General features: G+C 40.6%; 12 protein-coding genes and 2 long non-coding RNA genes across 18 annotated transcripts; 9 read left to right on the top strand and 5 right to left on the bottom strand.

The window, feature by feature from the left end:
• Positions 1 to 13,747: 13,747 nt before the first annotated feature.
• LOC124110930 (protein dachsous-like) lies at positions 13,748 to 27,681 on the top strand. The gene is made up of 10 exons (XM_046470413.2): positions 13,748 to 13,908; positions 16,367 to 16,559; positions 18,306 to 18,485; positions 20,135 to 20,278; positions 20,439 to 20,567; positions 20,753 to 20,920; positions 22,394 to 22,590; positions 24,182 to 24,580; positions 26,331 to 26,565; positions 26,845 to 27,681. The coding sequence occupies exons 1-10, from the start codon at positions 13,849 to 13,851 to the stop codon at positions 26,862 to 26,864; spliced, it is 1,725 nt and encodes a 574-aa protein (XP_046326369.2). The 5' UTR covers positions 13,748 to 13,848; the 3' UTR covers positions 26,865 to 27,681.
• Positions 27,682 to 28,571: 890 nt separating this feature from the next.
• Positions 28,572 to 35,526, bottom strand: LOC124110929. 3 transcript variants are annotated; one of them, XM_048382004.1, is made up of 3 exons: positions 35,291 to 35,526; positions 29,003 to 29,215; positions 28,572 to 28,738 (listed from the first exon to the last, which is right to left on the bottom strand). In XM_048382004.1, the coding sequence occupies exons 1-3, from the start codon at positions 35,313 to 35,315 to the stop codon at positions 28,722 to 28,724; spliced, it is 255 nt and encodes an 84-aa protein (XP_048237961.1). In that variant the 5' UTR covers positions 35,316 to 35,526; the 3' UTR covers positions 28,572 to 28,721. The 3 variants fall into 3 exon arrangements, with proteins under 3 accessions (XP_048237961.1, XP_048237964.1, XP_046326368.2); XM_048382007.1 differs by lacking the exon at positions 35,291 to 35,526 and adding an exon at positions 33,023 to 33,094; XM_046470412.2 differs by lacking the exon at positions 35,291 to 35,526 and adding an exon at positions 30,033 to 30,575.
• A 598-nt stretch (positions 35,527 to 36,124) lies between these two features.
• On the top strand, positions 36,125 to 58,758 carry LOC124110951 (solute carrier organic anion transporter family member 2A1-like). Of its 2 annotated transcripts, XR_007220529.1 has the most exons (11): positions 36,125 to 36,339; positions 41,130 to 41,895; positions 43,282 to 43,368; positions 45,331 to 45,504; positions 49,002 to 49,166; positions 49,607 to 49,799; positions 52,801 to 52,978; positions 54,146 to 54,306; positions 55,785 to 55,849; positions 57,463 to 57,821; positions 57,907 to 58,758. XR_007220529.1 is itself a non-coding variant. In XM_046470449.2 (10 exons), the coding sequence occupies exons 2-10, from the start codon at positions 41,160 to 41,162 to the stop codon at positions 57,732 to 57,734; spliced, it is 2,031 nt and encodes a 676-aa protein (XP_046326405.2). In that variant the 5' UTR covers positions 36,125 to 36,339; positions 41,130 to 41,159; the 3' UTR covers positions 57,735 to 58,758. The 2 variants fall into 2 exon arrangements, 1 of the variants encoding a protein (XP_046326405.2); XM_046470449.2 differs by having other exon boundaries at positions 57,463 to 58,758.
• A 6,397-nt stretch (positions 58,759 to 65,155) lies between these two features.
• On the top strand, positions 65,156 to 68,889 carry LOC125378833. Its single transcript, XM_048394797.1, has 4 exons — positions 65,156 to 65,300; positions 65,712 to 65,820; positions 68,039 to 68,137; positions 68,452 to 68,889. The coding sequence occupies exons 2-4, from the start codon at positions 65,772 to 65,774 to the stop codon at positions 68,628 to 68,630; spliced, it is 327 nt and encodes a 108-aa protein (XP_048250754.1). The 5' UTR covers positions 65,156 to 65,300; positions 65,712 to 65,771; the 3' UTR covers positions 68,631 to 68,889.
• A 21,883-nt stretch (positions 68,890 to 90,772) lies between these two features.
• Positions 90,773 to 94,050, top strand: LOC124110928. The gene is made up of 3 exons (XM_046470411.2): positions 90,773 to 90,959; positions 93,116 to 93,217; positions 93,528 to 94,050. The coding sequence occupies exons 1-3, from the start codon at positions 90,893 to 90,895 to the stop codon at positions 93,704 to 93,706; spliced, it is 348 nt and encodes a 115-aa protein (XP_046326367.2). The 5' UTR covers positions 90,773 to 90,892; the 3' UTR covers positions 93,707 to 94,050.
• Positions 94,051 to 108,325: 14,275 nt separating this feature from the next.
• On the bottom strand, positions 108,326 to 118,888 carry LOC124110977 (glutathione S-transferase 1-like). 2 transcript variants are annotated; one of them, XM_048381992.1, is made up of 4 exons: positions 118,656 to 118,888; positions 112,373 to 112,431; positions 110,111 to 110,255; positions 108,326 to 109,624 (listed from the first exon to the last, which is right to left on the bottom strand). In XM_048381992.1, the coding sequence occupies exons 1-4, from the start codon at positions 118,797 to 118,799 to the stop codon at positions 109,316 to 109,318; spliced, it is 657 nt and encodes a 218-aa protein (XP_048237949.1). In that variant the 5' UTR covers positions 118,800 to 118,888; the 3' UTR covers positions 108,326 to 109,315. The 2 variants fall into 2 exon arrangements, with proteins under 2 accessions (XP_048237949.1, XP_048237950.1); XM_048381993.1 differs by lacking the exon at positions 118,656 to 118,888 and adding an exon at positions 117,990 to 118,205.
• Positions 118,889 to 122,579: 3,691 nt separating this feature from the next.
• LOC124110950 lies at positions 122,580 to 128,350 on the top strand. Its single transcript, XM_046470447.2, has 3 exons — positions 122,580 to 122,726; positions 126,489 to 126,590; positions 128,159 to 128,350. The coding sequence occupies exons 1-3, from the start codon at positions 122,678 to 122,680 to the stop codon at positions 128,320 to 128,322; spliced, it is 315 nt and encodes a 104-aa protein (XP_046326403.2). The 5' UTR covers positions 122,580 to 122,677; the 3' UTR covers positions 128,323 to 128,350.
• Positions 128,351 to 133,045: 4,695 nt separating this feature from the next.
• LOC124110949 lies at positions 133,046 to 140,691 on the bottom strand. Its single transcript, XM_046470444.2, has 12 exons — positions 140,657 to 140,691; positions 140,264 to 140,392; positions 139,989 to 140,067; positions 139,423 to 139,550; positions 138,606 to 138,752; positions 137,258 to 137,375; positions 136,995 to 137,101; positions 136,033 to 136,230; positions 135,719 to 135,818; positions 134,795 to 134,904; positions 134,307 to 134,531; positions 133,046 to 133,815 (listed from the first exon to the last, which is right to left on the bottom strand). Exons 5-12 carry the CDS (start codon positions 138,667 to 138,669, stop codon positions 133,712 to 133,714), a joined length of 1,026 nt encoding a protein of 341 aa, XP_046326400.2. The 5' UTR covers positions 138,670 to 138,752; positions 139,423 to 139,550; positions 139,989 to 140,067; positions 140,264 to 140,392; positions 140,657 to 140,691; the 3' UTR covers positions 133,046 to 133,711.
• A 1-nt stretch (position 140,692) lies between these two features.
• On the bottom strand, positions 140,693 to 142,794 carry LOC125378820. The gene is made up of 3 exons (XR_007220526.1): positions 142,617 to 142,794; positions 142,082 to 142,172; positions 140,693 to 140,770 (listed from the first exon to the last, which is right to left on the bottom strand). It is a non-coding gene; the product is annotated as an uncharacterized LOC125378820 (long non-coding RNA).
• Positions 142,795 to 143,687: 893 nt separating this feature from the next.
• Positions 143,688 to 150,300, top strand: LOC124110948. Its single transcript, XM_046470443.2, has 4 exons — positions 143,688 to 143,801; positions 146,150 to 146,245; positions 149,464 to 149,565; positions 149,858 to 150,300. Exons 2-4 carry the CDS (start codon positions 146,197 to 146,199, stop codon positions 150,034 to 150,036), a joined length of 330 nt encoding a protein of 109 aa, XP_046326399.1. The 5' UTR covers positions 143,688 to 143,801; positions 146,150 to 146,196; the 3' UTR covers positions 150,037 to 150,300.
• Positions 150,301 to 157,952: 7,652 nt separating this feature from the next.
• On the top strand, positions 157,953 to 161,370 carry LOC124110947 (cholinesterase 2-like). Its single transcript, XM_046470442.2, has 2 exons — positions 157,953 to 159,620; positions 161,101 to 161,370. Exons 1-2 carry the CDS (start codon positions 158,077 to 158,079, stop codon positions 161,318 to 161,320), a joined length of 1,764 nt encoding a protein of 587 aa, XP_046326398.1. The 5' UTR covers positions 157,953 to 158,076; the 3' UTR covers positions 161,321 to 161,370.
• A 2,723-nt stretch (positions 161,371 to 164,093) lies between these two features.
• Positions 164,094 to 185,520, top strand: LOC124110945. The gene is made up of 10 exons (XM_046470439.2): positions 164,094 to 164,259; positions 168,317 to 169,253; positions 171,116 to 171,422; positions 174,467 to 174,577; positions 178,463 to 178,657; positions 178,789 to 179,064; positions 179,931 to 180,163; positions 181,674 to 181,798; positions 184,355 to 184,415; positions 185,288 to 185,520. The coding sequence occupies exons 2-10, from the start codon at positions 168,351 to 168,353 to the stop codon at positions 185,387 to 185,389; spliced, it is 2,313 nt and encodes a 770-aa protein (XP_046326395.2). The 5' UTR covers positions 164,094 to 164,259; positions 168,317 to 168,350; the 3' UTR covers positions 185,390 to 185,520.
• A 12,468-nt stretch (positions 185,521 to 197,988) lies between these two features.
• Positions 197,989 to 225,700, top strand: LOC124110946. The gene is made up of 10 exons (XM_046470441.2): positions 197,989 to 198,108; positions 200,880 to 201,810; positions 202,696 to 203,002; positions 212,981 to 213,091; positions 213,817 to 214,011; positions 214,621 to 214,896; positions 215,493 to 215,716; positions 216,556 to 216,680; positions 224,332 to 224,392; positions 224,894 to 225,700. Exons 2-10 carry the CDS (start codon positions 200,914 to 200,916, stop codon positions 224,993 to 224,995), a joined length of 2,298 nt encoding a protein of 765 aa, XP_046326397.2. The 5' UTR covers positions 197,989 to 198,108; positions 200,880 to 200,913; the 3' UTR covers positions 224,996 to 225,700.
• A 53-nt stretch (positions 225,701 to 225,753) lies between these two features.
• Positions 225,754 to 228,319, bottom strand: LOC125378803. Its single transcript, XR_007220513.1, has 3 exons — positions 228,141 to 228,319; positions 226,348 to 226,911; positions 225,754 to 226,029 (listed from the first exon to the last, which is right to left on the bottom strand). It is a non-coding gene; the product is annotated as an uncharacterized LOC125378803 (long non-coding RNA).
• Between the last annotated feature and the right edge of the window lie 6,393 nt (positions 228,320 to 234,712).

The following is a 234,712-nucleotide window of genomic DNA, read 5'->3' as shown; positions in this document are numbered from 1 at the left end:
GTTCATGGACGGTTTATTTTTTTCAGGTTGATCCGGTTTAATTTAATACACGTCATTCAAGGACGCATTTGCCAGATAAACATGTGAGTGAGTGAGGTTTGTATTATCTCGGCAAGAGGGTGAACAATAACACAATAATATCACAGCGGGGGGACACCAATAATTTGTTCACACATCTGTGACCGGTCTTCGACTGGTAAGGCTTGCTCCTTGTGGGCATTAGGTATACGGGGCAGTGTCTCTTCGAGTCGTAGAAGCCGACCAAGGTGACCCATGAGTTAGTAAGTGAGTATGGTTTTACGCCGCTTTTAGCAAAATTCCAGCAATATCACGGCGGGGGACACCTGAAATGGGCTTCACACATTGTACCCATGTCGGGAATCGAACCCGGGTCTTCGGCGTGGCGAGCGAACGCTTTAACCACTAGGCTACCAGACCGCCCCTGGTGACCCATGGGTAACCCGGCTGATTGCGTGTCATTGTACCCCAACGTCATTAGTCGATGCTCATACTATCGACCACTGGTTTCACTAGTGCACGCGCGATTATGTACCTTGATAGAGATACATTAGTTACACCTTTCACTCACTACTAATAAGATTATTGCGCTTTTGAAGAACCTGCGCGCGCGTGCGCGCGCGCGCGTGCGTGCGTGCGTGCGTGCGTGTGTGCGTGTGTGTGTGTGTGTGTGTGTGTGTGTATGTGTGTGTGTGTGTGTGTGTGTGTGTGTGTGTTTCTTGATGCCTTCAAAAGTTGATGCCGAACGCCAGGCAGGGTAACATCAAGTACCACATTTTTGGTATCATACGGCCGGGGGTCGAACCACCGACCTTTCTCTGTCCGGACTAACGCTCTATCCACTAGGCCAAGAAGGCGGTGTATCACTCAAGGGATACGAATGGGTTGACTCATCCGCCTCGCGAAAGTTGTCTTCATTACAACGACTATCTTAAAATAGGTCTCCTTTCAACGCATCTGGTAATTAAGACCTGGTCGATCTAATCAGTAACTTCATAACAAGACGAGAGATTCTGTTCTCTTAAGAATTTGATGTATCTATCAACTGGGTGGCTTTATGTCTATACAATGCAGAACATTGTGACTTATTCTTGTTGTTATGTTGTCATTTAGGTCAGGCCCAGGTGAGGCGAGGTGAAATGGTGTTTAACGTCACGTCCATGATTATTGCACTTATAAAGCGACGTGCATGCACGTATGTGTGGCTGCTTGTACTAGTGCCGATTAATAGTGCCAGCTCACTGAAATACCATGCCGCAGTTTAACATGAATACCCCACTCAGATACAGTATACTGACTCCGAGCCGACCAGTCCTTGTTTTAGCCCCTTAATGCCGAGCGCCAGACAGGGTAACAACAAGTACCATCTTTTAACGTCTTTTTGGAATTACGCGGCCGGGGATCGAACCCCGGACCTTCCGCTCTCCGGGCGGACGCTCTACCACTAGACCACGGAGGCTGTCACCAATGGATAGACAACGTGAAGGCATTAGAGCGAATGTATGTATTTATGAAAACCTATATGGCAGTTTGTTCCCGAGGGATCATTATGGGTCTATATGTCACCTGTAAACTGAATGTGATATATTATCACATCTCTTCTATGATGTGGGTTGCTGTTCCCTACTTTGATCAATGATTTCAATGTCTAATGTCAAACTGTAAAGTGTCATTGGTCTGCTTGTCCCATCGTTTCCTTAGTCCAAATATAATATAAATATAAATACTGGTCATATGTTTATAATTATAAACAAACATTTCATGTTTCTTAGCCAATGTTATAACTTCAAAGACAGTGACACCGCTCATTCCGGGTCATAACAGGTTTCTAGGAGTGAGTGGAAGTTGTGTAACACCGCTTTCAGCAATAGCCAAGTTATATCATGGCCTGTACAAAACAGAGTCTGGACCTGACAAATCAGTGGCTGATATTATGAGCAAAGACCACGCTGTCGGGGAACGATTGCACGGAGTCAACAAAGTCATAGAGCTTGATCACTCGATACAGATAAGTCGCTTCTTTCAGAAAGGTAGTGGAGTGTTGTGGACTAGCCTGGTCGTCACGGTCCCTTGTCCCTTGTACACCATGGTCCCTAGCACCTCACGGTCCCTTGTCCCTTGTACACCATGCTCCCTAGCACCTCGCGGTCCCTTGTCCCTTGTACACCATGCTCCCTAGCACCTCACGGTCCCTTGTCCCTTGTCCACCATGGTCCCTAGCACCTCGCGGTCCCTTGTCCCTTGTACACCATGGTCCCTAGCACCTCACGGTCCCTTGTCCCTTGTCCACCATGGTCCCTAGCACCTCGCGGTCCCTTGTCCCTTGTACACCATGGTCCCTAGCACCTCACGGTCCCTTGTCCCTTGTACACCATGGTCCCTAGCACCTCGCGGTCCCTTGTCCCTTGTACACCATGGTCCCTAGCACCTAACGGTCCCTTGTACACCATGGTCCCTAGCACCTAACGGTCCCTTGTACACCATGGTCCCTTGTCCCTTGTACACCATGGTCCCTAGCACCTCACTGTCCCTTGTATCTCACTGTCCCTTGGTCCTTGTACACCATGGTCCCTAGCACTTCCCGATCCCTTGTATCCCACTGTCCCTTGTTCCTTGTACACCATGGTCCTTAGCACCTCGCGGTCCCTTGTATCTCACTGTCCCTTGGTCCTTGTACACCATGGTCCCTAGCACTTCACGATCCCTTGTATCCCACTGTCCCTTGTTCCTTGTACATCATGGTCCCTAGCATCTCACTGTCCCTTGTCCCTTGTACACCATGGTCCCTAGCACCTCACTGTCCCTTGTATCTCACTGTCGCTTGGTCCTTGTACACCATGGTCCCTAGCACCTCACGATCCCTTGTCCCTTGTCCACCATGGTCCCTAGCACTTCCCGATCCCTTGTATCCCACTGCCCCTTGTCCCTTTTACACCATTGTCCCTAGCACCTCACGGTCCCTTGTCCCTTGTACACCATGGTCCCTAGCACCACGCGATCCCTTGTCCCTTGTACACCATGGTCCCTAGCACCTCCCGGTCCCTTGTCCCTTGTACACCATGGTCCCTAGCACCACGCGGTCCCTAGCACCTCACTGTCCCTTGTTCCTTGTACACCATGGTCCCTAGCACCTCGCGGTCCCTTGTTTCTCACTGTCCCTTGTTCCTTGTACACCATGGTCCCTAGGACCTCACGATCCCTTGTCCCTTGTCCACCATGGTCCCTAGTACCTCACGGTCCCTTGTATCCCATTGTCCCTAGCACCTCGCGGTCCCTTGTCCCTTGTCCACCATGGTCCCTAGTACCTCACGTGGTACGTTCCCCACTGTCCCCTGTTCCTTGTACACCATGGTCCCTAGCACCTCACGGTCCCTTGTCCCTTGTACACCATGGTCCCTAGCACCTCCCGGTCCCTTGTTCCTTGTACACCATGGTCCCTAGCACCACGCGGTCCCTAGCACCTCACGGTCCCTTGTACCTTGTACACCATGGTCCCTAGCACCTCGCGGTCCCTTGTCCTGCCACACAGTCAAGACACTGACTTTTCTACGAGGAATCACGGTATGTAGTCATAATTATCAGTTTATTACTTGCCCGTGAAGAGATCACCCGTTTAATAAACATACAGCTGTATTACACATTGTGTAATACCAAAACGCGTGCTGATGTACTCTCCGAACACGTTTCTAGAACAAATATTGAAAGCTCTCAACATCCCTTGGCTTATTCAACGACATTGCGTGTGGAGATGATAGATCACTGAGAGGAGCTTATGCACACTCGATGACCCCAGCAACCTTGTTGCTAGGCTGACGTCATATGGCATTGTTTCGCCGAAGGATCTTGCAACAAAATTCCACAAATTACGTCATCGGTATTGTGACGTCATTGTAAACTTTGAGCTGCAAGGCCCCGTTCCACAAGGCGATCGTACTGTAGCACGACAGTCGTTAGTCTAAGTTAAAGTATGTGAGCTGCGATAACCTTAACGCTACTATAATTTTGTGGAACGGACGCCTGAATTCTAAAGGTGGGCCGTTGTATGGTATTGAATTCATACGTTTCAACTTTTGACGTGCTTGAAGTATTATTGTGTTAAACTCAATTGGATTATGCCGTGGATCGTGTAGGTGTCAGCCTATTCACACTCAACAGTATAATTCTGAAAACGTTATAAATGGCTAGTAATAAATAAAATACTAAACTCGCTCCCGTGTAAAACCAATTTTATGGAACTCGTGAATAGTTGTGGTATCTGACTCGCTTTCGCTCGTCACATACCACAACTATTCACTCGTTTCATAAAATTGGTATTACACGGGAGCTCGTTTAGTATTCTATATTTATTACATTGTTAAAGATGCATTTTGATTCAAACTCAATTAAATGAGCAAAACTATACGTTTGTGGACATTTGCGATCTGCCTAGATATGCACATTTCGTTTTATTATTCTGCAATCCATTTTTAGTATAACCCGCTGGCCCGGCCATGTCCGGCCCGACTTTTCTTGGCCCGACTTTTAGGCTATCCCCTTGTAAACACCTGCAGTCCCAGAAGGCCTGCAGATTTGTCAAGGCCTTGCGTGTCAGCAACTTTCTTGACGTCAACGTATTCCTTTCATGTCCTGGTCCCACCCTTCATGTAAATTGAGGATGGTAGCTGTGAAGGTAATGACAAGCCAATAATAAGGACATACGTATCGTATCTGACACAATCACAACTGCAGTAAAGCCAGAATCAGTACAGTGCTTCGCAGGAAGGAGGAGTCTGGTGTCTGCCTCTTCTTGTCTACATCTGAAGGCTTAAACATGGTTGACTGGATCCACCGTTAGTCTTATGCAAGTCTGCTTCTCCGTTCATCTTCACTCCAGCCAGTAACAAGTACTTAAATCAGGTGTGCCTTGTTCTCTAGGTTCAGGAGGACATTCACTGTATGACCCAATTTTCGGGTGCAAGGGTCCTGAATGGTATGCCATGCTGGGATCCTCTGTTGGCTCTCTCTGCATTTTTGATTGATTCTTCTTGATAAACATCAAACACCATGTCAGTATACTCACAGGATATTCCTTCTCGCAAGGCTTTGGGAACTTCAGTATGCCACATATTTAGATCCGCCAATTACTCTGTACTTTGCAGTAAGGTAATGTCTGCTGATGGCTCCAGGCTTCAGACTGAAACCTTTGGTGCCTCGTTGTGCCTTCTAGGTACAAGATATCGACAATATCAAAGTGTGACATCCAAAATGGGTGATGAAGATCATTCTGATCCTGGTAGAAATACTCTGCCAAAGATATAAACTCTGGAGTGCTAAGTGCTTCATAGAAGGTCTCCTGGCATATGTCTTGTGAAAACGCATTGATCATCTCTTTTATCTTTTTGGAGGCCTTCCATCAGTTAAACCCATTCCAAACAAGCCGTTGCAGTGCCTCATATAGCAATTTGTGGAATCTAACAGCACGGTTGTATCTTCAACCATCAAGTACACCTTCAACAGAATCTTCAGCGATCACTCCAGTTTCTATGCAGAGGTCTTTTAACCCAGTTTTTTCTACCACACTTTAACAGTGTGTACATTGTGTGAAATACGCCCAACCTAGGAACGATTAAGAGAATAGCTTCTTCTGTTTCAAAATGTTTTCAGTGGCCTTTGCATACAATGCTTGGTCGCAAACCAAAACAATGCTCCACAGGGCTAGTGACGTTCTGATCATCTGGGACTGACAAAAAACCTCATGGACAGTGAGTGGAAAGCCAATAACAACTTTAAAATGGACATGAATATTGAACCCTTTCAAGCTGCTCGCAGTCTGGTTTGCTGAACAATGCCACCGAGTTATCATCCATAGTAGGGTTTTCTTGTTCACCTCCTGTTTCAGTTCCATGTCGTCTACTTCAATGTTATCACGAGGTGGCGGACCAGCTCATACACAAGCATTGTAGATAGGAAGCTGCGACTTAACAACCTTGATAGTTCCATGCTTCTGTGTTGGTTCATTCAGGACATCCTTCAAATGCTGTGGACCACTCACCTTTTGCTGCACGTTGATTCCATTCACTTAGTGTGATGTCCCTCCTCAACTTAGTGTCTCTTCAAGTCAGTCGATGTTATCAAACGCCAATGTTACTTGGACATTTGGTTGTATGCATCCTGGTAGTGTAACACTTTCTTCGCTCAGTGACAATTTATGAAGACAGAGTGCTGTGTCAATCTCTCCAATTCGGTTCAGAAAGCGAATTAGTTCCACACACCCAGTGACTAATTTCGCAACATATGGCAGCAGGATTTGTTTTTGGAGTTTCACCTTGACACACATTTTGCCATCACAATGTCCTACCCTATAGAGTCTGTGAATATGGTCTGATACAAGAATTGATGTGTTAGTGTCTCAAGTTAAAAAGTATTTTCAAGAAGAGGTTTAATGATGCAGGAATTTAGATACTGTTGGCCAAGACATTGTAAAATCTTATCCCTTGACTTCATTTCTAAGCATAAAAAATACATTCATCATCATTTTATCAAAATGAGAAGTGCTTTGCTTGGCAGCTAGGAGCTGTTCCTTCAACTTCTGGTTTTCTTTGACTAGCTCAGTCAATGTTTGTCAGGATAATCCGAAGGTTTGCTTTTCTCATCAGGTATCATATGGATACTCTTCAATTTGAGTATTTGTCTGGTCAAGGTCGCACGAAACAGAGTCTGTGGAAGCTGCAGCATCACTAGATTTGGCTTGTGTCGTCTTTCCAGGCTTAGTGTATTGCCAGAGCGATAGAAATGTCCTTCAGCAGCGACTTCAAAAACATTAACTGCTCCCTTTTGAAAAACGATAGATGAGAGTTATCTCTCTTGAAAACAACACTGTTTGGATTCCTTTTTAAGAATGTTTAGTACCGGTAATGTGACTTGGAAATTGTGTATTTGATCATTTAAACTTTCCTATATGTTAAGTAGAGTTAAATATGAGCAACTGTTTTCCAATAGAAAAAAAGATTCTATGCTCACATAATGCTTCTGGCTCACATCCCTGTTCTTGTTCTTATGAGGAGGCCATTGAAAGCGAGCAGTCATTGTCTCAAAATTCAACTTTAGTACAAAACATTAAGTTTGTCTTTTCTTTTGCAGAATAAAGGTCCCTTCTTATTCTAACTCAAAGGGTTATATTTTGTAATATATTCAGGTTGAAACCGAGTTCATATATGGTACTAGATGGCATTCTTCTTGGATTAGTGGTAACCAAATTACATCAAAATGTAACTTAACCATCATCTGAATACATATAGGGCATGACTATGAGCAATCGGAGTAGTTTTTTTTTAGCAAAACATAATGACATATTTCAGGAAGTCGAACTTCATACAAATCGTGTATGCTTTTAGCGCAAAACGACATTTGTCTTAAAATGCATCAAAAACCGTTCTTTACCACACCGCAAAAGATAATAAATTTCACTTTTTTCAGACTTTTAACGGACTTGGGTACTTCTGGGCTTCAACCATAGCCCATTTGGGTTAAGAAAGTCCCATTGTAGTGGTATGTGCAGTTTATTTTCTGACAGGTGGTAGTAATTTAAGCAGAGGTCAAATGTTGTGACCTTTTGACCTCTGGTGACCTACATTTTTACTGTATTAGTCCTATATTTGTAAAGTTATTCCACTTTCTGGTTTCCACTACCCTGAAATCTGGTCCCGTGGATTCGACTCTGGGGTCCCCCTTTATATGGTGATTACTACCACTAAGCTGAGAGTCCCGGATTGCTTTCAAAGTTTTTTTTCATCTATGGATATATGACTTTCAAAAAATCATACTGAGATTTTACCGCTTTATAAAATTTTTGGTCTGGCTCATGGACTTTGAGTGCGGCGTTTAACAAAAAAATGTAAATAATTGAGGGTGTTGCTTAGTCATGTCTCTCCTCGTGTTAATGTTTAGAACGCGTAGTTTGGCGTAAAATACGATGCTAGTTCGTTCATAAGCAGTCCTCAATACGCCTATCTCGTTCTTATCTCGTTCTTAGCCAGTCTGCAGTCCGTTTGTATCCAGTTCAGATCGTGTACAAATGCTCGTTCACCTCATTCCGACAACGTTTCGAAGCAGTTCGAACACGTCCGTAGCCGTTCTGAACCCGTTCTCAACCAGTTCAACCTCGTTCTACCTCGTTCACAATACGTCCAAGCCAGTTCTAACTAATTCTTAACCCGACCAACTCGTTCGCATTTATTTACGTCCTCATCTCTTCCACAGTGCGTGTGTATTTGCGTCCTGGCCCGTGTTGGCCCGACTCCTATGGATACCGAGCGCGTTGTAGCCAGTCTTCATTCAGGTTCAGGGCTCCGAGCTGTACACATCATGCCTCCAAAGAGAAGTCGACCCGGTCGGTGTGCACACGTACTGAAATTTATGTCGGACTGCACCACGTCGTAATACGTCCTTGTAGGTTCGAAGTACGGCAATTCCGTTCGTAATACGTCTTTCTCGTTGTAAGTACGTTGTCAGTCCGACTAATTGCAGAACGGGTTGGACGGGATAAAATTTTGAGCAGACTCAAAGCCTTAGAGCACCCTCCCCGTCCGAGCCCGTCCATTAAGTTCGTAAAAAGACTGTCTATAGTTGCTACTACGTCCACTACGTTCATACACAGGTGGAGCCCGTTCGACATTTTAGCGAACGTATTGAGAACTAGTTTGATGTGATGGGGGTATTACATAACACTGTACAAATCCTAAGGCGGGTTAAACCATATTTAGGAGGGTTGTTCTACTGTGGGGGTACAGTACATGCCCCCCGTATATTATATATTGTGTTATTGTTTTATTCACAAAAAGTGTTAGGCCGTAGGCCTATTACACAGAACTATTTACAGAGAGAGGGAGAAAAAAGAATTGTCACTATTTTACATATATATCCATATCCATATACATTCATACACATACACATGCATATATACAAATAAATATTTGGACTGGATACAATGAACGAAGTCGAAAAGCTTTGTAAACGTAGACTGCTAGATTTCGTATGATTTTAAAGTTAGTGGATGACATAAGAGCATTAAATTTATTTTTAGAAGGGGTTGTAAAATATTTAGGAGGAATGTATTCAGCTCTTAAATCACTATAAGCATTGCATATAAGCATAAAATGATATTCGTCCTCAATAAAATGCCCCCCATAAAGTAGCTTTGTTGAAACAGTGTTTACTGTTCAGTGCAGCAAGTATGTATCACATGTGTTCAGTGTAAATGAAATTCGAACCTTTGTGAGTAAACATTCCACCCTGGGACACTATGTTTTGTGTGCACAGGGCAATGGTTGGGAATCATTTCACGACATATTATATATCTGTCGTCAGTATGGAGCGGAGAAGCACAGGCTAAAAGTCAAATCGTCAAATATACGGCGTAATATACCATAGAAACTTGTGAATTAGGTCCCATTTTATGATACAATGTGTAAAGCCCTTTTCCGGTGTCCCCCGCCATGATATTGCTGAATATTGCTAAAGGTAAAACCATACTCACTCACTCAGCCCATTTAAAGACGGGTTGCGTACGATTCCCGACGTGGGTACAATGTGTAAAGCCCATTTCTGGTGTCCCCCGCCGTGATATTGCTGGAATATTGCTTTTAAAGGTAAAACCACACTCACTCACACACTCACTCACAGGTCGCATGAGACACAGAGAATGAGAGTACAAAACCAAGAAACCTCACACTGCCCCGGACTCGATTATTTACAGATCTCCGAGGGGCGGCCGGGTAGCCTAGTGGTTAAAGCGTTCGCTCGTCACTCTGAGGACCCGGGTAAAGACGGTTAAGACGCTGTAACACGCAATTGAGTCCATGCGCTGTCAATGCGCTGTCGTGTTTTCTCTCCATACGTTTATAGGGGCGGTCGGGTAGCCTAGAGGTTAAAGCGTTCACTCGTCACGCTGAAGACCCAGGTTCGCTTCCCGACATGGGTACAATGTGTGAACCCCATTTCTGGTCTCCCCCGCCGTGATATTAATGGAATATTGCTAAAAGTGGAGTAAAAACATACTCACTCACGACAGACCTCCGTCTCAAAGATGACATATTTCTGAGTGTGGTTAAACAACAAACAAACTAATAACCAGACAAGCGGACATCCTTGAGTGACGCGCGTGCAATGTAAAACCGTGTAGACTCCATGTATCGTATTTATTTACGTGGTGTCATAAAATATACAGACGATGTCAAAGACCGACCCGTTAGAATCCCCGGGCGGAAAAAGTACAAATCTTTTTTCATAGTGTAGACATTAATATAAAGTTTCTAAAGTATCAAACAATATCTTTATCAGATTGAAGTGTTGTCACCTAGTCACGTTTGTTGACCATTGCTAGGAGTCTATCGGCAGGCTTATAGCCAGGTCAAAGTTGACATTACCAAAATTGTGAAGCGAAGCTCATGGTAGGTTTTCTCCGTTGTGATGTTGCATCATTTGGTAAGACGCTGTAAAACGCACCTGAGTCCCCCATGCGCTGTCGTGTTTTCTCTCCATACGTTTATTGGGGCGGTCGGGTAGCCTAGTGGTTAAAGCGTTCACTCGTCACGCTGAAGACCCAGGTTCGCTTCCCGACGTGAGTACAATGTGTGAAGCCCATTTCTGGCGTCCCCCGCCGTGATATTGCTGGAATATTGCTAAAAGCGGCGTAAAACCATACTCACTCACTCACCATACGTTTATAACGCCGCCCTGAAATGCATGCCAGTTATATCACGATTTGTCAAAATTGATGCAGAGAAAAGGCGTAGACGATGCACACAAACCAAGGATCTTAATCAAGTCGAACCAGATTCGATCCCATGATCAACAGATCCTGGAACGACACAACCCTGCTTATGAGTCACGGATTTCATTCTCAGCTCCTTGGGGAGTACACGTATTTATCCCAAGCTGCCCACCAGGAGCATGAAGGTTAACGGCCACATTATAATCTCATCCTGTATTTACTCCTGTATGAACAGGATCATATTTCGAACAAAGTCCCGGGCTTCAAGGCGATGTATGCTTCAGTGTGGGGCAACTCTTTCTGATCAAGTTTTTAAGGGAAGGCTGTTAAATAGTCTTTATGAATTTATGAATTCCTACGTATAAGAACATTTGCAATAGACGTCTGTAAAATAAATGTTTTATCTGTTGTGACCTTGTTCTTTATGATCATGGATTTGACAGATACAGCCCACCAGATCCCCGATTGTCAGCAACCAAACGTTCTGTATTGTCCATATTCACCGAGGCAATACATGTCTTAATCGCTTAATACGAAATAACTGCCAAGCTCCAGTCGTCGATTTGATAGCGGTGACGGGGTCGCCGGGACTGGGGTTGAAACTATGCATTCAGGTACTTCTCTCTGTACAACCGGCACCGCAACAAGGGCACACAACTAGTCGGATTTCCATGAACCCCCGCTGACTTATAGAATGACTAAGCTAAGGACACGTGCCAAACTTAGCAAATCTGATTCAAATATTCAAAACCTACTTATGTCTGTTAGCTCATATTTTATGATATATATCAATCAGGCCGTCGAGGCTGGCTACTGGCAACGCGTGGAGTGACACTTGAAGTAAGATAACTCTGTCTGTTGATAAAACACATCTGTGACGTCATTCTATTGTTTGAACGCTCCATAATTTTTCAGGAATGGAGAGTTGCTTGTCAACTGTACATTATCTTGTAGCAGCATTTGAATTTTTCAAATGTTTTCAACTACAGAATATTTTGTCAAAGTGTAAAAGTAGGGATGAGTTTTAAGAAGGGGAATATCCGAGTAACTCTCCATTCCTTAAAAATAATGGGCCTCGGCCCCTGCGGGGCCTCTGCTCCATTATTTTTAAGGAATGGAGAGTTACTCGGACATTCCCCTCTACATAAAGGCCAACTATAAGAGCAACGAAATCTACCCATAAAGACAAATGAGCGAGTGAGTGAGTTGGGTTTAGCGCCGCTTTTAACAGTATTCCCGTTATACCACGGCGTGTCAGATTAATGTGGGAGGAAACCCCGAAGTGATGCAGGTCTCAGACGTTAACCACTTCGGTGAAACCCACGAGCACGGGTATGGTGCTGACAAACCTAGAAACATAACCGGGGCGAACCGGGATTCGACCAAGGGACGCAACTCTTCACAGCGAACTTGACGTCTTAGATGACTGGGCCACCCGTGCCCCCACGTGCAGATGGAGGAAGTGACAACCGAAGATATCGTTGCGAGGCAGTAACATCAGCTGACATATACGTCTTCTAGTCCATATTCCAGTCCACGAGTCGCTATTCTAAATACTGTTGAAACAGGACACGCTATCCCGACAAAATGGCCTCCTTTCTTTAGAGACCGCCTGTGTGGTTTAATGGAGCGTCTGCCCGGAGGGCGGAAAGTCGGTGGTTCGATCCCCGACCGCGTCATACTTTTTTGTTACCCTGCCTGGCACCCTGCATCAAGGGGATACAACAAGGACTGCTCTGCTCGGAGAAACGTCCAGATGTAAAGTGTATATATCTGAGTGGGGCATCCATGTTAAACTGCATGGGCGGCATAAGTCTGAACGAGTACACAAGCACCAAGGCACACACGTCCATGAAGGTCGCTATATAACTGCGATAATCTTCCACCCGACATTAAACCCGTTTGACATCACCTCCATCCCGAAGACACTGCTAGAGACACTACAACCAGTCTGATCACCGTTGACTTCATTCTGTCAGAACCTGGCGGGTAATCGGGGATGTAGACTTTCTAGACTTACAGATATGGCGCCATGATATGTTTGAGAATAGCAAGTGCGGCCTTTTGTGTGGACTTAGTCACGTGATCAGGGAATGGAGTTGAAATCCAGTATTGTTTAATGACAATATAAAAATAGTGATTGCGATTTCTTACAGTACAACTGGCTGTTAAAGGCATTCAATGCGAATATATACAAGTTCGTAAAAAGTTGTTATTAAACGGTCACTTTAATGTTTATAATCATTTTTTTAATAATCACAATAACGTAGAATGATTATATGTCGATGATACTCCTATGCATTATACTTATATGTTGATCAATATCTTAAAAAATCCCATAAGTTTTTATGTGTAAAATTATTCCATTTAATTTTTTAATTTCTTTTATCCATTTGAGCCACAAGAAAGGTAAGGTTATGACAGAGTAACGTCATAATAGCCATTCTTCAAGTCAAGGCATAAATTCTCACACATTAAAAGTCATTTCAAAACAGTAAACACTATTAAACAGAAACTGTTAACCCTGCTCTCATACCATTGCATACCCACATCATTGCGGCGTTATTCAGAAAGCCTTAGCGCACTCGCATCAAAGGATATCCTTGATCGACTTCACCCCTAACCTGTATTCCCCAATACAATGACGTCAAATACCCAATACCCAATAAGAAGGTACATTTCAGTGCCAGGTTTAACATTGTGCCACTTTCTACTTACACTAACACGATTCACTTTAATGTGATTTATGGTTGAAATGTACATAATCGGTGTCAATTTCTCTGTTGTGTTTGTCAACTCCGAGTGACAAAACATCAACAATGAATGGTCGTTTCTCCTTTGCAAATACTGTAACAGAACGGTTGTATAGATATGCTTGTCATCTTAATTCATCGATAGCAGAATGACGCTGGCAGAGTCACGGTCATAATTGACGGCTATTGACACCGTGTGCCATGACTATCAATACACGTGTGTACATTTCAAGATTTGCTACTCCCGCGATGCGCATTACACTGAGCAGAGTAGTCACCGAATGATGTGAGCTTTAAACGGGAAAGTGTTCTTGACCTGGAATTATCATGGAACTTCAAAGTTTGGCTGTCGTTTCGCTTTTTTGTTTGCTTGTACCTTCGTTACAGGTACGTATAGTACATTCTAGTGTACACACATGATTAATGCATACGCATTGCTGACTGTGACATAGCTTCATTTTCGAGCTTTAAATGGCTTTTACAATTTGTAAATGTTTTGATTGATCTATCGCTGGTATATTTTAACCAATATTAAGGTCATATTAATGTTAACTCACTTCAACTTTTTTTAAATCATGTGGATGATTAAATTGCAGAAATCTTGTGGACATATGGTATATTGCTTTTACACGTTTGTGACTTTACCTTGCAGTAGTCATATGTTAGAGCTATAGGAGGGAATGAATTAGGTTTAGGGATGTCGTTTCAGTATGACATTTGTACAGTTCGATACAAAACCCAAAGCGATGCAGTTTTATTCTCTGACCACTTCCAGGTGAGGTGAAATGGGGTTAAATGTTACGTGAATGATTATTGCACTTATGTAGCGACATTCATGCACGCGCGCGCGCGCGCGCGCGTGTGTGTGTGTGGCTGTACTACTCCGGACTGATGCCGATTGAAATGCTAGCCCGCTCAGATACCATGCCCCACTCAGACACAGTATACTGACTAAGAGCCGACCTGTCCTTGTTTTAGCCCCTTACTGCCGAGCGCCAGACAGGGTAACAACAAGTACCATCTTTTAACGTCTATTGGTATGACGTGGCCGGGGATTGAACCCCGGACCTTCCGCTCTCAGGGCGGACGCTCTACCACTAGACCACGGAGGCGGTCTTACCACTTTCAGACGCAGCATGGTGTATTTCCGAACAACGGATAATTATACAGTCAAACTAGGAATCGGACCGACGATTAGCATATCCTGGCACGACACTAAGGAGAAACATACACCTCTAACCACCCCATGAACGACGTACCTAGGTTCTGAAATAACCCTACCAACAAAGAATTCGCTTACATCCCATAACATCCGCATTTACCCCCGTTAGAATTGGTCTCCCCTTAAGCTGGTCGTAAGAGGCGATTTTTGTGGAACGGGTGACTTGGTTGATGGCGTGTCGTCGTACGCCGACGTGGTGGATTGTCGATCGTCGGGTTCTCTGGCACACACACACACACACACACACACACACACACACACACACACACACACACACACACACACACACACACACACACACACACACACACACACACACACACTGGCATATTTAGGGGATGTCCTTTATGTCATTGTGCATATCAATAACTCGCAGACATGTTGGCAGCACCTGTTAGGAATAACAAGGGAGGAGGGAGAATAAGAGGCCTCATTGGAATTTGGCCATCAGAAATGTCAGTTTTTATAGCTGCGGGAAACTTCTCAGATATGTACAAATGGCTGACAACTAGCCTTTTCCTTTCTGACGTGTACACTGACATGATATTTTCCATTTTTTTGTGTAGAGAGAATAAAGAGGTTGGAATGCATTCTGTGTCTGTATCCTGAGATCATGCTGGTCATACTATAAACAATGGAATGATAATGCCAGCACATTCATCATACTTTTACTTCTATCAGCAAACAAGCTAAAAGTCTCATCCTTAAATGAATGAGGATTAGATATTTTGCTTTTCAACATTTGCCTGTCTCGGACTTACAACACCAAAATTAGACATAAAACTGAAATGTGTGTATCAGGCTATTATATTTTCAGGAAGCGTTGTTTCCTAATATTTGGACATGAGCAAGTCTTTGGACCGAGCTGATTTGCTTAGGAGTCGTACACTGGTTTACTTTATCATGTCAAAAGTCTAAAACTTGCTCAAAATGCTTGAAATGTTCGAAATGATCGAACTGATCGAAATGGTACACAGGCTAGTTGTCTGTCACCTGTAACTTTCCAGTAACTTTCAAAACAATACTTCAGACTGTCCAGCAACTTTACTTTTTGCCATTTCCAACGGTCCAAAGGGCTCTTATCACCACGTAATTATAGACAAATATAAGTTAAGAATAAATTATCTGAACTACTTTGGAGCAAAGCAATAACACACTGCACTGTCGTAAATAAGGCTAATGCAATTTCTGAAATTCCTATAACCAATGAACCAACTCCGTGAGGTACAATGTAGGTGACAGAGAAGGTCGGTGGTTCGGCGGCTCGGCGGCTCGGCGGTTTTATCTCGTCCGCGTCATACTAAAAGCCGTTAAAAGATGGTACTTGTTGTTACCCTGCCTGGGGCCCGACAGGGATAAAGACTGGTCGGCTCGGAGTTGGTATACGCGACATAAAACCACGTGTTACCTATAACCAATGTTGCCCTTTAAAAACTGATATCCCAATACAGCGTGTATACTTTTGTCATCACCTTGCAGTAAAGATGGTAAATCCATCTCTGACCAAATAGGAAACATATTTCAAAGCCTAGATTTAAGATTTCAAACGCAAAATACAAACTGTTTGAATTTTGGCAAATGTTTTTTGTCGCTTTTAAAAAAGTCTCTGTACTTCCGTTCCAGGTCCCTCCCAGCATCGCTCCTCTCACCACCAAGAACCTAGCCGAGAGCGCGCCGGACAATTTCATCGTGACGTGTGTCCCATGTCTGCACAGCTCCACCATCAGCGTCAGCATCCTCAGCGTCACCGTGGCCCAGGGTGTCGGCAACCAGTGCACCTCGTGTTTCACCGCCAGACAGGTCAGCCCGACCAGTGGTGAGTGGATGGATGTCAGGGTCATGGAACCTGCTGTAATACAATGGTCACATTTGGAAACGACCTATAGAATTCACGTGTTAGCTGAGCGAGAGCACAAACCTATTTATAGAATCCACTTGGACGTTGTCGCCTGGTCGCGCTTGTTTTTGTAAGGGAGAAAAGGCGACATTTAATCTTCCTTTCAGGATTCCAAACTAAACAGAGCAAAGCATCGAAAAGTTAAAACTATGAACATTAAATTAAAATTTAAGAATATGGTGGAGCAATGAATGATGGGCTAAGCAAGTGACCATCAAAAGCTCTGGAGTGTGTGTGTGTGTGTGTGTGTGTGTGTGTGTGTGTGTGGCGCCCGTGTGCGTGTGCGTGTGTAGTGTGTGTGGAGTGTGTGTGTGTGGTGTGTGTGTGTGGCGTGTGCGTGCGTGTGTGTGTGTGGAGAGTGCGTGCGTGTGTGGCGTGTGTGTGTGTGTGGCATGTGTATGTGTGGCGTGTTCGTGTGTGTCTGTCTTTATGTGTGTGTGGTGTGTCCCTGTGTGTGTGTGCGTGTGTGTATGCATGTACGTGTGTCTATGTGTCCCTGTGTGTGCCTGTCTGTGTGAGTAGTGTCTCTGTGTCTTGTGGTGTTATGTTTTGTCGTTTTTCGTTATGATGTGGTTGTGGCCGGTGTGTGTCCGCGCGTGCATGCGTGATAGATTATTTGATTGTCAGCACCATAACAGTGCTTGTGGGTTGCACTAAGGGGAAAACGTCCATCACCTACGTCTCATTTTGCTTTCCTATGGTAAAAGTTGACACACCATGAGATAACCCCCCCCCCCCCCCCCCCCCATCTTTTAAAGGTATGCTATATGTTTAAGAAACAAACGACATGAGATATCAACATAATATACAGCCTCTTTAAGGATGTTGATAAAATGTACAAGATTTGAAAAAAGTTACCTTAATTTTAATAATGATGACTCGACAATGTCGGACAAGTCTATTTTATGAACAGGTGAGTTAAGTTTGGTATTTCCCGCATATTCTCACAATCCTCACGTCGATTATCTGTAACTTTTCTCCTAATACCGATTGTCAAATATCTTCCAATTTTGGATGTGACTGTTGCGACCATTGCGTTTATCTGCGTTGCCCAGCTACATCTACGGCTAACAACTCACCAGACACTTCCCTCACAGAAATAACGTCGTCCAATATACGACGTCATCAAGTTGCGAGCGCGTGTTCGTTATGAAATGACGTTATGATAGAACAATGTTTTATCGTGAAATAAACCACGCTTCGTTCTTCATTGTTCTTTGCAATTCATCGAGTATATATCTTATAATAGTATTATTGTGTTTGAGAAACACACCATGCACTATGGTACATTGTATTTATTAAGATACGACCTTATTGAGATAACTATAAGTATGCAGAGTTGCGTCCCTTGGGCACTCCAGAAACCCACGATTGTGGGTTTGAATCCCTGTTCGCCCCGATTATGTTTCTAGGTTTGTCAGCACCATACCCGTGCTCGTGGGTTTCACCGAAGTGGTAAACGTCTGAGACCTGCATCACTTCGCGCTTTCCTCCCACATTAAGCTGACACGCCGTGATATAACTGGAATAATGTTAAATGCGGCGTTAAACCCAACTCACTCACTCATTAGTATTCGAAGCCACATTCTGTTGAAAAAAACCTGAGGTGTTGCTGACTGCAAACACGCAGCTACAAGAATATCTTTAATGTTCTCTCTTCCACAGACTATTGCATTATCTACCACCGGAACTTCCTGAGTACTCCGCCGGAAGCACTGATTTACGCACAGGCGCAGCGATACATCGTTAAGCTCGTGTGCACTGATGGCACAGAATCCGCTCAAGGAGACGTGGATCTGAGGATCATAGCCAACTCAGCCCCGCAGTTTACCCAGCCCGTACCAGGTGCGTCTTCCTGACAGCGTCGTCCTATATATGCTTACGCTTACTTTACACTACTTTAATACCTACCTGGGTGGGTCCCAGGATTCGAAAAAGGCGGGGTACAGATACGAAGTGAGCAGACACGTGATGTGACAGTTTATTTGTTTGTTTATTGTTTAACGCCGCACTCAGCAATATTCCAGCTATATGACGGTGGTCTATAAAGAATCGAGTCTGGAACAAACAAACCGGTGATTGATATCATGAGCATCGATCCTAGCAATTGGGATACGATAACATGCATCAACCAAGTCTGCAAACCTGACCATCCGATCACGTTAGTCGCCTCTTATAACAAGCATAGTCGCCTTTTACGGCAAGCATGGGTTGCTGAAGACCAATTCTGACTCGGATCTTCATGTTTGAAAACGCGCTAGCATGTTCTTATTTTAAGTGAAACATTCAGAACAGTTCCGGAACATAATAAAGACACTTTTATATTGATGAGGATAGTGTATACATCCTGACAACTAAACCTTAAAGTACCACTGGCGGATTATTTGTCTTCTGTGTGGGTTTTCCTGTGCTAAATCGCAAGCCGAAACATTCTAGAAAGACCACGTAACCCTTCATATAAATAGGACGGTCAATGTTGGTTCAGGATTCACCCGAGGCGACCATGGCGGATGTGTCAGATTTTAACGCAGGTCGGATTTTAATGAGACTACTACCGAATACAAAGGCCATTCATTTACAAGAACGTCAGCTTGTGCGAAATACGCATAATGTCGGAAAGCGCACGTTAAATCGCCAATGGTAAGTGAGAAAGTCTGGTTGCAGACTGTTTGCAACACGATGGAAATATTATACGTACCATAACATGGCATTTGTAGAAATATCAACAATCCTGATCTGTGTGACTAATTTATAAAGGGATGTTTGGTTTGTTCAACCTTAGTTTTGGGAGTTTGGGTGGCGCATTTTCTAATGTGTTCGCCATCACGCCGAAAACTCCTGATCATAGCTCCCGACAGGTGTCCGATTGCCTGACATAATACTAAAACTAATACTAATACTCAACTCACTCATTCTTGCTCATGTTGTCAATCACTGGATTGTCTCGCCCAGATTCGATTATTTACAGATCGCCGTCATATAGCTGGAATAATACTGAGTGCGGCGTTAAACAACAAACAAACACAACATTCTTGTTTAGGAGTGAGTGAGTGACTTTGGTTTGACATCATTGTGCACACAGACACATCATATGTCAGCTTAATGTAGGACGAAATCCCGAAGTGATGCAGGTCTTGGCGTTTGCCACTTTTATAAAAACATAAAACGTCAACGTCAGAGAATAACCAGTCTCGATTATCCGACGAAACAGACTCCATTGGGCGGTGAATATGGGGGAAACTTATATCAATGGATCACTGAGGATCAGTAGAGCCCACGAACTCAGCCATGACGCAGATAAAGCAAGAATCATTAGCAGGACGAATCAGGGTTTCCAATCCACGTTAAGGGATTCTGGAACGTCTGAAGGATAAGCCGAAATCCGGCGTTCTTATTAGGATAATTATTCTGTGATTCTGTTTTATTGTATCATCTTTATGTGATTGTTAAACCAAAGAATAACCATTTTCTTCTTTCCGTCTTACTTTTTTAAGATGCCTGTTTGACGATAAACGCCATTACCACCCCGGCCAACGCCGTTGTGTATAATTCCCTCAACGCCGCCGACGTCGATGGTGACACCCTTTCCTACAGCATGGTGTCAGATCCCGTCAACGACATCTTTGACATACAGACAAGTGCGTGATTTAGTCTCTCTCAGAGTGTGGTTAATCGTCATGCAGTGTTTTCCTATAGACAGCACAGTCGAGTAAAGGACTGAGTTATTTTTCTAAACATCACTAGAGCCGTTTGACAACGTTCGAGCTTACCATGATGTATAAATGGTCCTATTTGTAGGTACCGGAGTAATCTACGCAAAGAAGCCCGCCGACAGCTACTGTTACAACACTGTTGACTTTTACGTCAGCGTCACCGACGGCACAACGGCGCCCGTTGGTCCTGTGAAAATTACATGTCCAATTACAAGTACGTCGGCATTCGCATCATTATAGTGTAACTTTGTATAGTATATTTAGTTACTTCCTTAGATATATCGACAATGTTCGAGTTATCCGTAATTCCAGACAAACGTAACGTTAGTAACGTTGGGAGTGCGTTACACGAAAACATGGTTACATTCGAAGTATAATGTACAAACATTCCTGTTTCAGATCACCATACATCACCAACTATCACCGGCCTGAACCAGGACGTCTACATCGACGAGGATGTTGCAGTTGGAACAGCGATTTATTCCCTCCCCGTCCTAATACCGGCGCCAGTGTTGAGCATTTCCAATGTCCTACCTCCAACCTCCAGCCCCCTGTTTACAGTGGCCGGTACAGTATATAATCAATATGGATATCTCGAAATAGTGTTTACGTCGAAGTCAGTCGTACGAGAAGCATCAATATGTAGTATTTTCATGCGACTTGATAATTCGAAATTCTTCCCACCTCGAAGTCAATCATACATGTAAATTAAGCCCGCATATGTAGTATATTCACTTGAATCTCGATATCTCGAAGTATTGCTTGATGTCTCGATGTCAATCCTACAGTAAGCACGCAGTTGTGGTATATTCACTCGACTCTCGATATCAATTTAGAAATATCACACCGTTTCAGTATATATAGTTGACTCCAATACAACAGGGACGGTTGGGAAGCCCAGAGGTTAAAGCGTTTGCTCGTCACGCCTAAGACCCGGGTTCAATTCCCACATTGATACAATGTGTGAAGCCCATTTCTGGTGTCCCCCGCCGTGATATGGTTGGAAGCGGCGTGAATCCATACCCACTCACTGTTCTAGGACATGTATATTACTAACATTAAACCCCATATGTTTTTAAATAATTTGATATATGTATATTTAACAATATTAAATTAAACAATACGTAATGGAGAACGTACTCCAATCTGTTGGTTCTACTTCCGGAAGCAACAGATTCGAGTGATTTGTTCGACTTGAACCATGTTATGGTTGATATATTATTAAATATTATACTTTTGCATACTTGTTTAAAATGCACGTCCAGTATAACCTGTTCATTCCTGACTCAGAATCAAATACAACATAAATAGTTTGACGTCATCATAAATGTTTCAATACTGCTACATTAATCCAATATAAACCTTTCATTTCAAATTAGTGTACACACGTCCTGTACCTGTCGTTCACATTCCCTAGTGGGAATTTCATTTGTGTTTCTGACGATCTCGGTATGAACTTTTAACGCAACCTAATCATATCAGAAATGACTGCAATCCCTGTCCGGTTCCCAGTGAAATCGCTACGGATCAACGGACAAACGGATTGTTAGGAAGTAATCATGTCTGAACGCTGCTTTTCCGGAAACATCCTTTTTGTCAAAATACGTCTGTGTAAATGACTAATATCCTTTGACATTAGGTATGGCATCTCCCGCCCCCAATCATATATTCCGTGCCGGATAGCAGGGTTTCCGGATTAAAGGGGTCCTCTGTAAAGGGTTCCATCGTTCACCAACCAGAATACTTTACCTATCAGCTAGGACATAGCTTTATAGTGTGGTCATCTCAAATAGCCCCGGGCCAGTCGACGACATTCGCTGTGCACAGTTGCTTCCCGTAGGCATACAGGAAACCTATGACCATGGGTTCGAATCCTGGGCTTCTGCTACTAGGTTTGACTGCACCGTACCTTTACTCGTGGGTTTCACCAAAGTGGTAAATGTTTGAGACATGCATCATTTGGGGCTTTCCTCCCACATCAAGATCACTGACTCACTCACTCATGGATCAAGCTTGTCAATGTATGTTCTATCTGTGTAGCGGGACGGATACTACAAGTTGCTGCTCCCTTGGACTTCGAGGACGCCACGAACCGGGACCCGAACATCACACTTGTTGTGTCCAACACCTACTGCGCATCTACAGAGTACTACCTGCACGTGCACCTGCGGGACAAGAACGACCCCCCGAAAGTGACCCCCACGAGTGTGGTACACACACAGACTGAAGGATCATTCGTACGTTTACCATTTAATGTTGATTACCAATGCTGGAATCAGTTGTAACAAATAATCGGCTCAGGAAGTCGGTAGGGATCTCACGTTAGTGCTGAACAAGAAAACAGCGTTTATCACTATGGGGCACCTTGGGGCACATTTGCATTCTGTTTGTTCATATAGTAGTGAATATAAACTATAAAAAAGAGTCTTATGAAGCCTTAAGAAGAGATAGGCACTTGGACCGCTTTATGTCATCAGAAAAAAATAAATAAATGTGAAATTAATACACACAAAAGGCACCTTCTCTGAAAAGAAGTATCACTTAGATAAGCTACGTTCAGTAGTTTCTGAGAAAACTTGTCCCCATTTCACACAGTTTGTACTAAGTTGAAAAACACGGAGCAAGGGCCATATCTCTTTAAAAATAAATGACGGGACCAATTTCCGAACTCAGTCTTGACAAGTCTAGATAAGCATGCAAACTTTGATTCATGTAACTTCAGTAGTTTCTGAGAAAGCTTGTCCCCATTTCACGCAGTATGCACTAAGTTGAAAAACACAGGGCAAGGGCAATAACTCTGTAAAAAAGGAATTTACGACACCAATTTTTATTTGAGATCGGGACGAGTAACATCAGCGTGTATAATTTCATTTCTCTGACAATAGTTTTTGAGAAGGTATGTCCCCTTAAGAACCGGACGGACGAACTCCATTCCTATATACCCCGCCCCACTTCGTGGCGGGGGATAGTAGAGAGACACAACGCTCTAAAATTTGGTGTCCATTGCCAATCTAGGCAGTGTAAGTACTGCCGTGTGAAAGTCTTTAGAATTAGGTATTCGTATGAAAGTATCTCAGTAAGTGAATGAGTATGGTTTTACGCCGTATTAAGCAACATTCCATCAGAATCACGTCGGGGAAAACCAGAAATTGGTTTCACATATCTAGGGAATCAAACCCGGGTTTTCGACGTGACGAGCGAACGCTTTACCACTTGGCTACCCCACCGTCCCGTTACAGTATAGACTTGTATATTCATCATGAAATTTGAATTGGCATTGAAGCGAAAAGGATACCTTAAAAGTAATCAATCATGAACTTGAATTCATTATTTATGGACGCCATTATTATATCCCATGTGTTCCTATTTTCAAGAGGGGTGGTCTGGTAGCCTAGTGGTTAAAGCGTTCGCTCGTCGCGCCGAAGACCCGGGTTCGAGTCATGACATGGGTACTATGTGTGAAGCCTATTTCTGGTGTCCCCCGCCGTGATATTGCTGGACTATTGCTAAAAGCGGTGTAAAACCATACTCACTCACTCATTCACTTACTCGCTCACTAACTATTTTCGACCCGCGAAGATCCGGGGTAGAATAGGTCTTCAGCTACCCATGCTTGCCGTAAAAGGCGACTATGCTTGTCGTGAGAGGCGACTAACGGGATCGGGTGGTCAGGTTGATGCATGTCATCGTATCCCAATAGCTGTAATTTCGCTGAGTGCGGCGTTTAAACAACAAACAAACAAAATTACTTGTATTATATCAAATGCATTTTCTAAGGATATATGACTTGGAGTAAATGTATGACTATTTTGTTTCAATTCACTTCAGATCTATCTCAGTCCGGGGCTGTCAATAGTGGATCAAGATGACTTCACCTTTGGCAGGGTGATAACTGCCGCTGCTGATGTGAACATGTGGTCATTCACTCCTGGTGGGGACTTAATTTCTGTCGTCACGTATGACGTTGAAACGCTTGGGCCTGTGGCAAGTTTGACGCTAAAAGTCTCTGATACAAAAGGTGGTCTTTCTGAGGAGATATTTGTTACTATTACCGTCACGGATATCAACGACAACCGTCCGATATTCGACCAAACGGTCTACAGTTATACTGTATCTGAATGTGACCCCCCGGGGAAGGTTCTGGGGTCCCTAACAGCCACAGACAAGGACATAAGTAGTCCAAATAACGTCATCATCTACGACGTCGTCAGCATGGGCAGCATAACAGTGAGTACCCTCATGTCAGTGTCGACTGTTTACTTTTTGAAATGAAAATATTTGCATTATCCTTTTGTGTATATATATATAAGTATGTTTGTTGTTTAACGCCGGGCTCAGATAGCAACTCCCACGTGTCCACAGTGACTCAACTACGCACAACTAAGTCGGTGACCTGGATAAACAATCAACACACGTGATCGCGGTCGTTGCACTATGTCGCAACATGCATTAAACAATGTCTTCCATCTGACACTCACCGAAAAAACACAATGCAGCTGATCTTGTACACACTCATGTTCTTCTTGAGTTTTGTTTGTTTGTTTGTTGTTTAACGCAATATTAGAGCCATATGAAGACGGTCTGTAAATAATCGAGTCTCGATCAGACAATCCAGTGACTGACATCATAGCATCGCTCCACGCAATTGGGATCGATGACATGCACCAACCAAGTCAGCGAGCCTGACAACCCGATCCCGTTAGTCGACTACTACGACATGCATGGGTTGCTGAAGACCTATTCTACCCAAGATCTTCACGGGTCTATCCTCCAGTGGACTGAATTGGGCAGCGTAGATTGTTTTAGCCACCAAAAAGAGGCCACTAAGTGTTTAAGAGGCGACCATGAGTTCATGACATTATCCTTCCAAACAAGACGGCATGAAGATACCCATGGTCAATAATCCATGCTTGTCACACCAACACAAATCAGGTGAAAGAGACGCCTCCGTGAAGATCTGGGTTCAGGTGTTCAGGCTCGTTGATGCATGTCATCGTATCCCAGTTGCGTAGATCGATCCTCATAATGTCAATCTTTGGATTGTCTTGTCCAGACTCAATAATTTACAGACCGCCGTCATATAGCTGGAGTATTGGTGTGTGCGGCGTTGAACAACAAACAAAACGAAACAAATAAAAAAACATAATTAGAGGCTGGTTAAAGTGTCCCCTCGTCACGCCGAAGACTCGGGTTCGATTCTCCACATGGGTACAATATTTGAAGCCCATTTCTGGTGTCCCCGCCGTGATATTGCTGGAATATTGCTTAAAGCGGCGTAAAACAAAACTCACCCACCTGAAAACGCGCCGGTATAGTCCGCTGCTCACACCATCAGCCTAGGTTTTATCCTCAAATTGCAAATTACAGCAAGGCGTTTTTATTATTGACTTCTTTGCGGATATGTCAAAATCATCAAAACGGTATTCGACAAAATAGAATTAACTGTGAAACCCTTTTTTCTTATATTGTTAAAGTGTGGTCGGTGAAATAATGAGTGAGTAAGGTTTTACGCCGCTTTTAGCAATATTCCAGCAATATCACGGCGGGGGACACCAGAAATGGGCTTCGAACATTGTACCCATGTCGGGAATCGAACCCGGGTCTTCGGCGTGACGAGCGAACGCTTTAACCACTAGGCTACCCGACCGCCCCTCGGGTGAAATAGCAAACAGTTCTGACGTGCAATCTAATGTTTTGTTTGTTGTTGTACGTCGCACTCATCAAAAGCCGATCCTTATCACGGAGGCCTGTCAATAAAAGGAGTCCCACAAACCAGTGGTGGATATTATGAGCATCGTCCTTCGCCGACTGAGTATGAAGACACGCGATCACGTGACCTCTTTCACGACGTAATAAAATGGACTGCTGACAACCGTGTCCCACTACCCATTCCCCACTCACCAGCCCATCATCTCACCCACCCACTCACTCACCCACCCACCCACCCACTCACCCACCCACCCACTTACTGCTTCAGGTCGACGCAGCTGGTACAGTGACAATCCTATCCAATGTGTCTATGGGGGTGACAACACCTGTTGAGGTGGGTTGCCGTGACAACGGATCTCCTCAACTCATCTCGCCCTGGAAAGCAACTGTGCAGCTGGTCGTCACAGAGTGCGCCGCCACAACGCAGACAAACGCTCAGAGTAGCGGCGAACCTATCACTTCCTACATGTGGACACAGATAGCCACACTTCTGGCCATGTTAGGTGTGGGAAACTGAAAAATATATACTCTTTATACGGTAATTCTGAATTATAAGCGTTTTGGCATATTTTGAATTATCAAACAAATTGTATCTGCGATTTTATCGCTACAGTGTTTCAGGTTTGGGTAAAGTTCGCTTTAAGAAGACTGTTCAGTCGTCTTCTGTGTGTCAGTGTTATCTATCTATCTATCTATCTATCTATGTATCTATGTATCTATGTATCTATGTATCTATCTATCTATCTAGCAGCATGTGCTAACTGTGCATTTACGTCGGACAGGTGCAGTGCAATGGGGCTGAGAATCCGCAACCAGCGCGTCCCGGCAAACTACGGGAGACAACTCCTCAGTTTTAGCAACGCATTTGTTTTCTGGATAGATATGTAAATTTGGTCTTGTAAACGAATGTAAAATGTAAATAGCGCCTCTGTCACCCTCTACTCTTAAAAGACATTTCCATAAAACATTGTCGTTAGACTGAACTGGTAATATGTTCAGCAAGTTGGGAGATGGGTTGAAGTATTGAGCTATTGACATATAGATTTGATTGCAATAAAGAAAATGAAACATACATTATCAGATTGTTGTTTCAGCTGTAAAGACATCGAGCCTCCAGAAAACAAAAAGTAGCGCAGATGTTCATACGTTTTAACTGAATGGTTTTGTTTGAAACCTCTGATTAACTATTTAAACGTGACCAAGTATTTCCAAAGGTCTTAGTGGAATTTTTATATACCGTTATGGTAACGAGATCTTTGAGCAGGCATGAGGACGAACCTGTTCAAAATATTCACTTTCATAAATAAACAAAGTCATACTTTTAAACCATAGTTTGTTGCCAGAGCTTGTTGACGTCACCACCTAACAGGGGGTGATTTGGAGGGTAGAAACCTTCATGTCGTTCAAGACGGGACGGGAATTGGGAGCCATGGACATGTTTGGTGTATATGAACAGGGAATATATTAATTAAGACTTTAGATTATTAATACGATATCTTTCTGAATATTTATCCGTGTATTGTCTGTTAACGTTACTGCTGTTTTGTTCATTGAATAATGTTAACTGTTTTCACGTGTCAAACCTAATATTGCTGAATAAAATTGGTTGTCAGATATCAGTTTCTGCATGGTTTTTATCTCAACTTTCAAGCTGTTTGTATTTTAAACGAAACTTGTTGCTTGTACTCAAGACCAGGACACTGGGCCTCATTCCACAAATTGCACTCTGACTGACTTTGCTTCATGGCTTCAGGGGATTTCTCCAGTTTTCCAATTCCAACCTTCCCTTTATATTCCTGCAACTCAAGCCTTTGGTGTCCCCATTTTGAGGTACAGTCGAGCATCCTTTTTCTACGAATATTGCAAAGAGCGTCATACGACCCTTGTTCAAAAGTTGTTTGATAAGGATACAACATTCAAGACCTCAGGCCGCTTTAAAATACTTTGATGGGGGAACATTAAAAAAAATGAGTTCCCAGTGACAAAAATGATGTCTGATGACATTCCTATTTAGACTGCTACCATTTGTTTCCGTGTCTCTTCAAGTGATCAGTTGGCTTGACTTTGCAGAGTGTCAACCATTTGCTAGTAATTCAGAAACACAGTGTCGTGCTTATGATATAAACTGCCGGGCAAACCAATGGATACACGTGGACTTAAAAATTACAAACGTGATCAAAACTAGACTGAAAACAGTCACCGAAATACTGTAAACGTAAGGTCTACACAATTGTGATACCCGTATCAAATACAAACCTCATCGAATAAACAACCATGTATTGTATCTTGTAGCCACCATCAAAAACAGGTGTTTGCTTTCTTGGCCCCGGACATTTAGTCGGAACATACAAAAGACTCTGCTTTCAGTAGGTATTTATTATGATTAAGGAAATATTTTATATATTTTTTTTATATTAAGATATAAACCCACAGATCATAAAGTAATAGATGAAATCATTCCGCGGTGGGTGATCAATGATTAAATTAAAAAGAAATACGAAATAGGACCAAAGGATACTTTCTTTAATAACTGAAAAAAATATTCTTATAAGTTTAAATTTGTTTCCCCACATTTGTAAATCAAACGAACTCAAAGCCTAAATACATTCTAGATCCAGATCGAAGATTCTACGTTTTCGTTGCCTGTTGAACGGAGTTGTCATGCTTGCTTGTTTTCTGAAACGCCAAGATGTTTGAGTTGTAAACATTTGGCTACAAACGTTATTGATATCATCTAAACATAATACATAAAGATATGAATTAAGTGAGTTATTACTTGTGACAATGAAACAACTGCAATGAGATATTAGACATGCCATAATTGAACCATATATTGGGTTCAATAATATAAAAAATAATAAAACTAAACAAATAACGGTTTATCCATAAAAAAAGATGTCATAGAAAGCCAGTGATCAACTCCGCACACGTGTACGTTACCTTGGCACTGGAGAGTGACGGGAGTTCGGGTGCCGTTGTCACAGCACCTGGCCTCAACGTTGCCACCGACAGCAGTGGAGTTGTGGCGACAGCGGTATTTGAAAATGTAGCAGGCGTTGTTCTCCTTGTCACGGGCGACGTTGTACACTTCGGGGGCTGTGAATCCCCGCTCCATCTTCGTCTGGGGTATAGGTATCGGACGACACATAGTGGCTGAAGTTTAACAGAATATCGGAGTTGTCATGAACTCATTAATGATCAGCCAGAAGGCTATTTTCTGCATGAATTATAGCTGAAATATGAAGAACCGGTGTTTAGAGTTAAATGGTAGGGGTTATCATGAACCTATCAGAGAAGAAGGTAATTTCAAAAGGTTCTTTGGACGCCGTTATGTTCTGATTTCTGATTTTGACAATTGTTATGTGACAGTAGATGGATTAAGTATATTTCTGTTTGAGGCAGCAGATTGAAGCCTTCGTAAAATGTCAAGGGTCGTTGTTCCTAGACTCCATTTATTATCCGCCTTTTGTATCGACACTAGGATAGGCTACACTATTCGAGCGGTTTTGCGAGGTAACAGTTTCTAGAAGGCTGGCTGTACGTATATAACAGGAGACGAGACTCGAGGCCTTCAACGATCTGACATGCGACTTGGTCAGTGGGGACGGGGTATTTATCTGAAAACACTGACTTTTCGGCCTGCTTTCATTGTTCCTTAATTCTGGTCATTCGTGACTTCACTTATTTATAGGGTCTCATATTTGCTGTCACATATTTGACCCATTGTATTGTCCTTTTCGATTGTAAACCTAATCCATTGTTTTGCAATATAATTATCAGATCTAACTTTTTATTATCTTGTGTGATTATTTACTTATTTCGCAATTTATTTCTGTATGTACCGAATTCTGGGTTAACCTCCAAATGTATGTGTTTCAACTTAGCAATCAACCCGTAACAGAAATGTATTGTACATTTAATACAATCAAATTAATACATCTGACGAACATCAGGTAGCGTTTGTACTTACGAAGGTTCAAGAAATAATAACGCCTTTTCCCTGTAAGTTCCTCAGCAAAGTCAATTACGTCAGCATCGTCTTTAAATGTGAGGAGATGACATTCCCCGTGCAATCCCCGGGAGTAGAAGTGGGTGCAGTTTGTCGGGAAACACCCGTCAGAGTTGATCTCACTGAAGACAGCCCCATGGCATGAAGTGTTGTCTACGCATGCGTACTTGCAACGATGCAGAGAGACGTTTTTCTCAAGCTTTTCGAAACGTTCAGCTTTCATATCAACGACATCTTCAAAAGAGGTGACGCCGAATTGGAAAAGATCTTCAAATTGTACTTTTCCCTGAGAAACGTGGAAACAGAGACACAACCCAAATATGATCAAGATATTCTTCAAATCCATTATGAGCGAAGAACCAGGATCGTTGTGTAAGTGGGAGTCCTCTGTCAGTCCGTACACTCAGAAAAAAGTAGTAACGTTATAACTCACACCATTCCCAACGCCCTTTACTAAGGAACTGTGTGAAACCTCCAAACCACTCCGCGATACAGTCTTCAAGATTCCGTGATTTGCTACAACTATTTTCGACAGACATATCAATTATCTCTAGCTAGTGCTTATGTGTTTATTGTTACTTACAAAGGCCTCCTGTGTAGATCTAATCATATAGTACAGTTGGTCTATCTGTCGTGAGGAGGGATCCCTTCAACAAAAGCACCCCCTTATCTGCTCCCCCAACATTAAAGGTCGCATACTACTTAAAGCACTGGTTGTGAATAAAACATCATTTTCAAATAAGTCAACGAAAATTATCCCATTACGCCTCTCTGTAGTACTGGTGTCTCGACGAAAATGGGAAAGTAAATGCTAAGGTATTGCCCTCATAGGGAGAAAGTAAATACGAATGTAATCCCATATGGGGAAAGACAAGCTGCTACATGTCCCAATACAGCGAAAGTGTATAAGTAATGTATTCCCATACAAATGGAAAGTAATGTTGAATTAAATGTATTCCCATACAAAGGGAAAGTGATGTTAAATTAAATGTATTCCCATACAAAGGGAAAGTAATGTTGAATTAAATGTATTCCCATACAAAGGGAAAGTGATGTTAAATTAAATATATTCCCATACAAAGGGAAAGTAATGTTAAATTAAATGTATTCCCATACAAAGGGGAAGTAATGTTAAATTACATGTATTCCCATACAAAGGGAAAGTAATGTTAAATTAAATGTATTCCCATATAAAGGGAAAAACAAGCTACTATATATCCCTAAACAGGGAAAGGAATGCTAATGTATTCCAATATCAAGAGAAAGACAAGTCAAAATAATATTATGTCAATAAACAGCGAAAGCTCGGCTAAAATAAAAGTAGTTCAATATAAAGGGAAAGACAGGATAACATATTTCAATTAAAAGCGAAAGTAGAGCTAGTGTATTCTATATAAAGAGGAAGACAAGCCAATATATGGGAAAGTTAATACCTCTCTCTCACAACCACAGGCTGTGAGTAAATATAAGCGAAACCACCCAATCATAATCAAAATATATCTCTACTAATTCCGACTATATCATAAGCATTATGATTATAAATCACTATCAACAAGAGCAAAAATGTGAGCTTATTCTGCCCCACCGGTGGCACACGTCACAAACACATGCAAAAGCAAGTCAAGTGTTCACCTGAACATGCACGCAGACATATGGAAATGCATTGGACATAATTTGGTCACGTATGCGTCCTCCACATGCTTACCATAAAACTATTTTTTTTAAATTACTAAGAGCTTTAATGTTGTTTTTCTATTCAAAGGAGCAAGAGTAGTATAAAGCTCTTTGAAATCTTGTATAATGAACATTGTACCTGAAACAGCTGGAGCTATCCTTCTTATCATACGATACTGTGGATAATAACTGTGTCCACGGGCATACCAACTTCTTGCCTAAATGCAAGTTAATGGGTCAGTGTACACTCGATTTTCATTCTCAGATGTTCTATGTTAGATATATATGTGTTCACCGCGAAGTGTCCTTACGTTTGTGGGATAGTAATGTACAGCATGGACAAATCAAATTCTTGATTTTTTGCTGAGATTGGAAAAAAATGAAGTTAATCCTTTGAGTTTTTGGGAATCCACGTGGTAACAATTCCATTTTTCTCAGTAATCTACCAGTAACAACATAAAGCTAATGTATTCCCATAATAGCCAGTACAAACGCTATGTACTAGTAGGTCACTAAACAGGGAAAGTGATCATTCTGACTAACATGTGATATACAGAGATTAGAAAAGATAATGAGTAAAAACTGACTTTCAATAAGGGAAATAAATAATTATTAATATTTTTTTAGGAGAGAAAATATGTCAGTCTCATATTCATATTGCTGTGTAGAAGAGAGACTAATACATAAATCGGATGGGATAATCTACTGCTTGATCAGCACTCACTTTCCACAGTTTTGTGACGTTCTACATATTTGTTATCTACAAATAACAATAAAGGCATAACGAATTTGTAACTATTAATATTTTATTAACAAAACAAGTTCTGTAGGCACAGCCTAATACCTAAGGCCAAGTGAAGCATATGCCAAACTCGGAGACCGTTGTCGAGCACTAGGCCTTTAATGCAATAACGGTAGTTTACCGTGCATGCACATGCGTGAGGCGAGAAGTCAAAGTGATCGCTGAAGCTTGAAGATAAACACTATATTAAAGAGGAACATGGGGTGGGGACTAGCACCTGTACACGCACATAGATCAACAGCGAGGATATCAATTACCATGGCAACATTTATCCGTTACCTACATTTATATAAATTTTAGTCTAGATTTACATGCCTATACATACATTAAAGTCTACATTTAAATACATTTTCGTACATTTATGTGTAAATTTACATACCTTTGGGTAAATGTAAATCTAAATTTACACAATTTTACATACATTTATTTCATAGTTTACATACCTTTACATAACTGTAAGACTACATTTACTCACATTTACGTTGATTTATATATAACATGTTTCTATGAGGCAATACATCATACTGCTATTACATTTAGTCTGGTTCACGTTCACGTCTCGGATCTGCATGACGATGAGGTAACAGTATAGTCGGTAATATGCTTTACTTAGAAACGATTAGGGCATTTCTGTTGGTGTCTTTGCCAGAGAGGGAAAGAGAAACCCACTGTCAAAACCACATTGTTAATATAAACATTATGAATAATTTCCTTAAGGAAATAATAAGAGAGAATTGTTTAAGCGGGCGTTATATTGCTTCCAGTCTTTTAAAGACATTTAAAAGTGATACACACGAGGAAGAGTGAGTGAGTATGGTTTTACGCCGCTTTTAGCAATATTCCAGCAATATCACGGCGGGGGACACCAGAAATGGGCTTCACACATCGTACCCATGTCGGGAATCGAACCCGGGTCGTCGGCGTGACGAGCGAACGCGTTAACCACTAGGCTACCCGACCGCCCCCATCAGGAAGAGAATTTTTGGATGTCAACTTCTTTATTATGAGGAACACAACGTTTCGGATTGTATACTTACTCCTAAGTATATACTCCAAAACGTTGTGTTCCTCATAATAAAGAAGTTGACATTCATAAATTCTCTTCCTCGTTATATTGTCCTGCGTTCTGCCAAACTGAGAAATGACACAAAGAGACATAATATTCGTTATTCGTCATATCTATCTGTTGTCATTCCTCATATCTCAATACATTGTTTGCAAACATGTAATCAGTCATGCAATAATATTAATAACAAATGAAAACGGAATTGAGTTCTGCATGCTTTCTGTTTCCTCGTGTGGTTGAATTGTAAGGCCACAACACATTAGAAATATGTATCCATGCTTAAGAATGTGCCGAAAGACATATTTATTATGTATTTAACAATTATTCGAGTTAAACGAGATAGAGGTAACGGAATTTGACTGTATGCCTGAAGTCAATGAAACTGCGTTAAAGTTCTTAACTGTGGGTGAAGTGTGACTACAAGGGGTGGCTGACATGGCCTGAGTCTAACTGTAATGGACTGCGTTGAAGGAGTTGGTTATTTTTCAACATAATCCGCTCCGAGGTCCACATACTTGGATCCCACTAGTGTACAGGGCTTGCTCCTGGTGGTGTAAAACGTCTCCACAGCAGAAATGACGTCATCATCATGTTTATCACGACGGTTAGCCTTGATAGTCTCACGCAATTGCCTAAGCAGATTAGCATCATATTGGTCGTATTGGTCTGACCTTTCGGGAGGTATTCACCTTGCCTACTGTTAATGCTAGTAAATATTCCATATTTACAACAAGTTTTCATGCTTGTAAATATGCCGTATTTACAACAGTTGTTTATGCTTGTAAAGACGATATTTAAAAAACACTGTAACTTCTACTATTCGTCTGTAGGCAGGCATAATGGCCACAACACATTGTAACTACTACTATTCGCTTGTAGGCATGCATAATGGCCACAACATATTTGCAACTTCTACTATTCGTTTGTAGGCAGGCATAATGGCCACACCATATTTGTAACTTCTACTATTCGTTTGTAGGCATGCATAATGGCCACACCATATATGTAACTCCGACTATTCGTTTGTAGGCCGGCATAATGGCCACAACACATTGTAACTTCTACTATTCGCTTGTAGGCCGGCATGGCAGCCTTCTTAACAATGAGCAAGAGAAAGCATACACTCATGTTTGATGGTGGATAAAAATGAAACAAACGGGAAATAGTTATTTGATGTTGATGTTCTGGACCCTAGGTTAGCAGTGTTTCGGCCACTGTTTTCATCCTAGTAACGTATTAACACGTTTGCAATTGTTTAGTCAAATCCAATTTTGAAGTGTATACTTTCGTTTGCCCGGCAATTTGCCCAAAATTGTAATCCAGTTTGTTCTTAACCTACATGGCGTTTACAACATTTTATGTTTTTTAAGAGTCTCTGTATTGCTATTCTGTGGTCGCAATAATATCATTAAAAGCCCTGTGTGGGAGGATTAGACCTGCAATGTTCCTGAGCCTGTAACTGATCCTTAAGCGTATGTAAATAAGACAAGTCAATGAAAGGTGATACGTCTGCAGGTAATTGATACTATCTAAACAAAAACACGACACAGATTCCATTCACAACGCAGTACTTATTGACATAACAGTGTTTACTGTTTAAGAAGTCTTATAGTCGTAATTCCTACCATGTGTTATCGAAAACCATGCCCAGATTGCGAGACGATAAGTGTGAATTACCGTGAGTAACTGTGATCTGTGACATTCACAGACCAGCGCGTTCGTGCGTCATTCAACACTGTGATCCTTTTCGGAGTTGGAAGGCACTGTTCGCTTTACGTGAATAATGCGATCACTGGTGGGTCAATAGTGTTTACAGTTGTCGAATGTTGTCTATGGTACTCATTATACGGTGGCTGAGCTTCAACAAAACACTGACTACAAGTGGTAGGTTAACGGGCTTACTTCTCATGCGATGACACAGCTCAACAGATAGGTAACAACTGGTTACATGAAACCGGTTTGGGTGAATCTACGCCGGGCGTAAAAATTATCGTATTGTAGGATCTCAAACCGGTTTGAAAACTGTACCACCAAAACGGGATTTCAAGGTGATAGGTGAAGGATGACGGGCTGTGAGACGCCTCAGGTGTGTTTGAGCGCACGTTCGAAACAAACAGAAACACTTTCGGATCAATGGTTACAGGTATATCGCGTTTGAAATTTAGTGTTATACATATGTATGGTTCATATTAATTTAGGTCATGGTATTTTGGTAATATAAACAATATCTGGATAATCAACACTTTTTAAATTAACCAATGAAACTTGTTTTGGCTTATGACACAAAACAATCGAAAATTTTTTGACATAGCTTTGAATAATCCATTTGAGAAAAACAAACATGTTCAGCGGATATTGTAATATTTTTATCGTTGTTAAAATTGCAACGTAAAATGTAGAAGGCTCTTTAAGAAAAATACCTGCGTTTCATCCAACCAAGACTGTTACATAGCCATGGGCTTAAACCCGGTTACATGAGGTTACGTGAAATGTTTGTGTGCCGCGGAAGGAGAGAGCGCCAAAACGCAACAAGGACACCCACCCATACACGATCCCTGTTGTGGGTTAACGTGAACAGGAAATACTAGCCCCGTATGACCACAAATGGATGTCAAATATCACCACACTCGATCTCAAGGGAACCTCATACATAATTAAGTAAACGTACTAATCATTCTCATGACTAGGACCGTTCCTGCGAGAGAGCTGCTTTTCTGACGTTACGGGTAAGTGGTTGCGATGTTGATATTTTGACAGGTGTGGCTCTGTGATCGGACACTCTGTGTGTCTATTGCAGTCGCTGATGTTCGCTGACATACATTTCATGACTGCGAGAGTAATCGACATAATTATATATCCAGCCTGGCATTATAGTGTGTGTCAGTGCACAACTGACTGTGACACACATACCGTACCGATCACATTAACCATAAACACAACGATAGACAGGTGCGATGCGATTTCATAACACCGAGATGGCTTGTTGCATACAGTTGAACCTCGCTGCTACGGACGATTGTTTGACATTACGGGGTATACTGCTTACATGGAATTCGGAAACTACAGTCGGTCGGAATATAAGGCTCACGGGTTTACACGAACAGCTGGGTGGGTCAGTTGGTGTGAACTAACTTCTGTATGGAGTATTGTATGTTATCAGATTTCACTTACTGTCATTCCGTATTAACAATTGTGTACATTTCCGGGCTTGAATATTATGCGCATACTGACATCCGCGATTTGCTTATTGCCCGTGTGTATGTCAATACTAGCTTGTATATTTCACATGACTGTTTCATGGCTAAGATTTACAGCTTGCTTTATGGTGTGTTATATATAAGAGGTATGCATGTCAGTGCTTGATGATAATTATATTGGCTATGCCAATTCATCGCTACGATTTACAATGTGCATATGTCCGTTCATTGCCAAAATTTACAACGCGCTAAACAAACATACTCGCGTTGTATCGAAGACGTGTTTCGTTCGTTTGTTTAACGTCGCACTCAGCAATATTCCAGCTATATGACGGCGGTCTGTAAATAATCGAGTCTGGACTAGACAATCCAGTGATTGACATTATGAGCACCGATCCACGCAATTGGGATACGATGACATGCATCAACCAAGGCAGCGAGCCTGACCACTCGATCCCGTTAAGCGCCTCTTACGACAAGCATGGGTTGCTACTCAGGATTTTCACGGGACCCGAAGTGAAGCAGATTATTTACCACCTTTGTGAAACCCAAGAGCATGTAAACGGGGGATTTGAACCCACGTTTGTAGGTTTCTGACACGCCTTGAGGATACAGCGAATTAGGCGACAGGGCCTCCCGTGCTCCCTATTACTTACATCAGTGACAACAACGGATGGTGAGCAGTGCACGCGGAGGGCGTGCAGACTGGCTGTTGCATAGCTTCGTCGCTCAACCACCTGGCAGAAGTCGGCACGTACGGGTGGCCCAGTCGTCAAAGGCGCCGCGATTCGCTGTGCAGAGTTGCGTCCCTTGGGCCCACCAGAAACCTGTGATTGTGGGTTCGAATCTTTGTTCGCCCGTATTATGTTTCTAGGTTTGTCAGCACCATACACGTGCTCGTGGGTTTCACCCAAGTGGTAAACGTCTGAGACCTGCATCACTTCGGACTTTCCTCCCACATTAAGCTGACACGCCGCGATATAACGTGAATACTGTTAAAAGCGGCGTTAAACCCAACTCACTCACACACGTTTGAGATCTGCATCACTTCGGGCTTTCTTCAAACATAGCATTTACTCCCCGTGATGTAACTGGAATACTGTTAAAGCAGCGTTAAGCCCAACTCACTTACACTCACCTGACTAAATGTTAGCGTGAGAATAACAGGTTGTATATTAGTATGTGAAGTGGCTGTTATCAATGTCGTTGAACACGTACAATGCACTGAAATAGGAAACAGATAACAGTCAATGTAAGGCCAGATAACAAAGGATTGTCGTTTCTCGTGTCTGTTTTCCAAACTGACAGTGGATATATTTCTTAAATTTTATAAATTTAGTAGGTTACGAATCTATTACAATAAACATGATCTTGATGTTCCTCGTGACATATTTTGGCTACACCTCTTGTGACTCAAAATATGACGGCTCCATTGCGAAACGGACACGCTATAAATGGCGTGATATGTTAAGAAAGTCTGAGTCGGTGCAAAAACGAAATTGGATGTTAGGGGCGGGCCGGGCAAGAGAACCATAAACTTATTTTAACAAGCAGAAGTCGCCTTTTCGATTTGATGTACTTGAGGAAAGTTGCACAAAGTCTAATACTGTTATTGTTCTGTCACGTTTCAGCTGAATTGTTCCGGGGGTGCGTGTAAAACTGAGGAAGTTTCCTCAATTCGTTCCGATTACGATCTGCATCCTATCTGTGTTGTGGCATTCACCAAAATGGTAAACGCCTACGACCTGCGTCAATTTGGGCGTTTCTCTCATTCAAGACTCATACGCTGTTTGGGATACGGGTGTTTCTAGACTTATAAGTTTGATAAAAACAAATTACTCAATTGAAATTGAAAAGGTTTATTGGTTTATTTTTTGTTTAACGCCGCACTCAGCATTTTTCAAGCTATATGTCGGCGGTCTGTACATAATCAAGTCCGGACCAAACAATCCAGTGATTGATATCATGAGCATCGATCCACGCAATTGGGATACGATGACATGCATCATCGAAGTCAGCGAGCCTGACCATCCGATCCCGTTAGTCGCCTCTTACGACAAGCATAGTTGCCTTTTACAGCAAGCATGGGTTGCTGAAGACCTATTCTACCCTGGATCTCCACGAATCTGAACTTGAAAAGGAGCCCCATTGAGAGGGGAGATTTAGAAGAGAAAAATCTGAACTTGCTTCATTTAGGACACTGCATTACAGAAAGGGCTGGGCGGAGGGAAAATAATATGGTTCAGGGACTGTGAGATAGACTAGGGTGGTCTCTCGTCTCAGGCCCCGCTTTTATCTGAGCAGAGTCGCGTCCCTTGGGCATACCAGAAACCTATAATCCCGGTTCGCCCCGATAATGTTTCAAGGTTTGTCAGAACCATACCCGTGCCGTTGGGTTTCACTTTCCCCTGCATCGCCCCCCCCCCCCCCCCCCCCAGTAAGTTGACACGACGTTGAATACAAAACAATCACTCACTCACTACACGCTGTGATATTACTTTAATGGTCTACAAATCGGCTTTAAAATCAACAAATTCAGACATTAAGCGATTTATTGCATTATCAACTGTCAAGTGACGTCACACAAATGCATACATGTGAATGTAACCTTAAAATACCGAGTGAATGAGTAAGTTTTGTACCCCCGCTTTCAGTAGCATTTAATCAATATCACGGGACCCACGAAGATCCGAATTGGAATTGGCCATCAGGAACCCATGCTTGTTGTAAGAGCCGACAGATCTGATCGGATGGTCAGGCTCGCTGACTTGGTTGATGCATGATATCGTATCCCCATTGCGCCGATCGATGCTCATGATATCAATCACTGGATTGTCTGTTCGAGACTCGATTATTTACAGACATCCGTAGTATGGCTGGAATGTAGCTCGCGGCATTAAACAAACAAATACGATCACCGGCCCGATCCAACAATAGACTTCACACATTGTCCTCCTGTCATATTGAAGACCGAACCCGTGTCTTGGGCGTGGCGATCCATCGCTTTACAATCTAGGCTACCTCCACGCCCAAGCTCTGAAAGAAATACCCCTGTGGGGAGTCCTGGGCCAACTTGCACAAAACGATCTTAGCGCTAAGATGATCGTAACTCCCATACTTTAACAAAGCTTTACGATAGTTTTAACGCTAAGATGGCTTTGTGTAAGTGGGCCCTGGTTACAATCGGTCTCCGGGAAGTTATGCTTGTCGTAAGAGGCGGCTTATTGGTTATCAGGCTCGCTGACTTTGTTATTTACTAGTCATCCTATCTTTGGGACGATGGAGTAGCCCAGTGGTATAACACCGAATGCTCGGGTTCGATTCCCCACATGGGTACAATGTCCCCCGCCGTGATATTGCTGGAATATTGTTACAAGCGGCGTATACTCCCTCACTCATCGTATCCTGACGGCCTGGCACGTTGCTCAGTCAATTACATCTTTATCTGCATGCACAAAGCGATCTCAGCGCTACGACTACCTTAAGTCTATGATATAGTGTGGGCGATACGAATGTAAAACCTAGCCCAGACTCGATTATGACAGGCCGAGATCACATATTACTGAGTGCGGCTCTTAAATTAAATAAGGAAACAAATGAAAGACATGTATGATGTTAAATTCAATTTCTTTATTCAACGTACTGAGGAGGCCACAGGCCGAAAGTACAATCATGATTACAGGAGCAATTGGTACAATCATATAATTTCCAAACTTGATTTTCTTTGTATAAAAGCATGATATATGCACATCGAAAGATTTCTTATGGTTTCAATGTTGCTAGTGGTTAGTAATAGTTTAAACTTAAATGTACAATGATTTATATGAAAATATATTTGTAAATATACTTTTCTTAGTTCATCATAATGCGGACATACTAGTAAAAAGTGATACTCGTCCTCAATTAATCCTAGGTCACATAGTGGACAGAGTCTATTTTCTCTCGGAATATTTTGATATCTACCCTTTTCAATTAAAAGATCGTGTGATGAACATCGGAATCTTGCAAGTGCTACCCTAAATATGTTAAGACTAACACTGAAAAGGTATTGCTCTGCAATGATATATGACTTGAAACTGCTATAACAGGGACTTTGGTGAACGCGTTAGAGTTCCATTCCATGACTGAAAATATCAATCTTTTAATCTTTGTGTTATAGCATTTATGAACAACTTCGGATAAGCAATATGTTCTAATTTAAAAATGTAACCAAAACCTCAATTATTCAGCAGGTTCCTTAAGTCGGTTACCCAATTTGTTTTGCCATTGCTATCATGATGTTAAATGCACAAGCATAATACTGTATTTGTGTTTTCCAGGTGCAATATTGATACGTGTTTACTACCAACATGGAACTAGAGGAAACAGACGCCAAAGGTTCCATGCTCATGCTCCCTGATAGTTCTCTGAAACGAGGCTGGCGGAAGCAGAAGGACGGAAGGGAGACAACCGCAGATGACACAAAATGTGGGATTGGAGTTTGCACACCAAATTGTATTCAATGTTGCGGCTCAATGGCTGCTTTTACGGCAGTTTACAGTTTTTCAGGACTGCTCACGACTGCCTTGCAAGTCTATATATCCTCCCAAATCACAGCCCTTGAGCGTCATTTTGGCTTCAGCAGCTCCGTCAGTGGTTTTCTTATAAGTTGCAATGAGATAGGATTCGTGTTGGTCACTGTCGTTATGAGTTATTTCATTCGGAGACTGCACATCCCCCGATTGTTGTCCCTGACAACTTTGTTCTACGGCATTGCGGGTTTGATATGCGTTATACCATTTATATTAACACGCGATTTAATAAATCCTGCAAGTGACTCAAACATCACGTCTGTCTTTCAAACTGGACCACTGTGTCATCTGGAGGTCACCGTTGCCCCGACGTCTCCGGCAAATTCAACGGGGAAAGCCGAGTGCAGCGATACCAAGTTTTCGTATGTACAGGACGAGACGATGAAGAAGATCTCCATTGCTCTCTTCGCCCTGGGGATGCTTATCCAAGGTGTCGGTAAAGCCCCTAGGGCTCCAGGGCTCACGACGTACGTTGATGATAATGTTCCGAAAACCAAAACAGCCATGTACATGGGTAAGATGATTTGACCCTAGATATTGTATTTATGAAATTGTGTTTCTCCATGTATATATATCCTGAATGTTTAACGACCATTAATGTCATCAGGTGGTTGCACTCGAGTAGTCTTTTGACTGCATCCCTGAAGACTTCACCCTGTTGAACTAAAGAACATTGTCCTGAAGTATTGCACCCTGAATGGGTGCACTCTGAGCAACTTTCCTGAAGGACTGCATCTTGAAAGACTGCATCTTAAAGGACTACATCCTGAAGTTCTGCATCTTGAAGGACTGCACCCTGAAGGCCGGATCCGGAAGGGCTGCATCTTGAAGGACTGCATCCTGAAGGGCTGCATCTTGAAGGACTGCATCTTGAAGGACTGCATCCTGAAGTACTGGGTCCTGAAGGACTGCATCTTGATGGACTGTATCTTGAAGGACTGCATCCTGAAGAACTTGATCCTGAAGGACTGCATCCTGAAGGACTGCATCTTGAAGGACTGCACCCTGAATGACTGCATCTTGAAGGACTGCACCCCGAAGGACTGGATCCTGAAGGACTGCATCGTGAAGGACTGTATCTTGAAGGACTGCACCATGAAGGACTGCATCTTGAAGGACTGCACCCTGAAGGAATGGATCCTGAAGGACTGCATCTTGAAGGACTGTATATTGAAGGACTGGATCCTGAAGGTCTGCGTCTTGAAGGACTGCATCTTGAAGGACTGCACCCTGAAGGAATGGATCCTAAAGGGCTGCACCCCGAAGGACTGCATCCTGAAGTACTGTATCTTGAAGGACTGCATCCCGAAGGCCTGCATCTTGAAGGACTGCACCGTGAAGGACTGCATCTTGAAGGACTGCATCCTAAAGGACTGCATCCTTAAGGACTGCACCTTGGAGGACTGCACCCAGAAGGACTCAATCTTGAAGGACTGCATCCTGAAGGACCGCATCTTGAAGGAGTGCATCCTGAACTACTGCATCTTGAAGGACTGCACCCTCAAGGACTGCACATTAATACTGCATCTTGAAGGACTGCACCTTGGCGGACTGTGGCCTGAATGACTGCACCCTGAAGGACAGCACCCGAAAGACTGCACATTAAGACTGCACCTTGGCGGACTGTGGCCTGAAGGACTGCACCCTGAAGTACTGCATCCTGAACTATTGCACCTTGAAGGACTGCACCCTGAATGACTGCGTCCCGGAGAACTGCATCCTGAAGAACTGCACCCTGCACCGTATCAAGAACGTTTATTGTCACGACATGATGTTACCATAAGGGTTATGCTTTAGTGATTGCTTGACACCTGAAGATATTCGAACATCAATTAATTTTCTATGTCAGATATTGTATGAGACTGACACAGGCAATATATGTTCTGACATTGTGTGACAGGTTTCATCATGGGGACTTCAATCTGTGCCATGGCCATAGCCTTCGGTGTCGGAGGAGTGTTCAGCAAGATGTTCATCACATTACAAGGTGAGTTGCATGTCCATCAATAAAGAGGCTAGTCACATAATCCTCTCTTTAACGGGGAGTCGTGTGTCCATCCGTAAAGAGGCTAGTCACATAATCCTCTCTTTAACGAGGAGTCGTGTGCCCATCCATTTAGAGGCTAGTCACATAATCCTCTCTTTAACGGGGAGTCGTGTGTCCATCCGTAAAGAGGCTAGTCACATAATCCTCTCTTTAACGAGGAGTCGTGTGCCCATCCATTTAGACGCTAGTCACATAATCCTCTCTTTAACGGGGAGTCGTGTGCCCATCCATTTAGAGGCTAGTCACATAATCCTCTCTTTAACGGGGAGTCGTGTGTCCATCCGTAAAGAGGCTCGTCACATAATCCTCTCTTTAACGAGGAGTCGTGTGCCCATCCATTAGAGGCTAGTCACATAATCCTCTCTTTAACGAGGAGTCGTGTGCCCATCCATTTAGACGCTAGTCACATAATCCTCTCTTTAACGGGGAGCCGTGTGCCCATCCGTTTAGAGGCTAGTCACATAATTCTCTCTTTAACGGGGAGTCGTGTGTCCATCCATTTAGAGGCTAGTCACATAATCCTCTCTTTAACGGGGAGCTGTGTGCCCATCCGTTTAGAGGCTAATCACATAATCCTCTCTTTAACGGGGAGTCGTGTGCCCATCTATTAGAGGCTAGTCACATAATCCTCTCTTTAACGGTGAGCCGTGTGCCCATCCGTTTAGAGGCTAGTTACATAATCCTCTCTTTAACGGGGAGTCGTGTGCCCATCTATTAGAGGCTAGTCACATAATCCTCTCTTTAACGAGGAGTCGTGTGCCCATCCATTTAGACGCTAGTCACATAATCCTCTCTTTAACGGGGAGCCGTGTGCCCATCCGTTTAGAGGCTAGTCACATAATCCTCTCTTTAACGGGGAGTCGTGTGCCCATCCATTAGAGACTAGTCACATAATCCTCTCTTTAACGATTATGAGGTCTAAGCTCAGTTTTTGTTGGCGTCTTAAATATTGTTGTTGGTGAAAAGTCGAAATTTGTGTTATCATATATTTCACAAACAAACTGGACACGGTAGTCCCTGTCGTCGCAATTTTTGCGTGCAAGCAACCGTGTGATCGTATGTTGGAATCCCAAATTCGCCCTGATTATGTTTCAAGGTTTATCAGCACACGTCTGCGTCACTTCTAGTTTTCCTCCTTCATCAAGCCCACACTCTGATATGACTGAAATACTGTTCAAACGGCTCACTTGCTCACATACAATCTAACATTGCTGAACATGCACGGAACTAAAAGTTAAGGATCATGACATATTTTTATATGCCGTACTCTTTAAAAAAAAAACCTCAGTCTTCACGACAAAAATATATCCCGAAAATTATCTTTTTTTTTGGTTCAGTATAGTTGAACAGGAATTCCTTTGCTATCTGTTATGACTCGAATCAATGAAGTCAATGTCGGATCTTGGCCAAAAGTATATTTCTGTAGTCATACTGTCATACATTTCTGTCATACTATCATTGGGGGCACGGGTGGCCCAGTCGTCTAAGACGCCTGAATTCGCTGTGCAGAGTTGCGTCCCTTGGGCTCGTGATCATGGGTTTCACCAAAGTGCTAAACGAGGCCTGCATCACTTCGGGCTTTCTTCCCACATTAAGCTGACACGCTGTGATATAACGGGAATACTGTTAAAAGCGGCGTAAAATCCACCTCACTCACTCTCACTCACTCACTCACTCACTCACGACTCATTATTACATACCGAACTCACATTAATTCTTATAATCCTTGTTCCTGAACTTTGAAAATGACACACGTTTTAACAAATATGCTGAGGCTATTGGCAGAACCAATCATACGGAGCCTGATGTTCATTAAGCCAGAATTAACCATGCTTAATCTCTGTGGAAACGAGGAAGTCGCTAATTTTTTCAAGTGTATCGATAGAAATATTTCTCTCCCAGCAACGAACATAACTCCGACGCATCCTCGGTGGCTCGGGGCATGGTGGCTGGGATTCCTGGTGTTCGGGATGCTGTCAATCATCTTCTCCTTCCCCATCATGTGTTTCCCCCGACGGATGAGGTCAGCTGAAGACAGGGCGGGAACTCAAGGCAAGACACCCATTAAAGTCACAGGTAGCGTTTGTTTGCTGTTTTCGCTTGTAAATTATGAAATGCAATAATTTTATTTCATTGTCATTATACAAGGTGTTTATAAATAATTCCCGCTGACATGGCCCCGACATGGATAAAACTAACAGATAAGTGAAGACTCACTGTTGCTTTCCTTTCAATGTTAACCCTGCCTTCATGGTGCGCTACCGGTGGTAAATTTTATTACGAATACAATTACCAGGGAGTGGACGATGTATTAGTAATATATTAGTTTCATGTATGTATTAGTCTTTAGTTACCCCTCATAAATTATAATCTCCCAACCAAGTAAGAGATAAGTCTTTGAAAGGCATTTAGAAGTGATACACATAAGGAAGAGAATTTATGGATGTCATAATAAAAAAGTTAGCATCCATAAATTCTCTTCCTCAAGTAAGAGATAATTTAAAAACGTATTCATTCTCTCGAGGCTTATATATGATTTAATGGATTATACTGATACATACCAAATACCTGGTCTATTATTACTCATAGACTTTGAAAAAGCTTTCGATTCAGTGGATAGAAAATTTATTTTAGATGTTTTAGATTTTTTTAAATTTGGACCAAATATACAACAGTGGGTAAAAACATTTTTTAATGGTATGGAATCAAGTGTTCTAGTAGATGGTTTTGCAAGTTCTTTCATTAAACTAACTAGAGGTTGTCATCAGGGCGATCCATTATCACCATATTTATTTATTATGTGTGCTGAAATACTGGCAATTATGATTAGGAGCAACAAAAAGATTAAGGGAATTCAAATGGGAAATGTAGAACATATCTTAGCTCAATTTGCTGATGACACTACTCTAAGTTTAGATGGTACAGAAAATGGCCTCTATGCAGTAATGAATACATTACAGTTTTTTGCTAGATTTTCAGGATTAAAGGTAAATACAGATAAGACCAAAATAATATGGATTGGATCCAAAAAGAGATCACGGTATAAACTATGTAAAGAATGGAAGTTAGATTGGACAAGTACAAAATTTAAATTGTTAGGAATAAATTTTGATGTGGACCTTGAAAAATTAGTGGAGATTAATTATGAGGAAAAACTTGAAAAACTTAAAAAGGAAATGAATCAATGGTCAGCAAGAAGTTTGACACCAATAGGCAGAAATGTAGTCTTAAAATCCCTTTTATTGTCAAAACTAAACCATTTATTCACTGCAATACCAAATCCTTCAGTCGAAACTATTGAAAATTTTCAAAAAAAATGTTTTAGATTTGTATGGAAGGGTAAACCAGACAAAATCAAGAGAAGCAATATTTCATTACCTAAAAAATATGGAGGAATTAAAGTACCCATTATAAAAGATGTTATAGCAGCACAAAAAATATTATGGGTGAAGAGATTACTGTATAGTCAGTCCAAGTGGTCAACTCTAGTTTCTTATTGTATACCGAATAGAAACAGATTACTATGGATGGCAGATGCTATGTACATTAATACTTACATCATCCCAAATGTTGTAAATTTATTTTGGAAAGAGGTTTTGGAGGCATGGTCGCGATACCTGGGAATGAATAAAATAAAGACTAAAATTGAATTTATAAGCCAATCTCTATGGTATAATAACAATATTATGATTGGGGGAAAACCGGTATTTTATGGAAATTGGTTCTGTAGAGGTTTAATGTTTATTTGTGATTTATTGAAGGATAGCGGGGAAATATATACCTATGAAGAATTTGTGGAAGCATACAAAATTGAAACTGATTTTCTTACATATCAAGGTTTATTAAGTGCTGTCCACCAATATTGTAAAACCAACAATTTAGATAATTATACGGGAATATATTTACGACCAATATTACCCTTCAATGTATCACTTATAATTAATTGTAAAGGCGGAAGTAAAGACTTTTATAACACTCTTCTACAACCAAATTTCGTAAAAACCCATGGTATGCTTAAGTGGGAAAATGTTTTACAAAAAGATTTTAGTAATGAAGAGTGGGAAATATATAATTTGATGGTTTACAGATGTACACAAAGTGTAAGCCTAATTTGGTTTCACCTTAAGATACTACACTATATTCTTGCAACAAATAGTTATTTATTTAAGATTGGTTATGAAGATACCCCCACATGTACTCTTTGTAAAACTTGCCCAGAAACCATTATTCATATGTTTTGTGAATGTCAATATACAATTCATATTTGGGAGGATTTGAAAGATTGGTTTGGGACAACAGTGGAAGGAAGTATTGATTGTAGTGACCAAAATCTTTTATTTGGATTTAAAGGAAAAACACTAACCCATTAAATATTATATTTTTAATTGCAAAATTTGTAATTTATAAACAAATGAGAAAGAAATCAATTCCACATTTTAAACAAGTAAAGTGGGAAATAATTAAATATTATGAAGCTACACGATCTATTGCTTTCTCAAATTGTAAACAAGCTAAATTTTTCTCTTTTTGGTCTTCATTCCACACATTATTCAAGAATACCAAGATATGATTTAATACTACAATTTGTCTGTTATTCTGTATAGAAACCTTATATATAGATCTACCAGATGTACCAGAGAAACAAACTACTGAATCTACAACAAGGCGATTTGAATATATACCATGCTGATCTTAATGTAATATGTTCCATGTATACTTTGTATTTGAAATGATGAGAATAAAAAAAGAAAAAAAAGAAAAAAAAGTATTCATTCTCTCTCTCTCTAACATTATCTTTTAACCTGTTAATCCCGAACAACAGTGGAAAGTTACAATGATATAAAATACGTGATATTCACTGGAGAGAACGTATGTTACTTGGTGTTGCCCAGATCACATTTACTCCAATGCTAAAAACTACAAGCAACAGCCATAAAATTAGCATTTGGTCGGATAACTAATATGACTGAATGAGAGACAGGCATCAGTTGTCTATTTGGTGGTTGATATAGACATGTTTTATGGTTTCATTTTGTATCTTCTCGTGTACATTTTTATAAAACAGCAAATTTTTACAATATGATTAAACGCAAAACAATAAAAAACGTGCATCATGTCGTACCTTCAAATTATGCCTGATTAGGGTGGTGATGGATTGGACAGGTATGAGATGATTAAAAACATTAAAGACTGTATCGAAATACAGAGGGTCCGGTTTAGTTGCAAACTAGACCGGTCAGAGTTGAAGCCCAACGATTACCCGTTGTAATTCTGGAATAGAGAGATGCTGGTGAAGACCGGTTATGTCAGTTTAGATATAAGAAGTTCTTCTCTTGATCTCTTCATGATCATACAATCAGACTTTTCCAAGGCCACTGTATCTTTGAACAGTGACTAGTGAGCTAGTAGTTACCATCTTTTATATTGGATACAACGTACAAAGAACCAGCTATTTGATGTTTCGTCATTTGAACTTGCGCTCACACCATAGAACTCTCTGTTTCGAGACGTTTTATGACGATTTTCTAAAGTTGTATACTGTCTCTCTCATGCACTCACTCGCAACATTGTAGGCTTCCTGAGCGCTCTGGTTCGACTCGTTAGCAACCCTATCTACTTCCCCATCGTCATGGGCAACTGTGTCACCCTCTTCAGCATCGGCGGGATGATGGCCTTCATCCCCAAATACATGGAGACACAGTTCACGTTGCCAGCCTGGAAGTCAAACATGATCATTGGTAAATTGTTTGATATTTTACAAACGATATCGTAGCGTTGTCACGAGCATATGAAATCTGAAAAGAAACATGTTTGATTAATAAAGTTGCGCCTATTGCGATCTCTGGGTGCTGTTGTAAAAATCAGTCGACAGTCGTAAGTCTATGTTAAGGTATGGGAGCTACTACCACCTCAGCGCTAAGGCCGCTTCGAACAACGGCATCCTCATCTTCCCGAGGCAAGAGAGTTAACTGACTTTAACAGTGGAAACTGGACTTGTATATTCAGTTAACACTCTTGCCTCAGGAAGATGCGGCATCCTGGTCTGCCATCATCATGTCCTAGCTGGTGGCGTTCACCAAAGTGTTAAACGTCACAACCTGCTGTTTGCTTTCTACGTTTTGCTATTGAGCAACGGCACTGTTCTAGTTTTATACATGTTCATCTTTTTTATTTACAGGTGGTTTAAGCATAGTTACGAACTGTGCGGGAACAATCATTGGCGGGATTGTGACATCAAAGATGAAGTTATCTCCCTTGACTTGTCTGAAGGTGACAGTGGGAATTATCTTCTTCTCCCTTGTTATACAAACATCGCTGAACTTCCTAGGTTGCGAGAATCCCGTCATTAGCAAAGGAGAGATGACCCCTCGGTAAGTTGATTCTTGTATCATATGTACAGATTCCACTACCGGTACGCGACGCTAGGTTGGTTGGTTTGCTGTTTAACACCGCACTCAGCAACATTCCAGCTATATGACGGCGGTCTGTAAATAATCGTGTCTGGACCAGACAATCCAGTGATTAATATCATGAGCATCGATCCACACAATTGGGATCGATGACATGCATCAACCAAGTCAGCGGGCCTGACCACCCGATCCCGTTAGTCGCCTTTTACGACAAGCATAGTAACCTTTTACGGCAAGTATGGGTTGCTGAAGACCTATTTTTCCCCGGAATCTTCACGGGCCGCGACGCTAGGTAAAATGTCCAAATCTCACATCTTATTACTATCGGCTTCTAAATCACCAAGGACGCTTTGAATCAAAACATTTTTCATCAAAAGGCCGGTCTTTCTTTTATAAAATAGGTTACACAAATAATTTTATGTCAGTCGCCATTTTGTGTCTCAATAAGGCAACGAATGGAACGTCCAAAATAATTGGTAACCGCGTTTTTAAATATATGAGTGACTGAGTGAGTTTGGTTTAACGCCGCTACAGTATTTCCTTTGATGTGGGAGGAAAACCCTAAAAGATTGAGTTCTTAGCAGTTTAACACCTTGGTGGGTCCCAGGGGTATGGGTATGGTGCTGACAAACCAAGAAATATAATCAGGTTGAATCTGAGATTCGAACGCACTATAATGTGTTTCTGACACGACGCCGAAAGGGTGCACACCGAATTGCGGCGCCTAAGATGACTTGGCCACCCGCCTCCTTATTAATATATGATATTGAAATGGACTAAATCAGCATACTGGTATACATGTATACAGCATATGGGAAGAAAGGTAGCAAGTCTTTCCAAATATGAATGTGATATCAGTTTCCTTGATCAATTTCATGTATTTCATTTTATGATGACAAAATAAGACTAAATCTGAGGAATCACCAGCACGAGGGTATGTTTCAAAGTGGGCTCCCACACCCCCAACACCCCACTTCACATCCCACTCCACACCCCCAACAACCAAATCCACACCCCCAACACCCTACTCCACACCCCCAACACCCCATTCCACACCCCCAACACCCCACTCCACACCCCTCTGGATCCGCCTATGAACATCGACCTTAGCCTTGAAGTCACTCGGACCCACTCGGCTAATTCCGCTTCGCTAATTACGATTCAGATTCCACTCCTCAAAGCAAACACTTTGATCAAACGAATAAACCTCGAACGGAGGTTCCAATAGAATAAACAGATGCGCGCTCCCGCTCGCTGCTCTTCATTCAATCGGATCTCAACATCTTCCCAAGGCAAGGGATTTAACTGACTTTATAAGTCCAGTTTCCACCCTTGCCGAACTAGGCTGGAATTCCTGGACTCGATCGTAGCGCCACCAGTGGCTGCTACGAGTTAAGTCCCTTCTATGCCTCTCCTATGGACCAATCAGATTCAACCCCTCGTATCACTTGCATTTGCTTCAAACATGTCAAGACGATCTGATTAATAATCAAGATCTATATTGTGAGAAAACGGGTCTTACATCGCGAAGTGCATCAAATCACGTGAGCACCTTGATTAAAAACTTGAAAAGATTTGGAAAATATCTGTTGACAACGAGTTGAGTGTGCTCATGCTATGCAAATCCTGCAATCGACCGAAATCTGCATGACAGTTTACGAACCGGATTACGATTTCGGTGCGCAATTTTGATTGGACTATGCATAGACTCGTTAGTCCAGCCAAAATCTATAGCTAACTCCATAATGCCAGCCTAGTTCGGCAAGGATGGAAACTGGACTTTTATAGTCAGATAACTCTCTTGCCTCGGGAAGATGGATCTCAAATGTTCCAAATGTTTCTATTTTCCTATTGTGATCAAAGTGTGTAGCTTATATAAGTTAGGCATACAATAATATGTTTTCAGAAGTTTTAAGGCAAAACGTTACAAGGCAAAAGAAAGTATTTACTTGAAAATTGGATGTGACCAAGGAATTACAAACGTTATCAAAACGGAACTAGGCAAAAAAAGTAAGTCTTGAAAATTGGATGTGACCAAAAAATTACAAACGTTATCAAAACGTTACTAGGCAAAAGAAAGTAATCACTTAAAAGTTGCATGTATTAAAAAAATACAAACGTTTTCAAGACGTTACAAAGCTGAAAACAGTCGCCGAAACACTGCAGAGTTAAGGCCCCTAACACGACTCTGATACCCGTATCAAATACATCACCAGCGAATAACCCTGAGTTTCTTGTCTGATTCATTTCAGCCACCATCAAATACTTTCTTTTGCCCGGCAGTTTACATACTGCTTAGAGATCTAAATATTATTGAAACCTCGTCAACTCAAAGTCAGAAAAGACCCGTGAAGATTCCGGGTTAGAATATTAACATACTTGCCGTAAAAGGCGACTATGCTTGTCGTAAAAGGCGATTAACGGGATTGGGTGGTCAGGCTCGCTGACTTGGCAGATACATGTCATCGATCCCTGGATCGATGCTCATAATGTCAATCACTGGATTGTCTGGCCCAGACTCGATTATATTACAGACCGCCGTCATATAGCTGGAATATTGCTGCGTGCGGGGTAAAGCAACAAACCAACCAACCCAACCAACCCAACCAAAGTCCGCAAACATTTATAATATCCGGTTATTCAAATTTCGGCGTGGAAATGATGGTAGGTGCTGCTGAGGTTCTGCCAGGACCATCGATTAAAAGGGTATATCTTCTTAAGCTATATAATGAGATAACGGAGTTCAAGTTCACCAGGTTTTATTGTATGTCTGACTATAGCTAAATGTGAAAATCTCAACAAATCATAAATTATTCCCCTACCCTAACCTCCATGTAGCACCTTTGCCACTGAAATCCCACACGACAAAACCTTTAAAGTCATTATATTTATTATTTTACCTTGAAAATTAAATTATATTTTCAGCAAAACAAGTAATAAAATAACCTTTTCTTATTTTCAGGAACACTACAATGTACATTGGTACACACAATTCAACCTCGTTTACGATGACCCCCTCTAGTGGATGTAACAGTGACTGTGGCTGCACAAACACCATCTACTTCCCTATGTGTGGCGCCGACGGTGTCAACTACTTCTCCCCCTGCCACGCCGGCTGCAGCGACTTCAGCATCAATCATGTAAAACATCTTCAGGTTCATCATGTTCATGGAGTCTATTGATGAAATATACCTGGTATCAGGGTTTGAAAAACACGAGCTTGTAGCATTGTTGCGCTGTTTCAAATTGACGCTCTCGCAAATGTATTGATGACCTCAAACGCAACCTATCTTCGCCACAAGCGGTATTACGATCCAAGTCGCCTTCACATGGGGAATCCTATGTAAGATCAATCCGTGAAGATCCGGCTCAGAATAGGTCTTCAGCAACCTATGCTTGTCGTTAGAGGCAACTAACGGGATCGGGTGGTCAGGCTTGCTGACTTGGTTGATGCATGTCATCGTATATCAATTGCGTGGATCGATGCTCATGATGTCAATCACTGGATTGTTTGATCCAGACATGATTATTTATTTACAGGCTGCCTGATTAGCTGGAATATGGCTGAGTACGGCGTTAAACAAACAAACAAACACTGAGGGACTAAACTATGGATGTTGGCAATCAAAACATGTTTGATTGAAATAATTGCAAACAAGTATCAATACCCAATACAGTAGTCAAGGCCAGAAATGAGACCCGGACAGTAGACTATGCTATATTGGGTGTGGTTGAATGATGTTTAACGTCGCGTTCAAGATTATTGCTCTAATATAACGACGTGAATGCACGTGTGTGTGTGTGTGTGTGTGTGTGTGTGTGTGTGTGTGTGTGTGCACGTTTGATGCTGGTTATAGTAGTCTGGCTTCATAGTGCTAGACCACTGAGATACCATCATTGGCGAGCACTAGGCGGGGTAACAACAAGTCAATTTCTTAACGTCTTTTGATATGACGTTGGGTTTCACCAAACGTCTCAGACACGTGTCACTTCGGGTTGTCCTACCACACTAAACCTACACCCCATGATATACACTGCCGGGCAAAAGTAAGTATACACCTATGTTCGATGGTGGGTAAAAATGAAACAAACAGGAAATGTTTTGATAACGTTTGTAATTATGGTTACATCCAAGTAACGTTTTGATAACGTTTGTAATTTTTAGCCCAAATCCAATTTTCAAGTGTATACTTTCTTTTGATAGGGAGTTTACATGTACGTGAGAAACCGTTAAACCCAACTCCTTCACTACAATGCAATAGTATTTAATAACCGTATAGCGTCACTCTTCTATTTTCCCCGTGTAGACCTACTCCAACTGCTCATGCGTGGGCGGAAGTATGAAAACAGCGACACCTGGACTGTGTACTCCGGAATGCCCTATGTTCTACGCCTTCGCTGCAGTGACAGTGGTTGGGGGATTTATCATGACAATGGCGGCGATGCCAGTTCTTATTGCTGTCATAAGGTACGTACACACGCGTGGGATGCATATTTGAAGACACAAAGTATTGTATGAAATATATTTTTAAATAGTTTACAAAACTTCATAATTTAATCAAAAAAGTTTTGTAAATCATGACCCTTGCTTCTTAATAACATATACCAACGATTTAAAAAGTCTCAATGAATGAATGAAATTGCAGAATATTTTTGAATATAACAAAGCGGAAAGCCCTTTTAGCGTTGTCAACTTTACTGAACAAAAAATTTGGGATCATGGATTTTTATTAATTTTTTAAATTTTTTATTGGGGGGGGGGGGGGGGGGGGTATAGTTTATGAAATTGTGTTCTCAGTCTTCATTATACTAAAATATCCCAAAATTCTTCATGATCCCTAACCTTTTTTGTTCAGTAAATTTTCTTAACTGGGGTAAACGCAAACATGTAAATTTGAATACCGAGTGTAGGTTCCACGAAGTGACTGAAACCCCCGTAAAAGTTCGACATACCCGGTTTTGGATTGACGTATTCGTCTCTTACATCGATCCATTTCAGTTAGCTGTTTTCATTGTTCCTAGACTTCGTAGCAGGGGCGCTGGTTTCGTGTGTATACATACGGTTCCGCCTTTCTTACAATCGGGATTTTCACTATTTTGTGTAACATGAGTAAATACATAAATTTTCGTTTTGTGTTTGTTTGTTTGCCGTTGGACGCCGTACTCAGCAATATTCCTGCCATATGACAGCGGTCTGTAATCAGGTCTGGACCAGATAATCCATTGATTGACATGATGATCATCGATCTACGCAATTGTGATACGAAGACATGCATCAATCCAGTCAGCGAGCCTGACCACCCGATCCCGTTAGTCGCATCTTACGACAAGCATGGGATGCTGAAGATCCATTCTAACCCGCCTTGTATTCACGGGTTATATATTTTCGTAGTTACCAATGCAGTGATTTTAGTAACATTGAAATTAACTGAATTCCATTTGGGCTGACCATTTGATATTTGTTATGGAAGGGCTGGGATTTTTTGTTGACCTGGGATTGATCTGTGACCGAACATTCTGGAGAAACATAAAAAAGACGTGCATTGTCCTCAGGATTTGCAACAAAATATATTCTTGTGACAAACTGGGTGTACTGATACAAAATGTGTTGTGAATCCCAAACAACTGATTGGCTGTTCCTTTCAGAGAAAGAAATGTATGTCTCGCGGCACCGACTGAAAAAGAATTCTGTCTCAAATAAAAATCACACCGATGCCCGCATGGGCGGATACAGAGTGGGGTGCGGGGGTGCGCACTCCCCCTTTTTATTTCGAAAAAAATCTTTATTTCTGTATAAATTACCCCCAAAGACAATAAATAGATCTTAATTGTGCACCCTCCCTTTTCAAAAAAGCTGTATCCGCCCATGTACCCCATCGCCAGAATATTGAAGGGTCGGTCCCTAATACAACGCATTAATTCCTGTATATGTGTTGCTGATTGTAGAAGTGTCAGCGAGGAAGACAAGCCGGTTGCTGTAGGTTTGGGTGGATTTTTATACACGCTTTTAGGTGAGTACATTGCAATCATCGTAACATTTGTTTGTTTGTTTGTTGTTTAACGCCGCACTCAGCACTATTCCAGCAATATGCCGGCGGTCTGTAAAATAATCGAGTCTGGACCAGACAATCCAGTGATTGACATCATGAGCATCGATCCACGCAATTGGGATCGATGACATGTATCGACCAAGTCAGCGAGTCTGACCACCCGATCCCGTTTGTCGCCTTTTACGACAAGCATAGTCGCCTTTTACGGCAAGTATGGGTGGCTGAAGACCTATTCTACCCCGGAATCAATCATCGTAACAATCAACTCTTCTATACGTCTTGTGAACGAAAAGTGTCTTTGTAATAGTCGTTTCTAGAAGCCTTGATTATCACAACTGTGGTATCCAGCGGCCAACGTGGTTTAAAGTTGGTACTTATGAATGTGTTGGCATGTAGATGACCGTCTTCCAGTCGTGACCTAGTTGTAGTGTGCTATCACCAGGGCCCCGTTCCACAAAGCGATCGTAACTACAATCAATCTTAGAGACTTACGTCGATTTTAAAATTGTCTTAGCTAAAGTTTACAACCGTTCCTCAAAGCGATCTTAGGGCGATTGTAACCTTACAAGTTCTTAAGTAGATGATCTTAACAAAGATCGGAATCTTCAGCTATGAAGATACGAAAATTTCCCTAAGAGTGGCCTCCCCTGGTCATGTTTAGCAGACGACGCATTTCCTTGCCCCCTATAATAAAAGTCGTCATCTTTGTTGTTATGGTACAATAATTAAGATCGATTTTAGCAATTTTAAGTTGGTCCGGAGCAACTTAGCATTTTGATCTTAACTTACAACTCTCTTAGTTAAGATTGCATTGTGGAACGGGCGGCTGATCGTAACAAAAATTTAAGATCGCATACTTAGTGAGTTACAATCAACTTAGCCCTAAGATCGCTTTCTGGAACGGGGCCCAGATCAATGCACTTCACTTTTTGTCGAATGTAAATTTTGTTCAGTGGAACCCAGCTTCAAACGTCACACTTCTTTTGAGGTGTCGAAATGTAACCGTGTGTAACTGAGATCACTATAAATAGAATGAATATATGAAGAACAACAACGTGCGCCTAAAATATGAAAATTGTAACCTATTTTGGGTGCACCGAAGGCGCCGCAAATCAATAGCTAAATTTGACTGAGTTTTGCTAAATTTCGATGCAAGTCGGCTCAAGTCTCATATTTGTACTGCTTTGTATTGTGCTTGTCATCATTCGCCCCCGCGGGTTTCATCAAAGTGTTAAACGTCCAGGATTTGTACCATTTCGGAATTTCTTTCCACGTCAAAACTCGCTGTGCAGAGTTGCGAACCCTATGATTGTGGGTTCGAAACCCCGTTGGCATCGATTATGTTTCCAGGTTTGTCGGCACCATACCCGTGCTCGTGTGTTTCACCAAAGTGGTAAAAGTCTGACAGAGATCTGCCGTGATATAAGTGGAATACTGTTCAAAGCGGCGTTAAACACAAATCACTCACTCACTCCAACATCAAGCTCACACGCAATGATATAGCGGCAATAATGTTAAGAACGGTGTTAATCCAACTCAGTCACTTACACACTTTTATCACTTCTTCTCTTTAGGCTTCCTACCAGGGCCGATATTGTTCGGTTGGTTGATTGACAAAGCCTGCCTTCACTGGAATTCCGGATGTGGAGGGAAAGGCGCATGCGCACTATACGACATAGAGTTGTTCCGGTACCTGGTGATGGGCATACCGTCCGTGGCTCGGGTCTTGACTCTTCTCTTGTACACGTTTGCTCTGTGCATGGCGCTAAGGCCGGACTCGAGATACCGAAAATATGAGGCGGAGCAAGGCACAAAGGAAGAAAAAATGAAAATGAAACCAATATAGAAATTTAATACCATTCTTAACCTGTTTCATGTCTTCATTCCAGAAAGAAGCATTGCATCTTGCTAAACTCACTTGGATATGCCACCGTTATTGTTTGTTTAAAAATATGTGACTTGTCAGATGGAAGACATCATCAAATATCTCGGGATGTGTCATGAAAATCTCACATTGATAAGAATCCTCGAATATTTTAACTGTTTACTTACGGAAAGGGAGTGATACAGTGTTACGTTTCCAAAGACAACTTAGTGGAAAATTAGTTTAATTAATTACAAATCCCCATACGGTCTCTACATGTTATGGACTTGGACAAATATATTGGGTTTTGGGGTTGCCTTGTGGTAAAGTCGTTTTCTCCCCAAACAGAAGTTCCTGGTTCCATTTCCCGCACGGACGGATACTGTGCGTGAAGTTAATCCTTGGTGAAATTTATCATTGGTGTTCGCACGGTGATAGCTGACAATATCAGCGTACACCATTCTCACGTACACACAAATAGTGCAGTTCTACCTCAGTGTCCGGGAGAGAACACTTTGAGTGAGTGAGTATGGTTTTACGCCGCTTTTAGCAATATTCCAGCAATATCACGGCGGGGGACACCAGAAATGGGCTTCACACATTGTACCCATGTCGGGAATCGAACCCGGGTCTTCGGCTTGACGAGCGAACGCTTTAACTACTAGGCTACCCGACTGCCCCGAGAACACCTTGAAGGGCAAGTCGAAAGAGCCAAGCAATCGTTTGCGGACAAACAGTGAAAACTATCATTTTGGTAAATTCTGAGGCAAAAATATTTTATTCCAGGATTTCGGAAACATATTTTTGAAACTCCAAGCTCCCCTACTTCATCCTGCGTAACCAGTTTCACCCTCCTGTTGCTCACCAACACAAAGCCACAAACACAATCTCATTAAAATCAGATTTTATTGTCGCTACTGCTAAACAAAGATCTGAGGACGTCCCTTTAGGGGTCACGTCAGAACAAACTTTCATCCGACCAGTCAGTGCGTCGCTTACCAGATCATGAAAGTGAAGTGATTTCTAATCATGCAACCTCGAAAACTTTAACACGGGGTATTCCGAACGATAGTTACGGTCTTAACGACTGAATCCATACAATCTAGACCACATATTAGCCATTTCAGATTGTTCTTTTGTTCAGGTTCCAAATTTTAAGTAGAGAATGTGTCAAAATATGTTTCGAATCGTAGTCGCCAATTGCCGTAAAACACGAGAAAGCTGCCTTCTGATTGGCTAATGTCGACTTCTTGTTAATCATTCAATTGGTCGGTCAAAGTTCGCGCAAGGTTTGCTGACGTGACCCGTAATGGTATGTTCTCAGACCTTTGTTTAGCGGTAAGATCTGAGCAACAAAGATCTGATTTTAATGAGATTACTACAAACATATATAAGGCCTCATCTTTAAAATACTTATTTGCTATTACACCTACATATGCATTACAGTATTTCAACATTCCAATATTCAAATGTATATTACTGCAGACATGCGACCAAATGACTGTATTATAAGTTAACGTTTTTTGAAGATCATAAGGAATCCATGACGGTGTGAACACCTCGGAACTCAGGGAGTTCATTGTGACTTCTTCGTATTGTTTCACCATGTAAGATCTTATGAGTTTTCAAACGTGTCTTGCTCAATTATGTTATTTATTGTCAATAATAAACAGTTCAATTATAATTCTATATTTTTGGCGAATAATTTTTTTCATAAGCGCATTTTAAAATCTTAATTCATCAGTTAACCTATTGGATAGGACTACCTGTGAAATACTGTCCATTTTAATAAGTAATAAACCAATTTATGTGCCTTCATGGGAGACATATTTTATGAATGACAACTTGTGAAATAGGATGCTTTGTATGTATTTTTTATATGTTGCTGTTCACATAACGCTTTTTCATATTTTTAGCCCGGTGGGCCAAATAAACTGATACAAAATAACATGTTTTAATTTTGCCTCACACACGTGGAACCACACACAAGTGCATTTATCTAAACACATTGTCCACAGATTGTTATGTGTGTAAATAGTATGAACATGATTTTGCTTGTTTGTTTGTTGCTAAAGGCAATTCTCAGCAATATTCCAGCTGTACGACGACGGTCTGTAGATAATCGATTCTGGACCAGACAATCAAGTGATTGATATAACGAGCATCGATCCACGCAATGGGACACTGAAGCATTTCCATTCTGGATGTCATGCTTAAAACGCACAGAGAAAAAGGAAAAGTTCAATCAAAGGATTGGCGGGAAAGCAGGCAGACTATGTTGCAGAGAGAGTCGCGAAGCTCGAGAATAAGTGTATTTCATTGATGAACTGCTGCTTAAGAGAAGGGAAAGATGAACTTTAGGCACAAGAACTTGGCGTGATTCTGAACGGAGTAATCTATATTCAATGTAGGGCGGAAGAATGTCATCAACATATGATGGAGCTATTTGAAAGTAGCACTGATGGGCAAAACCGAGAAGCTTAAAGTTGAGGAGCTGTTGTTCAGGAATCCAATGAAGCTCTTTAAGAATCAGAGTGACGTGTTCTGATTTTAGGGCGAATGAAACGCCGGGAAGCTTTGCTCTGGATGGATTGTTGTCTGCTGAGAAGATGTTCAGGAGAACCAGCATGTAGACTATTGCAATAATCGATCCTCGGTGTGATTAGGGAAAGAGCTGATATTTTGTTGTCGTCTTTTGTCAGGCAGGGTTTGATTTTGATGATATTACGCGGTTACGGGTGACTTGCCTGTTTGTGTAGGTTTAGATCAGAATCTATGATGATACCAAGGCCCTTTTCACCAGAGGACATCATCTTCCCGAGGCAAGAGAGTTAACTGACTATAAAAGTCCAGTTTCCACCCTTGCCGAACTAGGCTGGTATTATGGAGTTACATTTTGGCTGGACTAACGAGTCTGTGCATAGTCCAATCAAAATCGCGCACCGAAATCGAAATCCGGTGCGTAAACTTTCGTGCAGATTTCGGTCGATTGCAGGATTTGCAAAGCATGTGCACCGCCAACTCGTTGTCAGCAGATATTTTCCACATCTTTTCATGTTTTTAATCAAGGTGCTCACGTGATTTGATGCATTTCGCGATGTAAGACCCGTTTAATCACAATAGAGATCTTGATTATCGATCAGATCGTCCTGACTCGGCGCCACCATTTTGTGTGAAGCCAACGCAAGTGATGCGAGAGGTGGAATTTAATTGGTCCATATGAGAGGCTTAGAAGGGACATAACTGGTAATAGCCACTGGTGGCGCTACGATCGAGCCCAGTAATTCCAGCCTAGTTCGGCAAGGGTGGAAACTGGACTTTCAAAGTCAGTTAACTCTCTTGCCTCGGGAAGATGGAGGACATGGGAGTTAATACTTCTCCAATACTGTTTGTATCAACTTCACACGTGTTGCCGCTGTCAACAGGACCAATATAAACTCCGTATTCTCGTCATTAAGCATTATCTTTTTTGGCGAGACATTCATGCAGTGGTTTGCATTTGCGTTACTGATTCAACAGCTGTAGAAGGATCAGGCCTTGAAACCTGTGGAGTTGTGTGTCGTCAGCATGTAGGTTATTCAAAAGACTTGGTTTCAAGGTGATGTCACTACAAGGTATTGTGTAAAGGTGACGAGGATCGGCTACAGGATTGGTTTTTGTGGGTCTCAACAATCGGAGCGGGTGTAACTCTGTTTATTGTTACTCTTTATGTCTGGTCTGTCAGATAGGACTTCGCCCAATTCAGTGCAGATCACCAGAGGCCAACTTCAGATCTTCAGCATATTTCAAGTCTCTCATGATTAAGGGTGTCAAAAAGGCTCACTGAGGTCAAACAGAACCAACAGTCCAACATTGCCATTATTAGCACCACGTCGTAGAATGGTAACGACCTTGAACAGTGTGGCTTCTGTGCTATTATAGACCATGTGGGCCGATTGCAGAGGCTCGTGATGTTTGCGATATTTCTAGATGTTCTGAGAATAAAAAAACAACCAACTTTTTATACAAGCGTAGACAAGCGGAATGGCTGGTCCAGTTGCCTGAGGCGCAGTTGATCCTTAAAGGTCAGTATCATACCCGGAGTTTATAGGAAAGTGGCAAACACATGCGACGTCCACACATCCGGCTTTGCTCCAACATCAAGCTGGTGTTCCTGAAATACCGTCCAAAGAGGCGTTAACACAAAGCTGAAGTAAATCATAATATCCAATTATCCAATCCTGTCCAATGAAATATCTGCCGCAGCGTAACAATGTTAACCTTTACAAAATAGTATGTAAAGGAACGAATGGTTGTGTTGGGTTTAACGTTGCTTTTAACTATCTTCTAGTTATATTATGTCAGATTGATATGGGAGGAAAGCCCGAATTGACGCAGGTCTTGGATGTTTACCATACGGTGAAGCCCATAAGCACGGGTATTGTGCTGACAAACCTAGAAACATAATTTCGTGATTCGAACCCAAAATCATAGGTCTCTGGCGTGCCCAAGGGACGCAACTCTGCATGGCGGATTTCGGCGTCTCCGACGACAGGGCCTTCCGTGCTACCAGTATGTGAAAGACGTTTGTGGACATATATATTAAGCAATATTGCTGTCAAATAAAGGCGTGATCATACATGCATTTAGTCTATCAGGAGAAGAGATGCATGGACATACATAACAAATATCCTGCCGACACATCAATCCGTGGTACTCACCAATCCGTGGTATTTTTTATGACGTCATTTCTCGCGCACCTCGCACGGATTTGCGCCCCCTAGCGATTGTTTACATTGACAACCCGATCGTGACAGCTCCGAGCGAAAAATGTTCAGAATTGCATCTATTTGCGTAAGTACAGCTTTATATTACGATAAACTAACTAAAACTAACCTTCTGCACGTAATGCACTTTTTGTACCATTATAAAAAATGAGATCGTAAAAAATATTCAACTCGTAAGTTCAGCAAGAGAAGTTCGTCTGCTAGCTGATGTAAACAGTAATGTGTATCACGTGACTACCCGCTCAATTTTTAAAACTATGGAAGCTGAGTAGGGCCATATCTTATATCGTTTATCGTGGTTTGTAGGATAATCCTGCGAGACGCAAACGACAGTACCGGCCTTATAGTCCAACACAACTGAAAGAAGCCTATCTGGAAGTAGTTGAACGAGGTTCTTCTGTCTACAAAGCAGCCAGGAAGTACTCTGTGCCTGACCAGACTTTGAGGGACAGAACTAAAGGCATTACTTCCCCAGAGTGTTTGTCCTCTGGACCAGGCCCATTATTTTCCCAAGAAAAAGCACGCCTTGTCGACCACATACCGCTTATGGCCTCAGTAGGGTATGGATATACCAGGGCGCAGGTTATCGGTCTTGGAACTGACTATGCCATAAATCTCAAGAAACGTAGTAATGATTCCAAATCACTATCACTGCAGTGGTTTTATGGGTTGATGGGAAGATGGCCTGAACTGAAGTTGCGACGACCAAGGGGATTGTCTCCATTACGAGCCACTGCCACATCTGAGGAGTATTTTTCTCAACTTGAAGCAGTTCTTGACAAGTATGACCTAAAGTCAAGCCCAGAGCTGATCTACAACGTCGATGAGAAGGGAATTAATCTCACACATTCTTCACCGCAAATCGTTGGATCTGCAGACGAAGTTCCAATTCAAATCTGCCCAGAGAAATCCTCTACAGTTACTGTTTTGGGATGCGGCAATGCATTGGGTCAGAAGATTCCACCTTTTTTTCATTTTCCCTGGTTCACGCATGCGCTATTATCTCTTAGATGGTTCAACAGTTGGAACTTGTGGAACTGTTAGCGAGACGGGATGGTCCAATACAGACATATTTCAACGATGGTTGACAGGCCATTTTGTGAAGTATGCCAAAGTCGGAGGTGACAAGAAAACTCTGCTGCTATATGACGGCCACAGGTCTCACATCACCCCTCATCTGATAGATTACGCTGTTGACCAGGGATAATCCTGTTTGTTCTACCACCTCACACAAGCCATGTACTCCAGCCGATGGATGTTGGGTGCTTTGGGCCTTTCACCAAGATTTTCAGTTCAGAATGTAGGAAATGGCAGCGGTCAAATTCTGGGACATTTAACAGATATAACGTCTGTTCTTTGGCCTGTACGAAATTTCTCTGTCTGCCAGTAACTTGCACAGTGCTTTCAGGAAATGTGGTATTTATCCATTTGACCCAACGGCAATTGACAAGTCATTCCTGAAGCCATCTACATTTGCCAATCAACAGGCGGAAAAAGCATCAGAAATTTCAGTTACATGTCCTGACATCGTTGAACAGCCATCAGATTTAAGATTTTTTAAAGATCATCTACCTGTTGTTACCATTAAGAAATCGAAGCCAAGGCGTTCTATCCATAAGATCGTTGGTGGACAAGCAATTACCGAACCAGATATTTCCTGTCAAGTCACGGCTTACATCAACCAGTCCAAACAGTCAACAAACGTAGGAAGCAAAGCATCAAAATCAACTGCGAAGCCAAAGACAGTTAAGACGACTACCATGTCTACTAGCAAGGATAAGCAGGACAGTATAAGGAAATCAGCTACACGTCCCACTGTTGTGTCATCCTAACAACCTGGACCATCTGGGATTGATAAGCTCCTTATCTCAAGCGACGACCAATCAGATTCTGAATCTAACAACGATGATGACGACAAGTGTTGTGTATGCGGAAAGTTTCAGCCAGTTGAACTGAGGCGATGTCCACATGTTGAGTTCACTAAGTGGGGACAGTGCATGCATGGGAATTGTGAACACTGGGTGCATTTAAAATACTGTTGTGACATCTCCTTTCTTCGTCGAAATGATGTGTTTTTCTGTCCGTGTCACGGTCTACCTTGCAGACACCAAGAAGAATAACGTGGTAAATAATGAGTAAAGCTTTATTTAGGTTTAACTCGGTAAGCATAACGCAGCCGATCCTCTGCTCAGGTCACGATCCGCACGTGCTTCTGCTACCGCGAGGGCACCGCGCCTCACCCATGACACTCAGTCTTCTCCCTGCAGGCGAGAAAGTAAGACTCCCACCCTCCCAGGGCTCATTAGTTTTTAATTATTGTTTCATGTTGTACATTTTAGTTCGGGAGGTATTTTTACATTGTTTTAACACATAAACAATTTATTGTCAATTAAATATTGACCTATTCCCCAAAGCGGTTGCTTGTCTTTTTTCTTGATAAGAGTTAAATTCGTGATGATAATAAACTGTAAATAATCTAAAAATGTGTGTTCAAGTGACAGTTATTTCATATTTCATAATTAAGTACAGTGTTAGCTGTATTTTGTTACGTTTGGAAGTGCCTTGGGAACATTACTTTCGATTCCAAAGAACTTTGACATTGTGGCATGTGCTAACCACCCGTAGCTTGACCCGATGAACTTTACCACGGAAACATATGACGTCACTACATGTTGTGTAAAAATGGCCGCTATTGTACAGCAGCCGATACCAGAGACCATATAATAGATACGGAGGCATTTGTGGACAAAATGATGTTTCCTTGTAATTAAATGGTGTAAAGGTGAGTGTTCTAACGATTTATTTCACATTTATTGCTTGTCGAAGCAGAGACCATATAAGTCAGAGGGTTGGTTTATCCAGAGACCATATACTGTCGGTATATGGTCTCTGGTTTATCGTAATGCTTTTCTTAATACCACGGAAACACGTGTCGCGAGGGTATTGTTATCGGACGAAGAAGTGCATGGAGGTGGATACACATTGCGCAATGTCGCAATATACATGAAACAATCTGTATAATCTGTAATATCACAATGCAGCTGACGTTGTACACACTCATGTTGTTCTTGAGTATCTGATACAACGATATGAATAATTGCGCAATTTTGGATACGCCTTATATCACATTTCATTTATCAAAGAGCCAAGTACTAAGTCCATTATGTTACGCATAACCTGTATATAACTGTAGCTGCCACGGATCACGCCAGCATTCATCAAGAACTGGATACAGGTTGCTGGGCGGTCCAACATGAAGACACTTCTGATTCTCTCCTGTGTGGCTTTACTGAGTCAAACAGGTACACTCATTTTCCTGCTTGTAATTTGAATCAGTGGCGTGGCAATGATCTCAACAAATTGTGTTGGTGATCTGAGCCTTTTAATTACCATGAGCTGTTGTTTTAATTGCCTGACTGATTGGTTGGTTGTGTGCCTCAGTTTGAGTAATAGAAGGCATTGGATTTGATTTTTTGGCTTGGGTCTCCCCCCCCCCCCCCCCCTTGCGATTTGCAATGGCCGTGTGTCTGTGACCAGGCAGATTAGTGTTCAGAAATTGTTTGCCCAGTATAGTGATTCGAAAAAAAATCCTTTTCTAATGGTAATGTGCAAGTGTAACATTCTTCATCCGAAACGCGTGAGGAAGGTAGAAGAAGGAGGATCAGTTACTTTACTTAGGGGCGGAGTTATTGACCATCTCGTGGACGGTCAGGCCTACATGTACTTAGGTATGCGGGTTAGGGACCAACTCCAGAATGCCCATATCAAGGAAAAACTTCGGGCAGAGCTGTAATCTGAAGTTGAATGCTCACAAGAAAGTTAAAGCCACAAATACTTAAGCTGTACCCGTCCTTTCATATTCTTTTGGTGTTTTTGATTTGACGAAACGAGAAATTCAGGGTACTGACACCCTCACATGAAGAATCATGTCAGGCAATAGATCCAACCACCCTCGCTCTTCCCTCAATCGCTTGTATCTCCCACTCATAATGGGAGGCCGTGGTTTGATAGAATTGTATTGCGCTCTTTGTATTTGTCTGTTAATCCTCTTGTGAAGCATGTCAAGACTCAGGACCCCCGTGGGGACCTTGGGTAGATAAGAATGTGTCCTCAGCACCCCATTCTGGTCGTTAAAGGCGAGTGAATTGGGCAAATTGTTTGCTGTGGGTTTGCGTCCCTGTGTCACCACTTCGACACTTGCTTCTCTCGACATGGGGCGTTCGGATAGCCTAGTCGTTAAAGCGTTCGCTCGTCACGCCGAAGACCCAGGTTCGATTCCGACATGGGTACAATGTGTGAAGCCCATTTCTGGTGTCACTCACCCACTCACTCACTCACTCGACGGGTGCAGGATCGTCCTGGTCCAATTAATTGGCTTATCATGCCCAGCCCTATGCATATATGGTATTTGCACAAATTATTTTTATATTATTTTACTTGTCTTTCACTTTAGGTCTTGACCCAGTTTGTTTATATCTTTCAAAAGATAACATTCTTTTATAAAACATATTCAACAAGTGCCACGCTGGTTCTTACGATTAAAAAAACAAAATTTGTAGGTACTGTTACAAGAAACTAATGTATCATATTCATATTACAATTATATTTCAGAATTGTTTTGTTTGGAAACAACACTTAATGCACAAGATTAATGTCCATATGAGTTCTGTATGTACATCTTAAGGATAGTATCTATATATTTCTTATTCGTGGAATACCGTACACCACGAGATCTGACTTGGTTGTGGTTCAGGGGAATTTGACAGGAAATTGCTTCATGAATCAAATTCTTCAACCTCACTTTCTTCCAATCATTGACCGCCAGAGGGAGCTGTTTCAACAGGACAACGTTCCACGTCAACGTCAGAACACGCCGCAAACACTCCCACAACTGGCCAACGCGTTACATGCATAATGGTGCAGAATTCCGCAGGACAGAATTCGTACACTTATCCAGACAGTGCCAGGAGGTGTAGAGCCGTGATTGCTGCCCGGGGCGGTCACACGAGATACTGAGTTCAGCAGAACCTTGTGGTCTTACCTGACATGACAATGAACAATTTTCAATGCCTATCGAACTCCAAAATATCATATATGTATCTATGATATTAAATTAAGTATATCAACTTTATTAGGTACAATAAATTTACTACAAATCTACCCGTGCGATATTTAAAGAGTGTTATAGATGCTAGTTTAATGGCATTTAATTAAAAATGTTTCAAAATATAGATTTTATTGGTATTTATCTTTAGTCTTTATCTGAGGGATACAGGTGGTGCTCACATTGATGATCAGATGTGAGAGAATGTGTACGTACACACGGTCGTATCTGAGGATGTTCCCCACAGTCACACTGGGGAAGGTGTATGCACACTACATCCATCCATCCATCCATCCATCCGTCCGTCCATCCATCCATCCATCCATCCATCCATCCATCCATCCATCCATCCATCTATCTATCTATCTATCTATCTGTCTGTCTAATATTAGCAATCACCATCTTTCTTTTATCAGATTTATCGGATGCTGGATGCGTTGCCTGCAAGGAAGGTACTTCCATTTGTAACACATATACGCCACCAGGGCCAGTCCCGGAAGCCTGCAACACTGTTCGTAAGTTGTTCATGTCTTAATGATGGAAGACAAGGACAAGCGCACACGAAAATGAAACTACTTTTCTTGTTTATTGTTACGACGTATAGGAAACTGTACTAACGCTCTGGCCGCATGTAGTAAAATAACGTGGCGTTTGAAGCAACCACGTGTTTTAGCCGTTTCCTCCATGATCTTAGAGCTCATGCTGTATGTGTTAAACAGGCACAGTGAAAGTTTTATTAAGCACAATGGTCCTCACCTTTTAGTCTCTTCCGTTCGAGGGTAATATATTGGATCTGACGAATTTAAACAGTTTGAATTTTTCGTTTCAGATTTGGATCTGTGCAGGAAATACGGTGATTACAAACTCAGCTGTGGCTATGGAACCGTTCTTAGTAGCACTTACTTCGACTGCACCGTGTCATGCATCAGCTCCACAATATCTACCCCTTCCATGACAACACTGTTCCTGACATCTGCTGTCCTTACTCTGTTTATGAAGTCGGTGTAGTAACTGGCTGCCATTGGTTGGCTCCGAAGTGGAAACTACCAATACACAGACTGCCATTACTGATTTAGAGAGAATTAAACCGAAATACTTTGTCAGAAAGTCACAAAGTTGACAAGCAACAAATTTAATGGACAAATGTAAACTATAGTAACGGTATTTGATGATCTGCTGCTAAAGTAAAGTTGTTCATGGACTCAAAAGCGATGCAGATACGTAATTACTCTGATTTACATTGATAGATAAAAATTAACATTTAAAAAAGAACCTGTTCTCTTATTTGTGAGAAAAGGACTATTATTTATCCTTTTGCAGCATTTAAAATGAACCAAACTAGTAATTACTTATTCAGGAAGTGGAGTTGAACTGCACCAGACGTGTTTACCTTGCGTGCTCGCAATGCACGTGACATCATGAGATAAGTCACTAGATTAAGTCACGAGTAGATCACGTGACATATCATGTGATATTATTGTTAACAGATATCTAAACATAACTCTCTGAAGTCTCTACAATTATATCATATTGTTATATAGAGGTATGGGCTTTCTTACGTATTTAGACAATTGATAACCATTCATCGACACTTGGACACAGGATATTTGTTTCACTTCGAGCATTAATCCATGCCTACCACCATTTCTTTTATACTAGCGCATCGAAATGGTAAAAATCTCCGATTAATGCTTGCTTTCCTTTCGAAGAGGAAAATGAAACTTGGAGTGAATAGTTTGTTCCAGGACACCAAGAATGTCCCTTTAGTGAAGTGTTTATATCATAAATGTCCCCCCCACAACTCTACGAGGGGGAAGGTCTGTATCAGAAGACATATTCAACAGTTTCCATTGAAGATGAAGAAAAAAATGATAGTCATCTGTTATATGGCCTTGGAATTTATTGTCTTACAATTTTTAACCTTTTGAGCTAACACAAAGATTATAACGTCATACTACGGCATCATCAGTTATCGCAATATACAGACAAACAACAAAGGAATTGGAAGTTCAGTTTTCACGTCATACAGCAGTCACAAAATATAGATGTCATTGAATACAGTTTGGGGCTGGATGTGAAGCTGGATTGTTCATCTTCTATTTTATGAAGCATTGAATCATTGACACATGTAACATGTTGTATTTTACATCAAAGAAAATGGATGAATAATTGATGTCATTCTCAACGATGGAACATATACAAACCAGTGTATATAAATCCAATGTTTGCATGACATTGTATTGTCAGTAGTTGATTAAGGTCAACAATATGCCATAACCACCTGGCAGTGATGCACCTTGCTGCTGCTGCTTTCTTCTTGTCTCTTATTGTGGCGTGTCCTCTGTCGTTCTCTTTCTCTTTTCTTACAAGGTCATGTCATTCTGGATTCAATCAATCGTTTTAGCAAAGTAGCCTCTGGGATCTGAATCAAGTCTTCTGGTTTTCTTATGCTGACCCCTCCCACCCTACCCCTACATCCATCACTATGACTAGACCGCCTCCGTGGTCTAGTGGTAGAGCGTCCGCCTGGAGAGCTAAAGGTCCGGGGTTCGATCCCAGGCCGCGTCATACCAAAAGACGTTAAAAGATGGTACTTGTTGTTACCCTGTCTGGCGCTCGGCATTAAGGGGCTAAAACAAGGACTGGTCGGCTTGGAGTCTGTATACTGTGTTTGAGTGGGGTATTCATGTTAAACTGTGGCATGGTATCTCAGTGAGCTAGCACTATAAATCGGTATCAGTCCGGACTAGTACAAGCAGCCACATACACACGCACGTGCGTGTACGTGTACGTACTATATAAGTGCAATAATCTTGGACGCGACATTATATGACTAATTCAGACCCCCATACTTACATACATACACACCCCTCCCACCATCCCCCTACATCCATCTTGCTATCTATCTGACCCGTGAAGATTCCGGGGTAGAATAGGTCTTCAGCAACCCATGCTTGCCGTAAAAGGCGACTATGCTTGTCGTAAAAGGCGACTAACGGGATCGGGTGGTCAGGTTCGCTGACTTGGTTGATGCATGTCATCGTATCCCAATTGTGTGGATCGATGCTCATGTTGTCAATCACTGGATGTCCAGACTCGATTATTTACAGACCGCCGTCATATAGCTGGAATATTGCTAAGTGCGGCGTTAAACAACAAACCAACCAACCAACAATCATGTCATGTGACTGAAGTTCTGTAAACATCCGATACCAAACGTACCGTATTTCCTCTATAAGACGACCGCGGCTAATTAATAATTTCTCTAGAGCTGTTGACCAGGCGTGTATTAGAGACCTGGCTTGTACGGGAACGTTTTTGTAGTGTCCGATGCTGATTTTGCACCGGCCATTTTCAACCAAACCATTTTTTTAAATACACCAGGTCTTGCGATTGAAAGTATTTTTGTCTCGAAAGGTAAGTAAACAAAAAGAGGTCTCGTTTTGACGCTGTCTACTGTCTCATGGTACTTGTTGTTACTCTTCCTGGACGTCGGCATTAAGGTCTAAAGCAGGGACAGGTCGGCTCGTGCATGCATGTCGCCATCTATCTTGCAATAGCATGCAATAATCTTGAACGCGACGTTACAACCCATTTCACCTCATAGTGAGTGAGTGAGTATAGTTTTACACCACTTTTAGCAATATTCCAGCAATATCACGGCGGGGGACACCATAAATGGGCTTCACACATTGTACCCATGTCGGGAATCGAACCCGGGTCTTTGGCGTGACGAGCGAACGCTTTAACCTCTAGGCTACCCGACCGCCCCTTCACCTCATAGCATTACATAACATCTCTATCCGCCTCTTACAAATAACAAAATCCTGAGGACGTATTCTAACCTGGGTCTCCATAGGAGTATAATGCTAACACACCAAGAATAACAATCTTGTATTCGAACAAACGACCATCGGATACTGGAACGACAAAGGAACGCAACTCTACACAGAGACGTAACCAAAGCGACACTTTAGCGTTTAGACGTATTGCATCCACCGAACCATGAATCATGTTGTACCTGGGTTGGTACCAGACTCAAAAACTGTTGACAGGTATGAATTATTGAATGCAGGCCAATCAATACAAGCTGCCATACAATTCTTACAATATTTTGTCATCTTAAAACATCCAGTAAACCTTTGTAACACATCACTGTAAGTCGTATATGTAATATTGTGTGCAATATACCAAAGGAGGAAACTGCTAATACTGTGTTGTGAAATTCTCCTTCATGTCTTAAGTCTCAGTTGATATAAAGTTATTTTTTATGTTTGGTATATGGGCGGTCTTGGTAGCCTGGTGGTTAAAGCGTTCGCTCGGCACGCCGAAGACCTGGGTTCGATTCACGACATGGGTACAATGTGTGAAGCCCATTTCTGGTTCCCCCGCCGTGATATTGCTGGAGTATTGCTAAAAACGGCATAAAACCATACTCACTCACTCACTCACTATGTTTGATATGATCACAATTTACTTCTATATTTTTGTAAACCTGGTGTCGATGGATTAGACGAGCATACCCCATCAGTTCGGCAAAAATGAAACCTCTAATACAGCTTTAAATACTCGACAGAGAAAGAATCTTATGTCATTCCATTCGATACACGTCTACGGCCTGATTAATTGAATAAATGTTTGCTTCCAGCACCTTCCAGCGTAATTATGGCCATGTCTTAGTGACACTATGGATGCAACCCTTGCTTGTGCATTGAGATATCACTATAACTACAAGGGAATAAATACTGTCTTCCTTATTATGCAAATTGTGTTAAAAGGCGGGTGCTGCCGATGGGACTGTGTATTTGGACGTTCCTGAAGCACAAATTTGGCGATCTTTCATGAATTGGCGTTAATTAGATTAAATCTGTTCTGAGGCGCAGTTGAATACTTTCGGGAATTGTGTCCCTTCAGCCTACCAGGATCCTATGGAAAATCAAGACATATTTAAAATAAAATCAATGAGCTTAAATATTTTAATACGGTTTGCGGCGGAAGTTATATAGAACAGATAGCAACTCCCACGTGTCCACAGTGACTCAACTACGCGTAGCCAACATGGATCTAGTGTGAACGATTATTTTATAAGTTCACCAGATTTTTTTCAGTTTATCAATATGTTCACTGTCGGTGACCGATCTGATTCTGATCACTTTCCATTAGAATTGATGTGTAGATTTCCAAATATGGGTAAGAGGTGCAACAATGATTCATGTATGGATCCACAAGCATCAGAGAACATTGTATGGAATGATCATTACTCCAGTTTGTTTCTTGATAACCTGAGATATAATTTTACTGAAAAAAAAGAAATGGTCCTTAAAGAAATTGATAATGCTATTGAAAACGCAATTAGCCACTTTGTCGACATTGTATTAGACTCTGCTAGCTGCATGAAAAAGACAATACGACATAATCCACAATTTGCCAATCACAAACCACTAAGTCTAGAATGTAGACAAGCGAAACGAGAAACACGTAGGGCACTTAGGAGATTTAGAACACAAAGAACAGTCGCTAACAGAATTGTGTACTGTAGACAAAGAAACCATTATAAATTTTGTTGCAGAAAATTTAAATCCATTTCACGTAAGAAATCAGTTGAAAGATTGCATAGAAGCATAAATAGTCAATCTAGCTTTTGGAAACAGATAAGATCATTACAAAACAAACCCAGACAGAAGAATCATATAACGAAAGCAGAATGGCTGTGCCATTTTAGAGAGGTTTTTGCAAATCACAATGTTTTTTCTCCTCACTTAGATGATGAAAATGAACTCAGTTCTAATCAGTTTACAGATATTGATGCATTCTTACTAAATTCTACGATAACTGAACATGAAATTACATCATCAATAAATAAGTTAAACAAAGGAAAATCCGCCGGGCCCGATCAAGTGCTGATAGAAATGCTTAAATGTTCCCAATTGGATATTATGCCATTTCTTCATAAATGTTTCAACAAACTCTTTGATAATCAAATATTTCCAAACAGTTGGTCTTGTTCAGAAATAGTCCCTCTACATAAAAAAGGCGATCCGAGAAACCCTGACAACTACAGGGGGATCTCATTAATGAGTGTTCTGGGGAAAATTTTTACCTCTGTTTTGAATAACAGGCTTACTAACTGGGCGAATATGAGAGATAAGGTACCGGAAGTTCAAGCTGGTTTTAGAAAAAAATATTCAACCATAGATCATATTTTTACATTATATGCTGCAATTCAAAAATGTCTAACACGTCGTAAACACAAGGTTTACGTTAACACGTCCGATTTTAATTCTGGAAACCCAAAAGTCCAGAAACTCTACGCTCTTTGCCCAGTCTCGGTTAAAGGTATTTACAACATTAAACATGCCGTTTTCATGGGAACATACCAAGGAAGAAAAAAATGAAAAAAAATTGTTTAAAAACTCAATATTTAGACTATGTCGCCCATGGGCCCTCATTTTAACTTAATTCAACGATTTTTAACGTTATTGAAATATTTCGCCCATGGGCGAGAAAAAGGTTTGGCCTATGGGCGAGAATATGTTCCTGTACTTAAAACTCATGATTTTGTTTCGCAAATAAATTAAATGTATTGAAAGAAGTATCATGACACAAAATTTAACTCATTTTAACTTAATTCAACGATTTTATAGCGATATTGAAATATTTCGCCCATGGGCGAGAAAAAGGTTTGGCCCATGGGCGAGATTATGTTCCTTTACTCAAAACTCATGTTTTTGTTTCGCGAATACATTAAATGTATTTATTTAAGTATCATGACACCAAATTTAACTCATTTTAACTTAATTCAACGATTTTATAGCGATATTGAAATATTTCGCCCATGGACGAGAAAAGGGTTTGGCCCATGGGCGAGAATATTTTCCTTTACTTAAAACTTATGTTTTTGTTTCGCAAGTACATGCGGGTGTTCTTACTATTTTCATGGCACATAATGTAACTCAATTTTACTCAATTCAGCTATTTTACAGATTTATTGAAATATTTCGCCCATGGGCGAGAAAAGGTTTTGCCTTCAAAATCCTTGATTATTATATCATGCCAGAGTTCTGAAATTCAGTGACAATGTTGCTGAACAGTAGAATCTGATGGACGTATTGTGCAGAACCTGTTTGACACTATGGGTTCCAGGACCACTAACACTCTGAGCTGAAAAAGTTTGGTCCTAACCGCACCCAACATCTTTAATGAACCCGGCCTTATCTCTCAAAACGTTTTGGCAGTTTATCATACGAATTCATGTGCGTGTACAACATTAAATTTTAGTTAGTTTCTATTTCATTTCCCATTTTATGACCCGTTGATACATCACACTGGGCAATTACGTGACAGGTACGCGTGTGCGTATTTTAATGGAAAGAAACTATTCGTCTTTTATTGCATAACGTTTGGCTGAATATCTTACATTCTAACGAAATCTCGAAATAATTATTTAATTACAAGCAGTGTCGAACTGACCAGTAGGAATTATGTTTCAATGCGATTGAGGAAAACGTGAGTGAATATTGTGACACTAAAGCAACTTTTAACTGCATTGTCACTTTTGATATGAAAATGGTAATAGTTAAGAAAAACGTAACAGCCTTCTTATGATAATTCTCATATTCTCATTAGTACGTTGTGTCTAATTACAGTGTCGGCCTTATTTACAGGTGATTCTACAATACTTGTTGTCGGTCAATTACAAACCACGTGTGAATAAACAGTTATACAGGTGTTGCTGTGGGCAAATACCTAGCCTGTACATGTATATTTTTGTGGATACATGTATTACATATTTTCGTTGATATGTGGATATATTAAGCACCAAGACACAAAAAGTTTATGAAAGATGAATTTGTGCCTTGATATATATATTCAACGCGAACGAAGCTTGTATTTTCTCCGCGATCCTGATGTGTATCATCGTTTAATTGGTCATTCATTAAAAGTATGTTGTGAGGCGATATCAAAGGAGCCGCTCAATATACACAGTGTCGTCCGTTTCGCGTGAACTACCACCCTACCCTAAGAGTTATGTAATCGGTACACAAATATATTTGGTGCGATGTCAGTGTGGAAGGAGTTTGAATTACGTCCGCCAGTGGCCACAGAAAGTATAGTACCAATCAACAAGGCCAATGCCGTACTAATAACCTAGTGACTCGCGTCAATATGTCTGCTACATCTACCATACCATCATCCCTCTCACAACTGGCGTATTAACGGTTTATTCAAAAAATTATTGTAGAAATATCGTTACCACACTAACGTACGTCGTATTCAGTCCTCAACTGGATGTCACATTCCTTATATCAGTTGACAGCCCTGTTTGTGAAAATATTTACTAGACATAAGATTTAAAGACTAATAAAATCAATTGTAAGACCGCATAGACCATAAAACCGAATAAAATATGTCTTGGTATCATCTCTTGTGTATTAGATGATGGCAATGACCGGAAATGTTATAACGTTAGATTAAGAAGGAGAAACATTAAAGTGTTTTACAATACTTGGAAACATGAGCAATAAGATGTAGCAACATAAACATGCATGGAATAGGGAAAAAGGATGAAAACAAATTGAAAAGGATTTTAATACAAAATTATCGAACTAAATAACTTGCCTGAACAGAAGGGGTACCCAAACTTGTTTGACAGTTATTCGTGTGTTGTAGACTGTCGAATGGGACTCATGTGTGTACGTAGGGTACGCATATCTATTGCAAGTTTTAGTACTCATACACTTTCTCTTTTTGTGTTTTGTTTGTTTGTTAGTTGTATAACGCCACACTTAGCAATATTTCAGCTGTATGACGGCGGTCTGTAAATAATCGAGTCTGGACCAGACAATCCAGTGATTGACATCATGTGCATCGATCCACGCAATTGGGATACGATGACATGCATCAACCAAGTCAGCGAGCCTGACCACCCGATCCCGGTAGTCGCTTTTTACGACAAGCGCTGTCACCCTTTTACGCCAAGAATGGTTTGTTGAAGATCTTCACGGGTCTATTGAATGCAGGGATTTGTGTAAAGTCACCAGACAGCATACAATGCCAACTAAAAAAATTATACTCAGTGTCTCCGCAAAGTAATATAGTACGGTACTTAGAGTACATGTGAGATTATACTCAGATTAGGGAGATGTTTAATCCATATAACGTGTTATTATTCTACCTAACAATGTATTTAATGAAATGAATGCAAAACAAACTCAACGGCTAAAAGGTTTCATTGAAAAAACTACCCCTAGTCTTGACTAATAAAACAACTGCAACCCGACACAGATTAAACGCAACTTACAAACACAATCATAATCTGGTTAGTCTGTATCACTCAACGAGGCCGCTTACTCTGCCCACAGTATGACAGTATTGGGCAGTTCAGTAATTAGGAGCCAAAACCAGGCAGGTACGCTGGTCACACTTGACTGGTCTGACTGATGATTAGGTCGTCTGACAATTGGGAGTGAAACATAGCAAGAAGTATCTGCGAAACTATTTGCTCCTTTTATGGGACCGATTAGTTTTATGACCCTGGGCCTCGGCACAAGCGTGGTGTTGGAAGACAAGTTATACATGTACATCCGATATGGTGACTGTTTTTCGCTATTCATATTCTAAATACATTCATAATGCCACAACATTTTAGTACTCCTTGAAACTTTACAATCACTTCAATATGTACAATAGATTGAACGAGAACACTTGATATATTGCAGATTATTAAATCATTGTCTCTATTATCAGCCGCTACGTTTGTATCGTTTGCATTGTACAAAGAAATATTTTATCTGTCCTTTTGCAGATTTAGCCTCAGAATGTGCTCATTCGAATTAGGAACGAAAATAATTGCTTATCATGAGTATATATGATACAGTTAAAAGTTACTTGTACACTGTAGACGTATTCACTTTAAGTCGCATACGACCTTCGCGAGCGAGTTGAATGATCCAGGTTAATTGGAACGAAGTCTAGAAAGGGTTATAAAGTTTTGTATTTGGTAATGTGTAGGTTTGTTAAATATATTTTTTTAAATTCCTTTTATTTCAATATGTAAAAACATAACTATGCGCTTAAAAACAGAGCTGACTTGATGGGAGATAGCCACCTCAGATTGTCTGTTGGACACGGTTTAACCTTACTGTGTCCTCACCCTGGTTGTTGTTACCGTTGTTATAAGGGATTAAGAGCTACGGCTCATTGCATTTTTGGTTACAGTCTGTATCACTAAAGTGGACATGTGCAGGTGAACTCTGTTCAATTAGTATATGAAATGCCCCAAAATGAGAACTCCAGACAATAATAACCTGAAGGTAAATCCATGTGCGTCTGCCTTTCCCCTCGTTCACCTTCGAAATCCTTGATTATTATATCATGCCAGAGTTCTGAAATTCAGTGACAATGTTGCTGAACAGTAGAATCTGATGGACGTTTTGTGCAGAACCTGTTTGACACTATGGGTTCCAGGACCACTAACAACCGAGCTGAAAAAGTTTGGTCCTAACCGCACCCAACATCTACAAGTTTGTAAGCTTGTAGACATCATTAAGAAGTAATTAACAGTCCCATGCTGAGACCTTTCTCAAAATTCAGACCGGTGGCAGGCTGCCAACAAAGAGAAGAAAATATCGCAACCCCGACACGAGTGTGCTCAGTCAAACAATGAACTTACGACCGGCAGAAAACAACTCCAGTTGAGTATGCCGATGCTGTATCTCAGCCGTGTTGGCCTGAAAATTTAAACATGCTAATTAAATCCAAAATCGTATAATTATTTTTAATAGAAACCGTATCTTAATTTGTTCTTGCACTGCATCATATCGTGAATTTCATCTGTATATGTGTAATGTGTATATGTATCAAGGACTACACTTATACCGCATATTTTGCAACAGACTATAATCAATCACCTTATTATTGTCTCTCCATTTACCATGGCTGACTGCACTAATACCCTTTTAACAGTGGACACCGATATCAGTATACATGTAGGCTTTTTGTTCAAAAAGGAATATGCAGGAAATTATATGTAACAATTAACTGTGTACTAATTACATGTTTGAATGTTATCAGTTTTACGTTCTGAGATACAGTGATGTAAGCATCTTCTAAAATCTTCTAAAAATATAATAAAATACAAAACTCTCTGCCGTAATTTTTTGTGGAAATCATTCGATCAAGTAAAAATGACTGCGTGACAAGACGAATCAACTATTTATACCCGATAAAAGAAACTGACGTATTTTAGGAACAGTGCTATAACAAGACATTTGAAATTTCTAAGAAGCAGACACATTAGAGACAGTGACTAGACTACAGGTACGTAATCCGTATCAATCAAAGGTGTAAAAAATCTGAAAATCATATCTGTCGGAGACCTACCAAATTACCAAGTTTTATCATTACTATATTTATTACAATGCAAATACTTTAGTGATACATTTTTTAGAGGAGAGGGCATACACACAAGTATATTGCTTCCGTGTGTGAATGCAGGTTGTACTTGGTATCTCAGTTCTCAGTTTCATACCGGTTGTATAACTGAATTTGTATATGGAACCATGCGTACAGCATGACAATTACTTGCTATTCGTCAGTTTACAACACACATAACACGGTCAAACAGTTTTAGGCACCGCTTTTGCGAGTTATTTAGAACAATAATGTTTTATTAAAATCTATTTCAATTTGTTTTCACCATTTTCCCTATTGACAGTCGTTGTTACGTGCGTCACTAGGTAATTAGTACGGATTGACCTTGTTTATTGTTTCTATACTTTGAGGATTTCTGTGGCAAGTGGCGGACGTAATTCAAACTCCTTCCGCACTGACACCGCATCAAATATATTTGTGTACCGATTACATAACTCTAATGGACAGGCTGGGGTGGTAGTTCACCGGACGACACTGTGTATATTGGGCGGCTCCTTTGATATCTCCTCCAAACATACGTTTATTGAATGACCCCATTAAACGATGATACACATCTCGATGAATATATCAAGGCACTAATTCATCTTTCATAAAAACTTTTTTTGTCTTTGTGCTTAATATATCCACATATCAACGAACATTTGTAATACATGTATCCTAAAAAAAAATTAAACATTTTCAGGCTAGGTATTTGCCCACAGCAACACCTGCATAACTGTTTATTCACGCGTGGTGTGGTAGATTGTAATTGACCGAATGCAGGTATTGCAGAATCACCTGTAAATAAGGCCGACACTGTAATTAGATACAACGTACTAATGAGAATTATCATAAGAAGGCTGTTGTTTTTTCTGAACTGTTACCATTTTCATACCAAAAGTGACAATGCAGTTAAAAGTTGCTTTAGTGTCACAATATTCACTCACGTTTTCCAACATAATTCCCACTGGTCAGTTCGAAACCGCATGTAATTAAATAATTATTTCGAGATTTCGTTAGAATGTAAGATATTCAGCCAAACGTTATGCAATAAAAGACGAATAGTTTTTTTTATTAAAATACGCGCACGCGTACCTGTATATTGCATACCTAGTGTCACGTAATTGCCCAGTGTGATGTATCAACGGGACATAAAATGGGAAATGAAATAGAAACTAACTAAAATTTAATGTTGTGGAAAATAACTCCAATCAATTGGAGTACACGCACATGAATTCGTATGATAAACTGTCAAAACGTTTTGAGAGGTAAGGCCGGGTTCATTAAAGATCGATACAATATGTAAAACAGGTGAAATTTGTAGAACTAAAGGAAACATCCAACCAAATGCCCTTTTTAAATAGTAATGTAATGATATAATATAAAGTATATTTCACATGATACAATATACTTTGCAAACAGTTAGTTGATGCTTGAAAGGGACTGACGAAAACATGGGCGAAATATTTTAATAACGCCGTAAAATAGTTGAATTAAGTAAAAATTAGTTAAATTTTGTGTCATGATACTTCAATAAATACATTTAATGTATTTGCGAAACAAAAACATGAGTTTTGAGTAAAGGAACATGTTCTCGCCCATGGGCCACACCTTTTTCTCGCCCATGGGCGAAATATTTCAATATCGCTATAAAATCGTTGGATTAAGTTAAAATGAGTTAAATTTTGTGTCATGGTACTTGAATGAATACATTTAATTTATTTGCGAAACAAAATCATGAGTTTTAAGTAAAGGAACATGTTCTCGCCCATGGGCCAAACCTTTTTCTCGCCCATGGGAGAAATATTTCAATAACGCTATAAAATAGTTGAATTAAGTTAAAATGAGTTAAATGTTGTGTCATGATACTTGAATGAATACTTTAAATGTATTTGCGAAACAAAAACATGAGTTTTAAGTAAAGGAACATATTCTCGCCCATGGGCCTACCCATGGGCCAGACTTCGCCCATGGGCAGGCCCATGGGCGACATAGTCTAAATATTGAGTTTTTAAACAATTTATTTTTCATTTTTTCTTCCTTGGTATGTTCCCATGAAAACGGCATGTTTAATGTTGTAAATACCTTTAACCGAGACTGGGCAAAGAGCGTAGAGTTTCTGGACTTTTGGGTTTCCAGAATTAAAATCGGACGTGTCCGTTGCTTTTATTGATTTTAAAAAGGCATTTGATACAGTTGATCGTTATAAATTATGGTGTTGTTTAAGAAAAGCTGGACTACAAGGGAAGATGTTTAATATACTACAATCAATGTATTCAAATATCAAGTCATGTGTACGTAGTGATTATGGTGTTACTGATTTTATCGATTGCCCATCTGGTTTACGTCAGGGATGTATACTGAGTCCTCTGTTATTTTCGTTTTTCATAAGCGAATTATATTATGAAATCTCAAGTAACGGCAAGTATGGTATACAGATGTATCCTGACATCCTTGAACTTCTTATGCTCCTTTTTGCCGATGATGTTATTTTACTATCTGACACTGTTATTGGTCTACAGAATCAGTTGAATGTATTAGATAAATATACTAAGGAATGGAATTTATCTGTAAATTTAGATAAGACAGAAATTATAGTATTCAGAAAAGGGGGTCCTTTAAATTTTAGGGAAAGATGGTACTTAAATGGACAACAAATTAATGTAGTTAATGGTTATAAGTATCTCGGCATAATGTTTAATTCAACACTAAATATGAACAAATGTGTATCTGACTTATCACTGCGAGGGAAACGAGCTTTACTTAATATAATGTCTGTTTCACATAAACTTGGAGTTATTACTCCAAAAGTATTTTTCAAATTATTTTATACTCAAATACAGCCAATTTTATTGTATGGATCTGAAGTGTGGGGTTACCGAAGATATGAATGTTTAGAAAGAATTCACCTACTGGCATGTAAAAAGTTTCTTCGCGTTGGAATAGCAACACCAAATAATATGATATATGGAGAATGTGGAAGATACCCACTTTACATTAATTCACAAATAAAGTGTTTAAAATATTGGTTTAATATCATCCGTATGCCAGAACATCGGCTTCCGAAAAAAGCTTATAACATGCTCTTTCATTTAGATAGTATCGGTAAGGTTACATGGGTATCGCATATTAGGACACTATTATTCTCACATGGATATGGGTATATATGGCTTAACCAATCTGTTGGTGATCAACATTTATTTCTAAATGATTTTCGTAAAATAGCAATAAATATGTTCTATCAAGGGTGGCAATGCAACTTGGAAAACAGTTCACGTTATGATTTGTACAGAACATTTAAGACTCTATTAGAGCCAGAAAAATATCTATCAGTTTTAACAAATAGTCACCTAAGAAATGGATATATTAAATACAGACTTGGCTTGTCAAAACTTATGATTAACTATGGACGGAATATATCACTTGAAAGAATACAAAGAATTTGTCCATTCTGTAACTCTGCAATAGAAGACGAAATACATTTTACCTTTGAATGTCCTTATTATGCAGAATTACGTACTAAATATATACCAGAATGTTTCTTATCTAAGACGAGTAGAATAGCTTTTGTTTCTATTTTGTCATCGAATGATGCCGATGTATGTTTAAACTGTCTTTATTTGTAAAACATGGGATGGAACTACGAAATAACATGTTGAGTGGAAATTCATAATTTTAATTACCTCACCCTAGAAAGTCCTCATGATTATCACCGATTGTTAAATGAATGTTATATTTATATAATTTTTGTTGTATCTCCCAATCTGTAAATTCTCACCCACTGTATTTATCTGAACTTTTATATGGGCCGATGGCCTTTGATACAATAAACATCTTTGACTTGACTTTGACTCAACTACGCACAACTAAGTCGGTGGGTGACCTGGATAAACAATCAACACACGTGATCGCGGTCGTTGCACTAAGTCGCAACATACATTAAACAATGTCTTCCATCTGACGCTCACTGAAATAGCACAATGCAGCTGATCTTGTACACACTCATGTTGTTCTTGAGTTTTGTTTGTTTGTTTGTTGTTTAACGCAATATTAGAGCCATATGAAGACGGTCTGTAAATAATCGAGTCTGGACCAGACAATCCAGTGACTGACATCATGAGCATCGATCCACGCAATTGGTATACGATGACTTGCATCATCAACCAAGTCAGCGAACCTGACCACCCGCTCCCGTTAGTCGCCTCTAACGACAAGCATAGTCGCCTTCTACCGCAAGCATGGGTTGCTGAAGACCTATTCTAACCCGAAATCTTCACGGGTCTTGTTCTTGAGTATGTCTATCTAATCCCACGATATATATAATTGCGCATTTTTTTTGCTACTGGGTTGCGATCATCAACTCCTAACTTTATGGTTTACGGTGAACTTGGACGTTTTCCTGTGAACATTACAATTGCTAAAAGAATGATCTCATTTTGGTATAATTTAGAAACCATATCTTCTCCTTTCAAGTTGTCATCACGCATCCTTAAACTGTTCAAATTAGATCACACCCTCAATATTAGTAATAGTAACGTATGGATATCTCACATAAAAAGTATTTTAAACAGTTGTGGCTTGACCTATGTATTTGACAATCCTGGTTGCGTTTGTAAACAGTGGGTTGTCACTATGGTAGAAACAGTACTTAAAGATCATTTTATACAACAATGGAGGGATGATATAGATAAAAGTTCAAAAGGTAATTACTATAAATTCTTCAAAGATCTACCGTCGTTTGAAAAATACCTCCTGCTACCTGATTATTTCTCTCGACCTATTATGTCATTTCGGACATCGAATCATTATTTACCTGTAGAGACAGGCCTCTGGAAAAATATACCCAGAATCAATAGAAATTGTAACATATGTAGCTCACCGGCGATAGCTGACGAGTTTCATTATTTATTTAAATGCTCCTTTTTTGATACCATGAGATCACATTATATTCCAATTTATCTTTGTAAATGGCCGAATCTCGCAAAGTTCAAAGTTTTGTTTACCTCAAATAACTGCTTAATCGTGAAAAATATCCTCAGATTTATAAAAAATATTAATAATGCTGTCAGAAGATGAGTACAACACTATAATCTACAACTTACCAAGTGATCACTACAATTTATTGTTTATGTTATAACTTTATTTGTATTGTTCCTGTACCACCTATGGTGGTTTGTTGGAATAAAACATTGATTGATTGATTGATATTCACACCGACGGGGTTTGACAGACAGCCAGTCAACCACATCACCAAGCTTAACCATCTGATCCATTAAAATAAGTGTCAGAGAGTAAAGAGGTGTGAGACCTTATCATACCTCCATATCAGAATATGAAATCTGGTTAGTATGCGAGACCTTGATGAAATACTATGTATCCGGCCGGACGAGAAATAAATTTCTGAGAGGGAGAATGAACCCCGTATACCCTGCCACGCAGAAAACAGGTTGCACGTGGATTTCTGAGCGAAAGAATAAATCCCTTTTTTCAATTTGTGTTAATCTTTCTACAATGGCAGATTGAAACATGTCGGTAAGATCAATTCGTTGCAGCAGTATCACTCGGGGTACATGTAGTTTCATGCGTCCCGCGTTAGGTTTTATACCTCGGCAATTCTGGAATTACCTTTAATGTACAAACCTTGATTAAAAAACCTAGCCGTAAAAAAATGCGTCTTACCATGACAGGATATTAAAAAAATATTACATTCAAGGTCCACAAGCGATTAGCACTAGTTTTCTCTGAGAGAATTTAATTTGGCTTTGCATGTTTATTGTCAGAATTATTGTTAGTAGTTTTGACGTCATGACGTAGTACAAAGCAACAGCGATGTCATGACGTGTAGTATGCAGCACAAGCGGCGTCACGACGTGTAGTGTACAGCACTAGCGATGTCGGGACGTAGTATACAGCACTAGCGATGTCACGGCCTGTTGTATACAGCACTAGCGATGTCACGACGTGTAGTATACAGCACTAGCGATGTCACGGCCTGTTGTATACAGCACTAGCAATGTCACGGCCTGTTGTATACAGCACTAGCGATGTCGGGACGTAGTATACAGCACTAGCGATGTCACGACGTAGTATACAGCACTAGCGATGTCACGGCATGTTGTATACAGCACTAGCGATGTCACGACGTGTAGTATACAGCACTAGCGATGTCACGACGTGTAGTATACAGCACTAGCGATGTCACAACGTGTAGTGTACAGCACTAGCGATGTCACGACGTGTAGTATACAGCACTAGCGATGTCATGACGGGTAGTATACAGCACTAGCGATGTCACGACGTGTAGTATACAGCACTAGCGATGTCACAACGTGTAGTGTACAGCACTAGCGATGTCACGACGTAGTATACAGCACTAGCGATGTCAAGACGTAGTATACAGCACTAGCGATGTCACGACGTGTTGTATACAGCACTAGCGATGTCACGACGTGTAGTATACAGCACTAGCGATGTCACGACGTGTAGTGTACAGCACTAGCGATGTCACGACGTGTAGTATACAGCACTAGCGATGTCACGGCCTGTTGTATACAGCACTAGCGACGTCACGACGTGTAGTACACAGCACTAGCGATGTCACGACGTAGTATACAGCACTAGCGATGTCACAACGTAGTTTACAGCAGTAGCGATGTCACGACGTGTAGTATTGGCACTAGCGATGTCACGACGTGTAGTATACAGCACTAGCGATGACACGACGTGTAGTGTACAGCATCAGCGAAATCATGACCAGTACATAACAATAGCGATGTCATGACGTGTACTATGCAGCACTAGCGATGTCACGTCGTGTAGTATACAGCACTAGCGATGACACGACGTATAGTGTACAGCATTTGCGAAATCATGACCAGTACATAACAATAGCGATGTCATGACGTGTAGTATGCAGCACTAGCGATGTCACGGCATGTTGTTTACAGCACTAGCGATGTCACGACGTAGTATACAGCACTAGCGATGTCACGACGTAGTGTACAGCACTAGCGATGTCACGACGTAGTATACAGCACTAGCGATGTCACGGCCTGTTGTATACAGCACTAGCGATGTCACGGCCTGTTGTATACAGCACTAGCGATGTCACGACGTAGTATACAGCACTAGCGATGTCACGGCCTGTTGTATACAGCACTAGCGATGTCACGGCCTGTTGTATACAGCACTAGCGATGTCACGACGTAGTATACAGCACTAGCGATGTCATGACGTGTAGTATACAGCACTAGCGATGTCACGACGTGTAGTATTGGCACTAGCGATGTCACGACGTAGTATACAGCACTAGCGATGTCACGACGTAGTATACAGCACTAGCGATGTCACGACGTGTAGTATACAGCAGTGGCGATGTCACGGCCTGTTGTATACAGCACTAGCGATGTCACGACGTGTAGTATACAGCACTAGCGATGTCACGACGTAGTATACAGAACTAGCGATGTCACGACGTAGTATACAGCAGTAGCGATGTCACGACGTGTAGTATTGGCACTAGCGATGTCACGACGTGTAGTATACAGCACTAGCGATGACACGGCGTATAGTGTACAGCATCAGCGAAATCATGACCAGTACATAACAATAGCGATGTCATGACGTGTAGTATACAGCACTAGCGATGTTACGGCATGTTGTTTACAGCACTAGCGATGTCACGACGTAGTATACAGCACTAGCGATGTCACGACGTAGTATACAGCACTAGCGATGTCACGACGTGTAGTGTACAGCACTAGCGATGTCACGACGTGTTGTATACAGCACTAGCGATGTCACGGCGTGTTGTATACAGCACTAGCGATGTCACGACGTAGTATACAGCACTAGCGATGTCATGACGTGTAGTATACAGCACTAGCGATGTCACGACGTGTAGTATTGGCACTAGCGATGTCACGACGTGTAGTATACAGCAGTAGCGATGTCACGACGTAGTATACAGCACTAGCGATGTCACGACGTAGTATACAGCACTAGCGATGTCACGACGTGTAGTATACAGCACTAGCGATGTCACGGCCTGTTGTATACAGCACTAGCGATAACACGACGTGTAGTATACAGCACTAGCGATGTCACGACGTAGTATACAGCACTAGCGATGTCACGACGTGTTGTATACAGCACTAGCGATGTCACGACGTGTAGTGTACAGCACTAGCGATGTCACGACGTGTTGTATACAGCAATAGCGATGTCACGGCGTGTTGTATACAGCACTAGCGATGTCAAGACGTAGTATACAACACTAGCGATGTCACGACGTAGTATACAGCACTAGCGATGTCACGACCTGTTGTATACAGCACTAGCGATGTCACGGCCTGTTGTATACAGCACTAGCGATGTCACGACGTAGTATACAGCACTAGCGATGTCACGGCCTGTTGTATACAGCACTAGCGATGTCACGGCCTGTTGTATACATCACTAGCGATGTCACGACGTAGTATACAGCACTAGCGATGTCACGACGTGTTGTATACAGCACTAGCGATGTCACGACGTGTAGTGTACAGCACTAGCGATGTCACGACGTGTTGTATACAGCAATAGCGATGTCACGGCGTGTTGTATACAGCACTAGCGATGTCACGACGTAGTATACAGTACTAGCGATGTCACGACGTAGTATACAGCACTAGCGATGTCACGACCTGTTGTATACAGCACTAGCGATGTCACGGCCTGTTGTATACAGCACTAGCGATGTCACGACGTAGTATACAGCACTAGCGATGTCACGGCCTGTTGTATACAGCACTAGCGATGTCACGGCCTGTTGTATACATCACTAGCGATGTCACGACGTAGTATACAGCACTAGCGATGTCATGACGTGTAGTATACAGCAGTAGCGATGTCACGACGTGCAGTATTGGCACTAGCGATGTCACGACGTAGTATACAGCAGTAGCGATGTCACGACGTAGTATACAGCAGTAGCGATGTCACGACGTAGTATACAGCACTAGCGATGTCACGACGTAGTATACAGCAGTGGCGATGTCACGACGTGTAGTATACAGCAGTAGCGATGTCACGACGTAGTATACAGCACTAGCGATGTCACGACGTAGTATACAGCATTAGCGATGTCACGACGTGTAGTATACAGCACTAGCGATGTCACGACGTGTAGTAAACAGCATTAGCGATGTCACGACGTAGTATACAGCAGTAGCGATGTCACGACGTGTAGTATTGGCACTAGCGATGTCACGACGTGTAGTATTGGCACTAGCGATGTCACGACGTGTTGTATACAGCACTAGCGATGTTATTACTTGCCATTTCTAACGTTTTTAGAATTATGCTGTTGAGTGTGAATAGGCTGACACCTACACGATCCACGGCATAATCCAATTGAATTTAACAGAATAATACTTCAAACACGTCAAAAGTTGAAACGTATGAAGTTAATACCATACAACGGTCCACCTTCCGAATTCAGGCGTCCGTTCCACAAAATTATCGTAGCGCTAAGGTTATCGCAACTCACATACTAGCTCTTTAACATAACTTCTTTCAGTGGCATTTAGAAGTTGGTGTGATGAAGAAAGACAATTTCTATGGATGAACAACTTCTTTATTACAATTAGTGCGACGTTTCGATGTAGATCCTAACACCTTTATCAAGCAAGTGATGGATAGTGCTTACTTACTTACTTACTTTGGAGATTTAACGTGCTGAACAACAAAGGTATATATACTTATTAACATCAATGTTTATACAGTAAATTGATTGATGGACACAGAGAGATGATTAAGATGATTGGAAGCCAGTGAATGACTCATAGGACAGGGTAAACAACCTCGGAGGCTGATTGGGACGATAGGAAGCCAGTGAATTGTCTAATGGACACAGAGTCAGCAAGCAGACTGATAGAGATGATTTGAAGTCAGTGGATTAATTGGATGGACATAAGGATTTAGCAATTAGGTGATGGTAAGCAGGCGGGATGTAGTAGCCTTGATCTCTGTTCATTGCTGGTTGGATCCTTTTGATGTAGACGGCTTCTAGGAGCTTTCTGATTTTGTAGTCTTGGGTTTCTCAGTGCCTACCACAGGCCCGCTTTACTGGTCATCGATGGCAAGTTGACAGGTGTACGGTATCGTGGCGAAGTTATCCGGCTCCATATCCTAAATTGTTATTGTACATAATTTAGTTCAAACATGATAAACGAATTGATTTCCCTTCGCCATACCCCAGCCCATATTTACATCGCGATAGGTATACATGTACAACGTGGTGTATACTTACCCCTAGGAACATACTTAATGGGCCGACAGTCATTAATTGTTTTCCTTTTTTCTCGAAAGGCAGCGGATTAAACAGTTAATTCAAACACACTATTGAGAAACTATGACGACATGGTGTAGGCAAAGAAATGAAATTTTTATGTTGCTTGTGAATCTTTACCTTCACAGAGCTAAATTTAGAATCAGATTTTTCCCTGGACATGCGTTGAAATGCGTTGATGCGTGGCATGTTTTATATGAGCCGCACACTGGTGTTATTGTCTAAATATATGCTAACCTCTTTAATGCGTGTAGTATCGTTTGTTTAAATGAGTGAATGAGTATGGTTTTACGCCGCTTTTAGCAATATTCCAGCAATATCACGGCGGGAGACACCAGAAATGGGCTTCACAAATTGTACCCGTGTCAGGAATCGAACCCGGATCTTCTGCGTGACGAGCGAACGCTTTAATCACTAGGCTACCAGACCGCCCCTCGTTTGTTTAAGACATTAAAGGAAGTCATCGGACGGACCTAAAAGCCAGAGCACTTAACACTTAAATAAGTATCAATTCTCTTTCTGCATACGACAGCAGTGTTGTAATTTTGTTTTCTTGTAATCGCTGTGACAAGGTGACAGACGTCATTTTGTGTGAAACAAACTTAAAATTCAAAAGTTAATTAAAGTGTACAATATAATTTTTTCTTTACAATATTTTTGGAAAATTATTAAATGAAAGCGTCACAACCCTTGTCATAGCTGAAAGAAATTTCTGCCAAAAGCAGAATCGTTTGTACGATTCCGACTGTATTAAGACTGACTGACTGAGTATGGTTTTACGCCGCTTTTAGCAATATTCCAGCAATATCACGGCGGGGGACACCAGAAATGGGCTTCACACATTGTACCCATGTCGGGAATCGAACCCGGGTCTTCGGCGTGACGAGCGAACGCTTTAACCACTAGGCTACCCGACCGCCCCGACTGTATTATGAGCATGTATCACTATCAAATAGTGATAATACCAAGTGTTTGCGAAAAGGCAAGTCAAGTTGCATTGGACATAATGTTTGTCACTGATGCGTCAAATGTGGAATATCCTCAATATGTCGTCCATAAAACATATTGAAAGCTTTTCTTGGGCCTTGAATGTTGTAGCCTTGAGTAAACAACTTTTAGGTTGGAACCTGAGGTTTTGGATTTTTACGTGAAACATATTTCTGCAAGCCAAATAGACCAGACGCTCTCTTCCAGGTGTACGTTACAAGTCAGGATATTATCATCAGTTTAAACTGTGCATGTACATACTTAGAGGTTGTTATATGTCAGTTTTCATATCATTTACCATATCAACACCAGAGTCGCCCACATCAACACCAAAGGTCAGATGGCTGATATGAAGATATGCCTCATGTCTAATGACGGGTATATTACAAAATCACATCTCACTTAAGTGCAAAGTACAGAGTACATTCCCTGTGGACACCTTATATATGCGTTACCCGATACCTCTTTCCCCTTAAAAATCACCCTGTATAAAACTGTAGCTGCCACGGATCACAACAGCATTCATCAGGGCTGGACATAGATGACTGGACGGCCCAACATGAAGACACTTCTGATTCTCTCCTTAGTCGCTGTACAGAGTCTCACAGGTACAGTTGTGTATGATAATACAGATTTCTTCCTTATGGTGGCCGAGAGGGGACACGCTTTGTCACTTTCAATTACGACAGAGAGAAAGGGTAACGCTTGTCGAGAAAGCAATAGCACGAGACGAGAAAGCTTACCTCAATGTCAGCCCACATGTATCCTTCGTACACCAAATTTTGCAGTTGTCCTTGCAAGAAACTCGGGAGCAGATTTTTTGCACTTGGGTGGCTGGCTACGTGATGTTTTTTTATGTCCATAGAGCATACAGTTTCTGCATTGTGTTGACCTATTCCTGTATGACATAGTTTCTATATCCTTACCACCAAGATTAAGGTGACCCAGGACTGACTGGCCGAATATTACTACTCGTGTTTTGGTTGTGCCCATTGATTTGATCATGAACGCCGATAGGATTGTTGCTTGTGTGATTTTCTTTTGGGCTTGACAGACAAGTTGATGAAGCTGGTCGTCGGTGATGTTTTGGCCAGCTGTACAACGCACATGATGTTTGAAGTATCTCATTTAAGTTTGATTTAGTTAATGCTTTTGGGCATGTCAATTGATTGTGTAAGGTTGTTGTTCTCCACAACAACGTAGCCTCTTCCACACTTATCAATTCTAAAAATATTTTTGTGTTTCAGTTCTTTGGCAATATCTTGAGCTGTTAGGATCTTATAAAGAAGTCCCATTTTTTGTGATCTATTATTCTGTTGTGTCTTTGCCTCTGATGAGAACATTCTTGGTCTTTTCTGTTCAAATTTAGCCATGGTTGAGCTGAATTCAGTCTGTTTTCGTTTAAGCAAGCCTTGAGCCCAGAGGCCACAAACATCGATTATTTATTTGTTTTTATTTCCTGAGAACGTGAATCTGCCTTAAAAACCCTCAGGGATATTTAGTGCGGCTTGACTATAAGTCTTGTATGTTTTTGTTTTTTTACAGTTTTGTTCTGGTGACCCTACAGTTGGGTTGGGCTGACCCTTTCGTGAATTTTAGATCGGAACCGTTTTGACACTTATGTGATTGACAAGAATCAGGAAATACATGATTTCGAATTGTCACGCTTGCATCCCAAGTACCAAGTTGTCCGAGACTACCCGGGTTTGCTACCAGAAAAACAGCCCTTCTGACAATCTTGGTAATGCAGAAGGCTGCAGTGTTGGGGAATCTCCGAAAAGTTCTGGGTTGGTTTGACAAGGAAGCGCTTCCTGGGAGAAGTCCAAATTTGCTATCTGGGCTGCGTGTAGAGTGGGCAATGGCCCTGAGCTGATGAGTCTAACTAGCCTTAGCCAGGATCACCCAAACCGTCTTTGCTGCATTCTTTTCATTTTGATGTGTACATTTTCTTTATATTTCATCATTTCTGCCGACCAGATTTTTCTGTAAACAAAACATAGGGCATGTAACACAATCGTCTGGCCTACACATCGAAAACAATCAACAAAGCTTCATATATGGACTAGGGGCGGTTGGGTATCCTAGTGGTTAAAGCGTTCGCTCTTTGCGCCGAATGCCCTGGTTCGATTCGCCATAGTGGTACCATATGTGAAGCTGGTGTCTCACGCCGTGATATTGCTTGAATATTGCTAAAACAATACTCACTCACTCACTCACATATGGACCCGTAAAATAATTCCCAGATTGCATTCTGTGTCAAGTGTCAAACGATGTCTTTTCTTCTGCAATGCCTTAAACAGAAAACCCATGCCTGCTCTGCCCCTACTAAATACATAAAGTAAACGTGATTCCTTGTGAACGACAAGTACGATTACTTGGTGTCAGTGTATACATAAATCAATGAATTCAATATAATATAATAGATGATAGTTCAATGACATTCAACTAAAACTGTTTAAATAAATAGATTTATGGGTATATGCCAGACTGAGTCTTTATCTGAGGGATACAAGTGATGCTTACATTGATGATCAGATGTGAGAGAATGTGTAAGTACACACGGTTATATCTGAGGATGTGCCCCACAGTCATTTGACGCACAAAACAACAACAACAACAACAATCCATCCATCCATCCATCCATCCATCCATCCATCCATCCATCCATCCATCCATCCATCTATCTATCTATCTATCTATCTATTTATCTAATAGTATCTATCTATCTGTCTAATATTAGCAATCACCATCTTTCTTTTATCAGTTTTATCGGATGGTGGATGCGTTGCCTGCAAGGAAGGGGCTCCAGTTTGTAACACTACATATACGCCACCAGGGCCAGTCCCGGAAGCCTGCAACACTGTTCGTAAGTTGTTCATGTCTTAATGATGGAAGACAAGGACAAGCGCACACGAAAGTGAAACTACTTTTCTGGTTTACTCTCATGACGTATGGTATACAATACTAACGGTCTCGCCGCATGTGGTATATAACGTGGCGTTACAAGCAACCACGTGTTTTAGCCGTTTCCTGCATGATCTCAGAGGTCATGCTGTGTATGTTAAACAGGCACAGTGAAAGTTGTATTGAGAAGAATGGTCCTCATCTTATATTCTCTACGGTTTGAGTAAAATATTGGATCTGACGATTTAAACAGTTTGAATTTTTCGTTTCAGATTTGGATCTGTGCAGGAAATACGGTGATTACAAACTTTCCTGTTACTATGGAGACGAGTTTCATAGCAGTTCGTTCGACTGCACCGTGTCATGCATCAGCTCCACAATATCAATCCCTTCCTTGACAACACTGTTCCTGACATCTGCAGTTCTTACTCTGTTTATGAAATCGGTGTAGTAACTGGCTGCCATTGTTTGGCTCTGAAGTGGAATGTACCAATACACAGACTGCCATCACCGCCTTAGAGAGAAATGTAATCAAATTACTTTGTCGGAAACTCACAAAGTATGACAACAAGTAACAAATATAATTGACAAATATAAACTATAGTCATGGCATTTGATGATCTGCCGTTACAGTAATGCTGTTTATGGACTCAAAGCAATGCAGATACATAAATACTCTGATACAAATTAATAAATAAAAATGAACGTATAAAAAAGAACTTGTTTCTTCACCTCATGTCTGAGAGAAGGAGTATTATTGTATCGTTTTGCAGAAATTAAAATGAGAGAAACTAGTACTTGCTTATTCAGGAGTTGAACTGCACCAGACATACATGTATGTTTTCCTAAAATGGAGCGGGTGTCATTAACCCTGTGTTATATCCCCAAAGGTATTTAACCTACTCCTACATTTAAACATCTCAATGTATAGTACCCCTGACTCCAGCCCACACGTCCTTGTTCTCCGGTGGTTAACTAGCAAAAGAGGTGTGAGGTGAGGTGAAATAGGGTTTAACGTCGCGTCCAAAATAAGTGCACTTATATAGCGACGTGCATGCACGTGTATGTGTGTGTGTGTGGCTGCTTGTACTAGTCCGGACTGATGCCGATTTATAGTGCTAGCACACTGAGATACCATGCCACTGTTTTACATGAATACCCCACTCAAACACAGTATACAGACTCCAAGCCGACCAGTCCTTGTTTTAGCCCCTTAATGCCGAGCGCCAGACAGGGTAACAACAAGTACCATCTTTTAACGTATTTTGGTATGACGCGGCCTGGGATCGAACCCCGGACCTTCCGCTCCCCGAGCGGACGCTCTACCATTAGACCACAGAGGCGGTCCAACTAGCAAAAGAGGCGGTAATAGCGCGCTCGCGATGCACGTGAAATCATGACATACGTCACCAGATTATGTCACGAGTAGATCACATGACATATCATTTGATACTATTGTTAAGAGATCTCTAAACATAACAATCTGAAGTCTCTACAATTATATCATATTGTTATATAGAGGTCTGGGCTTTTTAACGTATTTAGACAATTGATAACCATTCAACGAAATGCCTTTCAGTTGTTTTCAACATATTCGACATATCCTCTGAAATCACTGAGTTCATTAATCTGTAATGTCACGAATATGACCACAGCAATGGCCTCTGTGACACTTGGACACAGGATATTTGTTTGACTTTCGAGCATTAATGCATGCCTACCACCATTTCTTTTATACTAGCGCATCGAAATGGTAAAAATCTCCGATTAATGCTTGCTTCCCTTTCGAATAGGATAATGAAACTTGAAGTGAATAGTTTGTCCCAGAACCCAAAGAATGTACCTTTAGAGAAGTATTTACATCAGAAATCTCCTCTCCACAACTCTGCGAGGCGGGGAGGTCTGTATCAGAAGATAAATTCAACAGTTCCATTTAAGATGAAGAAAAAAAATGATAGTCATCTGTTATATGGCTGTGGAATTTATTGTCTTACAATTTTAAACCTTTTGAGCTAACACAAAGATTATCACGTCATACTACGGCATCATCAGTTATCGCAATATACAGACAAACAACAAAGGAATTGGAAGGTCAGTTTTCACGTCAGACAGCAGTCACAAAAAATAGATGTCACTGAATACAGTTTGGAGCTGGATTGTGCATCGTCTACTTTAGGAAAAATTGTATCACTGACATAGTTTAACCTCATGTACGTGGCATCATCAGCAGTCCCAGTATATACAGATACACACCATAGGAATTGGTATGTCAGTTTCATGTCATACACATGGCATCATCAGCAGTCCCAGTATATACAGATACACACCATAGGAATTGGTGTGTCAGTTTCATGTCATACACATGGCATCATCAACAGTCCCAGTATATACAGACACACACCATAGGAATTGGTGTGTCAGTTTCATGTCATACACGTGGCATCATCAGCAGTCCCAGTATATACAGATACACACCATAGGAATTGGTATGTCAGTTTCATGTTATACACATGGCATCATCAACAGTCCCAGTATATACAGATACACACCATAGGAATTGGTGTGTCAGTTTCATGTTATACACATGGCATCATCAACAGTCCCAGTATATACAGATACACACCATAGGAATTGGTGTGTCAGTTTCATGTCATACACATGGCATCATCAGCAGTCCCAGTATATACAGATACACACCATAGGAATTGGTGTGTCAGTTTCATGTCATACACATGGCATCATCAGCAGTCCCAGTATATACAGATACACACCATAGGAATTGGTATGTCAGTTTCATGTTATACACATGGCATCATCAACAGTCCCAGTATATACAGATACACACCATAGGAATTGGTGTGTCAGTTTCATGTCATACACATGGCATCATCAGCAGTCCCAGTATATACAGATACACACCATAGGAATTGGTGTGTCAGTTTCATGTCATACACATGGCATCATCAGCAGTCCCAGTATATACAGATACACACCATAGGAATTGGTGTGTCAGTTTCATGTCATACACGTGGCATCATCAGCAGTCCCAGTATATACAGATACACACCATAGGAATTGGTATGTCAGTTTCATGTTATACACATGGCATCATCAACAGTCCCAGTATATACAGATACACACCATAGGAATTGGTGTGTCAGTTTCATGTCATACACATGGCATCATCAGCAGTCCCAGTATATACAGATACACACCATAGGAATTGGTGTGTCAGTTTCATGTCATACACGTGGCATCATCAGCAGTCCCAGTATATACAGATACACACCATAGGAATTGGTGTGTCAGTTTCATGTCATACACATGGCATCATCAACAGTCCCAGTATATACAGATACACCCCATAGGAATTGGTATGTCAGTTTCATGTTATACACATGGCATCATCAACAGTCCCAGTATATACAGATACACACCATAGGAATTGGTGTGTCAGTTTCATGTCATACACGTGGCATCATCAGCAGTCCCAGTATATACAGATACACACCATAGGAATTGGTATGTCAGTTTCATGTTATACACATGGCATCATCAACAGTCCCAGTATATACAGATACACACCATAGGAGCTGGTATGTCAGTTTCATGTCATACACATGGCATCATCAGCAATCCCAGTATATACAGATACACACCATAGGAATTGGTGTGTCAGTTTCATGTCATACACATGGCATCATCAGCAGTCCCGGTATATACAGATACACACCATAGGAATTGGTGTGTCAGTTTCATGTCATACACATGGTATCATCAGCAATCCCAGTATATACAGATACACACTAAGGAATTGGTATGTCAGTTTCATGTTATACACATGGCATCATCAGCAGTCCCAGTATATACAGATACACACCATAGGAATTGGTGTGTCAGTTTCATGTCTTACACATGGCATCATCAGCAGTCCCAGTATATACAGATACACACCATAGGAATTGGTGTGTCAGTTCCATGTCATACACATGGTATCATCAACAGTCCCAGTATATACAGATACACACCATAGGAATTGGTGTGTCAGTTTAAAGTTATACACGTGGCATCATCAACAGTCCCAGTATATACAGATACACACCATAGGAATTGGTATGTCAGTTTCATGTCATACACGTGGCATCATCAGCAGTCCCAGTATATACAGATACACACCATAGGAATTGGTATGTCAGTTTCATGTCATACACATGGCATCATCAGCAATCCCAGTATATACAGATACACACCATAGGAATTGGTGTGTCAGTTTCATGTCATACACGTGGCATCATCAGCAGTCCCAGTATATACAGATACACACCATAGGAATTGGTATGTCAGTTTCATGTCATACACATGGCATCATCAGCAATCCCAGTATATACAGATACACACCATAGGAATTGGTATGTCAGTTTCATGTCATACACGTGGCATCATCAGCAGTCCCAGTATATACAGATACACACCATAGGAATTGGTATGTCAGTTTCATGTCATACACATGGCATCATGATCAACAGTCCCAGTATATACAGATACACACCATAGGAATTGGTGTGTCAGTTTCATGTCATACACATGGCATCATCAGCAATCCCAGTATATACAGATACACACCATAGGAATTGGTGTGTCAGTTTCATGTCATACACATGGCATCATCAGCAATCCCAGTATATACAGATACACACCATAGGAATTGGTGTGTCAGTTTCATGTCATACACATGGCATCATCAGCAATCCCAGTAGATACAGATACACACCATAGGAATTGGTATGTCAGTTTCATGTCATACACATGGTATCATCAGCAATCCCAGTATATACAGATACACACTAAGGAATTGGTATGTCAGTTTCATGTTATACACATGGCATCATCAACAGTCCCAGTATATACAGATACACACCATAGGAATTGGTGTGTCAGTTTCATGTCATACACATGGTATCATCAGCAATCCCAGTATATACAGATACACACTAAGGAATTGGTGTGTCAGTTTCATGTTATACACATGGCATCATCAACAGTCCCAGTATATACAGATACACACCATAGGAATTGGTGTGTCAGTTTCATGTCATACACATGGTGTCATCAGCAAGCCCAGTATATACAGATACACACCATAGGAATTGGTATGTCAGTTTCATGTCATACACATGGTGTCATCAGCAAGCCCAGTATATAGAGATACACACCATAGGAATTGGTATGTCAGTTTCATGTCATACACATGACATCATCAGCAATCCCTGTATATACCGATACACACCATAGGAATTGGTGTGTCAGTTTCATGTCATACACATGGCATCATCAACAGTCCCAGTATATACAGATACACACCATAGGAATTTTGTGTCAGTTTCATGTCATACACGTGGCATCATCAACAGTCCCAGTATATACAGATACACACCATAGGAATTGGTTTGTGAGTTTCATGTTATACACGTGACATCATCAACAGTCCCAGTATATACAGATACACACCATAGGAATTGGTGTGTCAGTTTCATGTCATACACATGGTATCATCAGCAATCCCAGTATATACAGATACACACCATAGGAATTGGTGTGTCAGTTTCATGTCATACACATGGCATCATCAACAGTCCCAGTATATACAAAATACAGATACACATAAAAGGAATTTAAATGTCAGTTTCATGTCATACACATGGCATCATTAGCAATCCCAGTACACTAAACTACGGTTATAACGAACACGCTTATAACGAACTGACGGATATAACGAACTTACTTTTTGGTCCCGACTACTTGCTATAGTCATGCTGTATAATGTACTTATAACGAACTTCGGTTATAACGAACTAAAATTAGTAGTCCCTTGGAGTTCGTTATAACCGTAGTTTACTGTATATACTATCTACACATACACAAAAAAAGGAATTTAAGTGTCAGTTTCGCGTCATACACGTGGCATCAACAGCAATCCCAGTAAATACAAAAATATTGCATATATGGCATTTTGAGATAACACAAAGATTATCTTGTCATACTTCGGCATCATCAGCTTTCGCAATATACAGACAAACAGCAAAGGAATTGGAATGTCAGTTTCGCGTCATACACGTGGCATCATCAACAGTCCCAGTATATACAGATACACAACACAGGAATTGGTGTGTCAGTTTCATGTTATACACGTGGCATCATCAACAGTCCCAGTATATACAGATACACACCATAGGAATTGGTGTGTCAGTTTCATGTCATACACATGGTATCATCAGCAATCCCAGTATATACAGATACACACCATAGGAATTGGTATGTCAGTTTCATGTTATACACGTGGCATCATCAACAGTCCCAGTATATACAGATACACACCATAGGAATTGGTGTGTCAGTTTAAAGTTATACACGTGGCATCATCAACAGTCCCAGTATATACAGATACACACCATAGGAATTGGTGTGTCAGTTTCATGTCATACACATGGCATCATCAACAATCCCAGTATATACAGATACACACCATAGGAATTGGTGTGTCAGTTTAAAGTTATACACATGGCATCATCAGCAGTCCCAGTATATACACATACACACCATAGGAATTGGTGTGTCAGTTTAAAGTTATACACGTGGCATCATCAACAGTCCCAGTATATACAGATACACACCATAGGAATTGGTGTGTCAGTTTAAAGTTATACACGTGGCATCATCAACAGTCCCAGTATATACAGATACACACCATAGGAATTGGTATGTCAGTTTCATGTTATACACGTGGCATCATCAACAATGCCAGTAGATACAGATACACACCATAGGAATTGGTATGTCAGTTTCATGTTATACACATGGCATCATCAACAATGCCAGTAGATACAGATACACACCATAGGAATTGGTATGTCAGTTTCATGTCATACACATGGCATCATCAACAATCCCAGTATATACAGATACACACCATAGGAATTGGTGTGTCAGTTTAAAGTTATACACATGGCATCATCAGCAGTCCCAGTATATACACATACACACCATAGGAATTGGTGTGTCAGTTTAAAGTTATACACGTGGCATCATCAACAGTCCCAGTATATACAGATACACACCATAGGAATTGGTGTGTCAGTTTAAAGTTATACACGTGGCATCATCAACAGTCCCAGTATATACAGATACACACCATAGGAATTGGTGTGTCAGTTTCATGTCATACACGTGGCATCATCAGCAGTCCCAGTATATACAGATACACACCATAGGAATTGGTATGTCAGTTTCATGTCATACACATGGCATCATCAGCAATCCCAGTATATACAGATACACACCATAGGAATTGGTATGTCAGTTTCATGTCATACACGTGGCATCATCAGCAGTCCCAGTATATACAGATACACACCATAGGAATTGGTATGTCAGTTTCATGTCATACACATGGCATCATGATCAACAGTCCCAGTATATACAGATACACACCATAGGAATTGGTGTGTCAGTTTCATGTCATACACATGGCATCATCAGCAGTCCCAGTATATACAGATACACACCATAGGAATTGGTGTGTCAGTTTCATGTCATACACATGGCATCATCAGCAATCCCAGTATATACAGATACACACCATAGGAATTGGTGTGTCAGTTTCATGTCATACACATGGCATCATCAGCAATCCCAGTAGATACAGATACACACCATAGGAATTGGTATGTCAGTTCCATGTCATACACATGGTATCATCAGCAATCCCAGTATATACAGATACACACTAAGGAATTGGTATGTCAGTTTCATGTTATACACATGGCATCATCAACAGTCCCAGTATATACAGATACACACCATAGGAATTGGTGTGTCAGTTTCATGTCATACACATGGTATCATCAGCAATCCCAGTATATACAGATACACACTAAGGAATTGGTGTGTCAGTTTCATGTTATACACATGGCATCATCAACAGTCCCAGTATATACAGATACACACCATAGGAATTGGTGTGTCAGTTTCATGTCATACACATGGTGTCATCAGCAAGCCCAGTATATACAGATACACACCATAGGAATTGGTATGTCAGTTTCATGTCATACACATGGTGTCATCAGCAAGCCCAGTATATAGAGATACACACCATAGGAATTGGTGTGTCAGTTTCATGTCATACACATGACATCATCAGCAATCCCTGTATATACCGATACACACCATAGGAATTGGTGTGTCAGTTTCATGTCATACACATGGCATCATCAACAGTCCCAGTATATACAGATACACACCATAGGAACTTTGTGTCAGTTTCATGTCATACACGTGGCATCATCAACAGTCCCAGTATATACAGATACACACCATAGGAATTGGTTTGTGAGTTTCATGTTATACACGTGACATCATCAACAGTCCCAGTATATACAGATACACACCATAGGAATTGGTATGTCAGTTTCATGTCATACACATGGTATCATCAGCAATCCCAGTATATACAGATACACACCATAGGAATTGGTGTGTCAGTTTCATGTCATACACATGGCATCATCAACAGTCCCAGTATATACAAAATACAGATACACATAAAAGGAATTTAAATGTCAGTTTCATGTCATACACATGGCATCATTAGCAATCCCAGTACACTAAACTACGGTTATAACGAACACGCTTATAACGAACTGACGGATATAACGAACTTACTTTTTGGTCCCGACTACTAGCTATAGTCATGCTGTATAATGTACTTATAACGAACTTCGGTTATAACGAACTAAAATTAGTAGTCCCTTGGAGTTCGTTATAACCGTAGTTTACTGTATATACTATCTACACATACACAAAAAAAGGAATTTAAGTGTCAGTTTCGCGTCATACACGTGGCATCAACAGCAATCCCAGTAAATACAAAAATATTGCATATATGGCATTTTGAGATAACACAAAGATTATCTTGTCATACTTCGGCATCATCAGCTTTCGCAATATACAGACAAACAGCAAAGGAATTGGAATGTCAGTTTCGCGTCATACACGTGGCATCATCAACAGTCCCAGTATATACAGATACACACCACAGGAATTGGTGTGTCAGTTTCATGTTATACACGTGGCATCATCAACAGTCCCAGTATATACAGATACACACCATAGGAATTGGTGTGTCAGTTTCATGTCATACACATGGTATCATCAGCAATCCCAGTATATACAGATACACACCATAGGAATTGGTATGTCAGTTTCATGTTATACACGTGGCATCATCAACAGTCCCAGTATATACAGATACACACCATAGGAATTGGTGTGTCAGTTTAAAGTTATACACGTGGCATCATCAACAGTCCCAGTATATACAGATACACACCATAGGAATTGGTGTGTCAGTTTCATGTCATACACATGGCATCATCAACAATCCCAGTATATACAGATACACACCATAGGAATTGGTGTGTCAGTTTAAAGTTATACACATGGCATCATCAGCAGTCCCAGTATATACACATACACACCATAGGAATTGGTGTGTCAGTTTAAAGTTATACACGTGGCATCATCAACAGTCCCAGTATATACAGATACACACCATAGGAATTGGTGTGTCAGTTTAAAGTTATACACGTGGCATCATCAACAGTCCCAGTATATACAGATACACACCATAGGAATTGGTGTGTCAGTTTCATGTTATACACGTGGCATCATCAACAGTCCCAGTATATACAGATACACACCATAGGAATTGGTGTGTCAGTTTCATGTTATACACGTGGCATCATCAACAATGCCAGTAGATACAGATACACACCATAGGAATTGGTATGTCAGTTTCATGTCATACACATGGTATCATCAGCAATCCCAGTATATACAGATACACACCATAGGAATTGGTATGTCAGTTTCATGTCATACACATGGTATCATCAGCAATCCCAGTATATACAGATACACACCATAGGAATTGGTATGTCAGTTTCATGTTATACACGTGGCATCATCAACAGTCCCAGTATATACAGATACACACCATAGGAATTGGTGTGTCAGTTTAAAGTTATACACGTGGCATCATCAACAGTCCCAGTATATACAGATACACACCATAGGAATTGGTGTGTCAGTTTCATGTTATACACATGGCATCATCAACAATGCCAGTAGATACAGATACACACCATAGGAATTGGTATGTCAGTTTCATGTCATACACATGGCATCATCAACAATCCCAGTATATACAGATACACACCATAGGAATTGGTGTGTCAGTTTAAAGTTATACACATGGCATCATCAGCAGTCCCAGTATATACACATACACACCATAGGAATTGGTGTGTCAGTTTAAAGTTATACACGTGGCATCATCAACAGTCCCAGTATATACAGATACACACCATAGGAATTGGTGTGTCAGTTTAAAGTTATACACGTGGCATCATCAACAGTCCCAGTATATACAGATACACACCATAGGAATTGGTGTGTCAGTTTAAAGTTATACACGTGGCATCATCAACAGTCCCAGTATATACAGATACACACCATAGGAATTGGTGTGTCAGTTTCATGTTATACACATGGCATCATCAACAATGCCAGTAGATACAGATACACACCATAGGAATTGGTATGTCAGTTTCATGTCATACACATGGTGTCATCAGCAATCTCAGTATATACAGATACACACCATAGGAATTGGCGTGTTAGTTTCATGTCATACACATGGCATCATCAGCAATCCCAGTATATACAGATACACACCATAGGAATTGGTATGTCAGTTTCATGTCATACACATGGCATCATCAGCAATCCCAGTATATACAGATACACACCAAAGGAATTGGTATGTCAGTTTCATGTCATACACATGGCATCATCAGCAATCCCAGCACATACAGATACACACCATAGGAATTGGTGTGTCAGTTTCATGTCATACAAATGGCATCATCAACAGTCCCAGTATATGCAAAATACAGATACACATAAAAGGAATTTAAATGTCAGTTTCATGTCATACACTAGGCATCATTAGCAATCCCAGTACACTAAACTACGGTTATAACGAACACGCTTATAACGAACTGACGGATATAACGAACTTACTTTCTGGTCCCGACTACTTTCTATAGTCATGCTGTATAATGTACTTATAACGAACTTCGGTTATAACGAACTATAATTAGTAGTCCCTTGGAGTTCGTTATAACCGTAGTTTACTGTATATACTATATACAGATACACAAAAAAAGGAATTTAAATGTCAGTTTCGTGTCATACACGTGGCATCATCAGCAATCTCAGTATATACTATAAACAGATACCCATAAAAAAATTGGTATGTCAGTTTCGCGTCATACACGTGGCATCAACAGCAATCCCAGTAAATACAAAAATATTGCATATATGGCATTTTGAGATAACACAAAGATTATCACGTCATACTTCGGCATCATCAGCCATCGCAATATACAGACAAACAACAAAGGAATTGGAATGTCAGTTTCGCGTCATACACGTGGCGTCATCAGCAATCCCAGTATATACAGATACACACCAAAGGATTTGTCAATGCCATAACATACAGATACACACCATAGGAATTGGGGTGTCAGTTTCATGTTATACACGTGGCATCATCAGCAATCCCAGTATATACAGATACACACCATAGGAATTGGTGTGTCAGTTTCATGTTATACACGTGGCATCATCAACAGTCCCAGTATATACAGATACACACCATAGGAATTGGTGTGTCAGTTTCATGTTATCCACGTGACATCATCAAAAGTCCCAGCATATACAGATACACACCATAGGAATTGGTGTGTCAGTTTCATGTCATACACATGGCATCATCAACAGTCCCAGTATATACAGACACACACCATAGGAATTGGTATGTCAGTTTCATGTCATACACATGGTGTCATCAGCAATCTCAGTATATACAGATACACACCATAGGAATTGGCGTGTCAGTTTCATGTCATACACATGGCATCATCAGCAATCCCAGTATATACCGATACACACCATAGGAATTGGTGTGTCTCTTTCATGTCATACACATGGCATCATCAACAGTCCCAGTATATACAGATACACACCATAGGAATTGGTGTGTCAGTTTCGCGTTATACACGTGGCGTCAGCAGCAATCCCAGTATATACAGATACACACAAAATCAATTGGTATGTTAGTTTCACGTCATACACGTGGCGTCATCAGCAATCCCAGTATATACAGATACACACCAAATCAATTGGTATGTTAGTTTCACGTCATACGCGTGGCCTTATCAGCAATCCCAGTATCTACAGATACACACCAAAGGAATTGGTATGTCAGTTTCACGTCATACACGTGGCGTCATCAGCAATCCCAGTATCTACAGATACAGATACAGTCATTTTCGCGTTATACACTTGAAAGTATCACACAGTAAAGAAATGTAATATTGCCTGAAACGGGTCAGTTCTAGTTCTTGATACTCCAAAATTCTCAAGAGCCAGATGGTTATTGAGTAGATGGTTCTCCCTTTCAAGTTGTTCAACATGGACCTGCATCTTCTTTATTTCAAATTGTGCCTCACACCCCTCATTCGGTGTGGAAAAATCATTCCATTCAACCTCATGTCCATCACACCTCCTCCTGGAACCAGGTTCTCCTCACACTACAAACAAAATAATACTGATTTAATATAAAATTAATGTTTCATAAAAAAAGTTAAAAAACAATTTTATAATGCAAACTTGATTTACGAATTTATTAATACACATATTATTATAGTGGATAGTTGTTAATTCTTACACTATGACGTTCTAGCCTATAGGATCAAGGGGGCCTTCCTTGGTGTTTGGATTTGGTGTCCCTGATTTCAGTATTCTTTACACGGGGGTGTACTTGTTTACAACACACAAATCTAGGTCTGAAATATAAAACATTCAATTCATTTAAGTCCCCCAATTAATTTGCAATTTGTGTATGAATATAAATCGTAAAAATGAATCCAATAAAGCATACATTACAACAACTGTTTTATGCATTATCTATTTATGTCTGTATATGCATCCATATTAGCTTTATATGTGTAGTCCATTTCCAATAGAAATACGTATATTCTGACCAGAATAAATGTAATTGTTTGAAAGTCGATATGTCATCATCATGTGACCTAATTTAGTATAAATATTTGTTCCCGGGTGCCGTTGTACAAAACAACCTTAGGCCTAAGACTGCCGTAGGTCTGTCTATATGTTAAGGTGTGGGACACCGACACGCTAATATCGCTTTGTACAACGACACCCTGGATATATATATGAATTATATATGACAGTATGTAGTATTAATGTGACGAGAATAGAAATCAATATTGTATTCAGAAAAAGCATGAGTATTTCGCACTGAAACGTCATGTTAGCTGCAATAAAATCAATAGTTGATAAGCGATATTCGCTCCGATGCCATTTTGACAGCTTGCGGGGATAGCCTCGTTTTGGAGTTTGACCTCAGCGTCACGCATAAATATTAAGAGACGGCTATTGTTCATAGTATCAAATTTTAATCAACCACATCAAGAGCAGCAATTTAAACTTTAAGTAAACGACAAGTAGCTTTTATGAATTTCGCCCTTGAAGCAGATAGACCGTCAGTAAGGTTCACAATAAATCTACAACGGTCATTTTAGACTGACCATTAAAATTTGCTCACATTGTAACCATTTATATCCCCATGTGACAGATAAAATAAAGATAACGTTCCAGTGGCAGTATGTACATATATGTATTTGAGTCATCGTTAAATGTGCAGGTAGACTGAGTGGTGTAATTATTGTAATTCGTTACGGTTGGTCCTAAAATCCATTTCATTCAGTGGATAAATTGTCACAATCTACTTGTCAGTGGCGATGTACATATGCGTGACCTTACCTCTCCCACAGTGTGCTTCATGACATACTGATTCTTTATTGTTCAAAGCTAGATCGTAATTTCATTACTCATTGTACACTTACATCAAAATAAATGTGCTTCCCACTACTTGACAGAGGACCGTTTGCATGTTGGGCTGCTATTATCTCAAGTTACAGAATATATAATTTATAATCATTATGGATGGTGTCGTTGAGTATGCCAAAAATAGGTCACTACGAACCTGTTGAATGTCTTTCAGAGCGAGTTACCTCAGTCATCATGATGGCGCGGCTGTGGGTACAATAGAACCAAATGATGTTGTTTGTTTAACGCCGAACTAGCAATATTCCAGCTATATGACGACGGTCTGTAGATAATCGAGTCTGGACCAGACAATCCAGTGATTGACATCATGAGCATCGATCCACGCAATTGGGATCGATGAGATGCATCAACCAAGTCAGCGAGCCTGACCACCCGATCCCGCTAGTCGCCTATTACGAAAAGCATAGTCGCCTTTTACGGCAAGCATGGGTTGCTGAAGACCTATTCTACCCCGGATCTTCACGGGTCACCCAATGATTAGAGTTACAATACCATACATAATAAAATGTGTATAGTACTGAACCAATCTAATCGACTTATGACCATGCATTCCATGATTTACAAACACAGCTCGTGTTTGTCGTTAAATGCCGCCATGAGCAATATTCCAGCTTCATGACCATCTGTAAATAACCGATTCTGGACCAGATAATCCTGCGGGACATGAAGCATGGGGTGCCTTAAATAAACAATTACAGTTAGGTAGCAGCCTTGTCTCACAATATATTCTGATAGTATTAGATTAATTTACACTCGTCTTTGTGGCTGTAGTGAGAAAAGTAATGTTGTTTACCGCCGCAGTAACATTCAGCTGTACCAAGGCCTTGGCCCGCGAAACCAGAGACTGAAAACATGAGCAACTATTCAGCCCATATCTTTCCCATGTTTTACAATTTAATCAGTACCATCAACGACCAGCAACCCATTGGACACGTGCGGAACATCATTGAACCGGTGTAACTCAAGCGTGGGTCCCTCTAAACATAAGCCACAAAGAAGACAAACAATCATAAAGCTTTTAATCTATGTCGTTGTCATCATTTATTGTTTCATAAATTGAAGAAATGATTGTATATACATATTGACATCATTATGATAAATATCCGTGATACACATAAACCTTACTGTTAGTCACAAAAACATGCAAAGACATGTAAAATGGTCGCCTGAAAAAACACTTGAACGCGAATATTATATGACAGAAAGATAAGGGTGAGGTGAAGTGAAATGGGGTTTAACGTCGTGTGTGATTGTGTGTGTGTGCGTGTGCGTGTGCGTGCGTGCGTGCGTGCGTGCGTGCGTGCGTGCGTGTGTGTGTGTGTGTGTGTGTGTGTGTGTGTGTGCCGATTTAAAGTGCCAGCCTACTGTGTTACCATAACATAAATGCCCCACTCAGACACAGAATACTGATTCTGAGCCGACCAGTCGTTGTTTTAGCCCCTTAATGGCGAGCGCCAGTCAGGGTTACAACAAGTACCATCTTTTATAATCTAATGTCTTTTGGTATCGAACCCCGGACATTTCGTTCTCCGGGCGGACGCTCTACCACTAGACCATGGAGGCGGTTCGGAACGATAAAAGACTATTGCCATGCACCAGTGTACTATACATTAGATAATTCATTTTGGTTTCTGTATTTCAATATGATCATTGGGTTATTTTTAATAAAAGTAATATGTTTTTTAAATGCCTTTTTTATGTTTAATAGTAAGCTGTAATTAACCTTTTACAGGTGTATGTATGATATAAAGGCGTATTTTTATGGGCGTCTTGAAAATATTTTTCCAGAAAGTTTGTGAAATATATACTGATTAGATAAAGGGAATATATACTAAGAGACGCGTTTGCTTGACATCCAATATGTACCCCGAATATTACTGTTGATTTGCAAAATATAAAACGTCAACGCCAGAGAATAACAAGTCTCCAAAAACAGATAAAAATTGGGCGTCAAACGCAAGACATGGGCGATAATTATGACGCCAGGTGTTTCTTCAATGTTTTACGACTTTTCATCTTGTCCAATCTTAAATTGTTCCACTAAGTCAAAAAATGACTGATTCACTTCTTTGAAGTACGGTAATTCCTGCATTCGTTTGTACCAAGTCATGGCATTAGGGTACTTTGTCTTATCCCCTCGATAGACAAATTCGATTGCAAACCCAACTACCATCGCAAAGTCAGCAATGGTGATGTCATTTCCGGTGAGGTACTTCTTATCCTTAACCAGAGTATCAATCCGCGCTAAAGCCTTGACGATCTGCTCCTCTTGTTCTTTTGTCTTCTCAGTTCTGTCTCTTGCTGGCCGCCACTGAAATAGAAAGAGTACGCATATGCTGTTGTCACGAGTCAATGAGGATTTTCTAGAATTGCACTCGGTGTATGTTTATTCCACTTCTCCACCATTCCACTATGTCCACTTCTCCAATAAATAAAAAGCCACAAAACAATTTCCATATTCATAAGAAATACCTGTGAAAAGTAGAAATCACTGCCAAAATTGTCGGTCATTTATAGATGCAAAGCTACGGATTATTTCCAAAGCTAGATCGCAAATTGATTACTCATTGTACACTTACATCCAAATATATGTGTTTCCCACTACTTGACAGAGGACTGTTTGCATGTTGGGCTGCTATTACCTAAAGTTACAGAATTCAATTGCATGAGGTACTCAGAAGCTTTTCTTATCTGGAACCCTGGCTGGATCGACCAGGCAATACAAATCTTGTTGATGACAGATTAAAGAACTACAGTTGATTTAACAACAAAAATGCAACACTTCATGCGTACTTACAACATTCTCCAACAAGGTTCTGTAGAAGACCCCCAGATCATAGTCCAGGAGTCGGTCCACCTCTGCCCTCTTCTGGAGGCCCCGGGGGTACAGGCTGTTGTCCTCACCCCCATACTTCCCCACCAGGTAGCGCATGATGGCGCGACTGTGGATACAATAGAGCCAAATGGTGAGAGTTACAATACCATACATTGTACAATGCGTATAGTACTGAATGAAAATCTACTGGTAAACTAAAGACACATGAATTGATGCTATACATTTCTGAGTAAAAAAACAGTTTCCCTAATATTTCATATTTCATATTTCATGAACAACCCACAGTTCCTTTACGAACACAATTTCCTCCAAGTTGTTTAATTATAGGAACGTGTTGCAGAATGTGGACTCACAGACGTGCCTCGTGATATAAATTCAAGAACATTTGGCTGACAAGTCTCGCCATACTGCTTCAAACTGGTCATATGATCACATGTGATTTCTCTATTGTTGGCAATAACAATATGGACCAACATCGAGTGAACAGCCTGCTACTAACTGGGATCACAAATTTAAAATCATTATGGATGCTGTCGATGAGTGTGCCAAAAATAGGTCAACACACAATATGAACCTGTTGAATGTCTTTCACGGCGAGTTAAGAAAGTCGTCAATTGTAGAATGCATTAACTGAGAAAGAGGACACCCAATTGGAATATAACCATTCTGGGGCATTTGTCACCAAACGTAGTGATCAAAGATATAGGTGTAAATCAAAGGTTCAAAGGTCTTCAAAGGTTCAGGACAATATGTTGAAATTTAAAGTAAATGTCGTCAGGAAAAAAAACTGTGAGAAATGTTGGTAAACATCTATGTAACATTTTGGATAGAGAACGTTTGAGCAAGAAGTAGGCATTCAGGTGAAGAATTGATTTGTCTTTGCATGTGTTTGTCACGGGTGCCACTGGTAGAGCAGGGGACGCTCACGTTTTCGCGAAAACTTAATTATGCTTGTGATACATTTGGAATCGTACAATCGAATCGAGAATTTAACAGAGATTTCTTATGATTATGGAAAGGGTTTTGTTGCTTTTATTTAAAATGAATAGTAGATCTATTTGTGAGACAGGGCCGGGGACAGAATGTGTAACAGTGTTCCTGGTATATATGTGCAAGGACAACATGGAGTAGAGAAAAAAGGGTTCCGTGGATGTCCAGTAAGTTAATGGAGTCCATGACATGACTGGCATATACAGGTACTCCGAGTTACTACTTAGATTATTGCTTTCCAAGTACCTAGCTAATCGATAAAGACCCATACATTCCAGGCTTGTACAAGCACACCTGGTAAGTGATATGAAACATATCACTGAGATCCAGTTGGGGGGTTGTGGAGGTGGAGAAGTACATGGAGCATATAGACTTGGGTGCCGTGGAGGTCCAGTTAACAGGCATTATATATGATTGGCATATCTATAAAGATACTCTATTGTGCCCTGCTGCACACAGAGGTTGTGTGGATTATACCATTCCATGTACCAATCTAGTCCACTTATGACCATGCATTCCATGATTTTAAAAACTCAGCTCGTGTTTGTCGTTAAATGCCGCCATGAGTAATATTCCAGCTTCATGACCATCTGTAAATAACCGATTCTGGACCAGATAATCCTGTGACGGACATCATGAGCATCGATCTTCGCACAAGGGATACAATGACATGCATCAACCACGTGGCTTGTAACTGACATTTGACAGTAATCACATGATCATGATCACGGACAGGATTTGGTAAAGGGATAACGATGACATTATGTCATCAACAACGTTAGAAATAGTTTCCAAATATGATTCAGGTAAGTGATGATGATAATAAATAACAGCGACAAAACTCTTTCCATATTCATAAGATATCTCTGTGAAAAACCGAATGTTAATTGTTAATTCATAAATTGAAAATATTTTCAGAAAATCAAGATCATAATTGGATTAGGAAGGTTAATTGACTCCAACGGTATTTAATCATGATGGATTACATGGTTACCATTTACATTTCTATGTAACAGATCAATTGAAGAATAAGTTCCAGTGGTAGGATGTAAATATGTGTTTTAGTGGTCGTTAAATCTGTATAAGGTGAGACTGAGTGCTCCAGTCATTCAAATTCATTGCGTTTGTTCCTAAAATCCATTTTAATCAGTGTATAATTGTTACAGGAGATGGATGAACGACAAATCTACTTTGCCTGGACGGTGTCAATGTACTACAGCTGTGTGACCTTACCTCTCCCACAGTATGAAGTCTCCATCTATAATAGTTGGGACGGTATGATCCGGGTTTATCTGAAATGTCACAATAGACGTTCATAAACAACTTGAGTGAGTGAATGAATTGGGCTTAACGCCGTTTTAAACATTAAACCATTACGGTGACGTCACACTATTACTCTTGCATTTGATTCTGAGCCAGAAATACACCGGCCATAGTGGGCGACTATTTCAAATAGGAAAACAAAAGCAACTTTAGCTCATTATGCAAAATTATAGAGAATACATACATCAACCATAAGATGGTTTAATCAGAGAAGTCACTCGAATCTGTTACAATCCAAATGTAGAATCAACTGGCCATCAAACCAAAAATGATGCAAAATTATAGAGAATACATACATCAACCAAAAGATGGTTTAATCAGAGAAGTCACTCGAATCTGTTACAATCCAAAAGTAGAATCAACTGGCAATCAAACCAAAAATGAAACCCCCGACACACACACACACACACACACACACGCACACGCACACACACACACACACGCGCGCACGCACACACACACACACACACAAACGCACGCACACGCGCACGCACACGCACGCGCACACACGCACACGCACACACACACACACAAACGCACACGCACGCACACACACACACACAAACGCACGCACACGCGCACGCACACGCGCACGCACACACGCACACACACACACGCACACGCACACGCACACACACACAAACACACACACACACACCGGACACACACACACCGGACACACAATCTGAAACGCTTTGATTTAACTGAAATGACGTTAAAGCAGCGTTTCACTCACCCATATTATGCCATTAACAATGTAAAGGAATGTGGAAATGAACTGCTGGACATATGGTATAAGAGAGTTGGACACATGGTATCGGAGGAATGAATATCGACCCAGTAAGGAATCCAGTCAGAAGAGGTCCCAAGCTAGCCATACATGTTGTAAGAGCAAACTAAACTGACGACTAGATGGTGACAATAAATGAAACTCGCCTACTATGTGTGTCATCATGCTCGATTCAAACTAAACTGACGACTAGATGGTAACAATAAATGAAACTCGCCTACTATGTGTGTCATCATGCTCGATTCAAACTAAACTGACGACTAGATGGTGACAATAAATGACCTGGCCTACTATGTGTGTCATCATGCTCGATTCGAACTTAACTGACGACTAGATGGTGACAATAAATGAACTGGCCTACTATGTGTGTCATCATGCTCGATTCAAACTAAACTGACGACTAGATGGTGACAATAAATGAAACTGGCCTACTATGTGTGTCATCATGCTCGATTCAAACTAAACTGACGACTAGATGGTGACAATAAATGAACTGGCCTACTATGTGTGTCATCATGCTCGATTCAAACTAAACTGTCGACTAGATGGTGACAATAAATAAACTGGCCTACTTTGTGTGTCATCACGCTCGATTCAAACTAAACTGACGACTAGATGGTGACAATAAATGAAACTCGCCTACTATGTGTGTCATCATGCTCGATTCGAACTAAACTGACGACTAGATGGTGACAATAAATAAACTGGCCTACTTTGTGTGTCATCACGCTCGATTCAAACTAAACTGACGACTAGATGGTGACAATAAATGAACTGGCCTACTATGTGTGTCATCACGCTCGATTCAAACTAAACTGACGACTAGATGGTGACAATAAATGGACTGGCCTACTATGTGTGTCATCATGCTCGATTCAAACTAAACTGACGACTAGATGGTGACAATAAATGAACTGGCCTACTATGTGTGTCATCATGATCGATTCAAACTATACCGACGACTAGATGGTGACAATAAATGAACTGGCCTACTATGTGTGTCATCATGCTCGATTCGAACTAAACTGACGACTAGATGGTGACAATAAATGAACTGGCCTACTATGTGTGTCATCATGCTCGATTCAAACTAAACTGACGACTAGATGGTGACAATAAATGAAACTCGCCTACTATGTGTGTCATCATGCTCGATTCAAACTAAACTGACGACTAGATGGTGACAATAAATGAAACTCGCCTACTATGTGTGTCATCATGCTCGATTCGAACTAAACTGACGACTAGATGGTGACAATAAATAAACTGGCCTACTATGTGTATCATCATGCTCGATTCAAACTAAACTGACGACTAGATGGTGACAATAAATGAAACTCGCCTACTATGTGTGTCATCATGCTCGATTCAAACTAAACTGGCGACTAGATGGTGACAATAAATGAACTGGCCTACTATGTGTGTCATCATGCTCGATTCGAACTAAACTGACGACTAGATGGTGACAATAAATGACCTGGCCTACTATGTGTGTCATCATGCTCGATTCAAACTAAACTGACGATTAGATGGTGACAATAAATGAAACTGGCCTACTATGTGTGTCATCATGCTCGATTCAAACTAAACTGACGACTAGATGGTGACAATAAATGACCTGGAGTTTTGTAGATTGTGTTTGTTCGTCTGTTGTTTAATGCCACACTCAGCAATATTTCCAACTGTAAATAATCGAGTCTGGACCAAGCAATCCAGTGATTGACATCATGGGCAAGTATAGTCGCCTTTTACGGCAAGCAAGGGTTGCTGAATACTTATTCTAGCCCTTGTGGCTTGTGTGTCGTCATTACGCCTACGGCGTGCTCATGCTGTCATCCTCTGGTTTGCCTGGAGAGGAGAGCAGTATTTACAAGTTGCCGTATCTATTGCGGCATAAACATCACCTGCTCGCTCGAAGTCCGCTTATTGTTGAATAGAATCTCGTTGCCATGTCACAATATCCTGTGAAAACCCACTACTGAAGTAGAGTTCATGACCCGCCGATCTCAGTCCCAGCATATTTTCGTTGTGGCAACACTCTCCCAGATAAAATTTAACCCATGCATAATGTGAAAGTTACTGTGCGGTGTGACATGAATGGTTATTACTGCCGTTGATAACAGGGGCTCTCATTTTTCCTGTTACTAATGCTGAGTTAGATGCATCTACTCGCATGCATTTATTGAGTGTAAAATAAATTATACATGATAGATCACAAACGTGGTCAAAAACTATGTAAAATAGCAATATAGGCTGTACCAGTATTACGAGGGAGAGTGAGTATGGTTTTACGCCACTTTTAGCAATATTCCAGCAAAAATACACCGGGGAAACCAGAAATGGGTTTCACACATTGTACCTATGTCGGGAATCGAATCTTGGTTTACGGCGCGACGAGCGAACGCTTTAACCACAAGGCTACCCGACCGCCCCGGGGTATAATTATGTGGTTTTACTTGTTATACTTGTTAAACGGATGTATCTTACCATGTTTCAATCTGACATTGTAAAATAATTATAACAAATTGAAAATTGATAGAAAACAGCTGTTCGATTGAGCGGATGTTATTTTGGGCTGTTTCACGTCACTTTCATTGACTCTTAAACAACGTGAGGCTTCTTGCTTCGTAACGGGATATAATATTAAGGGGTTTATTCTCTCCCAGGCGAGATAGACGGTATTTTCTCATGATCACGTGTACCAATAGGATCCCAACATTCTGACATGGAGGGAAGTGAAGGACATGTGTCGCAAGTCCACCTATTGCTGATAAAGGGGCTGTAGAACGTCAGTATGGTGATATATATTGAACCCGTTATCTATTTTTACTATTAAATGTGGTGTGTACACATATATAATATTGTTTCTATGAGTCTTTTAGTGTCTCGTAGGCCATTTTGGCCGGCCGCTGAATTTTTACATTCTTGCCTTGTCATTTTATATGTACAGCGGGTGACACTATAATAAAATATTATTCTTCTTCTCTATTTTTACATCGGCTTATGCGAGCTGGTTCCATGTACAAAACGAATGTCACCCCGACCCAACTGGACGGCCTCGGTTCTTTATACTGAAACTCGCTTATCTCAGGCTATTTACCAAGGTTGTAGGCCTGTTACTCAGCAGTACTCGACTTTGCTATCGCAACGCGCTCTATATATGTGACATCGTATTACCCTGAAATACATCCTGTAATAAAATTATGTTCAAAGATCTATAAAATGCCGATCAAATTTATAATTACAGTCGACACACAGAGTCGCATGTATTTCCAACTTCTTGCAAATAATTATATTGTTGGTAGGATGATTTCGAATTACAGTGGAACGTAGAGTGTCAATTCGAAGAACGGGCGTGGGTCGTGGGTCAAACGTGTTATCAATAGTTAGAGGCTGTACATGTCAGTGTGCCGTCAGTAGGGTGTTAAGCCAATAGGTGTACCGGGGTCATTATGAACATTGTCTACATCCGTATCTATAGTAATGGAGTTCAAGCTACCCAGGTTTCATTGGTTTTTACATAGTTGCTTTGATACGTATATCATAAGCCGTATTCACATGAAGACTTTTACTCATGTGAGTAATTATACACACGGGGAAGTTTACTGAGAGGTCATGTCAAAGTATATTTGCTCATAAGAAAATTACTTGCTATGAAAGTTATGTTGGTTGGTTGGTTGGTTTGTTGTTTAACGCCGCACTCAGCAATATTCCAGCTATATGACGGCGGTGTGTAAATAATCGAGTCTGGACCAGACAATCCAGTGATTAATATCATGAGCATCGATCCACGCAATTGGGATCAATGACATGCATCAACCAAGTCAGCGAGCCTGACCACCCGGTCCCGTTAGTCGCATTTTACGACAAGCATAGTCGCCTTTTACGGCAAGCATGGGTTGCTGGAGACCTATTTTTCTCCGGAATCTTCACGGGTCGCAAGTTATGTAGTGTGAACAGGAATGTTTGCTTGTGTGGTGGATGTCACAAATATCACATTATTGCATCATCTCTATAGATACCCACACATCGAGTCACAGCAACGTTTGACGAAGCTCTTTACATAGAAAATTGAAAGTTTTGAAGTTACCAATACAATGATTTATCACCAAACACGGGATCTATCACTCATTCATATTCTAGTTTCCTGGGTTAGTCCAAGACCCCTACACAAGTACACTGTAATATTGAAAATATTTGAAGAAAGCCAGCTGTCCATGATAACTGCTGTTGAAAGACTGATCAAATTACAGACATGACCTTATTCCCATGGCAACAGAAAACAATTATACATTTTCTCAATTGAGTATTTCTAATGTACATGCGTGAATGATCACATGAGGTTGCATGTGAATGACACTAATTTACATTTATGATACGAATATAATTCGAAACACTGCATTTGTCACAACATATTTGAAGTTGTGAGCAAAATGTATTTAATTTGAGGAAGGCGCGGTAGTGATGGGTCGTTGGGCGTGTTTGTAGTTGGCATCGATTCTATTGATGCATATTTAACAGAAGCTTCTTAAATAAGCAATTACAGTTACGTAATTTAGCAGCGTTGTCTCACACTATATTCTGATAGTATTAGATTCATCTACACTCGTCTTTCTGGTACATTTAAGCTGTACCACGGCCGTGACCCGAGAAACCAGCGACTGAAAACATGAGCAACTATTCACGACATGGGGGCATGACATCTGGCTACTTGGTCCTCATTAGTCTGCTCCTTACACAAGTTTGGAATACTGGAACACATTCTTCCCCGACTCCCAACGGAGTGACAGTGCACGGAAAGGGGCATGTCTTCAGGAACTGTATGACATGAATGAGTTCCCAAACTGTTAGCAGCAAGGATTGATAATTTGACTGAGGACGTGAGCGCCCCGTGTGAGTTAGTTTCATCATACGACCAACACTGGGGAGCAGGGGCATTCGTGACCAACTCGTGTTATTCCGGGACAAGCCGAATAGCGACTCGTGACCATCTCGTAGCCATTTTTTTGACCGGGTTCCGTCTTAGCGCAAACGGGCATAGCTAAAACAATTGTCAATTCATTGCGTAGTGGTTCACATATATTTCCCCATATATTATATATATTTCAGATGCAATTTAAAGCACATCGCGAGGTGCGGAATTATACAGTATGATTGAACACATTTAACTGTGTCTTGGGTATAATTTTAGATGCAAGACATATGAAAAATCAAAAATTATTTCCGAGGGATTCTTTGACGAAGTACTTGAAATCATACGCGCATTCTGATTGGTTTGTCGTATTTTCGCACATAACATTCATCGATAGGGGGACGAGTCTTCTTGCAGGTTACGGAAAGGGGCGAGTGGTGACGAATGGAGCAGGGGGCCTGTTCTAACCCTGGTGACTGTGGGGATCTCACCTGTGTAAACTCTGGGCTGAGCTGTTCTTTGGTCATGAAGTCGAGTTGTTTTAACTCGAGAGGTACACCAAGAGCCTTGGCGGTCAACATGACAGCATGACATGGCGGGCTTCCTTGGAAGATATATAGCTGAATGTTCGCCATGTTAGTTGGGGCGACGTTACAAACAAAACACGCTCTCTGTACCAGAGCAGGCTTGGATTGTGAAAGGTGTGTGTCAGGTATCGGACGTGTCATTCGTGACCAACTCGTGTTATTCCGGGACAAGCCGATGTGCACGCGTGCCCCTCTCGTGGCTATTTTTTTGCGACCGGGTTCAGTCTTAGCGCAAACAGGCATACCAAAAACAATTGTCAACTCGTTGCGTAATGGTTCACACATTTTCCCCATATATTATATATGTTTCAGATGCAATTTAAAGCACTTCGGGACGTGCGGAATTATACAGTATGATTGAACACATTTAACTGTGTCTTGGATATATTTTTAGATGCAAGACAAATGTAAAATCAAAAATTATTTCTGAGAGATTCTTTGACGAAGAACTTGAAATCATACGCGCATTCTGATTGGTTTGTCGTATTTTCGCATATAACATTCATCGATAGGGGGACGAGTCTTCTTACAGGTTACGGAAAGGGGCGAGTGGTGACGAATGCGGACGTGTAAGAAGGTAGAGCTATTCGTCATCACTCGCATGTTTCCGTAACCTACAACGAGGCTCGTCCCCCTCTCGAAGGCGCAAACCAATCAGAATGCGCGTCAGGATATGGCTTCTTCGATCAATAAAATCCCGAATATTTAAATTATTTTTGACAATATGCGTTTGTTTACAAAATGCGGAAAAATGTAGATTGTCAGTTCCATACCTCAGTGTATACAGATAGCAGAAATGTGATATATAAATTGATGTTGTTACTTACAGGGCTATGTTGGATGATAAATTCAAATGTACACTTGATTTGTTTACATTAAGGAAATGGCTCGCGCGACATCCGTTCATTTGAGCTATAACGAGACCTGTCTTTCAAAAACGACATTCCATGTCCCTGTGTATAATATACCAGTAGTTGAGGGCCCCGTTATGGAACCGCTCCTGGCTTCTGATTGGTCGGTTTGGTCACGTGACCTCTGATGACGTCACTTCCAGTTTCGGTTTGCGCAGGGCATTGTGGGTCTGGAGGAGGAGGAGGAGGGAGGGAGGGAGGAGGGAGGGAGGGAGGAGGGGAAGGGGAGTCGGGTTCTTTGTTTGGGTTTGAGGGTCGTCAAAGCATGAGGATGAAAAGCGTTCTTTCGAGTGAGATGGGTGGCCCTGAAAAGGGGCGTTTTGGGGAAGAAGTCGATCACTTGTTGTGTGAACACTGTCCATGGAGAGAAGAAGGTCATGGTCCCAGCCGTGAGATCGTGTTTCGAGTCCCCACCACGCGACATGATGTGTGTGTGTGGTTGACAACGCTGGCCGAAAAACCCAAGAAGAAGAACCAAGAGGAAGAGGACAGCACACGCAAGGGGGCAACAGCACGCAAGGGGACAACAGCATGCCTTGGGAAAAGAAAACGTGGTGCAACCCCTTAAAAAGGCACTCTTCAAAACGTCAACGACATTCATCACCACAGGAGGAGGAGGCGGAGGCGGAGGTGGAAGGGGTGGATGGCATGGAAGTGGACGCGCCCAACCCGTTGGAGGAGGAAAAGGGGAAGGAGTAGACAAAGAAGACAAAGAACAAGAACACCCCACCACTACAGTCCAGAAGGAGGACCGCATTTTTGTGATGGCACATAATGCACGATCCTATGATATGCACTTGATCCTGCTAGACCACTGAGATACCATATGCATGCCGAAGTTAAAGATGAATACCCAACTCAGACACAGGATTCTGACACCAAGCCAGCCATTCCATGCTTTCTCCCCTTAATGCCAGGCAGGGTAACAACAAGTACCATCTTTTAACGTCTTTTGATATGACGCGGGCAGGAGATCGACCCATCGACCTTCCTCTCTCCGGGGAGATGATCTATCCACTAGACCACCAAGGCGGTCCTCTAATCAGAGAAGGTTTGACTTTTACGAAACCAATTGGCTGTTTAATGAGGTCTGTTTGGTGCGCACGGCATCAATATAACCATCTTTAGCATTAGAAAACTATGTCACAGTGTTAAACATACAAGAAAAAATATCGTATAATTGGTACAGCAGTTTCAGTGACGTAAAATATTTATTTTTACAAGAACGTCAACGATAGTTAAACTGAGAGCTGAGATGACGTCAAAAAGAAGATTGCGATCTACACGAAGATAAAACACGACAGTTCATTTTTCAATTTTAATAAAAACGGTTGAATTCACAATTTGAAACCCGTAATTAAATGAAACACATGATTTGTCTTTTTTTTCATTTCTGAAATGGCGTAATTAAGACAACGTGAACTTGAACACGGGACATATCCTGAAGGAGTGATTGAATTGTCATGTCACATCACCATCTGGAGGATTGTTCTTGCCTATCTGTGAATGTCAGAGTCCTTACACTTCTACGTCGGAGGCGCCGCGATTCGCTGTGCAGAGTTGCGTCCCTTGGGCACGCCAAAAACCTATGATTGTGGGTTCGAGTCCCGGTTCGCCCCAATTATGTTTTTAGGTTTGTCAGCACCATACCCGTGCTCGTGGGTTTCACCGAAGTGGTAAACGTCTAAGACCTGCATCACTTCGGGCTTTCCTCCCACATTAAGCTGACACGCCGCGATATAACTGGAATAATGTTAAAAGCGACGTTAAACCCAACTCACTCACTCACTCTACGCTTATGGTAATCTGGTAACATGAACCTGGGACGTTTTGACTACCCCGTGATGTTTGTTTGTTTGTTGTATAACGCCGCACTCAGCAATATTCCAGCTATATGACGACGATCTGTAAATATTCGAATCTGGACCAGACAATCCAGTGATTGACAACATGAGCATCGATCTATGCAATTGAGATCGATGACATGCATCAACCATGCAAGCGAGCCTGACCACCCGATCCTGTTACTCGCCTCTTACGACAAGCATAGTCGCCTTTTACGGCAAGCATAGGTTGCTGAAGACCTATTCTACCCCGGTTCTTCACGGGTGGACTACCCCTTGTAGCAAATACTCAGGTTTATCACGTTTCTCCACGTGATCATGTAGTTTCATTTTCGCGTGTTTACATATAAACTGTTACGACAAGCACAGTCGCTTCTTAAGACAAGCATGTGTTGCTGACGGCCAACTCTAGCCCGGATCTTCAAGGGTACTGCATTAATAAAATAACATTAATAAGAGATTGAAGGTCGGAACGTGATGTTTTCTTCTTTACATGAAACATATTATTGGCAGCGGGCGGCGGTTAAAGCGGTAGTTAAACCGTTCGCTCGTCACGCCGATAACCTAGGTTCGATTTCCTACACGGGTACAATATGCAAAGCCCATTTCTGGTGTCCCCCGCCGTGATATTGCTGGATTATTCCTGAAAGCGGAGTAAAACTCACTCACTGACTCACTATTCTTGTTAGCCCAATAGGCTATATACTCTCTTCTAGGTGTACGTTACAAATCTCGATATGGTCATGAATATATACTGTCCATATATATGCAAGCACTTGACACATACACTATCTCCAGTGAAGAAATATACATCTGTTTCAGATATGATTCCAAAATGTATGATGATGTACACAAGATGACGCTACCAATCAGTATTAGAACTATGTAAACAACACACCCATACAGCTTTCCTTAACCATTGTCTAATATACGTTTCACTGTTTCAAAGTACAATGGCTATCTCTGTTGCTTGTCAAGGTTAATTTATTCATGTTACCATGATATTGGATAGCATGCCACGTGCTCGGTATCATGGCGAACACCACACTTATCAAGCTATTGCGAAACATTTGCCGTTATCTGTCTGTTCATAAATAAACGTTCAACGTTCAACGATCAAACGATCCACGCATCAACGAAGAACTGAACACAGGTTGCTTGGCGGCCCAACATGAAGACCCTTCTGATTCTGTTCTGTGTTGCTGGACTGTGTAAGACAGGTATGATAAGATATGTTAGCCACATCATTATAGAATTTATCAAATGGTGACGGTGTTTGTCGTATGACATGTTGTCCACAGTCTCAAGGGTGCGGTCGGGTAGCCTAGTGGTTAAAGCGTTTGCTCGTCACACCGAAGACCCGGGTTCGATTCCCGACATTGGTACAATGTGTGAAGCCCATTTCTGGTGTCCCCCGTCGTGATATTGCTGGAATATTGCTAAAAGTAGCGTAAAGAAATACTCACTCACTCACTCACTCACTCACTCACTCACTCACTCACTCACTCACTCACTCACTCACTCACTCACTCACTCACTCACTCACTCACTCACTCACTCACTCACTCACTCACTCACTCACTCACTCACTCACTCACTCACTCACTCACTCACTCACTCACTCACTCACTCACTCACTCACTCACTCACTCACTCACTCACTCACTCACTCACTCACTCACTCACTCACTCACTCACTCACTCACTCACTCACTCACTCACTCACTCACTCACTCACTCACTCACTCACTCACTCACTCACTCACTCACTCACTCACTCACTCACTCACTCACTCACTCACTCACTCACTCACTCACTCACTCACTCACTCACAGTTTCAAGTGTGTATGTACACCCAAGTCATTATCTGCGGAGTTATATGTACACTTCTCCTCCTCAGTCATTCTGTCTCCTCATTCATACCTCTAACCCCCTCCGCGGTCTAGTGGACAGAGTGTCTGCTCAGAGCGCGGAGCCCAAGTTACCCCTAGTTTGTCAAACGACAGCGGAATGAAGATGATTCGATTCCCCTGGCCGCGTCATACGATATATATCGTGTTTTGAAGAAAGCATTAGCCTTGGGCGGTCATTATTTACTACAGGTGTTAATGAGTGAGTTTGGTTTTACGCCGCTTTTAGCAATATTCCAGCAATATCACGGCGGGGGACACCAGAAATGGGCTTCACACATTGTACCCATGTCGGGAATCGAACCCGGGCCCTCGGCGTTACGAGCGAACGCTTTAACCACTAGGCTACCTGACCGCCCCTTAGGTAATAATGTGATCCTTGAGAACGCGAATGACACTTCCTACATACATTAATTGTCTGAAGCCTATTGGTAGAAATTGCAGGTGTGCATATCTTGCGCTCTCAAACACATACACGTGCCTTCCTTAAAGGCTGACTCAACCTGGTAATATGATCTCCAACACGGTAATGATAGTGAAATATAAACGTTATGATCGGTCGTCAAAAAAAAGGTTAGCTTTGAAAAAATGACTGCGAGAAATAGTTTCGGGACCAAAAACCTAACGCCCAGACACACCAAAAACATTGCAGTCTTATCAGATTGGGTCCTCAACCGCGCGATGAACGCCTGATGGCCATTTGCATATTTCAAACTGATAACTGGATTGTGGTAGCCAATATGTCGAATGTGTCTTAGTCTGTGACTTCTTTGACTACGAACAGTATTCTGCAGACACAAAATGTTAATTAATCGGCCCCGCGCAGGGCGCCCTATGTCAAAAACATAATTCCAGGATAGATAATAAGAAATCAGGCTTTAAGAAATCAACCACAAATGGCCAATCAAATCGCTGTTCATTTACACCAGGCCACGGGTGTTCAAGTTACTGCAGGGGGCACGGGTGGCCCAGTCGTCTGAGGCGCCGCGATTCGCTGTGCAGAGTTGCGTCCCTTGGGCACGCCAGAAACCTATGATTGTGGGTTCGAATCCCGGTTCGCCCCGATTATGTTTCTAGGTTTGTCATCACCATACCCATGCTCGTGGGTTTCACCGAAGTGGTAAACGTCTGAGACCTGCATCACTTCGGGCTTTTCTCCCATATTAAGCTGAAACGCCGTGATATAACTGGAATACTGTTAAAAGCGGCGTTAAACCCAACTCACTCACTCAAGTTACTGCAATATCTGCATTCAGCTAATCTGCATGTTCGGTGACCACGTGTTGTACCCAACGTTAACCAATCGACATATTCTAGCCTGACTGGTGTTTAGAGTGTTAAAACTAGGGGATTCGCTGATGGCCTCGTGTAATGTTTTCATTATATATAGGCGTGGTCGGGTCTGGAGGCGTCATAACGACGCCATGATAACGACAACGTAAGGCCGCATGACATATTTGGGATGGCTATGTTAATGACATGGGCCAGTGTAGCAGACTCAAATCAATCCCTTTAAATTCACTCTCATGAGATTTGAGCCCAGGCTGAGATTTTAACTGTGATCATACATACTGTTTAACTTCTACTGTGCTGTTTCGGTATCACTACATTTCAAATTTGGTAACAATGCGGTATTAACGAAAACACTGTCAATGTCCATGGCGCATGATATGAATCTACGAAGCTCCAAATATCTTACTTTATAATAATCGCAAATACAGTAAAGTACGGGTATAACGAACTCAAAGGGACTACTAATTTTAGTTCGTTATAACCGTAGTTCGTTATAAGCATATATACAGCATAACTACAGAAAATAGTCGGGACCAAAAAAGTAAGTTCGTTATATCCGTCAGTTCGTTATAAGCGTGTTCGTTATAACCGTAGTTTACTGTACACACATTACAATATAACATGTACTATAGACCCTTGGCCTCTCAGTGTCGTGAATAGACACGAATACACTTGGCAAAATCTTCTCATAACGGATGTGAACTCTTCCTAATGAGACAAGTTTGAAAAATTCCAACAAATATAGAAACACGTAAATGTATTTCAGTATCAAAATACTTTTAAAGAAGGTTGTTCATGTTGTGAATGAAAAATAACTCATTGTCATTGTGCAATAATGTACGTTGTTTAAACAGTGATGCAACGATATTACTACAGATGAGACTAAGAATTACCTCCATGTATTGGACCCCTTTTTGCATGGAACCTTGGTCTCCTGCATGAACCACAGTCCTCACCAAGCAGGCTACCATATTGCCCGTTAGTTGTTACACAAGGCAAGGCAAATACTAAAGCTATATTGTTAGATAACTTTTATCAAAAATGGAATGAATCTGCGACTTTATCCTCCAAGGGTAAATACTACACAATGTTCAAAGATAAGCCTCGCCTTGAGGAATATTTATTATCATTACCATACAACTTAGCGAAGTGGATAGTCAAATTTAGAACAGCTAATCACAGATTACCAATTGAAAAGGGAAGATGGTTCAATGTTAATAAAGATCACAGATTCTGTACATTATGCAACAGTTATATTGGAGACGAATTCCACTTTCTTCTTCAATGTCCATCACTTCATGAATTAAGAAATAAATATCTCCCGAGTTATTATTGTAAGTATCCCACTATTGAAAAAATTAACCAGCTTATGGTTTGCTCCTACAAACCTCTTGTTATAAAGCTGGCGAAATACTTAAAGGATGGTTTACAACTTTTTAAGTAATAATTCAATTACTGTATATACTATGTTTGTAATTACTTTATGTTTATGCACACTGATACACGTCTGTAAATATAAATATGTATATTGTATGCTCTATATCACAATACGTGATTCATGAGTAATAAACTTCTGTTCTGTACACAAAATAGGTCACTATTAACTTGTGATTTTAACAGAAACTGTTAGCTTTTATCTATTGAATACCCACCCAGGTGAGCCACAGGTTCATAGTGTTATATCTAAATGAGTTGTAGAATATATTTTGACAATGTTGAGGAGCATATTATAGCAGTTTACAATTTACATACACTAATATCAATGATTCACGTTTCAGTGCACAGTTCCTGTATAGCATGCAAGGCGGGCACTCCCGAGTCTTCGTGCACCGACGAATATATTCCTTCGGGACCTGAAAGTAAAGCCTGTGACTCCATTAGTGAGTAGATGCTTCGTTAGCTCTGTAATGCTTTACCTTTATAATGCTTCTGTTGGGTCATTTGGTGACATGGATTAGACCGACACGGTGTGTTTGTTTGTTTGTTTGTTTGATTGTTTGTTGTTTAACGCCGCACTCAGCAATATTCCAGCTATATGACGGCGGTCTCTAATTAATCGGGTCTGGGTCAGACAATCCAGTGATTGACACCCTGAGCATCGATCCACGCAATTGGGACCGATGACATGCTTCAACCAAGTCAGCGAGCCTGACCACCCGATCCCGTTAGTCGCCTCTTACGGCAATCATGGTCGCGGTGTGATTCCAATGTATTTTCCTGTGTTCCCTGTTGACTTGTCAGCGCAAAACTGAATTTGGACGCACAGTTGGTATAGCTCAGAAATAAAAACACATAATGTTTACCTCAATTCTGCCATTACAAAATTAACTCAAAGTTGGATGATTAAATCGCGAATTGATAGGCCTGAACAAAAGCAATTGAGCAATATGTGTCTTACATTTGCTCCCTGTATGCAAACACAAGTGGTCTACATTTTAGAAAATTGTTATTAGTAAGTCAAATCCGCGATTAATAAGTGTGGTCCGCCCTGGTGTAAATACAATGACGGAAAAAAGTGGGTCCACATTTATAATTTTGATTATCAACACTAAGCCAGCCCAACGATCACTGAAGCCTGGCGATATACAAGTCATTCGTCACCACTCGCCCCTTTCCGTAACCTGCAAGAAGACTCGTCCCCCTATCGATGAATGTTATGTGCGAAAATACGACAAACCAATCAGAATGCGCGTATGATTTCAAGTACTTCGTCAAAGAATCCCTCGGAAATAATTTTTGATTTTTCATATGTCTTGCATCTAAAATTATACCCAAGACACAGTTAAATGTGTTCAATCATACTGTATAATTCCGCACGTCCCGATGTGCTTTAAATTGCATCTGAAATATATATAATATATGGGGAAATATATGTGAACCATTACGCAATGAATTGACAATTGTTTTAGCTATGCCCGTTTGCGCTAAGACGGAACCCGGTCGCAAAAATGGCTACGAGATGGGCACGAGTCGCTATTCGGCTTGTCCCGGAATAACACGAGTTGGTCACGAATGATATACAAGTGTGGGCACACTTGTTTCGATCATAGCAAAGACGGGAAAAAAGTGGTCCACATTTTAGAAACATGTTATCGGCACTAAGTCATCCTGATGGAGGCTATTTACAAGTGTGGGTCCAATGTTTCGATTAAAATATATAATGCGACAAAAGTTAACCCACAATTTCGGAAATTATTATCCGCACAAAACCAACATATGGATGAACATACCCGAACTCAAAATACTACAACTACTGACGAAATCGTGGGCCCACCTACAGCTATCCCTATTAAGAAAACAGAAAATAATTTCAGGTAAATTTCAGGTAGACAGGTATATTGACAATGTATTTTAGTGGAATATGAAACAATCCCAATTATGAGAGAAACTTCAATTTTGATCTTGAGTATTTCTTTGGTAAAGTAATTGTTCACCACGTTGTTTTCAGGCAAGGAACTGTGCACGACGTACGGCAACTACGAAATCTACTGTTCGACATCGACAACCAATATCCACTGCCAGAAAGTAGGGTACTGCAGTGGTGCCAGGTTAGCGCCTGGCCCGGTCCTCATTTCTGTCGTCCTCGCTTTTGTGATCAAGATCGTGCACTGATAAACTGCTTTTGTCGCATGAAATGAAACTTCAAGATGTTTTTTAAAATTTATACTTGATATTATTGTATTATTTACATATTGTACCGTGATTATGTTATCAAACAGTTACTAAACATTTATACAGCTGTATATTGCTGAGTGTGGCGTGAGGTAGGTAGGTTTAATTGTTAATTTCGATTTTCAACCGTTCCAATCTACACACCAATGAGGTCCTGTGGTATTTTAACAGTTCACTGCCTCGGCACACAACTATAGTGTGAACACTCGGCTTTTTTGTGATTACGGGTTCGTAGTTTTTCAATCGATTGATTGATTGATTGTTTGTTGTATAACGCCGCACTCAGCAATATTCAAGCTATATGACGGCGGTCTGTAAATAATCGAGTCTGGACCAGACAATCCAGTGATTGACATCATGAGCATCGATCCACGCAATTGGGATACGATGACATGCATCAACCAAGTCAGCGAGCCTGTCCAGCTGATCCCGTTAGTCGCCTCTTACCACAAGCATGGTCGCCTTTTATTTAGTAAATGTAACTAGTTTCATAAACTCTTCACACCATATAGGATATATTATTGAAGACAAGCAATGCAATACATTAAGGGTACACTTTGGCCACGTGGGTTGCTATGTATTATATAACGAGGAGTGAGTGAGTGAGTGAGTTGGGTTTAACGCCGCTTTTAACATTATTCCAGTTATATCACGGCGTGTCAGCTTAATGTGTGAGGAAAGCCCGAAGTGATGCAGGTCTCAGACGTTTACCACTTCGGTGAAACCCACGAGCACGGGTATGGTGCTGACAAACCTAGAAACATAATTGGGGGAACCCACAATCATAGGTTTCTGGCGTGTCCAAGAGACGCAACTCTGCACAGCGAATCGCGGCGCTTTAGATGACTGGGCCATCCGTGCCCCCTATGTAACGAGGAACCACATGTCAATCAAGATGTTGTGAAATATTGTGAAACTGATTATCACGTTCGGTAGTCGTTAAGTTGAAGGGAACACGTGACATACAATTATGCGTGAGTTGGATACATGCGTGAGTACCTTGAAGGATTGGACTGCCTACTGCATCTCGGCCATGTTATAGTGTACTCAAAGGTTTGATTTGGGAATTCGGACATTATCCTTCCTACTGTTGTAGGGGGTTGTCGACTTTAGCAGCCCTTTAAACAACGATATATCTCAGGAGTTGTGTTCTATTCTGCAGACACTGTGTCAAGAATATCACAAACCCAGTTACTAGAGGGACACCATGGACACATGGCAGCTGTTGGGCCTATAGCTTCTGAGATATATAATGTAGTATGCTGTTTTTATAAATTAATGCAGTCTTCAATCCAATATTGCCGCCAAACAACTTGACTTTTGACAAGCAACTAAGAACACGAAATGTCCAGCGTCTACTGATGATGCGTCCTGACAATTAGCAATGGTTTGGGCAGATACCTCTTTTGCATCGTAGTCAAATCTGAAACTATTAGAAATTCAAAATGGTCGCTAAGCAACGCACATACTGACATGCATCTACGAACTAAAAATGTCCATCGTATGATGTTTCTGCATACTGCCAATTTGCAATCTTTTGCGTGCAAACCCAACAAAGCCATCGGCTGGCTCTGAAGTGGAATGTACCAATTCACAGACTGCCATCACTGCTTTACAGAGAATTAAACCACAACAATTTGTCGGAAAGTCACAAAGGTGATAACAAATAACACATATAATATGCAAATGCAAGCTATAGTAATGCTATCTGATGATCTGCCGTAACAGTAATGCTTCTTCGTGGACTCAAAAACCACCTCCGTGGTCTGGTGGTAGAGCTTCGAATTCCGCCCGGAGAGCGGAAGATTTGGGGTTTGATTGCCGATGGCGTCATACCAAACAACGTTAAATAAGGGTACTTGTTGTTACACTGCCTGACGTTCGGCATCAAAGGGCTAAAACAAGGACTGATCGGCTCGGAGTCAGTATGCTGTGTCTGAGTATGGGGTATTCATGTTAAACTGCGGCGTTGTATCTCATTGGGCTAGCACTATAAAATCGGCATTAGTCCGGACTAGTACACGCAGCCGCACACCCACCCACCCACGCACGCACACACACACACACACACACACACACACACGCACGCACGCACGCACACACACACACACACACACACACACACACACACACACACACACGTGCATGCATGTCGCTATGTATGTGCAAAAATCTTGGACGCGACATTAAACCCCATTACACCTCACCTCACCATGGACTTAAAGCAGTGCAGATAATAATAATAATAAACTTGTTCGTCTCCTCATTTCTGAGAAAAGGGATTATATCATAGTATCGTTTTTCAGCATTTTAACTGGATGAAACTAATGCTTTCTTATTCATGAGGTAAGGAAGACCAGTCACGGGTGCACGGAAAAGCGCCTTATACCCCGTTCACATGCACAACATTTACTAACGTAAGTAATTTTACACATATGTAACTATACATACGTGCGTATATGTAAATATAATATGCGTTCACATGAAAAGCATCTTAGGTGTGTAAATAAAGTATGTAAATTGTGTCAGTCTGTTCACGACTTTCAAAACAAAGTTGATTGAGAAGAGAGTTACTTCACCGAAACATTTCGCGTGAAGCAACATGTGTTTGATTTAATTTGTACACAAAGTTTTGACTCCTTGAAACCAAAGGAAAACGCTCTCCGCTCAACTTTGTATATAACGCATAAAAGTTGGCAACTGTTGACAATTTGTTTGGTGTTGGCAAAAGAAGAGATATTGATTTATACAGTTTCAGCAAGATTGTCAAACATTGTTTTATGATTTTATGTATTTTTGGAGTACACAAACAGAATATAGTTCATATACACTCTTAAATACATACAAGTTACAAAGTACATCTATGGATGATAACAGACAAAACTATTCCAGTGTCATAATGGCAAGACATCTTTGGTGGAATTTGTGTAAGTTCGTGGGTTTACTCGAATAGATAGTGACAGAGAGACCAAAAGCTTACGAACTGTGTATTTACATTTACATTTACATTATGAATATGATATATTTCTGTCGATGTAATAAGAGTTGGTTATAGTTATGTTTTGATGTGTTGGAAATATGGTAGGGATTCGGAAATGGTTGTTGGTCAAATGTCAAACAGTCGTGGTCAGACCAAAGGGTGTCAACTCCGGAACATTAACACTTGTATTTTGATTTCATAGCCATCAAAGCACATTCTCTCTAATGTTTGGTAGCTTAAGTGTGGTTTGACGTGACAGTCGAGGTCAAGGTTATTGTTGCAACGTGCACGCACGAGTGTGTATGGCTGCTTGTGGTAGTCCGTTTTATAGTCTTAGCCCACTTAGATATAATTCCCCAGTGTAACATAGTTACCAAACTCTGGCACATTATGCTGTCTCCGAGTCGATCCGTTTCATATTTTTACACTTAATGCCGAACAAGATATCATCAAGTAACGTCTTTTGGAATGACGCGGCCAGGAGATCGAACCGGCGGCCTTGCCCTCTCCTGGCGGGCGCTCTATTCACCAGACCACTCTATTTATTGTTTAAAGACACATTATTGCTCACGAAGGGACAAAGTTGGTTGTCATTTGTCCATTATTCCTCCATTATCTTAAAGCCACATTTCAATGCATTTACATTTGGAATTAACTGATCTTTATTTTGACTATTTTGATTGGGAAACGTGTCTGACTAATGTAAACACATCCCTTCTTGGGCAACCTCAACATACATCCTCCTTTTAGACTGACGAAACACTCTTTCATGGAACATATTTGAAGAATAAACTAAAACGCTTAGTAATCTGCAGTTACATGATCCCTCTGCTGCTGGTGCACGTTGCCATCGCGAGTTGATCTTTACAGTACACGTACAAGGTTTTTTTACCATTTTTTGGCGCCCTGAACGAAAATATTTATCAATAACTTGTATGTTTTGAGGACTGCGCCAAGAAATTAGTTCCTTTTCAACTTAATACCAAGAAAGGGCAGTCATATTTTACTGGAATCATAACACTTTACGTCAGTGTACTTCTTTAATAGTTTCGTGACAACTCAAATATAATATACAGTAAAGTACGGTTATAACGAACTCAAAGGGACTACTAATATTAGTTCGTTATAACCATAGTTCGTTATAAGCATATATACAGCATAACTACAGCAAATAGTCGGGACCCAAAAAGTAAGTTCGTTATATCCGTCAGTTCGTTATAAGCGTGTTCGTTATAACCGTAGTTTACTGTATACGTTTTAGCACAATTTGTATACACAAGTGCATGCGTGAATGTTGTTTACCCCACAACCACAGACAACATATTTACTGCTGTATCACGGCGGCATATGAGTCCTTGAATTTGATCAAGCGAAACAAGTGGCTGATAGCATGATCAACACAATACGTCATTTGGTACAATGGTAAAAATGTAAAATCATTTCGTACACTTTAAAATAACTGATACCCATTTACTTGACTCTTGGTTACTCGATATTCCCGTGCATGGTGTCATCTATATAATTTCAAGTCAGGAACTATTTTCTTTTGCTTTGAAAGCGTTTATTACATTATATTCCTTATCATTTATGAAAATCATTGTATAGCAAATTAATGAATAAATACGTTTAAAGGGTAGACATTGTTCGGCCCTCTACTGAATGTTGTGGAAGAGAGAATACTTCACAGATTTCATGATTTAATAATACAATGTCTTGTGATACATTCGCAAAATAAACACAATTGTCGCAACAGTTATTTTTAAGTTCAAGCGCACACACAAACACATATTTAAAGTCCCGATCTGTTTCATCTTCGGTCAACTTATAGCGGATATTCTTGGGGAGGAATAGGGATCACGGAGACTTTGGTTAAAAATATAAACTGTTTACGAAAATCATGGAAATAATTGATCAGGTTTTAATCAGAGTCGTTTATTGGTCATGCTGAATGTTCTGGAAAATTATGTGTTTTGAGTAAAATCAATGTTTGGTTCCTTCTTTCAAAGACAAATATGGAAATATTGAAAAAAACAAACCCCAAACCAGAATATTACATTGTCAGTCATTTAGATCTCAGGATGCACTTTTCCCCCGCGAAGATAGTTATCATAGGTTGCCGATTTGTCTTCGACGTAACCCTTGGGAAACCCGACACCAAGTTTCTGATAGAGATACAAGTATTGATTACGGTGCTTTAGCTGCTTCTTTGACAATCTCCGGTGACTTCACTTCTTCGTAAACAGCATTGGCAAAAGATGGTGGCGTTACCGTAAAATACAGAACTACCCGCTTCGCTGTGACAGTGATATGGTCCTGGTAAGGTGACATTTTCTTTCTGTTATACATTCTCTACGCAATTAAAGCACCTGCCACGGCCAAAACCAACAGAACAACGCCAAACACCGGACCTAGTTTGACGGCGGTTTGGTTGGAGCTGAATGTTGTCTCTGAACCTGAAACAAAGATATCGCAAAAAATTTATAAAATTCTAAATGAAGTCTAACTGCATCCTTTAATTCCATGTTTAAAAAAACAGTTACAACATATATTTCACAATTGATGCCATTCTTTGGTTAACATTTATGTTTATCTTTCGCAGTTTAGCTGTACCCAGCGTAATCGAGTGAGTTAGTGAGTGAATATGGTTTTACGCCGCTTTTAGCAATATTCCAGCAATTTCACGGCGGGGGACACCAGAAATGGACATCACACATTGTACCCATGTCGGGAATCGAACCCGGGTCTTCGGCGTGACGAGCGAACGCTTTAACCACAAGGCTACCCGACCGTCCCCAGCGTAATCGAACAAGTTCTCCTATGAAATGTATTCCAAATGAACTTTAGATTGTATGTTGGTCTTACATGCCATATTATGCCAGCCTAAAGCAACTCTAAACAGCCACATTGTTGGTGTCAAAGGGACTACTAGTGTTTTGTCGTTCACCTGGTCCGCTTGTCCTCCACGGCCCCGAGGTTGTTGAAGGTCTAGTTGCTGTTCCAGAAGGCAATTGTTGTATACTCTTGTACTTTAAAGAGAAGATTGTGTTGCTCCCTTCATAGAGGTTTGTAGCGTTGAAGAACACAGTCAGACATGACCTTGAACCGAACGTATAATTGGCCCTTCCATCACACCAAGAACCTAAGTATCTGAAGTCCCAGGAATCTGAACCTTTAAGTTTGAAAAAGCAATATACTGTCGTATAATGATTACACCAAAGACGAGCAAACCTCAAAAACAAAACAATTGAGTCACGCATTTAACTACTTAACTTCAAGTTGGTATTCGTAGTAACATGGTGTTAGAACAGTAACAGTAATATTCAAACAGATGTAGAATCATGCTTATACACATGTGCCTACACTATGCATATGTCACAAATGTCACAAAATGTGAAATGGCCAGATTAATGACTGTATGAAATCGTAACTTACAATCATATACTTGGATGACTCCATGCGAACATCTCAAACCCTGATAGGTCTCAATTTCAGCATACACATATCTATTAATGCTTGTCCCGATCCTCCATTCCCGTGTCATTCTGGTGATTAAACGTGCCATTACATTGTCGTCGTGTTAGATGCTGAGTTATTTAATCAGTCTTGGTTATCTGCCGAAGCTGATTCCATTGGGTGTAAAAGGCAATATAGTGGTGAAAATTAAGTATGGATCACCGAATATCATTGACGACACTGGGAGTTTGTAAAACAACATTGAATTCAAGGATACTTTGGACAGAAGTTCAGTAAAACCACGGCGTTGCAAACTAACGTGAAGAGAAAAGGCTAAAGTGTCGTCGATCGACCTCGTAGCATCCTTTGAGCATTAAATATTTATTCTATTGAGATAAATATCCCGGGCCCATTCGCCACCACCGGGTCATTGTGAGTCCTATCCATAAAGTACGACGAAAATAATTGTCCTCCAGTGAAAGTACTCTGATTAGCGACAGAAATTCGCAGCTACGAATACATGTAAGTTAGGAGAGATTAAGATGATGACATCACTTCTGAGACGAGGCTATTGAGGCGAATGGTTCTGAGGCATTTGTCATGATAGAATGCTTAATCGAGGATGACGTAATAGAGGTGTACTCCTTCGGAAAAACATACGAACATGATTTGAGCTTGACAAACCAATGGGACATTATCACGTCGAATAAAAGTAGATAATAGCCTTAAACCTCCAATGTGAACGTTTTTATGGTGATCACGCCACAAGTACAGGATATTTGCACTGATGTGTACTGTCGACATTACACCTACTACTTTGTAAACAAATAGTTTCCTTCATATCATTTACATTAGGTTTGAATAGCAACTATTACTAAGACATATTTATGACATTTGACATACCTTGGAAAATATGGATATACAGTGAAGAAGTCATTGTTTGTTACTGTCATGGTTTGCATCCTGCTCTCGGAAGAAAGGTAACTGCGACACAACCACCAAGCTGCATTTGTAAATATACATAAAGGTTTCATATAAAATACATGAACAACGTCATCGTGATTCTAAACTAATTTTAACGGAGATTGGTGATATTATATAACCATTTTAAAATTAGAAGGGTCTAAATATGCCTTTTTCTGAAAATAGTTTACTAAGAATTGAAACATATATAAAACATATTATGCTAAAATAGGAAGACTCAAGAACGGTCTTACACCAGAAACTCTTGATTGGATAATTGTAAGATAATCCACAAGGTCGGGTTTGGTTCCATGACTTTGAAAGTGCCCTGTATTGTATAGTGACAAAACCACTGGTTACACTACTGGCGTTGTACTTGATCGTCAAAAAGGTCCCCATTGACTGAACTGTGGGTGTTGAGTCGTCGCACAAGGATGTTCGCAGGTAAGGCCCTTATAGAAAGAATACAATGTGACGTTTATCATAAAATGTACATGGATCATATTGTCCCTAAGGGGCCGATAACTTTAAGATATCTTCGCATCTGTAGTTTAACAAAACACCGTTCTGACAGACCAGTAAAAGCGACACGAGATCACATTACTGCATTGTTGAGAACAATGTGAAATGACGTCATCCTTTGTTTATGACCTCATAAATTGAAAGCATTATGTTAACTGAGCAAAAGCTGAAATTTAGTGAAGTATCCCTATATGGTTGGCACTTTAAACGATTTTCATGTTTCTTTCACAAATTACAATGTGCAGTATAGCTAAAGAATTATCAAAATTATGAATTACGGATTATCTGTCCTTCCTGGTTGAACTCAATGGGTTGTTTTCCTGTTAAAGTTGGTACATTTTCAAATATTCTTAACTGCACCTTCAAACCAATAACAAACTGATGAGGTATTCAAATTTGAATTAATCCAAATCATTGGGACTGAGTAACGATTCCTGAAATTGATTGGAAATAAGACAAATCTTCTCTACTAATGTTTGACAAGAAGATTTGAAAATAAGTCAATGTTCCACAATTCGTTTTCATTGGATAAAAAGGAGCAATCAATACCGTCTTATCGCTGGAATGTTGCTTAACAAAAAGAAACCCACGGGTAATCGCTAGCAGTCTGTCTATTCGTTTTGGAAGACCGGAGCTTAGTCGCTTCTGTGCTTTTGTATTTGTTTTGAAATATCAATTTATATTAGCCACGAACCTTCGACAACTTGAACTGTGTCGTTAGAGCAGGGCGAAGGCAGCGACGATTGCAGAACTGTTACCAACACACGGGACACATATGTCGTGAGTTTCACGTAACACTGTCTATGACAGAAATAATAAAGGCTTGTCATAAAAAGTATATGATAAAACAGTAGTACAAACAAATCTCTGAACATATTCATGTTCCCCAACTACTTTTGTTCAGTATATGAATTATTTGTGAATATATTATGACATATAACAGTTGAAAAACTATACCTTTTGTCTTGTTCATATCCCCGTGAAACCTGGTCAGAGTTGATGTTTAAGTTCACGGTGAGTGTTCTGGGCTGCTGAGCAGCAGGAAAAGAAGATCTACAGTTGCTGATGATTCCAGCTGCACAAACATGAATACTTCATCATTATTGTTTGCAAGAAAAAAAAATTCGAAGTCGTAGCAAATCCTCGGATCAAGGGGCGGTCGGGTAGCCTGGTGGTTAAAGCGTTCGCTCGTCAGGCCGAAGACCCGGGTTCGATTTCCGACATGGGTACAATGTGTGAAGCCCATTTCTGGTTTCCCCCGCTGTGATATTGCTGGAATATTGCTAAAAGCGGCGTAAAACCATACTCACTCACTCCTCGGATCAAATATCAATATACATATATAGTTTTGCTCTCTGATTGGTCAATCTCACTTTGAGGCATAATAATTGTATATATCCCAATCATCTATACTGTATCGTGCTTGACAATGGTGTTAGAACATAAACAGAAACGTTGCTCCTGATTGTAATAAAGGTGTTCATCCATGTATCGTATCTTTAATTAGTACTCAAACTTCTAAATGTCTTTAAAAGAAATTATAGCACGTTCAGAACCAATTAACAGTCTCATATATAATCTATATTTATGCACGCACGCGTAGACTCTTAAAGTTTGTTAGTACGAGTGAGTGAGTTGGGTTTAACGCCGCTTGTAACAGTATTCCAGTTATATCGCGGCGTGTCAGCTTAATGTGGAAGGAAAGCCCGAAGTGATGCAGGTCTAAGACGTTTACCACTTCGGTGAAACCCACCAGCACGAGTATGGTGCTGAAAAACCTAGAAACATAATTGGGTCGAACAGGGAATCGAACCCACAATCATAGGTTTCTGGCGTGCCAAAGGGACGCAACTCTGCACAGCGAATCGCCCTAGATGACTGGGCCACCCGTGACCCCTTCTTGTTAGTACGCATACGAAACTGACAGGTAAACGAAAGCATACATTGGAAACGTAACTAGGCTGTAAACAGTCACCGAAACACTGCACCCAAAACACAATTATGATTCATGTATCAAATACATCACCACCATCAAACATGGGTGTTTCTTTTGTATGACAGTTTATATACCTACTGCTCTAAGTTGGATAAGAACAAGGGGCGGTCGGGTAGCCTAGTGGTTAAAGCGTTCGCTTGTCACGCCGAAACGGGTTCGATTCCTGACATGGGTACAATGTGTGAAGCCCATTTCTGGTGTCCCCCGCCGTGATATTGCTGGAATATTGCTAAAAGCGGCGGAAAGCCATACTCACTCACTCACTGGATAAGAACCCAGCAAATTGCTTGGACGTTTTATTTTGCTTACGGCTCGAATCCTGTACTTCGGTATAGTTAATGGTAAAGCCATGGCCATCAGCGATGCTTGACATGTTGAACCGGATGACCAGCTCAGAGTGATAGGATGTGTACGAAGAACTGTCATTACCACACCATGACAACGTGACCTGATCATCTAGAAAATTCATATAACATGATATAAATATTCATATTTAAATAATGATGCTGATGGGGCGGGGCATGCTTGCCGTGTTCGCGAACACCAGGCGGCAGCACCTTTTTTCGGTGATCCATTCATATAATGTCACCACTATTTTTCTGGTTACTCACAATAGAATCTGTTTCTCGAGATAATCGAATAGTTTATTCTCTGGAGTTGACAGGAAAACGAAAGAAAAGGACAGTAGCTTATCATTAGAAGGCAAAAAGAACTGTGTGCGTTGGAGTGTTCGTGCTTGTGTGTCAATTTTATTTCAAATTTCAAGCTGCAGTCAGCAATAATGCAGCTACAGTGGTCTGAATCTGATCGAACCTGGAGCAGGCAAACCATTGGTTGATATCATGAACCACTTACCATGTCATCGGTCCCCCAAGACAGAGTCACAAAGCCTGACCCATTTTAGTTGACTCTCACGATAAACATAGGTTTCTACATGTAGGGACCAACTTTCTACCCTAGAACCCCCCAGGCTGATACAATTGATCCATGACATAACGAAACATATCATCAGGTTACAACTTTAAACAAGTGTTAATGTGTAAATAGGATGGCCAAAATGTCAACTGGAGAAGAATTACTTTGCACTTAAAGTATTTGGTACACCATGAAAGAAGGAGATACTTACCAACATCAACGCTAATCTTGTTTCCAGAGCAAGGTGAAGGGAGACTGGATTCCAACAGCCGAACACGGACATTGTACCCGGGTCTGCTATTGATGGTCCATCGGCAAGTTCCTTTGAACAAGCTGGAACTGATATTGATGAACATATATGAGGTCATACCTCGTTAAGAGGACACTGTGTACTTAAAATTATATGCCTGTGTTAACATGCTGAGTGGGTATGGTTTTACGCCCCTTTTAGCAATATTCCAGAAATATCACGGCGGGGGGCACCAGCAAATTGGCTTCACTCATTGTAACCATGTGGAGACTCGAACCCGGGTCTCCGGCGTGACAAGACAACGCAATACCGAATACTATTTGTATGACATTACCTAGAAATTAGTCACAATCAATTTCCCCAGGGACACTTAGAATATCCATACCCAACATTGAGCAGTAAATATTGTGGGGTTTCTACTTTCACCCGGAATCTCCACAGTAACACTCGGGCATATGTAGCCCAGTATCCTATGGCGCCGCGTCACGAGAGAGTGGGGAGAAATATTATTGAATATTGATTCATACCCATACTGCCTGAAGATGTCAGCCGACCTGAGAATGGATGTCGCTTTCGATGCCTGGAACGTGGTATTGCACTGGTTAACTGAAGGGAGAGATGGATACAACATTAAAAGTAAACACGTCACTGAAACAGAAGAAAAATAGATTGAATATGTATATTTATGTTTTACACATAGATTGTGACATATCGATAGCCTCTTTTCTTGACAAAATTGGCAAAGTTTGAAACACTCAAATGTATATTGCAATGAAGAACATATTTAAACATTCCATCTTACGTGCACGTCTTAATATGTAGGATATACGGACGTCCTGCGACTTGGTAATGACGGCAGTGACAACTCTTCCACAACTTTCATAGACTCCGTCACCACAGAGAAATTGGCCTGTTGCATCGGTGGCTGAAGCTGCAAAAGTAAAAGTCAACATTCATCTTCACACAAAAAATTGAACCCATCTAGGTTTATACAAAAACTCTAAACTTCAAAGGAACACATATTCGAGTTCTGTTTAACTGTGACGAGCTTCAGATTTAGTGAACAAAATGAGGCGATTCTATGATATAAGCTTAATCAAGCTGGCCCTAAAAATGCGAATCAATGCCAAGCTGATCGCCATAATGCCATACAATAATGCCATACAAACACCAAAGATTGTATCCAACCAAATACCTTCATTGATTGTTATGTAAGCGTTCTTGTAGGAACAGTTGGAACTCAGTACTGATTGTCAAGACAATATGACGGTCGTCATAACCAGATGTAAAACGCAATGCAGCATCTGACCTGAAATGTGCAGAGATCAGAAAAAGAAAGTGCACAGTTTAATACGGATTGTAATGCATAAAGATGAAAAAATTACAGTTTCATCTTGGGTTAAAAAAATCTTGGTGTTTGTTTGTGTGTTGTTTAACGCTGCACTCATATAATCTGAACGTTAACTGAAATACACACATTCCCAGGAGTAATCGCCCTGAAGGCTGGTTTCCTAACATGGTTTAACTGTTGATAGTTCGTTTGTGCGTTTTGTTTGTTTGTTTGTTCGTTTGTTTATAATGGGCCCTCTGCGGTATTTCAGCAGGATGACGGCGCCCTGTAAATAATCGAGTAAAATTAGATGGTAAAATTAAGTGGTCGATATTTTGAGCAACGATTCATGCCGATCCATTTGGTAGCCTCTGACGGGGGGGGGGGGGGGGGGGGAGTTGGGTTTAACGCCCGAAAGGAAAAGGAAAGCCCGAAGTGATGCAGGTCTCAGACGTTTACCACTTCGGTGAAACCCACGAGCACGAGTATGGTGCTGACAAACCTAGAAACATAATTGGGTCGAACAGGGATTCGAACCCACAATCATAGGTTTCTGGTGTGCCCAAGGGACGCAATTCTGCATAGCGAATCGCGGCGCCTTAGACGACTGGGCCACCCATGCCCCCTAGCCTCTCACGACCATCATGTGTAAAGTCAAGGTACAATGTGTACTCAAGGTAAATGCTGATTATGTTGCTGTATTCACTGTATCAGGGAGAGTCAGTTGTGAGAGGAAAGCCCAAAGTAACACAATCAACAATTTTCAAGCTAAATGACGACGGTCTGTAAATAATTGAGTCTGGACCTGACGATCCAGTGATTGACATCACGAGCATTGATCCAATTGGGATACGATGACATCTATCAAACAAGTCAGCGAGCCTGACCACCCGATCCCGTTAGTCACCTCTTACAAGAATCATATTCGCCTTTTACGGCAAGCATGGGTTGCTGAAGATATATTCTACTCCGGGTTAATGGGAATTTGGATAAAATAGAAAGAAACACTTTAAAAGATCCTTCCCTTTCAAACTGTTAACAAATGAAATCTCTAATGATAAAGAAATACCCATTTCATCCACAACGTGGGTAGAATACAAGAGACAGTATTTCATTTCGAAAGTTTGAATTTTGAATCTTTAGAAAACCATCACACATGTACTTTAATCAAAGAACAAGAGGACATTTGTTGGATGATATTAATACAATATGACAATATGATAAGGGTTACTGTATCCTTTGGGTGTTCGTATTGGATGTCACATCAAATGCTGTGGAAAGAAATCTTACCCCCAAGTTTGGTTATCATTTGCCGACACAACAATGTGTCTCTCAATATGGTCAACGTTAAAAACCCTCTGTCCATACGTTGAACATCGTCCTGAAAAGAACACACAAGAATGCAGGATGTGCCCTGAGTATTATCATGTTCAGACAGGATCATAGCCCTTGCATTGTTTTAGGCCGTGTAAGACAGAACATTAGGTCATTCATACATGTAAACACATCACTTTGACAATGTAAGTATGAATTCCCGGTCATTTAATTAAAGTGAGTGAGTATGGTTTTACGCCGCTTTAAGCAATATTCCAGCAATATCACGGCGGGGGACACCAGAAATGGGCTTCACACATTGTACCCATGTCGGGAATCGAACCCGGGTCTTCGGCGTGACGAGCGAACGCTTTAACCACTAGGCAACCCGACCGCCCTCATTTAATTAGAACATACTCGTACATACATATATGTGTGAAAATTATACATTTTTGCACCAACAGAGCTTAAACAGCAATGATCAGGAAATTATCAAATTGAATACAGTTACCAGCATAGATGAACAACAGTAGCCAATGTGCTGTTGGTCGCATCTCTGTCGTCTTCATTGCTTCACCTCGACCGAGAATAACGCGATAGAAAGACGCAGTACCTATTCAACCACGCACAATGTTTCTCTGTGTGTATGTGAGACACTTTCAATACGGGTGCACGTCGTCATGACCGCTGCAGTGCAAGGGTTAATATATAGCGCTAACTGATTTACCACGCTGTAGAGTGTTATCTCAGTTCTATTATATCATGGAAAAGTTGACAGGCATAGCAGTTTTAGCGCAGGGTTCCCGACGCAATATCAATTTGTATTTCACAATATAAGGGTGCAACCATTTAATTGTCAAGGATAGTGGGGAAGGAAAGCATTTTTTAAATGTTAAGATTATTTATTTTTTCGAACTTTGTCAGGTGCTGACATATTTTACTTTGAATAAATATAAAAACTAACTGTATTCTTTGGACATGTTTGGGCTTGTGTATTTTTTAACATCAAATATTTCATCCTCCAAACATAATAAGTGTTGTTTCTTTCTGTTTTATACAAAGAGTAAAATTGCACTGGTACGAATTAAATCTACCAAGTATTACTATCTTCCCAGGGGTGGTCGGGTAGCCTAGTGGTTAAAGCGTTCGCTCGTCACGCCGATGACCCGGGTTCGATTCCCGACATGGGTACAATGTGTGAAGCCCATTTCTGGTGTCCCCCGCCGTGATATTGCTGGAATATTGCTAAAAGCGGCGTAAAACCATACTCACTCACTCACTATCTCCCCACAGGCCTCTCAGTAATTGTGTGTGTTAAGCAGTCAGAAAGCTAAACGCGTCTCGGTAGACAACAGCTCATTGTACACGGTATAAAGAATCATATTATGTATTGTTGCATATAATGACTGAGTGAGTACGGTAGTATATGAGCGAAATATACCGCTAATGTTAATAAGCATGTACAGAGTAACAAATTATACCCTTGTTTAATTCCTTAAACTCACTCTTGCGAAAGTTAGGAACTCCCGAGACAGGCGTAGCTTTTATTGATCTTTCTTATCGCTGTCGTGACTCACGTAAGCGTTTTGAAATGTTTACACGTCCTATATTATCTGTTCAGTCGTTGAGTTGCAAATCGTACCTAGAGAGTGTGGAAATTCTATTCCATAAATCAAGACACCATTTTCGACCCAAGGTCAGTTGCCAGTCATTTATTTTCTGTGATGTACATTTCGAAAAACTGGTATATGGTGGTCACGTATACGAAACGTGAATTTTAATAGCCTTTGTACTTCAATAATTCATTTTCCTGTATGCCCAAATGCTGCTTCTGCCTCCATGGTTTAGTGGGCAGAGCGTCTACCTGGAGAGCGGAAGATCGGGGTTCCGATCCCCGGCCGCGTATAACCAAAGGACGAAAGATGATACTTGTTGTTATCTTGCCTTGGGCTCGGCATTATGGGGATGACACAAGCACTGGTCGGAGTCAGTATTTATGTTCTTTAGCGTGAGGTTTAACCCCATTTCACTTCACCTCACCTAGTGCGGCTATGAATATACATGGTTACTCGCTAAGTCGTACTGGAAGGGGCACGGATGGGACAGTTGTCTAAGGACTTCCTATTCGTTGTTGTGCATCCCTTAGAATCCGAAGATTGTGGGTTCGAACCCAAGATTCATCCTCATTATGATTCTTTGTTTGTTGGCGTCATACCATTGCTCGTTGGCTACAGAAATGTGGCCCGGGTGGTAAGTGTATGTCCTGCAACTGGGCTGATGGTCCAAACATGAGGCAGTTGCGATGATGATGGGGATATTTATTCTATGTCAGATGATGGGAGGGAACCTGGAAACAAGTGACCTCCCTTCACAGGAGTTTATGCAATTATGAAATACTTCCTACAATTTAACTTGAGCCAAAAGGAAACCTTTACAATTTACTGCATAGAGGGAAGCACATGGTTGAAACCACATGCACAATAAATATAACAAAAATGTGTAGACTCGCAAATATTTAGAATGCTATTACACGGAAGCCACAGTCTTTATTTCTGTTGATAGATATATATTTGGATGAAGGTTCCGCCTATGTTCATTCAATACATTACTATCAATATAAATCATCAACAAATGCTATCAATTCATATCATAGTGTTTTTCAATCTCATTAAAATCAGCTCTTAGTTCTCTAAACAAAGATCTTTGTTTAGCGGTAGCGATTTTAATGAGTTTCCATGCTAGATTCCTTGTTTTTGGTTGTTACAAATGATAATTTAGATCATCCTTTTACGTTGACATAAACGTTCACATTGCAACATATACACACAGTGCAAATTTACATTTACATTTCCACATGCCCCAGACATGATGTAAATTTTCTCCTGTGTAAATATACACACACGAGTAAGCGCGTTCACATGACAAGTATACTCACGTATGTATTTCTACACACGTATCCACATACACACAGATACTCGTATGTATAGAGGCGCATGTGAACGGGGCATCAGACGACTGGGCCACCCGTGTCCCCTCTGAACATGAAATCAGTAGCCAAATAGGCGATACACTCTCTTCTAGATGTACGTTACAATTCATGATATTATCATCAGTTTATACTGCCCATATACTTCTTGGAGGTTGTCATATGGCAGTTTTTTTTATATCATACCCCATATCAACCTGAGTGAGTGAGTGAGTATGGTTTTACGCCGCTTTTAGCAATATTCCAGCAATATCACGGCGGGGGACACCAGAAATGGGCTTCACACATTGTACCCATGTCGGGAATCGAACCCGGCTCTTCGGCGTGACGAGCGAACGCTTTAACCACAAGGCTACCCGACCGCCCCCATATCAACCAAAGGCAAGAGGGCTGATACGGGGATCGTGGATTGATATGGAGTATGATATGAAAACTGACATAAACTTTTGGACCGTGAACCATGACATCAAATCGTAATATGTATCTCTTTGCAAGTGAATGCGAACCTTGTTTGGAAGAGATTGTCACGGTAGAGCTAACCGAACATACGAGCAGACGACGCACCAAGGGACGTAACTCCATTGTCAACACGGGTTGATACCGATCGCCACTTTAAATGTATTGTCAAGCCATGTCAGCTCGGAAGGGGTTGTAATACAGGTTTGGTTATTACAAACCCTGGGTAATGTTGGCTCTATGTTGGCTCTGTTTCACATTCAAAATGTCTCATATCTTTCATAGGTGCATGACAAAATACTTATCATATACATCCTCTACCTCCATAGAAGAAATACAGATCTATTTCAGGCAAAAATGTTAATGATATATATATAATGACGTTATGTAAGTGCAAAAATATTGGACGCGACGTTTAACCCCCATTTCACCTCACCTCACCATGGACCTAAAATGGGCTTGTTTTGGGGACGAGGGTTATAAAAGTACAAAAAACAATCTCTACTGTTTGGAGGTTACGTTGATTTATGGCCAACGATTGTATGGATTATCAGATAACCAATCCTAGGCTCGACGTGTTTTAACGCTGTATATAACTGTAGCTGCCACGGATCTCAGCAGCATCAGATCAAGAACTGGACGATCCAACATGAATACCCTTCTGATTCTCCTTTGTGTTGCTGTACTGAGTCACACAGGTATGTGATACTTGTTTTATGATACCGTCAATGTAAGTATCAAGTAATTGTTATCTTGCGTCAAATGTGGCTGAAAATCTAATTAGGAGATAAACATACTGTGTTTTCAATGTAGAGCTAGGTTACCTGTAGATTTAACCCCGCTAAATTGAATTTGGAACCGAACGCGCAGCGTGAGGTTTCAAATGTTAAATTTAGCGCGGTTAAATCTACAGGTAACCTAGCTCTACATTGAAAACACAGTATGTTTATCTCCATTCTACCATGACTAAATAAAACGCGAACTCTTTGGTGTTTGCAAATATAATGAGTGGAGCGGCAAGGGTTGAGTTCAGTGTTTTGAGTGGGTTATAGATGAATGACGGAATCACCGAACAAAATATGGTGCTGTATATACTCAAGCAGTTTGTTTACACCGTAATACTTCACTCGAACATATGACAGGCATCGAAAGCATATAAGCACGGCAACTTGGTAAGCTAACACGAGGTGGGCATCCCTAAAGAAAACAAAGCAAGCTTTGCAAGGCTTTCGCTCTACATCGCACGTCACCATTATGACGTCATATCGCTCATTGTGACGCAAAAGATATGACGTCACAGTCCTATATAGAAAAGCGCCAAAATTCCAAGCTCTCTGTTGTCTCCAAAACGTAAATACATTCCCTTTGTTGATTTCTGTCGTGTTTTTCTGCACGAAAAGTATTGCCACACATCCTTTGAATATTGTAGTAACCGCATCTGTGCATTTTGTAACCTGTAATTGTAGATATAATTATTTAAATATGCCTACCGACAATGACTGAAAATAGTACTATTCTATGAATATAAGCTTCCGCGGTGATGCGGACGTCAAACCAGCTGTTTCAATCAGAGGGGTTTATTGTGATTTAATAGCCTCTGATTGACCAATCAGAATCGAGTAAATTCCAAATTCATGGTAGAATTATTAATATAGCGTGGCTTGTTTTAGTACATAAGGCAGTCTTTGACCGGTTGGTCCAGATGCTTTGTCCTTCCATCTATGTTACCTAACTGTAACCTGTCATTACAAAATATACACTTGTATCACACTGTTACCACGTGAAGCTAGGTCACCATATCTCTACTTGATGAGACGCGTCCTATTGCTCGGAAGCTGATAAGACGACTATAGGTGCATAAAAAGTAAGCACTTAACATGTATGTCACTCCCACACTCGCTATATGGCTGAAATAATGCCGGTGCGACGTAGAATTTTAACTCACTCCCACACTCCCACACATCTGATTACACTTCAAATTTCGCAATTATTGTTGTCACTGTTTGAATAGCATTCGCAAGCACTTTAAAGGGACCCACGTAGAGTATATGTACATGTAGTGTTACACTGGGCCACAGCTGACCACAGAAAAATAATTATCATTATCACAATCGCTGTCTACTTTGGAATAGATAAATTATGCATAAATACGGCTCCAGTGTTTTTGAGTTGTATATACGCCTTCTCTTGTGTGTTTGGGGTGCACTATACACTATGTGCAAAACAGTGTTGTTCTTCCATGTTCAGGGTATGTCAACTCACTCCTATTTTTTGTTTATCTGCCACAGGTACAATTTGTAATTGAGCACACAAGATTGATCGTTTGTAAAGGTACTGGTCCAACGGGCCTGTTACTCATTGGCAGTCATTACAATAAAGGACCCGATGAGTAGGCTTGTTGACTTGCTTGATACCGTGGCGTCGTGCTCGACAGCGTGGATCATTCATCATGAATACCAATCATTGGATGTTAACAGGCCGCTGTCGTAAGACAGGAGTATCGCTGGGTGCGGCGTTAGGTTACATACAAATGCTTAGTTTTCATGTAGTGCATGCTCACCCTTCTCCCGAGCACCAGGTGTCATCACTGATTTTCAGTGAGCCTTTCAGTGAGCCATTATCTGATGAATAATAATAAATACAAAATACAGTATTTGATAAATACAAAATCCTTTGGAATAGGCCCGTAGACAGCCTCAGACGTATCCAGGCCAACAAACATGATCTTGTCCTTTTTTATTAATCCAATGAAATCATATATATTATTGAATTTTCTGTCCCTTTTGACACTAATGTGATGGACAAGATTCAGGAAAAACATGGCAAATATGCAGACCTCGCTTTCGAATTGTCATGCTTGCATCCCAAGTATCCAGGTTGTCAGACTGTCCATTGTTCTCGGTGCATTAGGTTTGGCACCTCCCAATCTGTTAACTGACAATGGGAGAGTACCCGGGTTTGCTACCAGGAATGCAACCCTTCTGACAAACTGGGTAATGCAGAAGGCTGCAGTGTTGGGGAGTCGTTACATTCTCCGAAAGGTCCTGGGTGGGTTCGACAAGGCAGCGTGTAGAGGGGGAAAGGGCCCTGAGGTGATGATGAGCCTAGCAGGCCTGGCTCTGCTAGGATCACCCAAACCCTCTTTGCTGCATTTTTTAATTTTAATCTGTACATCAATAATAATAATAATAATAATAGTAATAATAATAATAATAATAATTTAGGTACCAAAACACAAAACCATCACTGCACAAGTGGCAATATATCCTGATTGAAATGAAATGAAATAATCTGAAATTTCCCATATATGTCATCAAATCGGCCGACCAGACTTTTTTATACCATGTAACACACACGTCTACACACCGAAAACAATCAACAAAGCTTCATTTATGGACCTGTAAATTAATTCCCTATTTGCATTCTGTGTCAAGTGTCAAACAACGTCTTTTCTTCTCCAATGCCTTGAACATAAAACCCATGCCTGCTCGACCCCTACTAAATACATAACGTGAACACTATTCGTTTATTGGCATTCAATTAAAAATGTTTCAAAAAATAGATTTATGGTTATTTCCCAGAATGAGTTTTTATCTGAAAGATGCAGGTGATGCTTACATTGATGATCAGATGTGAGAGAATGCGTAAGTACACACAGTCGTATCTGAGGAGTATTTACAGAACAGTCACACTGGAGAAGTATTTGCACACCACATCCACATCCACACACACACAACAATAATACCCACACCCTCCCCTCCATCCCCAAGACCCACCCCCTCATCCCGAACCCTATTAATGATAGGCTATCTATCTATCTGTCCATCCATCCATCCATCCATCCATCCATCCATCTCTCTATCTATCTATCTATCTATCTATCTAATATTAGCAATCACCATCTTTCCTTTATCAGATTTATCGGATGCTGGATGCGTTGCCTGCAAGAAAGGGGCTCCAGTTTGTAACACTACATATACGCCACCAGGGCCAGTCCCGGAAGCCTGCAACACTGTTCGTAAGTTGTTCATGGCAATGATGGAAGACAAGGACAAGCGCATACGAAAATGAAACTACTTTTCTTGTTTATTCTCACGACGTATATAGGAAACTATACTAACGGTCTCGCCGCATGTAGTATATAACGTGGCGTTAGAAGCAACCACGTGTTTTAGCCGTCATGCTGTACGTGTTAAACAGGCACAGTGAAAGTTTTATTAAGAACAATGGTCCTCACCTTTTAGTCTCTTCCGTTCGAGGGTAATATATTGGATCTGACGAATGTAAACAGTTTGAATTTTTCGTTTCAGATTTGGATCTGTGCAGGAAATACGGTGATTACAAACTCAGCTGTGGCTATGGAACCGTTCTTAGTAGCACTTACTTCGAGTGCACCGTGTCATGCATCAGCTCCACAATATCTACCCCTTCCATGACAACACTGTTCCTGACATCTGCAGTCCTTACTCTGTTTATGAAGTCGGTGTAGTAACTGGCTGCCATTGGTTGGCTCCGAAGTGGAAACTACCAATACACAGACTGCCATTACTGATTTAGAGAGAATTAAACCGAAATACTTTGTCAGAAAGTCACAAAGTTGACAAGCAACAAATGTAATGGACAAATGTAAACTTTAGTAACGGTATTTGATGATCTGCCGCTGAAGTAAAGTTGTTCATGGACTCAAAAGCGATGCAGATACGTACTTATTCTGATTTATATTAATAAATAAAAAATAACATTTAAACAAGAACCTGTTCTCTTATTTGTGAGAAAAGGACTATTATTTATCGTTTTGCAGCATTTAAAATGAAACAAACTAGTAATTACTTATTCAGGAGGGCGGTCGGGTAGCCTAGTGGTTAAAGTGTTCGCTCGTCACGCCGAAGACCCGGGTTCGATTCCCGACATGGGTACAATGTGTGAAGCCCATTTCTGGTGTCCCCCGCCGTGATATTGCTGGAATATTGCTAAAAGCGGCGTAAAACCATACTCACTCACTCACTCGATCTAGCCCAATAATTCCAGCTTAGTTCCGCAAGGGAGGAAACTGGACTTTTAAAGTCAGTTAACTCTCATGCCTCGGGAAGATGGCTCTGAAGTGGAATGAACCAATCCACAGACAAAACACAGAGAATTCAACCAAAATACTTTGTCGGAAAGTCACAAAGTTGACAAGTTGGCCATAGGCAATGCCGATACATAATTACTCTCATGTAAACAAATAAATAACATGTGAAAAAGAACTTGTTCGTCTCCTCATTTCGGAGAGAAGTATTACTGTACCGTTTTGCAGTATTTAATTGGAATAAACAAATGCTTTCTTATTCAGGAAGTTTATCCCAGGACCCCAAGAATGTCCCTTCACTGAAGAGTTTACAAGAGACCCCCACCCCTTCCCCCCGTCTGGGCCTATTTTGGTGTTGCTGATATAATTATCGATGAAGATAATTAGCATTGACTTTATTGCTACAAGCACTTACACGCCATTTTATACTGCCATTGTAATTGTACTGAATGTTGTACTTCCTATCTGTTGTGTACTGCCATTGTAATTTTGCAGTAAATATAATTTATACTGATTTGTAACCTAGTAACAGTAAACAACGGTTATAACGAACTCAAAGGTACCATTATGTTTAGTTTGTCATAACCGTAGTTCGTTATAAGCATACGAGGGGTGTTCATTAAAGATTTCCCCTAAACCACTTAGGGTTATCAAATTTGGTTGAAATTTCACATGTGTAATGATACATGTATCTATGGGTTATGTCTGAATTTGCAGCACCGAAATATTAATCTTACCACTTTTACAGGTGTTATGATTGAGTAGGGTGTGACAATGGAGCCAGTAGAATACCGAGTAGTGATTAGGTTTTTATATTTGAAAGGTCGCACACCAAAAGAAACTTTCGATGAAATGAAAGCAACTTATGGGGAAGATGCCCCATCATATGACGTTGTTAAACACTGGCATCGCCAGTTCAAGTGTGGTCGGACATCTGTGGAAACAGCTGCCATTCCTGGTCGCCCCCATTCAGCCATTGATGAGGACACTATACATCAAGTGGAGACCGCCATTTTGGCAGACCGACGTATAACTGTTCGCCAGTTAGCACAAGATGTCAAGATCAGTGTAGGGTCTGTGGAAAAAATCATCCATGACAATTTGAACATGCATAAGGTGTCTGCACGATGGATTTCCAGGGTGCTCACACCTTTCCAAAAGCAGGAACGAGTCAATTGCTCAAAGGATCTTTTGGACATCTGCCAAACAATACAGGCAAACTTTTTTGACAGACTTATCATACAGGATGAAACATGGGTCCATCATTATGATCCTGAGACTGAGATTCAGTCGATGCAATGGAAGCATGTGGAGTCACCACCCCCAAAGAAGGCACGTGTCCAACCCTCTGCAGGCAAGGTCATGCTCACGGTGTTCTGGGACCAGCACGGAGAAGTGATGATGGATTTCTTGGCAAAGGGTACCACAATTACAGGAGCTTATTATGCTTCACTGCTGCGGAAATTGCGGGACGCTATCAAGCTTAAGAGGCGTGGCATGCTGACCAAGAGTGTCCGTCTCCTGCAAGACAATGCTCCGGTACACAACTCTCATGTTGCCCAGACAGAAGCGCGGTCCTGTGGCTATGAAATCCTTCCACATCCTCCTTACTCTCCTGACCTTGCACCATCTGACTTCCACCTCTTTCCAACCAAACGTCATTTTTGAAGGTGGACGTTTCACAGATGATGAAACACTGATTTCTGAAGTCAAGTCCAGGTTTGAGACGCAAAATGAGGACTTTTACAAGCGAGGTCTCCATAGTTGCATAAAAAGATGGGAGAAGTGTGTAACTCTTGGTGGTTCCTATGTGGAGAAAGACTAATACATATGCCAAGTTTCATTCCACTAGGTCCATCGGAAGTGGGTCAGGGGAAATCTTTAATGAACACCCCTCGTATATACAGCATTTACAGCTGACTTCTTCTTCCAAATAGTACTGTACGTCAACATCAGTTGTTCTATGAATCCATCCTTTCTGAAAGATAACAGTGAGAACTACAGAATTACAAATAGTACTGTACGTCGCCATCAGTTGTTCTATGAATCCATCCTTTGTGAAAGAAATCAGTGAGAAGTGCAGAATTACAAAAAGTACTGTTCGTCACCACCAGTTGTTCTATGAATCCATCCTTTGTAAAAGATAACAGTGAGAACTACAGAATTACAAATAGTACTGTACGTCACCATCAGTTGTTCTATGAATCCATCCTTTGTGAAAGATAACAGTGAGAACTGCAGAATTACAAATAGTACTGTACGTCACCATCAGTTGTTCTATGAATCCATCCTTTGTGAAAGATAACAGTGAGAACTACAGAATTGCAAATAGTACTGTACGTCAACATCAGTTGTTCTATGAATCCATCCTTTGTGAAAGATAACAGTAAGAACTACAGAATTACAAATAGGAATGTACGTCACCACCAGTTGTTCTGTGAATCCATCCTTTGTGAAAGATAACAGTGAGAACTGCAGAATAACAAATAGTACTGTACATGTACGTCACCACCAGTTGTTCTATGAATCCATCCTTTGTGAAAGAAAACAGTGAGAACTGCAGAATTACAAATAGTGCTGTACGTCACCATCAGTTGTTCTATGAATCCATCCTTTGTGAAAGGTAACAGTGAGAACTACAGAATTATAAATAGTACTGTACGTCACCATCAGTTGTTCTGTGAATCCATCCTTTGTGAAAGATAACAGTGAGAACTACAGAATTACTAATAGTACTGTACGTCACCATCAGTTGTTCTTTAAATCCATCCTTTGTGAAAGAAGACAGTGAGAACTACAGAATGACATCCAACATGGAGAGATATTCGATATGATGCTCAATCACAAGACAGATTTGTTCAGGTGCACCCTTGGGAGACATCCATGCTTGTGGTCGTGTAAACATTTCCTCATTGGGATGTTTCATGCTGACTTGCCTTACTTCTTCAAACGTCAGTTTGGCCGCATCTGATCCATGCTGACACTAGGTCATGGACACCAGGAACATCTCTCCGCATTGATTGTTTATATCAAATGTGATCATGTTTGTGGTGAGATATTCCAAAATAATTGGACAAGAAGTCATTGCCACCCATACAGAGGCCATCTGCTATATTCAAAGTGGAATATTCACTATTCTTTGCATCCAACGTTTAGATGGTGGATGTAACATTGTAGGCATCCACAGCATCAGGCTTCTGAAGCTGCACACAGACAGGGTGTTTGAATGATCTTAATTGATTCTACATGTTCTCGTTTCCATGTCAAGAGGAGCAAAATACATTATTTTATTTCATTTCAGTTTCAGCTGATTTCTGAAATGATTCCAAATTGTTTTTTATTTTTTAAATCTTATTAAACACCCACCACCACCATGTAAAGCGGCTGTCTGCAGAGACGAAAACGATTAAGAGTGAGTGATCACCTATCAGCGCCAATCATCTGTTGGCTTCCCTTGTTGGTTTTTACCCTTTGTTATTTTCCGCCTATTGTTGTCCTTACATGTACATATATATGCAAGGGGCGGTCGGGTAGCCTAGTGGTTAAAGCGTTCGCTCGTCACGCCGAAGACCCGGGTTCGATTCCCGACATGGGTACAATGTGTGAAGCCCATTTCTGGTGTCCCCCGCCGTGATATTGCTGGAATATTGCTAAAAGCGGCGTAAAACCATACTCACTCACTCACTCACATATATATGCCCTCTGCCTCATGGCATTCCTCGTTGTGTTCCTCTTAACAAAAAAGTTGACATCCATATGTTCTCTTCCTCAAGTTGAAATAAATTTTAATAAACGAATATTGTACTTGCCTGTGCACAAGCGGTTCCAACGGATAGGATATTGCACAGACAACACAAACTTGTTTGACTATTTTGAGTTGTTGTAGACTGGTGAATAGGAAGTGTTTTTCATGCTATGCGTATGCTTACATATACACATGACAAATTCAGATACACCATGGCCACCTGTGTGAGGCATTATGGAGCTGAGAACTGAGATGCCAAGTATTACCTGCCTTCACACACGGAAACAATATAATTCTTGTGTGTGTGCCCTTACCTCTGGAAAATGTAACACTAAAGTATTTTGAATTGTAGGAAATATATCTCAGAATGCAGAACTAATAACATTCAAAAATATAATAAGTACACAGAGAATGGTAAAATATCATTTCCTGTACATTCCTGCTTGAACAAAGAGCCTATATGTACTCTGTATTTGGTGCAACTGAGTGTTGGCTAACGGCACATCTCCCATCAAGTCAGCTCTATTTTTCAAGCATGTTTTAAGTTCCGAAGAAAATCGTAATATAATTATATACTAGCCACATAAAGAAACTGTGCACGGAGCAAATATATTCTGGATTGAAATACAACACAGCAAGAACAAAATGATGCAGACGGTGTAGCAGCTGAATGATCGGACCATAAGAAAATGTCAACGGGACCTGAACAACATCTGTTACGATGACGTCAGAAGATCAAAATGGAGTAGGGGGTCAAACGACAAAGTCACAAAGTCAGTAACGGGTATGACCACCCTGTGCCTGAATCACAGCAGTGCATCGGCGACGCATGGAGTCCACCAAATGGGCATGGAAGGCCTGGGGAATGGCCTGCCATATCCTCCTCAAATCCTGTGCCAAGTCACGGAGGTTATCTGGAGGATGTTGAAGACTACGCAGACGGCGCTCCATTTCATCCCACACATGCTCTATTGGGGAGAGATCTGGAGAAATTGCAGGCCATGGCAGTAACATGACATTGTTATGGGGAAGGAAATCCATTGCGACCCTAGCCGTGTGAGGACGAGCGTTGTCCTGTTGAAATGTCAATCCCGGGCCATGACGTTGCAGGAAAGGAATGACCACAGGCCTCAGAATATGATCTCTGTAGCCAACACCGGTGATATTGCCCTGAACAACCACCAAAGGGGTTGGGTGCCGTGCTGTTATCCCACCCCAACTCATCACAGAACCACCTCCAAAACGATTCCTCTCCACAATACAGTTGCGTGCATAACGTTCTCCCCAACGCCGGTAGACACGTTGGCGCCCGTCACTGTGGGAAATGTTGAACCTCGATTCATCTGTAAAGACAACATTTCTCCACCATTTTCGAGGTTGGCGACCATGATTTCGACACAACCTTAGACGGTTGACTCGATGACGGTGTGTCAGGATGGGACGTATGGCAGGGCGTCGTGGTCGAATTCCGTACTGACGTAAACGATTCCTGACAGTGTTGGGATGGATACGGCGCAGTCCAGGAATTGTCTGGGACGTCGTTACTGCCGTTTGGAACCTGTGTCGGAGATGTGTAACTCGAATCCATCTGTCCTGTCTTGGCGTCGTTACTCGGGGACGTCCTGAACGTGGGTGGTCGGCAACGTCATTTGTGTTCTGAAAACGCCTCACCAATGCCGATATCGTGTTACGATGGCATTTGAAATGTGTTGCCACCTGTTGTTGCCTCATTCCCGCTCGGATCATTTCAATGGCTTCATGACGCTGTGCAGCTGTCAATCTTGGCATGATTTGCTTGTGATATGCGTGTGTCTGCGCCTGAGAATTTTTGAATTTTTGAATGACCACAGATCATGCTTTCCAAAGTGACAGCGAATGTTGAGTTGCACATGCTGTGTACAGCTGCACAGGATGCACGTGCAGTAACACATTGCACGTCCAAAGGCCCCCATCAATGACGTCATATCGCATGGCACGTGCATGAGCGTTTGAATGTCTCCAATAATTGCTGTGTTCAAACCTATCTTTCATGTATGGACGGTGTGCCCTTATATCTATATTTTCTCAGTGCACAGTTTCTTTATGTGGCTAGTATATTTAACAAATCTAAGTGTAATTTGCCAAATTCAAAAACTTATACACCCGTTCTACATCTCGATCCAATGGGCGTGGACCATTCAACTCGCCTGCGAAAGTCGAAGGTCGTATACGTTAAAGTGTATTTATATAAACAAGTGATTTCATCAAGTGTATTAGTATTAAATATACAAAAAAAACAGAGTCCAGATATTCGTGCTTGTCAACACTCCTTTATCCACATAAGATCTTTCACCGTTCAACGGCTCTTCAGGTATAAAGAAAACTCTAACTTACATTGTAGTCCTAGGCGACGAACAACAGTAGTATTTGTGGCGTCGTAATGCCTATGCTGTAACAGTGACAATTAGGTTTTTGGAACCTAAACTTCATTCAAAAGTATAATTTTCAAAATTTCTCCATGTGTATTTGTGCACTAACACCACTATTGTCACTAGCTATGACGTCAATGAGTGAGTGAGTGAGTTGGATTTTACGCCGCTTTTAGCAATATTCCAGCAATATCACGGCGGGGGACACCAGAAATGGGCTTCACACATTGTACCCATGTCGGGAATCGAACGCTTTAATCACTAGGCTACCCTACCGCCCTATGACGTCAACTCTTAGCTGCATAATACATACATTAATGATAATCAATTAGTCTAAATCTGCAAGATGACAGACACAATCCTTCTTTGTACAATGCATTATCATTTTTTCTCATTCAATCTACTGTACTTAACATTTGAAGGTATTGTGAAGTCTCAAGGAGTACTGTAATGATGTGGTATTATGAGTGAGTGAGTGAATAAGGTTTTACGCCGCTTTTAGCAATATTCCAGCAATATCACGGCGGGGGACACCAGAAATGGGCTTCACACATTGTACCCATGTCGGGAATCGAACCCGGGTCTTCGGCGTGACGAGCGAACGTTTTAACCACTAGGCTACCCGACCGCCCCTGATGTGGTATTATGAATGAAATTAGAATATGAATAGTGTTTTGTTTTGTTTGTTTGTTTGTTGTTTAACGCCACACCCAGCAATATTCCAGCTGTATGACGGCGGTCTGTAAATAATCGTGTCTGGACCAGACAATCCAGTGATTGACATCATGAGCATCGATCCACGCAATTTGGATACTATGAATGTAGATGTATAACTTGTCATCTAACATCACGCTTGTGCCGAAGCCCGGGGGTCATAAAACGAAATGGTCCCATAAAAGGGTCAATTAGTTTCGCCGATACTCCGCAGTCGTTCCGCGGGGTGCATGCGTGGCTACGCAGAAATTTTACAAACATTCTGCGCAGTCCCCGCGTAGCTACACAAAAGTTTTACAAAAGTCCTGCGGATATTTTGCAAAAAAGGTGAAATACTTTTGCGTTGTAGTGTATGTAGGTCTGAATCTAGAAAGTTAAGATAAACAGGCAAAGCTTTAATCCCAACTCACTATCATTTGTGAACATGTGAAGTGCACAAAGTGTCTGGCACATTCTGCAGCGCAGGTAAGGTAGAGGCTAAAGGGTATCTTGTACAACAGCTATTTATACCAACACAGCGATTGCGTAACCCATGTGACTGACACATAAGGTAACCCGAACTTCCAGAACGTGGTCGTCCTTTGAAGCAAGACCATGGCAGTCACCGTGGTGTTCGGCTTACTGTTCACCTTACAACTCCTCAACGCCGAACCAATCGTCGACGCCCCGTGGGGCGTAATTGAGGGGACCACGAACGTCACAGAAGACTGGACACCTTACCATGCATTCCTAGGAATCCCCTACGCAGTCCCACCGATAGGGGCCAAGAGGTTCAAACGACCACTGCCACATCCAGGATTTAAACACATCTTTAAAGCCTACTCATATGGTCCATCGTGCCTTCAGACTCTCAAGCTGACTGGCGTTGGTGGTGTTACTGGAGACGAAGATTGCTTAACGTTAAATGTTTTCACTCCAGCGGCGTCACTTACGGAAATCAAGAACAATCCTGTAATAGTTTGGATACATGGAGGGGGGTTCGTTGCTGGGGATGCTTTCACCTATGACCCTTCATCGATCGTTGGCACTGGACAGGTAATAGTGGTGACCATCCAATATCGTCTGGGACCGCTCGGGTTCCTCAGTACAAACGACGACGTGTCAAGGGGAAACTATGGCCTCTGGGACCAACATCTTGCACTGGAATGGGTCAAGAAAAACATTGCATCTTTTGGCGGGGATATCAACAATATTACCCTGATGGGAGAATCAGCAGGGTCCGCTAGCGTGGCATTCCAGGCGTTGTACTCAGGGTCCAAGGGTTTGTTCCACAGGACAATCATGCAGAGTGGGTCTGCCTCGTCCGCATGGGCTTATACACGTAACTCTCTGAAATATGCAAGAGGGCTGGCCCATAAGGTAAAATGTTCCTCCCAGAACGGTACCGCATCAATGATCACCTGTCTGAGGACTATCCCTGCCAGGAAGTTGACTGCAGCATCGTGGCCAATGGGAAATGAACCTGTTACAGCTTCAGCCGAATTTTATTTTGTACCTACTATTGACGGGACATTTGTCAAAAACGATCCACGGGTTCTAATAGATTCTCCAAGTTACCTGAAACAGGTAGGACTTCAAAATCTTGACTGCATGGTGTCGGTTGTAACCAATGAAGGGGGAATCTTTAATGGCCTTGCAAGTGCAGCTGATAAACAGTTCCACTCGTCATTATCCTCGTCGGTTCAGAACAGGGGATTCTACATCAACACCTTCATCCCAGAGATTCTGGAGCTTTATTTCGGTGCATCCTCTCCTGACATGACACAGGCCGTATCTAAGGTGTATCTCCCGTCACACAGTCCTACCGTTGATCTCCAGGCAGTAATGAACACTCTTGGTGATGCTGGGATGGTCGTCCCCATGACGCTTTTTGCTAGGGCTCACGCAAAGCTGACCAACAACTTGAAGACGGGGAAGAAGACATACATGTATGTGTTTGACCACATCCCATCTTTTATTCCTGGTCATGGGAAGGAGGTGGACCATGGCGATGACATCTTTTACACATTCGGTCTCAGCAAAACCATGTTGGATGCCAATGCAAAAGCGTACGCAATCAGTATATCTGTGCCAGACCAATCAGAAAAGGAGCTCTCACATACAATGATGGGACTGCTAACAGATTTCGCAAGATATGGGTAGGTTTGTCCAATATTCTTTATAAGAATGGTTGTGGGAATGCGTTGAGGGAATTGAGTTCGAATGTGTCACTGGGGTGGGAAGTGAGTGAGAAATATCTTGTTGTTTAACACCACACTCAGCAACATTCCAACCTGTTCATACACTAGTCTGGACCAGAACTGACTAATTACCAGTGGTCCTCTATAAAGGAAGTCTTTGCTCGGGTTAATTGGTAATCACAGCGACTTAGACTGAAATCATGTGAGCCCAATTTTGCATTTTCTGCTGTCGTAAAACTTCTGCTGACCAATTTCGAAGTTAAATGTCAGCCTTACTCCACAAGAAACTCCATCCCCCTCGTGGTAGTACTTACAACGTCTAAACTTTAAACCGAAAGGGGCACCAGGGCCCTTATTTCACAAGGCGATCTTAGTGCTGAGATGATCATAACGCCCGCACTTTAACACAGGCCTGTGACAGTCGTGATGCTTTGTGGAGCGTGAGACATTTTGTGTGGTTATTGTCAGCAACCAGTATCTCTTATTGTGCTAGTCCTGGATGTCATCAACGGAAGGGCATCAACAATTTGATCCTTAGAATGGTTAAGATATTGGAACGTGGTCCGTTCGTTTGTAGCATTCCCTTATTTATCAATGTACATAATTTCTCATTTCACCCAATCAATAAAGTGTCACATGTAACGTGATTAAATATTTGTACATCTTTATCTATTTTTCCCACGGTAATAAATACAATCAACCATGTCACTGAGCCTCACCACCCGATCCAATAAGTCGCACGTTTGTTGGCAGTGAATCGTCCTGGACTACCTGACTAAATAAGTCTGCCTGCTTTGCAATAAATGGGTGAATTGTAAAGATGGTTGGTTTGTTGGTTTGTTGTTTAACGCCGCACTCAGCAATATTCCAGTTATATTACGGTGGTCTGTAAATAATCGAGTCTGAACCAGACAATCCAGGGATTGACATCATAAGCATCGATCCACGCAATTGGGATATGATGACATGAGACAACCAAGTCAGCGAGCCTGACCACCCGGTCCCGTTATTTGCCTCTTACGACAAACAGAGTCGCCTTTTACGGCAAGCATGGGTTGCTGAAGACCTATTCTGTAAAGATAGTAAACATCCTACATTTAAAGAATAGGCTAAACCATCCGGAACACGCAATGTATTATTATTGCTTTGTTTTTATTTCAAGCATATTTGGTCCATAGTCAAGTTATCACAAACAATAACATTAATAAGAAATATTCACATGTTCCACATCCAGGCTTTTTTATTTTTATTTCACTTTTGAATAATGCGCATCAAGGTCTTCTGCAAAACAATTAACAGAAGTGGCATTATACGAGGTTATGTAGCTCACCTACATGTTGTGAAATATTTACATAAACTCAGATCAGATCATCCACGAATCTCATTGCTTTAGGTGACCCGAGACTTGTTGAGGTCTTAAATTGTATCTGCATTTCAGTGACCCAAACAACGCCGTCCGGTTTGGCCTGAAGCAGACGTGGCCCGCGTTCACAGAGCCAGGGGAACAGTATCTACTGGTGAACACCACCATGTCCGTGAAGTCCCACCCCTTCAAGGACAGGGTCAGCTTATGGGCACTACAGCTGCCGCGTCTTCTACATGCCTTGCAGAACCAGCATCACACCACGAAGAACCCCAAACTTACCATTATCGGGTAGCTATGCAACGACTGCAAGAATCTGAGTTTTGGAATAAAAAATAATTGAGATTTGTTTTGTGTTGAAATGTGTAAGTGAGTGAGTGAGAAAGTGGATGGGAGATAGTCAGCAATATTCCAGCGGCCAGTAAAATGGGTGACACGGCTGAAAGATTTAGTCTGGTGGTGAAAGTGTTTGCTCGTCACACAGAACTCCATCATTGGGTCCCCCGCTGTGATAATGCTGGAATATTGCTTAAATCCCAACTCACTCAATCATCGTCAGCTGCAAAAGAATACATTGATGCGGTAAGCGTTGAACACAACTCCACACAGGGTCATGCATGCCTCGTTGAAAGCGTGAGTGCGGGAACAAATCTTTGTTCAGCCAACATTTAGAAACATAATGAAAAAACGCATCCTTTATTTTGAATGGGCGGTCAAAGTTCTCTCAGGGTTGACCCTCTTTGGAGATGAACTAAAACCTTGAAGCAGACAGGTATCATATCCGAGTAACAGATTTGATTTTAATGCTCTCAAAATGGCCACCTCCTACACCAAGCGACCCACCTGGTCTTCGTGAGAGTTTCCCATCCCGTTGTCTGGTTTGTCGGAAGAGCAATCGGAGGTCCAATTTGAGAGTTTTTCCGCGTCCAGGGCAGACACACATGCCCTTGTGTCGTTGCTCAGTTATTTCTAGATAAATTAACATCACGAAATGCACTATTCTATTGTATCTTTACACAAGGCCAGACACTCCTACATCACGGCTCGCCTTGTATCGCTGTTTCTAAAATGAAATAGCAAATGAGGCACAAACACGTCATATCCGCCTTGTCTTGGGTGATTATTCTATCGATTCTAACACATGACACCACCCAATTCTTTATTGCTATGAAATAATATTGTCTGAAACCGTCGATTCGCCACTTTGAAGCAAATTGTGCAAATGGCCGACAACAGAGACCCGCACAGAATGGGTGTGATAGGAAAGCAGCTCTCTGATTGGTCGATATTTCTAATCGGGGTGGGATGGGGGGTATATATATTTGATTTCCTTGGCCTAAGAATACACTCAATCAGCTTTATTCATTCAGTATTGTAGGCCACGATATAATGTCAATACAGGGAGTCGGAGACTCAGGGTGCCAGTTTGTTTTTTGGACACATTGCTTTTTATATGTACATCGATGGGTCGTAAGTGGACGACATTAATACATTAAACTTGTGTCTAGTAGCATAGGTATAACATGTTGGCGCTCTAATGCTGTAAGATCATCATATGTTTTACACACACAAACATAATGATATTCGTCTTCTATGTAGTTCTCGTAACAAATAATAAAAATTCCATTTTCTCTCTTTTCTCTGGTAAACCGTCCTGATTCAATTCTTAGGCGATGGGAACAGTATCTACAGTGTGTCATTGCGTTTCTAAGTTTTTAACATGTTAGGGCCAAGATATAGAATTCGATATTGAAGCTAAATTTAAACAGTGTGTAATCTTATGGTTTTGTGCTATCCTGATTGTGTGATAGTTACAATCTTTGAAAGAATTCTGATAAAAAACGTGACAGTTGACTGTTGAGCCCATAGATAGCCAAAACCTGAACAAGTATCAAGCATATGGTTCGCCAAGCAATCATTTGGGAAAATAACAATTTCGAAATTCACAAAAACAGCCTCCCTCCACAGAAGTCAATATTACAGGAAGGAAGACCAATCAAAAGTGTATGGAAAACGCAAATAACAACGCTGGCCCACAACCTAGTTCCCCCAAAACAGATAAGGCGGTTGAGCGATGCAGTTTAGACACATATGTCTTAAATGTTAGTGTCTGCTCCAACCATCCCCTGAACCACAGTTCTAAGCTCTTCGAATCCACATTGTCGCACAGCAGCTGTGCGAGGGACATTCATCACTGACCAAAATGATGTCCGGTACAGTTCCCTATTTTGACTTGTAACCATATGTTTCCGCACTTCTCTACATGAACAAGTCACTGATATGATGTTGATGTCGAAGTAGGGGATAGTGTTGATGTCGAAGTAGGGGATGATGTTGATGTCGAAGTAGGGGATGATGTTGATGTCGAAGTAGGGTATGATGTTGATGTCGAAGTAGGGGATGATGTTGATGTCGAAGTAGGGTATGATGTTGATGTCGAAGAAGGGTATGATGCTATTTTCCTTACGTCCATTTCAAAGTTAAACATTCTCTTTATTATTGATGTCAATTTTTTTCTCCCCTAGTTTTATTTTTGGGGGACTGATGTTTTCTTACTACTATATAGATCTATATGTTTATTCATAATTCTTCATTAACCACCTTGTCCCCGACTGCGAAATTACCAATGGCAGAAGCAGTCGGTCGTTAAACTCCTCAAATCGTCGTTGTCGTGCTGTATTTTGGATTTAATAACAATAATCCACATACCAGCCTACCAAAGAATTAGCATTCAATATAAAAATGTGTCTTCGAATTTACTCCAGGTTTTTCTACGAATTCGCCGTTAATAAACATCATTGTGTCCACGAGAAGGGTGTGGCTACGATTTGTTACGTAACAAACAGTCGTGGCTTTCATCTGACATTGATTTGGTATGAACTTATGTTGACAAGGATAAGTAAGGCACCGAATGGGAAAAAGAAAAATGTAATTAGAGTTATCTCCCTTTGGTTCGCCAAGCTCCTTCCCAGCGCGTGACACCTTCGTTACACTCTCACAGAGCTCCGCGAACTGGATATCGCTGCGGGGAGCTTGCGCTTCCGCATGGTTTCCAGTGTAAACAATAATAAACAGTGTTGATATTCACGGAGTTTCGGAGTTACAGATTCGTTTACATTAAATAAAGAAAAACACACATCCAAGTTTAAACTGGGTATGCAACAGACTGAGATGATATTTGCCTACAAGAATAATTCATGTCGAGGTCACGTATCTGGTTTCACGTTTGACTAGGTGAGCTGTCCTTCACTATCTAAATGTACTCGTGTTTAAATATCAGCAACATATATTTAGTTCCTATCGGATTGTCTAGTTAAAACTCCTATGTGAAGTTTCCGTTATTCGCGTAATATTAATCACGGTGCAGTTACAATGAGGTGTATGTGTATAGGTGAGGTGAGGTGAGGTGAAATTGGTTTAACGTCGCGTCCAAGATTATTGCACTTATATAAGAGTCTAGCGACGTGTGTGTGTGTGTGTGTGTGTGTGTGTTTGCCTCTTTGTACTAGTCCGGACTGATCCCGATTTATAGTGCTAGCCCACTGATCGAGATACCATGCCACAGTTTAACTTGAATACCCCACTCAGACACAGTACGTAGGGACTATAGGCCTACTGACTCCGAGCCGAACAGTCCTTGTTTAAGCCCCTTAATGCCGTGCGCCAGAAAGGGTAACAAGAAGTACTATCGTTTAACATCTTTTTGTATGACGTGGCTGGTGATCGAACACCAGACCTTCCCTTCTCCAGGCGGATGCTCTACCACTGGACCACAGAGGCCACTCAGAGTGCTTCAGAAACATTAGATCTGATTGTTTGCCACAAAAAAGTACATTGTTGCAAGATGTTTATAAAAGGAAAATATATTTAGGCTTATATATACCGTATTCGACGTAATAAGCGCCCCGCTCTAATAAGCGCCCACGGCGATATTTGCTAATATATTGGCTAGTGAACAATCCCAGTTAGCACCCCTTCCGATTGATCAATATACACAAGACTTATTTATTCGTGTATAATACGTGTGTTATATGCATCCTTAATTGTGAATTAGATTCTGGAAAAATACATCTGTCGTATATAAACATTTCAGGCTGTCAGCATAAACCACGATCTTTTAACACTGTTGTTTTCCACCAAAATAATATTCTATTAAGAGCCCCCTATTTCTAATTTTGAGAGCGCCCTGGGCGCTTAATATGTTGAATACGGTAGTTATATTTTGAAAAAGGCCTGGTTTCGCATCTTGGTTAAGAAATATCAAGTCTCCAGACAAAACCCCATGCAGTAGGATACCGGTAAGCTAAACTAACATTATTGTAATTGAAAAGTTTTGTAACCAAAAATGCTTGCTGACTTCAGACAATGTTTTTTAAACTGTTATAGACTTCATATAGATCTACTTATTTCTATAATGTTTCAAATTGCCCTGTGCAATCAAATGACATCAATGATTAAGACCTTGAAATGCTATATGTAACACCAATTGTATTTTCGTCATACTTTTAATTCTTACTTATTTGCCCTTTGCACGTTCACTTCTCTCATAAGAATATCAAGCATGCACATTATTTTGTCTACTTAAACAATAACTGCCTCTGTGGCCTAGTGGGTAGAGCGTCTGCCCGGAGGACAGGATGGTGGTTCACTCCCCAGCTGCATCATACCAAGAGATTTTTAAAAGATGCTACTTGTTGTTATCCTGCCTGATGCATTAAGGGGATAAAACAAGAACTGGTCGACTTGGGGTCAGTATATTGTTTCTGAGTAGGGTATCCAAGTTAGACTGGGGCATAGCTAGCACTACGGAACCAACCTTGAGCAGGGACTATTACAAGCAGCCACACAGACACACTCACACCCACGCATGTGGCGACATAAGTGGAATAATCTTGAATGCAATGTCAACCCCATTTCACCTCATCTCTCACCGTGTTTGAAATACCTGTTTGGGTGTCGCCCTATAATATATATCAGGATGACTAGTGCTCATTTTACTCTCCTGTCCAAACAATCTAGTACCGGTAATAAATGTCAAAGCTTTTCACTTTATCCTTCATGATCATAGTTTGAACCTCTTTAATTAATATTCTTATTACCGATTAAAGGAAATCTAATCTGCCACCAGGATTCTAATCAAGTTAGAATTCCTAGTAGTTGAACAATATATTGGTATTCTCGTTTAGTCATAATTGGTGTCACTGGCAAATGTTTGCATCCCTGAGACCAGTTCAGTTGCCTCTACAAAGTGCTCTCATATATCTGCAGACATGAATAAGTACTGGAAAGTAAATATTTTCACTGCACATTTTGGATGAAACCATTCTATCACTCTTGGTGGGTTAGCATGGTAAACTAATTCCATGGGTTGAAAGAATGACAAAATCTGAAATGTTGAAAACATAATATCACAGACCTTTTGATCATAAATAGTAAATGTTTTTGGTAGATGTTATACCAATTGTGAAGTTTTCTTGTTACCTTTGATTGTTTTAATGCAATTTTAACTTTTTGCCTAAGCAATCTGGCAGTCATACATTTGTAATCCTTGAGAGAAGTCCCTCTTCTTATGGAAATAATATCTTGTATCATTTTAGGATATATATTGCAATGTCCTGACACAAGGCTGCTATTAGGGCTGCGATGATACTCCAACTGTGCGATCCAATATGTTTCACGATACCTTACTCTTCCGATTTATATCATGATACTTGCATGTGCTCTTATCTGTCCGTTAGCCAACGTATTTATAGATAGTATGGGGTGGGGGTGGGTGCACGGGTGGCCCAGTCATCTAAGGTGCCGTGATTCACTGTGCAGAGTTGCGTCCCTTTGGCATGCCAGAAACCTATGATTGTGGGTTCGAATCCCGATTCGCCCCGATTATGTTTCTAGGTTTGTCAGCACCATACCCGTGCTCATGAGTTTCGCCGAAGTGGTAAACGTCTGAGACCTGCATCACTTAGAGCTTTCCTCCCACATTAAGTTGACACGCTGTGATATAACTTGAATACTGTTAAAAAAGCGGAGTTAAACCCAACTAACACACACACATAGATAGGATGGCCAATTACGTGGCACACTGACGAATTACTGCTATTTGGTGTGAAATATTTACGTTTTCACTATTAACTTTCACTACTAACTTTCAATACTAATTAGTGTTTAGTGTAACAGTTATAAAACAAACATTTTAGGTAAGAATCAATATTTTTTACTTAGTGTAATTGTGATTGGTACTTGTATCGATAAGTGAAAAATCATGATCCTCCGATGCATTGGCGTTTCATCCCATCACAAACTGATATGCACTTATTAATTGTATCAGTAAAGTTGACATTTGCAGCATTATATAAAACTACTCTCTTGTTGCACATTTGAGACAACAAAATGTTAGACCACAGTAAATAAGTTAAGCCTTTAATCCAAATAATCCAAAAATGACAGGTGGGATCCATTTAAAAAAAGTCTCATCTTCCCGAGGAAAGAGAGTTAACTGACTATAAAAGTCCAGTTTCCACCCTTGCCGAACTAGGCTGGAATTTCTGGGCGATCGTAGCGCCACCAGTGGCTATTACTAGTTATGTCCCTTCTAAGCCTCTCCTATGGACCAATCAGATTCCACCTCTTGTATCATATGCATTTGCTTCAAACAAAATAGCGGCGCCCAGTCAGGACCATCTGAACGATAATCAAGATCTCTGTTGTGATAAAACGGGTTTTACATCGCGAAATGCATCAAATCCCGTGAGCACCTTGATTAAAAATGCAAAGATTTGAAAAATATCTGTTGACAACGAGTTGGCGGTGCACATGCTTTGCAAATCCTGCAATTGACTGAAATCTGCATTTTAGGAACAGGATTTTGATTTTGTTGCACAAATTTGATTGGACTATGCATAGACTCATTAGTCCAGCCAAAATGTAACTCCATAATACCAGCCTAGTTCGGCAAGGGTGGAAACTGGACTTATATAGTCAGTTAACTCTCTTACCTCGGGAAGATGAAAAAGTAAAAAATCTGTTCAAGGCGCACATCTCTTGATATTGGCTGTGGTTGGATGTGACTCACAAGAAACATGATTGTTAGGTGGGACTATGGTGATGGTGGGCACACACAGTTTTCGCTCATCTGTGAGTACTTGAGGACAACAAAATCATGTGAGGAGGGGTGCTTTGAAATGAGGCGAGCAGTGATGGAAATCTTATGGTTAATTTAAAACCGCCATGTTATAGTAGACTGATAAATGATGCAATGTTACTATAGAAAACCCATTTTTTGTATTTGCAGATGATCAGGAAAAGCTGGCACAAAGTATTTTGGCATGGGATGTGGGACTTCAAAAACATCCATTCATCAATTCTCAAGGCAAATGTCGACCATTTCTGACAAACAAGTCCAGAGCATTAATGGAAATGAGAATTTAACTAAAGACTGTATCAATAAGGAGGTCGAACAACAAGAATCAAGAGAGAACACCAGAGAAAGGGAGACGAATCAAGTTTCAAATCCTCAGGAGAAACCTTCCATCATGGATGCTAAAACTGAGATGTCTGGAAAAGAGTCAGTAGGAGAAACCAAAACTGTAGATCAAGGTCAAAATGGTGAAGGTCAAGGTCAAAATGGTGCAGGTCAAGCTCAAAATGGTGCAGGTCAAGGTCAAAATGGTCAAAATGTTGCAGGTCAAGATGGAAATGATCAAGGTCCAAATGCTGCAGATAATGTGCCTAAGATTCCTCCAAAACTGACACCAGAAGAGTTAAGATCGCTATATGAAAAACAGATTGCAAAGACAAGAGAATTGATCTCCAACATTATGGACAAAGAAATATATACTGAAGAAAATATTCCCACAGGAAGTTTTAGAAGTAACTTACTGTCAGTTGGAAAGATATACTATGCAATGAAAGTTGCACCAAAACAAGATATCGCAAGACATAGACAAGAAGTTGCACAAATATTTCTTGACACAAATTTTTTGAATTTTTTGTGCAGGTTTATGTTGTTGACTCTGAAAGAAAAGAAATATGAAGACTCCGAAGGCAATGTTGTCCCTGCTGTCAATAATCCCTTGAAAACAGGCCTCAGTACTGTGCTTAACTTCACGGATGCTGTGCCCTCCCTCTGTGAGGAGTTTTGTAGAGTCGAAGGCTTTCTGGATGTGTTCCGCTCAAGTCTGGAAGACATGTATCCTGCTCATCGTGAAAGAGATCAAGGCATTGAAATGGTGATCTGAATATAGATTTGAATCATTTGTGTTAAATTGGTCATGTTTCTGGATTAATCTTAGTAATGTATTTTTGAAGTGCTTAATCAGATTTTTGAAAGTTCTATTTGAAATGGGGAACATTTGACATATATTACTCTGATCATTGCACAAATAGTATTTTTTGATGAACAGAAGGGCAATCTCAGCAGGGTTATGGGGAACATTTGACATATATTACTTTGATCATTGCACAAATAGTATTATTTGATGAACAGAAGGGCAATCTCAGCAGGGTTATGGGGAACATTTGACATATATTACTTTGATCATTGCACAAATAGTATTATTTGATGAACAGAAGGGCAATCTCAGCAGGGTTATGTGCTTAACATAGAAAACAAATGGAAATCTGAAATTGCACATGCACTATAAGATTTCATTTTGTTTTCTATGGCCATAAGATTTGGTGTAATCTAATAAACCCACTCTTCAAACTCTCCATACACCGCCTCATTCAGTGATGGGGCATGCGTTGCCCAGTCGTCTAAGATTGATTCTTCAAATTCCGGTTTGCAGTGATTTAATGTTTCAATGTTTGACAGCACCATACCCATGCTCATCTGCATCACTTTGGGCTTTCCTCCCACATTAAGCTGACACGCCATGATATGACCGGAATACTGTACTAAATGGCGTTAAACTTACTCACTCACTCAATGATGTGAACTACTGAGTTTGACCCGTCTTGTGAAAACCCAGAGCACTGTCTGTACAGCATGATCTCACTCATTGCAAGAGCATCACACATGTTCCCCGAGTACAACCTGTTTTGTGTGTACCCAGAGCTCTGTCTGTACAGCGTGATCTCACTCATTGCAGGAGCATCACACATGTTCCCTGAGTACGACCTGTTTTGTGTGCACCCAGATCACTGTCTGTACAGCGTGATCTCACTCAATGCAGGAGCATCACACATGTTCCCTGAGTACGACCTGTTTTGTGTGTACCCAGAGCACTGTCTGTACAGCATGATCTCACTCATTGCAAGAGCATCACACATGTTCCCTGAGTATGACCTGTTTTGTGTGTACCCAGAGCACTGTCTGTACAGCGTGATCTCACTCACTGCAAGAGCATCACACATGTTCCTTGAGTACGACCTGTTTTGTGTATACCCAGAGCACTCTCTGTACAGCGTGATCTCACTCATTGCAAGAGCATCACACATGTTCCTTGAGGACGACCTGTTTTGTGTATACCCAGAGCTCTGTCTGTACAGCGTGATCTCACTCATTGCAAGAGCATCACACATGTTCACACCCCACATGTTCACACTCTTAATTCTTACACAGACTGGTTTCTGTTAATATATGTTTTGTGTCAACTTTATGATATCCAGATATATGTAATTCCATTGTCAGGGTGGTGGGGTGGGCTGGTGGTTAAAGTGATCGCTCATCACGCCAAGCCCCGGGTTCGATTCCCCACATGGGTACCATGTGTGAGCCCATTTCTGGTGTTCCCCGCTGGAATATTGCTGGAATATTGCTAAAGGCAGCTAAAACCATACTCACTCTATTCTAGTGAATCTGTTTGTTGTAGGTGGGGTGGTAGGCTTGGAATTGTTTTGAAAATAATAACCTGTCCCTGGAAAAAAATAGTTTGTCCACATGTTTCATGAATGAGATTTTCTGTAAAATATATAAAAAGAATGGCTCTTCATTTGAGCAAAGGAAATGTTTTGTCTTAAAGCTTAAACTGGTGAATTTCTGTCTAAAACAAATGTTCCAGGCTCTCTCACCCCACCCATAAATATTAAGGGGTTGGTTCCTTGAATGTGATATTTGAAGCCACCTGCTCACAAACTTCATTGGTTTCAGACAAATGATGATCGCATACTAAAATCCATCCTTGGTATTGTACATAATATCGGGATGCACGATCCCTGCGTGCCACACCTGCAGAGTCACAACTACACCCCAGTGCTTTTATCCTACATGGACTCCAAACTAGACATGTGTAGGCTGTCGGCCATAGCTGCTCTTGCTGACATCCTGGATGAGAAGGAAAGTGACCTGCTGCAGTCTCACAAAGATGGAATCAAGTTCCTGATCAAGATTTTTGGAAAGTCTTTGAAGAATAGCCAACACAAAGAAAAAGGCTGGTCCTCTAAAGAGTTGGGAAGAAGTAAGATCATATTTGTTTAGTTACGACCTCAATTACTGAATGTCCTTTTCTTCCAATTTTTTGATAGTGTTTGAGCTAGCAGATATATTTTAAACTCACCTGAATGGAAAGTTTATGTTAGGTTATCGTCGTCGCCTGAGAACCATAATGTCCTATCTCCACTTTCACAAGTTCTGAGTAAATGATATTATATAATTTGAAGTGCTGTATAATATTAACTTGATAAACAATATGCATTTGTTTCACATAAAACAAACAAATACAAATTAATTGATATGTTTTTTGAAGCAAGAGTAATTATTCATCTCATTTACAGGTAAATGTTATTTTTATACTAATGAAGTTGGGACATTTGTTTTCAGATCCATACTGTTCTATCTCCATTAGTAAATTCAGTTGGCGTATTCATATTATTCCAAAGTTTTCACCCAAAGGAGAAATTACATACTTAAGACAGCTTATTGTAATGAAGTCATCACATTTAGTTCAGCATTCCAGCTGACAGATCACAAAATTCACTCCCAATGTTCACATTCTACTTTTGGTAAATGATAACCAAATGGTTCTATTTCCAAATGATTTGGAATAAAGTGATCCTATGTCCTTGTCACATGATCTGTGTCAAGAATTTGATTTGACGTGGACCATAGAAATGGACACACTCTCCTACCCAGAGTTCCATGCGACCAGCAGCCAGCCAGCATAGTACCTCTGCCACAGGCCAGCACCATGTGATGATTCGTCACATCTTTCATAGTTCATTCAAGATACTGAATATGCTTTTCATCCGTTTCATGTTTGACAAGTCTACACATTTTCATAAACAAATGTCAAAGAATGGTTGAGGTTCATTAAGAAAGTATCCTAATACTTGAAAATCTATTTGTTTTTGTGTAGTTATCCTTTGTTTACATTGGTTGTACGTCCCACGTGCTGTCTTTGAAGCCAAGAGGAGAGCTATAGCGATACGGTCACTTTGATGTATAAATATATATTTTCATGAAATTCACTGTCGCAGTGGTAGTAGCATATCTATATAATTATGCAAAACAATATGTTAAGCGCCCCTAAATACTTGCTTTAGTCCGTTCTATACTGATTTCTGAAAAAGCGCGTTTGTTTACAAACAAGAGAAAAGTCCGGTCACGTGATATGCAAATTAGCCTGTGGCAGTGGTGTTATGCTGAGTCACCACTGCGCCGGAGTGTAAAATGGACATAAAACATTCTGGTTTTAAGCCACTCATGTGTTTTTGGACATAGAATCACTGAAAAAACTAGTTTCCAGCAACAAGGCTTTTACATCAACGTTAGAAAAGCACACATTGGAAAGAAAATGCAAAAACATCATTTTGGGTCAAAAGTGGACCATATGGTTCTCAGACGATGTTAAGGTCACTGTTCTGCCTATGACTTATCTATCAACCATTTATTGACCATTGTAAGGATTATAGTATTTATAGAACATTAAGTAAAAGGTAGGGGTTTATGGATTCAACGATGTATGACAAATTTGCACCTGAAGATGTGACACCAGGTAGACTCATGATTTCATCTGTATCTGTATCAAAAGTAACACTACGTGTGTACGAACCACAACAACTGTGGCTAGCATCACCATTGTGCTTGATCTGATAATACAAAACTAGTAGAAAGTGCCTAAATGGAAACACAAGCTGATTCATGAATAACAACCTCTTGTTACACAGCCCACATGAAACATGGTTGGTTGGTTGGTTGGTTTGTTGTTTTACACCGCACTCTGCAATATTCCAGCTATATGACGGCGGTCTGTAAATAATCGAATCGGGACCAGACAATCCAGTGATTGATATCATGAGCATCGATGCACGCGATGCCATGCTTCAACCAAGTCAGCGAGCCTGACCACCCGATCCCGTTAATCGCCTCTTACTACAAGCATAGTCGCCTTTTACGGCAAGCATGGGTTGCTGAAGACCTATTCTACCCCGGATCTTCACAGGTCTCATGAAACATGGAGAATGCCAATGTCAGCTGTCAATATGTATCGTATCATGCATCAAGTATTTCAATTTAAGTCATCTCGTTCATCAAGTATCGTGCTATGTGTTGATCTGTTAGGTAGGCATATCAGGACCTTCCTTGTTAAAGGAGTTCTAGTAAACAAATCTATGAAATACATTTAGGTCAGATGTGAGGACAATGGCGTCAATGGGGCTTGGAGGAGGTTCAGATTGTTCGGATCCCAAGGTTTAATTAGATGTCTGGTTATGCAATTTGTTTATTTGTTTTCCACCATAGTCAACAGCAACGACCAGTGACTGATTTGCCTGATGTATGTTTTTTATCGTTCATATTTTTATTTAAGAAATAACCAATTCATGGTCGTTGTTTATCATACAATAAAACACTGCAGGGAGAATAAACCGTTAGTGGTGCAGCCTTAAGTGGTTTATTCTCCCTGCAGTGAAAACAACCATGAGCATTGATGAGTCGTTTATTTCTTATATGAGATATCAACATCATGTACAGCCTCTTTAAGGATTATGATTAAATGTACAAGCTTTGAAAATATATACCCGTATTTAAATAATGATGACTCCCTCAATAGAATCCGACCTCTGCAATGTCAGATAAGTCCATTTTATGTACAGGTGGGTATTTCCCGCATTCATTGTATTTCCACAATCCTCACGTCGATTATCTGTACCTTTTCTCCCAATACCGATTGTCATTTCTCTCCCGGTTTTAGGCTTTCAAATGCAATTGTTCGGCCATCGCATTTATCTGCGTCGCCCAGCTACATCTAAGCGGAACAACTCTCTGGACACTTCCGTCCAAAAAATAACGTAGTCCAATATATGAAATCATCAAGTTTCGAGCGCATGTTCGAATCTCCAGAAATGACGTCATGATAGAACAACGTTTCATCGTGAAATAAACCACACTTCATTCTTCATTTTTCTTTTCGATTTATCACATAACTATCCTATATTTACCCATATATCTGTCATGCTTTCATTGTAGGTATCTTACTATAGCTGCAGGTTTGGTTAATTTCAGCTGTGGGAAGACTGGCCAGAAATGATGCCAACAAAAAGATGTTGGTGGAAGAGGGAGCTCTCCCTCTCTTGTTGGAACTATTCAAATCAGACGATATGGAGGAAGAGAAAGGTGCGTATATTCGTGAACATATGGCACTCATGAATATGACATTTGATAGCACAGTTCTGATGTTGTCATTGTTGTGTTATGTTTGTTTACATATTGTGAGCACCAATGTGCACGCGCTACTACGTCATAAGTCACATGCCCCAGCATTGGGAGTGAGGTCATCACTATGTACCTGTCGTCAGTTACGAATAAATCATCGTTCAGTTCAGACGTCTTATTGCTTGATGTTCCTCCCAGTCTAGGTGCGGGTCGTACAAGTACCTGAGCATGATGTGCAGTCTTACAAATACATTACAGTCATCACTGCACATGTAGAACTGTGGCAGTGTTCTAATGAATAAAGTCAGTCTATTGCTGAGTATCATTGACTTAAAGCCCAACATATGGCAGATTATATATCAAACAAAAAGGTATTTAATGACATGTCACAATTGCCTACACAAATTGTTTCTCCTTGCCTTTCTTGGCAATACATCGGTCTGTCCACTAGAGTAACTGCCCTTTAAAAAGGAAGCTACTCTAACCCTCGTCTACAAGACGTCACAGCCGCAGTCAGACATTGTTGATAGTCGGCCTGTCCTGTTGTAACGTTACGAAGTGCAGTCAGATGTACACACAGCAACAATATGAAACAAGGTAACAATTTGGACATACATCGGCCAAATCCAACTGTTTTCATTTGTGGAAAAGGTTCCAAGCCGCAGAGGTCTACAAGCACTGATATAGCAACTGATCCTGCTTGGGTAGCCTAGTGCCCTCACAAAATTGTTTTGTCATATTTCCAAAGTGATAATGATAGCAAATATTCCAGTAGTTAATTCTGACTCCATTGCCAAATGACAAGGGCAACGACATGTTTGTTAATAAACACTGAAAGTCTTCTGTAATCAAATTGGTCATGTAGGAAAATTAGCGTATGTTCCATTTCAAGCAATATTTTACATTTTGACCTTGATTTAACCTTTGGACTTCAACCATGCTCAAAGCTGCAATTTTATTGTGACAATCACTCAGCCATTTTCCTTCAAAATGCAATGAAAAGTTGTACTTAATGCTTAACACATATATTGTGTTTTTTTTGCGATGAGTTATATTTTTACCTTTGCCCTTTGCACTTTGACCTAAATGCTCAACATGAATTTCTTCTCACAGGAAACATCTTCCCCTTAGAGACCACTGAACCATTAAACTTTAGTGTAACTTTACTTACATGTTACAACCAGTGATTACACATGTATTTGTTCAAGAGGTTGGAATCCCCCTTCCAATGGTTGTGGTGGCCATGTTGAGAAATATAGAATACTAAACGAGCTCCCGTGTCATACCAATTTTATGAAACGAGTGAATAGTTGTGGTATCTGACGAGCGAAAGCGTGTCAGATACCACAGCTATTTACGAGTTTCATAAAATTGGTTTTACACGGGAGCGAGTTTAGTATTTTATTTATTACTTGCCATTTATAACATTTTTAGAATTATACTGTTGAGTATGAATATGCTCACACCTACACGATCCACGTCATAGTCCAACTGAGTTTAACAGAATAATACTTCAAACACGTCAAAAGTTGAAACGTATGATTTTAATACCATACAACGGTCCACCTTTAGAATTCACAAAATTATCATAGGGCTAAGACTATCGCAACTCACATACTTTAACAGACTAGCGACTGTCGTTGCGCTACAATACGATCGCTGTGGAACGGGCCTTGCACCTCAAAGTTTACAATAACGTCACAATACCTGATGACGTAATTTGTGGAATTTTGTTGCAAGATGTGACCATGTGACGTCAGCCTAGCAACAAGGTTGCTGGGGTCATCGAGTGTGCATAAGCTCCTCTCAGTGATCTATCAACTCCACACGCAATGTCGTTGAATAAGCCAAGGGATGTTGAGAGCTTTCAATTTTTGTTCGTAAAACAATTCGAGAGTACAAAAGCACGCTCTTTGGTATTACACAATGTGTAATACAGCTGTATCTTTATTAAACAGGTGATCTCTTCACGGGCAAGTAATAAAGCTATTTTAGTCATCATTCAGTCAATGAAATTTAGTTTTGTGTCAAGAAAGTATACGTAGTGGGGTTGAACATGTATCACATGCAGTATACAGTATTTCTAGAGTAATATACAGTATACCACATGCAGTAATATACAGTGGACCGTGAGCAGTGTGCGCTGGGCAGTAGCACACATTTCCTCCCCCTCTCCCTCAAGCAAACCCCTCGTGGGGGAGTAACCAGGTCACAGGTCAGGCGTGCACTGGTCAGCTGTTTCACTGGGGGCTAGTGAGGGGTGCAGGAGGCCAGCCATACATACTCTTGGAGTTGTGGGACTGCAACTTGATGCCGTTGTCTTATAAGGCCAAGGGTAAGATCAGCCGAATGACCACTGCACGAGAGGCATGTTGGTTGTGGACGAGATACTACGAGGCAAAGCTGTATTACCTTATAAAGAATAGTAATGAATGTTAGGAAGAGATATATCCATCTAGACCGGCGCGAGCTGGCAGTTGAGATCTGGGAGCTGAACACGAAACAACTAGTAAAGCTCCCATGCACAATAAAACGTTGTGGACCCGCAGACGGAGTTGTGTTGTATATTGAAGAAGTATCCCCTAGAACAACATGCATTTTCTATGGCGGATATATGTTTGTTTCATCTTTTTTAAATAAATTTCCTCATAAGTTCCTTCAAAGTGCACATTGTATAGCTCTGAGGGAACTGAGTTATAGCATGTATGTTTCTCCTTATGATGTCGACCCGTGAAGATTCCGGGGTAGAATAGGTCTTCAGCAACCCATGCTTGCTGTAAAAGGTGACAAATGCTTGTCGTAAAAGGCGACTAACGGGATCGGGTGGTCAGGCTCGCTGACTTGGTTGATGCATGTCATTGATCCCAGTTGCATGGATCGATGCTCATGATATCAATCACTGGATTGTCTGGTCCAGACTCGATTATTTACAGACCGCCGTCATATAGCTGGAATATTGCTGAGTGCGGCGTTAAACAACCAACCAACCAACCTTATGATGTCAATATATTAGTTCAAATCATCAGTTCAGTCTTTATACAGGAAATATTTGAATATTAATGTTGACATCAACTTGTTTCTTTGAGAGGCATTGAGAAGTTGGAGTACAAAGTGAGGATAAGATTTATGGATGAACAACTTCTTTATTACAATTAGGAGCCACGTTTTGGTGTAGGTTCTAACACCATTATCAAGCAAGTGATGTACAGAGTATGGTTGACAAGTATATATACAGGATAGTAGGCAGTGTTTATACAGTTGAGTAGGTTTAAGATGCAGTTACACTATGGGAGTGGAGTCATAATCCTTTTGTTGTTTATATTACTGGCTCCACCCTCTTGTTTATATTACTGGCTCCACCCTCTTGTTTATATTACTGGCTCCACCCTCTTGTTTATATTACTGGCTCCACCCTCTTGTTTATATTACAGGCTTCACCCTCTTGTTTATATTACTGGCTTCACCCTTTTGTTTATATTACTGGCTCCACCCTCTTGTTTATATTACTGGCTCCACCCTTTTGCTTATATCACAGGCTTCACCAGCCAATATGTTTAACCCTTCTGTGTACATAACGGGCTTCTCCACTCCAGCAGTGTAACTGCATCTTAAACTTTGATTGGACTATGCATAGACTCATTAGTCCAGCCAAAATGTAGCTCCATAATACCAGCCTAGTTTGGCAAGGGTGGAAACTGGACTTTCATATTCAGTTAACTCCCTTGCCTCGGGAAGATGGTTATATCCCTGTGACCTATAAACAACCTAGTCTGAGCCAGACAAACCAGTGACTAGATAGCAAAACACTGTTGCAACTTATTAATGTTCCTCCGTGTATCTCATCAGAGGCGATCGAGTCCATGTGGGTCCTGGCGTTTGATGAAGACAACAAACAGAGGATGATGGAGGAGCCGGGTCTGATGGAGGCCGTGGTGGACAAATATCACAGCTCTGCCGACCAGAACATCCGCAAGCCTTGTCAGGGGCTGCTGTGGAACCTGCGTGAGATCCTCCTTCAGTCCCAGAAGTATGCAGACATAGGTGAGGGGGTCCCTGATGACTGGTTCCATGCAACAATGAACGGTTGTGTTCAAACAAATTTCATTCATTTGGTGCACATGTAGAGATTGTATGTTTGCTAGTAATGAGCATTTCATATCTGATTGAATTAGGCAAAGAATTGTCTGGATCGTCCACAAAAAGCAACAAAGGTCAAAGTGAAGATCAGAAGTCCAAAGGTCATGTGATGATCAGCTACCAGTGGGCCAATCAGGAGGTGCTGATCAAGGTGAAGGACTGTCTGAAACAGAACGGCTACGATGTGTGGATGGACATTGACAACATGGGAGGCTCCACACTACAAGCTATGGCAGAGGCCATTGAGAATGCATCTGTGGTGTTGATGGCCATGTCTCGGAGGTACAAGGACAGCCCCAACTGTCGAGCAGGTGACTACTTTAAAAAAAATACTGTTTTGCAAAGTTATTTTGAATTATCATCAAATTTCATTTTTTGAGGTAACAATCTGACTTTCAAGTTACAAAAATTTAACGGCCTAAATATGTACCATTGTTGGCACAGTGTAGACCAATTGAGGGTCAACACCTGGGGTCATGGTTCCAACACCTGGGGTCATGGTTCCAACACCTGGGGTCATGGTTCCAACACCTGGGGTCATGGTTCCAACACCTGGGGTCATGGTTCCAACACCAGGGGTCATGGTTCAAACACCTGGGGTCATGGTTCCAACACCTGGGGTCATGGTTCCAACACCAGCGGTCATGGTTCCAACACCAGGGGTCATGGTTCCCAAGGGCAATTACCAAATTCCATTGACTGATCGGGCCAAGAGAATCTTGATGATTGTGATGCCAGATGGACTAGGCCAGTATCGTGTCATGCTGTTTGGTTTGAAAACAGCACCAGCTGATTTTCTAAGACTGATAAACTTAGTCCTTGCTGATATTCCTGCTGAAAGTCAACATGGCAAAATGTGAGTTTACCCAAGCCTGAGTCATGTGGGGACCTTGGAAAGATGGCACCAGTGACGGCAAAGGTTGACAGCCCATAATCATAGATCTATGTTGATTGGTAGCAAGAACTTAGATCTGATTTTAATGAGATTGGCAAGAGAAATGGCACACTGGAAACATTTTGACTTAGATGATGCTAATATAATGCCATTGAAACCGTGTACATATGTTGAGGTCAGTTTTGAGACCAGGGTACTCATGTCCATAGGTTGCTACACTCAGAGCCCTACATTTATAGAGTTTGACTGCTAAATAACTTGTGTTTACTACCATTATTACAGAGGCAGAGTATGCGTTTTCCCAGAGGAAGCCCATCGTGCCCCTTGTCATGGAATTGGGGTACCGCCCCGATGGCTGGCTGGGGATGATCCTAGGGGCCAAGTTATTTTTTGACTTCAGCGGCAAATACAGCTTTGATTCCAAGGTGGACGGCCTCAAGAAAGAGCTGGGAAGGAGCCTGTCGGATGCGGAACCCGGTTTGTCGGAGGACGTTGTGGATGCTGGAGTTGTGAAGGTACAAGATGTCCATGATTGTGAATATCTTCTTAGCTCTATTTAGTGATTCATTACACGCTTGCAAGCTTGGATGATCTTAATCTCATTCCTTACATTTTCAAATACAAAGGTTAAGATAAGGATTTTGAAAATTTGTATTCTGGTTTAAGTAAATTATCGAATACTGGTAAAACTTTTGGGTGCTGCTCGCCTGGAGAATGGTAGATATTGTTTGAGACGTGTAGTTAGCTGGTAGACTTGGTCCCGTTCCAAAAAGTGATCGTAACTCCCTTACTTTAACATAGATTTACGATCATCATAGCGCTAAGATGGCTTTGTGGAACGGCGCCCATGTCCTTAAAACATGAAAATAGATTGGACTTGTCTAATAGTTGAATTAGTGTTCAAGTAACAAACTATTTACATAGATTATGTTGTGAAGTCATCCTAAGAGAAGCACACAATGCCCTTGTCAATATAATCTCATTAGGTTCAAACTTGAGTGTTCGCCAATGAAATGGCATGTAATGGAATGTCCTCCGATCTTTGTGGTAGCAAGCAGTAAGATCTGATTTAAATGGGATTTTTGACCATTTATACAAATGTATATAATATCATTATCTTCAAACACATTGTTGGATTAGATGATAGCAGTCACCCCATCCATTATTAAATGAGTAGTACATCATAGTTACTTGTAGTAGGTATCTATGTATAACCCAGATACCGTATTCTACGTAATAAGCTCCCTGCTCTAATAAGCGCCCACAGCGATATTTGCTAATATATTGGCTAGTGAATAATCCCAATTAGCACCCCTTCCGATTGATCAATGTACACTTATTTATTTGTGTATGTCACGCACTCGTGTGTTATATGCACCCTTAATTATGGGCAATTAAATTCTGTAAAATATATCTGTTGTGTCTAATACGCACAGACTTTTTTTTGTATCATTTCAAGCTGTCAGCATAAACCACCAAATTTAAAATGTTTCAACTCCAGGTTTTTTCTCACCAAAATTATATTCTAATAAGAGCTCCCCTATTTCTAATTTTAAGGGTGCCCTGGGTGCTTATTATGTTGAATACGGTATGTGCATTCACTCCATGGTGGAGTGGGGTTTATAACCATGAGGAGTGACACGAGCCAGCTTTGTCCAGCTGTATCACAGGACCCCATAAATGAATGGAATATGGACAAGGCAAACCAGTGACTGTAATCACTGAAATTTGTTTGACCAGCTGTTAAGGCGTTATTCTTTTTTTTGAGACCCCTGAATATTTATTTTATAAAACATTCCTCCCCATTCCACTCTCATGCCCCTCTCAGCTCTAGTAGTCTGTACCCAGCTGTAGTAAGGGACTAGAAGTTTCTATAAAACTCAAGAGTTATTTTATTTACGGGTAACCTTATACATAATTTTATTTTGGGCAATTTTGGCTTGTCTATTGTGGTGCCTGCATTCTGTATTGGTACAGCCAGTTACACTCTCACTCACTTTGTTCTGTATTGGTACTTTGGTACAGCCAGTAGCAGTTGCCAAGACGACCGCTGCCTTCCGCTCCCCAGCAGTCAAACCAGATGCAGACCCCATCAAACTGTGGACAAGTGCTGATGTGGCCAAATGGCTGACTAAGCACAATCTACATGGGTATGTGTCTCTCAATTGTATGCCATGATTCTCCATTGTATGTAGTGCTTCTCCACTGTATGCAGTATTTCTCCACTGTATGTAGTGCTTCTCCACTGTATGTAGTGTTTCTCCACTGTATGTAGTGCTTCTCCACTGTATGCAGTGTTTCTCCACTGTATGCAGTGTTTCTCCACTGTATGCAGTGTTTCTCCATTGTATGCAGTGTTTCTCCACTGTATGTAGTGTTTCTCCATTGTATGCAGTGTTTCTCCACTGTATGCAGTGTTTCTCCACTGTATGCAGTGTTTCTCCACTGTATGTAGTGTTTCTCCACTGTATGTAGTGTTTCTCCATTGTATGCAGTGTTTCTCCACTGTATGCAGTGTTTCTCCACTGTATGCAGTGTTTCTCCATTGTATGCAGTGTTTCTCCACTGTATGTAGTGTTTCTCCATTGTATGTAGTGTTTCTCCACTGTATGCATTGTTTCTCCACGGTATGTAGTGTTTCTCCACGGTATGCAGTGTTTCTCCACTGTATGCAGTGTTTCTCCACGGTATGTAGTGTTTCTCCACGGTATGTAGTGTTTCTCCACTGTATGCATTGTTTCTCCACTGTATGTAGTGTTTCTCCATTGTATGTAGTGTTTCTCCACTGTATGTAGTGTTTCTCCACTGTATGCAGTGTTTCTCCACTGTATGCATTGTTTCTCCACGGTATGTAGTGTTTCTCCATTGTATGTAGTGTTTCTCCACTGTATGCATTGTTTCTCCACTGTATGTAGTGTTTCTCCACTGTATTTAGTGTTTCTCCACTGTATGTAGTGTTTCTCCACTGTATGCAGTGTTTCTCCACTGTATGCAGTGTTTCTCCACTGTATTTAGTGTTTCTCCACTGTATTTAGTGTTTCTCCACTGTATGTAGTGTTTCTCCATTGTATGTAGTGTTTCTCCACTGTATGTAGTGTTTCTCCACTGTATGCAGTGTTTCTCCATTGTATGCAGTGTTTCTCCATGGTATGTAGTGTTTCTCCACTGTATGTAGTGTTTCTCCACTGTATGCATTGTTTCTCCATGGTATGCAGTGTTTCTCCACTGTATGCATTGTTTCTCCACTGTATGTAGTGTTTCTCCACTGTATGTAGTGCTTCTCCACTGTATGCAGTGTTTCTCCACTGTATGCATTGTTTCTCCACTGTATGCAGTGTTTCTCCACTGTATGTAGTGTTTCTCCATTGTATGTAGTGTTTCTCCACTGTATGTAGTGTTTCTCCACTGTATGTAGTGTTTCTCCATTGTATGTAGTGTTTCTCCACTGTATGTAGTGTTTCTCCATTGTATGTAGTGTTTCTCCACTGTATGCAGTGTTTCTCCACTGTATGCAGTGTTTCTCCACTGTATGTAGTGTTTCTCCACTGTATGCAGTGTTTCTCCACTGTATGCAGTGTTTCTCCACTGTATGTGTTTCTCCATTGTATGCAGTGTTTCTCCACTGTATTTAGTGTTTCTCCACTGTATGTAGTGTTTCTCCACTGTATGTAGTGTTTCTCCACTGTATGCAGTGTTTCTCCACTGTATGCAGTGTTTCTCCACTGTATTTAGTGTTTCTCCACTGTATGTAGTGTTTCTCCACAGTATGCAGTGTTTCTCCACTGTATTTAGTGTTTCTCCACTGTATGCAGTGTTTCTCCACTGTATGTAGTGTTTCTCCACGGTATGTAGTGTTTCTCCACTGTATGTAGTGTTTCTCCATTGTATGCAGTGTTTCTCCACTGTATGTAGTGTTTCTCCACTGTATGCCGTGTTTCTCCACTGTATGTAGTGTTTCTCCACTGTATGCAGTGTTTCTCCACTGTATGTAGTGTTTCTCCACTGTATGTAGTGTTTCTCCACTGTATGCAGTGTTTCTCCACTGTATTTAGTGTTTCTCCACGGTATGTAGTGTTTCTCCACTGTATGTAGTGTTTCTCCATTGTATGCAGTGTTTCTCCACTGTATGTAGTGTTTCTCCACTGTATGCCGTGTTTCTCCACTGTATGCAGTGTTTCTCCACTGTATGCAGTGTTTCTCCACTGTATGTATTGTTTCTCATATGTGAGACTAAGGCTTAAAAAAAAAATTGGTTCTCAGGCAATGTTTTTTGAAAATATAGTGCAGGCGGGCGGTGTCTTTTTTTTGGGGGGGGGGGGGGGGGGGGGGAACGGTTGTTCAAACTAGTATGTAACCAATAAACAGTTGTGTAATCAATAAACAATTGTGTACAATCAACCTGGGAAAGGGCCTCCCTACATAAATGTATTCCTTGGTGAGTAAAATACTGGAATACAGTATTTGACTACCATTGGACTTGGAATATTTAAAGAGTTTTTGTTTGTTTTTTAAAAATGGAAATAAAAACCAAACGTGCAGCAAACTTTATGTCGATGCGGACGGTGCCTGAGAACCAAGACTATTATTTTTTAGCCCAATATATGATGACTAAGTACACCAGAAATTAACTTATTGATTCTAATTGTATTGAATTCAATCTGTATTTTCCATACATATTTTTAACCCAGGTTCAAACTTGCTTTCAGTGAAAAACTGAAGAAGTTAACAGGCCGTGAAATTGCATTTCTCCAAAACTTGAGATATGAAGTGAGTACACAGGAACTTTGAATGGTTTCAAGAAGATGTAACAGATTAAGAAAGTATTTATGCAGCTTAACCATGGTACAGCGTCATCATTGCCATAGAAACGAAATCGGCAAACCTCGCCCCTTTCCGTAACTAGAAGACATAACTAACTTGTAGATGTGTGTGTTGTCATGGAAAAATGACACTGCAGAAAAGCAGGGTCTACAAAATTTATCACCACCAGGGGTGGGGATGGGGGGTGGTGGTTGTCACGAAAAATTGTTACATGTATTTAGGGGGAGGCCATGAATTTGATTTACATAAACTTGGGGAAGGGGGCTTGTCGGCAAAAGTTGATACAGTTCTAAGACCAGTCCCTAACTCTAAGTGATTTACCTGGATCTATTTTTTTTTAGGGGAGGGACTTTTAGTAATTATTAATTTTGAGGTGTCCAGAATGTGGTTGTGTAGCCTTAAGCCTAGTATTGATGGAGATTTCAATGTTAGATTGACAAAAATCAACCACTGAGTGTATGTTTCACAAGAGTAGAAATGGCTGCAGTATAACATTCTGTCTCCAATTTTGACTATATTTAATGAATCTTGTGTCCCCCAGGACTCGGATGTAAATCATTAGAATCCATTCTCACTTTGTATGTGTGTAGGAAGCAATATTATGTGTCTTGTAAAACCATGATGAAATGAGAACAAACTCCTGTGTTGTGATGTCAAAATATGAAGGACACATAGCAGTCTGCCAAAGCCCAGTAGAGTAAATGATTCCTAATTTTTATCCCCCATGTAAATTTGGTAGTAACTTTATCAAAGGGTTGATTTTTTGGATGAAATCATTTCAAGACAAAAACGTCATGGCGATTAAAATATGTTACCAGGCACCCGAGTTTTTCTACCACACGGTGGAAACCAAACTGGCTGTCACAGATCTCCTGGGTCTCGTCAACTTCACAGAAGCAATGGATGATCTCACGTCTTGACTCAAAGGAGAAATGGCTGGAGATGACATGGCTGGAGATGACTCATACCACAACTAGGGGTGAAATGAAGCACCGGTGGATTGCGAGTTATCATACCACAATACGATACATGTATCAATACAAGACTATACACCAGCTAAAATCAATTATTTTGCTTGTCGTCTTGATAGCGAGGAAGAACCTGCAGTACATGATGCATGAAGATAAGAAAACATACAACTTTATGGATAACTTCTGGTATATTGCATTTAGAAACTTTTTTCTGTAGAATCTGACACAGTTATTCTCACATCTTAACGGTGTAAGAATCTCGTATAAATGTTGCTGAAAAAATAAACCAGAAGTTGTTATCTATATCAATCTCATTAAAATCAGATCTTAGTTCTTGCTACCGCTAAACAAAGATCTGAGGACATCCCATTACGGGTCACGTCAGACCTATATAGTCGTATGTTTTCTTATTTAATCACCAACTTATAGAATGCCAATCAAACAGTTGCATGACAATGTATAAACCTGCTCTGAAATATTTATATTCAAGAAGTTGATTTGACATGAATATGCATATCGTGATACGTATTGTATCATGGCCTATGTCATGATACATGTTATGATACGTATCATATCTTGACCTTGCTGTATCGTTTCACCCTAATCACAATACCTGTGCTGTCAAAACAGGGCTCAAATTTGATGTGCCACTTAAAGTCAAATTTGTTTTGGTCAAATTGTAGTGTTTATCGACTTTATCAATAGCAGTGTCTATACACTTGGTTTGTCAGTAGAAATGTTGATAGATATGTTTGTCAACAGGAGCATTGATAAGCTTTGAAAATAGGAATGTTTATAGACTTTGGTTGTCAATTGGAGCCTTGATACCAGATCTCTAGCAAACAATCCTGATGTGAGAGTATCATTAATGCTTTCATTACCATGTGATATTTTCAAAGTGTTATCGAGAGCACATCTGTTTCGGTTAGGGCCCTGTTCCTCAAAGTGATCTTAGCACTAAGGTGATCATAAGTCCCATACTTTAACACAGGCTTACGATCATCGTAGCGCTAAGACTGCTTTGAGGAACGGGGCCCAGGTCTATAAAATTGACATTTGAGCTGTTGGTAAGTGGACAGTTATCATGGTTAAGAGTGAGTGAGTAAATGTTGCAGTCAGCCATAGTTTATCTAAATCACAGTGGCCTGTAAATAATCAAGTCTCAAAGTGACACACTAGTGACTAAAAGCTTGAGCAACGAGATCAGGACAGCGTGGATCGATGCTCATGATATTAACCACTGGATTGTCTGGTCTGGACTCTATTATTTACTATTTACAGACCGCTTTTAGATGGCTGAAATATTGCTGATTGCAGTGTTAAACAACAAACAAATTTTAAAATATGCAAAAATGTGTATAATTCTTCCCTCTGGACGTGCCATACAAAACTGTATACACATGTATTAATAATTATATATCATACTTATCAGATCACTCTGACTCAGGTCATTGCCTTCGTTAACAAATACTTAATAATACTCAAGTGTCTCCTTTACCCCTTTATCTCAGGTATTTATTATTGTGTTTGTTGCATAATCTTTGTATACTTCATCTGCTGGAGGGGGCACGAGTGGCCCAGTCATCCAAGGCACCGTGATTCGCTGTGCAGAGTTGCGCCCCTTAGACACGCCAGGAACCTATGATTGTGGGTTCGGATCCTGGTTTGCCCCAATTATGTTTCTAGGTTTGTCAGCACCATACCAATGTTCATGAGTTTCACCGAAGTGGTAGACGTCTGAGACCTGCATCACTTTGGGCTTTCCTCCCACATTAAGCTGACACGCGGCAATATAACTGGAATACTGTTAAAAGCGGCTTTAAACCCAACTCACTCACTCATCAGCTGGAATATTTTGTAATAGATTTGTGTTTGCTCAGGTATCCTTGTTTACCAGATGATTTTACGTCATGTTCACACAATGCTACTGTAGGGATACTGTGTTTCTTGGGGTTGCCAATTACTGTTTCCTACACTAGAAAACAGCCCTTACAAAAAACCCTTGATTCTTTTCGCACATATTGTGCACAAAGAGTACTTGTTTGTATTGGCAAGGGTATAGAACTGATTATCACAAAGACCTTGTAATCCATGTCAGAAAGTCTATAACTTTCAAATTTCTAACATTATTTTTGTTGTTGTGTACTTGATGTGTTGTTTTCATGTGTAGAATACCTACATCTGTGATACCTTTTATATCTTTCTTACACCAATTACATGTGTACAAGTTGTGTTATATGCTGTAAATCTTGAAATTAACGTGAGCGTGAAGTAAATGTGAAAAATGCGAGTGGTCCGTGCTCTCATTAATTAACTTCGCAGTTATGTCTCAAAAATGACTAGCAACAATAAGACGGCCTCACTGCACACTTTGGATAGCGGAAATACCAACTTGATTAATAACACAATTACGGTTTATTGAGCAGCAGTTGTAACTGTAATTCGCATTGATATTGAGTCGCATTTTTGGCTGGGGTCAGCAGTCATATTAATTTGGAGACGCATTAATTTCTAGATTTACAGTACTTTATTATCCCCCCCAGCATATAATGCCGGGGGATATAGCGATCAGCCAGTCTGTCTGTCCGTCCTTCTGTCCATCCGTAATCATTTCCTTTTCCAGGGCAGAACTCGAAAACAATTCAGTGTATTTGATTGAAACTTGGCAAATCTATCAGTCACATACTGAAGTTGTGCCTTTTGCTATTTAGGAATTTTATAAGTTTTTATATTTTACGTTTCCATGGTAACAAGTTGGACTTAGGTTCTATAAGGGTGGTGTTCGTTCCCGGAACAAAACTCAAAAACCATTAAAAACTTTCTTACAAAACTTTGCATGTCTACCAGGCACATACTGAACTGGTGCCTTTTGCTATTTAGGAATTTTAAATTTTATATTTTTTACGTTTCCATGGCAACAAGTTGGACTTAGGCTCTATAGGGTAGAGTTCGTTTCCGGAGCATAACTCAAACCTATTCAAAACTTTCTAACAAAACTTTGCATGTCTATCAGACTCATGCTGAACTGGTGCCTTTTGCTATTTAGGAAGTTTTTATTTTTTACGTTTACATGGCAACAAATTGGACTTCAATCTCATTAAAATCAGATCTTAGTTCTCGCTACCGCTAAACAAAGATCTGAGGACATCCCATTACAGGTCACGTCAGAACGACCTTTCATACAACCAATCAGAGTGTCGCTTACCAGATCCTAAAAGTGACAGTCGGAATGTGTTTTCTAATCATGCAACCTCGAAATATTTAACACAGGGTATTTCGAACGACAGTTACGGGTTTTATGATTATATCAATACATTCTAGGACATCTATGAGCCATTCCAGAATGTTGTTTTGGTCAGTTTTAAATTTTTTAATCGAGAATACGTCAAAGTATGTTTCGAAGCGTAGTCGCCAGTTTGAAACTACTGCCGTAAAGCTCGAGATAGCTGCCTTCTGATTGGCTAATGTCGATTTCATGCCAGTCATTTCATTGGTCGGTCAATGTTCGCAAAAGGTCGTTCTGACGTGACCCGTAATGGGATGTCCTCAGATCTTTGGCTAGCGGTAGGGAAAACTAAGATCTGATTTTAATGAGATTGGTTGGACATAGGTTCTATAAGGGCGGTGTTCGTTTCCGGAGCGTAACTCAAAAACAGTTAAATACTTTCTTACAAAATTTTGCATGTCTACCAGGCACATACTGAACTGGTGCCTTTTGCTATTTAGGATTTTTATAAATTTTTATTTTTTACGTATCCATGGCAACAAGTTGGATTTAAGTTTTAATATTGGGTGGGTTCACTTATGGAGTATAACAAATAAACTGTTTAATATTTCCTTGCCAAACATTGCATGTCTATATATAAAGCACATACTGAACTGGTGCCATTTGATATTAAGGAGTTTTAGAAATGTTTATTTTAGAATTTCCATTGCAGCTATTTTGACATGGGCTAAGAGAAATGTTTGGGACCATGACGTGTTAAAATGGGCGGGGGATATAGATGACTTCGTTGACTATACGCTTGTTTAGTTATTGTTTCTTGTAATTTGTCAATTGTTTGCATAAAAAAACCCACAGAAACACACTTGTTTTACTTTCCATTTCATATGGATGCGACCATGCATGGTGGATCTTTTGTGGGTAAACAATGTATGCTTCTTCAAGAACATTCAACTCTTGACTCTTTAGATACAGAATTGCACATTTACTAGTGGTTACTCAACAGACAGCTGTCAGGGGGATATGTCATCTTTCTGATGACCCTTGTATATAAATATTCTGGATATCTCTGTAGTACTGAGATGTATGAGGTAGTCCACCAGTAGGATTCCTTTGGAATCCCAGAAATTCGAGGACTTCACCTTGCCAGCTGATACAAAAGAGTTTGCCTTCTTCACTGTGTTGATAGTTGTTTAGTCTCTGTCTGACAGGGGTAAACTCAATTCTCATCCTTGGTTACAAATCGCTCAACAAAGTCAGCTGGGTCTGCTTCAAAATCAGAAGCCCTGCAACCTTGCTGAAACCTTTGTCATACCCAGTTTTGCTCTTCATAATGTTCAACTCATTCAAGATGCCTAGTGTACTGGCTATGTGACGTTGGGTGAGACCTCATCTCATGTGTTTTTTAACATTGTCCCCAGTTTAAGGACGAGGTGAGGTCTTCCTGATCTTGGATTGTCTTCGAGGATCTCTCTACCCCTCTTGAACTCTTCACAGTGGCAATGGAAGGAGCATAATACCGTGACCTTGACATTAGTGGTGTGACGAATACATCGGTGGATCAAAAATCAATCACAGTTGCACACCAAGTACAAAATATCAATTCATACCTTAAATGTTTACTTTAATGGCTGTTACACCAAACACTAATTAGTTGTGAAAAAATAAATATTTTCATCCTTTGGGACATACTTGACACTGCCAGCTGTAAAGCATAAGTGTGACAGGTATTTGACTATCCTGTCTATGAAAAAAGATGGCTTACACACCACAGATAAGAGCACTGACAAGTATCGTGATACAATATCGGATCGCGAACAAGGTATAGTGATACATATCAGATCGCCCAGTTGGTGTATCTTCCCAGCCCTAGTTGACATGTTGACTGCATGGGTGTCTGTTGGAGTTGGTCCTTCCGGTTGGAGATACGTGGTGATACTTGGCTACCCTTGGTACAGCCCACTGTTATTTCCCATGCAATTGTCTGCTGTGCATTAGAGGTTTGTGGCATGACTTTGCAGTTGAACAGTTACAAATAAACAACATTTATTAACCTATTTATGATGGTCGCGTGCAGAACATGCACATGCCTCGATCCACTTTAATATAGATTTACTTTTCTGTATTGTATTGTTAAGTTATGGTTATGCACTTGGTCGTTGCTGTGATGTTTTGTTGATTTGTAATAATAACATTATTGACCTGGCACCAAATGGCATCATAATCATGCTTCACATTTCGTTGATGTGCAAGTGTGTTTCATACATGTCTATCACATATATCTACACAATGTATATATATATTGTTTCCTTTCTTTGTTTTGACGAGTTTACATTGTGCACAATAGACAAATAGCTTTCATCTCTGGACAACTTGATTTTAACAGTGTACTTACCCAAGAACAAATGATTTGTTTGTTTGTTGTTTAACGCCACACTCAGCAATATTACAACTATGACAGCGGTCTGTAAATAATCGAGTCAAGACCAGACAATCCAGTGATAGACATCATGAGCATCAATCAACGCAGTTGGGATACGATGACATGCGTCAACCAAGTCAGCCAGCCTAACCACCCGATCCCTTTAGTCGCCTCTTACGACAAGCACAGTCGCTTTTTACTGCATGGGCTGCTAAAGACCTATTCTAGCCCGAATCTTCACGGGTCCAAGAACAAATGATAATTGTTTTATTCCTCACACCCGCTATGTAAAAGAATGGAACTTCAGTCAAACCAGTAATAACACGATTCACGCCATTGGGATATGATGATACCCAATAAGACGAGTCACAGAGTTGCATCCATTCCTAATCTCAGTTAGCTCTTACAACCTGCAACGTTTGTGTTTGTTCCAATCTAGAATCCCTTTTCATGTTTTGGAGAAGGAACACTGCCATCACATATGTGCTCCAAAGGTTTCAAATGTACAATCCTCCCGCATTACGCTGACACGCTGTGATATAACTGGAATACTGTTAAAAGCGGTGTTAAACCCAACTCACACACTCAAATGTACAAGTACATGTACTGTAGGTCTGAGATGACCAAGCACGCTGAGAAGCATTTTCTCGAGGAAAGCGAGTCTACCAACCTATATCATAGTCTACTTTCAAAACGAGACTGTGTAGGGTTGGGGACACGCTTGCCTCGGGAAGATGGCTAAAAGGTGTCTTTTGACTTCTACCACGAGTCTCCAAATCTCACATAAACGAAGTATTTCGTGTTTGCTATTTGTGATATCACTGAGCACTTATCATACTTTGAAACAACAGCTTGTTGAATATTTAATAAAACTTAAAATACTTATTTAAAAGTATGTTTGGAAGTGTGTGTTTGATTAATATGACACTGATTATATGACTGAAATATGCGTCTTGGTTTAATTTGTCGGGTGACATTCTATGTTGTGTTGACGAGGCAATCCAATGACTGAAAGCATGGGCCATCGTGTCGATGACATGCCTTTAGCCAAATCACACAGCCTGACAACCTGATCCTCATTTTGGTTGACACTTAAAACAAGCATTGGCTACTGAATTTGGGAACGGGAAGTGAATCCATTTTGGGTTGAGTTGACTCTACAAGAGAACGTTTACCAACATGATAGTGTAAGAATCTACATCGAAACGTCGCTGATGCAATAAATCAGAAGTTGTTATCCAAAAGTTGTACGTTTTCTTATTTACTCACCAACTTCTAGAATGTCTGACAAACAGTAAACTCGGGGCGACCCAACATTCCTTCTATGTCTTAGCATCCATGCAGTAAGTGCGGAACTGTAGTCTACTACTTGACGCAAGTCCATCTTCCCAAGACAAGGGTGTTAACTGACTATTAAAGTCCAGTTCCTCTCTTGCTGAACTATGCGGGAATATTTTGGCTCGTGACCAATCAGATTCCACGTCTCACATTACTTGTATTTGCATCAGACAAAATGGCGGCGCCCAGTCAAGACTATTTGATCGATAATCAAGATTTAACTTGAAATAAAACAGGCTTTACTTCGCAAAGTAGATCAAATCATTTGAGCACCTTCATCGAACACATGAAAAGATTAGGAAAATATCTGTCGAAGCCCAGTTGACGGTTCACATGCTTTGCAAATCCTGCAGTCGATCGAAATCTGAACGTTGAAATCCATGTTGTTTACCTCCCGGATGTTCGTTGCGCGATTTTGGTGGCACAATGCATAGACTCGTAGTCCAGCCAAGATGTAACTCCGGAATTCCAGCCTAGTTCAACATTAGAGGAAACTGGACTTTTACAGTCAGTTAACTCCCTTGCCTCGGGATAACGCCTCCGTGGTCTAATGGTAGAGCGTCCGCCCGGAGAGCGGAAGGTCCGGGGCTCGATCCTCGGCCGCGTCATACCAAAAGACGTTAAAAGATGGTACTTATTGTTACCCTGTCTGGCGCTCGGCATTAAGGGGCTAAAACAAGGACTGGTCGGCTCGGAGCCAGTATACTGTGTCTGAGTGGGGTATTCATGTTAAACTGCGGCATGGTATCTCAGTGAGCTAGCACTATAAATCGGCATCAGTCCGGACTAGTACAAGCAGCCACACAACCACACACGTACATGCATGTCGCTATATAAGTGCAATAATCTTGGACGCGACGTTAAACCCCGTTTCACCTCACCTCACCTTGCCTCGGGAAGATGCGTAGGTCAAGAAAAAATAGCATTCATGATTACGATTCTTCCATCTCAAATGCTGCTAGTCTGATTATTGGTTGTTATACCATACCAGAGTGAAAGGATTTCTTCCAACATGTCTCGATATGATAGAATGGAATGTTTTTTCAAAGCGGCAGGAAACCCAACTCATTCTCTCACTCACTTGTCGAGGACTGATAGACAAACGGATGCCCTGAACATAATTGACAACACTTGACATACTGGGGAAAACCCAGTTTACTAGGCTTCTGTGAAAACATATGCTTCATGTCTTTCAAAACATAAAATCGATATCTCTCGGATATCATGCCGAACTACTTTCCGTCTGCCTCAGTGACATCGGGAAGGTCGTGGAAGAAAATAATTATGGGTAGAAAATAGAACATTTGTGTCTTTTCATGTCAGGTAACATGTTAAGCGTGTCTCATGAGCCAGTACAGTTGAGTTGTTCACTCGTGGACGCTCATGAAAATATGAACGTTTTGGGGTCGCCCGATGAGATAAGTTACATGTTACTGGACAAGAAAGTGCAATATCATATACCGGTACCGAACAACATTGACAACATCCACTCACAGCAGATTAAATTGTTGGCAATGTATGGTGTGCTTTTTTTTATATATATCTCTACCTACCCTATAATCATGTACATTTCAACCGTAATATTTAAGTTATGTGAAATCATTAATATCATTATCATTGCAGCTACGTGACCTATAAATCATCGAATCTGGACCAAACAATCTTGTGGTTGACATCAGTGACGAGCAATGATCCGCGCCGTCGGAATACGATGACACGTGACCAACCAGGGTTACCGAGCCTGACCACACCCGATCCATTATAAGTCGCCAGTTACGACCACCAAAGGTTGCTGGAGACCATTTTGAAAATTAAAGTATTCGTTACAAGTATCTAGGCCACGCTTTAACTGGAAGAAACTGTAAACAATAAAAACCTAATCCTAAGATTGATGATATTCAAAATATTTAATTCAGATCAAATAGATGAAATATGTACATATATTTTAAAATCAGAAAAAATATTTGCAGAACCTAAAGTTCAAAATATGAAGTTTAATTTGCAATTATGATCATGTATTGTGTATTATATTTTCAGTGATGATAATGCAGTTGGTTTTCACCACATTCAGCTCTTCTTAACACCACTGCTCCAGAGACTCAGAGAATTATCCTTCTACTTGTGCCACGCTCTTACTTCCAACTCCGAATTCGTAAAATGCAGAGGCAAGGAGTGTGATTTTATAACGCTTCATGAGGTTTGACCAGGATAATAGGCGCACAAACTGCCGCAAAGTTTAAATACTTTCAATCTTAAATCTCAGCATTATTATGAATTCCAGATTGTGTATATAACTTTGAGAGATAAAAAAAGAAAATAATAATAAGGTCCATTTATATGGCGCCGAATATCATGCTCAAAACACATTGTTACTTCCGGTGACGGGTCAGTGGGCACTCAACAATCATTCTCAGCTCCTCGAGGAGTCTACAGCCCAAGCTGCCTGTGGGGCGCTTGGGGGTTAACAGCCACCTAATCCTATCGGGTACCCATTCACTGCTGGGTGAACAGAAGCACACTTAAAACAGCCACTTGCCAAGGAGACACACATGCGTTATATGGGCATCAGTGTGGGGCTGGACCTAAGTCACCCATCCAAGGACTCTCCGCGACCACCTTTGTTTTATTGATTCTCCTAATTTGTGGCACTTACCTGGCTATAGACATGGCTACTATATACAGAATCTCACCCGAGTGTCTTTTGATATCAAATATATCTACACGAGTTGATAAAAGTGGAAAAATTCCGAGGCTTGCCGAGTATTTTTCCCACTTTTATCAACGAGTGTGAGATTTTATGTATCATCCAACATCATTCTTCCAACTTTTTCAATTTGTAGACAGTAATTAGCAGTGTTTTCAGTGTAAAAAGTACTGCTAACAGCTTCAGTAGCGGAGCCATTTGTGATGTCATTTGATTGTGACGTCATGGTAACGATGACGTCGCAATGGTCTGCAAAGCATTGTGATGTAATTTCATTGCAGCGATATCTACAGTGTAGATATCGCTTGATCTAATCCAAGCGATATCTCCCGTGGGAGCGAGTTTTGGATGATAAATATATGTTCCCATGCTAGTTCAAAGAAACCGTACTGGATAATATAAGCACGACACTGATCCGCCAAAATAAATCCGTCTACAAAATTAATACTATATCACTTGCAAACGAGCGAAATTGACATCTGGTCAATAACATGCAAATAAGGGGTCTCCTCACTTGACCGGCACCTGTTGTTCTCTGGTTTAGAAACCGGGCATAGGTGGGATAATCCCTAAAGAATGGGGTATTGTCCATCTCACATCAGATACTGTGATATGCTCTAATAAAACAAGGTCAAGTTGCTACATTTGTTCTCTTATATTGACTTTCACATCCATTTGTACATGACATTGTTTCATCAATAAATTTGGGGGCACGGGTGGCCCAGTCATCTAAGGCGCCACGATTCGCTGTGCAGAGTTGCGTCCCTTGGGCACACCAGAAACCTATGATTGTGGGTTCGAATCCCGGTTCGCCCCGATTATGTTTCTAGGTTTGTCAGCACCATATCCATACACGTTGGTTTCACCGAAGTGGTTAACGTCTGAGACCTGCATCACTTTCAGGCTTTCCTCCCATATTAAGCTGACACGCCGTGATTATAACTGGAATACTGTTAAAAGCGGCATTAAACCCAACTCACTCACTCAGTCATCAATAATTTTAAAGTCCATCCCACTTTAGATACAATAAAAACAATGGGCATTACAACATTGGTTTAGGTATATAACTTAGACCACAGGAGTCCGTATCTAAAAATAGACGCCCTCATGCATATTCATGACCATCTCCACACGCGAGCTCGCGTGTGTAGATGGTCATGAATATGCATGAGGGCGTCTATTTTTAGATAAGGACTCCTGTGCTTAGACTGACATTTATTTCATAATTCATTTGGTAATTTGGAAATAATCTTTGGGAGATGTTATCAGTGGATGATCATAAATATGTTGCAATGTTTAGTTGACATATATATTCATGCTATATTTGTCCATCTTCCATACTGACATTTGAGTGAGTTCAGTAACCGGTTAAATGAAACACATTGCCCGGGTACTCGAGTAGCGACCTGGAACCGTCAACAAACTGACGCGTGAACCTGTCAAGAGCATGTTCCAGCGGTCTGAGCTACTTTTTCCTTGATATCATTTTGTCATCTTCTGTACAACCCCATGTACCCGTGAAGAACCGGGCAGAATAGGTCTTCAGCAACCCATGCTTGTCGTAAAAAGCGAAGATGCTTGTTGTAAGAGGCGACTAACAGGATCGGGTGGTCAGGCTCGCTGACTTGGTTGATACATGTCATGGCATCCCAATTGCGTGGATCGATGTTCATGACGTCAATCACTGGGTTGTCTGGTCCAGACTCCAGACCGCCATCATATAACTGGAATATTGCTGAGTGCGGCGTTACACAACAAACAAACAAAACCATGTACAACATTTACTGACCACCTCGATCATTAATAATACTATAAACTGTGTTTATTTGAGCGTTTGCCATGGTGCAAAGGTTGACGACTAAAAATTGCAAGATATTTATAGTCATCTGGGTGTACTGATTACATCTCCCTAACAATGTTCCAAATCGTCCCTCCATTTAGATTAATATTTAGTATGAGTAATAATATAATAGTTATTTATAAAGCGCTTGACTCGCAACACAAATTTGTAAAGAAAATGAACTACAGCTCACCTGACAATCAGTACAATGCAGAATCAGCGAACGCTCGATCACTCTATACGGGGCCCTCTATATACAAACAAACTATAACACCATGCTGACCCAGTACAGGTCATCCCATTTTATCCATGCAAAGTGCCGGGTAGGTGAGAAGAAGAAGAAGATTTTATTATAGTGTCACCCGCTATGTAAAAACTCAGCGGCCGGTCGAAATGGCCTGCGAGACACTAAAAGATTCATAAAAAACAATATCTTATACATATACACACCACATTTAATAATAATTATAAAAATAATATTGATAATATCCTTGTACAAGCATCCTATATACACACAACCACATCCAGCCCTTCACTCACAGCAGCTTACTCAAACCACTCAAACACACCCGCTCATTCAAACCCATCCAAACCCTCATTGACAACCGCTCAATCACATCCGAACCCTCAGCCACACTGTCACACAGTACCCTCACCCACACCCTATTTCTCGAACATATCCTCACCTGTCCCCATATTCCCGCATCCATACCAACTCCCTTATCTAGATCTACATTATCAACCACACCCTCGCTCGCAATTTTTCCAACTGAGGTCAATCCGCAAATGAAGATGTTTTGAAATAAATTAAATGTCAGCTGAAGCGGATCAACTGCATAATATATGTGCAATAATTAATGTGTAAATCTAGTATGAAGGTGTATTACCATCGAAAGAAGCACATTTTACCATAGACTTAAAGTAATTATAGTTATGTAATCTGGACCATACTCTGGGACAACACCAAACAGTATTTTCAGCAGCTTAACAGAGTTGCTCCCCTTGGATTCACTTCCGTATTATGGTTTCCATTGTAAACAATGCTGTTGTCGCGTTAGAGTACACACACGAGAACCAAGAAAAACAAATATCTAAAAACTCTGAAAGTCGGCGCTGGAGACGTAGATGCTGGCCTGCTTGTGTGAGTAGATATGAAATCGGTACCACTCACATGAATTCAGTTCCAAGATCCGAGGAGTGCCTACGTGACTCATCACGAGAACAATACTGGTACTCACAAGCGGAGATCTCGAGTATCGTGTAGGAGTTGTTTTGACAGATTGACCCCAACGTGTCACAGTATTAAATTGTTTATTTAAGTGTCACACGCACTTGAACATGTAAAATATACATGTTATATACATAATTACATATAAATACAGTGCTTCGACCCATAAGTGGGCATATGAGACATTATAAGATTTCAATAACAAAAAAAATAAATAAATAGATAAAAAAAATACAAAAAATACTTGGTTGTATAAAATATAGATAAGATACAACATTTGCCTTCTCCAAAACATTATAGTTATATATCCAAGGATTATTTTCCTGTGCTACATTAAAGCGATTGAAATGCAAATCATCCAAAAAAATACATTGAGTTAAAAAACGAAATTCATTTTCAATCATATTAATATGTAAATCATTTGGCAAAATACAATATTTCCAAATTCTCTCTGAAAGTTGGACAAGAGGCTTAGTATATCTGCCGATTTCGATATACAAGGGTAAAATACCATATCTAAATTTTGATAAAACACGACCAACATCACGCGACTAACTGCGGGTCCAGGTAGTCCTGTGGGTACCTGGGTCCTACTCAGTACCCACTCAACCCGAGTACCCGAGCTACCCGTTCCAGCCCTACTTAAAACATTAAACATACTTTGAAGGGACATTTCATCGGGGCCAAGAAATGCAATATTATCAGCATGAAACTAACTATACACCATGGCTTTATCAATATTTATACCACACTTTGTATTATTTATCTCAATTACCAAATCGTGATGTACCGTGAAAAAAGTGTTGATGACAATTTGATCCCTGTCTTACGCCTTGCAGATACTGAAAACGAGTCAGTTATACAATCATTTAGTCGGACAGTACAATTCACATTTTGATATAATGCTTGAACAGCTTTAAGCATTTTGCCACAAACTCCAATAGACATGAGTTTAAACCATAGGCAGTCTTGATCAACAGTGTCAAAAGCTTTCATAATATCAATGAAACATACACATGTAGAGAGTCTGGATGCTTTCCTGTTATTTACAACATTACAAACTGTATATATAGGTGATCAAGACAGTATCTTTCTGACCTGAAGCCCTTCTGTTCTTCGGCAAGAATATTATCTTCTTCCAACCAGGTCCATATTTTGCTGACGGCCTCCGTGGTCTACTGGTAGAGCGTCCGCCCGGAGAGCGGAAGGTCTGTGGTTCGATCCCCGACTGCGTCATACCAAACAACGTTAAAAGATGGTACTTGTTGTTACCCTGTCTGGCGCTCGGCATTAAGGGGCTAAAACAACGGACTGGTCGGCTCGGAGTCAGTATACCGTGTCTGAGTGGGGTATTCATGTTAAAACTGCGGCATGGTATCTCAGTGAGCTAGCACTATAAATCGGCATCAGTCCGGACTAGTACAAGCAGCCACACAAACACACACACGTACATACACGTCGCTATATAAGTGCAATAATCTTGGACGCGATGTTAAACCCCATTTCACCTCACCTCACCTCACCATATTTTAGTGGTCAAAATACACACATATATCTTGCAGGGTACAGAGAGAGATTATAGTTTTTGATGTTCTTCAAACAGTTATAATGTACATATTTAAGATGCACTAAATCCAGTTATTCCACACCCTAAAGCATGCTCAAAGATCTACATTATCACCCCGGTCAATGGATCAGTGTGCACTCGATTCATTCTAAGCTCCCTGGGGAGTATACATCCCAAGCTGCCTGAAGCACTAAAAGGTTAACCGTCACATCCTACTGGGTACCCATCAACTGCTAGGTGAACAGTGACATTTTTCGAACAAAGTCACTTGCCTCCTAAGGAGACACCACGTGTGCTACACATGCTTTATGTGGAGGCAGGACCTAAGCCCTATAGAAACTCTTTTACGAGTCGAGCTGCCAAACACGGTTTAACATTCCACTATTCTCCGCGACCAATGATTTATGTCCCCTGATTTATGACCAGTTGTCTGATTATGTTGCCATGGGAATTTGTCTTATCAGTCGTGCAGTTACTGATGAGTATATATGAGAGTAATACTGCCTGTTAAAGTATACTATCAGACCAATGGGGTGAGAGATGTATAAACCCATCTGGACAATACTGTTTTATTGTTTCAGAACTCTGTTGAAGGCACAAGCTGCTATGCACTTATTAATCCTTTAAAAACAACAACATTCATATGAAAATACTACATGTAAACATCTTAATCAATCTAATGTATTTGTTTATAAACATTCCAGTCGTTTTCAAAAGTCTGTTGGAAAATCAACCAATATATGCTTCAAGATGTTTGACGACGATAAATTGATTATTAGATTTTCATCCAAATATATAAGAAATGTGAGGCAGGAGGCATTTCATTTATATATATTTATTTTAAACAATCTTCTGGCATCTCTGGATATTTAACTATAATTCACATATGAATGTTTGGTAGGGCTACATATTTGGTTATTTTATCAAGTAAGAAGGGAACAGACACAACAATTTCTTTGTAAACTGGGAACAGTAAAATGATGGTGTTATAAATGGGCTGTTTATTAGTGATGCTGCAATAAAACTCTCATAATTAATTTACAACAGCTATATTATGGCAGACTGATGAATGATGCTATGTTACTATAGAAATAAACCTATTTCTTTTAATTTGCAGATGAACAAGACAACCCTACAGAAAGTATTTTGGCATGGGATGTGGAACTTCAAAAACTTCCATTCATCAGTTTAAATCAGGAAAAGAAATTTTAACTAAAGACCTTGTGAATAATCAGACCACACAACAACAAACGGACAAACCACACGTAGCACCAGAGAAGACAACAGAGACTGAGGCAAGTGAAGGTTCCCAGTCTCAGAAGAAACCTTCCAACATGGATGCTAACACTGAGGTACCCAGAGAAGAAGCTGCTGCAGAGACCAGACAGACAAGAGAAAGCGACAGTTCATCTGATGATGATCAGATTGATGATCAGTCTGTAGGTGAGGATAATGACCAAGAACAAGAAGATGGAGATGAAAATGGTACAAGTCAAGGTCAAAGTGGTGCAGGTCAAGGTCAAAGTGGTGCAGGTCGAGGACCGAAGAAGCCCCGCAAAAAACTAACACCAGAAGAAATAGCGGAAAAATATCAGAAGAAGATTGCAAGGACAAGAGAATTAACTTCCAACATTATGGACAATGACATATATACTGACGAAAACATTCCAGCAGCAAGTTTTAGAGCTAACCTACTGTCAGCTGGAAAATTATACCATTCATTGCAAGGTGCACCAAAATCAGATATCAGCAGGTTAAGGCATGAAATTGCACAAATATTTATTGAAACAAATTTTTTGAATTGTTTGTGCAAGTTTTTGGTGTCAACACTGACTGAAAAGAAATATAAAAACTCGCAAGGCATGTTGATTAGTGACTTCAATAATCCCCTGAAGAATGGCCTCAAGGCACTGATCAACTTCACCAATGCTGTGCCTGCTGTTTGTGAGAGTATTTGTGAAATGGATGGTTTTCTGGATGGTTTTCGCTCCAGTCTGGAAGACATGGTTCCAGCTGATGGAGATGCAGTGACGAAAGGCCCTATAATTGTAATCAGAATCCGATTTGGATTTCTTTTCTGTTTTCTGTTGGTAAATTTATGGTAAAACACCTGAAAAATGTTTCTAGAGGAATAATTCATTAATTCATTATTGCTCTTGTGTAAGGAAACAGGAGTGACTTGAATTGTGCGGGGTCTGATCAAATCAGATCTTTTAGTCTGAAATAATTCCTCTCTGGCTGAAGATCTGACACCTCCACAGAAAGTAATGTAAGGTGAACCCAAAGTGAATCGAAATGAAAGATGCATCTGTTCTTGACTCGGTTCCGAAAAAGAAATTTCAATCTTACAAAAGAAAACTGCCACAGAACACACAACATTTTATAGTTGGCCAAGACCCTTTAGTATGTTGATGGCACGGCTCTCAGAAAATATTTGCAACAATGTGATAGCGCTGCTTTATATTTTTGCATTCAGACTTCCCTGATTATTTTCGCTTTTTGTTTGAATGTTTTGCTCACACCTTACCAAGAATTTAAAATCCTTGATGCTGTTTAGAAAGTTCATCGTACACGACTGCCCCTTTGGAGGTGGTCATATTGGATTTAAAGATTCAATTTTAATAAGATTGAAATAATAAATCCAACGTACTTTAAGTATATTTTCAAAGCAAATAGAACTTCAAACTGAAAATATAAAAAACAATTTGTAAATCTGATTCTACCCTTCAATGCAGCTAGAGTGATAAAAAATCAAATCGGGTACAAATAAGTTGTACAGGATATCGCATGCAAGATCCAGAACAGGATCCACATGCCCCCTTTTTCCTAACTCCTTATGTGTAAGTTACAAGTTTTGTTATCTTTGTGTATTTGGTATTGTGGTAACCTCCCTTTTTCAAACTCCAGGATCTGCATTGTGTTTTTGTTTTCAGAAAAATGAAGCTCTCTTAGTAAAAACTATGCTGGGTATTGTACATAATATCGGCATGCACGATCCCTGCGTGCCACACCTGAGGAGTCACAACTACACTCCAGTGCTTTTATCCTACATGGACTCAAAACTAGGCATGTCCAGGCTGGCGGCCATTGCTGCTCTTGCTGACATCCTGGATGAGAAGGAAAGTGACCTGCTGCAGTCTCGTAGAGAGGGAATCAACTTCCTCATCAAGATTTTTGAAAACTCTTTGAAAAAGCGCCAACACATCAATAGAGGCTGGTCGTCAAAAGAGTTGGGAAGGAGTAAGAACATATATTCTTCCTTAGGCCTCCAACCATTATTATTATTTGTTGATAATAGGCCAAAGAGCATTCGTAGCTCACGTGAACTGAATGTTGTAACCCTGATATGAAGATGGTATGTGATGAAACAGTAGGCTATATTTATTTCTTGTTTGTGGATTTTTTGTGGAAAGTCCTGGGATCCGTTACACAAAGCGATGTTAGCACTATCATGGAACTGTTCTGGGTGAACAATACCTTCCAAATGACGTGCTGGTTTTCTTGGGGAATTAGTCAGCAAAGAGCCAGAGTCACAGGAGACTAATCACAATTTTATTTACAAGAACAATTAACAATTTACAATATACTTAGATAATAACTGAGGGTGCCACAGAGAGTCGGTACACACTCTGGGCTGTGGGAGAGAGGTCTGCTTGGTAAGAGAGTCAAACCCCTTCTCTGCCTAAAACCTGCCTACAGTATGTATTTAACAAAAATTTAAACAATAAAATGGAATGTGATTGGATGATACACGATTGGTTGTGTCCTAAGCTAAATGGATGGCTAGACAGAGGGGAATACTAAATCCTGTTTATCCTGTTGGACTGGCACTAATCCTGTTGACATATTTACTGGATGCTTTGAAAGAAATTAGGGTGTCACTATAGATGAGCTTGTATGGGGGCTAATCCTTAATGCACTATAGACGAGCTTGTATGGGGGCTAATCCTTAATGAGTCTTAATTGAAGTAATGTTATTCTAATATACCCCGGTAGGTGATGACAGATATACTTAAATAAATATCCTTTGTCTGGGAGATGGGATCTTGATACCTTTGGCTAGCATTTATCTAAAAGCTTCAAATCAATTAAACTATGTAGACGTAACTCTTGTCTTATTGAATAGTATGTCTAGAAGACGCGCTCCCATTACCTTAGGCTAGCAACCATCTAAAAAGCTTTAACTGAAACTACTGATATTTTATATATGCATTTTACCTAATGATAATTATTACTTGCTAAACTATAATTATATGAAAGGATGTATAAATATTACGCCATGATAACTCATAAAAGCACTTGATGTAGATCTAATTATTATAAGATAACTTAGTATAAATGTTATCCCATGATAACTTCCCCTCCGTCTGAAAAAGTTTGGACCCCAAACGTGTAAAAATAAAAATAATTAAGGCTTAGATGGACAATGTATAAAGTTAAACTGGTAGTAGTGAATAATAATTATTATAGAGTCTCTTTGATATAAGGAAACATAATATAAAAATGCTGTCATAAGGGGTTCTGGATGTGGAGCTGGCTTGTCTTGGCACTCTGTACTGGTGGTTTTATGGGTGATGTAGGAGGCCTTGAGTTCCACATCCTGGATTGGGGTTGTAAGGTAGTAGGCTGTGTCCATGGAGGTTTTACATGGAAACAAAGAAAAGAGAGTTAGCATGTTCAAATAATATGTCATATATAAATACTTCCTCAGTTTGTCTGTAATAACTAGAAAATAAAACAAATATGATAATTATGATGTAAAAGATCAGTGCATAATTATTACTAAACGGTGTCATGACCAGGAAGAATGTATTGGCGGCAAATTACAAAGGTTTATCATGAAAAAAATAGTAATATCCTTCTACTTTTGGATACAATCATTAGACACATTATATGTGCATGTGCATATAACAAGTGCATTGATTTGTTACATTAATACGGTATACAAAAGGTGTATATCATTGTTAGTTTTCGTAACTATTTGGTTTGCCTTTTCTTTGTTTTGGTTCATTTCGGTTGTTAAGTTTGCTTTATTTGAATTTGGTTTGTTTCGCTTTGATTTTCCTTCGGTTCAATGCGATAGGGTTTGGTTTATTTTGGTTCGGTATGGTTTGGGTTCGATTCCCAGTATGGTTTGGTTCGCTTCGGTACGGTTTGGGTTCGATTCCCAGTATGGTTTGGTTCGCTTCGGTACGGTTTGGGTTCGCTTCCCAGTATGGTTTGGTTCGCTTCGGTACGGTTTGGGTTCGCTTCCCAGTATGGTTTGGTTCGCTTCGGTATGGTTCGCTTCGGTACGGTTTGGGTTCGTGTCATTTCACTTCGGTACGGTTTGGGTTCGCTTCGGTACGGTTTGGGTTCGATTCCCAGTATGGTTTGGTTTGTGTCATTTCACTTCGGTACGGTTTGGGTTCGCTTCGGTACGGTTTGGGTTCGATTCCCAGTATGGTTTGGTTTGTGTCATTTCACTTCGGTACGGTTTGGGTTCGCTTAGGTACGGTTTGGGTTCGATTCCCAGTATGGTTTGGTTTGTGTCATTTCACTTCGCTTTTGAGATTGGTTGATCAGGTCAATGCTCAAAATTTGTTGTGATACAAATAACTCAGATGATAAGGCTGATGCCATTTGTTCTCAACTGGCGACCCATAGTGAAAAGACTGGACCCAAGAAAACATAACAAGATACAGCTAATAGCTGTTTCGTGATTTGCACCGTTTATTCAGGAGATTTTGTATTTTGATCAAGAATATGTGCAATTGGCAGATATCAGAATATATGGGGAGTAGATCACCGTATGGTTGAGTGGTACCACATTCTGTGTAATTCAGATATGATTCACGGTAGAAAAAGGTGTTGATATTTCCAAAGTCTTTATGTGGAAAAATACCCCTTTTGGATTTATAAATTGGTGCTTCCTCTGGATCGTATGGAGGATTATCTTCTAGACAGGACCAATTTCGGAGATCCTGCCAGCTATCATCAAGGTAGCGCTGTATGAGGTGGGGAGGAACACTTTCAAAATAGCATGTGTGGACAGTATCAGGATGTTCTTTATATGAGACCTTGACATAGCAGTCTCCTTGAATAATTTCAATGCCCAGAACTCTTTCTATTTTATGTTCTACTCTTCGTAGGTGTTTGGGAAAAAACGGATGTGGTTTGACATTTAATTCTATGCATGGTTTGGTGTTGTCTTGCTTGACATTTCCTGACATTGTATTCCCTGACAGAACATTGACTGATTTATTGTCTAGTGCTGATTCCTTTTGGTCGAAAAACTTATGATTCTTCAGTGGACGTTTTCGTCGTTTTCCTGACATACTTCTTTTGAGGTGAAATTCTCTCCGAATGGAGTCTGGAATGCTGCTGCCATACTCCCATGTGTTTCCTCTTTCTGGATCCTTCCATTTTACTCTGTAGTAGATTTTGCCATTAGCTCTCTTGGAACTAACAATTGAGTGGATGTCCTCTGGATTGAAGACCTGAGGGATGTCCTTGGTTTGATAACCTGATGTTGGACTTGGAGGTTGTACCTGGCTGTCGTCGGGTTGTTTTCTGGATTTGGGCTGGTGATGCTTACTATTCACTCCTCTTTTCCCTTTATTTACCTTTTCATTTACCTTGGTTGGAGCACTAGGACCTGGTGTGGTATGATTTTCCTTCATGGTTGCCGTGGGACTGGTAGGTTTTTCTGTTGTACTTGAAGCAGGGTTTTTCTTCTTTGTTGGGGTCTTTTGCTTCTGACTCTTGTTGCTGGAAGTACCTGCCTTTGTTTTGGAATTGACCTTCTTACCTTTCTGTTGTGGAGGTGATTGATCAGTAGCCTGGTAAGTTGAACTTGTTGATGGGGAATTGTTGCTGTCAAACTGAGTATCATTGACTGGTTCCTCGTTGTCATCCATGACTCCTGAATCTATGTCACTGGGGTTATTGAGGTATGGTTCTGGAGGATACTGTGGACGATCAGCAGGATCAAAATATGGCTTCAGACGGTTGGCATGGACCAGTGGTTTGTGTATTTTGTCGTCAGAACTTCGGCGCAGTTTGTAGGTATAATTTGGACCTGTATGGATGATATAATAGCTACCATACCACTTTTTGGTTAATTTGTTGGAAAGGCCTTTTTCAACTTTTTGACAGTAAAGCCAAACTCTTTGACCTGGGACGAATTCTGGTTCTTTAGCCTTTCTGTTATATTGTTCTGAATACACCTCCTTAGCCCGAGCAGTGTTTTCAGCTGCGATTGTTCTAGTGATATCAAGCTCCTCAAGCAAATTGGAAAGATAACTTTTGTTATTGTGGCCTAAATTTTCTTTTGGAATTAATGCTACATCTTGTGGAGCTCTCATTTCCCGGCCGAAAAGCATAACATATGGGGATTTTTGAGTTGATGAATTTGGAGCCATCCGATAGGCCATCATGATGCCAGGAATAAAACGGGGCCAATCATTTTGAGACTTGTTACAGTAGGCTCTTAGTGATTGATTGATATAAGAGTTGAGCCTTTCTACACAGCTGTTAGTTTGAGGATGGTATGGGCTGGTATGGGTAAATTTAATTGCCAAAAGTTCACAAATTGCTTTGATAAGTTTGGACATGAAGTTCTGACCTCTGTCTGAAATTAAGGTCCTTGGAGCACCATACCGACAAAATATTTCTCTGACGAGAACATCTGCTACTTCTTTGGCTTCTTGGGTCCGAAGTGGAAAGGCTTCACACCATCTAGATGATGCATCTGTGATGACCAAAATGTATTTGTACTTATCTGGTGTTGTTGGCAGGGGACCGAGAATGTCAACGTGCCATCGGGTGAAGACCTCTTCTACAGGTAGTGGACGAAGTGGTGCCTTCTTGCCATGGTAGTGCCTCTTGGTCTGTTGACATACCTCACATGTCTGGACATAAGTAGCAATATCGCTGTACATTTTGGGCCAGTAGTACTTAGGTCTCATGGTGTTGTGCATCCTTTCTTTCCCATGGTGGCAACCGCCAAACTCTGAGTCATGATAGGATTGCAGGACTTGATTTCTGAGGGTTCTTGGGACTGCCAGCTGTTTAATGAACTTGTCTGCGTGTCCTTTCTGTCTTTGTGGAACGAATCGGTATAGGATGCCTTCATCAATTTCAAAAGTATTGGCTTCAATAAGAATCTTTTGACGATCCTTTTCATTTTGTGGAAGGACTTCATCCTCTTTGTAGTCAAAGATTTGGATGAAATCTGGACAAATCCTTTGTAGGTGACGTAAATTTGGATGTTCTTTTATACTTACTTCAACCAATGTGTCTTGGGTAACATCAGCATTTGTAGCATGTAATGCTGCGACAACATTAACTGGTACTGACTGATAATCCTCTTCATATTCAAAGGTGACTGACCAATGTGTTGTCTGTGTGTCTGATCCTAAGTGATTGACAATAGGTGTGCAAATATCCTCAGTCTGAGTTGTCTGTGTGACCTGTGTGGATGAATGGGTGTTTGGCAAGATTGTATTGCTAGTTGATTTGCTTAGCTGAGTTGAAGTTACTGAGAAGACTGTTTTCTCAGCATCTTCTTCTGTCTGATCATTACAGTTAATATTTTCCTCATATTCCCTACGTGAGAGAGCATCGGCATTCCCATTGGCTTTGCCGCTGCGGTGAACAATGTCAAAAGTGTAGGTAGAAAGTTCCAAAGACCATCGTCCTAACCTACCTGTGGCATCCTTGATGGATTTCAGCCACTTCAATGCTATATGATCAGTGTAGACTGTGAATTTGGAATTTGCAAGGTATGGACGAAAGGATCTAATGGCTTCAACTAGAGCTAAGCCTTCCTTTTCTGTAATGCTCCAGTTCTTTTCGCTGCCATGAAGAGCTCTACCACCAAAAGCTATTGGATGTTCATTATTTTTCTCGTCTTTTTGACTCAAAACAAAACCTATGCTCATATCACTGGCATCAGTTGCAAGAAGAAATTCTTTGTCAAAATTTGGATACGCCAGAACAGGTGTATTACTCATAGCATGTTTTAGTGTGTTGAATGCCTGATCACACTCAAGTGACCATTGGAACTTTGGTTTCTTTCCTAGTTCTGCCTCCGAATGCTTCTTTAGCAAGGCATTCAGTGGAAGCGCTATGTGAGCGTAATTTTTCACATACTTCCTGTAGAAGTTTGTGAGACCTAAGAAGGAGCGAATCTGCTTTTGTGACTTGGGCACTGGAAAGGTTCTAATTGCTTCAATCTTTTTGTCATCAACTTGAACACCTCCACATGATAAAACATGACCCAGAAAAGAAACTTTGTCCGTTGCAAAATTGCATTTGGATGGCTTTAGTGTTAATTTTGCCTGTTTCAGATAGTAAAATACTTGCTCCAAATGTTGGAGATGCTCTTCAAAGTTTTTGCTGTAAATTATCAAATCATCAATGTAGATCAGCGCAACCTTAAAAAGCAATTTTCGTAACACTTTGCTCATGAGCTGTTGAAAACAAAGTGGAGAATTTGTCAAACCTTGGGGCAATCGTTTGAATTGATAAAGGCCTTGATGCGTGACGAAAGCAGTTTTATGCTTTGAATCTTCATGTAATGGCACTTGGAAGAAGCCATTAGCAAGGTCTAAAGTTGAGAAGATCTTAGCATGTGCATTGGCGATGTTATCAACAACATCATCAAAAACAGGAAGAGGCCAAGACATTGGTAATGTGACAGAATTCAACTTTCTGTAGTCACAAACAAATCTATATGAGCCATCGCGTTTCTTGACTAGGATAATTGGAGCTGAATACATAGAAGTAGATTCCTCGATCAAATCATACTTCAGAAAATCATCTATAAGTTCTTCAGTGACTTTTTGGAGATGAGGAGATTGACGATATGGTCTACTCTTAACGGGTGGGTGGTTGCCAGTGTCAATGATATGTTGGTGCAGGTCAGTTTTACCTAAATCTGCAAGACTTGTTGAAAACATGTTTCTATTTTGTCCCAAAAATCTAAGTAGTCTGTGTCGTTGGTCTGGAGTCAGTTGTGTATTGGTCAAATCAAATCCTAACTCCTGTGCAATTTTGACATAATCCCTGGTGTCATTGTCTCTCTTCTCATTGTCGGTGTTAACGGTACTGATGAATGGTTGGTCAGAGCCGATTTCAAAAACAGAGTCTTTGTCAATGTAACTAAATTTGCCTACAACTGTACCCTTGTCAAGAACCTTTTCTTCTTGGGAGGGATTCATAAGCCTAAATGTAGCAGTCTTGCTTTTTGATTTAGAAAGAGTTCTACCGCCTGCTACTTCAGAATGAGCAGTGAGGGAAGCAATGGGTTCAATGAGGATGAGGGAATCCTCTTTGGTCTCTGATAGTCTGACCTTGAAATGAATTTCACTCTGAGGGGGGATGTAAATCTGATCTATTGTTTTTGCTAATCCACTAATCTCATGCACTGAATTGGCTATGAAATTGATATATTGCCTATCTGAGGTGCTGTTGTTGAGTATCAAGGAATGACAGCTATAATCTAAGACTGCATCATTGTCATCAAGGAAGTTCTCACCTAGTATCACTGCCTTCGGCAGTGTAGGCAGTACATAGAATCTTTGAGAAAATTCCTGATCCTCAATGACAAAATCTAACACAACTGAACCTAACACTTTATGCAATTCGCCGCCAACACCTTTTACCTGTGGAAAGGGTGAGTTTCCAAGAGTAAGGTTTTCAAAAGCTGTGCTCAGAAAAGCAGACGAAATACAACAAATGGATGCCCCTGTGTCTACTAAACAATTTGTTGTTGTTGTGCCAAATTTTGCCTGAATTACACTTTTGGCAAGGGGCGTAACTAAAGACACTGTTGGAATTTCACTTTCAAAGTTACTTTCCATACCAGACTCCATATTTGCCATGACACCTATTAGTATGTACCGTACTAAATTAAAGGATGACAAGAAATCAACAATGTATTACTTACAATATTTGAAGACTTTTTCTTCCTTTGTTGGTGTCTTTGGAGGAGTTGGTTGTCTTTAATCCAGTGTTGAGGTCAGAGGTTGATGCAGCTTGCTTGTTATTCCATCAGATGATCACAGTTGGACATGTCCTCCAATGGGTTCTTGTAGCTGGTCGTAGTTAGTTCCTGGACTCTGTGGTTCCGAAAACGATGATTCTCCGCCAAATTATCATGGAACTGTTCTGGGTGAACAATACCTTCCAAATGACGTGCTGGTTTTCTTGGGGAATTAGTCAGCAAAGAGCCAGAGTCACAGGAGACTAATCACAATTTTATTTACAAGAACAATTAACAATTTACAATATACTTAGATAATAACTGAGGGTGCCACAGAGAGTCGGTACACACTCTGGGCTGTGGGAGAGAGGTCTGCTTGGTAAGAGAGTCAAACCCCTTCTCTGCCTAAAACCTGCCTACAGTATGTATTTAACAAAAATTTAAACAATAAAATGGAATGTGATTGGATGATACACGATTGGTTGTGTCCTAAGCTAAATGGATGGCTAGACAGAGGGGAATACTAAATCCTGTTTATCCTGTTGGACTGGCACTAATCCTGTTGACATATTTACTGGATGCTTTGAAAGAAATTAGGGTGTCACTATAGATGAGCTTGTATGGGGGCTAATCCTTAATGCACTATAGACGAGCTTGTATGGGGGCTAATCCTTAATGAGTCTTAATTGAAGTAATGTTATTCTAATATACCCCGGTAGGTGATGACAGATATACTTAAATAAATATCCTTTGTCTGGGAGATGGGATCTTGATACCTTTGGCTAGCATTTATCTAAAAGCTTCAAATCAATTAAACTATGTAGACGTAACTCTTGTCTTATTGAATAGTATGTCTAGAAGACGCGCTCCCATTACCTTAGGCTAGCAACCATCTAAAAAGCTTTAACTGAAACTACTGATATTTTATATATGCATTTTACCTAATGATAATTATTACTTGCTAAACTATAATTATATGAAAGGATGTATAAATATTACGCCATGATAACTCATAAAAGCACTTGATGTAGATCTAATTATTATAAGATAACTTAGTATAAATGTTATCCCATGATAGCACTATGACTATTGTAAGCCAGTGTTACAAGATGGGGATTACGATCAACTTAGCTCTAAGATTGCTTTATGGAACGGGGCCCTGGTCTGTATAATAAATGTTCTTATAATACCAGTACTCATGACTACAGGACAAATCTGTCTCTATAATTATGTTATTGACCCCTGACATTATTGTTGGATCAGTCAAGTTTGATTAAATTTCACTCAATCAGTGACATCTTCTGTGGACTGACAGTAATTCTTTGAATATTATGATCAAACATGGCTGATCCATTATGTTATCATTACTCTGGCACTAAATATTTGTACAAAATGTATTTTGTATTTTATGTAACATCATGAATCATCATCCGTAACAGAGATGAGATGTCAGGACAGTCATGGCTCCTGGAGCAGGTTCAGATACTCTGAACCATAACTACGACTGGTTGAATCCATGCATTGATCCATCTGATCATTAGTTAAACCTAAGATGTTTTGGTCATCTGTTGATTTACCTGTCAGAATTTGTTGAAAGAGATTCCTGGTTAAAAGTAAATCAAAGATGTTTTTTTTATGTCCCAAACAACTGAAACACAGCAATAACATACACTTCCTGTTCAAGTGCTAAATCTAAAAAAATGAAATCTGTGTTGATAGCTATCAAAGCAATACTGTCTGTAAGATTCATGTAGGGCTGGGATGAGTCCAAATTTATGACCTGAGTACTCGACCCCATATAACCCTACCCTACCCAACCCGGGTACCCACTGTAGGTCTCAAGACTTGACTACATAATGTATGTTTGGGAATTGTTTTACCAGAGCGCTGGCAAATACTATTCACATACACATATAAAACAATCAGATAATGAGTACACGGAAGTGGACTGAAGTTATATCTCTACTCAAACGTATAAAAGTCAGAAAAGTTAAAATCATTGCATGAATTATAAGTCCTAAAGAAATGCATACATAAGCGGCTTCTATTGTGATTGTATTTAAACAATATATCGTGTGACTAACCCCGGGTCCGGGTAGTCCTTCTCAGGACACACATGACCCAAGTACCCGAGTTACCCATCCCAGCCCTTCTCCGTTAGAACCCAAATCCAATAAAACACTCTATCAACCATTTTTTGACTATATATGATATAATTATAATATAGCTGAAACTTTGATGTATTTCAGCCGTGGGAAGACTGGCCAGAAACGATGCCAACAAGAAGATGTTGGTCAATGAGGGTGCTCTCCCTCTCTTGTTGAAGCTCTTCAAATCTGACAACGTCGAGGAACAAAAAGGTATGTACCATGATATACAGGAACTTGTGTAGCATCATACTGGCTTACTTGCGAATATAAGAAATTTATGCGATAAATCTCAGACATCAATGAAGAGCGAAGTGTGGTTTATTTCATGATAAAACATTGTTCTCCTCCTTAGAAATAGGAAGAAGATGCAGCTGTGTGGGGTAGTTGGATAATTGTAGCTTGTTTCAGCATGTTGAGAATAATAATCATGAAAATTGTCCTTTCATCAATTCTGAATTTGCATTGATGATATCCAGATCATTCACACACCTAAAGTATTCCAAATTATGTTTGTTTGTTGTTTAACGCAGCACTAGGCAATATTACAGCTATATGATGGCGGTCTGTAAGTAATTGAGTCCAGGTCAGACAATCCAGTGATTGACATCATGAACATCAATCTATGCATTTGGGATGCGATGACATGCATCAACCAAGCCAGCGAGCCTGACCAACCGGTCCCATTAGTCATCATTTATGACAAGTATGGTTTGCTGAAGACCAATTCTCACCCATATCTACACAGGTTCTAAATTATTGAAGTTATTTTAGTTTCTCTGAAGTGGGAATAGTCAATAGCACATCAGAATTTTACAACATGATACCATGATGTCTGTACTGGTAAGCCAACTGTCTGCTGTGATGTAGATGGCAGCTTCAGTCAGATAGCTTTATCCTTTGACAACTTATTAATAATCCTCCGTGTATCTCATCAGAGGCGATCGAGTCCATGTGGGTCCTGGCGTTTGATGAAGACAACAAACAGAGGATGATGGAGGAGCCGGGTCTGATGGAGGCTGTGGTGGACAAATATCACAGCTCTACCGACCAGAACATCCGCAAGCCTTGTCAGGGGCTGCTGTGGAACCTGCGTGAGATCCTCCTTCAGTCCCAGAAGTATGCAGACATAGGTGAGGGGGTCCCTGATGATTGGTTCCATGCAACAATGAATGGTTGTGGTCATACAAATTTCATTCATTTGGTGTGTAGAGCTGTGTGGATGTATTTCATGGTTTTTTAAAATTTCAGGCAGACTTTTTTATCACTGGGTGGACAAATTTGTTTGTGTTCATTGTTTGTTCAGGTGATCCCATTAGTGACATATTTATCCATGTTTTGTGGTCAACTGGTTGAGTGAGTCAGTCAGTTGGTTTTAACGCCGCTTTGAACAGTATCATTGCATATCAGCTTAATGTGGGAGGAAAGCCCAAAATGATGCAGTTCTCAGACATTTGCCTAAATGAAGAAATCCATGATCATGGGTATGGTGCTGACAAACCAAGAAACATAATCAGGGACTGGAACCCACGACCATCAGCTCCAGGCGTGCCCAAGGGACACAACTCTGCCTAACAAATTGTGGTGCCTTAGACTTCTGCACCACCTGTACACCCACGAACAGGTTGATTGCAACAAGTCATGCTTTTCAGATTCTTTTTTAATCTTTTTGGCATTGACAAATCAATAAACCAATTAAAAAATGTATTACATAGAAAGCATGTCATTTCTTATTGAATTAGGCAAAGAATTATCTGGATCTTCCACAAAAAGCAACAAAGGTCAAGGTGAAGGTCAGAAGGCCAAAGGTCATGTGATGATCAGCTACCAGTGGGCCAATCAGGAGGTGCTAATCAAGGTGAAGGACTGTCTGAAACAGAACGGCTACGACGTGTGGATGGACATTGACAACATGGGAGGCTCCACACTACAAGCTATGGCGGAGGCCATTGAGAATGCATCTGTGGTGTTGATGGCCATGTCTCGGAGGTACAAGGACAGCCCGAACTGTCGAGCAGGTCAGTGGGTCAGTTGTAAAGAAATTCCATCCTAGTTAGGTAAAGGTGGAAACTTGACTATTATAGTCAGTTAACTCCTTTGCCTCGGGAAGATGTGTCACTGATGGAATGGAAGTTTTACTCTGAATTAAAGTTCTTTGCTGTTTCTGGTCAAGTATTCTTAGTTTAGTTTATCGTAGATCTGTGGAGGTACAACAGGTCAATCTTAAAAGCGAGTCATATGGTTAACTTAATAGAGGTCACTTGGAAGTGACTAGAACTGTGTTCTGGCCAATAACTTCAACACATATTGATGGGATCTCAACCATAATTCATCCTGGAGACATGACATCAATCAAAACATCTCAGTTGTAACAGGCACCCAGACTGTTGAATATCTAGGTTGTCAATGTCAGCTGGCGATAAGAAGGATGACAATAATAATAAATTATCTATACTACTCATCATTACAGAGGCATAATGCCATTGAAACCGTGTACATGTGTTGAGGTCAGTTTTGAGACAAGGGTACTCGTGTCCATATGTTGCTACACTCAGAGCCCTACATTTATAGAGTTTGACTGCTATATAACTTGTGTTTACTACCATTATTACAGAGGCAGAGTATGCGTTTTCCCAGAGGAAGCCCATCGTGCCCCTTGTCATGGAATTGGGGTACCGCCCCGATGGCTGGCTGGGGATGATCCTGGGGTCGAAGTTATTCTTTGACTTCAGCGGCAAATACAGCTTTGATTCCAAGGTGGACGGCCTGAAGAAGGAGCTGAGAATGAGCCTGTCTGATGCGGAACCTGGTTTGTCGGAGGACGCTGGGGTTGTGAAGGTACAAAGATGTCATTATGTGTTTTTGTTTGTTGTTTAGCATTCAGCATTATTCGTGCTATACCATGGTGTCCTGTTAATACTTGAGTCTGTATCAGAAAAAAAGTGATTAATATTATGAGCACTGTCCCATTTTGTTGAAGTAAGATAACGTCAAAATAATGTGACCCCAGTTACTCTGTATTTTCTCGTGAAGTAACCATAACAGAACAGTGTCCTTTTAAGCAAGCATCATCTTCATAGGGAAGTTGACTGAAGAAAAGTCCATTTTCCACTGGACTTTTATAGTCGGTGAACTCCCTTGCCACAGGAGCATTCATTATTACTAGAGCAGCATAAGACAATTCTTTCTCACTCCCTCACGTCATTGCCCAGATCATGTTGTCTTGTAACCTGTCATCTTTCTGCTGTAAAATAATCAGCTTCACACCTTTAGACATGAATATATTCGACACTTTATAAATGTGCTTTTGCATTCTCAAGACTCTCTCATGATGTTACCATTTGTCCATTCACTTCCCTTTTATCCTTTAATCATTTTTATAATGAAACATACATTTGGCATCTTGTAAGATTTTCATACTTAACAGTAAAAGGACTTTCCATTTAAGTGAATCACCCCCCAAAGCAATATGAATATTATTTTTGAACCCTTGTCACTCTTGGGTGACCCAAATGTGTGAAGCCCATTTCTGGTGTTCCCCGCCGTGATATTGCTGGAATATTGCTAGAAGCAACATAAAACCATACTCACTCACACACTCACTCACTCACTTGGGTGACCCCAATAACATGTTTATTCACTCACTCACTCACTCATTTTGTCCTGTATTGATACAGCCAGTAGCAGTTGCCAAGAAGACCACTGCCTTCCGCTCTCCAGCTGTGAAGTCAGATGCAGACCCCATCAAACTGTGGACAAGTGCTGATGTGGCCAAATGGCTGGCAAAGCACAATCTAAAGGGGTAGGTGTCTCTCTACTGTATACAATGTCTCTCTACTGTATATACAATGTCTCTCTACTGTATACAATGTTTCTCTACTGTATACAATGTTTCTCTACTGAATACAATGTCTCTCTACTGTATACAATGTCTCTCTACTGTATACAATGTCTCTCTACTGTATACAATGTCTCTCTTCTGTATACAATGCATCTCTACTGTATACAATGTCTCTCTACTGTATACAATGTTTCTCTACTGAATACAATGTCTCTCTACTGTATACAATGTCTCTCTACTGTATACAATGTTTCTCCACTGTATACAATGTTTCTACACTGTATACAATGTCTCTCTACTGTAAACAATGTCTCTCTACTGTATACAATGTCTCTCTACTGTAAACAATGTCTCTCTTCTGTATACAATGTCTCTCTACTGTATACAATGTATCTCTACTGTATACATTGATGTCTCTCTACTGTAAACAATGTCTCTCTACTGTATACAATGTCTCTCCACTGTAGAAAATGTATCTCTACTGTATACATTGATGTTTCTACTGTAAACAATGTCTCTCTTCTGTATACAATGTCTCTCTACTGTATACAATTTCTCTTCACTGTATACAATGCCTCTGCACTGTAATCAATGTCTCTTCACTGTATACAATGTATCTCTACTGTATACAATGTCTCATCACTGTATACAATGTATCTCCACTGTATACAATGTCTCTTTTCTGTATACAATGTCTCTCTTCTGTATACAATGCCTCTGCACTGTAATCAATGTCTCTTCACTGTATACAATGTCTCATCACTGTATACAATGTCTCATCACTGTATACAATGTATCTCCACTGTATACAATGTCTCTCCACTGTAGAAAATGTCTCTCCACTGTATTCAATGTCTCTCTACTGTATACAATGTCTCTCTACTGTATACAATGTCTCTCTACTGTATACAATGTCTCTCTTCTGTATACAATGTCTCTCTTCTGTATACAATACCTCTCCACTGTATACAATGTCTCTCCACTGTATACAATATCTCTCTACTGTATACATTGATGTCTCTCTACTGTATACAATGTCTCTCTACTGTATACAATGTCTCTCTACTGTAGAAAATCTCTCTCTGCTGTAGAAAATGTCTCTCTACTGTATACAATGTCTCTCCACTGTGTACGATGTCTCTCCACTGTATACAATGTCTCTCCACTGTATACAATGTATCTCCACTGTATACAATGTCTCTCTACTGTATACAATGTCTCTCTTCTGTATACAATGTCTCTCTTCTGTATACAATACCTCTCCACTGTATACAATGTCTCTCCACTGTATACAATATCTCTCCACTGTAGAAAATGTCTCTCCACTGTATACAATGTCTCTCCACTGTATACGATATATGTCCACTGTATACAATGTCTCTCTACCGTAGAAAATGTCTCTCTACTGTAGAAAATATCTCTCCACTGTGTACCATGTCTCTCCACTGTATACTATGTCTCTCCAATGTATACAATGTCTCTCCACTGTATACAATGTCTCTCTACTGTATACAATGTCTCTCTACTGTATACAATGTCTCTCTACTGTATACAATGTCTCTCTACTGTATACAATGTCTCTCTTCTGTATACAATGTCTCTCTTCTGTATACAATACCTCTCCACTGTATACAATGTCTCTCCACTGTATACAATGTCTCTCCACTGTATACAATGTCTCTCTACTGTATACAATGTCTCTCCACTGTAGAAAATGTCTCTCCACTGTATACAATGTCTCTCCACTGTATACAATATCTCTCCACTGTATACAATGTCTCTCCACTGTATACAATGTCTCTCTACTGTATACAATGTCTCTCCACTGTAGAAAATGTCTCTCCACTGTATACAATGTATCTCCACTGTATACAATGTCTCTCTACTGTATACAATGTCTCTCCACTGTAGAAAATGTCTCTCCACTGTATACAATACCTCTCCACTGTATACAATGTCTCTCCACTGTATACAATGTCTCTCCACTGTGTACAATGTCTCTCTACTGTATACAATGTCTCTCCACTGTATACAATGTCTCTCCACTGTATACAATGTCTCTCCACTGTATACAATGTCTCTCCACTGTATACAATGTCTCTCCACTGTATACAATGTCTCTCCACTGTAGAAAATGTCTCTCCACTGTAGAAAATGTCTCTCCACTGTATACAATGTCTCTCTACTGTATACAATGTCTCTCCACTGTATACAATGTCTCTCTTCTGTATACAATACCTCTCCACTGTATACAAAGTCTCTCCACTGTATACAATGTCTCTCCACTGTATACAATGTCTCTCCACTGTAGAAAATGTCTCTCCACTGTATACAATGTCTCTCCACTGTATACAATGTCTCTCCACTGTATACAATGTCTCTCTACTGTATACAATGTCTCTCCACTGTAGAAAATGTCTCTCCACTGTAGAAAATGTCTCTCCACTGTAGAAAATGTCTCTCCACTGTATACAATGTCTCTCCACTGTATACAATGTCTCTCTTCTGTATACAATGTCTCTCCACTGTATACAATGTCTCTCCACTGTATACAATGTCTCTCCACTGTATATAATATCTCTCCACTGTATACAATGTCTCTCTTCTGTATACAATGTCTCTCTACTGTATATACAATGTCTCTCTACTGTATACAATGCATCTCTACTGTCTACAATATATCTCTACTGTATACAATGTCTCTCTACTGTAAACAATGTCTCTCCACTGTATACAATGTCTCTCTACTGTAAACAATGTCTCTCCACTGTATACAATGTCTCTCCACTGTATACAATATCTCTCCACTGTATACAATGTCTCTCCACTGTATACAATGTCTCTCTACTGTATACAATGTCTCTCTACTGTAAACAATGTATCTCCACTGTATACAATATCTCTCCACTGTATACATTATCTCTCCACTGTATACAATATCTGTCCACTGAATACAATACCTCTCCACTGTGTACAATGTCTCTCCACTGTGTACAATGTCTCTCCACTGTAGAAAATGTCTCTCCACTGAACACAATGTCTCCACTGTCATGTTTCACCACTGTATACAATATCTGTCCACTGAATACAATATATCTCCACTGTATACAATATCTCTCCACTGTATACAATATCAGTCCACTGTATACAATATCTGTCCACTGTATACAATATCTGTCCACTGTATACAATATCTCTCCACTGTGTACAATGTCTCTCCGCTGTATACAATGTCTCTCCACTGTATACAATGTCTCTCCACTGTATACAATGTCTCTCCACTGTATACAATGTCTCTCTACTGTATACAATGTTTCTCCACTGTATACAATGTTTCTCCACTGTATACAATGTCTCTCCACTGTATACAATGTCTCTCCACTGTAGAAAATGTCTCTCCACTGTAGAAAATGTCCCTCCACTGTATACAATGTCTCTCTACTGTATACAATGTCTCTCCACTGTATACAATGTCTCTCTTCTGTATACAATACCTCTCCACTGTATACAAAGTCTCTCCACTGTATACAATGTCTCTCCACTGTATACAATGTGTCTCCACTGTAGAAAATGTCTCTCCACTGTATACAATGTCTCTCCACTGTATACAATGTCTCTCCACTGTATACAATGTCTCTCCACTGTATACAATGTCTCTCTACTGTATACAATGTCTCTCCACTGTAGAAAATGTCTCTCCACTGTAGAAAATGTCTCTCCACTGTATACAATGTCTCTCCACTGTATACAATGTCTCTCCACTGTATACAATGTCTTTATTCTGTATACAATGTCTCTCCACTGTATACAATGTCTCTCCACTGTATACAATGTCTCTCCACTGTATACAATGTCTCTCCACTGTATATAATATCTCTCCACTGTATACAATGTCTCTCTTCTGTATACAATGTTTCTGTACTGTATATACAATGTCTCTCTACTGTATACAATGCATCTCTACTGTCTACAATATATCTCTACTGTATACAATGTCTCTCTACTGTAAACAATGTCTCTCCACTGTATACAATGTCTCTCTACTGTAAACAATGTCTCTCCACTGTATACAATATTTCTCCACTGTATACAATGTCTCTCCACTGTATACAATATCTCTCTTCTGTAGAAAATGTCTCTCCACTGTATATACACTGTCTCTCTACTGTATACAATGCATCTCTACTGTCTACAATATATCTCTACTGTAAACAATGTCTCTCTACTGTAAACAATGTCTCTCCACTGTATACAATGTCTCTCTACTGTAAACAATGTCTCTCCACTGTATACAATATCTCTCCACTGTATACAATGTCTCTCTACTGTAAACAATGTCTCTCCACTGTATACAATATCTCTCCACTGTATACAATATCTGTCCACTGTATACATTATCTCTCCACTGTATACAATATCAGTCCACTGTATACAATATCTGTCCACTGTATACAATATCTGTCCACTGTATACAATATCTCTCCACTGTATACAAAGTCTCTCCACTGTATACAATGTCTCTCCACTGTATACAATGTCTCTCCACTGTATACAATGTCTCTCCACTGTATACAATGTCTCTCTACTGTATACAATGTTTCTCCACTGTATACAATGTCTCTCCACTGTATAGAATGTCTCTCCACTGTATACAATGTCTCTCCACTGTAGAAAATGTCTCTCCACTGTAGAAAATGTCCCTCCACTGTATACAATGTCTCTCTACTGTAAACAATGTCTCTCCACTGTATACAATATTTCTCCACTGTATACAATGTCTCTCCACTGTATACAATATCTCTCTTCTGTAGAAAATGTCTCTCTACTGTATATACAATGTCTCTCTACTGTATACAATGCATCTCTACTGTCTACAATATATCTCTACTGTATACAATGTCTCTCTACTGTAAACAATGTCTCTCCACTGTATACAATGTCTCTCTACTGTAAACAATGTCTCTCCACTGTATACAATATCTCTCCACTGTATACAATATCTGTCCACTGTATACATTATCTCTCCACTGTATACAATATCTGTCCACTGTATACAATGTCTCTCCACTGTATACAATATCTCTCCACTGTATACAATGTCTCTCCACTGTATACAATGTCTCTCTACTGTATACAATGTCTCTCTACTGTATACAATGCATCTCTACTGTCTACAATATATCTCTACTGTATACAATGTCTCTCTACTGTAAACAATGTCTCTCCACTGTATACAATGTCTCTCTTCTGTATACAATGTCTCTCCACTGTATACAATGTCTCTCCACTGTATACAATGTCTCTCCACTGCATACAATGTCTCTCCACTGTATATAATATCTCTCCACTGTATACAATGTCTCTCTTCTGTATACAATGTCTCTCTACTGTATATACAATGTCTCTCTACTGTATACAATGCATCTCTACTGTGTACAATATATCTCTACTGTATACAATGTCTCTCTACTGTAAACAATGTCTCTCCACTGTATACAATATTTCTCCACTGTATACAATGTCTCTCCACTGTATACAATATCTCTCTTCTGTATGCAATGTCTCTCTACTGTATATACAATGTCTCTCTACTGTATACAATGCATCTCTACTGTCTACAATATATCTCTACTGTATACAATGTCTCTCTACTGTAAACAATGTCTCTCCACTGTATACAATGTCTCTCCACTGTATACAATGTCTCTCCACTGTATACAATGTCTCTCCACTGTATACAATGTCTCTCCACTGTATACAATGTCTCTCCACTGTAGAAAATGTCCCTCCACTGTATACAATGTCTCTCTACTGTATACAATGTCTCTCCACTGTATACAATGTCTCTCTTCTGTATACAATACCTCTCCACTGTATACAAAGTCTCTCCACTGTATACAATGTCTCTCCACTGTATACAATGTCTCTCCACTGTAGAAAATGTCTCTCCACTGTATACAATGTCTCTCCACTGTATACAATGTCTCTCTACTGTATACAATGTCTCTCCACTGTAGAAAAAGGTCTCTCCACTGTAGAAAATGTCTCTCCACTGTATACAATGTCTCTCCACTGTATACAATGTCTCTCCACTGTATACAATGTCTCTCTTCTGTATACAATGTCTCTCCACTGTATACAATGTCTCTCCACTGTATACAATGTCTCTCCACTGTATACAATGTCTCTCCACTGTATATAATATCTGTCCACTGTATACAATGTCTCTCTTCTGTATACAATGTCTCTCTACTGTATATACAATGTCTCTCTACTGTATACAATGCATCTCTACTGTCTACAATATATCTCTACTGTATACAATGTCTCTCTACTGTAAACAATGTCTCTCCACTGTATACAATATTTCTCCACTGTATACAATGTCTCTCCACTGTATACAATATCTCTCTTCTGTATGCAATGTCTCTCTACTGTATATACAATGTCTCTCTACTGTATACAATGCATCTCTACTGTCTACAATATATCTCTACTGTATACAATGTCTCTCTACTGTAAACAATGTCTCTCCACTGTATACAATGTCTCTCTACTGTAAACAATGTCTCTCCACTGTATACAATATCTCTCCACTGTATACAATATCTGTCCACTGTATACATTATCTCTCCTCTGTATACAATATCTGTCCACTGTATACAATGTCTCTCCACTGTATACAATATCTCTCCACTGTATACAATGTCTCTCCACTGTATACAATGTCTCTCTACTGTATACAATGTCTCTCTACTGTAAACAATGTATCTCCACTGTATACAATATCTCTCCACTGTATACATTATCTCTCCACTGTATACAATATCTGTCCACTGAATACAATACCTCTCCACTGTGTACAATGTCTCTCCACTGTGTACAATGTCTCTCCACTGTAGAAAATGTCTCTCCACTGAACACAATGTCTCCACTGTCATGTTTCACCACTGTATACAATATCTGTCCACTGAATACAATATATCTCCACTGTATACAATATCTCTCCACTGTATACAATATCAGTCCACTGTATACAATATCTGTCCACTGTATACAATATCTGTCCACTGTATACAATATCTCTCCACTGTATACAATGTCTCTCCACTGTGTACAATGTCTCTCCGCTGTAGAAAATGTCTCTCCACTGAACACAATGTCTCCACTGTCATGTTTCACCACTGTATACAATATCTGTCCACTGAATACAATATATCTCCACTGTATACAATATATCTCCACTGTATACAATATCAGTCCACTGTATACAATATCTGTCCACTGTATACAATATCTGTCCACTGTATACAATATCTCTCCACTGTATACAATGTCTCTCCACTGTGTACAATGTCTCTCCGCTGTAGAAAATGTCTCTCCACTGAACACAATGTCTCCACTGTCATGTTTCACCACTGTATACAGTGTTTCTCTGTTAGTGTATGGCTGTTGTGATTACATTGTTTTATCTAAGTATTATAAACATACATAAAAAAAATATGTTTGATAAAAAGGTATTTATATCTAGATATATTAAATAATTCCAATCATAGATTTTAATTACTAAATGTTTCAACCGCCACTACAATGCTTGACTCTTTTGTTTTAGAAAAAAACTGGAGAAGTTAACAGGCCGTGAAGTTGCATTTCTCAAAAACCTGAGATTTGAGGTGAATGTACAGATGTATTTAATATTTTAAGCACATATCACAAATTAATAAGGAATGTATTCCACATGTATCAGTAAAAGATGCAGCATGTCAAGTTCACTAATATCACTGTTTAAAGGGAAATAACTTTTGTCAAGATGTGCACTCCTTTAGTCATCAAAGTACATGAAGCTCCCATAAAATCTGTACTGCTAATGTTTCCTTCATTTAACATTGCAACTATATTAAGTCCCAAGGCAAATGAAAAACTGGAAGGACCAGTATTTTTCTCCCCAAATCTAGATATTTACCACAATTAGTCTAAAATTTAAAGTGGACGAGTTGAATTTGACTTTCCCTGGTAAACCTAGACATTGAATTTTTGAATGACACTATTTTTGTATATGGACAGACAATCTCCTACCGTTGTTAATGTAAAGTCAGATATGACACAAGACAAGTTAATTGTCGAAAATTAAATACGTTCCAGATTATGATATGACAATTAAAATATGTTACCAGGCACCCGAGTTTTTCTACCACACGGTGGAGACCAAACTGGCTGTCACAGATCTCCTGGGTCTCGTCAACTTCACAGAAGCAATGGATGATCTCACGTCTTGACTCAAAGGAGAAATGGCTGGAGATGACTTATATCACAATTATGTCAAAACAGGGCTCAAATGTGATATGACACTGTCTAGTGTTCCTGGGCTTAGTCAGTACCCAGCAAACAATTCTACGTTGTGACAACGTTGTGACAACGTTGACTTTTTGTTGCTACAACGTTGTGATGTAACGTTGTCACAACGTAAATCTGTAGACTCCCAGATTGGTTGCTACAACGTTATGCGTAAACCAAAATACAACCAAATCAAGACGTTGTCACAACATCCATTTTTTACGTTGCTACAACGTTTATCCAAAACGTCGCGACAACGTAGGTATCGCATACATATGGCGACACTACAGCCATTGCAGCACGTTGTTGCAATGTCCATGTAGATTAACGCCTGTCTTATTCCTCATTACCTCCCAGGCAGCCAGTTTGTACCAATCTAGTTAAGACATCAGGTACCAATCTAGTTAAGACATCAGGTACCAAGCAATGCATTCTGCAAACTGAATTCACTTTAACCCTATCTGTGAAACAGCAAGTCAATGAAATGCACTCTCTTTTGGCAGAGTTTGAAATACGGCCAAGATAAAAATCTAAATGTTTTAAATTACATGTACAATTTGGTTATATAATATTTATTTTCCCAAACAGTTTTCAAGGCTATGTGCAAATTGTTCACAAATGTTTCAACACAATTAAAAGATATTTGATTTTCCCATGAATTTGCAAATTAAAAACCATCAAACAATAAGCCCTGCACAAATTGAAACATTTATAAATTTTATTGGCCTTACCCCATACATTCAGCATTGAGAGCAACACTGTGACAAACAGAATAGCCTATGCATCTGATGTCCTAAGATCCATTTCCCAGCAACGAAATGACAATAGAATTCTGGTTGAGGTGACCTTTTTTTATTTATTAAATGACAAGTCAGAACTTGGGCTGAGTGGCTGAGGAGCCTTTTCAGTCCTCAAATGAAAAGTCACAGGGATGATCTTCAACTGTATCCATACTCTCTCCTTAAGCCTTTTGTAACTGAATAAAAAATGACACAAATGTTATAAAATGGCAAGGCAAGGGACATATTTCTGACATAACAAAATAATGGTTGCATTCCCCAAAATAATATTTTGATGTCTGATGTCAGTCTTTAAACAGTTAAAAACTGCTGAAAGTGCGAAGACAGTAATACCATGATGCTCTTGGATCATACATAGGCTGAAAAGCTTTTAGCACTGAATCATTGGTGTAACTTTATACCCCCGCCCTTTTAGATAGTGGGTATAATTAAATAAGAATCATCTAAATTTTAATTCTTGAAGATGTTTGTACATATTATTGCATCATACATACCTTTCTGTCAGTGATGTACTTTAAACAAATATGCTCCCACAATACTGTTTTCTCCACCTGAAAGAAAAACAGAAACCACAAAGTATCACATTTTTAAATAAACCAGTACTGTATAGATAAATCACATTTACTTAGAGTATGATGTAACAGGTGGTAGTATTGGCAAATAGTTTTATCAGTCAATAGATCAACTGTAGTTATTCCAAAGCAGTAAATTTACCTTTCTGCTGTACATCACAAACTAGTGATTCAAGTGAATATGTTGGCCAAGTTTCTAAAACCTTATTTGAAAAACATATACATAAATGAAAAATATATATTGCCAAATAAAATAAATAGTTCCCATATTTGAAGCATGAATGTTGAATATGAATTATGAATAGAAGTGTTAACACTTTGGGGTGTTTATCCTAATTAAAATTGTGATTATTTTTTTTAATACTAACATTAATATGCCAGGATATTTATATAGAATCTATTTTTCTAATATTTACAAAGATAGAAACATGGGAAAATTAACAAAATGCAATAGCTTATACAATACCAGACGAAGTTGAAACAGCTCTGTAAATAATTGAAATTTATTTGTTACTACGTTTATTAACATAATACAGTTCAATATCGTTAAATATAATTCTGTAGACCTAGTATGGTAGCCTACGTGGCAACATATGGAGATCGAAAACCGAACGAATAGGGTTGCTATCAATTCCATTGTAATTTTCATTGGTGCACATTGGCTACACCAGAGACCATATAATTATATGGTCTCTGGCTACACCTATCTCACCTTAATAATCAACAAACGATGACCAACTCACTGACAATATATGGTCATATTTAACTTTTGACTATCGACTAGCTTATCATCACCAATATGAAAATACCGCAAACACCCCGTTATAGCGCGCGACGAGAGACTCGTTTTACTTTTCTCGTTTTCATTAGAAGGGAGTCGGACATAGATCTAGTTATCGGAAAATGATGAATTGATTCTTTTTTGGAAATAATAAAAATACACCATGATAAGAGCCTTGCTAAAATAAAATGTATAGACAGCACCAAGAACCTGATGGTCCACATTTAGGCTACTTCAGTCAGTGCTAATTAGGCCTTTTCGGAAACAGCAAGTATGTTTCTATCTCTTCCCGAAAATACAATTTTTCATAACATCATTGAGCGCATTAAGACTAAGGCTATAACTAGTAGCCTACAGAGAGTCGATCTGAAAATACTTCCATTGTTTTGATTCCCTCTCTTCGCTGTATAAGAGAAATCTACTAAACCTTTCCCATGGCCTGAATGAGCCACATTGTTTCACAAAAATCAAAGTCCGAAGATTAGTACAAGTAAACTTTGAATGGTAATGATTTCCGAAATAGCACGGAAGAAATGGCGATAACTGTCAGTGGTCAGTAGGCGATGCATAAGTTAGGCCTATTTAGGCCTACAGACCTACACGTTTACGATCGAAACCCGAACATAATATGACGGCCACAAAACGCCGCCAGACTGAATTCTGGTCAAACATATACTACTTGCCCTTGGTAATTACCCTTGGTATCCATAAAATAATAATATGGAAAAAAGTCTTGGGCCTCCTTCACCTCTATATACATTATGTTCTGTGTATCAAATATTAATATCAACACTGACGCTCAGTGAAAGTGACCGGCAAACTGCATTCTAAACCCGGCCACTGCTGAATAATACGATACATTTAAATCATTTGACGATCTGCATGTACAGAAACATATCAACAAGCGGAGGCTGCTTCTGAAAAATTAACTTACCTCATCCGAATTCACAGATCATCTGTCCAGTTCCAGTTGCTGCACAATCTCTTGGTTGTAGACTTCTACTATGTCTAGAGTGAGCTTGAACTAAGATGGCTGGTGACAACAAATCTTCCGCGACAATGTGACGTCATTCTGACGTCACTTCACGTGCCAACAGGTTAAACTTTTCAGCAGTCGCTCTCATGCCGCTAAAAATGGGCGCAATTGTTTTTAACTGTAATATTGCTTGTGACAACATTTAGTAGACAGATAACATCGTTATAGATATATATGTTTAAAAAAAATAAAACTAAGAGATAGTAGATCTACAAGTGGTTTCCTAAACATCATTTGCAAAAAGTGTTGTAATGTCCAAAGCACAACGTTATCACAACGTTAATTTGCAACGTTGTTGTTACGTTGGGGAATAACATTGTCATAGAGATACGCAATTACATTCTGGAAATTTCAGTATTAGAGATGAAAATTTAAATGCCGAATATATAGAAAGGTAATGCATTACTGCCTTGGTATTCTGACAAATTCATGTTGATTTTGATAAAGCAGTTCTATTCCTTTATGACTATCGAGAAGCAAACTCTATAACGTTTCACCGACGTTTCAGAAACGTAGCTACAAAACGTTGTGTGATGTCCAATGCACAACGTTTTCACAACGTGAATGTGCAACGTTGTTATAACGTTGTGAAATAACGTTGCACGTTGATGTTATAACAACGTTGTGACAACGTAATATCACGACGTTACCAATCCACAACCTTTCCACAACGTTGTGACAACGTCCTGTGTTAGCTGGGTAGGAATTGTGTCTGCTTTGCCAATAGGAGTTTTTTCGCAAGCAATCCTTCCATGGAAATATCATTATCTAATATCATTCTGACGCATTAATTATGTTTACAGTCTTTATGATTTGAAAATTAAATTAATGTTTGAGACCCTTTTGAAATTCACAGGGTGCATTGGTACAAAGGCTATGAATATGCACTTTTCATCTTGGCTGAAACTTTTGCACTATATTTTGTATGTATGTTCATGAAATCAGCTAAATTGCATTTATGCTTGGCTTGTTGCCACAACACCAAGTGGAACCAACTGTCTTTCTCTTGTACCAAATCTTCCATCTCAGTTGTGCCAGTAATATTGCCAGTATGAGTATGACAGAGAGACTTTCAAGATGTGGTATTTGACAGGTGGCATCAGGGTGTGGCATTGCTGTGGTGTCAGGTTAACTGGGTGTTTTCACTTATACCAACTCATATTCCACGTTGCAAAATACTGAGATATTTTGATGGTTATTTGATGATATTGTTGTAAAACATTATAGAAACAAATAGATTGGATTGGGATATTTCTACCTTGTGCTTAAAATGTTGTTAATCGAACACTAGGTAATCAGGGAGGTGAAAAGGCAACCAACACAAATGTTAAAATGATGTAAAAATGTCCTGCTGTGTGTGTATCTCCTATTGGAGTCAATATTTGATGATAATAATAACGAGTATGTACTAAATCATCATTTTGTTTTTAACATGTTTAATAACATTTGGACTGCAGAGACAATCTAATTGTTGATTATTTTCAAGTATTTGTGTGATGAATATGTACAGAAAGAGCCTTTTTGGCTGAATAAACTTTAAATCAAGCAAACCTTTGTCAGTTGTTACAAAAGTTATTAATTTCGAACCCCATACAGACCCCCTCTAGACATTGTGCTTCCCATCCCCAGGTTCTGCCACTGGTGACTGAACGTGTCAGTGGTAGTGACATTCAGGAATGTCAACATTCAAAACAATCTGTTCAAATAAATGTGCATGAGTAACTGGATGGGAACGATGGAACCACATTTCATAACCTAAAATCACCTTGACCTTGGATAGATGCTAAGGTGGGGTGTGATGTGGGTGGTTGTGATGTGTGTATGTGTGTATGTGTGATGTGGGTGTGATGTGTGTATGTGTGATGTGGGTGGGTGTGATATGTGTATGTGTGATGTGGGTGGGTGTGATGTGTGTATGTGTGATGTGGGTGTGATGTGATGTGCATATGTGTGATGTGGGTTGGTGTGATGTGTTGTGGGTGGATGTGATGTGTGTATGTGTGATGTGATGTGCATATGTGTGATGTGGGTTGGTGTGATGTGTGTATGTGTGATGTTGGTGGGTGTGATGTGTGTATGATGTGGGTGGTTGTGATGTTTGTATATGTGTATGTGTGAGGTGAGTGTGATGTGATGTGGGTGGGTGTGATGTGTGCATGTGTGATGTGGGTGTGATGTGATGTGCATATGTGTGATGTGGGTGGGTGTGATGTGTTGTGGGTGGGAGTGATGTGTGTATGTGTGATGTGGTTGGGTGTGTATGTGTGAGGTGGGTGTGATGTGTGTATGTGTGATGTGGGTAGGTGTGATGTGGGTAGGTGTGATGTGGGTGGGTGTGATGTGATGTGGGTGGGAGTGATGTGTGTATGTGTGAGGTGGATGTGATGTGATGTGTGTATGTGTGATGTGGGTGGGTGTGATGTGTGGGTGGGAGTGATGTGTGTATGTGTGATGTGGGTGGGTGTGATGTGTGTATGTATGATGTGGGTGGGTGTGATGTGTGTATGTGTGAGGTGGGTGGGAGTGATGTGTGTATGTGTGATGTGGGTGGGTGTGATGTGTGTATGTGTGATGTGGGTGGGTGTGATGTGTGTATGTGTGATGTGGGTGGGTGTGATGTGTGTATGTGTGATGTGGGTGGGTGTGATGTGTGTATGTGTGATGTGGGTGGGTGTGATGTGTGTATGTATGATGTGGGTGGGTGTGATGTGTGTATGTGTGAGGTGGGTGTGTTGTGATGTGGGTGGGTGTGATGTGTGTGGGTGTGATATTTGTATGTGTGATGTGGGTGGGTGTGATGTGCGTATGTGTGATGTGGGTGGGTGTGATGTGTGTATGTATGATGTGGGTGAGTGTGATGTGTGTATGTGTGAGGTGGGTGTGTTGTGATGTGGGTGGGTGTGATGTGGGTGGGTGTGATATTTGTACGTGTGATGTGGGTGGGTGTGATGTGCATATGTGTGATGTGGGTGGGTGTGATGTGATGTGGGTGGGTGTGATGTGTCTATGTGTGATGTGGGTGGGTGTGATGTGTGTATGTGTGATGTGGGTGGGTGTTATGTGTGTATGTGTGATGTGTGTGGGAGTGATGTGTGTATGTGTGATGTGGGTGGGTGTGATGTGTGTATGTATGATGTGGGTGGGTGTGATGTGTGTGATGTGGGTGGGAGTGAAGTGTGTATGTGTGAGGTGGATGTGATGTGATGTGTGTATTTGTGATGTGGGTGGGTGTGATGTGTGTATGTGTGATGTGGGTGGGTGTGATTTGATGTGGGTGGTGTGGGTGGGAGTGATTTGTGTATGTGTGAGGTGGATGTGATGTGATGTGTGTATGTGTGATGTGATGTGTGTATGTGTGATGTGGGTGGGTGTGATGTGTGTATGTGTGATGTGGGTGCGTGTGATGTGTGTATGTGTGATGTGGGTGGGTGTGATGTGTGTATGTGTGAGGTGGGTGTGATGTGTGTATGTGTGATGTGGGTGGGTGTGATGTGTGTATGTGTGATGTGGGTGTGATGTGTGTATGTGTGATGTGTGTATGTGTGATGTGGGTAGGTGTGATGTGTGTATGTGTGTATGTGTGATGTGGGTGGGTGTGATGTGATGTGGGTGGGTGTGAAGTGTGTATGTGTGATGTGGGTGGGTGTGATGTGTGGTTGGGTGTGATGTGTGTATGTGTGATGTGGGTGGGTGTGATGTGGGGTGGAGTGTGTATGTGAGGTGTGTGGGTGAGGGTGTTTATGTGAGGTGTGTGTGTATGTGAGGCCTAGGTGGAGCGTGTGTGTGAGGTGGAGTGTGTGTATGTAAGGTGCGTGTGTATGTGAGGTGTGTGTGAGAGGTGTATGTGAGGTGTGTGGGTGTGAGGTGGAGTGTATGTGTATGTGAGGTATGTGTGTTAGAGGTGTGTGTGTATGTGTATGTGAGGTGTGTGTGTATTTGAGGTGGAGTGTGTGAGAGGTGTGTGTGTATCTGCGGTGTGTGTATGCATGCTGTGTATGTATGCGTAAGGTGTATGTGAAGTGTACGTGTGTATATGTGAGGTGGTCTGTGTGTGTGTGTGTGAGAGAGGTGTGTGTGTGTGCATGATGTGTGTGCCTACGGTGTGTATGAGGTGCGTGTGTGTGTATGTGAGGTGTGTGTGTGTGTGTGTGTGCATGATGTGTGTGCCTACGGTGTGTATGAGGTGCGTGTGTGTGTATGTGAGGTGCGTGTGTGTGTGTGTGTGTGTGCGTGCGTGCGTGTGTGTGTGTGTGTGTGTGTGTGTGTGTGTGTGTGTGTGTGTGTGTGTGTGTGTGTGTGTGTGTGCGTGCGTGCATGATGTGTGTGCCTAAGGTGTGTATGAGGTGCGTGTGTATGTGAGGTGTGTGTGTGTGTGTGCATGATGTGTGTGCCTAAGCTGTGTATGAGGTGCGTGTGTATGTGAAGTGTGTGTGTGTGCATGATGTGTGTGCCTAAGGTGTGTATGAGGTGCGTGTTTATGTGAAGTGTGTGTGTGTGCATGATGTGTGTGCCTAAGCTGTGTATGAGGTGCGTGTGTATGTGAAGTGTGTGTGTGTGCATGATGTGTGTGCCTAAGGTGTGTATGAGGTGCGTGTTTATGTGAGTTATGTGTGCGTGGTGTGTGTGTGCGTGAGTATCAGGATACTCCTGTCCCCCTAGCACTAGCCCAGTTAGGGTGATACACATCTACGGTACCAAGGTTTGGTCATGGATCTATCAGATTTTACAGGACCATGATCCACAACCCAGTCATTCATTGTATCTTAGTTTTACACGCACCTGATGATACATTGCTCAACCTCAGGTAGTTTTCGGTTGTTTGAATGAAATGAAAATATGTTATTATTTTTATTTTGTTAGATTGTGTGAGGATATAAATGAAAAGGGACCCAGAGAATCTCTTCATTTTCAGATACTGATACTGAGGTAACGGAATTGAAAAACATGGGATTCATTGTACAGTATTCTTTCAGGATTTGTATGAAAGACCACATGATTAAGTATATACCCTTTATTGGTTTGATGCATCTTCTCCTTAACTGATGATGTGATATTAGTTGTAAAGTATTAACAGGTGTGATTTTCAATCAGCTTTTGTAGTGACAAGCATGACACAGGTTTATGCTTGGAGATGTAAGTCTCCTGATCGCTAAGAGGAGAGGTGGAGTACTTATATCTAACTTAGAAGCTGTATGAAAGCGGACAGCTATGTGTAAATATAGAAAACATGTAAAAAAACAAGCAAAAACAATTTTGGCTGGTTTGTCCCCATAATACAGAAGTGGACTAAACAGGCACCTAGTCAATTTCGCACCTGAAGTACATGTTTCTGGGACATACCAGTTCGTGAGCAATTTACAAGAACCAAACAAACTTATTTTATTACAAATATTAATTTATGATATTTCCAATGTACTTCATAAACATTTCCTTCTATGCCTGAGGCTAACCCTGAATTTGCAGTAGACTCAGAATCATAACGAAATGCCAAGCGAGAGTCCGTTCAAGTTCTTGGATCAGGAACTAATTTAGAAAAAGAGAAGTTAATTCATCTGTGACAGGTTACTGTATTGAAGGTAATGTGTGTTATCAAAAGAGAAAAAGCTTATTATAATGTTTGTAAAGAGCTATTTCAAAGGATGTGCAGGTAGATAAATTTCATTACTCAGCCTGTCAGAACGGGGCATGTTAACAAACTAGGGATGAGCCTCTCTTTAATGAGCAGACATACCTTTTGTGAGCAGTACAGGCAGACTAAAGGTCATTCCTTGATAATGATGTACATGCAAAATAATAGACGTGAGTCACTTTCTGTTTCTCTTTCATATTGTTGTCAGTTTCGGATGATAAGTTTTATATATACATGTATACATGTACACTTTCTATGTCCGTGAAAATATTAATTGTGCTTCCAAAAACTTGATTTATGTCATACAGTGTGCTGGATGCAAAGCCGAATACGATCCGCGAAGATCCGGGGTAGAATAGGTCTCCAGCAACCCATGCTTGCGTAACCCATGCTTGTCGTAAGAGGCGACTAACGGGATCGGGTGAACGGGATCGGGTGAACGGGATCGGGTGGTCAGGCTCGCTGACTTGGTTGATGCATGTCGTCGATCCCGATTGCGTGGATCGATGCTCATGATATCAATCACTGGATTGTCTGGTCCAAACTCGAATATTTACAGACCGCCGTCATATAGCTGGAATATTGCTGAGTGCGGCGTTAAACAACAAACCAACCAAAGCCGAATACATTGGACAGACTGGGGATACCATAAGAGTGAGGGTCCACCGAAAACAAATAAGGGACCCCTTTTGCCGGTGTATCCCACTCAGTCAACACATTGATCAATGTGCTGATTTAATCAAAGGAGAAAATTATGAATAACAGTCTTTGAATGCAAGAGTTCCTGTGACGAGGCGACAAAATCATCTGCTTAATGAGAGGAATTAGATCAAGAATGCAA

This window comes from Haliotis rufescens, unplaced genomic scaffold (genome assembly GCF_023055435.1).
Source record: "Haliotis rufescens isolate VD_foot unplaced genomic scaffold, xgHalRufe1.0.p SCAF_1, whole genome shotgun sequence".
NCBI lineage: Eukaryota > Metazoa > Mollusca > Gastropoda > Lepetellida > Haliotidae > Haliotis > Haliotis rufescens.
The sequence above is the reverse complement of the archived record's forward strand: the minus strand, read 5'-3'. Positions and strand labels throughout refer to the sequence as shown.

What these genes read in the sequence shown, in the direction of transcription:
- LOC124110930 (XM_046470413.2), top strand. Translation starts at nt 13,849, where the DNA reads ATGGAACTTCAAAGTTTGGCTGTCGTTTCGCTTTTTTGTTTGCTTGTA. An exon ending in TGCTTGTACCTTCGTTACAG is followed by an intron (nt 13,909 to 16,366) that starts GTACGTATAGTA and finishes CTTCCGTTCCAG; the next exon opens with GTCCCTCCCAGCATCGCTCC. An exon ending in CACACTTCTGGCCATGTTAG is followed by an intron (nt 26,566 to 26,844) that starts GTGTGGGAAACT and finishes TACGTCGGACAG; the next exon opens with GTGCAGTGCAATGGGGCTGA.
- LOC124110929 (XM_046470412.2), bottom strand. Translation starts at nt 30,417, where the DNA reads ATGGATTTGAAGAATATCTTGATCATATTTGGGTTGTGTCTCTGTTTC. An exon ending in TTATTATTTCTTGAACCTTC is followed by an intron (nt 29,216 to 30,032) that starts GTAAGTACAAAC and finishes GTTAAACTTCAG; the next exon opens with CCACTATGTGTCGTCCGATA.
- LOC124110951 (XM_046470449.2), top strand. Translation starts at nt 41,160, where the DNA reads ATGGAACTAGAGGAAACAGACGCCAAAGGTTCCATGCTCATGCTCCCT. An exon ending in GATGTTCATCACATTACAAG is followed by an intron (nt 43,369 to 45,330) that starts GTGAGTTGCATG and finishes TTTCTCTCCCAG; the next exon opens with CAACGAACATAACTCCGACG. An exon ending in AAAGGAGAGATGACCCCTCG is followed by an intron (nt 49,800 to 52,800) that starts GTAAGTTGATTC and finishes TCTTATTTTCAG; the next exon opens with GAACACTACAATGTACATTG.
- LOC125378833 (XM_048394797.1), top strand. Translation starts at nt 65,772, where the DNA reads ATGAAGACACTTCTGATTCTCTCCTGTGTGGCTTTACTGAGTCAAACA. An exon ending in GGCTTTACTGAGTCAAACAG is followed by an intron (nt 65,821 to 68,038) that starts GTACACTCATTT and finishes TTCTTTTATCAG; the next exon opens with ATTTATCGGATGCTGGATGC. An exon ending in GGAAGCCTGCAACACTGTTC is followed by an intron (nt 68,138 to 68,451) that starts GTAAGTTGTTCA and finishes TTTTCGTTTCAG; the next exon opens with ATTTGGATCTGTGCAGGAAA.
- LOC124110928 (XM_046470411.2), top strand. Translation starts at nt 90,893, where the DNA reads ATGACTGGACGGCCCAACATGAAGACACTTCTGATTCTCTCCTTAGTC. An exon ending in CGCTGTACAGAGTCTCACAG is followed by an intron (nt 90,960 to 93,115) that starts GTACAGTTGTGT and finishes TTCTTTTATCAG; the next exon opens with TTTTATCGGATGGTGGATGC. An exon ending in GGAAGCCTGCAACACTGTTC is followed by an intron (nt 93,218 to 93,527) that starts GTAAGTTGTTCA and finishes TTTTCGTTTCAG; the next exon opens with ATTTGGATCTGTGCAGGAAA.
- LOC124110977 (XM_048381993.1), bottom strand. Translation starts at nt 118,190, where the DNA reads ATGCCCCTGCTCCCCAGTGTTGGTCGTATGATGAAACTAACTCACACG. An exon ending in TTCCAGTATTCCAAACTTGT is followed by an intron (nt 112,432 to 117,989) that starts GTAAGGAGCAGA and finishes GTGACATTTCAG; the next exon opens with ATAAACCCGGATCATACCGT. An exon ending in GACTTCATACTGTGGGAGAG is followed by an intron (nt 110,256 to 112,372) that starts GTAAGGTCACAC and finishes TTGTATCCACAG; the next exon opens with TCGCGCCATCATGCGCTACC.
- LOC124110950 (XM_046470447.2), top strand. Translation starts at nt 122,678, where the DNA reads ATGAAGACCCTTCTGATTCTGTTCTGTGTTGCTGGACTGTGTAAGACA. An exon ending in TGCTGGACTGTGTAAGACAG is followed by an intron (nt 122,727 to 126,488) that starts GTATGATAAGAT and finishes TTCACGTTTCAG; the next exon opens with TGCACAGTTCCTGTATAGCA. An exon ending in TAAAGCCTGTGACTCCATTA is followed by an intron (nt 126,591 to 128,158) that starts GTGAGTAGATGC and finishes CGTTGTTTTCAG; the next exon opens with GCAAGGAACTGTGCACGACG.
- LOC124110949 (XM_046470444.2), bottom strand. Translation starts at nt 138,669, where the DNA reads ATGTCAAGCATCGCTGATGGCCATGGCTTTACCATTAACTATACCGAA. An exon ending in GGATATGAACAAGACAAAAG is followed by an intron (nt 137,102 to 137,257) that starts GTATAGTTTTTC and finishes TTTCTGTCATAG; the next exon opens with ACAGTGTTACGTGAAACTCA. An exon ending in GTGGAGGACAAGCGGACCAG is followed by an intron (nt 133,816 to 134,306) that starts GTGAACGACAAA and finishes TCTTTGTTTCAG; the next exon opens with GTTCAGAGACAACATTCAGC.
- LOC124110948 (XM_046470443.2), top strand. Translation starts at nt 146,197, where the DNA reads ATGAATACCCTTCTGATTCTCCTTTGTGTTGCTGTACTGAGTCACACA. An exon ending in TGCTGTACTGAGTCACACAG is followed by an intron (nt 146,246 to 149,463) that starts GTATGTGATACT and finishes TTCCTTTATCAG; the next exon opens with ATTTATCGGATGCTGGATGC. An exon ending in GGAAGCCTGCAACACTGTTC is followed by an intron (nt 149,566 to 149,857) that starts GTAAGTTGTTCA and finishes TTTTCGTTTCAG; the next exon opens with ATTTGGATCTGTGCAGGAAA.
- LOC124110947 (XM_046470442.2), top strand. Translation starts at nt 158,077, where the DNA reads ATGGCAGTCACCGTGGTGTTCGGCTTACTGTTCACCTTACAACTCCTC. An exon ending in ACAGATTTCGCAAGATATGG is followed by an intron (nt 159,621 to 161,100) that starts GTAGGTTTGTCC and finishes TCTGCATTTCAG; the next exon opens with TGACCCAAACAACGCCGTCC.
- LOC124110945 (XM_046470439.2), top strand. Translation starts at nt 168,351, where the DNA reads ATGGGATGTGGGACTTCAAAAACATCCATTCATCAATTCTCAAGGCAA. An exon ending in CCAGAAGTATGCAGACATAG is followed by an intron (nt 178,658 to 178,788) that starts GTGAGGGGGTCC and finishes TGATTGAATTAG; the next exon opens with GCAAAGAATTGTCTGGATCG. An exon ending in ACTAAGCACAATCTACATGG is followed by an intron (nt 181,799 to 184,354) that starts GTATGTGTCTCT and finishes ACTTGCTTTCAG; the next exon opens with TGAAAAACTGAAGAAGTTAA.
- LOC124110946 (XM_046470441.2), top strand. Translation starts at nt 200,914, where the DNA reads ATGGGATGTGGAACTTCAAAAACTTCCATTCATCAGTTTAAATCAGGA. An exon ending in CCAGAAGTATGCAGACATAG is followed by an intron (nt 214,012 to 214,620) that starts GTGAGGGGGTCC and finishes TTATTGAATTAG; the next exon opens with GCAAAGAATTATCTGGATCT. An exon ending in GCAAAGCACAATCTAAAGGG is followed by an intron (nt 216,681 to 224,331) that starts GTAGGTGTCTCT and finishes CTTTTGTTTTAG; the next exon opens with AAAAAAACTGGAGAAGTTAA.